Source organism: Lynx rufus, unplaced genomic scaffold (genome assembly GCF_022079265.1).
Source record: "Lynx rufus isolate CCGP_SWC_20201006 ecotype Redwood Valley unplaced genomic scaffold, mLynRuf1.p SCAF_14, whole genome shotgun sequence".
Classification (NCBI taxonomy): Eukaryota; Metazoa; Chordata; class Mammalia; order Carnivora; family Felidae; genus Lynx; species Lynx rufus.
In genome coordinates this window covers 52,084,365-52,372,722 of record NW_025814828.1, presented here as the reverse complement: position 1 = coordinate 52,372,722, position 288,358 = coordinate 52,084,365, and the positions used below count along the sequence as shown (strand labels likewise).

At 36.8% G+C, this 288,358-nt stretch overlaps 1 protein-coding gene across 1 annotated transcript; it reads left to right on the top strand.

The window, feature by feature from the left end:
• Window positions 1–68,431: 68,431 nt before the first annotated feature.
• RPS6KA6 (ribosomal protein S6 kinase A6) lies at window positions 68,432–274,405 on the top strand. The gene is made up of 22 exons (XM_047075696.1): window positions 68,432–68,509; window positions 102,680–102,739; window positions 118,909–119,025; window positions 148,555–148,636; window positions 149,549–149,629; window positions 151,063–151,142; window positions 195,245–195,351; window positions 195,890–195,927; window positions 202,954–203,096; window positions 206,668–206,738; window positions 206,974–207,062; window positions 207,907–207,965; window positions 211,154–211,256; window positions 211,894–212,024; window positions 212,463–212,585; window positions 213,085–213,174; window positions 214,154–214,312; window positions 230,675–230,836; window positions 239,593–239,669; window positions 241,479–241,596; window positions 269,090–269,230; window positions 274,280–274,405. Exons 1-22 carry the CDS (start codon window positions 68,432–68,434, stop codon window positions 274,403–274,405), a joined length of 2,235 nt encoding a protein of 744 aa, XP_046931652.1.
• The last annotated feature ends 13,953 nt before the right edge of the window (window positions 274,406–288,358 follow it).

Sequence of the window (288,358 nt, the reverse complement as noted above, 5' to 3'; positions counted from 1 at the left end):
AAATGTTATACTCAGGGTTCTATCACTTCTGTATGCAAACCATACTGACTCTCTGGGTAAGGCCTGTCAATCGGTAGATGCCTGAGTGATATCATTTGAAAGGCTCTATGAAGGTCCGTTTTGAGAGAGGGGAGAGGGAACGAGAGAGAGAGAGAGAGAAAACACATGAGCAGGTGAGAGGGGGAGGGAGGGAGGGAGAGAGAGAGAGAGAAGAGCAGGCTCCACCCTTAGCACAGAGCTCAATGTGGGGATCCATCCCACAACCCTGAGATCATGACCTGAGCCAAAATCAAGAGTCTGACACTCAACCGACTGAGCCACCCAGGCATCCTGAAGGTCCATTCTTTTTCATGAAAATCGTTAGTATTTCTAAAAATGAAGAAAAATAATTTTAATACCCTACCTAGGAATCAAAAACTTTATGCAAAGGAAGTTAGAGGGATGTCTTACAGAACATGGGAGCATAAGAGTCCCTGACCAGGTAACTGGCTTGAGGCCCACAAGGATGTTTGCACATGTGGTTTCCCTATGCTCTACTCCCTCTTGGTTGTGCTTTTCCTACTCAGTTTCCATCTCTACCTCAGAATTAGACAAGCTGGAGAATAAAATTCTTCCTTACTTTTACCAATACTCTCACCTAGAATTTCATATATTTTGATTCATTTTGAGATTGTATCAAGGTCTATTTTTTGAGAAAAAGAACATTCAAGAATTTTCCTTAAATAAGGCTACTACATTTCTTAATTCCCTTTTTTTTGTTTTACTAACCTCTCTTTCCCTCTTAAGGTATCCAATACATCTTCCTATAGATTTCTACCTGGGCTTTTCTGTCTAATTTTCAATCCTGTAGACTTCCTCAACTCCCAACAAACTCCAGATCCTGATAGTGAAGTTCTTGATAAATAGTGGGGTCTAATCTTATCATTCTGACTAAAGTGATAATGGCTTAAGTGTTCTCCATCTCAGATAAAAAGAACTTACATGCTAATGGATGCATTCAATGACTTCAATGAAACCTGGGACTCTACCAATATTAAGGCCAGTCCACATTACATACCAGTGAGAAAAGTATATATAATTGGTACCCTTCCCTTAGTATTCTATTTATTTTTTATGTGATAGAAAACCAATCTATTTTTCTATTGAAGTATAATTAGTGTTATATTAGTTTCAGGTGTATAATAAAATGATTCAACAATTCTATAAGTTAATCAGTGCTCATCTAGATAAGTACGCTGTTGATCTCCTTTATCTATTTCACCACTCCCCCCCACTCACCTCCTCTCTGGCAATCATAAGTTTCTTCTCCATATTTAAAAGTTTTTTAAATTATTTGTCTCTTTTCCTTTGTTCATTTGTTTTGTTTCTTAAATTCCACATATGAGTGAAATCTATGGTATTTATCTTTCTCTGACTTATTTCACTTAAGATTATATTCTATAGTTCCGTATTATGCAAAGCAAGGTCTTATTCTTTTTTATGGCTCAGTAATATTCCACTGTATACATATATATCACATCTTTATGTATTCATCTATTGATGGACACTTGGAATGCTTTGTTATCTCGGCTATTGTAAATACTGCTACAATAAATATAAGGGTGCATGTATTTTTTTTAATTTATTGTTTTTGTTTTCTTTGGGCAAATACCCAGGAGTAGAATTATTGGATCATATAGTATTTCTATTTTTAATTTTTTTGAGGAAACTCAGTGCTGTTTTCCACAGTGGGTTCACCAATTTGCATTCCCACCAACAGTGCAGAAAAGTCCCTTTTTATCCACATTCTTATCAACATGTGTTATTTCTTGCATTTTTGATATTAGCCATTTTGATAAGTTTTAATTTGGTTTTAATTTGCATTTATCTGATTATTAATGGTGTTGAGGTAGTTTTTATGTGTCTGTTGGTCATCTGTGAGTCTTCTTTGGAAAGATGTCTATTTAGATCCTCTGTACATTTTTTAATCTGATTAGCTGTTTCCTACATGTTGAGTTATGTAAGTACTTTATATTTTAGGCAAATCAACCCCTAATTGAATATATTATTTCAAAATATCTTTTCACAATCAGTAGTTAGGATTTTTGTTTATTGATGGTTTCCCTTACTTTGCAAAAGCATTTTTATTTTTGTATAGCCCCAATAGTTTAATTTTGCTTCATTTCCCTTGCCAAAGGAGACATAACATATCTAGAAAACTTTCTACATCTGATGTCAAAGAGATTTTGATAGTTTATAGTTTCAGGTCTTACATTTAGGCTTTAATTCATTTTGAATTTATTTTTGTTTATAGTGTAAACAAATGGTTTATTTTATGGTCTATTTTAGTATTTTTGTATGTAGCTGTCCAGTTTTCCCAACACCATTTGTTGAAGAGACTTTTTCCCTTTGCATATTTTTGTCTCCTTTCTCACAGATTAATTGACCATACATGTGAGAGTTTATTTCTAGGCTTTCTATCCTACTGCATTGATTTTTGTATCTACTTTTATTCCAGTGCCATATTGTTTGGATTACTATAGCTTTGAAGTATACGTTGAAATCTAGGATTGAAATCCACCTTTGTTGTTCTTTCTCAAGATTGCTTTGGTTATTTGAGGTATTTTGTAGTTCTGTGTATATTTTAGTATTATTTGTTCTAATAATGTAAAAAATGTTGTTGGTATTGTGACCGGGATTGCATTAAATCTATAGATTCCTTTTGGTTGTATGAACATTTTAACAATATTGATTCTTTCCATCCATGAGCATAGGATATCTTTCCATTTGTTTGTGTCATCTTCAATTTCCTTTATCAATGTTTTACAGTTTCAGAGTACAGATTTATCATGTCATTGGTTGAGATTATTCCTATGTATTTTATTATTTTTGGTGCAATTGTAAATGGGATTTTTTTTCTTAGTTTCTCTTTCTGATATTTCTAACTTTTTTTAACGTTTATTTATTTTTGAGACAGAGAGAGACAGAGCATGAACGGGGGAGGGTCAGAGAGAGGGAGACACAGAATCTGAAACAGGCTCCAGGCTCTGAGCTGTCAGCACAGAGCCCGAAGCGGGGTTCGAACTCACAGACTGAGAGATCATGACCTGAGCCGAAGTCGGATGCTTAACCAACTGAGCCACCCAGGCGCCCCACTTTCTGATATTTCAATATCGGTGCAAATAAATGCGACAGGTTTCTGTATATTAATTGTGTATTCTGTGACTTTACTAAATTCATTTATAAGTTCTAGTTTTTTGGTGAACTCTTTAGAGTTTTATTTATATAGTATCATGTCATCTGCAAATAGTGAAAGTTTTACTTCTTCCTTACCAATTTGAATGTCTTTTTTTTTCTTGTCTGGTTGCTATGTTGAATAAAAGTGGTGAGAGTGGACATCCTTTTATTTTTCCTGATCTTAGTGGAAAAGCTCCAGCTTTTCACCATTAAGTATGATATTAGCTATGGGTTTTTCATATATGGCCTTTCTTATATTGAAGCATGTTCCCTCTAAACCAGTTTCATTGAGAGTTTTATTATGAATGGATACTGAACTTTGTCAAATGTTTCTCTGCTTTTGTTGAGATGATCATATGTTTTTTATCATTTCTCTTGTTAATATGATGTATAATGTTGATTGCTTTGTGAATATTAAACCACCCTCACATCCCCACTATAAATCCAAATGAATCTGGTGGTAATGATTTTTTAATGTATTGTTGGATTTGATTTGCTAATATTTTGTTGAGAATTTTTTCATCTGTGTGCATCAGAGACCAGTAGTTTATCTGTTTATTTTTGTAGTATCTTTATCTGGTTTTGGTATCAGGATAAAGCTGATCTTGTAAAATAACTCCGGATGATTCCTTCCTTCTTCTGTTTTTTGGATTAGTTTGAGAATAATAGGTATTAACATTTCTCTAAATGTTTGGTAGAATTTACTATGAATCCATCTGGTTCTGTATTTTTTTTGGAAGTTTTTGATCACTGATTCAATGTCATTGCTAGTAATCAGTTTGTTTAAGTTTTCTACTTCTTCCTGATTCAGTTTTGAGAGGTTATATGCTTCTAATAATTTATCCATTTTTCTAGGTTGTCCAATTTAATTGCATATAATTTCTTATAATATTCTCATAATCTTTTGTATTTATGAGATGCCATTTGCTTTTTCTCTTCATTCATCTCTAATTTTATTTGAATCCTCTTTCTTGTTGAGTCTGGCTGAAGTTTTGATTTCTTCTAACTTTTTCTTTTACTTTTTAGTCTCTACTTCATTTATTTATGCTCTCATCTTTATTATTTCCTTCCTTCTAGTACCTTTGGGCTTTGTTTGCTCTTCTAGCTCCTTCAGGTATAAGGTTAGTTTATTTGAGATTTTTGTTGCTTCTTGAGGTAGACCTGTATTGCTATAATCTTTCCTCTTAAATCAGCTTTTGCTGCATGCCAAAGACTTGGGGCCATTGTGTTTTCATTTTCATTTATCTTCATGTATTTTTTCTTTTTCTTTGATTTCTTCACTGACCAATTCATTGCTCTAGCATGTTAAATTAACCTCCATATATTTGTGTTCTTTTTAAATTTTTCTTCTGATTGATTTATGGTGCTTTTTTTTGAGAGAGAGAGAGAGAGAGAGAGAGAGAGAGAGCGAGTGAGCGAGCAGGGGAAGGGCAGAGGGAGAAGGAGAGAGACTCTCAAACAGGATCCACATCCAGTGCAGAACCCAACACAGGGTTTGATTTCACTACTGTGAGATCATGACCTGAGCCCAAATCAAAAGTAGGATGCTTAACTGACTGAGTCACTCAGGCACACCTCACTGATTTATAGTTTTATACTATTGTGGTCAGAAAAGAGCATGATATGATTTCAATCTTTTTTTAATTTGTTGAGACTTGTTTTTTGACCTAATATGTGGTTTGTCCTAGAGAATGTTCTCTGTGAACTTGAAAATAATGTGAATTCTGCTGTTTTGGATAAAATGTCTCAATATATCTAGTCCATCTGGTTAATTGAGCCATTCAAAGCCAGTGTTTCCATGTTGGTTTTTCTATCTGGATGATCTAGCCATTGAGGTAATTGGGGTGTTAAAGTCCCGTAGTACTATTGTATTCCTGTCAATTTCTTCCTTAATGTCTGATATTATTTGCACTATGTATGTAGCTGCTTTCATGTTGGGTACATAAATTTTTTTTAATTTTTTTTAAAATTTTTAATGCTTATTTATTTTTGAAGGGGAGAGAGACAGAGTGTGATGGTGGAGGGGCAGAGAGAGAGGGAGAGACACAGAATCTGAAGCAGGCTCCAGGCTCCGAGTTGTCAGCACAAAGCCCGAGGTGTGGCTTGAACTCACAAACTGCGAGACCATGACCTGAGCCGAAGTCGGACGCTCAACCAACTGAGTTGGTGCCCCTGGGTACATAAATATTTAAATTTTAAAAAATCTAATGTTTATTTATTTTTGATAGACAGAGACAGAGAGACAGAGGCAGAGACAGAGACAGAGAACAAGCGAGGGAGGGGGAGAGAGGGAGACACAGAATCTGAAGCAGGCTCCAGGCTCTGAGCTGTCAGCACAGAGCCCAATGCAGGGCTCAAACACACAAACTGTGAGATCATGACCTGAGCTGAAGTTGGTTACATAACTGACTGAGCCACCCAGAGGCCACAATATTTAAAATTTTTATATCTTATTGTTGGATAGCTCCTTCATTATTATTCAGTGTCCTTTTTCTCTTGTTACAATCTTAGTTTTAAAGTCTACTTGGTCTGATACAAGTATTGATACTCCCGGATTCTTTTCTTACCCATTTGCATGGTAAATGTACTCCACCTTTCAGTTATAAACTGTATGAGTCTGTAGGTTTGAAGTGAGTCTTTTGTAGGCATAATAAAATGGGACTTTTTTTTCTTATTTGTAACTTATATTGTAACTTTCTTATTTGTATCAGTCGCTCTATGCATTTTGATTGGAGAATTTAGTATATTTACACTAAAAATAATTATTGATAAGTATGAACTCATTTTATTACTTGTTTTACAGATTATTTTTTAGCTCTTCTCTGTCCCTTTGTTCTTTTGCTCTCTTCCTTTGTGGTTTGATAGCTTTCTTTAATGTTATACTTGGATTGATTCCTCTTTATTTTTTGTATATATATTATAGGTTTTTTAATTTATACTTATCAATATGTTAATATATAACATGTATATAGCAGTCTGTATTAAGTTGATGGTGGCTGAAGTTTAGCCCCACTCTAAAAGCACTAAGTTTTTACTCCCCCCATGTTTTAAGTATGTCATACTTTACATCATGTTATTTTGTGAATCCCTTGAGTAATCATTATACTTATAAGTGACTATACTGATTTTTTCTTTAACTTTGATACATGTTTTTCTTTTTAAGTTTTATGATGTAAATTCCAGTATAGTTAAGATGCAGTGTAATATTAGTTTCAGGTGTACAATATAATGATTCAAAACTTCCATATGACACCCGGTACCCATCACAACAAGTGCACTCATTAATGCCCATCATCTATTTCATCCATCCCCCACCCCTTTCTGCTGGTAACTATCATTTGTTCTCTATGGTTTAGAGTCTGGTTCTCTATGGTTTAGAGTCTGTTTCTTCGTTTGCCTCTCTTTCTTTTGTTTTCCCTTTAACCATTAGTTTTGTTTATTAAATTCTACATATGAGTGAAATAAAATGGCATTTGTCTTTCTCTGACTTACTTCAATTAGCATTATACTCTCTAGCTCCATTCACATCATCGCAAATGGTTAAATTAGATTCCTTTTGATGGCTGAGTAATATTCCACTGTGTGTGTATATGTGTGTGTGTGTGTGTGTGTGTGTGTATATATATATATATATATATATATATATACCTCTTTTTCCTTTCGGTGTTGATGGACACTTGGGCTATCTATCTATTTTCTAGTGTTGCTTTTAGTCTTTCCCAAAGAGTCCTTTTTAATATTTCTTGCAGAGCTGTTTTAGTGCTCAGAAATTCCTTTAGTTTTTGTTGTCTGTGAAATTCTTTATCTCTCCTTTTATTCTGAATGACAGCATTACTGGAAAAAGTATCCTTTTTTTTAAATTTTTTAATGTTTATTTATTTTTGAGAGAGAGAGAGAGAGAGAGAGAGAGAGAGAGAGAGAGAGAGAATGAGCAGGGAAAGGGCAGTGAGAGAGGGAGCAAGAGAAACTGAAGCAGGCTCCAGACTATGAGCTGAAAGCACAGAGGTCGACGCGGGGCTTGAACTCACGAACTGCAAGAACATGACCTGAACTGAAGTTGGGTGCTCAACCGACTGAGCCAATCCAGGTGCCCCTAGAGTATTCTTGGTTGCAGATTTTTTCCATTCATCACTTTCAATATGTCATGCCACTCCCTTCTGGCTTGCCAAGTTTCTGCTGAGAGATCTGCAGCTAGCCTTATGGTCTTTCTCTTGTAAGTTAAGGACTCCCTTTGTCTTGCTGCTTTTAAGATTTTTTATCACTATATTTTGAAATTTTAATTATATCTTGTGTGATCTGTCTTTGTTTATTTTGATTGAAGTTTTCTTTGCCTCCTGGATCTGTATGTATGTTTCTTTCCTGAGATCAAGGAATTTTTAGCTAATATTTCCTCAAAGAAATTTTCTGCCCCCTTTTCTCTCTTCTTCTTCTTCTGGGACTCCTATAATGCAAATGTTATTATGTTTGATGGAGTCCATGAATTCACTAAGTCTATTCTCATGTCCCATAATTTGTTTTTCTCTCTTTTGTTCAGCTTCATTATTTTCAATTGTTTTGTTTTCTATATCACTAATTCGTTCTACTTCTTCAAGCCTGCTGTCTATTGTATCAAACCTGTTTTGAATCTGTTATTGCATTCCTCATTTCTGAATGAATTTTTTTTTTATCTCTGCAGTAAGGGTCTCCCTGAAGTCTATTTTTTCCCCCCTCAGGCCCAGTGAATAGCCTTATGATTGTTATTTTAAAGTCTTCATTAGGCACATTACTTATATCTGTTTCACTTAGATCTCTGTCAGTGAACTTATCTTATTCTTTCTTTTGGGATGAATTCCTCCATTTTGGCATTTTTGTCTGAGTCTGTGCCTTCTTCTCTGTGTCAGATAAGCCCATTATGCTTCCTGGTCCTGAGGCAATGCTTTTATGTACAAGAGGTCTTATAATGTCTAGGCCTGGAGCTTCAGGGAGGTCTCTGGTGTGTGCTGCATGTGCTCTGCTGTTGTGTTTTTTTTCTGTTCTATACTTCAAGCCAGGAGTCTTCAGATGCTCTCCTTGCCTGCAGTGGGTAGTTTTTGGTCCTTGGCCAGAATGTTGTGACTTTTATCTAGGTGTTCTCTGGTCTGCCTGTTAAATGAGACATGATACTACTTCCACGAGAACTAAAGCCCTGATAAACTCTCTCATCAGGAGACATGGTGAGGGCAGATGTTTCTGCTGATCTTCTGGGGAAGGGGCCCACTGGGCTGGGACTGAGGCAAATTTGACTGAGCAAACATACAGATGACTAAGAGACATATGAAAAGATGCTCAACATCACTGATCATCAGGGAAATACAAATCAAAACTATGATGAGATATCACCTTACACCTGTCAGAATGGCTAAAATTAACAACACACTAAACAAGAGGTGTTGGTGAGGATATGGAAAAAGGGGAACCCTTTCACACTGTTGGTGGATATCCAAACTGGTACAGGCATTCTGGAGAACAATATGGAGGTTCCTCAAAAAGTTAAAAGTAGAACTACAGTACGACTCAGCAATTTCACTACCAGGTATTTACCCAAAGGATACAAAACTACTGATTCAAAGAGGCACATGCACTATGATGTTTATAGCAGCATTATCAATAATAGCCAAAATATGGAAAGAATCCAAATGTCCATTAACTGATGAATAGATAAAGAAGCTGTTATTTACATATATATATGTACATATATATGTTACATATATTATTTGTTTTACATTTACATTACATGTTTTACATGTACATTGCATTTACACATATATATGTATGTTACATATATTACATAAATATATCTATACACACACACACAAACACACACACACACACACACACACATAATGGAATATTACTCAGCCAGAAAAAAAGAATGAAATCTTGTCATTTGCAACAGCATGGGCGTTGGATGGAGCTAGAGTGTTTTATGCTCAGCCACATAAGTCAGTCATAGAAAGACAATTACCATATGATTTCACTCATATGTGGAATTTAAGAAACAAAACATGAACATAAGAGTAAGGGAAAAAAGGATAAAATCAAACCATAAAAGACTCTTAACTACAGAGAACAAACTGAAAGTTGATGGAAAGAGGGGGGTGGGGAATGAGCTGAATGGATGATGGGTATTAAAGAGGGCACTTGTGATGAGCACTGGGTGTTATGTGATGAATCACTAAATTGTATATCTGAAACCAATTTTACCATATATACTAACTAGAATTTAAATAACTTGAAAAGGGAAAAAAAAGAAGAGAGGGGCAATCTTGACAGAATCCAAGGTTGTGGGACTTGGTACAAGCAGTTCAAGCAGCCAGCGTGGGTGCTGCACTGTTTCCTGCGCTTTTCTCTGTATTTCTGCCGAGGGGAACAGAAGTAAAATCACACCAGTGGGCTCTTTTGTCCCCAGAGAGGCATCTCCATGAATGCTCCCTCTCAGGGAAGCACCCTAAGAAAAGCGAATAACCCCACCACCCCCCCCACCACCCTTGTGACATAGGAGTTCTTCCTTTCACTATTTTCACACAGTCTGCCCCCAGGTGTTTCCCTGCCTTCTCTGCAGGATAGGGCAGCACCCTCAGGGCTCTATCCCAGCCAAGCCTGCAGACCTTTAAAACTGTAGTCCTTAAGCCCCACTGGTTGCAAAAACATGAAAATCAGTGCCTTTGTGCCAATACCATGCTGTCTTGATGATTACAGCTTTGTAGTAGAGGCTAAAGTCTGGGATTGTGATGCCTCCCACTTTGCTCTTCTTATCCAATATTACTTTGGCTATTCAGGGTCTTTTGTGGTTTCACACAAATTTTAGGATTGCTTGTTCTAGTTTCGAGAAGAATGCTGGTGCAATTTTGATTGGGATTGCATTGAATGTGTAGATAGCTTTGGGTAGTATTGACATTTTGACAATATTTATTCTTCCAATCCATGAGCATGGAATGTTTTTCCATTTCTTTATACCTTCTTCAATTACCTTCATAAGCTTTCTATAGTTTTCAGCATACAGATCTTTTACATCTTTGGTTAGGTTTATTCCTAGGAATTTTATGCTTCTTGGTGCAATTGTGAATGGAATCAGTTTCTTTATTTGTCTTTCTGTTGCTTCATTATTAGTGTGTAAATATGCAACTGATTTCTGTACATTGTTTTTGTATCCTGCGACTTGCTGAATTCATGTATCAGATCTAGCAGATTTTTGGTGGAGTCTATCTGGTTTTCCATGTATAATATCATGTCATCTGCAAAAAGTGAAAGCTTGACTTCATCTTTGCCAATTTTGATGCCTTTGGATTACTTTTGTTGTCTCATTGCTGATGCTAGAACTTCCAACACTATCTTAAACAACAGCGGTGAGAGTAGACATCCCTGTCGTGTTCCTCATCTCAGGGAGAAAGCTCTGTTTTTCCCCATTGAGGATGATATGAGCTGTGGTCTTTTCATAAATGGCTTTGATGATGTTTAAGTATGTTCCTTCTATCCCGACTTTCTCAAAGGTTTTTATTAAGAAAGGATGCTGAATTTTGTCACATGCTTTTTCTGCATCGATTGACAGGATCTTATGGCTCTTTTTTTTTTCCTTTTATTACTGTGATGTATCACATTGATTGATTTGCGAATGTTGAACCAGCCCTGCAGCCCAGGAGTGAATCCCACTCGATCATGGGGAATAATTCTTTTTATATACTGTTGAATTCGATTTGCTAGTATCTTGTTGAGAATTTTTGCCTCCATATTCATCAGGGATATTGGCCTGTAGTTCTCTTTTTTTTTTTCTGGGTCACTGTCTGGTTTAGGAATCAAAGTAATGCTGGCTTCATAGAATGTGTCTAAAAGTTTTGCTTCCCTTTCTATTTTTTGAAACAGCTTCAGAAGGATAAGTATTATGTCTGCTTTAAATGCCTGGTAGAATTCCCCAGGGAAACCATCTGGTCCTGGACTCTTATTTATTGGGAGATTTTTGATAAGTGACTCAATTTCTTCGCTGGTTATGGGTCTGTTCAAGCTTTCTGCTTCCTCCTGATTGAGTTTGGAAGCGTGTGGGTGTTTAGGAATTTGTCCATTTCTTCCAGGTTGTCCAGTTTGTTGGCATATAATTTTTCATAGCAATCCCTGATAACTGCTTGTATTTCTGAGGAATTGGTTGTAATAATTCCATTTTCATTCACGATTTTATCTTTTGGGTCCTCTCTCTTCCCTTTTTGAGAAGCCTGCTTAGAGGTTTGTCAATTTTGTTTATTTAAAAAAAAAAACTCTTGGTTTCATTGATCTGCTCTACAGTTTTTTTAGATTCTATTTTGTTTATTTCTGCTCTGATTTTTATTATTTCTCTTCTTCTGCTGGGTTTGGGGTTCTTTGCTGTTCTGATTCTATTTCCTTTAGGTGTGCTGTTAGATTTTGTATTTGGGATTTTTCTTGTTTCTTGATATGGGCTTGGATTGCAATGTATTTTCCTCTCAGGACTGACTTCCCTGCATCCCAAAGCGTCTGGATTGTTGTCTTTTCATTTTCATTTGTTTCCATATATTTTTAAATTTCTTCTCTAATTGCCTGGTTGACTCATTCATTATTTAGTAAAGTGTTCTTTAACCTCCATGCTTTTGGAAACTTTCCAGAATTTTTCCTGTGATTGATTTCAAGTTTCATGGCATTGTGGTCTGAAGGTGTGCATGGTATGATCTCAATTCTTGTATACTTATGAAGGGCTGTTTTGTGACCAGTGTGTGATCTATCTTGGAGAATGTTCCATGTGCACTCGAGAAGAAAGTATATTCTGTTGTTTTGTGATTCAGCGTTCTAAATATATCTGTCAAGTCCATCTGATCCAATGTATCATTCAGGGCCCTTGTTTTTTTTTTATTGATCCTGTGTCTAGATGATCAATCCATTGTTATAAGTGAGGTATTAAAGTCCCCTGCAATTACCACATTCTTATCAATAAGGTTGCTTATGTTTGTGATTAATTGTTTTATATATTTGGAGGCTTCCATATTTGATGTATGGACATTTATAATTGTTAGCTCTTCCTGATGGATAGACCCTGTGATTATTATATAATGCCCTTCTTCATCTCTTGTTACAGCCTTTAATTTAAAGTCTAGGTTGTCCGATATAAGTATGGCTACTCCAGCTTTCTTTTGACTTCCAGTAGCATATTAGACAGTTCTCCATCCCTGCACTTTCAACCTGAAGGTGTCCTCAGGTCTAAAATGAGTCTCTTGTATACACCAAATAGATGGGTCTTGTTTTGTGTGTGTGTGTGTGTGTGTGTGTGTGTGTGTGTGTGTTTTATCCATTCTGATACCCTATGTCTTTTGGTTGGAGCATTTAGCCCATTTACACTTAGTGTCATTATAGAAAGATATGGGTTTAGAGTCATTATGATGTCTGTAGGTTTCATGCTTGTAGTGATATCTCTGGTACTTTGTGGTCCCTGCAACATTTCACTCACAGAATCCCCCTTAAGATGTCTTGTAGGGCTGCTTTAGTGGTGATGAATTTCTTCAGTTTTTGTTTGTTTGGGAAGACCTTTGTCTCTCCTTCTTTCTGAATGACAGGCTTGCTGGATAAAGGATTATAGGCTGCATATTTTTTTTCTGTTCACCACATTGAAGATTTCCTGCCTTTCCTTTCTGGCCTGCCAAGTTTCAGTAGACAGATCCATCACGAGTCTTATCGGTCTCCTTTTATATGTTAGAGCACGTTTATCCCTAGCTGCTTTCAAAATTTTCTCTTTATCCGTGTATTTTACCAGTTTCACTATGATATGTCGTGCAGAAGATTGATTCAAGTTATGTCTGAAGGGCGTTCTTTGTGCCTCTTGGATTTCAATGTCTTTTCCCTTCCCCAGATCAGGTAAGTTCTCAGCTATGATTTCTTCAAACACACCTTCAGCCCCTTTCTCTCTCTCTTCTGCTTCTGGAATTCCCATGATAGGGATATTGTTCCATTTTATTGCCTCACTTAGTTCTCTAATTCTCCACTCATACTCCTGTTTTTATTTTTTATCTTTTTCTCAGATTCCTCTTTTTCCACAATTTTATCTTCTAATTCACCTATTGTCTCCTCTGCCTCTTCAAACTGTGCTGTGGCTGCCTCTATTGTATTTTGCCCTTCATTTATAGCATTTTTTAGTTCCTCATGACTATTTTTAGTCCCTTTATCTCTGTAGCAATAGATTCTCTGCTTTCCTCTATGCTTTTTTCAAGCCCAGTGATTAATTTTATGACTATTACTCTAAATTCTTTTTCAGTTATATTGCTTAAATTGGTTTTGTTCAATTCGTTAGCTGTCACCACTTACTGCAGTTTCTTTTGAGAATTCTTATGTTTTGTCATTTTGGCTAGTCCCTGCAGTAGCTCCAAAATGCAGGGCACTTCCGCTTTGCTGTCTGGAGAAACTTGTGTTGGTGGGCAGGGCTGCCGTCAGACCCAATGTCTGCCCTCAGCCCACCGCTGGGGCCATAGTCAGACTGGTGTGTACCTTATCCTTCCCAGGGGCAGGACTCACTGTGGAGTGCTGTGGCCCCTGTATGGTCTGCTTGGACACTGCCAGGTTTGTCGTGCTGCTTTGATGGGATCTGTCCAAGGGTGTATTAGAGGGGTGGATCTGCAAGGTGCACAGGGGTGGGAAGGGCAGGCCTAGGTAGCTTTGCTGTTGGTGGTCCCCTGCATGAGAGACTCTGCAGCACCTGGAGGGAGGCAGGCCCATTGGAGGGATGGATCCACAGAAGCACAGTGTTGGGCGTTTGCGTGTTGCAAGCAAGTTTGGTGATGGGAACTGGTTCCCATTGGAATTTTGGCTGCGGGATGGGAGCAGAAAATGGCTGCTGCCAGTGCCTTTGTTCCCCCACCAGGCTCTGTCCTTCTGGGGCTCAACAACTCTCCCTCCCAGGGTCCTCTCGCCCTCCCTGGTCTGCGAGAGCAGAGCTGTTGATTTTTAACATTCCAGATGTTAAGTCCCGCTCGCTGTCAGAACTCACCCAGTCCAGCCCCTCTGCTTTTGCAAGCCAGACTTTGGGGGTTCTTCCTTGCCAGGTGGGCTGCCCCTCCACCGCCCCAGCCTCTTCCTGCCAGTCCGTGTAGCATGCACCGCCTCTCTGCCCTTCCTACCCTCTTCCGTGTGTTGCTTGTCTATGCTTGGCTCTGGAAAGTCTGTTCTGCTAGTCTTCCGCTGGTTTTCTGAGTTATTTAGGCAGATGTGGGTGGAATCTAAGCAATCAGCAGGACGAATGAACCCAGAATCCTCCTACACTGCCATCTTCCCAAGAGTGATTTTTATAATGTCAAATGTTCACACTGTCACTTTTCTCCTCTGAGGATTCATTCTCATATAATCCTGTACTTAGTTTCATGCCTATAATTTGTAATGTTTTATTCTATAAGCAGGAAATTTTTTCTTTTAGTGAGTGTCCTGATTACCTCCTCACCCACACTTTTATAATCCCAGCAACTGCTGTGTTCAAGGCACAATTATCCTATTTCTCTGTGTATCTGCCAAATGCCTGAAGGACTCTAACTTTGTATTTTATGACCCTCAAACTTTAGTGGGTGTTAGAATCAGCTGAGGAGCTTGATAATGTGTACACGCCCAGTTATCACCTACTCTGAAGAATTTTATTCAAGAGATTGCAATGGTATCTTGGTATATGCATTCTAAGTGATTCTAATGAGGAGACCCAGGTTTCATTTTTTTTTTTGAGATTGTACTGTATGGGTGTTGAGCTACATCAATAACAAGTACTCTGAAAGACCTTGTGCACTGTTTTAAGCTGACGACCAGGAGAGTACTTTGAAAAGTGGTCTAGTATATTTTGCTAAAAGACCCATAAAACATAATGAAATAATTTGGCAGAACACTTGCCTACACATACCTTTTGATATCATTTACATAGCTGACTAGGTAGAAGTGTACACTATATTCTAAGGCTAGGAGATTCAGTAGATGTTTGTGGAAGAGACCTCACATATTTTCTAGTCCAGTAATTTGTTTTATGTATAGAGAATCTATGGCCTGGAAGGAGAATGTGACTTACCTAATGTAGTGACTATCTGGCCCAGGACTACAACTCTGCCAATTAAAATTTTTATCATTTGCTCTTCTGAAAACAGCTTTCCATAGGTAAGCCTTATTTTTCCCTTACACTTGTGTTCTTTCAGTGACATATGCCAATATATAAGAATTCATTGCCGTTGGGGATGTCCAGCTAGTTTGGGATGTAGTTAAGGAAACAGAGAACCAGGATAAAGATGAAGAGCTAAAGCCATTTTAAATCCATTGCACTACAGTGATCCTCAGAGTGTTTTCAAATACCTGGACCTAGGCTCTATAAGACTGATTGTGACTTGAAGATCAGGAAAATACACTTTTACATTTAAAGACTAACACTTCCCCTTTTAAATTTAAACAAAGTCTTGGAATGATAAAAAATCTTCAGCAAAAATATATCTAGAAAAGATGAAATCATTAACCATTGATATATAACATTTGGAACAAAATAGTTAGATACTCTCATATTAAAATTAAACACAAGAAATTGCTTCAATAAACAAATTGTACTAGATCCTTTTTTTTAAAAGCTAAATAGAATAGAGCCGTACTCTAAGCCTGCAGTTAATTAGGAAGTGGTGATAATCTGAGGCAAATTTGAACATCAGCAGCCTAGCCATAAATCTTGAAGAGGCTATAGCAAAAGTAAAGGTAAGTAATTTCTATTTCTCAAACTCTCCTATATATTCTGGAATCTGAGTGAGATTGATTACAGACTACTTTCATTTAAAAAGCATGGTTGGAAATAACCCAGAAAACCGCCAGAGGATTAGCAGAACAGAGTCACCGGACCCAAGTGCAGACGAGAGGCCCACGGAAGAGGGTAGGAAGGGCGGCGAGGCGGTGCGCGCTCCACGGACTGGCGGGAGGGAGCCGGGACGGAGGGGCGGCTCGCCGGCCAAGCAGAGCCCCCGAGTCCGGCTTGCAAAAGCGGAGGGGCCTGACGGACTGTGTTCCGACAGCAAGCGCGACTTAGCGTCTGGGAGGTCATAAGTTAACAGCTCTGCTCGGAAAGCGGGAAGGCTGGAGGACAAAGGGAGGGTGAGCTGCAGAGCCCCCGGACGACAGAGCTCAGTTTGGCGGGGAACAAAGGCGCTCGCCAGCACCATCTCCCCCGCCCATCCCCCAGCCAAAATCCCAAAGGGAACCGGTTCCTGCCAGGGAACTTGCTCGCTCCGCGCGAACACCCAACTCTGTGCTTCTGCGGAGCCAAACCTCCGGCAGCGATCTGACTCCCTCCGGCTGCCACAGGGCCCCTCCTGAAGTGGATCACCTAAGGAGAAGCAAGCTAAGCCTGCCCCCCCTGCCGCCGTGCACCTTGCCTTCCCACCCCAGCTAATACGCCAGATCCCCAGCATCACAAGCCTGGCAGTGTGCAAGTAGCCCAGACGGGCCACACCACCCCACAGTGAATCCCGCCCTTAGGAGAGGGGAAGAGAAGGCACACACCAGTCTGACTGTGGCCCCAGTGGTGGGCTGGGGGCAGACATCAGGACTGACTGCGGCCCCGCCCACCAACTCCAGTTATACACCACAGCACAGGGGAAGTGCCCTGCAGGCCCTCACCACACCAGGGACTATCCAAAATGACCAAGCGGAAGAATTCCCCTCAGAAGAATCTCCAGGAAATAACAACAGCTAATGAGCTGATCAAAAAGGATTTAAATAATATAACAGAAAGTGAATTTAGAATAATAGTCATAAAATTAATCGCTGGGCTGGAAAACAGTATAGAGGACAGCAGAGAATCTCTTGCTACAGACATCAGGGGACTAAGGAACAGTCACGAGGAGCTGAAAAACGCTTTAAAGGAAATGCAAAACAAAATGCAAACCACCACGGCTCGGATGGAAGAGGCAGAGGAGAGAATAGGTGAACTAGAAGATAAAGTTATGGAAAAAGAGGAAGCTGAGAAAAAGAGAGATAAAAAAATCCAGGAGTATGAGGGGAAAATTAGAGAACTAAGTGATACACTAAAAAGAAATAATATACGCATAATTGGTATCCCAGAGGAGGAAGAGAGAGGGAAAGGTGCTGAAGGGGTACTTGAAGAAATCATAGCTGAGAACTTCCCTGAACTGGGGAAGGAAAAAGGCATTGAAATCCAAGAGGCACAGAGAACTCCCTTCAGACGTAACTTGAATCGATCTTCTGCACGACATATCATAGTGAAACTGGCAAAATACAAGGATAAAGAGAAAATTCTGAAAGCAGCAAGGGGTAAACGTGCCCTCACATATAAAGGGAGACCTATAAGACTCGTGACTGATCTCTCTTTTGAAACTTGGCAGGCCAGAAAGAATTGGCACGAGATCTTCAGGGTGCTAGACAGCAAAAATATGCAGCCAAGAATCCTTTATCCAGCAAGTCTGTCATTTAGAATAGAAGGAGAGATAAAGATCTTCCCAAACAAACAAAAACTGAAGGAATTTGTCACCACTAAACCAGCCCTACAAGAGATCATAAGGGGGACCCTGTGAGACAAAGTACCAGAGACATCACTACAAGCATAAAACAGACAGACATCACAATGACTCTAAACCCGTATCTTTCTATAATAACACTGAATGTAAATGGATTAAATGCGCCAACCAAAAGACATAGGGTATCAGAATGGATAAAAAAACAAGACCCATCTATTTGCTGTCTACAAGAGACTCATTTTAGACCTGAGGACACCTTTAGATTCAGAGTGAGGGGATGGAGAACTATTTATCATGCTACTGGAAGCCAGAAGAAAGCTGGAGTAGCCATACTTATATCAGACAAACTAGACTTTAAATTAAAGGCTGTAACAAGAGATGAAGAAGGACATTATATAATAGTTACAGGGTCTATCCATCAGGAAGAGCTAACAATTATAAATGTCTATGCGCCGAATACCGGAGCCCCCAAATATATAAAACAATTACTCATAAACAGAAGCAACCTTATTGATAAGAATGTGGTAATTGCTGGGGACTTTAACACCCCACTTACAGAAATGGATAGATCATCTAGACACACGGTCAATAAAGAAACAAGGGCCCTGAATGAGACACTGGATCAGATGGACTTGACAGATCTATTTAGAACTCTGCATCCCAAAGCAACAGAATATACTTTCTTCTCGAGTGCACATGGAACATTCTCCAAGATAGATCATATACTGGGTCACAAAACAGCCCTTCATAAGTTTACAAGAATTGAAATTATACCATGCATACTTTCAGACCACAATGCTATGAAGCTTGAAATCAACCACAGGAAAAAGTCTGGAAAACCTCCAAAAGCATGGAGGTTAAAGAACACCCTACTAACGAATGAGTGGGTCAACCAGGCAATTAGAGAAGAAATCAAAAAATATATGGAAACAAACGAAAATGAAAATACAACAATCCAAACGCTTTGGGACGCAGCGAAGGCAGTCCTGAGAGGAAAATACATTGCAATCCAGGCCTATCTCAAGAAACAAGAAAAATCCCAAATACAAAATCTAACAGCACACCTAAAGGAACTAGAAGCAGAACAGCAAAGGCAGCCTAAACCCAGCAGAAGAAGAGAAATAATAAAGATCAGAGCAGAAATAAACAATATAGAATCTAAAAAAACTGTAGAGCAGATCAACGAAACCAAGAGTTGGTTTTTTGAAAAAATAAACAAAATTGACAAACCTCTAGCCAGGCTTCTCAAAAAGAAAAGGGAGATGACCCAAATAGATAAAATCATGAATGAAAATGGAATGATTACAACCAATCCCTCAGAGATACAAACAATTATCAGGGAATACTATGAAAAATTATATGCCAACAAATTGGACAACCTGGAAGAAATGGACAAATTCCTGAACACCCACACTCTTCCAAAATTCAATCAGGAGGAAATAGAAAGCTTGAACAGACCCATAACCAGCGAAGAAATTGAATCGGTTATCAAAAATCTCCCAACAAATAAGAGTCCAGGACCAGATGGCTTCCCAGGGGAGTTCTACCAGACGTTTAAAGCAGAGATAATACCTATCCTTCTCAAGCTATTCCAAGAAATAGAAAGGGAAGGAAAACTTCCAGACTCATTCTATGAAGCCAGTATTCCTTTGATTCCTAAACCAGACAGAGACCCAGTAAAAAAAGAGAACTACAGGCCAATATCCCTGATGAATATGGATGCCAAAATTCTCAATAAGATACTAGCAAATCGAATTCAATGGCATATAAAAAGAATTATTCACCATGATCAAGTGGGATTCATTCCTGGGATGCAGGGCTGGTTCAACATTCGCAAATCAATCAACGTGATACATCACATTAACAAAAAAAAAGAGAAGAACCATATGATCCTGTCAATCGATGCAGAAAAGGCCTTTGACAAAATCCAGCACCCTTTCTTAATAAAAACCCTTGAGAAAGTCGGGATAGAAGGAACATACTTAAACATCATCAAAGCCATTTATGAAAAGCCCACAGCTAACATCATCCTCAACGGGGAAAAACTGAGAGCTTTTTCCCTGAGATCAGGAACACGACAGGGATGCCCACTCTCACCGTTGTTGTTCAACATAGTGCTGGAAGTGCTAGCATCAGCAATCAGACAACAAAAGGAAATCAAAGGCATCAAAATTGGCAAAGATGAAGTCAAGCTTTCGCTTTTTGCAGATGACATGATATTATACATGGAAAATCCGATAGACTCCACCAAAAGTCTGCTAGAACTGATACATGAATTCAGCAAAGTTGCAGGATACAAAATCAATGGACAGAAATCAGTTGCATTCTTATACACTAACAATGAAGCCACAGAAAGACAAATAAAGAAACTGATCCCATTCACAATTGCACCAAGAAGCATAAAATACCTAGGAATAAATCTAACCAAAGATGTAAAGGATCTGTATGCTGAAAACTATAGAAAGCTTATGAAGGTAATTGAAGAAGATTTAAAGAAATGGAAAGACATTCCCTGCTCATGGATTGGAAAAATAAATATTGTCAAAATGTCAATACTACCCAAAGCTATCTACACATTCAATGCAATCCCAATCAAAATTGCACCAGCATTCTTCTCGAAACTAGAACAAGCAATCCTAAAATTCATATGGAACCACAAAAGGCCCCGAATAGCCAAAGGAATTTTGAAGAAGAAGACCAAAGCAGGAGGCATCACAATCCCAGACTTTAGCCTCTACTCCAAAGCTGTCATCATCAAGACAGCATGGTATTGGCACAAAAACAGACACACAGACCAATGGAATAGAATAGAAACCCCAGAACTAGACCCACAAACCTATGGCCAACTCATCTTTGACAAAGCAGGAAAGAACATCCAATGGAAAAAAGACAGCCTCTTTAACAAATGGTGCTGGGAGAACTGGACAGCAACATGCAGAAGGTTGAAACTAGACCACTTTCTCACGCCATTTACAAAAATAAACTCAAAATGGATAAAGGACCTAAATGTGAGACAGGAAACCATCAGAACCTTAGAGGAGAAAGCAGGAAAAGACCTCTCTGACCTCAGCCGTAGCAATCTCTTACTCGACACATCCCCAAAGGCAAGGGAATTAAAAGCAAAAGTGAATTACTGGGACCTTATGAAGATCAAAAGCTTCTGCACAGCAAAGGAAACAACCAACAAAACTAAAAGGCAACCAACGGAATGGGAAAAGATATTTGCAAATGACATATCGGACAAAGGGCTAGTATCTAAAATCTATAAAGAGCTCACCAAACTCCACACCCGAAAAACAAATAACCCAGTGAAGAAATGGGCAGAAAACATGAATAGACACTTCTGTAAAGAAGACATCCAGATGGCCAACAGGCACATGAAAAGATGTTCAGCGTCACTCCTTATCAGGGAAATACAAATCAAAACCACACTCCGGTATCACCTCACGCCAGTCAGAGTGGCCAAAATGAACAAATCAGGAGACTATAGATGCTGGAGAGGATGTGGAGAAACGGGAACCCTCTTGCACTGTTGGTGGGAATGCAAATTGGTGCAGCCGCTCTGGAAAGCAGTGTGGAGGTTCCTCAGAAAATTAAAAATAGACCTACCCTATGACCCAGCAATAGCACTGCTAGGAATCTACCCAAGGGATACAGGAGTCCTGATGCATAGGGGCACTTGTACCCCAATGTTCATAGCAGCACTCTCAACAATAGCCAAATTATGGAAAGAGCCTAAATGTCCATCAACTGATGAATGGATAAAGAAATTGTGGTTTATATACACAATGGAATACTACGTGGCAATGAGAAAAAATGAAATATGGCCTTTTGTAGCAACGTGGATGGAACTGGAGAGTGTGATGCTAAGTGAAATAAGCCATACAGAGAAAGACAGATACCATATGGTTTCACTCTTATGTGGATCCTGAGAAACTTAACAGGAACCCATGGGGGAGGGGAAGGTAAAAAAAAAAAAAAGGACGTTAGAGTGGGAGAGAGCCAAAGCATAAGAGACTGTTAAAAACTGAGAACAAACTGAGGGTTGATGGGGGGTGGGAGGGAGGGGCGGGTGGGTGATGGGTATTGAGGAGGGCACCTTTTGGGATGAGCACTGGGTGTTGTATGGAAACCAATTTGTCAATAAACTTCATATAAAAAAAAAACTACAAAAAAAAAAGCATGGTTGGTTTCTTTGTCTTTGTTGTTGTATTTAGAGATTTTTACCTCCATGTAATTCTTGTGAAAATATTTTAAATTACATCAAGTCATTTCAATTCAAACAGTCTTGATAATTACATACATATGACAAAATGCCCAGCTGTCTGCCTAGTACAATGGGGGAAAAGGAAAACTATAGAAAACACTCAACCCTCTTTATACTGGTCTAGTAATTTATCATTTACAAAATTCTGTAACATCTACCATCTCATCTGAATTTCTCATTCTCTCACCTCAAATTTATGAGTTAGGCAAAACAGGCATTTCCCCCATTTTACACATGTGGAAAAGGAGATTATAAGAAGTGATGAAATCAGAGCCCAATAATCCATATTAGGTGTTTGCTACCCAAAAGTATTTGAATTTTCTTTGGATCTCAGGATATATAAAAATGAATACCTAGAGAATTCTTCAGATCCTAGAGAATTAATCTCTTATGGTGTGATTTCTAGCTAGCAGAAAAAGGCAGCTCTTTCTGTGTCAGAAGCTGTTTTCAAATCACTATACATGGACCCAGAACCCAACCTTGCACTCTAACTTTGGTGCCCTTACATTCTCCTCATCTGAAGCCCAGTGATGTTCTCCTGCTGCCATCTGTTCAGTGCCCCCCTGCAATATATATTTTAGGTACCACTTGTTCTCTGAATCTTGTTTACTCTGTTTTTCTTCCTAATCAATATTTCTCAGACTGGTGCTTATAACCCAGTCATGGCACTTTGCTCCTTGATAATAAATCTCTCTCTAAGGTGTTAGTAAGTGCTAATGAACTAATGTATTACCCTCTCAGGGAATATAATTTGCATTTTAACTTGTTTTTTTTTGTAAACTCCTTCATCTTGTTCGGGTTACCCCCTGGACAAAATCTTAAAAGGCTTTCCACTATCAATAAAATTAATTTCAAATGTCTCGACCCTGAGGTATAAAGCCCCCCACAATTATATCCCAATATAACAATTCTAGCCCATCATTACCAGCAATCTACCCTGTGTATCTAGCAAAATGGACAATTTCCTTTGCCCCAAATATTTACACTGCACATGTTAACCTCTCCTCTCCATAAATATTTCCTTAATCCCCCCCCGCCCCACCTTTAACATTTAAACCATTTTGAGCTAACCTTAAAAAAACTTTAGATAAGCTACTGGAGGAAGTGAGAGAGAAATTGAAACAAGCACCAAAATGAGGATTACTCACGGTATTAGAAATATGGGAGGGCTCCAGAGATAAGTGTCACCAACTTCAGATTTTTGCTAAGGGTTATGCCTAGAAATTGATGTCTAGTAGTTACCAATTAGGGAGTTTTGTCCCAGCTTCAGCCTAGCCTGAGAAAGTGACCCCATATGTACCAGAGACTCAGGAATATCAAGAATACTCCAGAGAGAGGAAAGTTGAGGCCTCCAGAGAGGAAGTGACATGCCCAAGGTCATATAGCCAGTGAAGTGGCAAAACTGGGATTTGTCTCACAGTTTAGTGTCCTTGAAGCTACCAATAGGAAGAACTTTGCCCTGTAAATATATGACTAGTCTGTGTACCTACATTCTTTGCTCATGTTACCCACCACACCTCTCCAGTTTTTGCCTATACCTCATAGTTCACCCTACAATTCTATGAAAATGATCCTTGATCATTCTACTGGCAATAATTATGTAAACATGGTGGCAATGTCTATTCTCCCTCACCTGCAGCAAGTTATTCTCAAATTACTTCCCTGATTAGGAGACAGTGCCACTTAGCCTTTCATTTGTTGCTTTAGTGCATCTAAGCCTCAAATAAGTCAAACTTTTCATTTCTGTTCTTGTTTTCCAGGCTTTGTTGAAGCTGTCAAGTTCTAGGGAATATCATGTAGTAATGGAGATGTCCTTGATTTGGAGTAACATATATCTTACCTCTGTCTTCCAATGCACTATTTTCCTTTGATTTTCAGATTGGGAATGGGTGACTCTCATAATCATATAATGAGTTGTGAATGTGAGACTATGTATGGCAATATAAAAGAAAATATAGAATTAGAAACAGTAAGATTTTGTAGTTATGAATTGTTAAGCTTTATGCCTCAATTTTATACAATAACTATTGATTCTCTGTTTTGAAAGATGAGGAAAATAGCACTGGTGTATTTCATATACTCTTCTCCACCACTGCTTGATGATATAGTTATATGAGTATGTATGTATAATTAGAATATATGACATTTACAACTTAGTCAGAATATGTGACATTCATATCCTATTCCATAACAATAGTCACTCAGTTTATTCTTAACTATATGGTTAACTGGAATAAATGTCCACTACTAGTCCATTTTCTACAGCTTCTCCATTCTTTTTTCAGTTGACCATTCATTATTCAGTAGTTCATTTATTTGTTTACTTACTTATTTAATTTATTTATAAGTTCATAAGTTTATTTATTTTGAGAGAGAGAGAGAGAGAAAGAGTTGGGTAGGGAGGGAGAGAGAGAGACAGAGAGACAGAATCTCAAGCAGGCTCCTAGCTGTCAGCACAGAGCCTGATGAGGGGCTTGAACCCACAAACTGAGATCATGACCTGAGCCAAAACCGAGTCAGATGCTCAGCAGGTACCCCCAGTAGTTTTTTTTTAATTAAACATTTTATCATTCAGTAGTTCCCCCTCAAAGTGTACTCATGCTCATTATATATATTCTGAGTTCTCTCATGCTTTAGAAGGTATGCCCGTAAAATTTGCATTTGATCTAAAACTTGACTAGTATTTTTGGATCACACTGTCTCTTAGAACATTATACACATTTATTCCATTGTTTTCTGACACTAGCTGCATCTCCAGAGAAGCGCAATACCAACATTTTTTTTCCATTTGTGTGCATACATGACTTGCCTTCTGTGCCTGGTTGCCTTCTTTATCTTTGATGTTTAATGATGTATTCAAGTTATGACTAGATTTCAATCAATATCTATCACATTAACCTTGAACACAGAGTACAGTCTTTATATTTGCAAATTTAGTTCCTACATTATTTCAAGGAAATTTTCTGTTTGTTGTATCTTCTCATACATACATCTTCTCATACATCTTTTCCATTCCTGAATTGAAGTTATTCAATTTCAACATTATCTTTATTAGTTTATCTTCATTCTCTATCTCTATTATATTCTAATTAGTTTAATTTCTGTGTCTATATTTTGAATATTCTTCTATTTTACTATTTTATTAATTTGGTTTTTAGGAATTTTACTCAGTTGTGTGCTCCTTATACTAGCTCTTAAATGATGTTTTTAAGGTCTTAATTCATTTCCTCAAATCTGTACAGATACCTGTTCAAGTACCTGCTTTCAAGTCTTGTGGATACAATTCTAGGAGTGAAATTGCTAGATCATATATCAGCAAAGAATTTTAAGTCCATAAAAAACTATTCTTCAAAAATACAGCAGAAATTAAGGCATTCTCAGGTAAAAGCTAAAGGAGTTTGCTTCTAGTAAACTTCCTCTATAAGAAATGTTAAAGGTAGTCCTTCAGGCTAAAATAAAAAAAAAAAAACTATATAGTAACTGAAAGCAAATGAAGAAATAAAGATTTCTTGTAAAGGTAACTAAATAGGTAAAAATAGAAGCTAGTATCATTGGGACACTTCAGGGAAGAAGGTGGAGTAGGAGGAACCTGAGCTTACCTTGTCCCATGGACATATTGAGATAATAATTACATTTGTGCAACCAATTTTTAAAATGAGAAAAAATGAAATATGGCCTTTTGTAGCAACGTGGATGGAACTGGAGAGTGTGATGCTAAGTGAAATAAGCCATACAGAGAAAGACAGATACCATATGGTTTCACTCTTATGTGGATCCTGAGAAACTTAACAGGAACCCATGGGGGAGGGGAAGGAAAAAAAAAAAAAAAGGACGTTAGAGTGGGAGAGAGCCAAAGCATAAGAGACTGTTAAAAACTGAGAACAAACTGAGGGTTGATGGGGAGTGGGAGGGAGGGGAGGGTGGGTGATGGGTATTGAGGAGGGCACCTTTTGGGATGAGCACTGGGTGTTGTATGGAAACCAAGTTGTCAATAAACTTCATATAAAAAAAAAATAAAATGACCTGAAGATTGGCAGAACAGACATTCCACGGTTAATCGTAGAGAGGAGGCCACACTGAAAAGGGTAGGGTGGGAGAGATGCAGTTGAGAATCAATCCTTACTGAGACTAACCACAAATGGGGTGGACAATATAAGCACAGAGAAGTGAGAGGATCATATCCCACACTAGTCACTACAGGCAGAGGGACTGGCACTGGGAAAAAGACTCCCCATAATATTTGGCTTTGAAAAACAGTGGGGCTCAACTTTGTGAATTTTTACAGTTAGCAGGGTTTAACTCGGTATTTTAAAAATCAGTAGGCTTCACTCTAAGAGAGGCCTACAGCAATAGGAAACTGGGTCCTTTCCTTTAAAAAAGTAAGCATGATAACCCAGCCAAGGCCCAGCACACAAACAGCAGATTGAAAAGCACCTGGGGTATATGCGAAGGAGATTTATTTACTAATCCTAGAACATACACTGGAAAAACATTTTCTTTTTTTAGCAAACTTCTCGAAAAACAAAAGAACTGGCAGGTGTAATTTCTCCCCCCTCCCCAGCTTAGATATGTAAACACTTGCAGGAACCATTGCAATACTCTCTACCTATCTTGCTAGCATTCCATGACCTACACCCTTGATCTTCTGCAGATCAGTACCATTCACTCTGCCTCACCTGGTAGGTGTCCCTGGAACACAACCCTTGTAAAAAACCCCTGCAGAGACCTGAATCACTCCAAAGTGACCCATACCCTGGGGAGAGGGGAATATATCCATACACACCAGGAAGATTGCCCAACAGTTCAGTGCAACTGCAGGCCTACTGGACTGACGGAACACAGCATCCAGTTGGATACTGCCCAAATACAAACTTGGGGTAGCCCTAGACAGGCCCTGTAACAGCACAGGGATAAAACCTTGCTTGTGCACTCACAACAAGAAAAGTGGGTCATTGCAGCTGACTAGACTGAATGCAAATTCAGCTCAGCTCAGCCACAACAGTAAGGCACAACAGTGTCAAAAAATACTCTTAAGCACCTGTTTCTGACAAACAGAGGGCAGTTGCTACAAGGCACCAAGGACCTCCTTCTCAGACAGCCATTATTTTCATGATCAGGAGATATTGTTGACCTTCCTAGTACATTGAAACAAACAGAAAGACAAAATGAGGAGACAGAGGAATATATCTCAAAGTAAAGAACACAACAAAACCACAGTAAAAGAGCTAAATAAAACAGAGGTAAGCAATATGCTTTACAAAGAATGCAAAGTAATGGTCATTGAGATACCCACTGGACTAGAGAAAGGAGTGGAGGATCTCAGTGAGGCCTTCAATAAAGAAATAGAAAATATTAAAAAGAACCAGTAAGAGATTAAGAACTCAATATCTGGCATAAAAAATGCACTAGAGGAATCAATAGCAGATTAGAGGATGCAGAAGAATGAATCAGTGGTCTGGAAGATAGGGTAATGGAAAGCAACCAAGATGAACATCAGAAAGAAAAAAGAATAATAAAAAATTAAAATAGTTTAAGGGAACATAGAGACATCTTCAAGGGTAATAACATTTGAATTATAGGAATTCTAAGAGGAGAAGGGAGAGGGAAGGGTGCAGAAAAGGTACTTGAAGAAATAATAGCTAAAAGCTTCCCTAATCTGGGGAAGGATATAAACATCCAAATCCAGGAGGCACAGAAATTCACCAACAAAATTAACCCAAGGATGTCCACAGAAAGAGGTAGAATGCTTAAAATGTCAACTAGTAGTAATTAAGAGATAATTTTAAAAGCAGGAAGAGAAAATGATTACATATGAAGGAAATACCATAAGGCAATCAGCTGATGCTTTCAACAGAGACTTTGCAGGCCAGAAAAGGGTGGCATTATCTATTCAAAGTGCTGAAAGGAAAAAACTGCAAACAAAAATACTCTACCCAGCAATGTCAGTATTCAAAATAGAATAATAGGTAGAGTTCCCAAACTAAAGTTAAAAGTATTCATCAACATTAAACCAGCCTTACAGAAATGTCAAAGGGAATTCTTTGGGTGGAAAAGAGAGGTTATAATCAGGAATAAGAAAATTAGGAAACAACAAATTTCACAGGTAAATGCAAACATATACTAAATGTATTAATCTAATTATTTATAAAACTAATATCAAGATCAAAATATAAAAGCAGTTAAATCAAATACATCTCCAAAAATCAACCAAGACATTCACGATATAAAAGGATAAAAAGTAAGACCTCATATACATAAAATGTGGGGTAGGGGAGTAAAAATTCAATGCTTTAAAATGGGTTAAAATGTAAGGGTTGCCTGGGTGACTCAGTCTGTTAAGCATCCGAATTCTGCTCAGGCCATGATCTCACGGCTTGTGGGTTTGAACCTGGTGTTGGACTCTGTGCTGAAAGCTAAGAGCCCGGAGCCTGCTTTGGATTTTGTGTCTCCCACTCTTTCTCTGCCCCTCCCCTGCTTGTGCTCTCTCTCAAAAAATAAATAAATAAATAAATAAATAAATAAATAAATAAACAAACATTTAAAATGGCTTAAAACTTAAGCCACCATAAACGTAATGTAGACTGCTATATACATAAGATGCCACATATGAATGTAATAACACAAATCAGAAAAAACATAATTTAGTTTTTGTACTAGAAATGAAAAGAAAATGAAAAATAAAAAGAAAGGAATCCAAGCAAAACACTACAGAAAGCTATTAACTGCAAGGAAAGAGAGCAAGAGGGTAAGAAAGTAACAGAAATGAACCATAAAAACAATTGTAAAACAGGCAACAACATGCCAATAAGTACATACAAATCAATAACTTAAATGGAATTGGACTAAATGCTCCAATAATAAAAAACATAGGTTGACTAAATGGATATAATAAAAACATAGCTTGACTAAGTGGGTAAAACTGTATCATTCATTTATTTGCAGCCTACAAGAGACTCAATTTAGACCTAAAGACACTTGTAGATTGAAAGTGGAGGGATGGGGGGATGTCTGGGTAGCTCAGTGAGTTAAGCATGCAACTTTAGCTCAGGTCATGATCTGGTTCACTGAGTTCAAGCCCTGCATTGGTTTCTTTGCTGTCTGTGTGGAGCCTGCTTTGGATCCTCTGTTTCCCTATCTATCTATACCCCTCCCCCATTCTCACTCTCCCTATCTCTCTCTCAAAAATAAATAAACATTTAAAAAAAGAAAGTGGAGGGATGGAAAACATTTACCATGCAAATAGAATTTTAAAAAGCTGGTTTAGCAATATTGTATCAGGCAAAATAGACTTTAAAACAAAGACTGTAACAAGAGACAAAGAAGGACACTACATAATGATAAAGGGAACAATCCAGCAATATGAAATAGCAATATTAAATATTTATGCACCCAACATGGTAGCACCTTAATACATAAAGCAATTATTAACAGACATAAAGGAAAAAAATCACAAGGAGAAGGGGACTTTAACACCCTACTAACATCAATGGAGAGATCATGTAGACACAAAATCAACAAGGAAGCAGTGTGGTTTGAAAAATACATTAGACCAGATAGGCAAAACAGATATATAGAGAACATTCCATTCTCAAAAATCATAGGATACATATTCTTTTCAAATGTACATGGCACATTTTCCAGGACACATCACATGTTTGGTCACAAAATAAGTTTCTATAAACTCGAGAAAATGCAATTATACCATGTATCTTTTCCAACCACAACTGTATGACACAAATCAATCACAAGAAAAAAAAAACTCTAAGAGTATAAATACATGAAGAATAAATAACATGCTACTAAACAATGACTGAGTCAATCAAGATATTAAAGAGGAAATAAACAATAAAGAGACACAAATGAAAGTGAAAATACAATTATCTAAAATCTTTGGGATGAAGCAAAAATTCTTCAGAGAGAAGTTTATAGCAATACAGACCTACATTAGAAAGCAAGAAAAATCTCAGATTAAAAGTTTAATCTTACAACTGAAGGACCCAGAAGAACAAAGCCCAAAGCCAGTAAAGGAAGGATATAATAAAGATTAGAATACAAGTAAATGAAAGAGACTAAAAAAAACAACAAAGAAGATAAGTGAAAGAAGGAGCTGGTTCTTTGAAAAAAATCAACAAAATTGATAAAATTTTAGACAAACTCAAAAAGAAATAAAGAGAGAGGACTCAAAAAATAAAATCAGAAATGCAGGAGGAGAAATAACAATTGACACCAAAAAAACACAAATTATTATGAGATACTTTTATGAAGCATAATATGCCACTAAATTGGACAACCTAGAATAAATGGGCAAATTCCTACAAACATATAACGTTCCAAAACCTAATCCAGAAGAAATTGAAAATTTAAACACATTGATTACTAGCAATGAAATTGAATCAGTAATTAAAAAAATCCCAAAAATCAAGTACAGGACCGGATGGGTTCGCAGTGAATTCTACTAACATTTAAAGAAGGGTTATAGTGGTGCACCTGGGTGGCTCAGTCGGTTGAGCGTCTGACTTCGTCTCAGGTCATGATCTCATGGTTTGTGAGTTCAAGCCCTATGTCGGCTCTGTGCTGATGGCTCAGAGCTTGGAGCCTGCTTCAAATTCTGTGTCTCCCTCTTTCTCTGCCCCTCCCCTGCTCATTCTCTTTCTCTCAAATAAATAAAAACATTTAAAACAATTAAAAAATAATAAAGTGTTATTGTGTCAATACCATACTGTCTTGATGATTACAGCTTTGTAATACATGTTAAAGTCCAAAATATTCCATACTCATGGATTTAAAGAATGATTATTGTTAAAATGTCTATACTACCCTAAGTAATCTACACATTTAATGCAATCCACAAAATACCACCAGCATTCTTCACAGATCTAAAACAAACAACCCTAAAATTTGTATGGAACTACAAAAGACCCAAATAGCCAAAGTAATGTTGAAAAAGAAAGCCAAAGCTGGAGGTTCCCCAGCAATTGCACTACTAGGAATTTATCCAAAGGATATAAAAATGCTGATTTGAAGAGGCACAGGCACCCTGTTTATAGCAGTGATATCAACAACCAAATTATGGAAAGAGCCCAAATGGGAAAACATTCCATGCTTATGTATTGGAAGAATACACATTGTTAAAATGTCAATACTACCCAAAGCAATCTACACATTCAATACAATCACAGTCAAAATTGCACCAGGGTTCTTCTCAAAGCTACAACAAAAATAATCCTAAAATTTATATGGAACCACAAAAGACCCCGAATAGCCAAAGTAATATTGAAGAAGACCAAAGCAGGAGGCATCACCATCCCAGACTTTAGCTTGTACTACAAAGCTGTAATCAACAAAACAGCATGCTATTGGCAGAAAAACAGACACATAGACCAATGAAATAGAATAGAGACTCCAGAATTGGACACACAAATGTATGGCCAACTAATCTTTGACAAAGCAGGAAAGAATATCCAAGGGAAAAAAGGCAGTCTCTTTAACAAATGTTGCTGGGAGAACTAGACAGCAACATGCAGAAGAAAGAAACTAGACGACATTCTCACACCATTCACAAAAATAAACTCAAAATGGATAAAGGACCTGAATCCTTTTTAGGAAAGGAAACCATCAAAACCCTTGAGGAGAAAGCAGGAAAAAACCTCTCTGACCTCAGCCACAGAATTTTCTTAATTGACACATCTCCAAAGGCAAGGTAATTAAAAGCAAAGATGAACTATTGGGACCTCATGAGGATAAAAAACTTCTGCACTGCAAAGGAAACAATCAACAAAATTAAAAGGCAACTGACTGAATGGGAAAAGATATTTGCAAATGACATATCAGACAAAGGGTTAGTATCCAAAATCTGTAAAGAACTCAGCAAACTCCACACCCAAAAAACAAATAATCCAGTGAAGAAATGGGCAAAAGACATGAAGACACTTCTCTAAAGAAGACATCCAGATGGCTAACAGGCACATGAAAAGATGCTGAACGTCGCTCCTCATCAGGGAAATACAAATCAAAACCACACTGAGATACCACCTCACACCAGTCAGAGTGGCTAAAATGAACAAATTAGGAGATTATAGATGTGGTGAGGATGTGGAAAAACGGGAACCCTCTTGCACTGTTAGTGGGAATGCAAACTGGTGCAGCCGCTCTGGAAAACAGTGTGGAGGTTCCTCAAAAAATTAAAAATAATTCTCCCCTATGACCCAGCAATAGCACTGCTAGGAATTTATCTAAGGGATACAGCAGTGGTGATGCATAGGGGCACTTGTACCCCAATGTTTACAGCAGCACTTTCAACAATAGCCAAATTATGGAAAGAGCCTAAATGTCCATCAACTGATGAATGGATAAAGAAATTGTGGTTTATATACAAAATGGAATACTACTTGACAATGAGAAAGAAGAAAATATGGCTTTTTGTAGCAACGTGGTTGGAACTGAAGGTAGTTATGCTAAGTGAAATAAGTCATAGAGAGAAAGACAGATACCATATGTTTTCACTCTCATGTGGATCCTGAGAAACTTAACAGAAGGCCATGGGGGAAGGGAAGGAAAAAAAAGTTAGAGAGGGAGGGAGGCAAACCATAAGAGACTCTTAAAAACTGAGAATAAACTGAGGGTTGATGGGAGGTGGGAGGGAGGGTAGGGTCGGTGATGCACATTGAGGAGGGCACCTTTTGGGATGAATACTGGGTGTTGTATGGAAACCAATTTGACAATACATTTCATAACAAAAAAAGAAGGTGTGGTATGAACACACTCACACACACACACACACACACACACACACACACACACTGGAATACTACTTGGCAATGAAAAAGAATGAAATTTTGCCATTTGAAACAAGGTGGATGGACTGAAGAGTATTATGCTAAGTGAAATGAGTCAGTCAGAGAAAGACAGATTTCATATGATTTCACTCATCTGTGGAATCTGAGAAACTCAACAGATGAACATAAGGGGAAGGGAAGGAAAAATAAGATAAAACAGAGAGGAAGACAAACCATAAGAGAGTCTTAAATACAGAGAAGAAACTAAAGGTTGCTGTTGGGCAGGGTGGGGGGTGAGTTAAAGGGGTGATGAACATTAAGGATAGCACTTGTTGGGATGAGCACTGGGTGTCATATGTAAGAGATGAATCACTCGGTTCTACTCCTGAAGTCAAGACTATACTGCGTATTAACTAACTTGAATATAAATATTAAAAACATAATAAAAAAGGGTTAATATATCTGCTTCTCAAACTATTCCAAAAAATAGAAGATAGAAATCATCCAGAATTACTCTACAAGGCCAGCTTTACCTTGATAACAAAACCAGATAAAGAAAGTACACAAATAAGAAAGAATAGGAAAATATCTCTGATGAACATAGGTGCAAAAATCATCAATAAAATATTAGCAAATTGCATCCAACAAATAAAATATTAGCAAATTGCATCCAACAGTACATTAAGATTTCACTAATCACAACATGCATTTGTTCCATGGATGCAAGCACTGGTCAATATTCATAAATCAATCTGTTACATCACCTTAACAAAAGAAAGGATAAAAACTATATGATCATTTCAATAGATGCTGAAAAAACATTTGACAAAGTACAAGATCTATTCCTGATAAAATTCTTTACAAAGTAGGTTTAGAGAGAACATAACTCAGCATAAGAATGTCCAGATATAAACATCCTGCAAATATCATCATACTTACTTATGAAAAATTGAGTTTTTTCTCTAAGATCAGGAAAAAGACAAGGATATATACTGTTGCCACTTTATTCAAAATAGTATTGGACGTTCTAATCACATCAATTTGACAAGAAATAAAAAAAAATAAAAGGCATCTAAATTGGTAAGGAAGAAGTAAAACTTTCACTATTTACAGATGACATGAAATTGTATATAGAAAACCCTAAAGACTCCACTAAAAAACTTCTAGAAGTGATAAATAAATTTAGTAAAGTTGCAAGATAAATAATTAATATATAGAAATCTGTTGCATTTCTGCACACTAATAATTAAGTAACATAAAGGGAAATTAAGAAAATCTCATTTATAATTGCACCAAAAATTAAAAAAATAATAATTAAAAATAATCTTAACCAAGGAAGTGAAATACCAATACTCTGAAAACGTTGAAACATTGATGAAAGAAATTGAAATTGAGGGGCACCTGGGTGGCTCAGTCATTTAAGCATCCAACTTCAGGGCAGATCATGATCTCACGGTTTGTGGTTTTGAGCCCCATGTAGGCCTCCAGCTCAGAGCCTGGAGTCTGCTTGGGTTGTCTCCCTCTGTCTCTGCTCTTCTCCCACTCATACTCTATCACTCTCAAAAATAAATATTTAAAGAATATTTTAAAAAATATATTGAAGATGATACAAAAAAAATGGAAAGACATTCCAGGCTCATGGATTGGAAGAACAAACAGTGCTAAAATGCCAATGCAACCTAAAGCAATCTACAGATTTAATGCAATCTCTGTAAAAGTTCAAACAATATTTTTCACAGTATGAGAACAAATAAAAACATGAATTCATGGAACTACAAAAGGCCTTGAATAGACAAAGCAATCTTGACAAAAGAGAACAAATATGAGGGTAACACAATCCCAGATTTCGATGTGTACTACAAAGCTACAGTGAGGTATTGACACAAATATAGACACAGAGATCAAGGGAACAGAATAGAAACCCTAGAAATAAGCCCACTCTGATTTGGTCTATTAATCTATGTCAAAGGAAGCAAGAATATACAACAACTAAAAGACAGTCTTTTTAATATGTAGTATTAGGAAAACTGGACAGCTACATGGAAATGAGTGAGGCAGGGCTACTTTTTTACATCATACACAAAAATAAACTCAAATTGTGTTAAGGACTTAAATATGAGACTGGAAACCATAAAACTATTAGACGAAATCATAGGCAGCAGGTTCTTTGACATTGGCTATAGAAACATTTCTCCAAACATGTGCCATCATGCAAGGGAAACAGAAACAAAACTAGTGGGACTACACACACACACACACACACATACACACACACACACACACACACTTTTGCAAAGTGAAGGAATCCATCCACAAAATGACAGGACAATCTGCTGAATGGGAAAAGAACTTTGAAAATGATATAGCCAATACGGGTTAATATGCAAAAAATAATATAAAGAACTTATACCGCTCAACATTAAAAAAACACTAAAAATAAGATTTGATAATCAGCAGAGAAACTGAATAGCCATTTTTACAAAGAAGACATATAAACGACCAATAGACTCATGAAAAAATCTTCAATATCACTAACCATCAGAGAAATGCAAATCAAAACTACAATAAGATATCACATTGCATCTGTCAGAAAGGCTAGAATGAAAAAGACAAGAAATAACAAGTGTTGGCAGAGATGTGAAGAAAGAGAAAACATGTGCACTGCTGGTGGGAATGTAAATTGGTGCAGTCACTGTGGAAAGCAGTTTGAAGTTTCTTCAAAAAATTAAAAATAGAATTACTGTATGATCTAGTAATTCCACTACTGAGCATTTGCCCAAAGGAAACAAAAACACTAATTTGAAATAACATATGCACCCTTATGTTTATTGAAGCATTATTTACAATAGCCAAGACACTAAAGCAATCCTAGTGTTCATCTATATATAAATGGATAAAGAAGAGTTGGTATATATATGAACAATGGGATATTACTCAACTATGAAAAGAACAACAACAACAACAACAATGAGATCTTGCCATTTGCAACACCATGGATGGACTAGAGCATAGAATGCTTGGAGAAATAAGTCAGACTGAGAAAAACAGGTACCATATGATTTTAGCCATATGTGGAATTTAAGAAACAAAGAGTCATACAACAAAGCAGACTATGAAATACAAAGAATAAACTGATGTTTGCCAGAGGGGAAGTGGATAGGTGAAGATTAAGGGGATTAGGAGTACACTTATGTGGTGAGTACTTAGTAATGTATACAGTTGTTGAATTATTATGTTGTACCCATGAAACTAATATAACACTGTATATTAATTATACTTCAATGAAAATAAAAGAAGTACAGCTTGTATTATTGTATTTTTTGTTTGTAACTCTTCTGTTTCTTACATGATTTCACAGACAAATGCATAGGACAATAATTATAAATCCATGTTAATTAGCACACAAAGTATAAAGATTTAATTTGTGACAAAACATAAAGGAGGGATGGAGCTGTATAGGAGATAAAATATGTTTCTTGAAGCTAATTTGGTGTCAATTCAAACTAGGTTGTTATAAATTTAAGATGTTAACTGTAATATCCATGGCAAAAAACTAAGAAAACAACTAAACCAGGATGATGGGGCACCTGGGTGACTCAGTTGGTTGAGGGTCTGACTTCAGCTCAGGTCATGATCTCACAGCTTGTGGGTTCCAGCCCTGCATCAGGCCCTATGCTGACATCTCAGAGCTTGGAGCATCCTTCAGATTCTGTGTCTCTGTCTCTCTCTGTCCCTGCCCAGGTCGCTCTCTCACTCTCTCAGAAATAAACATTAGGGGTGCCTGGGTGGCTCAGTCAGTTGAGGGTCCGACTTTAGCTCAGGTCATGATCTTGCAGTCTGTGAGTTCAAGCCCTGTGTCAGGATCTGTTCTGACAGCTCGGAGCTTGGAGCCTGCTTTAGATTCTGTGTCTCCCTCTCTCTCTGCCCCTCCCCTGCTTATGCTCTCTCTCTCTCTCTCTGTCAAAAATAAATAAAGAGGTTAGAGTGGGAGAGAGCCAAAGCATAAGAGACTGTTAAAAACTGAGAACAAACTGAGGGTTGATGGGGGGTGGGAGGGAGGGGAGGGTGGGTGATGGGTATTGAGGAGGGCACCTTTTGGGATAAGCACTGGGTGTTGTATGGAAACCAATTTGTCAATAAATTTCATATATATAAAAAAAATAAAATAAAATATAAAGCTTTCTCAAAAAAAAATAAATAAATGTTAAAAAAATTTTTTTAAATTAAAAAATAAAAATAAACATTAAAAAAGGAATGTTTAAAAAATTTTTAAAAAGGCGCCTGGGTGGCTCAGTCAGTTGAGGGTCTGACTGCAGCTCAGGTCATGATCTCACAGTTCACGGGTTCGAGCCACACCTTGAGCTTTGTGCCAACAGCTCAGAGCTTGGAGCTTGTTTCAGATTCTGTGTCTCCTTCTCTTTCTGCCCCTTCCCTGCTCATGTTCTGTCTCTTTCTCTCTAAAAACATAAATAAATATTAAATAAATTAAAAAAATAAATCAGGCTGAAAAGACAATGAGAAATCAAAATAGTACACTAAAAGAAATAACAAAAGACCAAAAAAGGTAGTATTGGAAAAAAATAAGGAAAAAACACACAAAACATATATTACAATAGCAAGATGGAAGAAATAAGTCCTTCCATTACCAGTAATCACTTTAAGTGTAAATGGATTAAACTCATCAATTAAAAGACAGAGATCGGCAACATGGGTAAAAACCATGTTCCAACTATATTCTTCTTACAAGGTACTCACTTTAGACGCAAAGACACAAGTTTGTTGAAAGTGAAATGATGACAAAATATGCTTCATGCAAATAATAGCCAAAAGAGAAATGGGAAGCTATAATAATACCAGGTAAAGCTGCCTTTAAACTCAAAAATGTACAAGAGACAAAAAATGGCATTATATATTGATAAAATATTTGGTTCAATACAGAGAGAAGAATATAAGGGAAGAATACAAGAATTATAAACATTCACAAACCTAACAGAAGATTCAAAATATATAAAGTAATAATTGACAGACTGGAAGAAAGAAATAAGTTGTTCTATAAGAAGAATAGAAGAGTTCAATATATACTTTCAATAATGGATAGATTATCTTGAAAGAAGATGAGCAAGGAAATAGAGGACTTGAACAACTCTGTAATTTAACTAGATATAGTAGAAAAATTCATCCAAAAACAACATACTGTGCATTCTCAAGTGCAGATGGATGTTTTTCCTAAGTACTAGATCAAAAAGAAGTGTTAATAAATTTTAAAAGATTGAAATCATCAAAAGTATCTTCTTCCCTGACAATGAGATGAAGCTAGAATTCAATTTAAAAAAGGCAAAAATAGAGGAGGAGCCAAGATGGCGGGACAGCATGGAGGTGATTTTTGTGTCTTGTGTCCATGAAATATAGCCAGAACAACACTAAACCATACTGCACATATAGAAACCTGATGTGAGGATTAACACAACAATCTGAACAACCTGAACCCCAGAACTCAGCAGAAAGAAAAAGAATTATTTTTATTTTTAATTGTTTTAAAAATATTTTTTAAAGTTTTTTCGACTATGTTTTTACTTTTATGTAAATTTTTCAAATTCTATTTTACTTCCATCATTTCATTTTATTCTATTTCATTATATTCATTTTTTCAAATTTTCAACCTTTTTCCATATTATTTTTCTTTTTCCCTTTTTTCTCTAATATATCAAGCTCATTTCAACACCCAGACCAAAAAACACCCAGGATTTAACATCATTTATTTCATTTTGTGTGTGTGTGTGCTGCTTTTAATTTTTTTAATTTTAATTTTTTTACCTTATTCATTCCTTTTTTTCCTTCAAAATGATGAAATGAATGAATTCACGCCAAAGGAAAGATCAGGAAGGAATGGCAGCCAGAGAATTAATCAACACAGATACAAGCAAGATGTCTGAACCAGAATTTAGAATCACAATAATAATACTAGCTGGGATTGAAAATAGATTAAAATCCTTCTCTGTGGAGATAAAAGAAGTAAAAGCTCCTCAGGATGAAATAAAAAATTCTATAACTGAGCTGCAATCTCGAATGGTTGCCATGACAGCAAGGATGGATGAGACCGAGCAGCGAATCAGCGATATAAAGAACAAACTTACAGAGAATAATGAAGCAGAAAAAAAGAGGGAGATTAAGGCAAAAGAGCATGATTAAAGAATTAGAGAAATCAGCGGGTCATCTGGGTGGCTCAGTCAGTTAGGCATCTGACATAGGCTCAGGTAATGATCTCATGGTTTGTGGGTTCAAACCCCATGTCATGCTCTGTGCTGACAGCTTAGAGCCTGGAGCCTGCTTCAGATTCTGTGTCTCCTTTCTCTGTTCCTCCCATGCTCACACTCTGTTTCTCTCTCTCTCTCTCTCTCTCTCTCTCTCTCTCTCAAAAATAAAGATTAAAAAATAAAGGAAAGAATTAGAGAAATCCGTGACTCATTAAAAAGGAACAGCATCAGAATCATAGAGATCCCAGAAGATGAAAACAGAGAAAAAGGGGTGGAAGGGTTACATGAGCAAATCATAGCAGAAAACTGTCCTAAGCTGGGGAAAGACACAGACATCAAAATCCATAAAGGACAGAGGACTCTCATTAGATTCAACAAAAACCGAACATTGAAAAAGCATATCATGGCCAAATTCACAAAATACTCAGGCAAGGAAAGAACCATGAAAACAGCAAGGGAAAAAAGTCCTTAACAGGGATGATAGATCAGGTTTGCAGGAGACCTATCCACAGAAACTCGGCAGGCAAGAAAGCAGTGGTAGGATATATCCAAAGTGCTGAATCAGAAAAATATGCAGCCAAGAATTCTTTATCCAACAAGGCTGTCATTCAAGATAGAAGGAGAGATTAAAAGTTTCTCAGAAAGGAAAATTAAAGGAGTTTGTGACTACTAAACCACCCTTGCAAGAAATTTTAACAGGGACTCTCTGAGGGTAGAAAAGACAAAAAAAAAGAAAGAAAGAAAAGAAAAGACCAAAAACAACAAAGACTAGAAAGGACCAGAAAAACCACCAGAAACTCCAACTCTACAAGCATCATAATGGCAATAAATGCATATCTTTCAGTATTCACTCTAAACCTCAATGGAATAAATGCTCCAATCAAAACACATAGGGTAACAGAATGGATAAGAAAACAAGATCCATCTGTATCCTGTTTACAAGAGACCCACTTTAGACTTAAAAATGCATTCAGATTGAAAGTAAAGGGATGGAGAATCATCTAGCATGCTAATGGTCAACAAAAGAAAGGTGGAGTAGCCATACTTGTAGCAGACAATCTAGACTTTAAAATAAAGACTGTAACAGGAGATTAAGAAGGACATTATATCATAATTAAGGGGTCAGTCCACCTAGAAGACCTAACAATTGTAAATATTTATGTACCAAATGTAGTATAACCCAAATATATAAGTCAATTAATCACAAACATAAAAAATCCACCAATAATAATACTATAATAGTAGAGGACTTCAACACCCCACTTACAACAATGGACAGACCATACAAACAGAAAATCAACAAGGAAACAATGGCATTGAATGACACACTGGACCAGATGGACTTAACAGATATATTAAGAACATTTCATCCTAAAGCAGCAGAATACACATTCTTTCCCAGTGCACATGGAACTTTCTCCAGAATACATCACATACTGGGACACAAATCAGCCCTCAACAAGTACAAAAAGAGTGAGATAATACCGTACATATTTTCAGACCACAAGAATATGAAACTCGAAATCAACCACAAGAAAAAATTTGGAAAGGTAACAAATACTTGGAGACTAAGGAACATCCTACTAAAGAATGAATGGACTAACCAATAAGTTAAAGAGGAAATTAAAAAGTACATGGAAGCTAATGAAAATGATAACACCACAGCTCCAAACCTCTGGGATGTAGCAAAGGCATCATAACAGGAAAGTATATAGCAATCTAGGCCTTCCAAAATAAAGAAGAAAGGTCTCAGATACAGAACCTAACATATCACCTTAAAGGGCTGGAAAACGAACAGAAAATAATACCCAAAACCAGAAGGAGACAAGAAATAAGATTAGAGCAGAAATCAATGCTACCAAAACCAAAAAAAAGCAAAACAAAACAATAAACAAACAAACAAACAAACAAATAAATAAAAAATAGAAAGATCAATGAAACCAGAAGCTGGTCCTTAAAAGAATTAACAAAATTGATAAACCCCTAGCCAGTTTAATAAAAAGAAATAGGAAAGCACCCAAATAAATAAAATCAAGAATGAAAGAGGAGAGATCACAACCAACGCAACAGAAATGATAAGAATAATTAAAGAATATTACGGGAAATTATACACCAATAAAATGGGCAATCTAGAAGAATTGGACAATTTGTAGAAACATATATACTACTAAAAGTGAAACAGGAAGAAATAGAAAATTTGAACAGACCCATAAGCAGTAAAGAAATCAAATGGGTAATCAAAAATCTCCCAAAAGACAAGAGTCCAGGGCCAAATGGCTTTCCAGGGCAATTTTACCAAACATTTAAGGAAGAGTTAACATCTATTCTCTTTGAAGCTGTTCCAAAAATATAAATGGAAGGAAAACTTCCAAACTCTTTCTATGAAGCCAGCATTGCCTTGATTCCAAAACCAGACACAGACCCCACTAAAAAGGAGAACTACAGACCAATTTCCCTGATGAACATGGATGCAAAAATCCTCAACAATATATTAGCCAACGGGATCCAACAATACATTAAAAAATTATATTCACCACGGCCAAGTGAAATTTATACCTGGGATGCAAGGGTGGTTCAATATTTTCAAAACAGTCAATGTGACTTATCACATCAATAAAAGCAAGGGCAAGAACCACATGATCCTCTCAATAGATGCAGGAAGAGCATTTGACAAAATACATAATTCTTTATTAATAAATCTCTCAAGAAAGTAGGAATAGAAGGATCATACCTAGAGATCATAAAACCATATATGAAAGACCCAATGCTAGTATCATCTTCAATGGGGAAAAATGAAATCTTTCCCTCTAAGGTCAGGAACAAGACTGGGATGTCCACTCATGCCACTATTATTCAACATAGTATTTGAAGTCTTAGCCTCTGCAATCAAACAACACAAAGAAATAAAAGACATCCAAATTAGGAGAAGGTCAAACTTTCATTCTTCACAGATGACATGATATTTTATATGGAAAACCCAAAAGATTCCACCAAAAAACTGCTAGAAGTGATCCATGAATTCAGCAAATTTTCTGGATATATAATGAATGAACAGAAATTGGTTTCATTCCTATACACCAACCATGAAGTGACAGAAAGAAAAAAACAAGGAATTGATCCCATTTACAATAGGACAAAAGTCATAAAACACCTAGGAATAAATATAACTAAAGAGGTGAAAAATCTATACACTGAAAAGTATAGAAAGCTTATGATAGAAATTGAAGAAAACACACAAAAAAATGGAAAACGATTCCATGCTCTTGGATATAAAGAAAAAAATATTGTTAAAATGTCAATAGGACCCAAAGCAATCTACATATTCAATGAAATACCTAACAAAATATTACCAGGATTCTTCACAGAGCTAGGACAAACAATCCTAAAACTTGTCTGGAACCAGAAAAGACCACAAATAGCCTAAGCAATGTTTAAAAAGAAAACGAAAGCAGGAGGAATCACAATCCTGGACTTCAAGCTGTATCACAAAGCTGTAATCATCAAGACAGTATGGTACTGGCACAAAAACAGACACTCAGATCAATGGAACACAAAAGAGAACCTAGAAATGGACCCACAAACGTATGGTCAACTAATCTTTGACAAAGCAGGGAAGAAAATCCAATGGAATAAAGACAGTCGCTTCATCAAGTGGTGCTGGGAAAACTGTACAGCAACATGCATAAGAATGAACCTGGTCCGCTTTCTTACACTGTACACAAAAATAAACTTAAAATGGATGAAGGACTTAAATGTAAGATAGGAAGCCATCAAAATCCTCAAGAAGAAAGCAGGCAAAAACCTCTCTGACCTTGGCCTCAGGAACTGTTTACTCAACACGTCTCCGGAGGCAAGTGAAACACAATCACAAATGAATTACTGGGACCTCATCAAAATAAAAAGCTTCTGCACAACGAAAGACAATCAGTAAAACCAAAAAGCAACCGATGGAATAGGAGAAGATATTTGCAAACGACATATCAGATAAAGGGTTAGTATCTAATATCTATAAAGAACTTATCAAACTCACCACCTGAAAAACAAATAATCCAGGAAGAAATGGGCAAAAGACATGAATAGACATTTCTCAAAGAAGACCTTCAGATGGCCAACCGACACATGAAATGATGCTCAACATCACCCATCTTCAGGGAAATACAAATCAAAACCACAATGAAATACAATCTCAACCTGTCAAAATGGCTAACATTAACAACTCAGGCAAAAACAGATGTTGGCGAGGATGCGGGAAAAGAGGATCTCTTTTGCACTGCTTGTGGGAATGCAAGCTGGTGCAGCCACTCTGGAAAACAGTATGGAGTTTCCTCAAAAAAAATAAATAAATAAAAATAGAAGTACCCTATGACCCACCAATTGCACTACTATGTATTTATCCAAGGGATACAGGTATGTTGTTTCGAAGGGACATATGCACCCCAATGTTTATAGCAGCACTATCAACAATAGCCAAAGTATGGAAAGAGCTCAAGTCTATTGATGAATGAATGGATAAAGAAGATGTGATACACACACACACACACACACACACATACATACATACGTACATACAACGGAGTATTACTTGGAAACCAAAAAGAATGAAATCTTGCCATTTGAAACTTGATGGATGGAACTAGATGGTATTATGCTAAGCGAAATTAGTCAGCCAGAGAAAGACAAATATCATATGACATCACTCATATGAGTATTTTAAGATACAAAATAGATGAACATAAGGGAAAGGAAGCAAAAATAATATAAAAACAGGGTGGGGGAAAATCATTAGCGACTCAAATATGGAGAACAAACAGAGGGTTATTGGAGGGGTTGTGGGAGGTGGGATGGGCTAAATGGGTAAGGGGCATTAAGAAATATACTTCTTGGCACAAAAACAGACACTCAGATCAATGGAACAGAATAGGGACTCCAGAAATGGACCCAGAAATGTAATGTCAACTAATCTTTGACAAAGCAGGAAAGAATATCCAATGGAATAAAGTGGTGCTGGGTAAACTAGACAGCGACATGCAGAAGAATGAACCTGGTCCACCTTCTTACACCATACACAAAAATAAACTCAAAATGGATGAAAGACCTCAATGTAAGACAGGAAGCCATCAAAATCCTCAAGAAAGCAGGCAAAAACCTCTTTGATCTTGGCTGTAGCAACTTCTTACTCAACATATCTCCAGAAGCAAGGGAAACAAAAGCAAAAATGAGCTATTGGGACCTCATCAAAACAAAAAGCTTGTGCACAGTGATGGAAACAATCATCAAGACTAAAAGGCAACCGACAGAATGGGAAAAGATATTTGCAGACAACATATCAGATAAAGGGTTAGTATCCAAAATCTACAAAGAAATTATCAAACTCACTACCCGAAAAACAAATAATCCAGGAAGATATGGGCAAAAGACATGAATAGACACTTCTTGAAAGGAGAAATTCAGATGGCCAACCGACACATGAAATGATGCTCAACATCACTTATCATCAGGGAAATACAAATCAAAACCATAATGAGATACCACCTTACACCTGTCAAAATGGCTAACATTAACAACTCAGGCAACAACAGATGTTTGTGAGGATGTGGAGAAAGAGGATTTCTTTTGCACTGCTGGTGGGAATGCAAGCTGGTGCAGCCACTCTGGAAAACAGTATGGAGGTTCCTCAAAAAATTAACAATAGAACTACCCTATGATCCAGCAATTGCACTACTAGGTATTTTCCAAGGGATACAGGTGTGCTGTTTCAAAGGGGTACATGCACACCAATGTTTAAAGCAGCACTATCAACAATAGCCAAAGTATGGAAAGAGCGCCAATGTCCATTGATGGATGAATGGATAAAGAAGGTGTGGTGTGTGTGTGTGTGTGTGTGTGTGTGTGTGTGTATACATATATATACACATATATACACACACACAATGGAGTATTACTTGGAAATAAAATATAATATAATCTTGCCATTTGAAACTTCATGGATGGAACTAGATGGTATTATGTTAAGAGAAATTAGTCAGAGAAAGACAAATATCACATGACTTCATTCATATGAGGACTTTTAGACCCAGAACAGATGAACATAAGGGATGAGAAGCAAAATTAATATAAAAACAGGGATGGGGATAAAACATAAGAAACTCTTAAATATGGAGGACAAACAGATGGTTACTGGAGGGGTTGTGGGAGGTGGGATGGGCTAAATGGGTAGGGGGCATTAAGGAATCTATTCCTGAAATCATTGTTGCACTATATGCTAGCTAACTTGGATGTAAATTTAAAAAAATAATAAAATGGTAAAAAAAAAAGGCAAAACTAAAAATTTACAAATAAATTACAAATGTGGAAATTAAATAATACATTTTTAAACAACTAATGTCTCAAGAATAAATGCTAAGTTAGAAAATTCTTTGAGATTAATAAGACCAAAACTACAACATACCAGGTTGGAGGATGTTGGCAGATTAGGAAGACCCTAGGCTCACCTCCTCACATGAATATAAATTGATAACTATCAAATCATCTTAAATATCCAAGACATTGACCTGAAGACTGGCTGAACAAACTAAAGGTAGAGAAGTGGACACATCTAAGTTAGGAAGTGTGGAAGCATGGTTTATGAGAGAAATGGATCATGGCTGCTCTGGTAGAGAGGGACTTGGAGAAAGGCAACAGACAGACTAACAGGGGAGTGCACAGTGGAAAATGAATCACCTTAAAAACTGGCTTGAAAAATAATAAGGGTTGAATTTTGTGAGTTCTGGCAACCAGTGGGGCCTAAAGCCTGGAGTTTTAAAGATCAGCAAGCATGACTGGGATAGAGTTCAAAGGGCATTGGGGCTGCTCTTGGAGAGAAGGCATGAAAACAACCCATGGTCATACAGTATAGTAAAAGCTACGTTAAGAGTGCCTGGGGCACACAGTGTGTTTATTAGCTCATCTTGGAGAATGTCCTAGAGAGACAGCATTCATGGAGACACCCTCCAAAAGCAAAGGAACTAGCTTTCATCATTTACTTCCCCAACCCCTCAGCATAAACAAAGGGCCACTTGCAAGAACCAGTACAGCACCAACTCACCCAACTCACCCAACTACCTAGATCAGCCCATCGTGCTCTGGAAAAACTTTCCTTCCCAGTATCCCTCACCTGAACCCCAGCACAACAGTCCCCCTCCCCCACCACACCTGCTCAAACCCCTACTCACACCTTGTCTCATAATACAGGAGTTTTGCAGAGTCTTGGTTCCAGTGGTGGCTGGCCACATATCTCATTTCACAAGCAGACCATAACATGCCAAGTTAAATGTGCCACATTCAGGCAAGGGAAAAAACACCACCCACAACAGGCAAATAGCCTCTGGGGATCACTGTCCTGAAAGATAAAGCATCCAAACAAAACAGCATAGCACAGGCAGCACACATTGGAGAAACTCCTGGAAGTGCCAAGCAATGGAGAACAGGAGACTCTACATTGAAAGACACTACAGAACATCTTCAGAAGACAATTACCCTTAAGAACAGGGGACATAGCTGAGTTTCCTAACAGAGAAACATGCACAGAGGACTACACAAAATGAGAATGTCAACAGACAAATTTATCTCAAATGAAAGAACAGAAAAAGGCAGTAGTCAGACCCAAGTGAAACAGATATAACTAACATGCCTGATAGAGAATTTAAGGTAATGATCATAAAGATACTCGCTAGACTTGACCAAGAGGAGAAGACATGAATGAGACCTTTAACACAGAGACAAGGAAGCAGAGATGAAGGGCTCAATAAATGAAATGAGAAACGTTACTGATGCAATGAACAGCAGGCTGGAAGAAGCAGAAGAATGAATTAATGGCTTAGAAGACAGAGTAGTGAAAAATAATCACGCTGAATAAAAGAGACAAAAAATAATTATGCAAAATACGAATAGACATAGGGACCTCAGTGACTCCATCAAATGTAATAACATTCATATCATAAGACACCCAGAGGAGAAGAGAGAAAAAAGGGGGAAGAAAATATATTTGAAGACATAATAGCTGAAAACTTCCCTAATCTGGGGAAGAAAACAGATATCTAAATCCAGGAGGCACAGAGAAGCCCCATCAAAATCCACAAAAGCAAATCCACACCAAGACATATTGTCAGTAAATTGGCAAAAAATAGTAATAAACAAGAAAAATTTTAATTTTTTAAAATGTTTATTTAGTTTTGAGAGACAGAGCACAAGTGGAGGAGGGGCAGAGAGAGGGTGACATAGAATCCAAAGCAGGCTCCAGGCTCTGAGCTGTCAGCACAAAGCCCAATGCAAGGCTCAAACCCATGAACCATGAGATCATGACCTGAGCTGAGCTTGGACGCCTAACTGACTGAGCCCACCCAGGCACCCTAATAAAGAAAAACTTTAAAACAGCATGATAAATGAAGACATTAACTTCGAGTGAAAACCCACTAGTCTAGCAGGGGATTTTTCAGCAGAAACTTTCCAAGCCAGAAGAGAGTCTCATGATATATTCAAAGTGTTGAATGGGAAAAGTCTGTAACCAAGAGTACTCTATCAAGTCTATAATTGAGAATAGGACAGATAAAGAGTTTCACAGACAAACACAAACTAAAGTAATTCATGACCTCTAACTAAGGCCTGCAGGAAATATTAAACGGGAATCTTTGAGTGGAAAGGAGAGACCAAAAGTGACAGTATGGAGTTAGGAAACACAAAAGCAGTAAAAAATAAATGTATCTGTAAAAAATCAGTCAAGGTACTCACAAAATAAGATGGTGAAAAATATGACAACATATGCCTACAACATAGGGAGGAGAAGAGTCAGGAATGGGTTTGAATTAAAACCATCAACTTAATGTAGACTGTTATATGGAGAAGAGGTTATATACGAACCTAATGGTAACCATATCAAAACCCACTAATATGCAAAGAATGAAAGGAGAGACATACAAATACATAACTAAAGAAAATCAACAAACCATGAAAGAGGGAAAGACAAGAAAGAATCAGAGAAAATCTTCAGAAACAACCACAAAATAAATAACAAAATACAATAAATACATTTCTATCAATAATTCCTTTGAGTTTAAGTGAACTAAATGCTCCAATCAAATTACATAGAGTGAAGATTGAGAAGATGGTGGCGTAGGAGGACGCTGGGCTCACCTTGTCATGCTGATCACTTAGATTCCACCCATATCTGCCTAAATAACCCAAAAAATAGCCAGAAGACTAGCAGAACGGACTCTCCTGAGCCAAGAATAGACAAGAGGCCAATGGAAGAGGGTAGGAGGGGTGGAGAGGCGGTGCATGCTACACGGACTGGTGGGAGGGAGCTGGGGCGGTGGAGGGGCAGTCCACCCAGCAAGGTGGAATCCCCTAGTCTCGCTTACAAAAGCAGAGGGGACAGGCTACATAAGTTCTGACAGCCAGTGGGCCTTAACATCTGGAATGTTATAAGTCAACAGCTCTGCTCTGAGAGGGTGGGGAGGGCAAGAGAACACAGGGAGGGAAAGTTGTTGAGCCCTGGAAGACAGAGCTCAGCTTGGCAGGGAACAAAGGCACTGGCCGGCGCCATATCCGTCTCCCATCCCCCAGCTGAAATCCCAAAGGGAAACAGTTCCCATCACCGAACATGCTTCCACCTAGCAAACACCCAACGCTGTGCTGCTGTGGATCCATCTCTCCAACTGGTCTGCCTACCTCCCTCCCAGTGCTGCAGGGCCCCTCCCACAGGGAACCACCAACAGCAAAGCAATGTTAAGCCTGCCCCTCTTGCTCCTGTGCACCTTGCAGATCCACCCCGGCTAATACACCAGATCCCATCAAAGCAGCACCACAAGCCTGGTCATGTGCAAGTAGCCCAGACAGGGGCCACACCACTCCATAGTGAGTCCTGCCTCTGGGAGAGGGGAAGATAAGGTACACACCAGTCTGACCGTGGCCCCAGCAGTGGGCTGGGGAATAACATCAGGTCTGACTGTAGCCCCACCAACAAACACAAGTTACACCACTCGGCACAGGGGAAGTGTGCTGCAGTTCCACGCCATGCCAGGGACTATCCAAAATGATGAAACAGAAGAATTCCCCTCAAAAGAAACTCTAGGAAGTAGCGACAGCTAATGAATTGAAAAAAAAGATTTAAGCAACACAACAGAACAATAATTTGGATTAATAGTTGTAAAAGTAATCGCTGGGCTTTTGAAAAAAGTATAGAGGACAGCAGAGAATCTATTGCTACAGATCAAGGGACTAATAAATAGTCATGAGGAGCTAAAAATTGCTATAAATGACGTACAAAATAAAATGGAGGCGGCCATAGCACAGATTGAAGAGGCAGAGGAGAGAATAGGTGAATTAGAAGATAAAATTATGGAAAAAGAGGAAGCTGAGAAAAAGGGAGATAAAAAAAAACAACAGGAGTGTGAGGGAAGAATTAGAGAACGAAGTGATAAAATGAAACGGAACAATATCCATATAATAGGAATTTCAGAAGAGGAAGAGAGAGAGAAAGGGGCTGAAGGTGTACTTGAACAAATCATAGGTGAGAACTTCCCTGATGTGGGGAAGGAAAAAGGCATTGAAATCCAAGAGGCACAGAGAACTCCCTTCAGACATAACTTCAATTGATCTTCTGCATGACATATCATAGTGAAACTGGCAAAATACAAGGATAAAGAGAAAATTCTGAAAGCAGCTAGGGATAAACATGCTCTAGCACATAAAGGAAGACCGATAAGACTAGTGGCAGACTTATATACTGAAACTTGGAAGGCCAGAAAGGAATGGCAGGAAATGTTCAATGTGATGAACAGAAAATATATCAGCCAAGAATCCTTTATCCAGCATGTTGCCTTTCGAATAGAAGGAGAGATAAAGGTTTTCCCAAACAAACAAAAACTAAAGGAAGTCATCACCACTAAACCAGCCCTACAAGAGATCCTAAGGGGGATTCTGTGAGTGAAATGTTGCAAGGAACACAAAGTACCAGAGACATCACTACAGGCATGGAAACTACAGACATCACAATGACTCTAAACCCATATCTTTCTATAATAACACTAAATGTAAATGGACTAAATGCTCCAACCAACAGACATGGGGTATCAGAATAGATTAAAAAAAAACAAGACCAATTTATTTGCTGTCTACAAGAGGCTCATTTTAGACCTGAGGACACCTTCAGATTGAAAGTGAGGGAATGGAGAACTATCTATCATGCTAATGGAAGTCAAAAGAAAGCTGGAGTAGCCATACTTATATCACACAAACTAGACATTAAATTAAAGGCTGTCACAAGAAATGAAAAAAGGCATTATATAAAAATTACAGAGTCTACCATCAGGAAGAGCTAACAATTATAAATGTCTATGCGCCGAATACGGAAGCCCCCAAATATATAAAACAATTAATCACAAACATAAGCAACCTTATTGATAAGAATGTGGTAATTGCAGGGGACTTTAATACGACACTTACAACAATGGAGAGACCATCTAGACACAGGAGCAATAAAGAAACAAGGGCCCTGAATGATACATTGGATCAGATGGACTTGATAGATATATTTAGAACTCTGCAGCCCAAAGCAACAGAATATAGTTTCTTCTCAAGTTCACATGGAACATTCTCCAAGATAGATCACATACTGGGTCACAAAACACCCCTTCATAAGTATACAAGAATTGAGATCATACCATGCACACTTTCAGAATACAATGCTATGAGGCTTGAAATCAAACACAGGAAAAAGTCTGGAAAACCTTCAAAACCATGGAGGTTAAAGAACACCCTACTAAAGAATGAGTGGGTCAACCAGGCAATTAGAGAAGAAATTAAAAAATATATGGAAACAAACGAAAATGAAAATACAACAATCCAAATGCTTTAGGATGCAGTGAAGGCAGTCCTGAGAGGAAAATACATTGCAATCCAGGCCTATCTCAAGAAGCAAGAAAAATCCCAAATACAAAGTCTAACAGCACACCTAAAGGAACGAAAAGCAGAACAGCAAAGAAACCCCAAACCGAGCAGAAGAAGAGAAATAATAAAGATTAGAGCAGAAATAAACAATATAGAATCTAAAAAAACTGTAGAGCAGATCAACGAAACCAAGAGTTGTTTTTTTGAAAAAATAAACAAAATTGATAAACCTTTAGCCAGGCTTCTCAAAAAGAAAAGGGAGATGACCCAAATAGACAAATCATGAATGAAAATGAAATTATTACAACCAATCCCTGAGAAATACAAGCAATTATTAGGGAATACTATGAAAAAATTATATGCCAACAAACTGGACAACCTGGAAAAGATGGACAAATTCCTAAGCACCCATGCACTTCCAAAACTCAAACAGGAAGAAATAGAATTCAACAGACCCATAACCAGCGAAGAAATTGAATCAGTTATCAAACACCTCCCAACAAATAAGAGTCCAGGACCACATGGCTTCCTAGGGAAATTCTACCAGACATTTAAAGCAGAGATAATACCTATCCTTCTCAAGCTGTTCCAAAAAATAGAAATGTAAGCAAAACTCTCAGAATATTTCTATGAAGCCAGCATTACTTTGATTCCTAAACCAGACACTGACCCAGCAAAAAAAAAAAAAAAAAAAAAAAAAAGAAATACAGGCCAATATCCCTGATGAATATGGATGCAAAAATTCTCAACAAGATACTAGCAAATTGAATTCACCAGCATATAAAAAGAATTATTCACCATGATCAAGTGGGATTCATTCCTGGGCTGAAGGGCTGGTTCAACATTCTCAAATAAATCAATGTGATATATCACATTAATAAAAGAAAAAAGAAAAGAAAAGAAAAGAACCATATGATCCTGTCAATTGATGCAGAAAAAGCATTTGACAAAATTCAGCATCCTTTCTTAATAAAAACCTTCGAGAAAGTCGGGATAGAAGGAACATACTTAAACATCACAAAAGCCATTTATGAGAAGCTCACATCTAATATCATTCTCAATGGGAAAAAACTGAGAGCGTTCCCTGTGAGATGAGGAACACGATAGGAATGTCGACTCTCACCGCTGTTGTTTAGCATAGTGTTGGAAGTGGTAGCATAAGGAATCAGACAACAAGAGGAAACCAAAGGCATCAAAATTGGCAAAGATGAAGTCAAGCTTTCACTTTTTGCAGATGACATGATATTATACATGGAAAACCTTATAGATTCCACCAAGATACTTGCAAATGACATATTGGATAAAGAGTTAGTATCCAAAATCTATAAAGAAATCACCAAACTCCACACCCAAAAAACAAATAAGCCAGTGAAGAAATGGGCAGAGGACATGAATAGACACTTCTCTAAAGAAGACGTCCAGATGGCCAACAGGCACATGAAAAGATGCTCAATGTTGCCTCTCATCAGGGAAATACAAATCAAAGCCACACTCAGATACCACCTCACGCCAGTAAAAGTGGCTAAAATGAACAAATAGGGAGACTATAGATGCTGGCGAGGATGTGGAGAAACGGGAACCCTCTTGCACTGTTAGTGGGAATGCAAACTGGTGCAGCTGCTCTGGAAAACAGTGTGGAAGTTCCTCAAAAAATTAGAAAGAGATCTACCCTATGACCTAGCAATAGCACTGCTAGGAATTTATCCAAGGGATACAGGAGTGCTGAAGCATAGGGACACTTGTACCCCAATGTTTATAGCAGCACTTTCAACAATAGCCAAATTATGGAAAGAGCCTAAATGTCCATCAACGGATGAATGGAGAGAGAAATTGTGGTTTATATACACAATGGAATACTACATAGCAATGAGAAAGAATGAAATATGGCCTTTTGTAGCAACGTGGACGGAACTGGAGAGTGTTATGGTAAGTGCAGTAAGTCATACAGAGAAAGACAGATACCATATGTTTTCACTGTTATGTGGATCCTGAGAAATGTAACAGAAGGCCATGGGGGAGGGTAAGGAAAAAAAAAGAGGTTAGAGAGGGAGGGAACCAAAACATAAGAGACTCTTTAAAACTGAGAACAAACTGAGGGCTGATGGGGGGTGAGAGGGAGGGGAGGATGGGTGATGGGTATTGAGGAAGGCACCTGTTTCGATGAGCACTAGGTGTTGTATGGAAACCAATTTGACAATAAATGTCATATTAAAAAAAATAAAAATAAATACAAATACAGAGAAGAAACTGGTGGTTGCAAGAGAGGAGGTGAGTGGACGAATGGGTATAACAGACCTAAGGGATTAAAAGGTACAAACTTCCAGTTACAAAATAAATAATCCACAGATGAAAAGTACTGCATATCGAATATGGTCAACAATGTTCTAATAATGTGTGGTGACAACACTTATCGTGATGAACATTAAATAATGTATAGAATTGTTGAATTAATATTTTGTACACCTAAAACTAATATAACATTGTATGTCAATTACACTTCAATTTATTTTATTTTTTAAATTATACTTCAATTTAAAAATCGAAAAAATTAAATATATAAATTGGAATGTGTTCCTTTCTGAGGGCATTTTTCAAAATTTATTCAGGCAGAGGATTTGACTCTAGGATTAGCACATCATAGCAAGCCCTTTGGGCCTCACATTTTATGATGCTCTGCACTCTTACAGGGAATATGTTGCTTGTGCTGCACAGGTACTCTGGAAGGATAGTGACTCAATATTTCAGTGGGAGGGATAATTAGGTGACATAACAGGCTATTGCTAAAAAGGATTTGAGGTGTTCTTATATAATCAGTATATAAACACCCACATCCATAACCAAGGTAACAAGGTTGGTTTTGTCACAAAAGTTTCCTCTCCTTTAAATATTTTTCTTTGAGCCTCAAAATGACATTTTGCAAAAATGTAGCTCCTTGTACATCCCTGTACAATCCTTAAAATTCTTAACATTACCCTCCACTATTGTTAATACTTTGTGTGACTATGTATATATATTTCCTTTCTTTTGGCCTGTATGATGGTCCTTTTATATGTTAGGTTTTTGAAGAATACTTTTTCTATAATAAAACACGATTTTGAGGATACACTTCTGTAAGTTTTGATAAACACATACAGTCATGTAACCACAACCACAGAACATTTTAATCATTCCAAAACTTCTGGCCCTTTGAATAAAATTCTTCCCTTCACCTCCTGCCCCTGGCAACCACTACAGTTTGCTCTACAGTTTGCCTTTTTAAGATACCACACAAAGGAAATAATAGAGTATGAAGCTTTTTTAAAGCTAGCATTTTTTCACATGAAATAATGTATTTGAAATTCATTCATTTTGTTGCAGTTACCAGTAGTTCCTTCATTTTTATTTTTGTGTAGTATTCTTTTCAATGGATATACCATAGTCTGTTCATCCATTCTATAGATGTAGGGCATTTTGGTGGTTTCCAGTTTGGGGAGACAGTGATTAAAGCTGCTATGAACATTCACATACTGTTATTGTGTGAACATATATTTTAATTTCCTTGGTTAAGATCTAGGAGTAGGGTGCTAGGTTATTTAAGAAGTATATGCTTACTTTACAGGAAATAGTCAAACTGTTTTCCAAAGTGGCTGTAACATTTTGTGTTCCAGTTAGCAGTGCAAGAGAATTCCAATTGCTGCACATTCTCTTTAACACTTGGTTTTGCCAGGTTTTTCTTATTTGTTTAGTCATTAGTCCATTTGGACTGATATAACAAAATATCATAGACTGAGTGGCTTAAACAACAAACATTTACTTTTTCACAGTTTTTGAGGCTGAGAGTTCTAAGACTAAGACACTGGCAGATGTAGTAGTCTGATGAGGGCCCATTTTTGTTCTTAGATGGTTATCTTCTCATTATATCCTCATGTGCTTGAAATAGGAAAAAAGAGCTCTCTAGAATCTCTTTTAACCCCATTCATGAGGGATTAACTTCCAAAGGCTCCACTTTCTAATACCATAAAATTGAGTGTTAGGATTTCAAAACAAAATTTTGAGATAAAAAATTCAGTCCATAACCGATGTTCAGTTACATCTTATTATGGTTTTCATGTGGATTTCCCTATGGATTAATGGTGTTGAGCATTTTCTCATGGGATTTTTTGCCATCAGTATATCTTCTTTGGTGAGATGTCTATTGAAATCACTTGCATTTTCAAAAATTTATTTTTCTTATTATCGGATTTTAAGAAACTCTTACACTAGATACAAGTCCATTGTCAGATATAAGATTTACAAATCTTTTCTCCCACCCTGTGGCTTGTCTATTCATTCTTTTTTTTTTATATATATATGAAATTTATTGACAAATTGGTTTCCATACAACACCCAGTGCTCATCCCAAAAGGTGCCCTCCTCAATACCCATCACCCACCCTCCCCTCCCTCCCACCCCCCATCAACCCTCAGTTTGTTCTCAGTTTTTAACAGTCTCTTAGGCTTTGGCTCTCTCCCACTCTAACGTCCTTTTTTTTTTTTTTTCCTTCCCCTCCCCCATGGGTTCCTGTTAAGTTACTCAGGATCCACATAAGAGTGAAACCATATGGTATCTGTCTTTCTCTGTATGGCTTATTTCACTTAGCATCACACTCTCCAGTTCCATCCACGTTGCTACAAAAGGCCATATTTCATTTTTTCTCGTTGCCACGTAGTATTCCATTGTGTATATAAACCACAATTTCTTTATCCATTCATCAGTTGATGGGCATTTAGGCTCTTTCCATAATTTGGCTATTGTTGAGAGTGCTGCTATGAACATTGGGGTACAAGTGCCCCTATGCATCAGGACTCCTGTATCCCTTGGGTAGATTCCTAGCAGTGCTATTGCTGGGTCATAGGGTAGGTCTATTTTTAATTTTCTGAGGAACCTCCACACTGCTTTCCAGAGCGGCTGCACCAATTTGCATTCCCACCAACAGTGCAAGAGGGTTCCCGTTTCTCCACATCCTCTCCAGCATCTATAGTCTCCTGATTTGTTCATTTTGGCCACTCTGACTGGCGTGAGGTGATACCTGAGTGTGGTTTTGATTTGTATTTCCCTGATAAGGAGCGACGTTGAGCATCTTTTCATGTGCCTGTTGGCCATCTGGATGTCTTCTTTAGAGAAGTGTCTATTCATGTTTTCTGCCCATTTCTTCACTGGGTTATTTGTTTTTCGGGTGTGGAGTTTGGTGAGCTCTTTATAGATTTTAGATACTAGCCCTTTGTCCGATATGTCATTTGCAAATATCTTTTCCCATTCCGTTGGTTGCCTTTTAGTTTTGTTGGTTGTTTCCTTTGCTGTGCAGAAGCTTTTGATCTTCATAAGGTCCCAGTAATTCACTTTTGCTTTTAATTCCCTTGCCTTTGGGGATGTGTCGAGTAAGAGATTGCTACGGCTGAGGTCAGAGAGGTCTTTTCCTGCTTTCTCCTCTAAGGTTCTGATGGTTTCCTGTCTCACATGTAGGTCCTTTATCCATTTTGAGTTTATTTTTGTAAATGGTGTGAGAAGTGGTCTAGTTTCAACCTTCTGCATGTTGCTGTCCAGTTCTCCCAGCACCATTTGTTAAAGAGGCTGTCTTTTTTCCATTGGATGTTCTTTCCTGCTTTGTCAAAGATGAGTTGGCCATAGGTTTGTGGGTCTAGTTCTGGGGTTTCTATTCTATTCCATTGGTCTGTGTGTCTGTTTTTGTGCCAATACCATGCTGTCTTGATGATGACAGCTTTGTAGTAGAGGCTGAAGTCTGGGATTGTGATGCCTCCTGCTTTGGTCTTCTTCTTCAAAATTCCTTTGGCTATTCGGGGCCTTTTGTGGTTCCATATGAATTTTAGGATTGCTTGTTCTAGTTTCGAGAAGAATGCTGGTGCAATTTTGATTGGGATTGCATTGAATGTGTAGATAGCTTTGGGTAGTATTGACATTTTGACAATATTTATTTTTCCAATCCATGAGCAGGGAATGTCTTTCCATTTCTTTAAATCTTCTTCAATTACCTTCATAAGCTTTCTATAGTTTTCAGCATACAGATCCTTTACATCTTTGGTTAGATTTATTCCTAGGTATTTTATGCTTCTTGGTGCAATTGTGAATGGGATCAGTTTCTTTATTTGTCTTTCTGTGGCTTCATTGTTAGTGTATAAGAATGCAACTGATTTCTGTCCATTGATTTTGTATCCTGCAACTTTGCTGAATTCATGTATCAGTTCTAGCAGACTTTTGGTGGAGTCTATCGGATTTTCCATGTATAATATCATGTCATCTGCAAAAAGCGAAAGCTTGACTTCATCTTTGCCAATTTTGATGCCTTTGATTTCCTTTTGTTGTCTGATTGCTGATGCTAGAACTTCCAGCACTATGTTAAACAACAACGGTGAGAGTGGGCATCCCTGTCGTGTTCCTGATCTCAGGGAAAAAGCTCTCAGTTTTTCCCCGTTGAGGATGATGTTAGCTGTGGGCTTTTCATAAATGGCTTTTATGATCTTTAAGTATGTTCCTTCTATCCCGACTTTCTCAAGGGTTTTTATTAAGAAAGGGTGCTGGATTTTGTCAAAGGCCTTTTCTGCATCGATTGACAGCATCATATGGTTCTTCTCTTTTTTTTTGTTAATGTGATGTATCACGTTGATTGATTTGCGAATGTTGAACCAGCCCTGCATCCCAGGAATGAATCCCACTTGATCATGGTGAATAATTCTTTTTATATGCTGTTGAATTCGATTTGCTAGTATCTTATTGAGAATTTTGGCATCCATATTCATCAGGGATATTGGCCTGTAGTTCTCTTTTTTTACTGGGTCTCTGTCTGGTTTAGGAATCAAAGTAATACTGGCTTCATAGAATGAGTCTGGAAGTTTTCCTTCCCTTTCTATTTCTTGGAATAGCTTGAGCAGGATAGGTATTATCTCTGCTTTAAACGTCTGGTAGAACTCCCCTGGGAAGCCATCTGGTCCTGGACTCTTATTTGTTGGGAGATTTTTGATAACCAATTCAATTTCTTCGCTGGTTATGGGTCTGTTCAAGCTTTCTCTTTCCTCCTGATTGAGTTTTGGAAGAGTGTGGGTGTTCAGGAATTTGTCCATTTCTTCCAGGTTGTCCAATTTGTTGGCATATAAATTTTCATAGTATTCCCTGATAATTGTTTGTATCTCTGAGGGATTGGTTGTAATCATTCCATTTTCATTCATGATTTTATCTATTTGGGTCATCTCCCTGTTCTTTTTGAGAAGCCTGGCTAGAGGTTTGTCAATTTTGTTTATTTTTTCAAAAAACCAACTCTTGGTTTCGTTGATCTGCTCTACAGTTTTTTTAGATTCTATATTGTTTATTTCTGCTCTGATCTTCTGCTGGGTTTAGGCTGCCTTTGCTGTTCTGCTTCTATTTCCTTTAGGTGTGCTGTTAGATTTTGTATTTGGGATTTTTCTTGTTTTTTGAGATAGGCCTGGATTGCAATGTATTTTCCTCTCAGGACTGCCTTTGCTGCGTCCCAAAGCATTTGGATTGTTGTATTTTCATTTTCGTTTGTTTCCATATATTTTTTGATTTCTTCTCTAATTGCCTGGTTGACCCACTCATTCGTTAGTAGGGTGTTCTTTAACCTCCATGCTTTTGGAGGTTTTCCAGACTTTTTCCTGTGGTTGATTTCAAGCTTCATAGCATTGTGGTCTGAAAGTATGCATGGTATAATATCAATTCTTGTAAACTTATGAAGGGCTGTTTTGTGACCCAGTATATGATCTATCTTGGAGAATGTTCCATGTGCACTCGAGAAGAAAGTATATTCTGTTGCTTTGGGATGCAGAGTTCTAAATAGATCTGTCAAGTCCATCTGATCCAGTGTCTCATTCAGGGCCCTTGTTTCTTTATTGACCGTGTGTCTAGATGATCTATCCATTTCTGTAAGTGGGGTGTTAAAGTCCCCAGCAATTACCACATTCTTATCAATAAGGTTGCTTCTGTTTATGAGGAATTGTTTTATATATTTGGGGGCTCCGGTATTCGGCGCATAGACATTTATAATTGTTAGCTCTTCCTGATGGATAGACCCTGTAACTATTATATAATGTCCTTCTTCATCTCTTGTTACAGCCTTTAATTTAAAGTCTAGTTTTTCTGATATAAGTATGGCTACTCCAGCTTTCTTCTGGCTTCCAGTAGCATGATCAATAGTTCTCCATCCCCTCACTCTGAATCTAAAGGTGTCCTCAGGTCTAAAATGAGTCTCTTGTAGACAGCAAATAGATGGGTCTTGTTTTTTTATCCATTCTGGTACCCTATGTCTTTTGGTTGGCGCATTTAATCCATTTACATTCAGTGTTATTATAGAAAGATACGGGTTTAGAGTCATTGTGATGTCTGTATGTTTTATGCTTGTAGTGATGTCTCTGGTACTTTGTCTCACAGGGTCCCCCTTAGGATCTCTTGTAGGGCTGGTTTAGTGGTGACAAATTCCTTCAGTTTTTGTTTGTTTGGGAAGACCTTTATCTCTCCTTCTATTCTAAATGACAGACTTGCTGGATAAAGGATTCTCGGCTGCATATTTTTGCTGTCTAGCACCCTGAAAATCTCGTGCCAATTCTTTCTGGCCTGCCAAGTTTCAAAAGAGAGATCAGTCACGAGTCTTATAGGTCTCCCTTTATATGTGAGGGCACGTTTACCCCTTGCTGCTTTCAGAATTTTCTCTTTATCCTTGTATTTTGCCAGTTTCACTATGATATGGCGTGCAGAAGATCGATTCAAGTTCCGTCTGAAGGGAGTTCTCTGTGCCTCTTGGATTTCAATGCCTTTTTCCTTCCCCAGTTCAGGGAAGTTCTCAGCTATGATTTCTTCAAGTACCCCTTCAGCACCTTTCCCTCTCTCTTCCTCCTCTGGGATACCAATTATGCGTATATTATTTCTTTTTAGTGTATCACTTAGTTCTCTAATTTTCCCCTCATACTCCTGGATTTTTTTATCTCTCTTTTTCTCAGCTTCCTCTTTTTCCATAACTTTATCTTCTAGTTCACCTATTCTCTCCTCTGCCTCTTCCATCCGAGCCGTGGTGGTTTGCATTTTGTTTTGCATTTCCTTTAAAGCGTTTTTCAGCTCCTCGTGACTGTTCCTTAGTCCCCTGATGTCTGTAGCAAGAGATTCTCTGCTGTCCTGTATGCTGTTTTCCAGCCCAGCGATTAATTTTATGACTATTATTCTAAATTCACTTTCTGTTATATTATTTAAATCCTTTTTGATCAGCTCATTAGCTGTTGTTATTTCCTGGAGATTCTTCTGAGGGGAATTCTTCCGCTTGGTCATTTTGGATAGTCCCTGGTGTGGTGAGGGCCTGCAGGGCACTTCCCCTGTGCTGTGGTGTATAACTGGAGTTGGTGGGCGGGGCCGCAGTCAGTCCTGATGTCTGCCCCCAGCCCACCACTGGGGCCACAGTCAGACTGGTGTGTGCCTTCTCTTCCCCTCTCCTAGGGGCGGGATTCACTGTGGGGTGGCGTGGCCCGTCTGGGCTACTTGCACACTGCGAGGCTTGTGATCCTGGGGATCTGGCGTATTAGCTGGGGTGGGAAGGCAAGGTGCACGGCGGCAGGGGGGGCAGGCTTAGCTCGCTTCTCCTTAGGTGATCCACTTCAGGAGGGGCCCTGTGGCAGCCGGAGGGAGTCAGATCGCTGCCGGAGGTTTGGCTCCGCAGAAGCACAGTGTTGGGTGTTCGCGGGGAGCGAGCAAGTTCCCTGGCAGGAACCGGTTCCCTTTGGGATTTTGGCTGGGGGATGGGCGGGGGAGATGGCGCTGGCGAGCGCCTTTGTTCCCCGCCAAACTGAGCTCTGTCTTCCGGGGGCTCCGCAGCTCACCCTCCCTTTGTCCTCCAGCCTTCCCGCTTTCCGAGCAGAGCTGTTAACTTATGACCTCCCAGACGCTAAGTCGCGCTTGCTGTTGGAACACAGTCCGTCAGGCCCCTCCGCTTTTGCAAGCCGGACTCGGGGGCTCTGCTTGGCCGGCGAGCAGCCCCTCCGTCCCGGCTCCCTCCCGCCAGTCCGTGGAGTGCGCACCGCCTCGCCGCCCTTCCTACCCTCTTCCGTGGGCCTCTCGTCTGCACTTGGGTCCGGTGACTCTGTTCTGCTAATCCTCTGGCGGTTTTCTGGGTTATTTAGGCAGGTGTAGGTGGAATCTAAGTGATCAGCAGGACGCGCGGTGAGCCCAGCGTCCTCCTAGGCCGCCATCTTCCCAGAATCTATTTTATTATTTTTAAAAGACTTAAGAATCTCCCCTGATTTAATTTATAGTATTTATGTTTTTATTAAGTTTTTTTCTCATTTAAATGTCATATGATAAACAGCAAAGTGTTTATAAGGTATCAAATTAGAGTCAGTTTGAATAGCTATCCATTTAAGTAAGACTTTAACTTATTTTCTTCAAATGGATTAAAATTCATAAGACGGGAAATACCATTGGTCGACCTCCAAGTAAAGGTAGAGTTCTAAAAATAGAACAACATATGGTCCAGCAATTTCTCTTCAGGATATATATCCAAAGGAAATGAATTGAGTACTTTGAAGAGATATCTGCACTCTCACGTTCACTGCAGAATTATTCACAACAGTCAGAATATGGAAACAGCCTAAGTGTTGATTGGTGAATGGATACAGAAGAAAGTATTTGAAATATTATCTAATTATGAAAAAGAAGGAAATTGTGCTATTTGTAACAACATGGATGAACTTAGAGGGCATTATGCTAAGTGAAATAAATCAGACACAGAAAGAAAAATACTGTATGTTCTCAGTTACATGTAGAATCTAAAAAAGTCTGACACAAAGAAACAGATAGTAGAATGGTGGTTACCAGGGGCAAGGAGGTGAAGGAAATGGGGAGATACTTATCAAAGAATACAAACTTGCAGTTATTTAGGATGAATAAGTCTATAGATCATCTACAGCATGATAACTATTGTTTTTTTAGAAAGAGAGAAAGAAAGTGAGAGAGACAGCATGCATGAGCAGGTGGGGTAAGGGGTAGAGGGATGGAAAGAGAGAACCTTTTTTTTTTTTTTAATTAAAAAAAATTTTTTTTCAACGTTTTTATTTATTTTTGGGACAGAGAGAGACAGAGCATGAACGGGGGAGGGGCAGAGAGAGAGGGAGACACAGAATCGGAAACAGGCTCCAGGCTCTGAGCTGTCAGCCCAGAGCCTGACGCGGGGCTCGAACTCATGGACCGCGAGATCGTGACCTGGCTAAAGTCGGACGCTTAACCGACTGCGCCACCCAGGCGCCCCGAGAGAACCTTTTTTTAAAAAATATTTATTTATTTTTGAGGGAGAGAGAGAGCATGAGCATCAGAGGGACAGAAAGAGAGGGAGACACAGAATCAGAAGCAGGCTCCAGGCTCTGAGCTGTCAGTACAGAGTCCGATGTGGGGCTTGAACTCACAAATGGTGAGATCATGACCCAAGTAGTGGTCAGACGCCCAAGTGACTGAGCCACCCAGGCGTCCTTGGAGAGAGACAATCTTAAGCAGGCTCCACACTCAGCATGGAGCCCAATGCATGGCTCCATCTCATGACCCTGAGATCATGACCTGAGCGAAAACCATGAGTCGGATGCTTAACCAACTGAGCCACCCAGACTTCACAACTATTGTCAATAATACTATGGTGGATACTGGAAATTTGTTAAGAGAGTAGATTTCAGGTACTCTCATTACACACAAAAAATGGTAGTTAGGAGGAAATGATATGTTAATTAGCTTGACTACAATAATCCTTTTACTATGTATATGTATATCAAATCATCATATTGTACATGTTAAGCGGGTACAATTTTTTTGTTAAAATAGGTTTTAATCAGGGGCACCTGGGTGGCTCAGTCGGTTGAGTGTCCAACTTCTGCTCAGGTCCTGATCTCGCCATTCCTGAGTTCGAGCACCACGTTAGGCTCTATGCCGGCAGCTCAGAGCCTGGAGTCTGTTTCAGATTCTGTCTCCCTCGCTCTCTGTCCCTCCCCTGCTATCACTCTATCTCACTCTCTCTCAAAAATAAATAACAATAAGATTTTTAAAAAATAGGTTTTAATCTAGTTTTAATTAAATTTCCATTTAAATATACTCAAAGATGTAAAAAGCAGAGATGTTAGGTAGAAGCTGTGTTGCCTTTAATAACTTTAAATGGTTATATACATTATATTTTCCTGGTATATATTAAGAAGTTTGTATTACATTCACTTTGAAAACCTGTTGAGACTAGACTTTAGGTCAGTTCAATGAATAATTTAGGACCTAATGAACTTTGACTCACTAAATTCTGAAAGGAAATAATGACAATAATTTTCAGTTTCAGAATGAAAAAAAAATTCTTAGTTTGAAAAGTCTTGTCTTATCTACATATACCTGGATCTTGACATAGACCTACTTGGGATTATGGATCTTTCTATTACTCCAAAGTAGTAAAAATATGTACCCCTTTCATCTGATAAGGGTTCCAAATATTACTTAGGAAATTTAAGTAATCCTCCACCACAGGCACCCCTTATAATGTTTTTAAATGCCTTAATAGGGTTTGTACCTTCTATAGGTTTTCCTTTGAAAAATTAATTTACTTTCCAAGTCTCTATTCATTTGTCATGAGTTCAAAAAGATCTAAAATTTGAGTGGATTATTTAGGCTATTTGAACAAAATTACTCTAAAATATCTATGTCTTAATTTGGCTAACTATAACTTAAAAAGCAGTGGTTGTCAAAGTACAGTCCCCAAGCCAGCATTATAAGAATCCCTGGGAACTTAGTAGAAATGCAAACACTCAGTTCCCAATCCCAATTTACTGAATCAGAAACATTAGTGTTCGGAAATCTATGTTTTCACAAATCACTGCAGAAAATTCTGATGCACACTTATCAGTGACTTAGAGTATGATGCTAATAAGACCATGACTATAAGTCTAAAATTATCTGGTTCAATTTAATGTAAATTCTGTAGAAACCTTAAATGTAGAACCTTAAATACTGAGAGAACCCAGTAAGCAGGTATGGATGGTTCCAGGGAAACTTTTTATCATTACCTCAGTCATGGGAACTCTAATCACATGTTTTATTGTAGGTAACAACAGTTTTGCAAATTATATGCAAAAGACATTCTGAAACTAGTTAAATTGGTGGTTGCACACATTTATATATTTTAATTGCTTTACAGATTTATGAGTATGTTTGAAGTTTGAACAGGGTAACATAGCTATTTCCCAAATTCTTTTTTCATTTATTATTTATTTTGAGAGGGGGGAAAGGGCAGAGAGAGGGGGAGAGGATCCCAAGCAGGCTTCTCACTTTCAGCATGAAGCACTATGTAGGGCTTGAACTCATTAACTATGAGATCATGACCTGAGGCAAAATCAGTTGCTTAACTGACTGAGCCACTCAGGTGACCTAGATATTCCTATATTCTTAACCAGTGGATGGTCCACCTTATCTCAGATGGAATTCTCTTCACAAAAGTTTCCAAGATTTGCTAGGGACCCAAAGGAAAATTGTGAGTTAGGGAAGAGATGTCAAATAACTTGTCAAATTGGCTAACTCAACTGTTGTGAACAATGCTGTGAAGGATACGGGCAGGCAGATTGCTTTCATATCTGGTGTATTCCTTTGGTTTATAAAAATGTATCCATTTTATCAACTATGGTTGGTTATTATATTTATTTACATCATTCTTGGAATTCATTTCCTGTCATTCTAGCATTTTGACATACCCACTAGTAAGATCAACTGTTCTTTTTCCCTGGAAAATAGCATTATAACCAATATGTAGACATGATTCAAAGAGATTTAGAAATAAAAAGAAAATAAAATTTCACTCCTTGTTATTATCCTTATATATAATGCAGTAGAACTCCTTTTTAGCAATATACCATTGCTACAATTTAAGGAGTTGAAGCTAAATCATGATATGTAAGTATCTTTCATAAAAATCCTAGGAGTTAGACTAAAAGTGATGGTTACCACTCTTCCTACTCTCTAGCCTTATTAAGGGATTTCCCTTTTCATGCACTATAAACTTTATTGTTCAAACAAGAACAACTATTAAACTATGATCATATTTATCATTTGTTTATTGTTTAATCTCATTAATTTCAACAAAACGGCAATTATGAGCTCACATTTTACAAGTAAGTGTGAATTGCTCCCCTTTTGAAATTGATTTGTAGGGGTCTCAAAGTTATTTCTTATTTTTAGAGAATGAAAGTTATCTGACACAACTAAGTCATTATTTAAAGATTATAAGTGCAGCATTTGTTAAAACTTAAACACTTAAAACTTCATTGTTTGTGTTGGGCGCCATTGTGGCTCAGTCAATGTCTGACTTTTGATTTTAGCTCAGATCTTACCGTTCTTGAGTTCAAGCCCCATGTGTGGGTCGGCTTGGGATCCTCTCTCTCTCTCTCTCTCTCTCAAAAATAAATAAGCATTAAAAATTCCACATTTGTGTACATGAATCCATTTTTATATTTTATGTCTGAATACCTCCAAAATAAAATATTTGAATATTTCCCTAATTGTGCTTTTATGTTCTGTGTTGATTCACCATTTTCCAGCTATTTGGATTATAAACTTTGGAGAATATTGAGATACTATGTGGTTCTTTCTATAATTATACCCTAAGTATGCATGGCTTTGTATATGCTACAGTTTAGAAATCAGAACCACAGTGTAGAATTCGTGGTTGGTCTGTGATCTGCTGATCAAAGGCTCTTGTTTCATATTTTACAACCCTCTAGTGGGGCCAGGAAGTTTTTATCTCCATATGGGTCAGTTAATTTTTATCAGTTAAATTGCATGACCACTTATTTTCACCTCTGACCCTGGTAATCCAATGTATGCCATTTATCACAGGGTAAATGAGTCACTGTGAAGGTTTAAGTGTACTTTTTCCTTAGTCCTGAAAATAGTCATAACACATGATCTAATGGTGGTAGAGCCCATCTCATCACCTTTTATGATGAACAATACATTATTTAGAAACTAGATGTAGTGCATCCCAGTTCCAGAGCCACCCAAATATTACTAAATATTGTGTAAACTTTTAATGTTATGCTAGAATGACTGGAGATCCAGAGATACATAGGTATACAGAAAATTTTAGGCTAAAATTTTCCTGAAGACTAAAGTGAAAGCAATAATCTCTACAACTGAAGCTTGAGTCTTCTTTAATACCTATCTTTGTGCTTAAATAAAGCTAAAATATTTTTCACCGACAATCTAAGAACCTCTGGGCTAGTCAAAATTGTACATAATAGGTCCTGGTTACTAGTAACTTAAAATCAGAGAATATATCTTTGATATAGTGAATCAACGCAGAACAAAGAAGCATTAAACTCTGCAGAGTTAAGTAGTGTCATTCATTTTTATATTAGCCCACAGCTTTAACACAGTGTCTAGATAGAGTATTGTTTGTCCATCTAACATATTGAGCACCAGCCCTATGCGCTGAATGCAGAGGTTAATAGGTTAATTTACTAACATCAAAATCTCAAAGTTTGTTGGTAAAGAAGGTTAAGGTGTTGAAATAAGGATATGGAAAATATTTTATGGAAGTAAAGAGGAATTGGTGACTCATTTTCCCTAGGGACGAGAGGAAGGAGGGTATGGAGAGGGTAAGGTAATATCAGAGGGGTTTCACAGAGCAACAGAGTGGGATATAAGGTTTGGCATCAGGCAAAACTATTTTTAATTCTAGAATTTCCATTTAATATCTGTGAGGTCTTGGTAAAAACAATTAACTTTTCTGGGCTCAATTTCTTAATCTTTAAAATACAGATAATATGTTTTTTACAAGTTGTTATGAGTGCTAAATGAATTCATGAAGAGCATACGTCTGGAACATAGTGGGCTATCACTAAATAGTTGTTAGTATTGACTACTATTAAAATAAGTTGTTTAGGAAGACTGGGATAGGGAGGATATAATAACACGTGCATGGATTTGACTGGCATTTGAGGTAGTAGGTCTGCTTTTTACTTCCCTAGCACTGCACGCTATGGTGAAATAAATGGAGGGCATAGTTCAGTGTTTTCTTAGAGCACAACACAGTAGCTCTATGTGTAGTAAGTGGGAAAAGGGTGCTAGCATTTTACATTGACCATTAGAAACCTCTTCAAGATATTGAGCTGCCTTGTTGCTATTACCTTTGCTATTTTAAGTCTTTGAAGTGTCAACAGTGGAATAACTTTGTTTATTAAGTGTTCTAAAGTGTTTGGATAAGGATCTTGATCATCCCCCGTGTGTGAGACTGTACTTTATATATCTCAGTTATATCACTAGCTCCCAGTACAGCGTGTGGCTTAGAGTAGCAAAGGTTTGATTTGAAGAAGATAAGAAAATGATTATTACTTTCACTACAGGTCCAGTACCCTCTAAGCGGGGTGTGTGTGTGTTGGGGGGGGTGGGTGAGGTTAGCTTCGATTACTTTGTCTTCAATACGACAGGTAGAATCCAGTAAGTGGTGTATTTATGTGCATGTGTATGTGAACACTAGAAACACTGCGTGTCATCAATACTGTCATCAATACTAGAGGAAATGCTGTGAGAGGGACAAGAGCAGGGGGTGGAGGAGATAGGGAGCGCAGGTATACTAATTTAGTGTTGATGAATTTTATTTCTGCATCCAGCTTCTAGAAGTCCAATACTGGACTAAAACCCCCGCTGTAGTATTCATCACTATACAAAAATGGATGTGGTTTGGTGTATAGGACACCTACCTGCTTTTGTGAGCCCTGCAAGCAGATATTCCTGGAGTCCTCCCCTGACACTGACTCCTCCAATACTCAGAATCATCTCCCAGTTCCAGCATTCATTTTGGGAATCCTCCCGCCAGCAAGCGAGCTTCATAGACTTGAGAGGGCCTGCTGAGCCTGTGTGAACAGCGACGCGCATGCTCCCTGTAGTGGGCAGGTTTATTGAAGCGTTAGCAGTGGCTTTTACTACTCTTCTCCCGCCTCTATACCCGGCGCGTCCGTCTTCCCTCTTACCCACCCCCAACCACGCTGTCCTCCGTATCCACCCCCTCCTTTCTTTCCCACCCACTCATCACCCCAGGCTGGGGAATCTCCATTGACGTTCGGGTGACGCTACTGTGCTGCCACTGTGGGTAGGTGGGGGTGGTTTCCAAGCGCTGCACAGGTAACGCCACCGCTGCCGCCATATTGACAGAGCTGGGGATGGGGAGGGGGCCCTAGTAAGAGGGGTGGGGGACAGAGTCAACGCCAAGCGACAGTCGCGGCGGTGGCAGTGCTGAGCACCAGTCGAGAGGAGCTCTCCGTGAGGCAGCAGAGTTTTCTTGTCTATTGGGGCAGCTGCCTGCGGCGGCGATCCTCAGCTCGCAGCCTGTGAGCGGACGCTGCAGCGAGGGCAGCGGTGGCTGAAGCAGGGTCTGAGGGTTACGTGGGTGTTGGCGGCGGCAGGCAAGCTCAAACGACGGGATGCGCGGTCGCTCCAGCGGGTGGCAGCTCCTGTTCAAGTGCTCCTGAAGGGGCAATGCTACCGTTCACTCCTCAGGAGGAGCTTTGGAACCAAGAAATGGAGGTGTTCGGAGGCGGCGCAAGCAGCGGCGAGGTTAGTATGGTGGCCGAGGACTGGAGCCAACCCCCTCCTTTCCACAGGACGCTGGCTGGAGGCCTGAGAGAGAAGGGGCATAGGGCTAGGGAGCGGGGTGCCCAGGCAAGATCCCTTGAGGCTGCAGGATGGTGAAGCACGCGCTGCCCCAACTGTGCATTCCCTGGAGACGGCGGGCTAGGGCGTGGGGAGTGAGAGCAGCCCGGGCCTGGGCTCCTTCTCAGAAGGAGCTCCTGCTGCACGAACCACGCTGGAGTTGTGACTAAGTTTCTTCCCTTTGCGACCTGAAATGGGACTAGGGAACCCCCCTGGTGCCGCGCCTAGCTCTGTGCATTCCTCTTTCTCTGCTGCGCCGGGTTTGCTGGTTGGGACCACTTTCGGGGACAGCTGCTGATTCCAGTTAGCTGTAGAACCCCGTGTGCTTTAGGATTCCAGCGTAACAAAAACATACCTAGGTGTCAGACTAACTCTGGGGACCTTTGCTTATAGGGATGTGTGCTCCTTACTTAGGTTGCTGGATTCTCCATGGCATGTTGTGGTTTTTGTAACAACCCAAGTAGAGATTAACTGGCAGCCAGGTTTCTTTATTTACATTAAGGTGATGTTCTGTGGTCCCCTCAGTTCCATCCCCCTCTTCCTCTTGCCCTTCTTTCCCCAAATGCTGTCTCTGCCCTGTTAGTCTTTAAAAGAAAACGCAAAGGAAACCCCAGCCCTTATTAAGAGGAATCTTTGGAAGACTACTAGGTTCAACCAGGATATTTTGATTTTTCTCTGTTCTCGCTCTTCTGAAACTGTTCTGGTTGGACTTAGGTCAGCTATGTAGTGAACACTTAGATGTGCACAGGTACTCTGTAAAAGCAGTGTTATTGCTGTTTGTTGGTGTTGTTAGAAGCGGGCAGCATTTAAACACTAAAAATGAGACTTTGGGGATAGAAAATTGGATCCTTTTATGATAACTTAATGGATTGGCAGCATAGTACTCCAGTAGAGGCCACAATAGACCTCATAAAAATACGTGAATGCCAAGTATTGATTCACAATAGGATATTTTGAGGTAGCACTGGCAATCGCAGTCCTCCGCATCTCAAGATGCAAATTTGTCTTCAAATACTTGCTCCATCCTTAAAAATACACTTTGGACTGTTCTCTGTTTAACTCGTTCTTTTATCTTTTTCAAATTTCCAACAAATTGGGGTTAAAATTACGTGCCAGGATAACATTTAACAAGAAATGTGTAACAGAAATGAATTCAGGAGTCTAAAGTTGAACCTTCTCCACTATAGTACATATTTTACAAGTAAATTAAGCAGTTCCAAAATGCATTTTAATAGTCTACATCTCTTAAGAACAGGATAAATGAAAAAGGGTTCATTTCTTCTTGGAATTGATTCATACTTCAAGAATTTTCTAGCAAGACCATTAAAAGGGAGAGGAATTTTATTTTATTCACTAATGTAATCAGTTGACTTATAGTCTCAGGTATCATGTTTATAAAAACAGTTAAATGCTTGTATATAAGGATGGGGTGGGAGATGGAGAGCCTTTTGCATGCCTACTATTTTATTATTTTTGTTACATTTGCATGCAGAACTGTTTTAAATCATAATTACTATATATGGTATTTTTGTTGTTTGCAGTATGTTTTAGGTTATTATAGAGATTTAACAATGGGTCTCTCTAACTCCGCAGTTTGGAAAATACTCAAGTGGAAATTGTTAAACCCTCTGAAGTAAAACAAAAGGTGAAGGTACTGTGGTGAAGATAGCAGTTTTGCCTCCTTTGTCTAGAACAGTTATGATTTTTTAGATTTAATTCTTCACTTAGGTGAAACCTAAGTGCTATATCTGAACAGACCTGTTTAGTATGTAAAAGAGCTTTTTTGTTGTTGTTGTTGTTGTTTATAATAGTGCTCTTTTGATAAGAAGGAAACAATTTTACCTCCCAGACTTTATATTTATTTTAATTTCTTGTTTGTTGATGTTGACTTTAGGAATATTAACCCTTCAGCATGAGCTTTGCAGCCCCAGTCATGATAGTTTTTAGGACTAAGGATGCTTTAATTGTGGAATATGTTTTTTGAAAATGTGTTGGAATCCTTAAAGAAAATGTGAGTGAGAATGTGTTAACTTTAATGTCAAAGGAGTTATTTCTGTCAGTTTTTTTGTGTGTTGTATCCTGGTAAAATTAAAGATTATATGCACTATCATATACTGTGGAGTCTTTTTCAGCATCTATCTTTTACTTGTCTTATTTCATGGGCAATTGTTAACCTCTGAATTAACATTCAAAAGTGTGAGGATTGCTTGTTTGAGATTCTGAACATGATTTCCTACAGGAAAAACTTATTAATAGTTACATTTTTAGACCAGTGCACAATAGTGAGGTATAATGATGAAGAACTAACCACTGTTTGTAAAATTGTCCTGTGGGGAAATGTGTTGGACGTTTTAGATAAGAACTAGCTTGGTTCCAGTGAGAGGTGGAAAATGGGCCTGAAAAGAGCAAATATGGGCTCTGTTGGTTTCTGAGAAGGTTTTTGGGAGAGTGGAAATAGGATAAGCAAGAGGCTTTGGCTGCGAGAGCTCTTACAGTGACTGTCTTAATTAAGTATACTAGGAGTAGGAACTTCAAAGGGCATCACCCTCTAGAAAGCCATAATTTTAGCTCTTGCCTGGATTTTTGTCTGGATGAAGGAAGAGGTGTTACTTGAGGTCTGATGGGTATTGAACACTCCTGGGTAAGGGTCATAAAGAACAGCCTGATTTAGTAAAGTTAACTTTTCATGAGTTAGTGCAATATACATTACAGTGTGCATTTAGTTGGTTGGTTGATTGTTTTTGGTGAGACAGTGCTTGCTTCGTGATGGAGGAATTGATTATAGTTTTCAAATTGCATATTATTTTGAAAGTTTATTTATTTAAGTAATCTCTAACCCAGTGTGGGGCTTGAACTCCTCATCCTAAGATCATACAGTGTAATATTATTTTCAGGAGTAGAATTTGGTGATTAAACACTCACATACAGCACCCAGTGTTCATCACAAGTACCCTCCTTAATCCCCATCACCTATTTAACCCATCACCCCACACACCCTACCTCTGGTAACCATCAGTTTGTTTTCTATAGTTAAGAGTCCGTTTTTTGGTTTTCCTGTCTTTTTTTTTTCCTCCATATGCATTTGTTTTGTCTCTTAAATCCCACATATGAGTGAAATCAGATGATATTTGTCTTTCTCTAACTTATTTCACTTAGCATAATACTCTCTAGCTCATCCAGGTCTTTGCAAATGGCAAGATTTCATTCTTTTTTATAGCTGAGTAATATTCCATTATATATACCACTTTTATCCATTCATCAGTTGATGGTCATTTGGATTCTTTCCATAAATTGGGTATTGTTGATAATACTTCTGTACATCCTGGTACATGTATCCCTTCTAATCAGTATTTTTGTATCCTTAGGGTAAATACCTAGTAATGCAATTGCTGAATCTAGGGTAGTTCAATTTTAAAAGTTTTGAGGAATCTCCATATTGATTTCCAGAGTGGCTATACAAGTTTGCATTCCCCCAACAGTGTAAGAGGGTTCCCCTTCCTCTGCAGACTCACCAACACCTGTGGTTTCCTGTGTTGTTAATTTTAGCCATTCTGACTGTTGTGTGGTGATAAATCATTGTAGTTTTGATTTGTATTTCCCTGATGATGTGGGATAATGAGCCTTTGCATGTGGCTGTTGTCCATCTGTCTGACTTCTTTGGAAAAAAATGTCTATTCATGTCTTCTGCCTGTTTGTTAATTGGATTCTTTGTTTTTTAGATGTTGAGTTTTATAAGTTCTTTATATATTTTGGATACTAACCCTCTATCAGATACTCCATTTGCAAATATATTCTCCCATTCAGTAGGTTGCCTTTTAGTTTTGTTGATTATTTCCTTTGCTGTGCAGCAGGTTTTTATTTTTATGAAGTCCCAATATCTTTTTTTTTGTTTGTTTGTTTTCCTTGCCTTCAGAGACGTGTCTAGTAAAAAGTTGCTATGGCTGATGTCAAAGAGATTGCAGTCTGTGTTCTCCTCTAGTGTTTTGATGGTTTCCTCTTTCACATTTAGGTCTTTCATCCATTTTGAATTTATTTTTGTGTATTGTGTAAGAAAGTGGTCCAGTTTCAGTCTTTTCATTTTTTGCATGCCTATAGTATTTCCAATGGCATTTGTTGAAGAGCCTTTTTTTCCCCAATTGGATATTCTTTTCTGCTTTGTCAAAGATTAGTTGACTATATAGTTGTGGGTTCATTTCTGGGTTTTCTATTCTATTCCATTATCTAAGTGTCTCTTTTTGTGCCAGTACCATACTCTCTTGATCACTACAGCTTTGTAATATGACTTGAAATCTGGAATTGTGATGCCTCCAGCTTTGCTTTTCTTTTTCAATGTTGCTTTGGCAATTCGTGGTCTTTTGTGGTTCTATACAAATTTTAGGATCGTTTGTTCTAGTTCTGTGAAAAATACTGGGGGTATTTTGATAGGGATTGCACTAAATATATAGATTGCGTTGGTAATATAGACATTTTAACAATATTTGTTCTTCCAGTCCATGAGCATGGGATGTTTTTCCATTTGTTGTGTTATCTTCAATTTCTTTAATCAGTGTTTTATAGATTTCAGAGTACAGGTCTTTCACTTCTTTGGTTAGGTTTATTCCTAGGTATCTTATTGTTTTTTGTGCAATTGTAAATGGGATTTCTGTATGCTCATTTTGTATCCTGTGACTTTACTAAATTTGTATGTCAGTTCTAGCAGTTTTTTGAGGGGAGTCTTTCAGGTTTTCTATGTAAAGTATCATGTCATCTACAAATAGTGAAAGTTTGACTTCTTTATTGATTTGGACGCCTTTTATTCCTTTTTGCTGTCTTATTGCTGTGACTAAGACTAGTAGTGCCATGTTAAATAACAGTGGTGAGAGTGGACATCCTTGTATTTTTCCTGACTGAAGAGGAAGAGCTCTCAGTTTTTGCCCATTGAAGATGATATGAAGAGTGCGTTTTTTGTATATGGCCCTTATTATGTTGAGGTATGTTTCCTCTAGCCCTTGTTGAGGGTTTTTATTATGAATGGATGTTGTACTTTGTCAAATGCTATCATGAATGGATGTTGTACTTTGTCAAATGCTATCATGAATGGATGTTGTACTTTGTCAAATGCTTTTTCTGCATCTATTGCAAAGATCATATGGTTCTAATCCTTTCTTTTATTAATGTAGTGTCATGTTGATTGATTTGCAAATATTGAACCACGTTGTAGCCCAGGAATAAATCCTACTTGATTGTGGAGAATGATTCTTTTAATGTACTGTTGGATTCAATTTGCTACTGTTTTATTGAGAATTTTTGCATCCATGTGCATCAGGGATGTTGGCTTGTAGTTCTCTTTTTTAGTGGTGTCTGTGTCTAGTTTTGGTATCGGGGTAATGTTGGCCTGAGAGAATGAATTTGGAAGTTTTTCCTCCATTTCTTGTCTAATCTTTATTATTTCTCTTCTTCTGCTGGCTTTAGGATTCGTTCATTGTTCTTTTTCAAGCTCCCTTAAGTGTAAGGTTAGGTTGTTTATTTGAGATTTTTCTCGCTTCTGGATATAGGCCTGTATTGCTATATACTACCTTCTTATGACTGTTTTTGCTGCATCTGAAAGGTCTTAGACCATTGTTTTTTCATTTTCATTTGTTTTCGTATATTTTTATTTCTTCTTTGATTTCCCGGTTGCCCCAACCATTGTTTAGTAGCATGTTCTTCAACCTCTTTGTGTTTGTGGTCTTTTCAATTTTCCTTCTTCTAGTTGACATCAAGTTTCATAGTGTTGTGGATAGAAAATATGCATGGTACGATCTAACTCTTTTTGTACTTGTTGGGGCCTAATTTGTGATCTAGTGTGCACTTGAAGATAATGTGCACTTGAAGATAATGTGAATTGTGTTGCTATAGGATAGAGTGTTCTGGATATATCTGTTAAGTCCATCTGGTCCAATGTGCCTTTTAAAAGCATTGTTTCCCTGTTGATTTTATGCTTAGATGATCTGTCTATTGATGTAAGTGGGATGTAAAATCTGCTACTGTTATTATATTATTGTCAATGATTTCCTTTAATTTTATTATTAATTATTGCATATATTTGGGTGCTTTCCTATTAGGGGCATAAATGTTTACATTTGTTTGATCTTGTTGGATATATGATGATATAGTGCTCTTCATCTCTTGTTACAGTCTTTGGTTTAAAATTTCATTTGTCTGATGTAAGTATTGCTCCTCTGACTTTTGACTTTGTTTGCATGATAAATATTTCTTCATCCTCTCACTTTGAATCTGCAGGTACCTTTAGTTCTAAAATGGATTTCTTGTAGGCAGCATATTGATGGGAATTGTTTCTTTTTAATCTGTCTGACACCCTATATTTTTTGATTGGAGCATTTATTCCATTTACATTCAGAGTGATTATTGATAGATAAGTATTTAGTGCCATTTTAGTGCCCATTTTGTCATTGTTTCTGCAGATTTTCTGCTTTTTTTTTCTTGCCTTTGTCACTTCTGGTCTTTCTTTTCCACTCAAAGAGTCCCTTGTAATATGTTTTGCAGTGCTACTTTAGTGGTCATGAACTCCTTTCATTTTTGTTTGTCTGGGAAACTCTTTATCTCTCCTTCTATTGTGAACGATAGCCTTGCTGGATAGAGTATTCTTGGCTGCAGATTTTTCCCATTCAGCACTTCGAATATATCATGCCACTCCTTTCTGGCTTGCCAAGTTTCTCTTGACAGATCCGTAGCTAGCTTTATGGATGTTTCCTTGTAAATTAGGTACTTCTTTTGTCTTGCTGCTTTTAAGATTTTTATTTTGTGTTATATTTTGCAAATTTAATTACACTGTCTTGGTGTTGTCCTGCTTTTGTTGATTTTGATGAGAGTTATCTGTGCCTCCTGTATCTGGATATATGTTTCCTTCCCCACGTTAGGGAAGTTTTCACCTATTATTTCCTCATATACATTTTCTTTCCCCTTTTCTCTTCTTCTTCTAGGACTCCTATAATATGAATGTTATTATGTTTGATGGAGTTCACTGAGTTCCCTAATTCTCCTTGTTCCATAATTCTTTCTCTCTTTTGTTGAACTTCATTAATTTGCCATTATTTTTTTCTGTATCACTTATACATTCCTCTTCTTTTTCCAGCCTTGTGTCATTGCATCCAGTGTGTTTGGAACCTCAGTTATTGCGTTTTTCATTTCTGACTGATTTTTTTTAACTCTTTTATCTCTGCAGTAAGGACCTCCCCAAAGTCTTCCATTCTTTTCTCAAGTCCAGCGAGTTTCCTTATGATTGTTGCTTTATTTTTATTAATTTATTTTTCTAAAGTTTATTTATTTTTTAGGGAGAGAGAGTGAGAGAGAGCAAGCGAGTGAGCAGGGGACAGGCAGAGAGAGAGAGAGAGAGAGAGAGAGAGAGAATCTCAAGCAGTCTTCATGCTGACATCATGGAGCCTGATGCAGAGCTCAATCTCACAAACCATGAGATCATGACCTGAACCAAATCAGGAGTCAGATGCTTAACTGACTGAGCCACTCAGGCAACTCTATGATTATTGCTTTAAATTCTCCATCTGACATATTTGTTATATCTGTTTTGCTTAGATCTTTTGCCATGACCTTATCTTGTTTCATGTGGGATGAATTCCTCCATTTTGGCATTTTTTCTAAGTCTCTGTCTTTTCCTCTGTGTTAGAAAAGCCTGTTATGTTTCCTATTCCTTAGTGTAATGGCTTTCTGCAGAAGAGATCATGCAGTGTTCAGGGCCTGACACTTCAGGGAGTCTCACTGGAATGTGCTGTGTGCATCTGCTGTTGTGTTTTGGCTGCTCTATCCTTCATACCAGTTGTCTGCAGAGGCTCTCCTTGCCTGCAGTGGGCAGTGTTTGGTCCTTGGCTAGAGTGTGGTGAGTTTTAACTAGGTTTGCTTTGGTCTGCTTATTGAATGAAACCTGATGCTATTTCCACTAGAACTGAAGCCTTGCAGAACTGTCCTGTTGGGAGACATGGTGTGGGTGGGAGTTCTGCTGGTCTTCTCAGGAAGAGACCCAGCATGCTGGGACAGAGGCAAACTTCACCTAGAAAGTCCTTACTTGCAGAGTACAGGGGTATGGGACCTGGCATAATCAGGTTAGGCAGCCAGTATTGGCACTGTGGTGCAGAAGTTGGTCCTGTTTTTATGCGGAGGAGGAAAATGGGGCTAGCCAGCTCCTTTGTCCCTGAAGTGGGATTTCTGTGCTTGCTGCCATCAGGGAAGCACCCCGGGAAGAGCAAACAGGTTCCCTCCTTTGTGTCCTAGGTGCCTTCCCTGATCACTATCTGCCTCTGGGATGTTTTACTGCCTTCTCTCCAGGAGCAGTGCAGTGCCCTCCAGGTTCTCTCCCAGCCAAGCCTGGAGACTTTCAGAACTCCAAGCTCTAGGGAAGTGATGTGGGCAGCAGCCTGCGCCAGTCCACTGGGAAGGGTTTCGATGTGCTGGATTAACCTGGAAGGGCAGTTGCACCAGAGTGCAGGGATGTGGTACCCAAAACAAACAGACCAGGCAGCCAGTGTTGGGGCTGAGCTGCCCTTGGCATATGGCTCTGTGTTTATGCTGAAGGGGGAGGGAAATGGAGCGTGTGGGCTCCTCTGTCCCTGAAGAGGCTTGCCTGTCAATGTTATCTCTCATGTAGGATATCCAAGAAGAGCCAGTAATCTACCCCTTGTTACCCAGGCATTCCTCAGATCACTGTTTCTATGCTGTCTGCCCCTAGATTTGTTTGGCTGCCTCTCCCCAGGAGTAGGGTAGTACCCTCAGGGCTCTATCCAGCCTAGCCTCAGACCTTTAAAACTCCAGTCTTCAAGCCCTGCTCCTTGCAAAACTCATGAAAATCAGCTCCTCTCGTTTTCCCAGGCAGTGGTTTTGGGGAAGTATTATCTTTATGAGTTCCACTGTATGCTTCTCTCTCTCTCTTACATTTCTCTGGGACCATGGCTTCCTTCCTCCTACACCACCTGTCATCCATTTCTTCCCCAAACCAAGTCTCTGCACTTCCTACCTTCTTGGATGTGGCTTCTTCTCTCCCTTTGTTGTGGAGTTTGTTCTATCTGTCTTCAGGTTGATGTCTTTGGTATTCAGAATAATTTGATAGTCATCTAGATGTATTCAAGAGATGGGATGAGATGAGCCTAGGGTCCTCCTGCTATGCCACCATCTTCATTTCTCTAAATGGTACTTTTATATTATTTCTTTATCAATACTGGCTTTGTTTAAAGAAGTTAATTTAGAAATAAAGTTCACTGATAAAAACAGTTTGGGATTAAAGCCACAGACTTTAAATATTTAACCAGAATGGCACCTATATGACAGATTGAGAAAAATTGCTAGTTTTATTTAATTTAATGAGACCCTATAGTAACAGAGGAAAGAACATGGGTTTAGGAAGCTTATTAATATGGGTTCCACTCTCCCCTCCAACTCATACTAGATGTGTGACCCAACACTTAGTGTCTCTGAGACTAAGTTTCTTCATTTGTAAATGGGAAAAAAAAATTTCAAGCATTGTTATGTTAAAAAAATCAGTACTGGGTTTAATACACTTATCACAAAAACAACAACAACAAAAAAATGAAAATATCTTTCAGTACCAGAATTAGGGCATATGTCTTTCACAGTGCAATTGTTTCATGGAAGGGGGAAAAAGAAATTCTATCTTATTTCAGCTCTACCAACAAATTTTGTTTGTAATTGTTATGGCAGTATTATGCATATAATACTGTTAGGCAGTATTAAGCCTTTTGATGCTTTGAATTTTTTGTTCAGATGAGGGTATGTAGGAAAGCAACAGAAATGTGTATAGCTGAATTTCTTGGACAAGATAACTCTTGCATTACAAAATGCTTGGAGTTGTTTTAGAGATGGTGAATACAATTTAACATCAAATTAAACCATGACTATTTTTGTTAAAAAAAGATCTAAGGATAACAAAATAAATAAAAGTTGCTTTGCGAATAGTACGTCTCTAATACACAGTGGTTCCCTCTCTTTCCCCACAATCATCATCATTCCTCTTTCCCCCACCCTTAAACTCTGAATTATTGTCACCTATATTAACTTTGGGATTTGTCTTTCTCTGTATGACTTATTTCACTTAGCATAACACTCTCTGATTCCATCCACATTGCTACAAAAGGCCATATTTCATTCTTTCTCATTGCCAAGTAGTATTCCATTGTATATATATATATATATATATATATATATATATATATATATAAACCACAATTTCTTTATCCATTCATCAGTTGATGGACATTTAGGATCTTTCATAATTTGGCTATTGTTGAAAGTGCTGCTATAAACATACCATATGTTTTCACTCTTATGTGGATTCTGAGAAACTTAACAGAAGACCATGGGGGAGGGGAAGGGAAAAAAAAAGTTAGAGAGGGAGTGAGCCAAATCATAAGAGACTTAAAAACTGAGAATAAACTGAGGGTTGATGGGGGTGGGAGGGAGGGGAAAGTGGGTGATGGGCATTGAGGAGGACACCTGTGGGGATGAGCACTGGGTGTTGTATGGAAACCAATTTGACAGTAAATTTCATATTAAAAGATAATAAAATGCTCCATCTTTCTGTCAAAAAGAAAAAAAAAAACTTTGGGATTTAGATAGCTGTGGTCATAGCCCCCAGCTTTCTCTATTATGAGAAGTTTTTCTTAAGACTTTCATCCTATATCTGAATATTTCATTGAAGTATAGTAATCACTTCTGTAATCACAGATAGGGTGATTCAGGGATAAAATATGAAGTTAGGAGCACTAGGGGGGATAAGAGACAATTCAATTTATTATAACTGGCTAATGAGGTATTTCATTGACATTTCTTTTTTCCCCCCTTTCTGAACTTTTGTCATGGTAGGAATTGGTTCAGTTGATCAAGTGTTTATAGGGTACAAGGCAGTGCAGAACATAGTACTGTAATATGAAATGCCTAAATATATACCACACAAAGTCTTACCCCATTCCCATGGGTTTACATTTGGGTGGGCAAGATAGACATGTATGGAAACTTCTGTTATACAAATCACAAGACCATCAACAATGAGGTGGTTGTGGTAGTGATTTAGGGATAGATCTGGTAATACCTTGTGAAAGAGGTGGAATTTGAGCAGGGCATTAGAGAGTGGGTAATATTTTCACAGATAGAGATGAACGGAGCATATTTCTGGTGGATGGGGACAGTAGAGGCAAATACATAGGGGTGTTCTTGTAGAAAGAATCTAATACTGCTAGGATATAAGTCTATGATGTGAGAATGAAGATACAGTGTGAGATGAGGTAGGGAATGTACTAAAGGTAGGTTAGTCCCAGTTTTCATGGGGATTTAAAAGGATTTGAGGGTTCAATGTTAATTTATAAAGGGGATATAATAAAGGATGTCAAGGACATGAGTGACATGACCAGATCTATGCTTTGAAAAATAACTGATGGTAGTGTGTAGGATAGATCAGAGTCAGGGAGAGACTGAAGGTGGGGAATAACAGCTAGGAGGCTATTGTATTAGTGGAAGTAATAGTGAGATTTTTGAACTAGGGCAAAAAGGGTAGAAAAGAAGACTTATGGGGAAAGAACTTACAGAGATAAAACAGAAGTTGGCAACTGATTAGAAATAAGAGGGAAGAATGAAAACCAACACTTATTAGGAGTGTTTTGATAGTCCTTAATTTAATACATATTTAATGCATTCCAGCCAATATAAGTGTCTATGTTAGCCACTGGACTAGTACAAAGATAGTAGATCTTTGCAGCATAGGTAGATAGAAAGCTAAAATGAACTTTCCCTTCTCTCATATTGTCTTGAACAAAAGCAGACCACTCTGATGATTTCTTACTGTGCTTAAAATTTTTACTGCTACAGACAAATGCATTTATTTCTTAGCTAAAAAGTTTTTCATGCTTTTTAACATTATTTATTTTTGAGAGACAGAGATGGAGCACGAATGGGGGAGGGGCAGAGGGAGAGGGAGACACAGAATCCGAGGCTCCAGGCTCTGAGCTGTCAGCACAGAGCCCAATGCAGGGCTGGAACTTAGGAACTGTGAGATCATGACCTGAGCCAAAATCAGATGCCCAACTGACTGATCCACCCAGGTGCCCCTTCATGCTTTTTAAATGGTCTTGGACCTGTAATTCTTGTTTCATCAATATTCATCTTAAATGCTCAGCAGCCCCTGGGTGCAGAGGGCTGTTCTGAAAATAGTGGTTGGTGCTACTTTCTGGAATGTAGAAAAGGGAATAGGGACATCTGTATTTCTTGTGTGTTTTCACAAAGTTTATTTGGATTAGGAAGTGGGAGGGGCCAATAGGGCCCTGCTCTCTCCACCACAAGTGCCTCCCAGTTTCCTCCAAAACTGTTTTCCTTTAATCAGGTCTGGTCTGGAAATATTCCAGTCAGTTCCTTCAGGGAAGGACCTCTGTATTTACTGACCTTGATTATTTCATCAAGAGAGCTTATCATTATCATTACCATTGCATAATAAGAACTGACTTGGTGGTGTTGCTATTGTGGACCACACTGTTGTTTCAATACCACCTCTCTTATAGTCTCCATCTCTAATTGTGAGAAGGAAATACAAAATTTTTTACCTTCTTGAAAATTTCTGTATTGGTGGATGCTTTCATTTCATTTTCATTTCTTTATCAGCAATTCTGAAGATTTGGTAAGCACTTGGAATATTTAGAAAAGCCTTTTAGTACTTTGTCAGAATTTGCAATACAATGTTTACACATTATTTTCAAAGATTATTTACTATTCTTGCTGATAGTTTTCTTTGTGTATTTTGTTTTCTTTTGGTTTGTTTTTACATAGGAAGTGGGAAAGGAGTTGGATGGGAGAGAGATTTAGAGTTGAGCTTAATCAGGTTTTGTAGATAATAGCAGTGTTTTCTGAATTTACCTGGAGGAATTCTATATAACTGATTTTGCTGCTGGATTTCAACCTGTATCTATACATTTGAAGTAGGTCCTACTGTGTGTGTGTGTGTGTGTGTGTGTGTGTGTGTGTGCATGTGTGCATGTGTATGTATGCACCTGAGAGAGAATTTTACTTATACCTTCCTTCATTTCACAGTCTTTGAGATGGTTTATAGGAAATACAATCCAATAACAAACTAGTTTGGTATTTAGGATAAAGAAAAACATAAAGTAGGAGATGTATGGAAAGGATGGAGATGGGGTTGGAGAGTGAAATAGAACACAGGTAAGTAGGTTGTAAGAGTCGTCTACACATTTAAAATATAGTTGAATTGCAAATTTGGCTTTGAATTTCCTTGGGCTGGTAGTTCTCAACTCTGACTGTATATTATATATACCTGTGAGTTTAAAAATAATTTTCCATGCTAGTGACTCATAGAGATTCATAATTTACTGATCTGGTGGGGGCCTGGGCATCATTCCCCAGATGATTATGGTATACAACCAAGGATATAAAAACATAGTTCTGGGCCAGAGTAGAAATATAATTAGTGATATAGTTCTCATTATCCAACAACAACAAAAAGCATATCAATTACAAAAGCTAGCAATTAGCCCTAAAATAAATTTCCTGTGAATTGTATTGTTTTTTCTGCATGTTTCATTTTATTGCTATTTTAAGATATGGCTGGGGTTTTGGAAGTACTTGAGCTGTCTTGTATACTCTTGCTGTGTAGTTTTGAGGAACATGCTTTCCCATAAGAGTAAAGACAAAATATAAGTGTTCTAGCTGATTTTGATGTTGCTTATCCTTATAATGTGTAGATTAAAATGATCTATGTACCTTACCAGCTAAGTAAGGAGATAGTGACTTTGTTTTCAATAAAATATCCTACTACATCTGTAACAAAAATTTCAAAGGCCATAGACAATTATTCTTACTATAAGACCTATCTGCCTCTCCTCTAAAGTGATTGGGCACACACTTTAAGAGGGAATATAGTAATCTAACACCTAATGCAACATTTTTACCTAAAAGACAGTGGAATACATTCCATTTTAAATGTTTCTAAACCTAAGGGAGAAAGATATGACATTTATTGAGCATGTATGATCTCTTCAGTTTTATTCACTCTTCAAAATAGCTTGGTAAGAAAAAGGTGCGTCTTTTTAACAGATGAGAAAAAGACGTATAAATTAGTGGGAGGCATATTTGGAATTTGAACCTAGATAATTTTCATAATTTCATGCTCTTTTATCTATACATTGTTGCCCCCACCCCCCATAAGGACAATATTAAAGATAAGGAGAGGATATAGACAAGTTGTTGGTAACCATATCGGATAAGTAAATCAGATCTGCCAATTTAATAACCATATCTACTCAAAATAAAGGTCAACAAAAGTCAATGAAGTTTTTCCTAGACATACACATTTTTATATAAGACCTAGAATATCTAAAACAATTTTGAAAAAGAAGACTAAATGCAAGGAATTATTCTATATGGAAAGTTAAGATTTACTATATTACAGCAAGTAATTAAGACAGTGTTGTATTGATGGAAGAATAGATACATAGATTAATGGAACAAAATAGGGAACCCAGAAATAGATCCACACAAATATGCTTAACTGATATCTGAAAAAGTGCAAAAGCAAATAAAGATCTTCAGTTTCCTCATATATAAGATGAAAATTAATGCGTTTCTTATTATTTTGAGAAGTAAAGCAATTGTGCTTTGTAATGTTTGACAAGATTAATGAAGTCTTGTTGTTTTAACAAAATGACTCTAAAATTTAAGTGTCCTAAACAAAGTACTTTTTTACCCTGATAAATAACTCAATGGGCAGTTTAAATTTATTTCATGTTTCCCAAGGTAGTATTTTAATGAAATTACATGGACTTCATATCTCTAAGAGGTTACTACAGGAAGAAGAATTACTACCAAAGAATGCCATGTATGTACATATGTCATGTATACACGTGAATTCCTCTGCACATCTATATGTACATATTCTTTGAAAGTAAACTTTCTAATGCATATGTTGTAGGTAATATGATACTGGCCGGATGGCCAGTGCCTTGGCATTAGGCATACATTGGATCTATTAAAAACCATTAAAGTCATTAGCTTTGATTTCAACCAAGCAGAGTAAACATTCCTGCCTGAATAATAACCAGGGAAGCTGCTTCTCTGTCACTGAATCAAACTTTTATTTTTTGTTTTTACTTTATTATTATTATATAATTTATTGTCAATTTGGTTTCCATACAACACCCAGTGCTCATCCCAACAGGTGCCCCTTTCAATGCCCATTACCCACTTTTCTCTCTCCCCCACCTCCCATCAACCCTCAGTTTGTTCTCAGTATTTAAGAGTCTCTTATGGTTTGCCTCCTTCCCTCTCTGTAACTTATTTTCCCCCTTTCCCCTCCCTCTGGTCTTCTGTTAAGTTTCTCAGGACGAACAACTTTTAAAAACTCAAATGTTCCACAAATACCTTGTAATGTGTATATGATATTGATATGCTTAGTTCAACTCATAATAACCTATCATTTGCAGAACTACTAGCCCTTTTTATTTTTTATTAATTTTTTTTTAATTTTTTTTTCCACGTTTATTTATTTTTGGGACAGAGAGAGACAGAGCATGAACGGGGGAGGGGCAGAGAGAGAGGGAGACACAGAATCGGAAACAGGCTCCAGGCTCTGAGCCATCAGCCCAGAGCCCGACGCGGGGCTCGAACTCACGGACCGCGAGATCGTGACCTGGCTGAAGTCGGACGCTTAACCGACTGCGCCACCCAGGTGCCCCTTTTTTATTAATTTTTAATGTTTTATATATTTTTTGAGAGAGACAGAGTGAATGGAGGAGGGGCAGAGAAAGAGGGAGACACAAATCTGAAGCAGGTTCCAGGCTCTGAGCTATCAGCACAGAGCTGAATGCGTAGGTCGAACCCATGAACCGTGAGATCATGACATGAGCTGAAGTCCAAAGCTTAACCAACTGAGCCATCCAGACGCCCCACTACTAGTCCTTTTTAAAGCATGATGGTAATGAAATTGGCTTTAATTGGTTCTAAATATTATTTTGCATGCATTTATTCAGTAGATTATTTTAAATGCCTGTTTATGTGTAAGGTGTTATGTTAGTTATTAGATATCTATCATTTGGTTAATGCTCTAGGTTTCTCTTGATAACTGAATACCAATTAAGTGTATACATCCATTCTTCCGTAGTCACAAGAAAATGTCTGAAAGGACAGTGTATTGTGTTAAAAAGACCAACAAATTTAGGCTTATAGAAAGCTTTTGTTAAATTTTATTTTTCTGGGGCATTAATGTTTTATTTATTTTTTTTCTTTTTTTTTTATATATATGAAATTTATTGTCAAATTTGTTTCCATACAACACCCAGTGCTCATCCCAAAAGGTGCCCTCCTCAATACCCATCACCCACCCGCCCCTCCCTCCCACCCCCCATCAACCCTCAGTTTGTTCTCAGTTTTTAACAGTCTCTTAGGCTTTGGCTCTCTCCCACTCTAACGTCCTTTTTTTTTTTTTTTTTCCTTCCCCTCCCCCATGGGTTCCTGTTAAGTTTCTCAGGATCCACATAAGAGTGAAACCATATGGTATCTGTCTTTCTCTGTATGGCTTATTTCACTTAGCATCACACTCTCCAGTTCCATCCACGTTGCTACAAAAGGCCATATTTCATTTTTTCTCATTGCCACGTAGTATTCCATTGTGTATATAAACCACAATTTCTTTATCCATTCATCAGTTGATGGACATTTAGGCTCTTTCCATAATTTGGCTATTGTTGAGAGTGCTGCTATGAACATTGGGGTACAAGTGCCCCTATGCATCAGTACTCCTGTATCCCTTGGGTAAATTCCTAGCAGTGCTATTGCTGGGTCATAGGGTAGGTCTATTTTTAATTTTCTGAGGAACCTCCACACTGCTTTCCAGAGCGGCTGCACCAATTTGCATTCCCACCAACAGTGCAAGAGGGTTCCCGTTTCTCCACATCCTCTCCAGCATCTATAGTCTCCTGATTTGTTCATTTTGGCCACTCTGACTGGCGTGAGGTGATACCTGAGTGTGGTTTTGATTTGTATTTCCCTGATAAGGAGCGACGCTGAACATCTTTTCATGTGCCTGTTGGCCATCTGGATGTCTTCTTTAGAGAAGTGTCTATTCATGTTTTCTGCCCATTTCTTCACTGGGTTATTTGTTTTTCGGGTGTGGAGTTTGGTGAGCTCTTTATAGATTTTAGATACTAGCCCTTTGTCCGATATGTCATTTGCAAATATCTTTTCCCATTCCGTTGGTTGCCTTTTAGTTTTGTTGGTTGTTTCCTTTGCTGTGCAGAAGCTTTTGATCTTCATAAGGTCCCAGTAATTCACTTTTGCTTTTAATTCCCTTGCCTTTGGGGATGTGTCGAGTAAGAGATTGCTACGGCTGAGGTCAGAGAGGTCTTTTCCTGCTTTCTCCTCTAAGGTTTTGATGGTTTCCTGTCTCACATTTAGGTCCTTTATCCATTTTGAGTTTATTTTTGTAAATGGTGTGAGAAAGTGGTCTAGTTTCAACCTTCTGCATGTTGCTGTCCAGTTCTCCCAGCACCATTTGTTAAAGAGGCTGTCTTTTTTCCATTGGATGTTCTTTCCTGCTTTGTCAAAGATGAGTTGGCCATACGTTTGTGGGTCTAGTTCTGGGGTTTCTATTCTATTCCATTGGTCTGTGTGTCTGTTTTTGTGCCAATACCATGCTGTCTTGATGATGACAGCTTTGTAGTAGAGGCTAAAGTCTGGGATTGTGATGCCTCCTGCTTTGGTCTTCTTCTTCAAAATTCCTTTGGCTATTCGGGGCCTTTTGTGGTTCCATATGAATTTTAGGATTGCTTGTTCTAGTTTCGAGAAGAATGCTGGTGTAATTTTGATTGGGATTGCATTGAATGTGTAGATAGCTTTGGGTAGTATTGACATTTTGACAATATTTATTTTTCCAATGCATGAGCAGGGAATGTCTTTCCATTTCTTTAAATCTTCTTCAATTACCTTCATAAGCTTTCTATAGTTTTCAGCATACAGATCCTTTACATCTTTGGTTAGATTTATTCCTAGGTCTTTTATGCTTCTTGGTGCAATTGTGAATGGGATCAGTTTCTTTATTTGTCTTTCTGTTGCTTCATTGTTAGTGTATAAGAATGCAACTGATTTCTGTCCATTGATTTTGTATCCTGCAACTTTGCTGAATTCATGTATCAGTTCTAGCAGACTTTTGGTGGAGTCTATCGGATTTTCCATGTATAATATCATGTCATCTGCAAAAAGCGAAAGCTTGACTTCATCTTTGCCAATTTTGATGCCTTTGATTTCCTTTTGTTGTCTGATTGCTGATGCTAGAACTTCCAGCACTATGTTAAACAACAACGGTGAGAGTGGGCATCCCTGTCGTGTTCCTGATCTCAGGGAAAAAGCTCTCAGTTTTTCCCCATTGAGGATGATGTTAGCTGTGGGCTTTTCATATATGGCTTTTATGATCTTTAAGTATGTTCCTTCTATTCCGACTTTCTCAAGGGTTTTTATTAAGAAAGGGTGCTGGATTTTGTCAAAGGCCTTTTCTGCATCGATTGACAGGATCATATGGTTCTTCTCTTTTTTTTTGTTAATGTGATGTATCACGTTGATTGATTTGCGAATGTTGAACCAGCCCTGCATCCCAGGAATGAATCCCACTTGATCATGGTGAATAATTCTTTTTATATGCTGTTGAATTCGATTTGCTAGTATCTTATTGAGAATTTTGGCATCCATATTCATCAGGGATATTGGCCTGTAGTTCTCTTTTTTTACTGGGTCTCTGTCTGGTTTAGGAATCAAAGTAATACTGGCTTCATAGAATGGAAGTTTTCCTTCCCTTTCTATTTCTTGGAATAGCTTGAGAAGGATAGGTATTATCTCTGCTGTAAACGTCTGGTAGAACTCCCCTGGGAAGCCATCTGGTCCTGGACTCTTATTTGTTGGGAGATTTTTGATAACCAATTCAATTTCTTCGCTGGTTATGGGTCTGTTCAAGCTTTCTATTTCCTCCTGATTGAGTTTTGGAAGAGTGTGGGTGTTCAGGAATTTGTCCATTTCTTCCAGGTTGTCCAATTTGTTGGCATATAATTTTTCATAGTATTCCCTGATAATTGTTTGTATCTCTGAGGGATTGGTTGTAATCATTCCATTTTCATTCATGATTTTATCTATTTGGGTCATCTCCCTGTTCTTTTTGAGAAGCCTGGCTAGAGGTTTGTCAATTTTGTTTAGTTTTTCAAAAAACCAACTCTTGGTTTCGTTGATCTGCTCTACAGTTTTTTTAGATTCTATATTGTTTATTTCTGCTCTGATCTTTATTATTTCTCTTCTTCTGCTGGGTTTAGGCTGCCTTTGCTGTTCTGCTTCTATTTCCTTTAGGTGTGCTGTTAGATTTTGTATTTGGGATTTTTCTTGTTTCTTGAGATAGGCCTGGATTGCAATGTATTTTCCTCTCAGGACTGCCTTCGCTGCGTCCCAAAGCATTTGGATTGTTGTATTTTCATTTTCGTTTGTTTCCATATATTTTTTGATTTCTTCTCTAATTGCCTGGTTGACCCACTCATTCGTTAGTAGGGTGTTCTTTAACCTCCACGCTTTTGGAGGTTTTCCAGACTTTTTCCTGTGGTTGATTTCAAGCTTCATAGCATTGTGGTCTGAAAGTATGCATGGTATAATTTCAATTCTTGTAAACTTATGAAGGGCTGTTTTGTGACCCAGTATATGATCTATCTTGGAGAATGTTCCATGTGCACTCGAGAAGAAAGTATATTCTATTGCTTTGGGATGCAGAGTTCTAAATATATCTGTCAAGTCCATCTGATCCAGTGTCTCATTCAGGGCCCTTGTTTCTTTATTGACCGTGTGTCTAGATGATCTATCCATTTCTGTAAGTGGGGTGTTAAAGTCCCCAGCAATTACCACATTCTTATCAATAAGGTTGCTTCTGTTTATGAGGAATTGTTTTATATATTTGGGGGCTCTGGTATTCGGCGCATAGACATTTATAATTGTTAGCTCTTCCTGATGGATAGACCCTGTAACTATTATATAATGTCCTTCTTCATCTCTTGTTACAGCCTTTAATTTAAAGTCTAGTTTGTCTGATATAAGTATGGCTACTCCAGCTTTCTTTTGGCTTCCAGTAGCATGATAAATAGTTCTCCATCCCCTCACTCTCAATCTAAAGGTGTCCTCACGTCTAAAATGAGTCTCTTGTAGACAGCAAATAGATGGGTCTTGTTTTTTTATCCATTCTGATACCCTATGTCTTTTGGTTGGCGCATTTAATCCATTTACATTCAGTGTTATTATAGAAAGATACGGGTTTAGAGTCATTGTGATGTCTGTCTGTTTTATGCTTGTAGTGATGTCTCTGGTACTTTGTCTCACAGGGTCCCCCTTAGGATCTCTTGTAGGGCTGGTTTAGTGGTGACAAATTCCTTCAGTTTTTGTTTGTTTGGGAAGACCTTTATCTCTCCTTCTATTCTAAATGACAGACTTGCTGGATAAAGGATTCTCGGCTGCATATTTTTTCTGTCTAGCACACTGAAAATCTCGTGCCAAGTCTTTCTGGCCTGCCAAGTTTCAAAAGAGAGATCAGTCACGAGTCTTATAGGTCTCCCTTTATATGTGAGGGCACGTTTACCCCTTGCTGCTTTCAGAATTTTCTCTTTATCCTTGTATTTTGCCAGTTTCACTATGATATGTCGTGCAGAAGATCGATTCAAGTTCCGTCTGAAGGGAGTTCTCTGTGCCTCTTGGATTTCAATGCCTTTTTCCTTCCCCAGTTCAGGGAAGTTCTCAGCTATAATTTCTTCAAGTACCCCTTCAGCACCTTTCCCTCTCTCTTCCTCCCCTGGGATACCAATTATGCGTATATTATTTCTTTTTAGTGTATCACTTAGTTCTCTAATTTTCCCCTCATACTCCTGGATTTTTTTATCTCTCTTTTTCTCAGCTTCCTCTTTTTCCATAACTTTATCTTCTAGTTCACCTATTCTCTCCTCTGCCTCTTCCATCCGAGCCGTGGTGGTTTGCATTTTGTTTTGCATTTCCTTTAAAGCGTTTTTCAGCTCCTCGTGACTGTTCCTTAGTCCCTTGATCTCTGTAGCAAGAGATTCTCTGCTGTCCTGTATGCTGTTTTCCAGCCCAGCGATTAATTTTATGACTATTATTCTAAATTCACTTTCTGTTATATTATTTAAATCCTTTTTGATCAGCTCATTAGCTGTTGTTATTTCCTGGAGATTCTTCTGAGGGGAATTCTTCCGCTTGGTCATTTTGGATAGTCCCTGGTGTGGTGAGGACCTGCAGGGCACTTCCCCTGTGCTGTGGTGTATAACTGGAGTTGGTGGGCGGGGCCGCAGTCAGTCCTGATGTCTGCCCCCAGCCCACCACTGGGGCCACAGTCAGACTGGTGTGTGCCTTCTCTTCCCCTCTCCTAGGGGCGGGATTCACTGTGGGGTGGCGTGACCCGTCTGGGCTACTTGCACACTGCCAGGCTTGTGATGCTGGGGATCTGGCGTATTAGCTGGGGTGGGAAGGCAAGGTGCACGGCGGCAGGGGGGGCAGGCTTAGCTCGCTTCTCCTTAGGTGATCCACTTCAGGAGGGGCCCTGTGGCAGCCGGAGGGAGTCAGATCCGCTGCCGGAGGTTTGGCTCCGCAGAAGCACAGAGTTGGGTGTTTGCGCAGAGCGAGCAATTTCCCTGGCCGGAACCGGTTCCCTTTGGGATTTTGGCTGGGGGATGGGCGGGGGAGATGGCGCTGGCGAGCTCCTTTGTTCCCCGCCAAACTGAGCTCTGTCGTCCGGGGGCTCCGCAGCTCACCCTCCCTTTGTCCTCCAGCCTTCCCGCTTTCCGAGCAGAGCTGTTTACTTATGACCTCCCAGACGCTAAGTCGCGCTTGCTGTCGGAACACAGTCCGTCAGGCCCCTCCGCTTTTGCAAGCCGGACTCGGGGGCTCTGCTTGGCTGGTGAGCCACCCCTCCGCCCCGGCTCCCTCCCGCCAGTCCGTGGAGCGCGCACCGCCTCGCCGCCCTTCCTACCCTCTTCCGTGGGCCTCTCCTCTGCACTTGGGTCCGGTGACTCCGTTCTGCTAATCCTCTGGCGGCTTTCTGGGTTATTTAGGCAGGTGTAGGTGGAATCTAAGTGATCAGCAGGACGCGCGGTGAGCCCAGCGTCCTCCTACGCCGCCATCTTCCCAGAATCCCTGGGGCATTAATGTTTTAAATCTATAGTCCTGTGGTATTATTACTTGCAGATTAAGTGATAGTTGCTTCCCACTCTTTGCTTTCTAAAAAAATATTGGCAGTTTTTACAAAATATTAATAGATTTCCTCTATTTAAGCCAGCTATCAAGAGTGGAGTCACAGTATGTGTGGCAATCCATTTGGTGCCTTATTCTTGTTTTAAGTCCCTCCCCTTACTCCTGGCATTTGATTGTGTCAGTTGGAGAGGATTATTATGTTTAGACATATGTCCCTCTTGCTTTTATTTAGTGTTCTTCTACAATCATTTTTGCTACATGGAAAAGGAACCTTATTTTTACTAATGGATTGCCTTTGATTTTGGGTTTCTTAGTTCTTTGAACTTACTGCGTTGATGTTGAAATAATCAGGTTTCTATAGGTTGGTTTTCTGGATTAGCAAGTCGCCCTTCAAGTAGCCAGTGGTAGTTCTCAATTCAATGATACTTGATTATGTATATTTCATCTCCAGCTTGCTGAAGTATGTGCTAAAATATGGCAGAAAACATAAATGGCTATTATAGTGATAGTGCAATTTTATTTATTTATTTTTTTGTGGTGTTCCAAATTATTTATTTACCTTTTATTTTATTTTATTTTTTTCAATATATGAAATTTATTGTCAAATTTGTTTCCATACAACACCCAGTGCTCATCCCAAAAGGTGCCCTCCTCAATACCCATCACCCACCCTCCCCTCCCTCCCACCCCCCATCAACCCTCAGGTTATTCTCACTTTTTTTGTTTTTAAATGTGAAATGAGATACCAAATGACAACCTTTTATTCACATTAAGCATGAAAACAAAGACCATAAAGCAAACATAACATTTCTCAATTTTAAACCTTGCAGTACTTAACGCTGCTAGATGTAATATATGGTACTAATAACTTAACACATTGCACTATGCTTACATTTAATTGTCATGAAGTAAACCTTCCATATGAAATCCAGAAAAAAAACATTAGGCTCTAAAATCATGTATATTAACAATATAGCATTTTTTAACTGTTTATTAGGCCATACTATTATCCGGAGCCCTTATGGTTCCTTTTCTAAAGATGACCCAGAAAAGAGGGAAAGAAAAGGAGAAGGGGAAGGAGAAGAGGGAGGAGGAGAAGGAGAAGAGGGAGGAGGGGAAGGAAGAGCTACATGATGGGGAAGAGTAAAGGAAGAAAGGGAAAAAGTGGAGAAGAGAAATATATTTTGCTGTGATTAATAGACTATTTTCCTTTTTTCTTTTTCAATATATGAAATTTATTGTCAAATTGGTTTCCATACAACACCCAGTGCTCATCCCAAAAGGTGCCCTCCTCAATACCCATCACCCACCCTCCCCTCCCTCCTACCCCCCATCAACCCTCAGTTTGTTCTCAGTTTTTAACAGTCTCTTAGGCTTTGGCTCTCTCCCACTCTAACCTCTTTTTTTTTTCTTCCCCTCCCCCATGGGTTTCTGTTAAGTTTCTCAGGATCCACATAAGAGTGAAAACATATGGTATCAGTCTTTCTCTGTATGGTTTATTTCCTTTAGCATCACACTCTCCAGTTCCATCCACGTTGCTACAAAGGGCCATATTTCGTTCTTTCTCATTGCCATGTAGTACTCCATTGTGTATATAAACCACAATTTCTTTATCCATTCATCAGTTGATGGACATTTAGGCTCTTTCCATAATTTGGCTATTGTTGAGAGTGCTGCTATAAACATTGGGGTACAAGTGCCCCTACGCATCAGTACTCCTGTATCCCTTGGGTAAATTCCTAGCAGTGCTATTGCTGGGTCATAGGGTAGGTCTACTTTTAATTTTCTGAGGAACCTCCACACTGTTTTCCAGAGTGGCTGCACCAGTTTGCATTCCCACCAACAGTACAAGAGGGTTCCCTTTCTCCACATCCTCTCCAGCATCTATAGTCTCCTGATTTGTTCATTTTGGCCACTCTGACTGGCGTGAGGTGATATCTGAGTGTGGTTTTGATTTGTATTTCCCTGATGAGGAGCGACGTTGAACATCTTTTCATGTGCCTGTTGGCCATCCGGATGTCTTCTTTAGAGAAGTGTCTATTCATGTTTTCTGCCCATTTCTTCACTGGGTTATTTGTTTTTCGGGTGTGGAGTTTGGTGAGCTCTTTATAGATTTTAGATACTAGCCCTTTGTCCGATATGTCATTTGCAAATATCTTTTCCCATTCCGTTGGTTGTCTTTTAGTTTTGTTGGTTGTTTCCTTTGCTGTGCAGAAGCTTTTGATTTTCATAAGGTCCCAGTAATTCACTTTTGCTTTTAATTCCCTTGCCTTTGGGGATGTGTCGAGTAAGAGATTGCTATGGCTGAGGTCAGAGAGGTCTTTTCCTGCTTTCTCCTCTAGGGTTTGGATGGTTTCCTGTCTCACATTCAGGTCCTTTATCCATTTTGAGTTTGTTTTTGTGAATGGTGTGAGAAAGTGGTCTAGTTTCAACCTTCTGCATGTTGCTGTCCAGTTCTCCCAGCACCATTTGTTAAAGAGACTGTCTTTTTTCCATTGGATGTTCTTTCCTGCTTTGTCAAAGATGAGTTGGCCATACGTTTGTGGGTCTAGTTCTGGGGTTTCTATTCTATTCCATTGGTCTATGTGTCTGTTTTTGTGCCAAGACCATGCTGTCTTGATGATTACAGCTTTGTAGTAGAGGCTAACGTCTGGGATTGTGATGCCTTCTGCTTTGGTCTTCTTCAAAATTACTTAGGCTATTCGGGGTCTTTTGTGGTTCCATACAAATTTTAGGATTGCTTGTTCTAGCTTTGCAAAGATATCTAGTACAATTTTGATTGGGATTGCATTGAATGTGTAGATAGCTTTGTGTAATATTGAGATTTTAACAATATTTATTCTTCCAATCCATGAGCATGGAATGTTTTTCCATTTCTTTATATCTTCTTCAATTTCCTTCATAAACTTTCTATAGTTTTCAGCATACAGATCTTTTACATCTTTGGTTAGGTTTATTCCTAGGTATTTTATGATTCTTAGTGCAATTGTGAATGGGGTCAGTTTCTTTATTTGCCTTTCTGTTGCTTCATTTTTAGTGTAGTAAGAATGCAACTGATTTCTGTACATTGATTTTGTAACCTGCGACTTTGCTGAATTCATTTTGTATCCTGCGACTTTGCTGAATTTGCATGAATTCATGAATTCATGTACCCGAGTCTCTCGGGTTTTCCATGTATAATATCATGTCATCTGCAAAAAGTGAAAGCTTGACTTCATCTTTGCCAATTTTGATGCCTTTGGTTTCCTTTTGTTGTCTGATTCCTGATGCTAGCACTTCCAACACTATGTTAAACAATGGCGGTGAGAGTGGATATCCCTGACGTTTCCTGATCTCAGGGAGAAAGCTCCGTTTTTCCCCATTGAGGATGATATGAGCTGTGGGCTTTTCATAAATGGCATTTATGATGTTTACGTATGTTCCTTGTATCCCGACTTTCTCAAGGGTTTTTATTAAGAAAGGATGCTGAATTTTGTCAAATGCTTTTACTGCATCGATTGACAGGATCATATGGTTCTTTTCTTTTGTTTTATTAATGTGATGTATCACGTTGATTGATTTGTGAATGTTGAACCAGCCCTGCATCCCAGGAATGAATCCCACTTGATCATGGTGAATAATTCTTTTTATATGCTGTTGAATTCGATTTGCTAGTATCTTATTGAGAATTTTTGCATCCATATTCATCAGAGATCTTGGCCTGTAGTTCTCTCTCTCTCCCTTTTTTTTTTTTTCCTGGGTCTCTGTTTGGTTTAGGAATCAAAGTAATGCTGGATTCATAGAATGAGTCTGGAAGTTTTCCTTCCCTTTCTATTTTTTGGAATAGCTTGAGAAGGATAGGTATTATCTCTGCTTTAAATGTCTGGTAGAATTCCCCTGGGAAGCCATCTTCCCATCTGGTCCTGGACTCCTATTTGTTGGGAGATTTTGACAACTGATTCAATCTTCGCTGGTTATGGGTCTGTTCAAATTTTCTATTTCTTCCTGTTTGAGTTTTCAAAATGTGCGGGTGCTTAGGAATTTGTCCATTTCTTCCAGGTTGACCCGTTTGTTGGCATTTAATTTTTCATAGTATTCCTTGATAATTGCTTGTATCTCTGAGAGATTGGTTGTAATAATTCCTTTTTCATTCATGATTTTATATATTTGGGTCATCTTCCTTTTCTTTTTGAGAAGGCTGGCTAGAGGTTTATCAGCTTTGTTTATTTAAAAAAAAAACAACTCTTGGTTTCATTGATCTGCTCTACAGTTTTTTTAGATTCTATATTGTTTATTTCTGCTCTAATCTTTATTATTTCTCTTCTTCTGCTGGGTTTGGGGTTCTTTGCTGTTCTGCTTCTATTTCCTTCAGGTGTGCTGTTAGATTTTGTAATTGGGATTTTTCTTGTTTCTTGAGATAGGCCTGGATTGCAAAGTATTTTCCTCTCAGGACTGCCTTTGCTGCATCCCAAAGCATTTGGATTGTTGTATTTTCACTTTCATTTGTTTCCATATATTTTTTAAATTGCATGGTTGTCCCATTCATTCTTTAGTAGGGTGTTCTTTAACCTCCACGCTTTTGGAGGTTTTCCAGGCTTTTTCCTGTGGTTGATCTCAAGCTTTGTAGCATTGTGTTCTGAAAGTATGCATGGTATGATCTCAATAGTTGTATACTTATGAAGGGCTGTTTTGTGACCCAGTATGTGATCTATCTTGGAGAATGTTCCATGTGCACTCAAGAAGCAAATATATTCTGTTGCTTTGGAATGCAGCGTTCTAAATATATCTGTCAAGTCCATCTGATCCAATGTGTCATTCAGGGCCCTTGTTTCTTTATTGATCCTGTGTCTAGATGATCTATCCATTGTTGTAAGTGGGGTATTAAAGTCCCCTGCAGTTACCCCATTGTTATCAATAAGGTTGTTTATGTTTGTGATTGTTTTATATATTTGGCAGCTCCTGTATTTGGCGCATAGACATTTATAATTGTTAGTTCTTCCTGATGGATAGACCCTGTAATTATTATATGATGCCCTTTTTCATCTCTTGTTACAGCCTTTAATTTACTCTTTGGTTTGTCTGATATAAGTATGTTACTCTAGCTTTCTTTTGACTTCCAGCAGCATGATAGATAATTCTCCATCCCCTCACTTTCAACCTGAAGGTGTCCTCAGGTCTAAAATGAGTCTCTTGTAGACAGCAAATAGATGGGTCTTGGTTTTTTTTGTTTGTTTTTTTGTTTTATCTATTCTGATACCCTATGTCTGTTGGTTGGAGCATTTAGTCCATTTACATTCAGTGTTATTATAGAAAGATACGGGTTTAGAGTCATTGTGATGTCTGTAGTTTCCATGCTTGTAGTGATATCTCTGGTACTTTGTGGTCCTTGCAAGATTTCACTCACAGAGTTCCCCTTAGCATCTCTTGTGGGGCTGGTTTACTGGTGATGACTTCCTTCAGTTTTTGTTTGGGAAGACCTTTATTTCTCCTTATATTCTGAATGATAGATTTGCTGGATAAAGGATTCTCAGCTACATATTTTTTCTGTTCAGCACATTGAAGATTTCCTGCCATTCCTTTCTGGCCTGCCAAGTTTCAGTAGATAGATCTGCCACTACTCTTATGTGTCTGCCTTTGTAAGTTAGAGCCTGTTTATCCCTAGCTGCTTTCAGAATTTTCCCTTTATCCTTGTATTTTGCCAGTTTCACTATGATATGTCATGCAGAAGATCCATTCAAGTTACGTCTGAAGGGAGTTCTTTGTGCCTCTTGTATTTCCATGCCTTTTTCATTCCCCACATCAGGGAAGTTCTCAGCTATGGTTTCTTCAAGTACACCTTCAGTCCCCCTCTTCTCTCTCTTCATCTTCTAATATTCCTATGATGGGGACTTCGTTCCGTTTGAATGCATCACTTAGTTCTCTAATTCTCCCCTCATACTCCTGGATTTTTTCATCTATATTTTCCTCAGCTTTCTCTTTTTCCATAATTTTATCTTCTAATTCACCTATTCTCTCCTCTGCTTCTTCAATCCGAGCTGTGGTTACCTCCATTTTATTCTGCATCTCATTTATTGCATTTTTTTAGCTCTTCATGACTGTTTCTTAGTCCCCTGATCTCTGTAGCAATAGTTTCTCTGCTGACTTCTATGCTTTTTTCAAGCCCAGCAATTAATTTTTGACTATTATTCTAAATTCTTGTTCTGTTATATTGCTTAAATCGTTTTTGATCAATTCGTTAGCTGTCACTACTTCTTGGAGTTTCTTTTGAGATGAATTCTTCCATTTCTTCATGTTGGATAGTTCCTGGAGTGGCACGGACCTGCAGGCCACTTCCCCTGTGTTGTATGGAGTAAGTTGTGTTGGTGGGTGGGGAGCAGTCAGACCCGATGTCAGCCCCCAGCCCACCACTGAGGCTACAATCAGACTGGTGTGTACCTTATCTTCCCCTCTCCCTGGGGCAGGACTCACTGTAGAGTGGTGTGGCCTCTGTCTGGGCTACTTGCACACTGCCAGGCTTGTGGTGCTGCTTTGATAGGATCTGGCGTATTAGCTGGGGTGGATCTGCAAGGTGCACAGGGGCGGGAGGGGCAGGCTTAGCATTGATTTTCTGTTGGTAGTCCCCTGCAGGAGGGGCCCTGCAGCACCTCGAAAGAGGCAGGCTGACCCGTCGGAGGGATGGATCCACAGAAGCAGTGTTGGGTGTGTGCGCAGTGCAAGCAAGTTTAGTGATGGGAACTGCTTCCCTTTAGGATTTCAGGTGGGGGATGGGAGGGGGATATGGCGCTGGCCAGTGCCTTTGTTTCCCCGCTGAGCTGAGCTCTGTCTTTCAAGGCTCAACGCCTCTCCCTCCCAGTGTTCTCTCGCCCTCCCGCTCTCCGAGCAGAGATTTGACTTATAACATTCCAGTAGTTAAGTCCCGCTGGCTGTCAGAACTCATGCAGTCTGCCCCCTCCACTCTTCCAAGCCAGACTTGGGGGCTCTGGCTTGCCAGGCGGGCTGCCCCTCCACTCTCCTGGCTCCCTCCCACCAGTCCGTGTAACGTGCACCACCTCTTTGCCCTTCTTACCCTCTTCAGTGGACCTCTTGCCTATGCTTGGCTCTGGAGAGTCCGTTCTGCTAGTCTTCTGGCAGTTTTCTGGGTTATTTAGACAGATGTGGGTAGAGTCTAAGTGATCAGCAGGACATGGTGAGCCCAGAGTCCTCCTATGCCGCCACCTTCTCCTCTGCTGTGAAGTTAACTACTGCCCATTCTCAGTGGTAACACATTGTATATCCCTGAGAGCAGATACAGGAGAGATCAGCAGAGATGTGTCTCCACCCTATTGGGATGTTTGCAAATGTTAACTCATTAGTTCTTCATAGTCATCCTCTGAGGTAAATACTATTATTACAGATAGGAAACTGAGACCCAGAGAAGTGAAATAACTTACTGGAGAGCATTCAGATGGCAAGTGGTCAAGCTAGGACTTTAATCTAAGTGGTCTGATTCCAGAGGCCATGCTCGGACAGCCAGAGAAAAGGCACAGGTTGCTGTCAGAATTCCCCCTGCAGGTTCCCCTTCTGCTCTGCCTAAAGATTTCCACTTTGGGCTATCAACATGGACACTGCAGCTGCTTGGGGAAGCGGCTCTGATTGGTTGCAAAGGCACAGCTTTTCTCAAATGTTTATTTATTTTTTGAAGGAGAGAAAGACAGAGTGTGAGCAGGGGAGGGGCAGAGAGAAAGGGAGACACAGAATCTGAAGCAGGCTCCAGGCTCTGAGCTGCCTGCATAGAGTCCAATGCAGGCAGGAACCCATGAATCACGAGATTATGAACTGAGCTGAAGTCAGATGCTTAACTAAGTGAGCCACTCAGGCACCCCTCTACATTTTTTTTTAATAGTTTATATTTTTCTGCTGATAACTTTTAACATTCGACTCAAGTGTGTTTATTTTCCAATTGTGTTTATTTTTAACCAAAAGCATATTTATAATAGCTGCATGATCCTTGTCAGATATTTCAACATTGGAGTTATACTGGGATTGATGCCTGTTAATTTTGACTGTTTCAGCACATAGTTTTCCTGGTTAGGTTCAAGTTCTATCTCCCCCTCTCTGTGTGATGGTTCCAGTGTTGGTTATGTCTTCAGATTGTTTGGGTCAGAACTCTGCATGTGCTAACTCAGTGGTTAGTTTGAGAACTGAGCAGTGGTTTGATTCTGTTCCACATATATGCAATTTGTTGTTGAGACTAGGACTTGTGTCTGTTCATACACAGAATTAGGGATCTCGTTTTCCAATTATGTCTTTCCATGATTTCTTCTATGAATTCTCCAGTTCAATGGGCCCTTTATCCTGATTCCACTGACCAGAAGTAGAGTTTCTCTGAGTTTTAGTCTTTGATGATGTCACACAGGTTAGTACTGTTGGGGCTGCCTTTGGGGTGAAATGAAGGAGAACGTGAAAAATATAACAAGGATTACCCTACCCTCTTTTTAAAAAATCATATGGGCCTCTTTTCCTTGTCTCTTTGATTAGATAGGTTTTCTCTTAATTGGGGCTTGCCTTGGATCAGGAGCGGGAGTCAAAAAAGAAAAAAAAATGGGAAAAAAAGAAAACTTGTGATTCTCTTTTTGTTTACCAGCTCAAAAGTGCATCTTTTCCTGGTCCTCTTTGAAATAAGTGGAGTTTCTTTTGGAAATATTGTTCTTACTCTGGAGTCCCATGAATCAGTCTCTTCTTGGGTCAAAGTCAAGAGACAAAGTTTGGAAATAAACCCAGGAAACTCACCACAATACTAGTTATTCTTTGAATTGTGTTGTCCATCCCTAAACTGCTTGTTAATATTTAATTTGAGAGTCCTTAGATAGTCCTTTTTGTATTTTGTGTGGAGATTTTAATTTATAACTAGAGGACAAATAAACTTATTTCTTCTTGGCTGTCACCAGAAGCTCTATTTCCTTCCTTCCTTCCTTCCTTCCTTCCTTCCTTCCTTCCTTCCTTCTCCCATCCATCCTTCCTTTCTCTCTCTCCCTCCTTCTTCCTTTCCTTTCCTTTCCTTTCCTTTCCTTTCCTTTCCTGCCCTGTCCTGTCCTTTCTGTAGATTCATAAATAGGCAGTGGTTAAATTTCTTTTTTTCTAGACCATCTTGCTGTGCTTAATTTTCAAATATCTTAGATCACTAGCTGACAGAGTTTTTCTGTAAAGGGACAAACAGTAAATATTGCAGGATTTGCAAGTATAGGGGACTCTCATCTATTCAACTCGGCTGTTGCAGTGAGAAAGCATCCATAGATAATATGGACACAAATGGATGTTTCTGTGTTACAGTAAAATTTTATTTACAAAAAAACACAACAAACAAACAAACAAACAACAACAACAAAAACAGTGGGGTAGATTTGGCCCATTGGGCCATAGTTTGCAGACTCCTGATCTAAGTCCTCTGCAATTAACTCTTTCCTAAAATAGTGCTTGAAGAGTATTATTACCTACTGAACTTTGTATGTTAAATTAATTTTGTTTTCATCACTACTTACACATATTTTTCCTATAATTTATTCTTCTGTAGAGTAACTCAAAATTTAATTGAACTAAAAGAAAGGAAAGGAATTAACAATAGTGCAATTACATAAAACTCTTCCCATCTTAATTTGCTTTAAATATATCCCCACAGTAGATATTTGTATGGCATTCCCCCCCCATCTCATAAATATTTGGTTAGGGAGAATTTCAATTTTTTTTTTTAATTAGGGGTACCTAGATGGCTCAGTTGGCTAAGCATCTGACTCTTGATTTCAGCTCAGTTCATGATCTCACATTTGTGAATTTGAGCACCGCATTGGGCTCTGTGCTGACAGTGTGGAGCCTGCTTCAGATTGTCTCTCTCTCCTTCTCTTTCCGACCCTTCCCCACTTGTTCTCTCTCTCTCTCTCTCTCTGTCAAAAGAAAGAAATAAATTTAAAAAATTATTCTTAAAAAATGTTTAAAGTATAGTTTTCATGCAACGTTATATTAATTTCAGGTGTACAATACAGTGATTTGGCATTTATATTTATTTTGAAATCCTCACCATGATAAGTGTAATTATCATCTGTCACCATGCAATGTTATTTCAATGTTACTGACTATATTCCTTATGTTGTACATTAAATCTTTGTGTCTTATTTATTTCATAACTGGAAGTTTATGAACCTTTTTATCCCTTTCACCTATTTTCCCCATCCCTCCCCTCTCTCTAGAACCAGTTTGGTCTCTGTATTTTTGAGTCTGTTTCTATTTTGTTTTGTTTGTTCATTTGTTCTGGTTCTTTTTAGATTCTACACTCTCTAGATTCCTCCATGTACACACTCATAGTATAATACTCTGCCATAAAAATGAATGAAATATGGCCATGACAACATGGAGGAATCTAGAGAGTGTTATATTAAGTGAAATGAGTCAAAGACAAATACCATATGATTTTACTCACATGTAGAATCTAAAAAGAACCAGAACAAATATGTATATATTTGTATGTACATATATATATACACATACATACATACATATATATACACACATATATGTGTGTATATATACACACATATATATATACATATATATACATATACATATGTGTGTGTGTGTATGTACACACTCATAGTATATTACTCCGCCATAAAAATGAATGAAATATGGCCATGACAAGATGGAGGAATCTAGAGAGTGTTATATTAAGTGAAATGAGTCAGTGTGTATATATATATATGTGTGTGTGTGTGTATATATACACACATATACACATATATGTGTGTATATATATATATACACATACACGTATCTCACATCTTATTTATCCATTTATCTACCAGTGGATACCTAGGTTGCCTCCATATCTTGGCTATTGCAAGTAATGCTGCAATGAGCATAGGAGTGGATGTATCTTTTCCAATCAGTGTTGTTTTTTTTTTTATTTTTATTTTTTGCTTTAGGTAAATACCCAGAAGTAGAATTGCTGGATTGTATACTATTTCTACTTTGAATTTTTGGAGAAACCTCTATACTATTTTCCACAGTGACTACACCAATTTACATTTTCACCAGCACTACACAATGGTTTTGTTTTCTCCACATCCTTATCAATGCTTGTTATTTCTTGTCTTTTTATAATTGTCACTCTCATTGGTGTGAGATGATATCTCATTGTGGGTTTGACTAGCATTTCTCTGATGATTAGTACTGTTGAGCATCTTTTCATGTGCCTATTGAACTTCCGTATGTCTTTGGAAATATGTCTATTTAGATCCTCTGCCTATTTTTAATATTTTTTACATTTATTTATTTTGGAGAGACAGAGACAGAGAATGAGCAGGGGACGGGCAGAGAGAGAGAGGAAGACACAGAGTCAGAAGCAGGCTCCAGGCTCTGAGCTGTCAGCACAGAGCCCAATGCAGGGCTTAAACTCACGAACCATGATATCATGACTTGAGCTGAAGTCGGATGCTCAACCTACTGGGCCACCCAGGTGCCCTATTTTTAATTGACTTCTTGGTGTTGGGCTGGGGATACTATTAATGAAACCACAAAGGTCATATGGTTAGTATATGTTAATCTATCAGCAATGCTCTAAATACTATGGAATGAAATCTACAGCTCTGAAAGTTAAGGATTCTCAAGAATAATCTGGAAACCATATTTAATGTTCCTTTTCTAAATACCTTTTATATGTCCTTTGTCAGTTTGTGTTTCAGTAAGAGTGGATCTTGTTAGATCATGATGGGAAATGCCTAGTTGTTATATTTTTCTTAGTTCTTATTCTTATTCTAGTAATCCTGAACTTTGGTTTTTGATTTGAATATTTTTCAGGTGGATGGTCTTAAAATGTTTGATGAGCCAATGGAAGAGGGAGAAGCAGATTCTTGCCAAGTAAGTACTCACATTAATTCATTAAAGTACATTTTTAAAATATAAGGAAAAAGAATAATAGGAAAAGAGAAAGTCTTCTGTCACTTAAATAAATTTATTCAGGTAAGTTAATAATAAACAAATTCATTTATTAATAAAATAATAGCAGTTTAAAATATAAGACAGTTTTCTTGTTAGAAATTTTTATAACTGAAGCGGTTTTTTAAAAAAATATATTTATTTAATTATTTATTTTGAGAGACAGAGAGAGAGCACAAGCTGGGGTATGGGCAGAGAGAGAAGGGAGAGAGAATCTCAAGCAGGTCCTGTGCTGACAGTGTGGAGTCCAATGAGGAGCTTGATCTCATGAACTGTGAGATTATGACCTGAGCTGAAATCAAGTTAGACGCTTAACTGACTGAGCCACCCAGGGGGCCCTGGTGAATTTTTTTTAAACAACTTTATTGAGGTATAATTTACATGCCACTCATTTCACTCATTTTTAGTGTAATGAATGAAATTTTTACTTGCTAGCATATGAGTAAGTGTAGCACTAAAATACACAGTCTTCTACATTAAACTAAATCAGGTTATGCTCAACTTTTGGGTAGAAAGGAGATTTAATGTAGAAATATTTAACCTGAGATCATTTAAAATCCATTTCCTGGCTTTGAAAAAGTTTTACAACTAAATTATTTCAGTAGTTTGTAACTAGTTTTTTTTTTTAATTTATTCATTTATTTTGAGAGAGAGAGAGAGAGAATACAAGTGTGTGTGTGGGGAGAGAGAGACAGAGAGAGAGAGAGAGAGAGAGAGAGAGAATCTTAAGCAGGTCCCACAATGTCAGTGCAGAGCCTGATGTGAGGCTTGAATTCATGAACTGTGAGATCATGACCTGAGCTTCAATCAAGAGTAGGATGCTTAACTGACTGTACCACCCAGGTGCCCTAGAAGTTTCTAACCAATTTTAAAGACCATTTAACTATTAGGCCATTCAATGCCAGGCCTATATACTAGACTCTCATTGTACAAGGTCTAGTTTTCTTTTTCTTTTTCCTAATGTTTATTTATTTTTGGAAGAAAGAGAGAGAGAGACAGAGCATGAGAGGGAGAGGGGCAGAGACAGAGAGGGAGATACAGAATCTGAAATAGGCTCCAGGCTCTGAGCCATAAGCACAGAGCCCAAAACAGGGCTTGAACTCAGGAACGCTGAGATCATGACCTGAGCGGAAGTTGGACGCCCAACCAACTGAGCCAGCCAGGTGCCCCAAGGTCTAGTTTTATGGAAGAGTGTTCTTAAGTTTTCAAGAAGTGTCTAAGATGGACATCCACATTTATTTTGTTATTTTATGATTATCATTTTAATTGATATTTTCATGGAATTATGGACTGTTTAAGCTGTAAGGAGCCTCAGAGATAATATTTTATAATAACCTCATTGTATATTTAGGTAAGTCTTTTGAGACTTGGAGAGGTTGTTATACTAGGTTATCAAAGTAACAATAGCAGAAACAAGACTTATGACCCAGTGTGCCTCATGCTAAGTCATCTGTGTATTGTGTAGACTCAAAGAAGTGGAAAATAAGGAAAGCTCCATACTTTTTTATTTAGTTATTGAGAAAATCAACTTTGATGTCCTTTTTTTTCCTTGATACTAGTTTATAAGAGGATTTTTTTAGATAGGACCAGGAGAGATATTTAAATTGGGTTTCTCCAAGACTCTTATTTGAAATAATCTATGTAAAAATTCACTGTCTCTTCAGGTTGTGATGATGTAACAATAATCTTACTTCTGCTTAATAAGAGGTAAAATGTTGTCATTATGGCTTTTGCACTTTACTTGATATTAGTAACATGTTAATTTTGAGTATAATTAAATGTAAGCTGCTATCAAAGTCATCTAAAGCTTTATTACAGATCATGTGTACTAAGAGGTATAGTTGTAATTATGTTACTAGTTTATAAAACATAAAGTGTAAGAAAATACAAAAGGCAGTGGGGAAGGGTATATTTGAGTATTAATAAATTAACAAGGAAATGCCATGCCCCACACCACAGGAGGAAGACAAAAAAAACCCAAAACAACTGTGTGTGTGCATGTGTACATAAGTACATGTGTAGCCAACATCAAAATATAGATATATACATAGGGTTATTGTCAAATATTTGCCTTCCCAATTTTAATGAAAGATGAGTCAAGAATTACAGTTTTAATGGAAAAGCAGTAAAATATACAGTGATAGATGTTAATATGATCTAAATTAGACAGTCAACTTCAGTATCTAGAAAGGGAAATCTGAAGTATTGGAAAATAAGAGACCTAGAATCACTTCCAAGGATTTGATTTAGTTTATAGCCTGAGCTATTGGAACTTAAAACAAAGTACATTTGCTGTGCAATGGTTCAGGTACTCATTTTGTGTCAGTTAAATGATGTGGGTGATAAGAAACACTAACCATATAAATTTATATCTTTGTTTACTGGTTTAAAATATAGGATTTGAGGGGATGTAGTTGCCTATTCCAGTGTGATGCTGGCAGATGTGTGTTTTTTTGCAGCTGTCTCTTTTTTGTTTAATAATGGAATGTTGTAGAGATTGCTCTGTGATGCAGAGATTCTTTAAACAGTGTTCTTTAAATTTGAACTTAGGTATTGCTTATGTTGCCTGATGCTGTTTTGTGATTGACTGATTTAAACAACCGATCTACTTCATCCTACTTATCATTGCTTTAGACTTTCATGGTCATCTGATCTCTTTTCTTCAGTTAAAACAAGCAAAGTTAATTAAATTGCTTCCCAAACTTCCTGTATGTGTCTAGCATATTATTGACAAGACTAAATTATAGTTAGTATAATTTTAATATGTCTAGTTTAGTTAGAATTAATCTTTCCATTTCTCAAGACAATGTTCACATTTGGTAAGTATTATGTAACAGCTCACTGATAAAAGATATTTGATACCATATTCATCACCTAGTCCCCTACTTCTCCCAACTGTGTCCAGGCTAGAAGAAAAAGGTGTTATAATTCTTCTTTAGTAGATTATTGACATGAATTAATTGTTTTATGTTGTCAAAATGAATAGAGATGTCTTATATTTCCTAGTTTGTGATCCATTTATATTTACTTTTAAAGTTTGTGTGGAATGATTATTTTTCCTGAAATAAGATACATATTTTTAATGTTACCAATATTTTAGAAATTTCAAAAGAATATTCACTTAACACTTAGATTTTTTAGTTTATTCCATTAGTACATCAGCAGTATGTTTAATCTCCAAGCTGATATATATTTTTAATACCCAGAAATAAAAAGGTTACATTTAACTGAAAATGTACATAAAAAAATGATTTCCTGATATTTTGAAGCCCTACATTTCTAATTTTGAAAACCATTCTAGACATATGTCTGTCGTAAGTATCCTTTAAGAAATATTCTTTTACAAGTGTGTTTTACTTAAACTCAGGTATAGCCGTAAGTAAGAAGTCCTTTAACTTCGGGGGCCTGCTTCTTTATGGTGGATTTTTCCTTCCTTTATTTCTCTTCCCATTCTAAAAATTTATCCTTGCTGTGCTTCAATGTTTTTCTTCCCTTGGAAAGTTGGTGCTTTTTATTCATTTAGTGTTTTTTAAAAATTTCAAACCCTTGTATTACAGGTATGCAAAATTCTTAGATAAACAATTATTGTTCAACTAAACATTGATGGACAGCCAATATAAGGTAGAGTTGTATGCTAAACCACAAAGGATGCAAAGATAAATAGTATAAATAATTCAATGACTTCAATTTTTATAGACATTTTGTGGTTTTCAAAATTCTCTAACCCAGATATGAAATGGATAGGGCAGGTTTTATTCCAATTTTATAGATAAGGGAACTAAAGAGATAATTCTATAAAGTAGAATAAACCAAGCCAAGTGGGAACTAGTTTGCCATCCTTCTTTGGTTTTCAGTCATTCATACAAATTGATACTGTTTTCCTAACCTAAATATTTGGCAATTACTTTTCAATATGTACATCATTTGAAATGTTTTCTTCATCCTAGTGGCATTTTTACATGCATTATTATTACTGTTAGCCTTCGTTCAAAGTATGCTGATACTTCGCTTGGTTTTCAGTGACCCTGGATTATTCACCGCTTTCCCACAATAAAGAAAGAAGACCCGCATGAGAAAAATACATCAAGCCGCTTTCCCAAATCTCTGCATGTACATTTTAACAAATCCACAACTACATGCTTTTGGAATTTCCTGATGATCAAACTGGCCTATCTACTCCCAAATAAAACACATGTTTGGACAGGTGGATATGGCATTATTGAATAAAACCCCCAAATTTATGCTTTTAAAATCCTTCTTCTTTTTAAGTTTAAAAAATTTAATTCCAGTATAGTTAATATACAGTGTTATATTAGTTTCAAGTGTACAATATAGCGAGTCAACAATTCTATACATCATCCAGTGCTCATCATGACAATTATACTCCTTAATCTTTTTTTTAAAGTTTATTCATTATTGAGAGACTGAAGGAGACAGCATGAACATGGGAGGGACAGAGAGAGGGAGAGACACAGAATCCAGGGCAGGCTCTAAGCTCTGAGCTGTTAGCACAGAGCCTGACCTGGGGCTCAAACTCACGAGCTGTGAGATCATGACCTGAGCCTAAGTTGGACACTTAACTGACTGAACCACCCAGGTGCCCCATTATACTCCTTAATCTTCACCACCTGTTTCAACCATCCTCCCCGCCCCCCACCTCCCCTCTGGTAACCATCAGTTTGTTCTTAATAGTTTAGCATCTGTTTTTTGGCTTCTCTCTCTCTCTCTCTGTCTCATTCTCTCTCTCTCTCTCTTTCCCCCATGCTCCTTTGTTTTGTTTATTAAATTCCACATATGAGTGAAATAATATGGTATTTGTCTTTTTCTAACTGACTTGCTTCACTTAGCATTATACTTCCTAAGTTCATCCCTTTTCTTTTGACCTCTTTTCTGGAGGTATCTATGCTTAGTTCCATAGTCCAAGGAAACTGTTGTAATAGAATTATATAGTATGAATTCCTAATAGATTGTCATCAACTTTTCTTTCTCATTAACAGATGATTTGAAATTGGTTTTCAAATGAATGGAGCAGTAGTGTACTTAGAAGTTCATTTTGAACTATATCAGTATATTTTTCCGGTGTTATAACATTGTTGACCCCCTGAATTAAAAAGATGATCACAGATTATAGATATCAGAGCATACTATTTTGGTTGTGACTGAGCATTCATAATTTTTGTATTTATCAACAATTACTATGATATTCTAAAAAATCACCAAATTTTTTCATATGGTGTTGGAAAGAATAGTGGTTCCTATTTCAAAGTTATTAAATCTTAATTTCACAGTAGCAACTGTCTTTACACAGATCAACTATGATTAGGTACTTTGTATAAGTTTGCAAGGGCTGCCATAACCAAATACTACAGGCTAAGTAACTTAAACAACAAATTTATTTTATCACAATTATGGAGGCTAGAAGTTCAAGATCAAGGTGTTGGCAGAGCTGGTTTCTTCTGAGGCCACTCTCCTTGGTTTTTTAAAAATTTCAAACCCTTGGTTTATAGATGGCTGTCTTTGTGCTGTGCCTCATCCTTTATGTGTCTGTTTCCTAATCTCATTTTCTTATGAGAATACCAGTAATATTGGATTAGGATTGGGTCCATCCTAATGACCTTATTTTACCTTAATTACCTTTTTAAAGGCCCTGTCTCCAAATAGTCATTCTGAGGTACTGGGGGTTAAGACTTTAGCACATGAGTTTTGAGGGGAAAAGATTTAGCCCATAATGTATAGTATACCCTTTTGTTTCATTAGGGAATGTGATGTATAAGACAAAAAAATGTTATCCTCAAGTCTACATTTTATCCTGTATTCCCAATTTGTAGCACTGTACCTAATACATAGTGTATGTTCCTTAAATGTTGATTTATCTGAATGAGTGAATGATTAAAGAGAAAAGACTGTATAAATAGGAAGATTATGTAATATATCATGACTTCATTGTACCAGAATAAAGAACATTTTTTGAAGATGATTCATTCCTAAGAGAAAACAAATGGATTGCTGATATGTACATCACTATCTTATTTCAGGCTAGAATGCTTCCAGTCTCAAACTTTTGGAATAGTGCAGAAGCAGAAGAAAGTGAAGTAGTGGAAGGGAAAAGGGCTGCAGATGACACAAAAATGTTTTAATAGTAAACATCAATAAGTATAGCCTTGGGGAGGCTGAGACATGTTAAGCAATAGACAAGACTAGGGTGGGGAGTAGATGAAATAAGACTGATATTACAAATGATGACACAGAGGGTGTCATGATTTGACAATAAAAAGAGCTAGTACATACAAAATATAAAACACTTCTGTAATAAGTAGCTGTGGATGTATGTGTATTTGTGTATCTATATTTATATACCCATATAAGTATATCTTAGAAACACCTAAGTAACTTTTTTCAGTCCTGATCATGTATCAGAATCATCTGGGGAGGTTTTAGAAAATGCTAGGTCTCACCCTAGTTCTACTGGACCATAATCTCTGAGGGTGAGACTCAAACATGTGTATTAAATAAATATTTATTGATGAAGAAGAGGAAGATGGCAGCGTAGGAGGAAGCTGGGCTCACCACGTCCTGCTGACCAATTATATTCCACCCACATCTGACTAAATAACCCAGAAAACCGCCAGAAGACTAGCAGAATGGACTCTCTGGAGCCAAGCATAGATAAGAGGCCCACAGAAGAGGGTAGGAAGGACTGAGAGGCGTTGCGCAGTACACAGACTGATGGGAAGGAGCCGGGGCGGTGGAGGGGCAGCCAGCCCACCTGGCAAGGCAGGGCCCCCGAGTCTGGCTTGGAAAAGTGGAGGGGCCAGACGGAGTGTGTTCTGACAGCCAGTGGGACTTCACATCTGGAATATTATAAGTCAATAGCTCTGCTCTGAGAGTGGGGGAGTCTAGAGGACAATGGGAGGGAGAGTTGTTGACCCCCAGAGGACAAAGCCCAGATTCGTGGGGAACAAAGGTGCTCACCAGCACCATCCCCCAGCCAAAATCCCAAAGGCAACCAGTTTCCATCACTGAACTTGCTTGCACCACGCAAACACCCAACATTGTGCTTCTGTGGATCCATCCCTGTGACGGATCTGCCTCCCTCCCAGTGCCACAGGGCCCCTTCTGAAGTGGACCACCAAAGGCAAAATGAGCTGAGTCTGCCCCTCCCACCCCTGTGCACCCTGCGGACCCCCCCCCCCCCGGCTACTACACCAGATCCCATAGAAGCAGCACCACAAGCCTGGCAGTGTGCAAGTAGCCCAGACAAGGGCCACACCACTCCGCAGTGAGTCCTACCCCTGGGAGAGGGGAAGATAAGGTATATAGCAGTCTGACTGTGACCGCAGTGGTGGGCTGGGGGCAGACATTGGGTCTGACTGTGTCCCCGCCCACCAATGCAAGTTACTCAAGACAGCACAGAGGAAGAGCCCTGCTGTTCTGCGCCACTCCAGGGTCTATCCAAAATGACGAAATGGAAGAATTCATCTCAAAAGAAACTCCAGGAAGTAGCGACAGCTAACGAACTGATCAAAAACGATTTAAGCAATGTAAAAGAAAATTAATTTAAAATAATAGTCATAAAATTAATGGCTGGGCTTGAAAAAAGCATAGAGGACAACAGAGAATCTATTACTACAGAGATCAAGGGATTAAGAAGTAGTCAGGAGGAGCTAAAAAAATGCTATAAACGAGGTGCAAAATAAAATGGAGGTGACCACAGCTCGGATTCAAGAAGTAGAGGAGAGAATAGGTGTTAGAAAAAAAATTATGAAAAAGAGGAAGCTGAGAAAAAGAGAGATAAAAGAATCCAGGAGTATGAGGGGAGAATTAGAGAACTAAGTCACACAATTAAACATAATGACATACTCATAATTGGGATTTCAGAAGAGGAAGAGAGAGGGAAACAGCTGAAGGTGTACTTGAAGAAACCATAGCTGAGAACTTCCCTGATCTGGGGAAGGAAGAAGGCATTGAAATCCAAGAGGCACAGCGAACTGCATTCAGACATAACTTGAATCCATCTTCTGCACAACATATCATAGTGAAACTGGCAAAATACAAGGATAAAGAGAAACTTCTGAAAGCAGCTAGGGATAAACAGGCTCTAACATATAAAGGGAGACCTATAAGACTCGTGATGGATTTATCTACTGAAACTTGGCAGGCCAGAAAGGAATGACAGGAAATATTCAATGTGATGAACAGAAAAAATATGCAGCCGAGAATCCTTTATCCAGCAAATCTGTCATTTAGAATAGAAAGAGAGATAAAGGTCTTCCCAAATAAACAAAAACTGAAGGAATTTGTCACCACTAAACCAGCCCTACAAGAGATCCTAAGCGGGATCCTGTGAGACAAGGTACCAGAGACATCACTACAAGCATGAAAGCCACAGGCATCACAATGACTCTAGACCCATATATTTCTATAATAACACTGAATGTAAATGGACTAAATGCTCCAACCAAAAGACATAGGGTATTCGAATGGAAAAAAACAAAACAAAACCAAGACCCATCTATTTGCTGTCTACAAGAGACTCATTGTAGACCTTAGGACACTTTCAGATTGAAACTGAGGGGATGGAGAACTATCTATCATTCTACTGGAAGTCAAAAGAAAGCTGGGGTAGCCATACTTATATCAGAAAAACTAGAGTTTCAATTAAAGGCCGCAACAAGAGATGAAGAAGGGCATTATATAATAATTACAGGGTCTATCCATCAGGAAGAGCTATAGACAACTATAAATGTCTATGCGCCAAATACGGGAGTCCCCAAATATATAAAACAATCACAAACATAAGCAACCTGATTGATAAGAATGTGGTAATTGCAGGAGACTTTAATACTCCACTTACAACAATGGAGAGATCATCTAGACACAGGATCAATAAAGAAACAAGGGCCCTGAATGGTACGTTGGATCAGATGGACTTGACAGATATATTTAGAACTCTGCATCCCAAAGCAACAGAATATACTTTCTTCTCGAGTGCACATGGAACATTCTCTAAGATAGATCACATACTGGGTCACAAAACAGCCCTTCATAAGTATACAAGAATTGAGATCATACCATGCATACTTTCAGACCACAATGCTATGAAGCTTGAAATCAACCACAGGAGGGGCACCTGGGTGGCTCAGTGGGTTAAGCTTCTGACTTCGGCTCAGGTCACGATCTCACAGTTCGTGAGTTCGAGCCCCGCTTCAGGCTCTGTGCTTACAGCTCAGAGCCTGGAGCCTGCTTCACATTCTGTGTCTCCCTCTCTCTCTGCCCCTTCCCTGCTCATGCTGTGTCTCTCTCTGTCTCGAAATAAATAAATAAATAAATAAATTAACATTAAAAAATTTAAAAAAAATGAAAAAAAGAAATCAACCACAGGAAAAAGCCTGGAAAACCTCCAAAAGCGTGGAGGTTAAAGAACACCCTACTAAGGAATGAGTGGGTCAACCAGGCAATTAGAGAAGAAATTTGAAAAATATATGGAAACAAATGAAAGTGAAAATACAACAATCTAAACGCTTTGGGATGCAGCAAAGGCAGTCCTGAGAGGAAAATACTTTGCAATCCAGGCCTATCTCAAGAAACAAGAAAAATCCCAAATACAAAATCTAACTGCACACCTGAAAGAAATAGAAGCAGAACAGCAAAGAACCCCAAACCCAGCAGAAGAAGAGAAATAATAAAGATTAGAGCAGAAATAAACAATATAGAACAAAAAAAAAAAAAACCTGTAGAACAGATCAATGAAACCAAGAGTTTTTTTTTTTTTTAAATAAACAAAATTGATAAACCTCTAGCCAGGCTTCTCAAAAAGAAAAGGGAGATGACCCAAATATATAAAATCATGAATGAAAAAGGAATTATTACAACCAATCTCTCAGAGATACAAGCAATTATCAAGGAATACCATGAAAAGTTATATGCCAACAAACGGGTCAACCTGGAAGAAATGGACAAATTCCTAAGCACCCACACACTTCGAAAACTCAAACAGGAAGAAATAGCAAATTTGAACAGACCCATAACCAGCGAAGAAATTGAATCAGTTGTCAAAATCTCCCAACAAATAGGAGTCCAGGACCAGATGTGAAGATGGCTTCCCAGGGGAATTCTACCAGACATTTAAAGCAGAGATAATACCTATCCTTCTCAAGCTATTCCAAAAAATAGAAAGCGAAGGAAAACTTCCAGACTCATTCTAGGAATCCAGCATTACTTTGATTCCTAAACCAGTCAGAGACCCAGTTAAAAAAAAAAAAAAAGAGAACTACAGGCCAAGATCTCTGATGAATATGGATGCAAAAATTCTCAATAAGATACTAGAAATCGAATTCAACAGCATATAAAAGGAATTATTCACCATGATCAAGTGGGATTCATTCCTGGGATGCAGGGATGGTGCAACATTCGCAAATCAATCAATGTGATACATCACCCTAATAAAGAAAAAAGAAAAGAAAAGAAAAGAAAACCATATGATCCTGTCAATCGATGCAGAAAAAATATTTGACAAAATTCAGCATCCTTTCTTAATAAATACCGTCGAGAATGTCGGGATAGAAGGAACATGCTTAAACATCATCAAAGCCATTTATGAAAAGCCCACAGCTAATATCATCCTCAATGGGGAAAAACCGAGAGCTTTCCCCCTGAGATTCAGAAAACGACAGGGATGTTGACTGTCACCTCTGTTGTTTAACATAGTGTTGGAAGTTCTAGCATCAGCAATCAGACAACAAAAGGAAATCAAAGGCATCAAGATTGGCAAAGATGAAGTCAATCTTTCACTTTTTGCAGATGACATGATATTATACATGGAAAATCCGAGAGACTCCAGCAAAAGCCTGCTAGAACTGACACATGAATTCAGCAAAGTCGCTGGATACAAAAACAATGTACAGAAATCAGTTGCATATTTACACACTAATGATGAAGCAAGGGGAATACAAATAAAGAAACTGATCCCATTCACAATTGCACTAAGAAGCATAACATTCCTAGGAATAAACCTAACAAAAGATGTAAAAGATCTGTATGCTGAAAACTATAGAAAGCTTATGAAGGAAATTGAAGAAGATATAAATAAATGGAAAACATTCCGTGCTCATGGATTGGAAGAATAAATACTGTTAAAATGTCAATACTACCCAACGCTATCTACACATTCAATGCAATCCCAATCACAATTGCACCAGCATTCTTCTCTAAGCTAGAACAAGCAATCCTAAAATTTGTATGGAACCACAAAGGTCCCGAATAGCCAAAGTAATTTTGGAGAAGAAGACCAAAGCAGGAGGCATCACAATCCCAGACTTTAGCCTCTACTACAAAGCTGTAATCATCAAGACAGCATGGTCTTGGCACAAAAACAGGCACATAGACCAATGGAATAGATTAAAAACCCCAGAACTAGATCCACAAAAGTATGGCCAACTCATCTTTGACAAAGCAGGAAAGAATATCCAATAGAAAAAAGACAGTCTCTTTAACAAATGGTGCTGGGAAAACTGGACATAAACATATAGAAGAATGAAACTAGACCACTCTCTTACACCATTCACAAAAATAAATTTAAAATGGATAAAGGACCTGAATGTGAGACAGGAAACCATCCAAACCCTAGAGGAGAAAGCAGGAAAAAACCTCTCTGACCACAGCTGCAGCAATTTCTTACTTAACACATCCCCAAGGGCAAGGGGATTAAAAGCAAAAATGAACTATTGGTACCTCTTGAAGATAAAAAGCTTCTGCACAGCAAAGGAAACAACCAACAAAACTAAAAGGCAACCAACGGAATGGGAAAAGATATTTGCAAATGACATATCGGACAAAGGGCTAGTATCCAAAATCTATAAAGAGCTCACCAAACTCCACACCTGAAAAACAAATAATTCAGTGAAGAAATGGGCAGAAAACATGAATAGACACGTCTCTAAAGAAGACATCCAGATGGCCAACAGGCACATGAAAAGATGCTCAACGTCGCTCCTCATCAGGGAAAGACAAATGAAAACCACACTCAGATATCACCTCACTCCAGTCAGAGTGTCTAAAATGAACAAATCAGGAGACTATAGATGCTGGAGAGGATGTGGATAAACAGGAACCCTCTTGTACTGTTGGTGGGAATGCAAACTGGTGCAGCTGCTCTGTAAAACAGTGTGGAGGTTTCTCAAAAAATTAAAAAGAGACCTACCCTATGACCCAGCAATAGCACTAGGACTTTACCCAAGGGAAACAGGAGTGCTGATGCATAGGGGCTCTTGTACCCCAATGCTTAGAGCAGGACTTTCAACTATAGCCAAATTATGGAAAGAGCCTAAATGTCCATCAACTGATGAATGGATAAAGAAATTGTGGTTTATATACACAATGTAATACTACATGGCAATGAGAAAGAATGAAATATGGCCCTTTGTAGCAACGTGGATGGAACTGGAGAGTGTTAGGTGAAATAAGTCATAGAGATAAAGACAGATACCATATGTTTTCTCTCTTATGTGGATCCTGAGAAACTTAACAGAAACCCATGGGGGAGTGGAAGGAAAAAAAAAAAGAGGTTAGAGTGGGAGAGAGCCAAAGCATAAGAGACTCTTAAAAACTGAGAACAAACTGAGGGTTGATGGGGAGTTGGAGGGAGGGGAGGTGCGTGATAGGTATTGAGGAGGGCACCTTTTGGGATGAGCACTGGGTGTTGTATGGAAACCAATTTGACAATAAATTTCATATTTAAAAAAATGAAAAAAAACTTATTTTACTAGTAAGTTTTATTAGCAGCTAGGGCATTGTAAGCTACTGTCTACTTAAAGGCAAACTATCCATAATTTAGTAATATAATGCATAGTAGTTGTTTGCCTGAGGAGTTATATTTTTATTAGAGAAGACAGATGGCCAATTAGCAAGTTAATATCAGGATTTAAAAAAAAATACAGATTCTGGTGTCATTATGCTCTTCATTTGTATTGAGTACCACACAGTGTAATAAAACTACTGACCGTGGGTAATCTGGAAAAATGTTTATTTATATTCCTCACACTCTAAGGAAAAATGCATATTTAATTAAATTTAGAAATAAAGGCAGTTGTATTCAAAATGACATTATCCATTATCCAGAATGAATTTCCTGTTTGCCTATTTCCTTTAAGTATTAAAAAAATAATTCTGGACCCATATTTTTCTGTTTTTTTAAATGGTATTTAAAAATAATTTTGAGGCTTCTTACTAGTTAATTTATCTTTAAAATCTTTCTTTTTACAAGCGAGAATAAGCTGATTCTTGCCAGAAGGGAGGGGAGCTAACGGATGGGCAAAATGGGTGAGGTGGAGTCAGAGATACAGGCTTTCAGTTACAGAATGAATAAGTCATGGGAATAAGATCTACAGCATAGGGAATATAGTCAATGGTACTATAATAGCTTTGTATGGTGACAGATGGTAGCTACACTTGCGGTGAACATAGGATATCATACAGAATAGTTGAATCCTACCTTGTATGCCTGAAACTAATGTAACATTTTGTGTCAACTATACTGAAAAAATGTTTTTCTTCATGCCCTTGTTACGAAATTGGGTGGATTTCTTTGGATGTCTGCTCACATAAAATCAAACAAATATCGTGCTAAGCATTAGGAATGCAGCTCACATAAAATCAAACAAATATCGTGCTAAGCATTAGGAATGCAGAGATGAGTATGATTAATACCTGCATTCAGGTAGCTCATGGTCTAGTGGGAGAGAAAGACAAGGTGATGAGTTATTAGGACACAGTGTAACAATATTCTATGGTGACTATCCACTGGGAAAAGTGGTCTTTTCTAATATAGTAGCATTTTCATGTTGGAAATTTTATGGGAATGCTGCCAAAAATTGAAAGACATATTACATTTTTAAGGGATGGGCATATGTGGACTTTAATTAGAAGAGGTATTCGACAGACTCTTTCATTTGGAAGGCATTCTTAGGGTTGGTGAAACTAACTAGAGTAGAGTACAGTTGTTTCCTTGGTGACAGTAATTAGAGTAGTTGCTTCCTAAATATGAACATTTTTAAAAAACTAATGTCATCATGACCCATGTTTATAATGATGATTTTAAACAGGGCAGAAACTAAAGCGCTCAAGCATAAAACAGCTGTACTGTGTTCAATATGGAATTGAACTTGGTGCACCTGGATGGCTCAGTTTGTTAAGCGTCTGACTTTGACTCAGGTCATGATCTCATGGCTTGTGAATTCGAGCCCTGCGTCGGGCTCTGTACTGACAGTTTGGAGCCTGGAGCCTTGTTTGGATTCTGTGTCTCCCTCTCTCTCTGCTCCTCCCCCCCTCTTTATCTCAAAAATAAACATTTAAAAAGTTAAAAAAAATCACAGACTTGTGGGAAACCTTAAAGACCCTTTTAACATAACATGTTTGTCATGTGAGAATACTGAAATAAAGTGGTTTGTGATTTGGCCAAGGCTGCTTAGCTTATACATGGCAGAGCTAGGAGCAAAACTTAGTCTACTGACTCTTCTACCAGTATTCTTTCATGTGGATAGAAATTCCAGTAAGTGTTTTTATTATATTCTTTGAAGTCTAGTAGTACATTCATAGTATGTGGTGAAAACTCAGTTAACCATAATTTAAAAGTATACAATCTGATGATGTTGCTTTTGGTATACACATATTCTGTTGCAAAGGTGCATACAGATATGCCATACTTTAATCCAAAATGGTAGCTGCAAAGCATATGTATTTGCATTAAAAGGGGTTTTTCACTTTTTAAAAAAGAAACCCCTTCAAAAGGAAAACTCACTCTCAATAGCTACTTAAGAGTCTGCTGAAATAATATTTTAATGTGTAACAAACATCCATGGACATACGTTCAGAGCTGATTCTTCATTTATGACTGAATACTCCTCCTACCTACCACTCTGGTGAATTAATGTTTGACTACCTGTGTTATTTTAGCTACCATGAAGTCTAGCTTACTTGGGATTATGTTAGTGCCTGCTTTGGCCACAGCCACTATTTATTAATTAATTAAAGCATGAATTGAGATGATTCTTGCCATCTAGACAAGAATTAATATGGTATTATGGAAATCTACCAAGATTTCTAGACATGGTGATTAACTGGTCATGTGAACTTAAACTCTGTGGATCTCAGGTTTTTTTCCACTATATAGTCAGAATGTTAGATACTATTTCCCAGCTCTTGTTATTTTGTGATATGTAATACATTTGACGTTTTTTCATCCTAGCTACTATGCTTCTCTAGGGACTAGAATTACACCTCATCTGAGTGTAATCTTCACAGCTGAATAGAGTCCTACAACAAAAAGCAGAAACACTCCCTGGGTACCTTCTTATCTGCCTGACCAGGTGGTAGGAAATCTGGCATATAATTTATATACAAAATTTCAATAACAAATATGGCCTGGAAACATTTGTTTGGGATTTGCAGATTTTGTTTGCCTATAGCCAGTTTTTTATTTCAATAATATGGCTGGTTGGACATTTAAGTATTTATATATCACTGACTACTTAAAAGGCTACAGTGGAATTCTATTTCAAAGAACTTTTGAAGCTCACATATTTTGTCATGCCCTATAATGTACAAGGTTTTATCTATCTTTTTTCTGCATCTACTTCATAAATCATACTCCAATGAGGGTCCTTTTATTAAGTAGACTCCATGTCCAACATGGGGCTTGAATAAACCCTGAGATTGAGAGTCACATGCTTTACCAATATTATGATTTGGATGTTCAACCAACTGAGCCAGCCAGGCACCACTCCAGTGAGTTAGTTATTGATGTTTTTCTTGTGTCACTACCTAGTTGGAAGGGAAAGCTGAAACAGGGAAAGCTGAAACATAGATTTTATGTGCTTATATTTACATGCAATTACTTAATAGGGGTGGTGAAGATGGTGGTGTATCTCTATGTGTTAGAAAACAGGGAAATGAATATACCAGTAGTCCATAAAACTCTGTGTTATATTGAAGGAGTTGGATATTCAGTTAATTTCTGGTGTGATTTCTGATTCTTAATGGAGCTAATCTTACGATGTTGCAGCTGGATTTGAGTATTTTTGGATTTCTTTTTACAGGATGAAGGAATTGTTAAAGAAATCCCTATTACTCATCATGTTAAGGAAGGGTATGAGAAAGCAGATCCTGCACAGTTTGAGTTGCTCAAAGTTCTTGGTCAGGGATCCTTTGGAAAGGTAATAAATGTTTTATTCCACATTTTTTCCTCTTCTAAACATTTAGCAAATAAAAGGTACACGTATAGAAAAATCTGAAAATATGCCATTTCTAAATTTGTCAAAGGATACACACAAAGGTAATTCTGTAATTTTACTGCTTTTATTTCTACTTTTAATTCCATTTCTTTATACTTCTCTATAATAATGAATGTTTTCCAGTACCTTTGGCTCACTGATTTCTTTTTTTCATGTATATTTATTTATTTTCAGAGAGAGAGAGAGAGAGAGCACTCACATGAGCAAGTTAAGGGCAGAGAGTGAGGGAGAGAGAGAATCCTACATAGTCTCCACACTGTCAGCACAGAGCCTGATGGTGGGGATCCATCTCATGAACAGCAAGGGCATAACCTGAGCCAAAATCAAGAATCAGATGCTTAGCTGACTGAGCCACCCAGGCACTCATCACTGATTTCTTTAGGACAAAATATAGCATGCTATTTATTAGCTGTCTAAATTAAAGTATTTTTTAAAAAAAGTCTTCCTTGTTTCTCTGTTCATATGCTTGGATAATTACAGCTTTCTCTCTCCTGATGATTTTATTTATATTCTGTAGCTCTATCACAAAAGCCAGAATGTAGGTATCAATTCATATATGAATGCATGAATTCACCTATCATCTGTTAAAGTAGTATGTGTGTGAAGGACAAAAGGGAAAGATACTGGGTGACATGTGGATGATGTGAAACCCTACATTTAAGGAGCTTAAATTTCAAGAGAAAGAGAAAAAATTGAGAAACATTAACTCAGAAATTCATTATTAAAACTGTATATTAAGTGCTTAATGGCATATAATTTTTCGAGGGTGTAGGTCTGGTTCTTGACTTTGTACACCTAATATCTAAGTCATGAAAGTTACTGCACACACACAGACACATAGCCTTTAGGAAAACAGAAACAACAATTGAAGGGGAGAAAGATAAGGAGAAACTACTAATTTGAGTGTGGCTGAGATTTAGTTTTAAAGGGGAAAAGCAGGGCAACTGAGCAGTGATTATTATGATCTAAATCATTATGATTTAAATCATTTTAAAAGAAAGATACACACCCACACACACATAATTTAAATTCAAGTTAGTTAACATTCAGAGTAGTCTTGGCTTCAGGAGTAGAACCCAGTGATTCATCACTAACATACGACACCGAGTACTCATCCTGAAAAGTGCCCTTGTTAATGCCCATCACCCATTTAACCCAACCCCCACTCACATGCCCTTGAACATCTCTCAGTTTGTTCTTTGTAGTTTAGAGTCTCTTATGGTTTGCCTCCCTCTCTGCTTTTATTTTATTTTCCCTTTCCTTCCCCTATGTTCATCTGTTGAGTTTCTCAAATTCCACATATGAGTGACATCATATGATATCTGTCTTTCTCTGACAGGCTTATTTCACTTAGCATAATACCCTCTAGTTCCATCCACATAGTTGCAAATGGCAAGATTTCATTCTTCTCATTGCCAAATAGTATTCCATTGTGTGTGTGTGTGTGTGTGTGTGTGTGTGTACAAAATCTTTCTTAATCCAGTTATCAGTGGATGGACATTTTGGCTCTTTCCATAATTAGGCTATTGTTAATAGCACTGCTATAAATATTGGGGTGTATGTGCCCCTATGAATCAGCATTTTTGTATCCTTTGGATAAATTCCTAGTAGTCCAATAGCTGGGTTGAAGGGTAGTTCTATCTTTATTTTTTTTAATTAAAAAAGGAACCTCCATACTGTTTTCCAGAGTGGTTGCACCAGTTTGCATTCTCACCAACAGTGCAAAAGCGTTCCTTTTCTCCACATCCTCACCAACATCTGTTGTTTCCTGAGTTGTTAATTTTAGCCATTCTGACAGGTGTGAAGTGGTATCTCATTGTGGTTTTGATTTCTATTTCCCTTATGAGTGACATTGAGCCTTTCTTCATGTGTCTGTTAAACATCTGGATTAAAGTGTCTATTCATACCTTTTGCCGATTACTTCACTAGATTGTTTTTTGTGTGTTGAGTTTGGTAAATTCTTTACAGATTTTGAATACTAACCCTTTATCTGCTATGTCATTTGCAAATACCTTCTCCCATTCCATTAGTTGCCTTTTAGTTTTGTTGATTGTTTCCTTTGCTGTGCAGAAGGTTTTTATCTTGATGAGGTCCCAGTAGTTCATTTCTGTTGTTATTTCTCTTGCCTCTGAAGATATATCAAGTAAGAAGTTGCTATGGCCTAGGTGAAAGAGGCTGTTGCCTGTTTTCCACTCTAGGATTTTGATGGTTTCCAGTGTCACATTTAGGTTTTTCATGCATTTTGAATTTATTGAATGTATGTTGTAATAAAGTATCTACATTCATTCTTCTGCATGTTGCTGTCCAGTTCTCCCAGCACCATTTGCTAGAAAATATCTTTTTTTTTTCCGTTGGATAATCTTTCCTGTTTTGTCAAAGATTAGCTGGCCATATATTTGTGCTTCCATTCTGTATTCTCTATGCTATTCCATTGGTCTATGTGTTTCTTTTTGTGCCAATAGTATCCTGTCTTGATTATTACAGCTTTGCAATACAGGTTAAAGTCTGGATTTGTGATTCCTCCAACTTTGGTTTTCTTTTTTAAGATTACATTGGGTATTTGGGGTCCAGAATTATTTGTTCTAGTTCTGTGAAGAATGCTAGTGTTATTTTGATATGGATTGCATTGAATGTGTAGATTTCTTTAGGTAATATTGACATTGTAACAACATTTGTTCTTCCAATCCATGAGCATGGAATGTTTTTCCATTTCTTTGTGTCTTCAGTTTCTTTCATAAGCTTTCTATAGTTTTCAGCATACAGATATTTTACCTCTTTGGTTAGGTTTATTCATAGGTATCTTATAGTTTTTGGTGCAATTGTAAATGGGATTGATTCCTTGATTTCTTTTTCTGTTGCTTCATTATTGGTATATAGAAATGCAACTGATTTCTGAACATTGATTTTATATGCTGTGACTTTGATCAATTCATGTATCAGCTCTAGGAGGTTTTTGGTGGAGTCTTTCTGGTTTTCCATGTAGAGTATCATGTCATTTGTGAAGACTGAATATTTGACTTCTTCCTTGCTGATTTGGATGACTTGTAATTCTTTTTGTTGTATGATTGCTGAGGCTAGGACTTCCAACATTATGTTGAACAACAGTGGTGAGAGTAGACATCCATGTCGTATTCCTGATCTTAGGGGAAAAGCTCTCAGTTTTTCCCCATTGAGGATGATATTAGCTGTGGGCCCTTCATGTATTGCTTTTATGATGTTAAGGTATGTTCCTTCTAATCCTACTTTCTTAAGGGGTTTTATCAATAAAGGATACTATATTTTGTCAAATGCTTTTTCTTCATCTATTGAAAAGATCATATGGTTCTTATCCTTTTTTTTAATTAATGTAGTGTATCACATTGATTTGCAAATATAAAAACAGCCTGCACCCAGGAATAAGTCCCACTTGATCATGGTGAATAATTCTTTTAATGTACTGTTGAATTGGATTTGTTAGTATTTGTTGAGAAATTTTGCATACAGTTTCATCATGGATATTGGACTGTAATTCTCCCACTTAGTGGGGTCTTTGTCTGGTTTTAGAATCAAGGTAATGCTGGCTTCATAGAATGACATTGGAAGCTTTCCTTCTTTTTCTATTTTTTGAGGGGGGAACATTTTGAGGAGTATAGGTATTAACCCTTCTTTAAATGTCTGATAGAATTTCCCTGGGAAGCCATCTGGCCCAAGACTCTTATTTGTTGTGAGGTTTTTGATAACTGATTCAATTTATTTGTTGGTTATGAGCCTGTTCAAATTTTTTATTTTTTCCTCTTGGAGTTTTGGAGGTATGTGAGTGTCTAGGAATTTGTACATTTCTTCCAGATTGTCCACTTTGTTGACATATAAGTTTTCCTAGTATTCTCTTATAATTGTTTTATTTTTGTGGTAGGTTGTGATCTCTCCTCTTTCATTTGTGATTTTATCTATTTGGGTCCTTTGTCTTTTCTTTTTGAGAAGTCTGGCTAGGGGCTTATCAATTTTGTTTATTCTTTCAAAAAACCAGCTCCTAGTTTCATTGATCTGTTCTATTGTTTTTTTTGGATTCTATATCTTTTATTTCTGCTCTAATCTTTATTATTTATTTCCCTTCTTCTGCTGACTTTGGGCTTTATTCACTGCTCTCTTTCTAGGTCCTTTAGGTGTAAGGTTAGTTTGTGTGTTTGGGACCTTTCTTGCTCCTTGAGATAGGGCTAAATTGCAATGTATTTTACTCTTAGGGCTGCGCCCCAAAGGGTTTTAACTGTTGTGTTTTCATTTTCATTTGCTTCCGTGTATTTTTTAAATTCTTCTTTAATTTCCTAATTAACCCATTCATTCTTTAGTAGGATGTTCTTTAACCTCCATGTGTTTGAGGGCTTTCCAATTTTTTTCTTGTGGTTGACTTCAAGTTTCATAGCGTTGTGATCTGACAGTATGCCTGGTATGACCTCAATCTTTTTGTACCTGTTGAGGGGTGATTTGTGACCCATTGTGGGATCTATTCTGGTGAATGTTTCATGTGCACTGAGAATAAGGTATACTCTGCTGATTTAGGATGAAATGTTTTCAATATACCTGTTAAGTCCATCTAGCCCAGTGTGTCATTCAGAGTTGTTGTTTCTGTGTTAATATTCTGCTTAGATGATCTATACATTGTTGTAAGTGGAGTACTAAAATCTCTCACAATTATGATATTATTATAAATAACTTTGCTTTTGTTTATGATTACTTGATTTATATATTTTGGTGCTCTCTTTTTGTGGGCATAAATATTTATAATTATTAGCTCTTTTTGATGGAAAAAACCCTTAATTATGATATAATGCCCTTATCCATCTCTTGTTACAATCTTTGGTTTAAAATCTAGTTCATCTGATATAAGTATGGCTACTGTGGCTTTCTTTTGATGTCCGTTAGCATGACAAATTGTTCTCCATCCTCTCACTTTCACTATGCTGGTGTCCTCAGGTCTAAAATGAGTCTCTTGCAGGCAGCATATAGATGGATCTTGTTTTTTTTTTAATCCATTCTGATACCCTACGTCTTTTGATTGTAACATTTACTCCATTTACATTCAGAGTGATTATTGAAATATATGATTTTAGTGCCATTGTGTTATCTGTAGATTTCATGTTTGTGGTGATGTTTTCCAGTTGTTTGTAGTCTTTGCTGCTTTCCACTCAGAAAGAATCCCCCTTAGAATCTCTTACAGGGCTGATTTAGTGTTCAGAAACTCCTTTAGTTTTTGTTCGTCTGGGAAAGCCTTTATCTCTCCTTTCTGAATGACAGCCCTGCTGGATAAAGGATTCTTGGCTGCATTTTTTTTCCTATTCAGCATATTGAACATTTCCTAGCACTTCCTTCTGGCCTGTCAAGTTTCAGTGGACAGGTCTGCTAATAATCTTGTGTGTCTACCCTTGTAGGTTAATGACCTTTTGTCCCTAGCTGCTTCCAGAATTCTCTTAATCTTTGTATTTTGCAAGTTTTGCTCTGACATGTTGTGATGTTGACCTCTTTTTGTTGATTTTGAGGGGTGTTCTCTGTGCTTCTTGGACTTTGATGCCTATTCCTTCCCGAGATTGGGAAAGTTCTCAGCTATAATTTGTTCAAATAAACGTTCCACCCCTTTTTCTTGCTCTCTTCTTCTGTGACTCGTATTATATGGATATTGTTTCGTTTCATGGAATCACTTAGTTTGCTAATTCATCCCTCCTGTTCTCACAATTTCCTTTCCTTCTTTTTTTTAAGCTTTGTTATTTTCCATAATGGTTTCTTCTATTTCTCATATTCCCTCCTCTGCTTCTTCAATCCTTGGTGTCACTATATCTAGTTTATTTTGCATCTTAGCTATAGCATTTTTTAATTCATCCTGACTAGTTCTTAGGTCTTTGATCTCTGTAGGAAGGGTTTCTCTGATGTGTTCTGTGCTTTTGTTCAAGCCTAGCTATATTAGTCTTATCACTGTTATTCTAAATTTTTTTCAGATATATTATTTATATTTCTTTTGAGCAATTCTTTGGCTGTGATTTCTTCTTGACTTTTCTTTGGGAGAATTCCTCTGTCTTGTCATTTTGGCTGAACTTCTGTTTTATTTTATTTTTTTTTTTTTTATGAAGTTTATTGACAAATTGGTTTCCATACAACACCCAGTGCTCATCCCAAAAGGTGCCCTCCTCAATACCCATCACCCACCCGCCCCTCCCTCCCACCCCCCATCAACCCTCAGTTTGTTCTCAGTTTTTAACAGTCTCTTATGCTTTGGCTCTCTCCCACTCTAACGTCTTTTTTTTTTTCTCCCTTCCCCTCCCCCATGGGTTCCTGTTGAGTTTCTCAGGATCCACATAAGAGTGAAACCATATGGTATCTGTCTTTCTCTGTATGGCTTATTTCACTTAGCATCACACTCTCCAGTTCCATCCACGTTGCTACAAAAGGCCATATTTCATTTTTTCTCATTGCCACGTAGTATTCCATTGTGTATATAAACCACAATTTCTTTATCCATTCATCAGTTGATGGACATTTAGGCTCTTTCCATAATTTGGCTATTGTTGAGAGTGCTGCTATGAACATTGGGGTACAAGTGCCCCTATGCATCAGTACTCCTGTATCCCTTGGGTAGATTCCTAGCAGTGCTATTGCTGGGTCATAGGGTAGGTCTATTTTTAATTTTCTGAGGAACCTCCACACTGTTTTCCAGAGCGGCTGCACCAATTTGCATTCCCACCAACAGTGCAAGAGGGTTCCCGTTTCTCCACATCCTCTCCAGCATCTATAGTCTCCTGATTTGTTCATTTTGGCCACTCTGACTGGCGTGAGGTGATACCTGAGTGTGGTTTTGATTTGTATTTCCCTGATAAGGAGCGACGCTGAACATCTTTTCATGTGCCTGTTGGCCATCTGGATGTCTTCTTTAGAAAAGTGTCTATTCATGTTTTCTGCCCATTTCTTCACTGGGTTATTTGTTTTTCGGGTGTGGAGTTTGGTGAGCTCTTTATAGATTTTAGATACTAGCCCTTTGTCCGATATGTCATTTGCAAATATCTTTTCCCATTCCGTTGGTTGTCTTTTAGTTTTGTTGGTTGTTTCCTTTGCTGTGCAGAAGCTTTTTATCTTCATAAGGTCCCAGTAATTCACTTTTGCTTTTAATTCCCTTGCCTTTGGGGATGTGTCGAGTAAGAGATTGCTACGGCTGAGGTCAGAGAGGTCTTTTCCTGCTTTCTCCTCTAAGGTTCTGATGGTTTCCTGTCTCACATTTAGGTCCTTTATCCATTTTGAGTTTATTTTTGTAAATGGTGTGAGAAAGTGGTCTAGTTTCAACCTTCTGCATGTTGCTGTCCAGTTCTCCCAGCACCATTTGTTAAAGAGGCTGTCTTTTTTCCATTGGATGTTCTTTCCTGCTTTGTCAAAGATGAGTTGGCCATATGTTTGTGGGTCTAGTTCTGGGGTTTCTATTCTATTCCATTGGTCTGTGTGTCTGTTTTTGTGCCAATACCATGCTGTCTTGATGATGACAGCTTTGTAGTAGAGGCTGAAGTCTGGGATTGTGATGCCTCCTGCTTTGGTCTTCTTCTTCAAAATTCCTTTGGCTATTCGGGGCCTTTTGTGGTTCCATATGAATTTTAGGATTGCTTGTTCTAGTTTCGAGAAGAATGCTGGTGCAATTTTGATTGGGATTGCATTGAATGTGTAGATAGCTTTGGGTAGTATTGACATTTTGACAATATTTATTTTTCCAATGCATGAGCAGGGAATGTCTTTCCATTTCTTTAAATCTTCTTCAATTACCTTCATAAGCTTTCTATAGTTTTCAGCATACAGATCCTTTACATCTTTGGTTAGATTTATTCCTAGGTATTTTATGCTTTTTGGTGCAATTGTGAATGGGATCAGTTTCTTTATTTGTCTTTCTGTTGCTTCATTGTTAGTTTATAAGAATGCAACTGATTTCTGTCCATTGATTTTGTATCCTGCAACTTTGCTGAATTCATGTATCAGTTCTAGCAGACTTTTGGTGGAGTCTATCGGATTTTCCATGTATAATATCATGTCATCTGCAAAAAGCGAAAGCTTGACTTCATCTTTGCCAATTTTGATGCCTTTGATTTCCTTTTGTTGTCTGATTGCTGATGCTAGAACTTCCAGCACTATGTTAAATAACAACGGTGAGAGTGGGCATCCCTGTCGTGTTCCTGATCTCAGGGAAAAAGCTCTCAGTTTTTCCCTGTTGAGGATGATGTTAGCTGTGGGCTTTTCATAAATGGCTTTTATGATCTTTAAGTATGTTCCTTCTATCCCGACTTTCTCAAGGGTTTTTATTAAGAAAGGGTGCTGGATTTTATCAAAGGCCTTTTCTGCATCGATTGACAGGATCATATGGTTCTTCTCTTTTTTTTTGTTAATGTGATGTATCACGTTGATTGATTTGCGAATGTTGAACCAGCCCTGCATCCCAGGAATGAATCCCACTTGATCATGGTGAATAATTCTTTTTATATGCTGTTGAATTCGATTTGCTAGTATCTTATTGAGAATTTTGGCATCCATATTCATCAGGGATATTGGCCTGTAGTTCTCTTTTTTTACTGGGTCTCTGGTTTAGGAATCAAAGTAATACTGGCTTCATAGAATGAGTCTGGAAGTTTTCCTTCCCTTTCTATTTCTTGGAATAGCTTGAGAAGGATAGGTATTATCTCTGCTTTAAACGTCTGGTAGAACTCCCCTGGGAAGCCATCTGGTCCTGGACTCTTATTTGTTGGGAGATTTTTGATAACCGATTCAATTTCTTCGCTGGTTATGGGTCTGTTCAAGCTTTCTATTTCCTCCTGATTGAGTTTTGGAAGAGTGTGGGTGTTCAGGAATTTGTCCATTTCTTCCAGGTTGTCCAATTTGTTGGCATATAATTTTTCATAGTATTCCCTGATAATTGTTTGTATCTCTGAGGGATTGGTTGTAATAATTCCATTTTCATTCATGATTTTATCTATTTGGGTCATCTCCCTTTTCTTTTTGAGAAGCCTGGCTAGAGGTTTGTCAATTTTGTTTATTTTTTCAAAAAACCAACTCTTGGTTTCGTTGATCTGCTCTACAGTGTTTTTAGATTCTATATTGTTTATTTCTGCTCTGATCTTTATTATTTCTCTTCTTCTGCTGGGTTTAGGCTGCCTTTGCTGTTCTGCTTCTATTTCCTTTAGGTGTGCTGTTAGATTTTGTATTTGGGATTTTTCTTGTTTCTTGAGATAGGCCTGGATTGCGATGTATTTTCCTCTCAGGACTGCCTTCGCTGCGTCCCAAAGCGTTTGGATTGTTGTATTTTCATTTTCGTTTGTTTCCATATATTTTTTGATTTCTTCTCTAATTGCCTGGTTGACTCACTCATTCGTGAGTAGGGTGTTCTTTAACCTCCATGCTTTTGGAGGTTTTCCAGACTTTTTCCTGTGGTTGACTTCAAGCTTCATAGCATTGTGGTCTGAAAGTATGCATGGTATAATTTCAATTCTTGTAAACTTATGAAGGGCTGATTTGTGACCCAGTATATGATCTATCTTGGAGAATGTTCCATGTGCACTCGAGAAGAAAGTATATTCTGTTGCTTTGGGATGCAGAGTTCTAAATATATCTGTCAAGTCCATCTGATCCAGTGTCTCATTCAGGGCCCTTGTTTCTTTATTGACCGTGTGTCTAGATGATCTATCCATTTCTGTAAGTGGGGTGTTAAAGTCCCCAGCAATTACCACATTCTTATCAATAAGGTTGCTTATGTTTATGAGTAATTGTTTTATATATTTGGGGGCTCCTGTATTCGGCGCATAGACATTTATAATTGTTAGCTCTTCCTGATGGATAGACCCTGTAACTATTATATAATGTCCTTCTTCATCTCTTGTTACAGCCTTTAATTTAAAGTCTAGTTTGTCTGATATAAGTATGGCTACTCCAGCTTTCTTCTGGCTTCCAGTAGCATGATAAATAGTTCTCCATCCCCTCACTCTGAATCTAAAGGTGTCCTCAGGTCTAAAATGAGTCTCTTGTAGACAGCAAATAGATGGGTCTTGCTTTTTTATCCATTCTGATACCCTATGTCTTTTGGTTGGCGCATTTAATCCATTTACATTCAGTGTTATTATAGAAAGATACGGGTTTAGAGTCATTGTGATGTCTGTATGTTTTATGCTTGTAGTGATGTCTCTGGTACTTTGTCTCACAGGGTCCCCCTTAGGATCTCTTGTAGGGCTGGTTTAGTGGTGACAAATTCCTTCAGTTTTTGTTTGTTTGGGAAGACCTTTATCTCTCCTTCTATTCTAAATGACAGACTTGCTGGATAAAGGATTCTCGGCTGCATATTTTTGCTGTCTAGCACACTGAAAATCTCGTGCCAATTCTTTCTGGCCTGCCAAGTTTCAAAAGAGAGATCAGTCACGAGTCTTATAGGTCTCCCTTTATATGTGAGGGCACGTTTACCCCTTGCTGCTTTCAGAATTTTCTCTTTATCCTTGTATTTTGCCAGTTTCACTATGATATGTCGTGCAGAAGATCGATTCAAGTTACGTCTGAAGGGAGTTCTCTGTGCCTCTTGGATTTCAATGCCTTTTTCCTTCCCCAGTTCAGGGAAGTTCTCAGCTATGATTTCTTCAAGTACCCCTTCAGCACCTTTCCCTCTCTCTTCCTCCTCTGGGATACCAATTATGCGTAAATTATTTCTTTTTAGTGTATCACTTAGTTCTCTAATTTTCCCCTCATACTCCTGGATTTTTTTATCTCTCTTTTTCTCAGCTTCCTCTTTTTCCATAACTTTATCTTCTAGTTCACCTATTCTCTCCTCTGCCTCTTCCATCCGAGCTGTGGTGGTTTGCATTTTGTTTTCCATTTCCTTTAAAGCGTTTTTCAGCTCCTCGTGCCTGTTCATTAGTCCCCTGATGTCTGTAGCAAGAGATTCTCTGCTGTCCTGTATGCTGTTTTCCAGCCCAGCGATTAATTTTATGACTATTATTCTAAATTCACTTTCTGTTATATTATTTAAATCCTTTTTGATCAGCTCATTAGCTGTTGTTATTTCCTGGAGATTCTTCTGGGGGGAATTCTTCCGCTTGGTCATTTTGGAAAGTCCCTGGTGTGGTGAGGGCCTGCAGGGCACTTCCCCTGTGCTGTGGTGTATGACTGGAGTTGGTGGGCGGGGCCGCAGTCCGACCTGATGTCTGCCCCCAGCCCACCGCTGGGGCCACAGTCAGACTGGTGTGTGTCTTCTCTTCCCCTCTCCTAGGGGCGGGATTCACTGTGGGGTGGCGTGGCCCGTCTGGGCTATTTGCACACTGCCAGGCTTGTGATGCTGGGGATCTGGCGTATTAGCTGGGGTGGGAAGGCAAGGTGCACGGCGGCAGGGGGGGCAGGCTTAGCTCGCTTCTCCTTAGGTGATCCACTTCAGGAGGGGCCCTGTGCAGCCGGAGGGAGTCAGATCGCTGCCGGAGGTTTGGCTCCGCAGAAGCACAGAGTTGGGTGTTCGCGCGGAGCGAGCAATTTCCCTGGCTGGAGCCGGTTCCCTTTGGGATTTTGGCTGGGGGATGGGCGGGGGAGATGGCGCTGGAGAGCGCCTTTGTTCCCCGCCAAACTGAGCTCTGTCGTCCGGGGGCTCTGCAGCTCACCCTCCCTTTGTCCTCCAGCCTTCCCGCTTTCTGAGCAGAGCTGTTAACTTATGACCTCCCAGACGCTAAGTCGCGCTTGCTGTCGGAACACAGTCCGTCAGGCCCCTCCGCTTTTGCAAGCCGGACTCGGGGGCTCTGCTTGGCCGGCGAGCCGCCCCTCCGCCCCGGCTCCCTCCCGCCAGTCCGTGGAGCGCGCACCGCCTCGCCGCCCTTCCTACCCTCTTCCGTGGGCCTCTCGTCTGCACTTGGATCCGGTGACTCTGTTCTGCTAATCCTCTGGCGGTTTTCTGGGTTATTTAGGCAGGTGTAGGTGGAATCTAAGTGATCAGCAGGACGCGCGGTGAGCCCAGCGTCCTCCTACGCCGCCATCTTCCTAGTATCCCCTGAACTTCTGTTTTAAAAGTTTGTTATGTTTCCTTCGCCTCAGAGTGCTACTATATTCCAAAAGGGTCATATACACTCCAGGGCCTCACACTCCAGGAAGTGTTTCTGGTATATGTTTTATGTATTCTGCTGTGGTGTTTTGGCTGCTCTGTCCCACTGGTTAGTTCTGTGCAGAGCTTTTCCTCTCTTGCTGTGGTGGAGTGTTTGGACCTTTCACTAGGTATGCTTTGATTGGTTTGTTGTAGTAACCCTGGAAAAAAAAATGAGGGAAAGCCTGATCCTATAAAAGGAGAAAAAGGAAAGGGGAGACAAGAAAACCAAACAGAGAATCGATAAACTATAAGCTAATTCCAGAAAAAGAGAAAGGAGAATAAAGAAGAATAAAGAGAAAAGATGGAAAAAGGATAGAATAAAAATGCCTGATTAAAAAATATACATATATAAAATAATAATTGACAAAAAACAAATCAGAAACTATTAGCTTGATTCCATTAGAAAAAAAGAAGGAGGAAAGAAAAAGAAAAAGAGTTGTCCTTTGTTGCCTGGGGTTGGTGGCTGTGCTGGTCTGGAGGAGAGTCTTACTGCATCGTGTTAGTCTGCCTTGCTCCAGTAAATAAGCAGTTGCCAGGCACAGAGGAGCAGGGTTTAGTGTAAGCTTGTCCCTCCTCCACTGGGGGTCTCTGTGCCATTCTCTGACGTACCACCATGTTGTTGTTGGATCAAAAAATGGCATCACCCCAATCTCTTCTCCCCAGACTTGGATGAGTCTGGTCTTCAGGCAGTCTTCACAGAATAGCAATGGTGGTTAGCTTGTCCTGCTCCACATTTGTCCCACACCTTCTTCTTGGCCCCCTGACTGCGATTCAAAACCCCATGTCTTAAAGAACCTGGCACTGCTTCAATCTGCTTCTCTGATCTGAAGTGGAGCCTCTCTACCCTGCTGATGAAAGGCCTGTGGCTGGTACCTGTAGGTTCTTTTGTCTTGGGGGCCATAAGCCCTCTTCCCAAAGTACTCCAGGAAGGGAACTGTTCTCTTCCAGTGTCCCTGGAGTTCGCTACACCACTCTATGCACTCCTGTACCAGCTCCCTCCTCCCCAGGAAGTGCTCCATAGCTCCGATCCAGAGAAAGATCCAGAGAAAATCATGCATGTCAAAAGCCTCAGAGTTTCAGCTCCCAAGGCTGTTTGCAAAAGTCTGTGGTCCAGAGAGGTTTTGCTATTGTGCTAACTCAATGCTGCACTTTCACAACCCCTCTCTCTCTCCCTTTTGTCCCTCCACAGAAGAGGTTCCCTCTCTTCTGTAGCTCCATCATTTTGTCTCCCCCAACAAATATACATGTACCTCAATCCTGTCAAGTTGTCTCCCTCCAGCTGTGGAGATCCTTCAACTGCTCTGTGCATCTATTTCCTGGTGATCTGACTTCAATACAACCCTGTTTGAAGAATGAGGAAAATCCAGATCCCCCTACTTCTCTAACATCTTAACTCCCTTCTTTAAAAGAAAGATATTTTTGAATACCCAGTGTGTGCACAGAACATTTGTAAAAGCTGTATTAGTGAATATAAACTTGACATTAATTTTCTTAAAGTAACCTGTTATTTATGTGGTATAGAATGTAACATATAAAATACAGAAAAGCATTTTCAGGACACACACACACACACACAAAAAAAAAAAAACTAAGGCAGGTTATGGTTTGGCAGTAAATTGGCAAGGGAGGCATAGGAAGATAAGGAGATATGACTTGAATAGTTGTGCTGAGAAGAGTAAAATTAGAAGGAGCTTTTAATATATATTGTATGTGGGGTGTGCTTATAGAACTGACCTGTGGAGTAGGTATGTACATTCTGCACACTTTAAAAAAATTTTTTTTAATGTTTATTTGTTTTTGAGAGAGATAGAGATAGAGAGACAGAGAGTGAGTGGGGGAGGGTCAAAGAGCAGGGGAGACACAGAATCTGAAACAGGCTCCAGGCTCTGAGCTTTCAGCTCAGAGCCTAACGTGGGGCTCAAACTCACGAACTATGAGATCATGAACTGAGGTGACGTCAAATTCTCAACTGACTGAACCGCCCAGGCACCCTTGCAGACCTTTAGCTTTTAAACTTTCTAGAAGTACAATATTCTCTTAAATATTTTGCATTTTATGATGTTATTTTTAGAAGAACAGAGATGAAGTTCTTTTATATCCCAAATGTATAAATGCTTAAATATTGACTTGAATAAAATCTCAATAGGCAAACCTTTCAAGCCATTAAAAGTCATTTGTTTTTTTCATTTCAGGTATATATTAATTCATATATATATTTATTTATATCCAGCTTTGCTCCAGAAAGAATTTAAGGTTTTCGTAGATGAATACCAAGTAAAAAAAAAATTAAAAAATAAGTGGAGAGGAAAATGGAAGCAGAAAAATTAGAGCAGGAAAGAATAGATGAAGCCAGAGATACATTCTTGTTGTTTACAAATGCATGGCATAATGGCCTATATCTTCTAGAACTGGGACAAAATGAAGACTTAAAATTTTTGGTAGCCATTATAAAGAAGTTGATACCTTTTATTGCATGATTATTGACAGTATCTTTAAGGTTGTAAAAAGATCTAACAGACCAAAAAAAATTTTTCCCCATGGGGCTCCATAGAAGAATACAGTTTAACATAATGAAATGTCTTCAGTCATATCTCCACATTATATATAGCAACATGTTGACAAGTTTTTAATGCAGTCCTTAAATTCAGGGAATACTCAGTTTTGTGTAGGAACTTTAGTTTAACAAGCATATCATAGAAGCCTTTTTAAAATTTGTAATACTGAATTACAGAATAGTGATCTTCATGCAGTTCATCAACCAAATATTAAGGAGGTAACAATATTTTTTTTCTTCCTAGTATGTGAACCTACTTGCTTGTCAGGAATACATCATTTGCATGGGCGTTGTTTGGGTGTGACTTGTTATAGGCTGAACCTATGCAGGAATTTGACCAAGGCTGTGAATCAGAGAAGTGTAGGAACAATTCTAAGAAACTTTGGGCTGCAGTCTTATATAGTTGCCTGCAAAAGTTCCATTGTTAAAATGCAATAAATGGATTTTAGCCTATACAAAGTCTTGCAAGATTAGATATCTTTATAGTATATTTAATGGGGAAAATCACTACTAAAGACATTTGTAAAATTGTATTTTAAAGAAGCTTGCATTATCATCATGAAATATGCATATAAAAATTCTGTACTAAACACACCAAGTATAATGCTATTAATGATTACTAATGAAAGATTGAAATGTAGTATACCAAACAAGTTACGTGGATTATTTTAAAACACAATCAAGGGGCGCCTGGGTGGCGCAGTCGGTTAAGCGTCCGACTTCAGCCAGGTCACGATCTTGCGGTCCGTGAGTTCGAGCCCCGCATCGGGCTCTGGGCTGATGGCTCAGAGCCTGGAGCCTGCTTCCGATTCTGTGTCTCCCTCTCTCTCTGCCCCTCCCCCGTTCATGCTCTGTCTCTCTCTGTCCCAAAAATAAATAAACGTTGAAAAAAAATTTAAAACACAATCAAATACAACACATGAAAACATGATCACAATTGTCAGGCTGGCCTTCCTTGTATTTCACATGCCAAGTAATATTTATACAAAGCATACATTTTAAAATTCATGGATTATATAGGATTTTAAAATGAATTTTTGAAAATATTAAACCCTTGCCCTCTTGAGTAATTATCAAGAGATAGTTTTAAAAATATATCTTTGTATCTTAAAATCCCTTGCAGTTTATTCTTGTCTTCAGTCAGTGTCACTGTTAAAATTCACTTCAACAAATATTTACTGAGTACTTTTTAATTAATTAATTAATTAATTAATTAATTTTGAAAGAGAGAAACAGCATGAACAGGGGAGGGGCAGAGAGAGAGGGAGAGAGATTCCCAAGCAGGGTCCACACTGTCAGTGCAGATGCTGATGTGGGGCTTGATCCCACAAATTGTGAGGTCATGACCGGAGCTGAAATCAATAGTTGGACACTCAACTGAGCCACCCAGGTTCCCCCTTACTGAGTACTTCTTCATGTAAAATATAAAAGTCCACATGACCTAAAGAGATATGTTGGAGTAGCTCACTCACTCATTTCTTTAACAAACTGTTTCCAAGAATTGTATCAGTGTGGCTGAAAAGAAACCTCTTTGATGAGGATAGATATGTTTTTAGATACAGTAGTTTGCAGATATGTGACTTCTTTTGTAGTTGATCATGGGAAGAGAACAGAGTGAGATGATATTTTCTTATGCTAGTTAAGTCCACCCATAAGATCAGAAAAGAACAAATCAGGTGATGAACAAATAAACAATTATTTCTGTAGACTATAAATAGTGGCTTCTATTAGATGACATAGTAGGATGTTAGTGAGCTTTAGAAGAGCTAGAGAAAAAGTGGCTGCTTTGTGCAGATGTCTTCCAGAAAGTCTGGACCATTTTTTTTCTTGCTTGCTTGCTTCTTTTTGCCCTCTACATTCCATTTTTTCAACTCTACTAAGTGTTGTGTTTTGGAACAGTGGCCCTCAATGTATGGTCTGTCTAATAAGATGCTTTCAGGAAATCCTCAAGGTCGAAACTATTTTATAATAATACTAAGATACTATTTATAAAACTTCTGGCATCTTGGCACAATCAAGGCAGTGATTACAAATTATGTCAGTAGTCATTGTATTCTTCACTGCTACACACTTTGCAGTTTAAAAAATGCAAATGTTACCTCAGAATGTCCTTGATGAAGTGTTAACAGTGATTAAATTTATTTAATCCCAACCCTTGAGTATAGTTCTTTTTAATATTGTGTGATGAAATGAGAAGTACACATAAAGCACTTTAGGTGTATACCAGAAGTTTCATACCATCAAGACAAAGCACTTGTGTGATTTTTTGAGTTGTAAGCTGAACTAGCCACTTTTTCCATAGAACATCATTTTTATTTGAAAGAATGATTGACAAACTATGGTTACTAAACTTGTGTATTTGGTAGATGTTTCCTCAAAAATGAATGGTAATGATCTTGTTATTTCATGTAAAACAACTGACAATATTTTTGTCAATGATAAAATTTGAGCTTTGAAGCAAAAATTTAGTTTTGGAAAATTTTTATTTGCCACTGTGAACTTGACACCTTAATACTAAACTTTTCTGATGAGATCACTGCTGTTCATATGTAGATCTGCATAATTCAGTGAAGCAGTACTTTTGAGACGACCAATATGTTATTTTATCAAATCAGACATGAGTACAAACACTTTCAAAATGTAAGGTAGACAAATGGATTATTACATAACAGAATTCGGACAATTAATGGTTATGGTTTCAGATTCTTCATTATAACTAACCTTTAAGAAACTGCCTCTTTTTAAGTTCTTGTGTCATATCAAAGAAGAATCAGCACAATTATGTAAAACAGCTATTAAAATACTACTCTTCTTTTCTATATACATATATGTGTGAGAACTGATTTTCTTTCTCTGCCTCAAGCAAAGCAACTTAATTGCAACAGACTGAATGCAGAGCAGACATAAGTATCCAACTCTCTTTTTGTTAGGTCAGATATTAGAGATTCACACACAAAAAAAAATGATCAATGTCACTCTTCACATTTTTTTTGCTTTGGAAAACATAGTTATTTTTATAAAAAATATGCTCACATGTGGCAGGTTTATTATTTTTTAATGAATCAATACCTAGTTGCTTTTTCTCTTTTAATTTCTAATATGGTACATATCAATAGATACCCACAAAAATACCAAAAACACTTTGGAGTCGTCAATAATTTTTAAGATTGTAAAGGATTTCTGACACCAAAAAAAATGAGAACTGCTTTACTTTAAGAAACTGATAAAAATAGTTTTCCTACTTGTGCTAGAGTCATTATTCATGAAATTACTTGACTTCTTTGTTGACATCCTCTTGGCCACATGATATTGATTAGGAAAAGGGAAATTGGGTATCTGAAAACTTTGAGTCTGGTGCTTAGGGTTAATGCCATATATTTAGCTGAAGTGTGTGTGTGTGTGTGTGTGTGTGTGTGTGTGTGTGTGTGTGTTATGGCAATTCATTTACTCTATTTTTTGTTGGTTTGTTTTTTAAGTTTCTATTTTAATTCCAGTTTGTTAAAATATAGTGTAATATTAGATACTGGTGTACAGCATAGTGATTAAAGACTTCCATACAACACCTGGTGCTCATCACAAGTGCTCTCCTTAATCTCTATCACCTATTTCACCCATACATCCCACCCACCTTCCCTCTAGCAACCATCATTTGCTGTCTATAGTCTTTCTTGGTTTGTTTGTCTATTTCTTTTTTTCTCATACATACATATGATATATATAGCAATTTTTTTTCCTCAGATCTTGGATTAGGGTTTGGTTTAGAACTAAGGTATGGGTTAGGGTTAGAGTTACAGCCAGGGTGAGGGTATATGCCTATTATCTTGCAATTCAGAGACCTCTACAGAGGGATCAGATTAGGGTTAGAGTTAGGGTTGGGATTAATGGTTAGCAGTTAGGGGTTAGGGTTAAGGTTTGGAGCTAGGTTTAAGATTAGGGTGAGTCTATGTGCCTCCATTCCAGCAGTTTGAGACCTCTCCAGAGGCTAAGTTTAGGGTTAGAGTTAGGGCTAGATGTAGAGCTTAGGGGTTATTGGTAAGGGGTAGGGTTAGGCATAGAGTCAGGGTTAAAGTGTGTTAGGCTTAGGGTTTGTGCTTAGCATCATACAGTTGAGAGATTTCTCCAGGGAATAAGACATCAGAATTTTATTGGGGTGAGAACAAAGAAGGCAACCATCCACTGAGCTGAGGTAAAGACGGGACTTGGTGGTCTAAATACTCTCTAAGTGGACATTCAGTTGGTCCTTCTGTTTTTCTTTCTTTTGTTTTGTTTTTCCCTCAAGATTTATTTAAACTCCTTTTAGTTAACATACAGTGTAATGCAGGTTCGGATGTAGACTTTCCTGATTCAACACTTAAATAAATCACCTGGTGCTCATCACAAGTCCCCTCCTTAGTCCCCATCACATATTTAACACTATCTTCTGCCCACCTTCCCTCTGGCAACCATCAGTTTGATCTCTATAGTTTTTTTTTTTAATATATGAAATTTATTGTCAAATTGGTTTCCATACAACACCCAGTGCTCATCCCAAAAGGTGCCCTCCTCAATACCCATCACCCACCCTCCGCTTCCTCCCACCCCCCATCAACCCTCAGTTTGTTCTCAGTTTTTAAGAGTCTCTTATGCTTTGGCTCTCTCCCACTCTAACCTCTTTTTTTTTTTCCTTCCCTTCCCCCATGGCTATCTGTTAAGTTTCTTAGGATCCACATAAGAGTGAAACCATATGGTATCTGTCTTTCTCTGTATGGCTTATTTCACTTAGCATCACACTCTCCAGTTCCATCCACGTTGCTACAAAGGGCCATATTTCATTCTTTCTCATTGCCACGTAGTATTCCATTGTGCATATTAACCACAATTTCTTTATCCACTCGTCAGTTGATGGACATTTAGGCTCTTTCCATAATTTGGCTATTGTTGAGAGTGCTGCTATAAACATTGGGGAACAGGTGCCCCTATGCATCAGTACTCCTGTATCCCTTGGATAAATTCCTAGCAGTGCTATTGCTGGGTCATAGGGTAGGTCTACTTTTAATTTTCTGAGGAACCTGCACACTGTTTTCCAGAGCGGCTGCAACAATTTGCATTCCCACCAACAGTGCAAGAGGGTTCCCATTTCTCCACATCCTCTCCAGCATCTATAGTCTCCTGATTTGTTCATTTTGGCCACTCTGACTGGCGTGAGGTGATATCTGAGTGTGGTTTTGATTTGTATTTCCCTGATAAGGAGCGACGCTGAACATCTTTTCATGTGCCTATTGGCCATCCGGATGTCTTCTTTAGAGAAGTGTCTATTCATGTTTTCTGCCCATTTCTTCACTGGGTTATTTGTTTTTCAGGTGTGGAGTTTGGTGAGCTCTTTATAGATTTTGGATACTAGCCCTTTGTCCGATATGTCATTTGCAAATATCTTTTCCCATTCCGTTGGTTGCCTTTTAGTTTTGTTGGTTGTTTCCTTTGCTGTGCAGAAGCTTTTTATCTTCATAAGGTCCCAGTAATTCACTTTTGCTTTTAATTCCCTTGCCTTTGGGGATGTGTCGAGTAAGAGATTGCTACGGCTGAGGTCAGAGAGGTCTTTTCCTGCTTTCTTCTCTAGGGTTTGGATGGTTTCCTGTCTCACATTCAGGTCCTGTATCCATTTTGAGTTTATTTTTGTGAATGGTGTGAGAAAGTGGTCTAGTTTCAACCTTCTGCATGTTGCTGTCCAGTTCTCCCAGCACCACTTGTTAAAGAGACTGTCTTTTTTCCATTGGATATTCTTTCTTGCTTTGTCAAAGATTAGTTGGCCATACGTTTGTGGGTCTAGTACTGGGGTTTCTATTCTATTCCATTGGTCTATGTGTCTGTTTTTGTGCCAAGACCATGCTGTCTTGATGATGACAGCTTTGTAGTAGAGGCTAAAGTCTGGGATTGTGATGCCTCCTGCTTTGGTCTTCTTCTTCAAAATTCCTTTGGCTATTCGGGGCCTTTTGTGGTTCCATATGAATTTTGGGATTGCTTGTTCTAGTTTCGAGAAGAATGTTGGTGCAATTTTGATTGGGATTGCATTGAATGTGTAGATAGCTTTGGGTAGTATTGACATTTTGACAATATTTATTCTTCCAATCCATGAGCAGGGAATGTCTTTCCATTTCTTTAAATCTTCTTCAATTACCTTCATAAGCTCTGTATAGTTTTCAGCATACAGATCTTTACATCTTTGGATAGATTTATTCCTAGGTATTTTATGCTTTTTGGTGCAATTGTGAATGGGATCAGTTTCTTTATTTGTCTTTCTGTTGCTTCATTGTTAGTGTATAAGAATGCAACTGATTTCTGTACATTGATTTTGTATCCTGCAACTTTGCTGAATTCATGTATCAGTTCTAGCAGACTTTTGGTGGAGTCTATCGGATTTTCCATGTATAATATCATGTCATATGCAAAAAGTGAAAGCTTGACTTCATCTTTGCCAATTTGGATGCTTTGATTTCCTTTTGTTGTCTGATTGCTGATGCTAGCGCTTCCAGCACTATGTTAAACAACAGCAGTGAGAGTGGGCATCTCTGTCGTGTTCCTGATCTCAGGGATAAAGCTCTCGGTTTTTCCCCATTGAGGATGATGTTAGCTGTGGGCTTTTCATAAATGGCTTTTATGATGTTTAAGTATGTTCCTTCTATCCCGACTTTCTCAAGGGTTTTTATTAAGAAAGGGTGCTGGATTTTGTCAAAGGCCTTTCCTGCATCGATTGACAGCATCATATGGTTCTTCTCTTTTTTTGTTGTTAATGTGATGTATCACGTTGATTGATTTGCGAATGTTGAACCAGCCCTGCATCCCAGGAATGAATCCCACTTGATCATGGTGAATAATTCTTTTTATATGCCATTGAATTCGATTTGCTAGTATCTTATTGAGAATTTTTGCATCCATATTCATCAGGGATATTGGCCCCTAGTTCTCTTTTTTTACTGGGTCTCTGTCTGGTTTAGGAATCAAAGTAATACTGGCTTCATAGAATGAGTCTGGAAGTTTTCCTTCCCTTTCTATTTCTTGGAATAGCTTGAGAAGGATAGGTATTATCTCTGCTTTACACGTCTGGTAGAACTCCCCTGGGAAGCCATCTGGTCCTGGACTCTTATTTGTTGGGAGACTTTTGATATCCGATTCAATTTCTTCGCTGGTTATGGGTCTGTTCAAGCTTTCTATTTCCTCCTGATTGAGTTTTGGAAGAGTGTGGGTGTTTAGGAATTTGTCCATTTCTTCCAGGTTGTCCAATTTGTTGGCATATAATTTTTCATAGTATTCCCTGATAATTGTTTGTATCTCTGAGGGATTGGTTGTCATAATTCCATTTTCATTCATGATTTTATCTATTTGGTCATCTCCCTTTTCTTTTTGAGAAGCCTGGCTATAGGGTTGTCAATTTTGTTTATTTTTTCAAATAACCATCTCTTGGTTTCGTTGATCTGCTCTACAGTTTTTTTAGATTCTATATTGTTTAATTCTGCTCTGATCTTTATTATTTCTCTTCTTCTGCTGGGTTTAGGCTGCCTTTGCTGTTCTGCTTCTATTTCCTTTAGGTGTGCTGTTAGATTTTGTATTTGGGATTTTTCTTGTTTCTTGAGATAGGCCTGGATTGCAATGTATTTTCCCCTTAGACTGCCTTCGCTGCGTCCCAAAGTGTTTGGATTGTTGTATTTTCATTTTCGTTTGTTTCCATATATTTTTTGATTTCTTCTCTAATTGCCTGGTTGACCCACTCATTCGTTAGTAGGGTGTACTTTAATCTCCATGCTTTTGGAGGCTTTCCAGACTTTTTCCTGTGGTTGATTTCAAGCTTCATAGCATTGTGGTCTGAAAGTATGCATGGTATAATTTCAATTCTTGTAAACTTATGAAGGGCTGTTTTGTGACCCAGTATATGATCTATCTTGGAGAATGTTCCATGTGCACTCGAGAAGAAAGTATATTCTGTTGCTTTGGGAGGCAGAGTTCTAAATATATCTGTCAAGTCCATCTGATCCAATGTCTCATTCAGGGCCCATGTTTCTTTATTGACCGTGTGTCTAGATGATCTATCCATTTCTGTAAGTGGAGTGTTAAAGTCCCCTGAAATGACCACATTCTTATCAATAAGGTTGCTTATGTTTATGAGTAATTGTTTTATATATTTGGGGGCTCCAGTATTCGGCGCATAGACATTTATAATTCGTAGCTCTTCCTGATGGATAGACCCTGTAATTATTATATATTGCACTTCTTCATCTCTTGTTACAGCCTTTAATTTAAAGTCTAGTTTGTCTGATATAAGTATGGCTACTCCAGCTTTCTTTTGGCTTCTAGTAGCATGATAAATAGTTCTCCATCCCTGCACTTTCAACCTGAAGGTGTCCTCAGGTCTAAAATGAGTCTCTTGTAGACAGCAAATAGATGGGTCTTGTTTTTTTATCCATTCTGATACCCTATGTCTTTTGGTTGGCGCATTTAATCCATTTACATTCAGTGTTATTATAGAAAGATACGAGTTTAGAGTCATTGTGATGTCTGTATGTTTTTTGCTTGTAGTGATGTGTCTGGTAGTTTGTCTCACAGGGTCCCCCTTAGGATCTCTTGTAGGGCTGGTTTAGTGGTGACAAATTCCTTCAGTTTTTGTTTGTTTGGGAAGACCTTTATCTCTCCTTCTATTCTAAATGACAGACTTGCTGGATAAAGGATTCTCGGCTGCGTATTTTTTCTGTTCATCACATTGAAGATCTCCTGCCATGCCTTTCTGGCCTGCCAAGTTTCAAAAGAGAAATCAGTCACGAGTCTTATAGGTCTCCCTTTATATGTTAGGGCACGTTTATCCCTTGTTGCTTTCAGAATTTTCTCTTTATCCTTGTATTTTGCCAGTTTGACTATGATATGCCGTGCAGAAGATCGATTCAAGTTACATCTGAAGGGAGTTCTCTGTGCCTCTGGATTTCAATGCCTTTTTCCTTCCCCAGTTCAGGGAAGTTCTCAGATATTATTTCTTCAAGTACCCCTTCAGCACCTTTCCCTCTCTCTTCCTTCTCTGGGATACCAATTATGCGTATATTATTTCTTTTTAGTGTATCACTTAGTTCTCTAATTTTCCACTCATACTCTTGGATATTTTTATCTCTCTTTTTCTCAGCTTCCTCTTTTTCCATAACTTTATCTTCTAGTTCACCCAATCTCTCCTCTGCCTCTTCAATCCAAGCTGTCATTGTTTCCATTTTGTTTTGCATTTCATTTCAAGCGCTTTTCAGCTCCTCGTGACTGTTCCTTAGTCCCCTGATCTCTGTAGCAAGAGATTCTCTGCTGTCCTCTATACTGTTTTCAAGCCCAGCAATTAATTTTATGACTATTATTCTATAAATTTTTTTTTTCAACGTTTATTTATTTTTGGGACAGAGAGAGACAGAGCATGAACGGGGGAGGGGCAGAGAGAGAGGGAGACACAGAATCGGAAACAGGCTCCAGGCTCTGAGCCATCAGCCCAGAGCCCGACGCGGGGCTCAAACTCACGGAGCGCGAGATCGTGACCTGGCTGAAGTCGGACGCTCAACCGACTGTGCCACCCAGGCGCCCCATATGACTCTTATTCTAAATTCACTTTGTTATATTATTTAAATCCTTTTTGATCAGTTCATTAGCTGTTGTTATTTCCTGGAGATTTTTCTGAGGGGAATTCTTCCGTTTGGTCATTTTGGACAGTCCCTGGAGTGGTGAGGACCTGCAGGGCACTTCCCCTGTGCTGTGGTGTATAACTGGAGTTGGTGGGCGCGGCCGCAGTCAGTCCTGATGTCTGCCTCCAGCCCACCACTGGGGCCACAGTCAGACTGGTGTGTGCCTTCTCTTCCCCTCTCCTAGGGGCGGGATTCACTGTGGGGTGGCGTGGCCAGTCTGGGCTACTTGCACACTGCCAGGCTTGTGGTTCTGGGGATCTGGCATAGTAGCTGGGTTGGGTAGGCAAGGTCCATGGGGGCAGGAGTGGCAGGCTTAGCTCGCTTCTTCTTAGGTGATCCACTTCAGGAGGGGCCCTGTGGCAGGGGAAGGGAGTCAGATCCGCTGCAGGAGGTTTGGCTCCGCAGAAGCACAGAGTTGGGTGTTTGCGGGAAGTGAGCAAGTTCCCTGGCAGGAACTGGTTCCCTTTGAGGTTTTGGCTGGGGTATGGGCGGGGGAGATGGTGCTGGCGAGCGCCTTTGTTCCCCACCAAACTGAACTCTGTCGTCTGGGGGCTCCTCAGCTCTCCCTCCCTTTGTCCTCCAGCCTTCCCGCTTTCCGAGCAGAGCTGTTAACTTATGACCTCCCAGACGCTAAGTCGCGCTTGCTTGGGAACACAGTCTGTCAGGCCCCTCTGCTTTTGCCAGCCAGACTCGGGGGCTCTGCTTGGCCGCGAGCCGCCCCTCCACCCCGGCTCCCTCCCGCCAGTCCATGGAGCCCGCACTGCCTCGCCGCCCTTCCTACCCTCTTCCCTGGGCCCCTCGTCTGTGCTTGGCTCCGGAGACTCCATTCTGCTAATCCTCTGGCGGTTTTCTGGGTTATTTAGGCAGGTGTAGGTGGAATCTAAGTGATCAGCAGGACGCAGGGTGAGCCCAGCGTCTCCTATGCCGCCATCTTCTTCCCAAAAGGTTGATCTTTATAGTTAAGAATCTGTATCTTTATTTTTCTCTCTTCCCCTCACCCCCGTGTTCGTTTGTTTTGTTTCTTAAATTCCACATATGAGTGAAATTGTATGGTATCTGTCCTTCTCTGACATTTCAGTTAGCATAATATTCTCTAGCTCCATCCATGTCCTTTCAAATGGCAATATTTCATTATTTTTTCATCACTGAGTAATATTACACTTTGTGTGTGTGTGTGTATGCCATATCTTTATATATTCTTCAGTAGATGGACATTTGGGGTCTTCCCCTAAGTTGGCTATTGTTGGTAATGCTGCTGTAAACATTGGGGTGCACGTATGACTTCAAATCAGTATTTTTGTATCCTTTGGGTAAATACCTAGTAATGCAATTGTTAGATCATATTGTAGTTCTATTTTCAGTTTTTTGAAGAACATCCATTCTGTTTTCCAGAATGGCTATACCAGTTTGCATTCCCACCAACAGTGTAAGAGGGTTCCCCTTTCTCCACATCCTCAACAACACCTGTTGTTTCCTGTGTTGTTAATTTTAGCCATTCTGACTGGTGTGAGGTGATATCTCATTGGGGTTTTGATATGTATTTGCCTTTTGATGAGTGGTATTGAACATCTTTTCATTTGTCTGTTGTCCATCTGTATGTCTTCTTTGGAAAAATATTGATTCGTGTCTTTTGCCCAGTTTTTAATTGGATTATTTATTTTTTGGGTGTTGAGTTTGATAAGTTATTTTCATATTTTGGATTCGAACCCTTTATCAGATATGTCTTTTGCAAATATCTTCTCCCATTGTGTAAGTTGCATTTTAGTTTTGTTGTTTGTCTCCTTCACTGTACAGAAAACTTTTATTTTGATAAAGTCCCAGTTGTTTATTTTTGCCTTTGGTTCTCTTGGCTCAGGAGATATACCTAGTCATACCTGATGTCAAAGAGGTTGCTGCCTATGTCCCCTTTAGGTTTTTGATGGTTTATTGTCTCACATACATCTGTCATTCAGTTTGAATTTGTTTTTGTGTATAGTGTAAAAAAGTGTGGTCCAGTTTTATTTTTAATTTTTTAGAGAGAAACAGACAGAGCACAAGCAGGGGAGGGGCAGAGAGAGAGAGACAGAGACAGAATCTGGAGCAGGCTTCAGGCTCTGAGCTGTCAGCACAGAGCCTGATGTGGGGCTTGAACTCACAAACCATGAGATCATGACCTGAGCCAAAGTCGGATACCCAACTGACTGAGCTACACAGGTGCCCCTGGTCTAGTTTCATTCTTTTGCAAATTACTGTCTACTTTTCCCAGCATCATTTGTTGAAGAGACTGTTTTTTATCCATTGGTTATTCTTCCCATTTTGTCAAAGATTATTTGATCATGTAGTTCTGGGTTCATTTCTGGGTTTTCTTTTCTGTTCCATTGATCTGTGTGTCTCTTTTTTGCCAGTAATGTAGTTTCTTGATCACTACAGCTTTGTAATATAACTTGAAGTCTGGAATTGTCATGTCTCCAGGTTTGCTTTTCTTTTCAAGATTGCTTTGGCTATGCGGGGTCTTTTGTGATTCCATTCAAATTTTAGGACTGTTCTAGTTCTGTGAAAAATACTGTAGTATTTTTTTAGATATTACATTAAATGTGTAGATTGCTTTGAGTAATGTAGACATTTTAACAATATTTGTCCTTCCAATGCATGAGCATGGAATGCTTTTCCATTTCTTTGTGTCCTCTTTAATTTCTTTCATCAGTATTCTATAGTTTTTTAGAGTGCAGATCTTTTACCTCTTTCATTAGGTTAATTCCTAGGTATCTTATGGTTGTGGTGCAATTGGAAATGGGATCAATTTATTGTTTTCTCTTTTCACTTCTTCATTATTGGTGTATAGAAATGTAACAGATTGCTGTACACTCATTTTGTATTTTGTGACTCTACTGAACTTGTTTATGAGTTTTAGTAAGCTTTTTTGTGGAGTCTTTTGGGTTTTCTATATATGGTATCATGCCATCTACAAATAGTGAAAGTTTTATTCCTTCTGGCAAGGAAGAATTTGGATGCTTTGTGTTTCTTCTTCTTTTTTTTTCTCTGATTGCTGTGGATCAGACTTCCAGTACTATGTTAAATCAAAGTGGTGAGAGTGGATTTTCCTGTCTTGTTAGGAAGCTCTCAGTTTTTCCCCATTGAAGATGATATTAGCTGTGTATTTGTCATATATGACCTTAATTATATTGTGGTTTGCTCCCTCTAATCTTACTTTCTGGAGGGTTTTTATTATGAATGGATATTGTACTTTGTCAAATGCTTTTTCTGTGTCTTTTGAAATGATTGTAATGTTTTTGTCCTTTCTTTTAATAATGTTATGTATCATGTTGATTGATTTATGAATATTGAACCACTGTTTTAACTCAAGAATAAATACCAATTGGTCATGGTGAATGATAGTTTTTTTAAAGATTTTATTTTTAAGTAATTTCTACACCCACTGTGGGGCTTGAACTTACAACCCCGAGATTAGATGCATGCTCTACTGATTGAGCCATCCAGACAACCTTGATTTTTTTTAAATCTATTGTGGATTAATTTTGCTAATATTCTGTTAAGAATTTTTGCACCTGTATTCATCAGGGATATTGGCCTGTAGTTCTCTTTTTGTGGTGTCTGTCTGGTGTTGGTATCAGGGATATTGGCCTGTAGTTCTCTTTTTGTGGTGTCTGTATGGTGTTGGTATCAGGGTAATGCTCACTAATAGAATGAATTTGGAAGTTTTCCTTCTTTTTTCTAATTCTTAGAATAATTTGAGAAGAATATATATTAACTCTTATTTAAAGGTTTGGTAGAACTCTGCGAAGCCATCTGGTCCTGAACTTTTGTTTGTTTGGATTATTTTGATTACTGATTCATTTCATTGCTAGTAATTGGTCTTTTCAAGGTTTCTATTACTTCTTGTTTCAGTTTTTGTAATTTATATTGTTTCTAGGAATTTATCCATTTCTTACAGGCTGTTCCAAATTGTTGGCATATAGTTTTTCATATTTGTATTTCATATTCTTCTACAACTGTTTGTATTTCTGTGGTGTTCGTTATTATTTCTTTTCTGTCATTTGTGATTTTATTCATTTGGGTCCTTTCTCTTTTCTTTTTGATAATCTGGCTAGAGGTTTATCAGTTTTATTTGTTGTTTCAAGGAACCAACTCCTGCTTTCATTGATCTGTTCTATTGTTGTTTTTTTTTTGTTTCTATATAATTTATTTCAAAGCAGTGAACAACTTTCACTATTTTTAAAAAATGAAACCACCCTCTACTAGTAAATAACTCCTGTAAAATTTCCATCGATTAATGTTTATCTTTATAACTGAGGCTTTTTAAAAACAGCTTTTTTTAATGTTTATTTATTTTTGAGAGAGAGACAGAGACAGAGAGAGACAGAGAGCAAGCCGAGGAGGAGCAGAGAGAGAGGGAGACACAGAATCCGAAACAGGCTCCAGGTTCTGAGCTGTCAGCACAGTTCCTGACGTGGGGCTCAAACTCATGAACCACGAGACTATAACCTGAGCTGAGGTTGGATGCTTAACCGACTGAGCCACCCAGGCACCCCTAGAAACTTAGCTTTAATGAGTCATAATTTTAATTTCAAAATATGAGATATTATTACTTAAGCTTGCTCAGTAACAGTAAAGAGTTTAACTTTAATGTATTGGAATAATTAGCCATCTTGATTCTTCAACCTGGCAGACAGATATAATTGCCTCTGATTTCTTACAGAAAATAAAATGTATGCTAACTTCTAAAATGGACCAATAAGGAAGTAGAAATGAGAATATCAAACTAAGAGTTATATCATTTTTTGGTCTTTATTAAGGTAACAAAAAGGAGCTTGGGTCTTAAAAGGAGTTCCTTTAGATGAAATTGCCCTTCAATATGTTGCTTATCTTTTATGTCACAAACTTCTTAAAGTCCTTGACCATGTCATCTATTTTAATAATTTTCTTTCCTATGGTAATATGTATGAGAGTGTGATTTAGTAAATGAACAAAAATGAGAAAAAAATCAAGTAAGAGTATAATTTATAGAGAAAGATCTATCTTTATAAAATTAGAGAAAATGTAGGGCCTGAAACATGCACTAGTCTATGTGTATAGCAAGAATGTCTTGAAATGTGAATTTTACTTTTTTCAAAAAATTCCTCTGTTAGGTTTTTCTTGTTCGAAAGAAGACTGGTCCTGATGCTGGGCAGCTCTATGCAATGAAGGTGTTAAAAAAAGCTTCTTTAAAAGGTAGAAGATGAGAAAGTTTAATAAAATAGAATTTGATAAATCTTGTTTTAACAAATATGCTGTGTATTGCTTGTAAAAATTGAGTAGATTCAGTTTTCTTTAAACATTAGTAATTGTTACAGTTTTCTAGCCTGTAAGTGATATTTCTAGGTTTGATATTGGCATATACTATAATTTAGTGAGACTATACCCTGGTAAAAATTTAATGGTACAAAAGTGACACATTTTATTTTACTTAAAATGTACTTGTTTTATTAAGCTATATTATTTTATTTCAAGTTTCTTAATTTTTTTCTGTTCTATTTGTGTTGGTTTTGCATACTAAAAAAGCACAACCACTTGGATACACATATATACACCATCTTCTAGGCTGTGATAACAATAACATTGCCCAGTTTTTTTTTAATTTTTTTAATGTTTATTTCTGAGAGAGAGAGAGAGACAGAGCATGAGTGGGGGAGAGGCAGAGAGAGAGGGGGAGACACAGAATCCGAAGCAGGCTCCAGGCTCAGAGCTGTCAGCATAGAGCCCGATGCGGGTCTCAAACTCACAAACCGTGAGATCATGACCTGAGCCGAAGCCAATTGCTCAACCAACTGAGCCACCCAGGTGCCCCAACATTGCTCAGTTTTAGTCAGTAAACACATTTGAACAATTGGAGACCAATACATAATAAATGCATATTAGCCAAATACCTATTTATGTCACTTTAACCCATCTCTAGATCAAAACTAAATTTGTTGGCTTTCTGATAGTATGGTAATTACTGTCTAGGAATATATAGACTGCAAATTTAGGCACTTATAAAGTTGCATTTTATATTTTCATATTTTGTTTGGTGAATTATTTATGAGATCTCTACTTAAATTTTATATAGAAGAGTAATATATTCTACTCTACTATAATTTTTAGTTCGAGACAGAGTTCGGACAAAGATGGAGAGGGATATACTGGTGGAAGTAAATCATCCATTTATTGTCAAATTACACTATGGTATGTAATTTTTTTTTAATTTATGGAATTAGAGAGTTAAACTTTCCTTTCAAGTAATAATATAATAGGAAATAAATACTTCAAACTGATTTAATAATTCAACTATGTAAAACATATTCATCTGAAATAATAAGAATTAATAACCAGCTTTGAATTGTATTTTCTGTATCTGTTGGTTAACTTGTCTAAGGTAATATGATAGTATCTTCTGATTACCTGTCTGGTAGTATTTCTTTACTCTGCTATGCTGTACCTTTAATGATCCTAGGCTATAAAGTGTGATGATTTATTCAAAGCATTTGGTGTTTGGATGTGTTCCTCTTACATGTTGTTCATAATGAGTATATTCATTTACTTCCTACTTCTACTGGAGAGGACAATGTAGGTATATTAGTCCATTTAAGTTATTCTCTCTTATATTTGGGGGGAGAAGAATACCAGTAAGAAGCAAGTAGGTATAATGGAAAGAACATGAATTTGGAGTCCGACTGTTCTGAGTTTGAATCATGGCTCCATTGATAATTTAATGCATGCATGAGATTGTGAAGTTTGGTTTTCCTGGAGAATTCAAAGGTATATACATCATTAAATCACTGATACATTCTACAATGTCACTTTAAATTTTCAAGAGATTAATTAGCAGTAGATTTAAAAAATTCTTAGGTAATTTTGAAAAATAATGCAGTAAAGTAGGTATTAAATTATTTTTATAAAAAACACTCAAGAAATGTCCACCCATTTTTCTTTTACTCCCTGTTATCCTAAATCTCTTCCTTAAATCTCTAGGGTGACATGACATTAATCAGTAAATACCAATTGTGTGCAAAACACTGTATTGAATGCAGTAGGCTCTAGAGGTGAAACAATCTCTGATCTCAAAAAAAAAATTATATCTATGGGAACACAGACATTTAAACGAATTAACTGTACATTCCAAAGTGGAGTTAAGAGAGACATAAATAAAGAACAATGATATCTCAAAAGCCGTACCAAATAACTCTTATGCAGAAGAGGGTAAAGATGCTAAAGGAAATGTGAAAAGAGAAATCCTTAATAGAGCAAAGCTTAATAGAGGAGTTGGCATTTTTGTTGAGCTTGAAAGAATTAGTAGATTTTCATTAGGTAGGGAGGCAGAGTTCAGGAAGTTTGCAATTGAACACCATTGATCCATAAATCAGGAAAATGATGGTGGTAGACATTTCTGTATAAAGCCACATGCAAAGTTGATTATATTCTGGGAAGGCGTTTATAGCTATTTCAACACTAAATTCAATTGTGAGATAATGTTACCCAATAACATTGGACCATTTGAATAAATTCTTAATTCCTTTATAGTGTTTAATGATAAAAGTCTAAATTTGTTTATCAAAATTTATACTAAGCTTGTTAAGCCTTTAAGATTGTTCTGTTACTACATTCTAATTTATAATTAGCCTTTCAGACTGAAGGGAAGCTGTATTTAATACTAGATTTTCTCAGGGGAGGAGATGTCTTTACAAGATTATCCAAAGAGGTGAGTATCTGTGAATTTTTACTATATTTTATTGAAACAAAAATCATTTTTGTTCTGATAAATAATTTTTCTATAGAAAAGTTAAATAATTATTCTATTTGTTTCACTGCATAGTATTTAGTGGATGTGCAAGTTAATGGTATTTTCTGTCTTCCTGTCATTTAGATCCATCTCAATGTGCTACTCATTATTCCCTTAGGCACAAGACCAATATAAATAACTGGATGAAGTAGATAGGGGCAAGCCTAGGATTTTGGCTACTCAAGCTACCAAAATGCCTCTGGGAGTAGTGTTTATTTTATTCATGTTTAAAACAGGTGTATGGAGGTATAATTGACATAGAATAAATTGCACATATTACGGTACATATTTGGTAAAATTTGACATTCGTATATACCTGTGAAACCATCGTCACAATCAAGATAATAAGCTTATCCGTCGTCCCCAACCATTTTCTTGTGCCCCTTTGTAATTCCTCCCTTCTGCCCCACTCCTACTGAATCTGATTTTTGTCATTGTTTGGTTTGCATCTTCTAGGATTTTATATAAATGGAATCATAGAGTATGTATTTTTTTTGGTCTGGCGTATTTAACTCAATAATTATTTTGAGATTTCACCATGGTGTTATATGTATCAGTGGTTCATTCATTTTTATTGCTGAGTAGTATCCCACTGTATGAATACGCCACAATTTGTTTATGCATTAATTTATTGATGGATGTTTGGAATGTTTGCAGTTTTGGGATATTACTAATAAAACTGCTACAAACATTCATGTACAAATGAGTGTATGGACATATGTTTTCATATTTATGGTTAAATACCTAGGAGTATGACTGGGCTATTTGGTAGATGTATGTTTTAACTTATTTTAAAGACACTATCAAATTGTTTTCCAAGGTGGTATAACTTTTACACTCCCAGCAGCAACATATGAGAGTTTCAGTTGCTCCACATCCTTGCCAACCCTTGATATATGGTCAGTCTTGTTTTCATTTTGGACATAAGTGTGTGTAGTGGTACCTTATTGTGGTTTTGAATTGCATAATTCTAATGACTGATGATGTTGAGAATTTTTCAGTGCACTTATTTGACAACTGTTTATTTTCTTTGGTAAAATATCTGTTTAAATCTTTGGCCCATTTTTGAATTGAGTTGTTCTTCTGAGTTTTGAGAGTCTTTATATATTTTGGATGGTAGGTCGTTTAACATATATGTTGTTTGTAAATATTTTCTTCTGGTCTGTAGTTTATCTTTTCATTCTCTTTAACAATGTCTTTCAAAAAGCAGTTCTTTTTAAAAAAGCAGAAGTTCCTAATTTTGATCAAGTCCAACTTAATTTTTTTCTTTTATGAAATTGGTGTCCTATTTAAAAAATATTTGCCTAATCTCAGGTCACAAAGATTTTCTGTTTCCTACACAATTTGTAATTTTAGGTTTTACATTTAAGTTTATAATCATTTAGTGTATGGTGAAGATGTTTTGAAGTCCTTTTTTTTTTTGCATGTACATACCCCATTGTTCTAGCATTATGATTAGAAAAGTCCATGCTTTCTTCACTGAATTACCTTTCATTTTTGTTGAAAATCAATTGATCATATTTTGTTCTGTTGATCTATTTGTCTATCTTGATTTCAATACCACGTGATTTCTTGATTACCTTTATAATATGTCTTAAAGTAAGGTAGTGCAAATCCTTGAGTTTTGCTCTTCTTTTTCAAAGTTGTTTTGCCTCTTCTGGATCCTTTGCATTTCCATATCAATTTTAAAATCAGCTCTTCACTTTCTACAAAAAAGCTTACTGTGGATTGCATTGAACCTCTAAGTCAATTTGCAAATAATTTACATTTTCATAACATTGAGTCTCCCAATCCACGAATATATTTCTTTCCAGTTTTTGAGTCTTCTTTAATTTCTCTCATCAATATCTTGTCATTTTAAGACTATAGGTTGTCATTTTCAGTCTATAAGTCTTATGCATTTATTAATCAAATTTACTTTCCTTTTAAAAATGCCATTGTAGGAGCGCCTGGGTGGCTCAGTCAGTTGAGCTCCAACTTCCACTCAGGTCATGATCTCACAACTCGTGGGTTTGAGCCCCGCGTCGGGCTGTGTGCTGACAGTTTGGAGCCTGGAGCCTGCTTCGGATTCTTTGTCTCCCCCTTTCTTTCTCCCTTCCCCACTCATATTCTGTCTCCATCTCTCTCAAAAATAAACATTAAAAAATAAAAAAATAAAAAAAAATAAAAATGCCATTGTAAATGGAATTGCTTTCTTATTAATTTCATTTTCAAGTTGGATGGAAATACAATTGATGTTTTACATACTGAATTTGTGTCCCACAGTTTAACTGAACTTCCTTATTACACCTAACAGCTTTTTTTTTTGTAGACACCATAGAATTTTCTATTTGTAATCTGCAAATAAGGAGTTTTTACTTCTTTTCCATTATCAACATCATTTCTTTCTTTTATTTGTCTTTGCTGCACTGGCTGGGCCCTCCAGTTCAGTCTTCTATTGAATTGATAAGAGCAGACACTCTTGCCTTATTTCTGGTCTTAGGGGAAAAGCATAATTTTAGCATAAGTTATAAAGTTAAGTATAGGTCTTTTTACATGTTCTTTATCAAGTGAAAGTTCCTTTCTGTTACTTGTTTGTTGTATGTTAGATTTTGTAATATTTATTTATTTTTTCTTTTTTTTCCCAAAATGTTTATTTATTTATGTGGGAGCAGGGAAAGGGCAGAGAGAGAGGGAGAGAGAGAATTCCAAGCAGGCTCCATGCTGTCAGCAAAGAGCCCGATGCAGGGGTCAATCCCACGAACCATGAGATCATGACATGAGCCAAAATCAGGAACTGGATGCTCAACCGACTGAGACACCCAGGCGCCCCTGTAATATTCTTTTACTGCCATTATTGAGGTGTTATATATTTTTTCTTCTTTAATGTTTTTTTAAATTTTTTTTAATGTTTTATTTATTTTTGAGACAGAGAAAGACAGAGCATGAACGGGGGAGGGTCAGAGAGAGAGGGAGACACAGAATCTGAAGCAGGCTCCAGGCTCTGAGCTGTCAGCACAGAGCCCGACACGGGGCTCGAACTCACGGACCGTGAGATCATGATCTGAGCCAAAGTCGGACGCTTAACCGACTGAGCCACCCAGGCGCCCCTCTTCTTTAATGTTTTTTTGTTTTTTTTTTTTAATTTTTTTTTTCAACGTTTATTTATTTTGGGGACAGAGAGAGACAGAGCATGAACGGGGGAGGGGCAGAGAGAGAGGGAGACACAGAATCGGAAACAGGCTCCAGGCTCTGAGCCATCAGCCCAGAGCCTGATGCGGGGCTCGAACTCCCGGACCGCGAGATCATGACCTGGCTGAAGTCGGACGCTTAACCGACTGCGCCACCCAGGCGCCCCTCTTCTTTAATGTTTTAATAGGTGAATTACATTGATTGATTGTCAAATGTTGAAGCAATCTTGCCTATGGATGAACCCCCACCATGTAATCATGATGCATTATCTTTTTTGCATATTGGTGGGTGATATTTCCTAAATGCTTGTTAAGAATTTTTACATTTATTTTTATGAGGGACATTTGACTATAGATTTTGTGTATTGTTTATGCCTTGTTTTGATGTCAGAGCAAATCTGGTTTTATAGAATGAGTTGGGTAGTGTTTTCTCCTGTTCTGTTTTTTTAGAGAATTCAATGTTAAATTGTTATTAAAGTCTAGAAGAATTCAATGTTAAATTGTTACTAAATGATTGGTAGAATTCACCAGTAAATCTATCTGGCCTGAAGTTTTTTAATGGTAAGATGTTTTAACTACAAATTCAATTTGTTTAAGAGACTTGGAGGTATTAAGTTTATCTTTTTTTTTTTTTTGAGTGAGCTTTGGTATCTTTGCCTTTTAAAAATTTAACCATTTTATCATTTTAGCAAATTTATCAAATTCACTGGCATGAAATTGTTCATAATACTCCCTTATTATCCTTTTTATAGCAGTAGAAGCATTAATGATATTTGTATCACCATACCTGATGTTCTTATTTTGTCTCTTCTCTCTTTTTTTATCTTGCTTAGCCTTGCTAGAGGTTTATCAATTTTATTTTATTTTTTCTCAACAAATCAATTGGCTTTGGGCTTCACTGATTTTCTCTATTCTATTTCATTGTTTTCCACAGTAACTTTTATTACTTCATTTTTTTCCTGCTTACTATATATTTCACTAACTTTTCTGGTTTTTAAGATGGAAGCTGAAGTTACTAATTTGAGACCTTTAATCTTTCCTAACGTAGGTGTATACTGTTTTAACCATCTCTCTGAACAATATTTTAGCATTATCCCACATATTTTGATATGTGATGTTTTTATTTTCCTTCAGTTTCACGTACTCTCTAATTTCCTTTTTATTTTTTCTTTGACTCATGGAGTATTTAGAAGTATGTTATTTAATTTATAAATATTTTGGCATTTTCCAGATAACTTTGTATTATTGACTTCTAATTTATTTTCATTGTAGTCATAAACCATAGTTTGTATGACTTCAATTCCCTTAAATTCACTTATAATTATTTTATGCTTCAGTATATAGTATATTTTTGTAAATGTTCTGTGTATACTTAAGGAGAATGTGTATTCTGATTTTGAGTAGTGGAAGGTCCTAAATGCAATTAGATCAAGTTGGCTGATAGTGGTATTAAGTCTACTGCATTCTTAATTTTTTGCCTATATATTTTATAAATTTTTGTGATACAGAGATTGAAAACTTTGACTATAATTATATATTTATCTTTTTTCTGTTAATTTTAAATTTCTGTTAAGTTTTGGTTTATGTATTTCAAAGTTACTGAGTGTGTAAATTTTGGGGATTATCATTTCTTTTTGATAAACTGATACCTTTATTATTATGAGATGACTTATTTTAACACTGTTAATGTACTTAAAGCAATTATCCTTGCTTTTTATCCAATCTGAAAATCTATGCCTTTTAATTTTAATTTGAGTGTTATACCTGTTACATTTAATATGATTATTGATTTAGCTGTGTTTAAATCTCCAATTTTGCTGTTTATATGGGTTTTTTTGTCTCATCTGTTCTTTGTTTTTCCCTATTTTCTGACTTATTTTTAAATTGATGTACAACTTTATATTAGTGTCAGGTGTACAACAATGATTTGACACTTGTGTACACTGCAAATTGATCACCACAGTAAATCTAGTCATCATATTTCACCACAAAAAGTTACCAATTTTTTTTCTTGTGCTAAGAATTTTCAAGATCTATTCTTGTGTCATCTATAAATATTCACTACAATACCACTGACTGTAGTCACCATGCTGCACACCACATACCCACCACCTATTTGTTTATCACAACTGAAGTTTGTACCTACTGACCCCCCCCCTCACCCATTCCTCCACTCACCAACCATCCTTTGTCAGGCAGCCATCACTCTTCTCATTTCCATGATTTTATTATATTTGTTTGTTTTGTTTTTTAGATTACACGTGAAATAATATGATATTTGCGATTCTTTGACTTATTTCATGTAGCATAACACCCTCAAGGTCCACCCATGTTGTTACAAATGGAAAATTTTCCTTCTTTTTTATTGGTAGATAATACTCCATTGTATACATATACCACCTCTTCTTTATCCATTCATAAATCAATGGACACTTAACATGATTTCTGTATATTGGCTGTTGTAAGTAATGCTATAGCAAACATAGGGGTGGACATCTTTTCAAATTGGTGTTTATATTTCCTGTGGGTAAATATCCAGCCTTGAAATTGCTAGATCACATGGTAGTTCTGTTTTTTTAATTTTTTGAGGAATCTTCATATACTGGTTTGCATAGTGGCCATACCAATTTACATTCCTACAAACAGTGCACAAGTGATCCATTTTCTCCACATCATCCTCAATAGTTATTATTCTTTTCTTTTTGATGATAGCCATTCTAATAGGTGTGAGGCAATATCTCATTGTGCATTTGATTTGCATTTCCCTGATGATTAGTAATGTCTTCTTTGAAAATATGTCTATTCAGATCTTCTGATCATTTTTGAAAATCAAAAAAAAATTTTTTTTGGTGATGAGTTGCAGGAGTTCATTATATATTTTGGATAGTAATACCTTATCGGATATGTGACTTGCAAATATTACTATGTTGCCTTTTCATTTCATTGATATTTTTCTTTGCCGTGCAGGAGCTTTTTTGTTTGATGTGGTCCCACTTGTTTATTTTTGCTGTTGTTACCTTTGGAGTCAGATTTAAAAAAAAAAAAACATTAAGATCAATGTCAAGGAGTTTTTACTGCCTAAGTTTTCTTTCAGGAGTTTTATGGTTTTGGGTCCTATGTTTAACTCTTTAATCCATTTTAACTTAATTTTCTTTGTGTGCATGGTATAAGATATTAACCTAGTTGCATTGCTTTCATGTGGCTATCCAGTTTTCCCAACAACATTTATTAAAGAGACTATCTTTTCACCCTTGTATATTCTTACTTCCTTTATCATAAGTTAATTGGCCATATATGTATAGGTTTATTTTTGGACTCTGTTCTATTAAGGTATGTGTCTATTTTTATGTCAATACCATATTATTTTTCTTACTATAGCTTTGTAACGTAGTTTTAACTCAGGGAGCTTGATGACTACATTTTTTTTCTTTCTCAAGGTTGCTTTGGATATTTAAGATCTTTTATTATTCCAAACAGATTTTAAAATTGTTCATTCTAACTTTCTTCAATAATGCCTTTGGAATTATAGTGGAATTGCATTGAATTTGTACATTTTTCTTGGATAATGTGGACATTTTAACAGTATTAATTCTTCTGATCTGTAAGTGGAGAATACTGTTCCATTTATTTGTGACCTTTTCCATTTATTATTTTTTTTAATTTTCCAGTTAGTAAACTTACAGTGTAGTCTTGGTGTCAGTAGTAGAACCCAGTGATTCATCTCTTACATGTGATAGAGCTCATCTCAAAAAGTGCCCTCCTTTATGCCTTTCACCCATTTAACTCACCCCCTCCAGCAACCCTCAGTTTGTTCTATGTATTTAAGAGTTTCTTATGGTTTTATCCCCCTTTGTTTTGATCTAATTTTTCCTTCCCTTCCCCTATGTTCATCTGTTGAGTTTACCAAATTCCACGTATGAATGAAATTATGTGGTATGTCTTTATCAGACTGACTTATGTCACTTAGCATACTACTCTCCAGTTCCATCCATATTGTTGCAAGTGGTAAGATTTTATTCTTTTCATCATCAAGTAGTGTACCATGTTGTATGTACATCTTGTTAATCCATTCATCAGTTGAAGGACATTTGGGCTCTTTCCATAATTTGGCTATTGTTGAAAGCACTGATATAAACATTGGGGCACACATGCCACTTCAAATCAGCATTTTTGTATCCTTTGAATAAATTCCTAGTAGTGCAATTGCTGGGTTGTAGGGTAGTTCTATTTTTAATTATTTAAAATTAAAAATGGAACCTCCATATTGTTTTCCAGAATAGCTGCACCAGTTAGCATTCCTACCAACAGTACAAAAGGGTTCCCCTTTCTCCACGTTCTTGCCCAAATCTATTGTTTCCTGAGTTGATTTTAGCCATTCTGACTGGTATCTCCTTGTGGTTTTGTTTTGTATTTCCCTGATTATGAGTGATGTTGAGCCTCTTTTCATGTGTCAGTTAGCCATCTGGATGACTTCTTTGGAAAAGTGTGTCTATTTGTGTTTTCTACCCATTTATTCACTGGATATTTGTTTTTTTTTTTTTGTTTGTTTTTTTTTTGAGGTGTTGAGTTTGGTAAGATCTTTATAGATTTTGAATACTCATCCTTTATCTGATATATCATTTGCAAATATCTTCTTCTATTCCATCAGATCCCCTTTAGTTTTGTTGATTGTTTCCTTTGCTGTTCAGAAGCTTTTTATCTTGATGTGGTCCCAATAGTTCATTTCTGCTTTTATTTCTCTTGCCACTGGAGACACGTCAAGTAAGAAGTTGCTGTGGCCTAAGTGAAAGTGGTTGCTGCCTGTATTGTCCCATAGGATTTTGATGGTTTCCAGTATCACATTTAGATCTTTCATCTATTTTGAATTTATTTTTGTATGGTTTAAGAACGTGGTCCAGGTTCATTCTTCTGTATGTTGCTGTCCAGTTCTCCCAGCACCATTTGATAAACAGACTGTCTTTTTGCCATTGGATACTCTTTTCTGTTTTGTTGAAGATTAGTTGACCATATATTTGTGTGTCCATTTCTGGGTTCTTTATTCCATTGGTCTATAGGTCTATTTTGTGCCAATACCATCCTATCTTAATGATATTGCTTTGCAATACAGGTTAAAAGTCTGGGATTGTGATGTCTCTACTTTGGTTTTTTTTCAACATCACTTTGGCTATTCAGGGTCTTTGTGGTTACATACAAATTTTAGGATTGTTTGTTCTAGCTCTGTGAAGAATGCTGGTATTATTTGGGTAGGGATTGCATTAAATGTGTTGATTGCTTTGGGGAGTATTGATATTTTAACAATATTTGTTCTTCCAGTCCATGAGCATGGAATGCTTTTCCATTTCTTTATATGTTCTTCAATTTCTTTCATCAGCTTTCTATAGTTTTCAACATAAAAATCTTTACGTCTTTGGTCAGGTTTAATCCTAGGTATTTTATCATTTTTGTTACAATTGTAAATGGGATCGATTCCTTGATACCTCTGTCTGTTGCTTCATTATTGGTGTATAGAAATGTAACTGATTTCTGTATGTTGATTTTATGTCCTACGACTTTGCTGAATTCATGTATCAGCCCTAGCAGTTTTTATTTTTCTTTTTTTTTTTTTTTTGTGGAGTATTTCGGGTTTTCCATGTAGAGTATCATGTCATCTGCAAAGAGTAAAAGTTTAACTTTCTCCTTGCCAATTTGTATGCCATTTATTTTGTTTTGTTTTCTGATTGCTGAGGCTAGGACTGCCAACATTATGTTGAACAACAAGTGGTGAGAGTGGACATCCCTGTCATGTTCCTGATCTTATGGGGAAAGCTCTCAGTTTTTCCACATTGAGGATAATATTAGCTGTGGGCCTTTCATGTATGGCTTTCATGACGTTAAGGTATGCTTCTTCTATACCTACTTTCTTGAGTGTTTTTATCAGGAAATGATGCTATATTTTCTCAACTGCTTTTTTTGCATCTATTGACTGGATCACATAGTCCTTACCCTTTCTTCTATTAATGTGATGCATCACATTGATTGATTTGCAAATATTGAACCAGCCCTGCATCCAAGGAATGATTTAAAGTTGATCATGATGAATAATTCTTCTAATATACTGTTCATTTTGATTTCCTAGTATCTTGTTAAAAAATTTTGTATCTAGGTTAACATGAATATTGGCATGTAATTCTCCTTTTTAGTGGGGTTTTGTCTGGTTTGGAATCAATGTAATGCTTGCTTCATAGAATGAGTTTAGAACTTTTCCTTTCATTTCTATTTTTTGGAACATTTTGAGGAGAATATGTATTTACTCTTTCTTAAATTCTGGTAGAATTCCCCTGGGAAGCCGTCTGGCCCAGGATGCTTACTTGTTGGAAGATATTTGATAACTCATTCAATTTCTTTGCTGGTTATGGGTTTGTTCAAAATTTCTAATTCTTCTTGTTTGAATTTTTGTAGTGTGTGAATGTTTAGGAATTTCTCCATTTCATCCAGATTGTCCAGTTTTTTGGCATATAATTTTTCATACTATTCTCTTATAATTGTTTGTGTTTCTGTGGTGTTGGTTGTGGTCTCTCCTTGTTCATTTGCGATTTGATTTATTTGGGTCCTCTCTCTTTTCTTTTTGGTAGTCCATATAGGGCTTTATCAATTTTGTTTATTCTTTCAAAAAACCAGCTCTTAGTTTAATTAACCTGTTCTACTGTTTATTATTATTATTATTATTATTATTATTATTATTATTCTGTATTGTTTATTTCTGCACTGTTCCTTATTATTTCCCTTCTTCTGCTGGCTTTGGGCTTTATTCAGTGCTCCTTTTCTAAGTCCTTTAGGTGTAAGGTTAGGTTGTGTATTTGGGACCTTTCTTGCTTCTTGAGATTGGGCTGAATTGCAAGGTATTTTCCTCTTAGGCCTACATCCCAAAGGGTTTGGACTATTGTGTTTTAATTTTCATTTGCTTCCATGTATTTTTTAATTTCTTTAATTTCCTGGGTAACCCATTCATTCTTTAGTAGGATGGTCTTTAACCTCCATGTATTTGAGGGATTTCCAATTTTTTTCTTGTGGTTGACTTCAAGTTTCATAGTATTGTGATCTGAAAATATGCATGGTATGATCTTGATCTTTTTGTACCTGTTGAGAGCTATTTTGTGACACAGTATATGATCGGTTTTGGAGAATGTTCCATGTTCACTCAAGAAGAATGTGTATTCTGCTGCTTTAAGATGAAGTGTTCTGAATATATCTGTGAAGTCTATCTGGTCCAATGTGTCATTCAGTGTTGTAGTTTCCTTATTGATTTTCTGCCTAGATGATCTGTCCATTGCTGTTAATGGAGTACTAAAATCTCCTACAATTGTGATAGTATTATCCATAAGCTTGCTTATGATTGTGATTAATTGATTCATATATTTGGGTGCTATCATATTGGGGGCATAAATACTTATAATGTTTGTTCTTCTTGATGGATAGACCCTTTAATTATGATATAATGCCCTTCATTTCTTGTTACAGTCTTTGGTTTCAAATCTAGTTTGTCTGATATAAGTATGGCTACTTTGGCTTTCTTTTGATGTTTGTTAGCATGTAGATGGTTCTCCATCACCTCACTTTCATTCTTCAGGTGTCTAAGTCTAAAATGAGTCTCTTGTAGGCAGCATATAGATGTATCTTTTTTTTAAATCCATTCTGATGTCCTGTACTTTTTTGATTGGGCCATTTAGTTCATTTATATTGAGTGATTTTTGAAATATATGAATTTAGTGCCATTGTGTTATCTATAGATTTCATGTTTGTTATGATGTCTCTGGTCTTTTTCAGTCTTTGCTGCTTTCCACTCTCACGGTCCCCCTTAGGATCTATTACCAGACTATTTTAGTGCTCAAGAACTCCCATAGTTTTTGGTTGTCTGGGAAAGTCTTTATTTCTCCTTCTATTCTGAATGGCAGCTTTGCTGTGTAAAGGATTCTTGGCTCCATAGTTTTTATGTTCAGCACATTGAATATTTCCTGTCACTCCCTTCTGGCCTGCCAAGTTTCATTGGACAGGTTTTACTAAGAGGTTCTACTAACCTTATGTATCTACCCATGTAGGTTAAGAAATGTTTGTCCCTAGCTGTTTTCAGAATTCTCTCTGTCTTTGTATTTTGCAAGTTTCACTATGATATTTTGTGGTGTTGACCTGTTTTTGTTGATTTTGAAGGGAGTTCTCTGTGCCTCTTGGACTTGGATACCTGTTTCTCTTCTCAGATTAGGGACGTTCTCAGCTATACTTTGTTCAAATAAACCTTCTGACCCTTTCTCTTGCTCTTCTTCTGGAACTCCATTGACACAGATATTTTCATTTCATGGAATCACATAGCTCTCCAATTCTCCCCTTGTGATCTATTAATTTCCTTTCCCTATTTTTTCAGATTTATTATTTTTCATATTTTTCTTTTATTTCACCTATTCTCTCATCTGCTTCTTTCATCCTTACTGTCATTGTATCTAATTTATTTTGCGTTTCAGTTATAGCATTTCTAAATTCATCCTGACTAGTTCTTAGGTTTTTGATCTCTGCAGCAAGAGTTTCCCTGGTGTGTTCTATGCTTTTATCAAGCCCAACTATTAGTCTTAGGACTGTTATTCTAATTTTTTTTTCATGGGGCACCTGGGTAGCTCAGTCGGTTAAGTATTTGAATTCATCTCAGGTCATGATCTAGTGGTTTGAGAGTTCGAGCCCCATGCCCACATCAGACTCTGTACTGACAGCCCAGAGCCTGGAGCCTGCTTGAGATTCTGTGTCTTATTCTCTCTGCTCCCTGCTCCCCAGTGCTCATGGTCTTTCCCTCTTTCTCAAAAATAAATATTAAAAAACTGTGTTTCAATGTTTTTCAGATATCTTCTTATATCTGTTTTGAGCAATTCTCTGACTGTGATTTCTTCTTGACCTTTCTTTGGCGAAAGGTCCTCCAACTTGTCATTTTGCCAAACTTCTGTCTTTTGTGTCTTTTAAAAGCTTGTTATATGTCCTACCCCTGAGTGTACTACTATATTATAGAGGCGCCATACATTGTCCTGATCTGGCACTTCAGGATGTGGTTTCGGTGTATGTTGTATGCACCTGTTGTTACGTTTTGGCTGGTGTATTCTACTGGTCAGTCCTCTGCAGAACTCCTCCTTGATTGTAGCGGTGGAGTGTTTGGACCCTCAACCAGATATGCTTTGATTTTTTTATTGAAATGGCCGTGGAAATAAAAGAAGGAAAAGTTGGGTGGGGGGGGAGGCGAAGACTGATCCTATAAAAAAGGAAAAATGAAAGGGGCAGTAAGAAGAGCAGAGAATCAAAAAACTATAAGGTTAAACCAGAGAAAGAGAAAGGGAATTAAAAAGAAGAAAGGAAAAGGTAGAAAAAGAAAAGAATAAAGATGCCTGATTAAACAAAGAAACAAACAAATGTGTGTGTGTGTGTGTGTGTATTTATAGTAAGAATTGACCCAAAACAAATCAGAAATGATGAGCCTGATTCCAAAAGAAAAAAAAATAATGTAGAAAAAAATGAAAAATAAAATAAAATAAGTGAAAAAGATATGTCTATTGGTTCCTGGGACCAGTAGCTGTGCTGGACTGGAGGAGAGTCTGACTGAGTTGGGGCAGTCAGTCTTGCTCCAGTAGATAAGCAGTTGCCTGCATGGACTTAGGGGATTTGGTGTAAGCCTGTCCCATCTCTACTGGGGTCCCCTGTGCTGCTCTCTGAAGTCCCACCATTTTGGTGTTGGGGGTAAAATGGCAACACCCCACTCTGTCCTTCCCAGACTAGGTATCTCAACCCATGCTGTTCAGGCAGCCCTCATAGAATAGTGAAGGCGGTCAGCTTGCCCTGCTCCACAGTTCTCCTTCACCTTCTAGGTACTTGGCTGAGCTTCAAAGCCCAAAGTCTTAAAGGACCCAGTCTGTCTGGCTTTTCTCCCCTGTTGCAGAGTAGAGCCACTCTGCCCTGCTGATAAAAGGCCTTTGGCTGACACCTGCAGGGTCTTTTGTCTTTGGGAAAGCAATAAACCTTCTTCCCAAAGTCCTCCAGGAAGGGGGCTGTTCTGTCCCAGTGTGCCCCTGAGAACGCTATACCACACTATGTACTCCTGGGCCAGCTCTTACCTGCCCACGTGTGCAAACCAAGGCTCCCAGCTTTGCTCCAGAGAAAGTCACACACTTTCAGACCTCCCAAGTTTCAGCTTCTAAGGCTGTTTGCAAAAATAAACTGGCCCTCTCCATACTTCTTGTTTCCCAGTCTGTGATCCAGTGAGGTTTTCCTTTTGTGCTAATGTGATGCTGCACTTTCACAACCCCTTTCTCTTTCTCTTTTTGTCTCTCCACAGAAAGGGTTCCCTCCCCTCAGTGCCTATGCCATTTTATCACCCCCAATTCACATGCATGCACCTCGATCCTGCCAAGCTGTTTCCCTCCAACTGTGGAGATCCTTCTGCCAATTCACAGATTGCTTTCATGGGTGTTCCAAGTGATCTGACCTCAATAAACCTGTGTTTGAGGGACAACAAAAATCCCGGCCGGTCGCCCTACTTAACTCCCATCTTAACTCCCTCTTCAATTACTTTCATCAATGTGTTATAGTTTTCAGTGTACAGATTTTTAACCCTTTGATTAAGTTTATATGTAGATATTTTTTTTCTTTTTTAAGTAATATAATATAAATGGATAGTTTTCTTAATTTCTCTTTCTGATAGTTCATTATTAGTTTATAGAAATGCAACAGATTATTGCATGTTGATTTTGTACCTTGGAAGTTTACTGACTTTGTTTATTAGTTCTAACACTTTTTTTTTAATGGAGTCTTTAGTGTTTTCCATATACAAAATTATGGTGTCTACAAATAGTGATGGTTTTACTTCTTCATTCCGATTTGGATGTCTTTTTAATTATTTTTCTTCCTAATTGGTCTAGTGAAGATTTTTAATACATATGTTGAATAAAAGTGGAGAAAGTGGACATCCTTGTCTTGTTCCTATCTTAGGAAGCTTTTCACAGTTGAGTATGATATTAGCTGTGGACTTATTTATTACTTTGAGGTATGTTCCCTCTACACCCACATTTTTGAGAGATTTTACTTAAAAAGGTGTTGAATTTTGCCACAGGTTTTTTTCTACGTCTACTGACATGATCATGTAATTTTTATCCTTTATTCTGTTAATGTGGTGGTTCATATTTGATTTTTCGGTGTGGAATCATCCCTGTATCCCTGGAATAAATCCCTCTTGATTATGGTATACAGTTCTTTTAATGTGTTGTTGAATTTGGGAATATTTTGTTGAAAATTTTTGAATCTATGTTTATCAGGGATGTTGCGCTGCACTTTCTATTTTTTTTTATTTCTCTTGTTTCTTTTAGTTTTTTTAGTACCTTGTGCAGTTTCATTATCAGGATAATTCTGGCTTCGAAATGATTTTGGAAACTTTGCCTCTACTTCATTTTTTTTAATATAGTTTTAGGATAGGTACTCACTCTTCTTTAAATGTTTGATAGAATTCAACTATGAAGTTGTCTGACTTTTGTTAGGATATATATATATATATATATATGTAGTGTATATATATATATGTATAATAAATGATTCAGTTTTATTACTGCTAATGGCTTTGTTCTGATTTTCTATTTATTCTTGGTCCAGTTTTGGATTATTATATGTTTCAAGAATTTACTATTGCTTCTAGGTAGTCCAGTATTGTTCATAGCAACCTCTTACACTATGTTTTATATTTGTTAGAGGTTGTAACTTCTCTTTCATTTCTGATTTTATTTATTTGACCCATCTTACTTTTTTCATGGTGAGTTTAGTGAAAAGTTTGTCAATTTTGTTTATCCTGTCGTTGCAAATGGCAAGATTTCATTCTTCTTGTGGCTGAATAATATTCCACTGTACAAATATATACCACATCTTTATCCACTCATCTGTCAGTGGAAACTGGGGATGCTTCAATAATTTGACTGTTGTAAATAATGCTGCAATAAATATAGGGATGCACGTATCCCTTTGAATTAGGGTTTTTGTGGGTTTTGGTAAAAAAAAAAAACAGTAGTGTGATTACTGGATCACAGATTAGTGCCATTTTTAACTTTCTGAGGAGCCTCCATACTGGTTTCCATAGTGGCTGCACCAGTTCATATTCCCACAAACAGTGCACAAGGGTTCCTTTTTCTCAACATCCTCACCAACACTTGTTGTTTCATGTGTTCTTTATTTTAGCCATTTTGACAGAAGTGGGGTGATATCTCATTGTAGTTTTGACTTGCATTTCCTTGATTATGAGTGATGTTGAACATATTTTCATGTGTCTATTGGCTGTTTGTATGTCTTTTTTGGATAAACCTCTGTTCATGTCTTCTGCCTACTTTTTAATTGGATTATTTGTTTTTTGGAGGTTGAGTTGTATCAAATCTGTTTTTTTATGTTTTTTATTTAAATTCCAGTTAACAGTGTAATATTAGTTTAAGTTCTACAATACAGTGATTCAACACTTCAACTTAACACCCAGTGCTCAAGACAATTTCTCTCCTTATTCCCTATCAACTATTTAATCCATCCCTCCAGACACCACTCCCTTTGTAACCATCAGTTTGTTCTTCAGAGTTAAAAATCTGTTTCTTGGATTTCTTCTTCTTCTTCTTCTTCTTCTTCTTCTTCTTCTTCTTCTTCTTTTAATCCTTGGCTTGTTGATTTTGTTTCTTAAAGCCACACTTAAGTGAAATAATATGTTGTCTTTCTCTCACTGATTCATTTTGCTTAGCATAATACTCTCTAGCTCTATCCATGTCATTGCACATGGCAAGATTGCATTCTTTTTATGGCTGAGCAATTTCCATCATATGTATATACCACATTATCTTTATGCATTCATCAGTTGATGGACACTTGGGCTGTCTCCATAATTTGGTTATTGTAGATAATGCTAGTATAAACATCAGGGTTTTTTGGTTTTTTGTTTGTTTGTTTTTTACTCTTTGGATAGATACCCAGTAGTGTGATTGCTGGATCATAAGGTAGTTCTATTTTAGATATTTGAAGAGACTCCACATTGTTTTCGAGAGGGGTATCAATCTTTTTACACCTTCTTGGGACTAGCCCATTTTTAGATATGGCATTTGAAAATATCTTCTCCCATTAAGTATGTTCCCTTTCATTTTGATCATCATTTCCTTTGCTGTGCAAAGCTTTTTATTTTGATGTAGTCCCAATAGTTGTTTTTTTTTTCCTTTTATTTTCTTGGCCTCAGGAGACTTATCTAGAAAAATATTGCTACAGCTGATGTCAGAAAAATTACCAACTATGCTCTGTTGTAGGAATGTTATGGTTTCAGGTCTCACATTTAGGTCTTTAATTGCTTTTGTGTTTATTTTTGTATATGGTATAAGAAAGGGTCCAGTTTCATTCTTTTACATGTTACAACTCAGTTTTACCATCATCATTTCTTGAAGAGATGTCTTTTTTCCATTGTATATTCTTTCTTCCATTGTCCAAAATTAATTTACCAAATAATTGTGGGTATATTTCTGGATTTTCTATTATTTTCTATTGATGTGTGGGTCTATTTTTGTGCCAGTACCATACTATTTTGTTTACCACAGCTTTGTAATATGACTTGATGTCTGGAATTGTGATGCCTCCAGTTTTGTTTTTATTTTTCAAGGTTGCTTTGGTTGTTAAGGGTCTTCAATGCTTCCATACAAATTTTAGGATTATTTCTTCTAGTTCTATGAAAAATTCTGTTGTTATTTTGATAAGGATTACTTTAAATGTGTAGATTCCTTTGGGTAGTATACACGTGTTAACAATATTTGTTCTTCTAATCCATGAGCATGGAATATCTTTCCTTTTATTTGTGTCATCTTCAGTTTCTTTCATCAGTGTTTTATAATTCTTAGACTACAGGTCTTTCATTTCTTTGGTTAAGTTTACTCCTAGATATTTTATTGTTTTTGATGCAAATGTAAAATTGATTATTATCTTAATTTCAGTTTCTGCTGCTTCATTATTTTGTGCATAGAAAGGCAACACATTTCTACACACTGATTTTTTATCCTGCAACTTTACCAAATTCATCAATCAGTTCTAATTAGTTTCTGGTGGATTCATTCAGATTTTCTATATAGAATACCCTTTCAACTGCAGATAGTGAAAGTTTTATATCTTCCTTGCTGATTTAGATCCCTTTTATTTCCTCTTGTTGTCTGAATCCTGTGGCTAGGACTTCCAGTAATATATTTAATAAAAGTGGTGAGAGTAAACATCCTTTTCTTGTTCCTGACCTTAGGGGGAAACCTCTTGGCTTTTCCCCATTGGATATTATTTTCACTGTAAGTTTTTCATATAAGGCCTTTATTATGTTGATGTATGTTCATTCTAAACCTACTTTGTTGAATTTTTATCATGAATGGATGTTGTAATATGTAAAATGTTTTTTTTGCATCTATTGAGAGGATCATATGGTTCATAAATATTTTATTAATGTGGTGTGTTCTGATGATAGATTTGTGAATAATTGACTACCCTGGCAGCACAAGAATATATCACATTTGATCATGTGAAGTGATTTTTTTAATGTACTGTTTAATTTGATTTGCTAGTATTTTATTGAGAATTTTAAATTTTTTTTAGGTTTATTTATTTTGAGAAAGAGAGTGAGCAACATGAGTGGGGGAGGGCCAGAGAGAGAGGGCGAGAGAGAATCCCCAATGCTGGGCCAAATCACATGAAATCTCGATCTGAGCTGAAATCTAGAGTCAGATTCTCAACCTACTGAGTCACCCCAGTGCCGGTATTTAGAATTTTTGAATCCATGTTCATCAGCAATATTGACCTATAGTTCTCTTTTTTTATGGAGTGTTTAGCTGGTTTTAGTATCAAAGTAATTTAGGCCTCATAGAATAAATTTGGAAATTTTCCCTCCATTTCTATTTTTTGGAATAATTTGAGAAGAAGAGTAATTGCCTGTTTTTTAAATGTTTGGTAGAATTTTCTGTGAAGGCATCTAGGCCTGGACTTTTGTTTGTAAGGAAAGTTTTCATTACTGATTCAAATTCTTTGCTGGTTATTGGTCTGTTCAAGTTTTCTATTTCTTCATGTTTCAGTTTTGGAAGGTGGTTATATGTTTCTAGAAATGTATCCCTTTCTTACAGGTTGTCAAATATTTTGGCATAAAGTTTTTCATAATATTCTCATGATTGTTTGTATTTTTGTGGTATTGGTTGTTATTTCATTTGGGTCATTTCTCCTTTCTTTTTGGCATGTCTGGCTAGAGGGATATCAATTTTATTAACTTTTTCAAAAAACCAGCTCCTGCTTTCATTGATCTGTTCTCGTGCTTTTTTTTTTGTTACTATATCATTTACTTCTGCTCTAGTCTTTATTATTTCCCTTCTTCTGCTGGATTGAGGATTTATTTTCTGTTCCTTTTCTAACTCCTGTGGGTGTAAGGTTAGATTATGTGTTTGGGACTTTTCTTCTTGAGGTAGGCCCAAATTGCAATGTACTTCCCTCTTAGAACTGCCTTTGCTGAATCCCAAAGTGTTTGGACTGTCATGTTTTCATTTTCATTTGCTTCCATGTATTTTTTAACTCTTTAATTTCCTGGTTAACCCATTCATTGTTTAGTAGGATGTTTTTTAACGTCCATGTATTTGTGGTCATTCCAAATTTTTTCTTGTGGTTGACTTCATGTTTCATAGCGTTTTGATCCGAAAATATCCATTACATGATCTCAATATATTTGTACTTGTTGAGGGCTGATTTGTGTCCCAGTATGTGATCTATTCTGGAGAATGTTCCATGTGCACTCGGGAAGAATGTGTATTCTGCTGCTTTAGGATGAAATGTTCTGAATATATCTGTTAAGTCCATCGGGTCCAGTGTGTCATTCAAAGCCATTGTTTCCTTGTTGATTTTCTGCATAGATTATCAGTCCATTGCTGTAAGTGGGATATCAATGTCCTCTACTAGTACTGTATTATTATGAATGAGTTTCTTTTTGTTTGTTATTAATTGATTTATATATATCTGAGTGCTTCCAAGTTGAGGGAGTAAATGTTTACAATTGTTAGATCTTCTTGATGGATAGACCCCTTAATTATGATAATGTCTTTCTTAATCAATTGTCATAGTCTTTGTTTTAAAATCTACCTTATCTGATATAAGTGTGGCAACTCTGGCTCCTTTTGATATCTATTAGAATGATAGATGGTTCTCCATTCACTCACTTAATCTGCAGGTATCTTTAGGTCTAGAATGAGTCTCTTTTAGGAAACATGTAAATGGATCTTGTTCTTTAATCCCTTCTGATATGCTATGTCTTTTGATTGGAGCATTTAGTTCACTTACATTCAGAGTGATGATTGCAAGATAAATTGTGTTACCTGTAAAGTTGGTGTTTCTGGTGATGCTTCTGGCACTTTATAGTCTTTATTGCGTTGGTCTCTTTCTTTGTTTGTTTTTCTCCACTCAAAAATTCACCCTTGAAATATCTTGCAGGGCTGTTTAGTGGTCACAAACTCCTTTAATTTTTATTAAAGCACTTTATCTCTCCTATTCTGAATGACAGCCTTGCTGGATAAAGAATTCTTGGCTGCATATGTTTCCCATTCACCATATTGAATATATCCTGCCATTCCCATTGGCCTGCTAAGTTTCAGTGGACAGGTCTGCTGCTAACCTTATGTGTCTACACTCACCCTTATGTAAGGACCTTTTGTCCCTAGATGATTTCAGAATTCCCTTTATATTCCCTTTGTATTTTGCATGTTTCACTATGATATGTCGTGGTGTTGACCTGTGGGTGTTTGTTGTTGTTTGTTTGTTTGCTTTTGAGGGGAGTTCTCTGTACTTCTTGGACTTGAATGCCTGTATCCTTCCCCAGATTAAAGAAGTTCTCAACTATAATTTGTTCAAATAAACCTTCAACCCCATTTTTCCACTCTTACTCTTCTGGGATTCCTGTGGTACAAATATTGATTCATTTCATGGAATCACTGAGATCCTTAAGTTTCCCTTCATGAGCTAATAATTTTCTTTCCCTCTTCTTCTCAGCTTCATTATTTTCCAAAATTTTATCTTCTATATCACCTATTATTTCCTCTGCTTCTTCAGTTATCATTATCACTATATCTAGTCAGCTTTGCATCTCAGTTATATCATTTTTTATTACAGCCTGACTATTTTTATTCTTCTGTCTCTGCAACAAGGTTTTCTCTGGTGTCTTCTATGCTTTTTTTTCCCACGCCCAGCTAGTAGTCTTATGACTATTGTTCTAAATTATTGTTTAGATATATAGCATATATCTGTTTTGAGAAAATCCTTGGCTGTGATTTCTACTGGACCTTTCTTTTGGGAAGAATTCCTCCATCTTGCCATTTTGGCTAAGTTTCTGCCTTTTGTGTATTTTAAAAGCTTGTTATGTTTCCTGCACTTGAGAGTAATGCTATATTAAAAAGGAGTCATTCAATGTCCAGGGTCTAGAACTTCAGGAAGTGTTTCTGGGGAATACTGTGTGTACTCTGCTGCTGCATTTTGGCTGCTCTTTTCCAGTGGTCACTCCCCTGTATAGCTCCTCCTGGCTTGCAATGGGGAACCTTTGGACCTTTAACTAGGTGTCCTTTGATTTGTTTGTTAACATAAGCCTGTGCCTGCCACAATACCTCCCTCCAACCATGGAAATCCTTCTACCCATTGTCAGATTGATTTCCAGCATGTTCCAAATGTTCTGACCTCAGTACAACAGTTTTTGATGGATGAGGAAAGCCCACGCCTGCCTACTTAACCAACATCTTAACTTCTCCTTAAATTTTTATTTTATAATTTTTCTGTCCACAAGGACAAGACAGAGGAATTCACCCCAATAGGGGTGAACAGGAAGAACAAAGAACAGGAAGAAATCACCCCCACAAATGGACCCACAACTATATGGTCAACTAATCTCTGAGAAAGTAGTAAGAAAAAATCCAAGGCAGTCTCTCCAAAAATTGGCGTTGAGACATCTGGATGGCGACATGCAGAAGAATGAAACTGGACCACGTTCTTTCACCATCCACAAAAATAAATTCCAAATGAATGAAAGACCTAAATGTGAATCAAGAAACCATCAAAATCCTAGAGAACACAGGCAGCAACCTCTTTGATCTTGGCCAGAGCAATTTATTACTAAACACGTTGCCAAAGGAAAGGGAAACAAAAGACAGCATGAACTATTGGGACTTCCTCAAGACCAAAACTTCTGCAAAGAAAAGCAAACAGTCAAAAAAACTAGGAGGCAGCCTACAGTATGAGAGAAAATATTTGCAATCAACATATCTGATAAATGGTTAGTATAAAAAATCTATAAAGAACTTATCAAACTGAACATGCAAAAAACAAACAACCCAGTTAAGAAATGGGCAGAATATATGAATAGACATATATGTCTATTTCATTTCCAAATACGTCTTCTTTTCAATGAAGACCACATGGCTAACAAACACATTAAAAGATGCTCATATCTCTCATCATCAGGGAAATGCAAATCAAAACCACAATGAGTTCCACTTCATACCTGTTAGAATAGCTAAAATTAACAGGACGAGAAAAAACAGGTGTTGTGGAGAACGGGGAAACCTCTTGCACTGCTGGTGAGAATGTAAAGTTGTGTAGCAAATCTGGAGAACTGTATGGAGGTACCTCAAAAAAGTAAACACAGAACTATTCTATGATCCAGAAATTTCACTATTAGGTATTTATCCAAAGGATACAACAATGCAGATTTGACGGGATACATGCACCCCAATATTTATAGCAGAATTATCAACAATAGCCAAACTATGAAGAAAAACCAAATGCTCATCGACTGATGAATGGATAAAGATGATGAGTTTTATATATATATATATAAATATATATATATATATATATATTCCACTATATATATATAGTGGAATATTACTCATCCATGAAAAAAGAACGAAATCTTGCCATTTGAACCACATGGTTGAGACTAGAATGCATTATGCTAAGCAGAATACGTCAGTCAGAGAAAGACAAACACCATATGATTTCACTAATATTTGGAATTTAAGAAACAAAACAGACGAACATATGGAAAGGAGGTGGGGAGAAGAAAGGGAAACAAACCACAGGAACTTTTAATGATGGAGAACAAAGGGATGATCGAGGGAACTGGGCTAGAGATGGGCTACATGGGTGATGGGTATTAAGGAGGGCAATTTTGATGATCAGTGAGTATTGTATGTGATGAATAACTGAATTCTATTCCTGAAACCAATATTTCACTGTATCCTTACTATCTAAAATTTAAATAAATTAAAAAAATTAAATTAAATTTTAAAATTATAAAAGATAAATGAAGCTAGATTCTAGGTGTGTTTTCTTTCTGCTTGCTGTGAGAAGCTTGATAGGAAAAAGAAAAAAAACTTATTTAAAAATTATAAAATAAAATAAAATAAAATTTGCTCTTTCTCTAAGAAAAAAATACAAAAACAAAGTATAACAAAACACACACACACACACACACACACACACAAACAAAAAATAAACAACCCATATGAAGCTAGATCCTGTTTCCCCTAGAGCTGAAGCTTTGTAGCATTCTATGATCTGTAGACTTAGTGTGTGGGAGGGTTTTGTGCTGGTCTTCTGGGAGAGAGGCCTGTTCTCATTCTCAGGTGGATTTGCCCTAGTAAAGATGTGCCTGGAGTGTGCAGTGGGGTGGGACTTGGTGTAATGGCTCCATTCTCCACTTGGTGGCACTGTTTAACTCATTGAGGTCCTTCAATGCTGGTGGGCTAAGGGTGTAAATGCTTTGCCCTGCTTTCTAGTCTCAAAAGCTGGAAGTTCATGCCCTCAGAATCACTCCTCCTGGGTTTTGGCTTGCGTCGGATCCTCACTTTCACCCTGTCTTTGACTGAGCTGTCTGCCTGCCAGCAGTCGTGTGTTTTATCCCAGATGAGGCTGTGTTTTAAAATCCCATGCTTTAGAGACCCCCGCAGCTTGGACCTGCACTGATCCCCTGGGGGATGGTCTTGTTGTGCTCTGGCTGGTGCCAGTTTGTCCCAGAAAACAGTTGCTTTGACTGCAATGGCAGTGGCTTAGAGTTTAGAGTAAATTACAACACACAGCTGGCTTCAAGGTTTGCAGCCCTCAGCCAATGTCTTTGTTACTATACTGATAAATGGAACAGCTCAATGACTCCTATTGATAGAGTCTTTTGCCCATGGAGAGGCTGTATCACCTCTACCAAAGGCACTCCAAGCAGGGGAATCACTTTTCCCTGTGCAGTCCAGGGGATCCTCAGACCACACTGCCAGCCACCAAGGCTCAGCCGTGCTTCCTTGCTGGAGCACCACCAGACACTGACCTCCAAAACTTCAGGCTATGTGCTCTGCTGCTTAAGAAAACAGGCAGTATTGAAAACCTCTCCTTTTTCCCCATCAATATTTTTTGGGAACAGTTTCTTGTGCAGTCCCCTGGGTGTGTTTTCACTCCTTTTTTTCCATTCTGTTTCTTTCTCTCTCTAAGATCAGAGCTCTCTCTCCACCACAGGGCCTGCCACTGTTTTCTCCCTCCAATCAACTCTGCGGTTCCTACCTTCCATGGGTTATTTTTTGTTTGTAGTAGTGCAGCCTCATTATCTAAGACTTCTGATTGGTTTCTTGGGTGTTCAGAATGATTTGATATTTATCTAGCTGTTCAGGGAAGGAGACAAGCTTAGGGTCACCCTACATCTCTGCCATTTTAACCCTCTCTTCTACTTGTGTCTTTTATTCTTCACACTATTTTATAGGTAATTAATCCACTATGTTTTTTAAAATAATTTTTTAATTTATTTTTTGAGAGAGAACATGAGTGGGGGAGAGGCAGAGAGAGAGGGGGTTACAGAGGATCCAAAGCAGACCCTGCAATGACAGGCTGACAGCAGAGAGCCCCATGTGAGGCTCAAACTCATGAGCTGTGAGATCATGGCCTGAGCCGAATTCAGAAGCTCAACTGACTGAGCCACTCAGGCACCCCAATCCACTATCTTATATACAGCAGTCCCTCATTATCTGCAGTTTTTCTGTGCTGTTTCTCTTACCCATGGGCAGCCATAGTCCAGAAGCAGACAATCGTACTTTAGACATATCCTCAGAAGATCAGTAGTAGGTTAATGCTATGGCATAATGCATATGTCATTCCCTTTACTTCATCTCATCACGTAGGCATTTTATCATCTCAAATCATCACAAGAATAAGGGCGATTGCAGCATAACAATTATTTTGAGAGAGAGAGAGAGAACCCACGTTCATGTAACTTTTATTACAACATAATGTTATACTTATTCTTTTTTGTTATTTGTTTTTGTTGCTAATATTTTATTGTGTCAAAATTATAAGTTAAACTTTATCATAATGTATGTATTGAAAAAACATACTATGTATAAGGTTTGGCACTACCTGCAGTTTTAGGCAGCCACTGAGTGTGTTGGAACATATCTCTTGCCAGTAATTGTGAGGACTACTGTATTTACCTTTACTAGTGAGATTTATACTTCCATGTGTTTTCCTGTGAGTAGTTAATACCCCTTTTTTCAGCTTAAAGGAGTCCCCTAACATTTCTTATATGACCAGTTTATTGGTGATGAACTCTTTTAGCTTTTTCTTGTCTGGAAAACTCTATTTCTCCTTCAGTTTTAAATGATAATATTACTGTGTACAGTATTTTTTGAATTTTTTTCCCTCGGTCTTTTTAATATATTGTGCCACTCCCTTCTGGTCTGCAGAGATTCTGCTGAAAAATCTGTTGATAGTCCTATGGGGTTTCCTTGTATGTAATAAGTTGTTTTTCTCTTGCTGCTTTTAAGAATCTCTATTTTTAACTTTTGAAATTTTACATATAATATCTTGTGTGGATCTTCCTTGGTTTTTCTTATTTGGGCCTCTGAGGGCTTCCTTTATCTAGATATTTGTTTTCACCACAGGCTAGAGAAGTTTGGGGCTATTGTTTCTTCAAATAAATTTTCTCACATTTTCTCTCTCTCTTCTCCTTCTGGAACTCCTATAATGTGAATGTTGTTCTGTTTTATGTTGTCCATAGGATACTAAAACTATCTTCGGTTTTGAAATTCTTTTTTTCTTTTTGCCACTCTGTTTGGGTGAATTCAACTGCCCTGTCGTCTAAACAACTGAGTCTTTCTTCTGCTTCATCTAATCTGTTGTAGAAACCCTCTAGTGTATTTTTCCATTTAGTTATTTTATTCTTTGACTCAATTATTTTTGTTCATTTTTTCTTATATATTCTATCTCTTTGTTGCAGTTTTCACCGTGTTTCCATGCTTCTCTATCAAAGCAAAAATGTTTTGATGAGCATTTTTAAAACTAATACTCTGAACTCTTTATTAGGTAATTACTTATATCTGTTACATTAAAGTCTTTTTTTTCTGGGGTTTCATCTTGTTCTTTCGTTTGGAACACATATGTCTATTTCCTCATTTCACTTGACTTTCTGTGTTTCTGTGTATTATATGAAACATCTACTTATCCCAATCTTGCTTCAAAGAATGGTCTTGTGTAAGAGATGAACCTTATCTTTCAACCATATCCTAGCTCTTGGTTCTCTTAAACCTTTGTGATTGTCTAAGCATCCTGATTTATTCTTTTTTTTTTTTTTTTTTTTTTTTTGTCTTTGGAAGGGTGGTGATGATTTGTTGTGGTGCTTTTTTTTTTTTTTTTTTTTAATATGAAGTTTATTTACAACTTGGTTTCCATACAACACCCAGTGCTCATCCCAAAAGGTGCCCTCCTCAATACCCATCACCCACCCGCCCCTCCCTCCCACCCCCCATCAACCCTCAGTTTGTTCTCAGTTTTTAACAGTCTCTTATGCTTTGGCTCTCTCCCACTCTAACGTCCTTTTTTTTTTTTTTTTTTTTTCCTTCCCCTCCCCCATGGGTTCCTGTTAAGTTTCTCAGGATCCACATAAGAGTGAAACCATATGGTATCTGTCTTTCTCTGTATGGCTTATTTCACTTAGCATCACACTCTCCAGTTCCATCCACGTTGCTACAAAAGGCCATATTTCATTTTTTCTCATTGCCACGTAGTATTCCATTGTGTATATAAACCACAATTTCTTTATCCATTCATCAGTTGATGGACATTTAGGCTCTTTCCATAATTTGGCTATTGTTGAGAGTGCTGCTATGAACATTGGGGTACAAGTGCCCCTATGCATCAGTACTCCTGTATCCCTTGGGTAGATTCCTAGCAGTGCTATTGCTGGGTCATAGGGTAGGTCTATTTTTAATTTTTTGAGGAACCTCCACACTGCTTTCCAGAGCGGCTGCACCAATTTGCATTCCCACCAACAGTGCAAAAGGGTTCCCGTTTCTCCACATCCTCTCCAGCATCTATAGTCTCCTGATTTGTTCATTTTGGCCACTCTGACTGGCGTGAGGTGATACCTGAGTGTGGTTTTGATTTGTATTTCCCTGATAAGGAGCGACGCTGAACATCTTTTCATGTGCCTGTTGGCCATCTGGATGTCTTCTTTAGAGAAGTGTCTATTCATGTTTTCTGCCCATTTCTTCACTGGGTTATTTGTTTTTCGGGTGTGGAGTTTGGTGAGCTCTTTATAGATTTTAGATACTAGCCCTTTGTCCGATATGTCATTTGCAAATATCTTTTCCCATTCCGTTGGTTGCCTTTTAGTTTTGTTGGTTGTTTCCTTTGCTGTGCAGAAGCTTTTTATCTTCATAAGGTCCCAGTAATTCACTTTTGCTTTTAATTCCCTTGCCTTTGGGGATGTGTCGAGGAAGAGATTGCTACGGCTGAGGTCAGAGAGGTCTTTTCCTGCTTTCTCCTCTAAGGTTTTGATGGTTTCCTGTCTCACATTTAGGTCCTTTATCCATTTTGAGTTTATTTTTGTAAATGGTGTGAGAAAGTGGTCTAGTTTCAACCTTCTGCATGTTGCTGTCCAGTTCTCCCAGCACCATTTGTTAAAGAGGCTGTCTTTTTTCCATTGGATGTTCTTTCCTGCTTTGTCAAAGATGAGTTGGCCATACGTTTGTGGGTCTAGTTCTGGGGTTTCTATTCTATTCCATTGGTCTGTGTGTCTGTTTTTGTGCCAATACCATGCTGTCTTGATGATGACAGCTTTGTAGTAGAGGCTAAAGTCTGGGATTGTGATGCCTCCTGCTTTGGTCTTCTTCTTCAAAATTCCTTTGGCTATTCGGGGCCTTTTGTGGTTCCATATGAATTTTAGGATTGCTTGTTCTAGTTTCGAGAAGAATGGTGGTGCAATTTTGATTGGGATTGCATTGAATGTGTAGATAGCTTTGGGTAGTATTGACATTTTGACAATATTTATTCTTCCAATCCATGAGCAGGGAATGTCTTTCCATTTCTTTAAATCTTCTTCAATTACCTTCATAAGCTTTCTATAGTTTTCAGCATACAGATCCTTTACATCTTTGGTTAGATTTATTCCTAGGTATTTTATGCTTCTTGGTGCAATTGTGAATGGGATCAGTTTCTTTATTTGTCTTTCTGTTGCTTCATTGTTAGTGTATAAGAATGCAACTGATTTCTGTACATTGATTTTGTATCCTGCAACTTTGCTGAATTCATGTATCAGTTCTAGCAGACCCTTGGTGGAGTCTATCGGATTTTCCATGTATAATATCATGTCATCTGCAAAAAGCGAAAGCTTGACTTCATCTTTGCCAATAATGATGCCTTTGATTTCCTTTTGTTGTCTGATTGCTGATGCTAGAACTTCCAGCACTATGTTAAACAACAACGGTGAGAGTGGGCATCCCTGTCGTGTTCCTGATCTCAGGGGAAAAGCTCTCAGTTTTTCCCCGTTGAGGATGATGTTAGCTGTGGGCTTTTCATAAATGGCTTTTATGATCTTTAAGTATGTTCCTTCTATCCCGACTTTCTCAAGGGTTTTTATTAAGAAAGGGTGCTGGATTTTGTCAAAGGCCTTTTCTGCATCTATTGACAGGATCATATGGTTCTTCTCTTTTTTTTTGTTAATGTGATGTATTACGTTGATTGATTTGCGAATGTTGAACCAGCCCTGCATCCCAGGAATGAATCCCACTTGATCATGGTGAATAATTCTTTTTATATGCTGTTGAATTCGATTTGCTAGTATCTTATTGAGAATTTTTGCATCCATATTCATCAGGGATATTGGCCTGTAGTTCTCTTTTTTTACTGGGTCTGTGTCTGGTTTAGGAATCAAAGTAATACTGGCTTCATAGAATGAGTCTGGAAGTTTTCCTTCCCTTTCTATTTCTTGGAATAGCTTGAGAAGGATAGGTATTATCTCTGCTTTAAACGTCTGGTAGAACTCCCCTGGGAAGCCATCTGGTCCTGGACTCTTATTTGTTGGGAGATTTTTGAGAACCGATTCAATTTCTTCGCTGGTTATGGGTCTGTTCAAGCTTTCTATTTCCTCCTGATTGAGTTTTGGAAGAGTGTGGGTGTTCAGGAATTTGTCCATTTCTTCCAGGTTGTCCAATTTGTTGGCATATAATTTTTCATAGTATTCCCTGATAATTGTTTGTATCTCTGAGGGATTGGTTGTAATCATTCCATTTTCATTCATGATTTTATCTATTTGGGTCATCTCCCTTTTCTTTTTGAGAAGCCTGGCTAGAGGTTTGTCAATTTTGTTTAGTTTTTCAAAAAACCAACTCTTGGTTTCGTTGATCTGCTCTACAGTTTTTTTAGATTCTATATTGTTTATTTCTGCTCTGATCTTTATTATTTCTCTTCTTCTGCTGGGTTTAGGCTGCCTTTGCTGTTCTGCTTCTATTTCCTTTAGGTGTGCTGTTAGATTTTGTATTTGGGATTTTTCTTGTTTCTTGAGATAGGCCTGGATTGCAATGTATTTTCCTCTCAGGACTGCCTTCGCTGTGTCCCAAAGCGTTTGGATTGTTGTATTTTCATTTTCGTTTGTTTCCATATATTTTTTGAGTTCTTCTCTAATTGCCTGGTTGACCCACTCATTCGTTAGTAGGGTGTTTTTTAACCTCCATGCTTTTGGAGGTTTTCCAGACTTTTTCCTGTGGTTGATTTCAAGCTTCATAGCGTTGTGGTCTGAAAGTATGCATGGTATAATTTCAATTCTTGTAAACTTATGAAGGGCTGTTTTGTGACCCAGTATATGATCTATCTTGGAGAATGTTCCATGTGCACTCGAGAAGAAAGTATATTCTGTTGCTTTGGGATGCAGAGTTCTAAATAGATCTGTCAAGTCCATCTGATCCAATGTCTCATTCAGGGCCCTTGTTTCTTTATTGACCGTGTGTCTAGCTGATCTATCCATTTCTGTAAGTGGGGTGTTAAAGTCCCCAGCAATTACCACATTCTTATCAATAAGGTTGCTTCTGTTTATGAGTAATTGTTTTATATATTTGGGGGCTCCTGTATTCGGCGCATAGACATTTATAATTGTTAGCTCTTCCTGATGGATAGACCCTGTAACTATTATATAATGTCCTTCTTCATCTCTTGTTACAGCCTTTAATTTAAAGTCTAGTTTGTCTGATATAAGTATGGCTACTCCAGCTTTCTTCTGGCTTCCAGCAGCATGATAAATAGTTCTCCATCCCCTCACTCTGAATCTAAAGGTGTCCTCAGGTCTAAAATGAGTCTCTTGTAGACAGCAAATAGATGGGTCTTGTTTTTTTATCCATTCTGATACCCTATGTCTTTTGGTTGGCGCATTTAATCCATTTACATTCAGTGTTATTATAGAAAGATACGGGTTTAGAGTCATTGTGATGTCTGTCTGTTTTATGCTTGTAGTGATGTCTCTGGTACTTTGTCTCACAGGGTCCCCCTTAGGATCTCTTGTAGGGCTGGTTTAGTGGTGACAAATTCCTTCAGTTTTTGTTTGTTTGGGAAGACCTTTATCTCTCCTTCTATTCTAAATGACAGACTTGCTGGATAAAGGATTCTCGGCTGCATATTTTTGCTGTCTAGCACCCTGAAAATCTCGTGCCAATTCTTTCTGGCCTGCCAAGTTTCAAAAGAGAGATCAGTCACGAGTCTTATAGGTCTCCCTTTATATGTGAGGGCACGTTTACCCCTTGCTGCTTTCAGAATTTTCTCTTTATCCTTGTATTTTGCCAGTTTCACTATGATATGTCGTGCAGAAGATCGATTCAAGTTACGTCTGAAGGGAGTTCTCTGTGCCTCTTGGATTTCAATGCCTTTTTCCTTCCCCAGTTCAGGGAAGTTCTCAGCTATTATTTCTTCAAGTACCCCTTCAGCACCTTTCCCTCTCTCTTCCTCCTCTGGGATACCAATTATGCGTATATTATTTCTTTTTAGTGTATCACTTAGTTCTCTAATTTTCCCCTCATACTCCTGGATTTTTTTATCTCTCTTTTTCTCAGCTTCCTCTTTTTCCATAACTTTATCTTCTAGTTCACCTATTCTCTCCTCTGCCTCTTCCATCCGAGCCGTGGTGGTTTGCATTTTGTTTTCCATTTCCTTTAAAGCGTTTTTCAGCTCCTCGTGACTGTTCATTAGTCCCCTGATGTCTGTAGCAAGAGATTCTCTGCTGTCCTGTATGCTGTTTTCCAGCCCAGCGATTAATTTTATGACTATTATTCTAAATTCACTTTCTGTTATATTATTTAAATCCTTTTTGATCAGCTCATTAGCTGTTGTTATTTCCTGGAGATTCTTCTGAGGGGAATTCTTCCGCTTGGTCATTTTGGATAGTCACTGGTGTGGTGAGGGCCTGCAGGGCACTTCCCCTGTGCTGTGGTGTATAACTGGAGTTGGTGGGCGGGGCCGCAGTCCGACCTGATGTCTGCCCCCAGCCCACCACTGGGGCCACAGTCAGACTGGTGTGTGCCTTCTCTTCCCCTCTCCTAAGGGCGGGATTCACTGTGGGGTGGCGTGGCCCGTCTGGGCTACTTGCACACTGCCAGGCTTGTGGTGCTGGGGATCTGGCGTATTAGCTGGGGTGGGTAGGCAAGGTGCACGGGGGCTGGAGGGGCAGGCTTAGCTCCCTTCTCCTTAGGTGATCCACTTCAGGAGGGGCCCTGTGGCAGCGGGAGGGAGTCAGATCTGCTGCCGGAGGCTCCGCAGAAGCACAGAGTTGGGTGTTTGCGCTGAGCGAGCAATTTCCCTGGCCGGAACCGGTTCCCTTTGGGATTTTGGCTGGGGGATGGGCGGGGGAGATGGCGCTGGCGAGCGCCTTTGTTCCCCGCCAAACTGAGCTCTGTCGTCCGGGGGCTCCGCAGCTCACCCTCCCTTTGTCCTCCAGCCTTCCCGCTTTCCAAGCAGAGCTGTTAACTTATGACCTCCCAGACGCTAAGTCGCGCTTGCTGTCGGAACACAGTCCGTCAGGCCCCTCCGCTTTTGCAAGCCGGACTCGGGGGCTCTGCTTGGCTGGCGAGCCGCCCCTCCGCCCGGCTCCCTCCCGCCAGTCCGTGGAGCGCGCACCGCCTCGCCGCCCTTCCTACCCTCTTCCGTGGGCCTCTCGTCTGCACTTGGGTCCGGTGACTCCGTTCTGCTAATCCTCTGGCGGTTTTCTGGGTTATTTAGGCAGGTGTAGGTGGAATCTAAGTGATCAGCAGGACGCGCGGTGAGCCCAGCGTCCTCCTACGCCGCCATCTTCCCAGAATCCTGATTTATTCTTGATAGGTTCCAGTTGTTGAGGGTGTGCCAAGAACTGTCAGTGTTCCAGAGGGAAAGATCTCAGTTAGCACCTAGTTTCAGGATTGAGAGCCAGATCCTCAGGCAGGAGTTTTATTTTATTCTTTATTTTTTTAAATATACCTTATTGTCGAATTGGTTTCCATACAACACCCAGTGCTCATCCCAACAAGTGCCCTCCTCAATGCCCATCACCCACATTCTACTCTCCCCCACCCCCATCAACCTCAATTTGTTCTCAGTATTTAAGAGTCTCTTATGGTTTGCCTCCCTACCTCTTTGTAACTTTTTTCCCCTTCCCCTTCCCCCATCGTCTTCTGTTAAGTTTCTCAAGATCCACATATGAGTAAAAACATATGGTATCGGTCTTACTCTTATTGACTTATTTTACTTAGCATAATACCCACCAGTTCCATCTATGCTGCTGCAAATGGCCAGATTTCATTCTTTCGCATTGCAAGTAGTATTCCATTGTATATATAAACCACATCTTCTTTATCCATTCATCAGTTGATGGGCATTTAGGCTCTTCCCATAATTTGGCTATTGTTGAAAGTGCTGCTATAAACATTGGGGTACAAGTGACCCTATGCATCAACACTCGCATATACTTTGGATAAATTTTCAGTAGTGCTATTGCTGGGTTGTAGGGTAGTTCTATTTTTAATTTTTTTAGGAACCTCCACACTGTTTTCCAGAGCATCTGCAACAGTTTGCATTCCTACCAACAGTGCAGGAGGGTTCCGTTTCTCCACATCCTCTCCAGCATTGATAGTCTCCTGATTTGCTCATTTTAGCCACTCTGGCATGAGGTGATATCTGAGTGTGGTTTTGATTTGTATTTCCCTGATGAGGAGCAACGTTGAGCATCTTTTCATGTGCCTGTTGGCCATCTGGATGTCTTCTTTGGAAAAGTGTCCATTCATGTACTCTTCCCATTTCTTCACTGGATTATTTGCTTTTCAGGTGTGGAGTTTGGTGAGTTCTTTATAGATTGTGGATACTAACCCTTTATGTGCTACATCATTTACAAATATCTTTTCCCATTCCGTTGGTTGCCTTTTAGTTTTGTTGATTGTTTCCTTTGCTGTGCAGAAGCTTTTTATCTTCATGAGGTCCCAATAGTTCATTTTTGCTTTTAATTCCCTTGCCTTTGGAGATGTGTCAAGTAAGAAATTGCTGCAGCTGAGGTCAGAGAGGTTTTTCCTGCTTTCTCCTCTAGGGTTTTGATGGTTTCCTGTCTCACATTCAGGTCCTTTATCCATTTTGAGTTTATTTTTGTGTATGGTGTAAGAAAGTGGTCTGTCTTCATTCTTGTACATGTTGCTGTCCAGTTCTCCCAACAACATTTGTTAACGAAGCTGTCTTTTTTTATTGGATACTCTTTCTTACTTTGTCAAAGATTAGTTGGCTATATTTTGTAGGTCCAATTCTGGGTTCCGTATTCTATTCCATTGGTCTTTGTGTCTGTTTTTGTTCCAATACTATACTGTCTTGGTGATTACAGCTTTGTAGCAGAGGCTAAAGTCTGAGATTGTGATGCCTCTTGCTTTGATTTTGTTCTTCAATATTATTTTGGCTATTTGGGGTCTTTAGTGGCTCCATACAAATTTTAGGATTGCTTGTTCTAGCGTTGAGAAGAATGTTGGTGCAATTTTGATTGGGATTGCATTGAATATGTAGATTGCTTTGGGTAGTATTGACTTTTTAAAAAAAATTTGGGGTAGTATTGACATTTTAACAATATTTGTCCCTCAAATCCATGAGCATGGAATCTTTTTCCATTTCTTTGTCTCTTCTTCAGTTTCCTTCATAAGCTTTCTATAGTTTTCAGCATACAGATATTTTACATCTTTGATTAAGTATATACCTAAGTATTTTATGGTCCTTGGTGCAATTGTGAATGGGATCAGTTTCTTTATCTCTCTTTCTATTGCTTCATTATTGGTGTATAAAAATGCAACCTATTTGTGTACATTGATTTTGTATCCTGCAACTTTGAATTCATGTATCAGTTCTAGCAGCCTTTTGGTGAAGTCTGTCAGGTTTTCCATGCTGAATTCATGTATCAGTTCTAGCAGCCTTTTGGTGAAGTCTCTCACATTTTCCATGCAGAGTATCATGTCATCTGTGAAAAGTGAAGGTTTGACTTCCTTTGCCAATTTTGACGCCTTTGATTTCATTTTGTTGTCTGATTGCTGATGCTAGGACTTCCAACACTATGCTAAACAACAGTGGTGAGAGTGGACATCCCTGTTGTGTTCCTGGTCTCAGGGGGAAAGCTCTCACTTTTCCTCATTGAGGATGATATTAGCTGTGAGCTTTTCATAAATGGCTTTTATGATGTTTAAGTTTTTCCTTCTGTCTCAACTTTCCTGAGGGTTTTTAGTAAGAAAGGATGCTGTGTTTTGTCAAACGCTTTTTCTGCATCTATTGACATGACCATATGGTTCTCATCTTTTCTTTTATTAATGTGATGTATCACATTGATTGATTTGTGATTATTGAAGCAGCCCTGCAGCCCAGGAATGAATCCCACTTGATCATGTTGAAGAATTCTTTTTATATGCTGTTGGATTTCATTCGCTAGTAACTTGTTGAGAATTCTGGCATCGATATTCATCAGGAATGTTGGCCTGTAGTTCTCTCTCTCTCTCTCTCTTTTTTTTTTTTTTTTTTGATGTGTCTCTGTCTGGTTTGGGAATCAAAGTAACGTAAGTGTCATAGAATGAGACTGGAAGTTTTCCTTCCTCTTTTATTTTTTGGAGCAGCTTGAGAAGGATAGGTATTAAGTCTGCTTTAAATGTCTGGTAGAATTCCCCAGGGAAGCCATGTGGTCCTGGACTCTTATTTGTTGGGAGATTTTTGATAACTGATTCAATTTCTTCACCAGTTATGGGTCTGTTCAAATTTTCTATTTCTTCCCATTTGAGTTTTGGTAGTGTGTGGGTATTTAGGAATTTCTCCATTTCTACCGTGTTGTCCAGTTTGTTGGCATATAACTTTTCATAGTATTACCTGACAATTGCTTGTATCACTGAGTGATTGGTTGTAATAAATCCATTTCATTCGTGATTTTATCTGTTTGATTCCTCTCTCTTTTCTTTTTGAGAAGTCTTACTAGGGATTTACCAATTTTGTTTATTTTTTCAAAAACCAAGTCTTGGTTCCACTGATCTGTTCTGCTGGGCTTTTTTTGGATTCCATATTGTTTATTTCTGCTCTGATCTTTATTATTTATTTTCTTCTGCTGGCTTTGGGGTGTCTTTGCTGCTCTGCTTCTAGCTCCTATAGGTGTGCTATTAGAGTTTGTATTTGGGATTTTTCTTGTTATTTGAGATAGGGCTGGATTGCAATGTATTTTCTTTTTAGGACTGCCTTTGCTGCATCCCAAAGGGTTTGGATTGTTGTCTTTTCATTTTCATTTATTTCCATATATTTTTAAAATTTCTTCTCTAATTGCCTGGTTGACCCATTCATTCTTTAGTAGGATGTTCTTTAACCTCCATGCTTTTGGAGGTTTTCCAGAATTTTTCCTGTGGTTGATTTCAAGCTTCATAGCATTGTGATCTGAAAAGTGTGCATGGTATGATCTCAATTCTTTTATACTTATGAAGGGCTGTTTTGTGACCCATTATGTGATCTATCTCGGAGAATGTTCCATGTGCATTTCAGAAGAAGGTATATTCTGCTCCTTTGGCATTTAGAGTTCTACATTATCTGTCAAGTCCATCTGGTCCAATCATTCAGGGCCATTGTTTCTTTACTGATTCTCTGTCTACATGTTCTGTCCATTGCTGTAAGTGGAGTATTAAAGTACCCTGCAATTAACCCCTTCTTAGCAATAAAATTGTTTATGTTTGTGATTAAATGTATTATATATTTGGGTGCTCCTGACTTTGGTGCATAGACATTTATAATTGTTAGCTCTTCCCAATGGATAGACCCTGTCATTATGTAGTGCCTTTCTTCATCTCTTGTTACAGTCTTTAATTTAAAGTCTAGTTTGTCAGATATAAATATGGCTACCCCAGCTTTCTTTTGACTTCCAATAGCATGATAGATAGTTCTCCATCCCCTCACTTTCAATCTGAAGGTGTCCTCAGGTCTAAAATGAGTCTTGTAGACAGAAAATAGGTGGGTCTTGTTTTTTTTTTAATCCATTCTGAGACCCTATGTCTTTTGGTTGGCGCCTTTAGTCCATTTACATTCAGTGTTATTATAGAAAGTTATGGGTTTAGAGTCATTGTGATGTCTGTAGGTTTCATGCTTGTAGTGATGTCTCTGGTACTTTGTGGTCCTTGCAACATTTCACTCAGAGCCCCCCCTTAGGATCTCTTGTAGGGCTGGTTTAGTGGTGATGAAATCCTTCAGTTTTTGTTGGGAAAACCTTTAACTCTCCTTCTATTCTGAATGACAGGCTTGCTGGGTTAAAGATTCTTGGCTGCATATTTTTCCTGTTTATCACATTGAATATTTCCTGTCATTCCTTTCTTGCCTGCCAAGTTTCACTAGATAAGTCTGCTACTACCGTTATGTATCTACCTTTGTATGTTAAGGCCTGTTTATTTTAGCTGCTTTCAGAATTCTGTTTATCCTTGTATTTTGCCAGTTTCAGTATATATCAGGCAGAAGGTTTATTCATGTTACGTCTGAGAGGAGTTCTCTGTGCCTCTTGGATTTCAATGCCTGTTTCTTTCCCCAGATTGTGGAAGTTCTCAGCTATGATTTGTTCAAGCACACCTTCAGCCCCTTTCTCTTTCTTCTTATTCTTCTTGAATTCTTATGATATGCATATTGTTCTGTTTGACTGAATCACTTAGTTCTCTAATTATCCCCTCATGATCCTGGATTTTTTTATCTCTCTTTTTCTCAGCTTCCTCTTTTTTCCATAATTTTATCTTCTAATTCATCTATTCTCCCCTCTGACTCTTCAATCCGCACTGTAGCCACCTCCATTTTATTTTGAACTTCATTTATAGCATTTTTAAATTCCTCATGACTGTTTTATGTCCCTTTATCTCTGCAGCAATAGATTCTCTGCTGTCTTCTATGCTTTTTTCAAGCCCAGCAATAAATTTTATGACTATTACCTAAATATTTGTTCAGTTATATTGCTTATATCTGTTTTGATCAATTCTTTAGCTGTTACTTTTTCTTGGAATTTCTTTTGCGGAGAATTCTTCCTTTTCATCATTTTGGCTAATTTTCTGTCCCTTATGCGTTTTAAAAGCTTTTTATATGCTCTTCACCTGTGAGAACTGTTATATTAAAGGGGTGGGGTCATACAGTGTCCATGGCCTGGGCCTTCAGGAGATGTTTTTTGGAGAGTGTTACTTGCTGTCTGTTGTAGTGACTTTGCTTATTTTATTTCCCTACTTGTAGTGATGTTTTGGATCCTCCATCAAGTGTCCTTTGATTTGTTTCTTGAAGTAGCCCTATAGCCTGTAAGGTTGTTCCAGTGTCTCCCTGTTATACTCAGTCTCTTTTCCTCCCAGACTCTTGGGGTTCAAAGTCCATTGGCTTCAGACTTTCTTTGTTTGAGAGATGCAGAAAGTACAGGTCTCACTACTTCTCCGCCAGGTTGCCCCCTTCTCAGAAGCCTCAGGCAGGAGTTGTAAAGTATGCATATATATATATATATATATACATTCCTTTGGAGTATAATTATAAACCCTACTGGGCTCCAGACCTGGAAACCTGTAGGGGCCCCTGGGCTATAGTTACAAAATTCAGAAATTCATATGAGTGTATGAGTTCCTTTATGTGAGGTACCAGCATGTTGTATCAAGGCTGAGCGAGGGCACAAAAATGATGCTCCCTGGCCTATGTTCCTCAGACCACCTCCATAGGCTCTAAAGTGTGAGCCTTTTACCATTTCTTGTGAAGAAGTGTTCAGTTAGTTTTCAGGTCTCTTTCATAGTGAATTTTTCCTTATATAGTCATAGATTTGCTGTGTCCATGGGACGAAGTGAGTTCAGAATCTTCCTATCAGGACATTGTCTTGGACCACCACCTCCCCTTTAGTGCATTATTTTCAATTTAATTGTTTTTATCCATAACACTTTTTTGTGTTATTTTAGCAGTTGTTTTAGTGTTTATAGTGTAAATCTGTAACTCAGGAGTTAGGAATCTGTGGTCTCACAGAAGATATAGCTAGTTTCTTATTTCTGTAAATACAGTTTTATTGGAACACAGCCACACCAATTGATTTAAGTTTTATCTGTATCTGCTTTCATGCTTCAACAGAAGTGTAATTACATGGTAATTTTTTATTGGATGGTAAGCATTATGAATATATTTTTCTTGTATTCTGGATACTATTGTTTTCTTATAAGTAGAATTATCTTTGTTCTCAGATTTAGTTAAGCTTTTGAGTTTTGATTTTAAACTTTGTCATGTAGAACTAGAGCAGAATTTAGTCTAGAATCAATTTTTGCCAATACTGCAGCATGACCCTTTTTAGTATTCTAACCCATACCCTGTGAATTATATATATATATATATATATATATATATATATATATATATATATATATTCTCACTGTTGAGAACAGGACCTATCCTGTTCCTTTGTGAACTCTGTGGATTATTTTTTTAATCCTTTAGGATTACCTGGGTTTAGGTAGTTTCCTCATGTCCATGATTGGCAATTTTTTATTAGATGGCAGACAATCTGAAATTTATCTTGTTAGGTGATGGATATTTTTGTATTATAAATATTTAGATTTATTCTGGAATATAGAACTAATTTGATTTTTTTCAGGTTGTTAAACTGGACTAAAACTGCGTTTAATCAGGGACTAATTTTGCACCACTCTGATGCAAAACACTTTGGATTACTTTATCCAATACCCTGTGAATTATGAGATTTCCTGCTCTGGTTGGAGGTAACAGGATGTTCCTCACCCTGTATAAATTCTGTAGGATAGTCCCTCTAATCCTTTAATTGATTGTTTCCTAGTTCACAATAGTTTCCTCACTCATATGTCCCAAGCATTTCTCTGCTAAATACTTGAGGGAGACCTCTACATAACTCTATTGTTCTCTCTCTCTCTCTCTCTCTCTCTTTCTCTCTCCGAAATTATCCCTTCTGTACTCTATCTTGTGAATTCTATCCTTCTTGTCTCCCCAGCCTCTCACTAACTCAGAGTCTTCAAGGCTCTGCCTTACTTGGCCCTTCCTGCACTGCTGCTTTAGAAACTGTTTCCAGATTGTTAGGTAGGACAGCTGTAATGCTTATCTTGTTTGTTTCCTATTTTTCACATTCACTGTCTTTTGTTGACTGATGGCCAATGTCTTCAAAAATGTCATTTCATAGATTTTGTACTGTTTTTTAGTTGTTTCAGGCAGAAGATTAAATCGTGTCTTTGTCTACTTCATTTTGTCTTAAAGTGGTAGTCTGGGACTAGCATTTCAATTGGGTGATAGTGGATCAACATCTCACTTCCAGAATTAAAATGTTGAGCACAGGAAAGGTATTATTGATTCCCAGAGCTGTGGAACTTACTTTGAAAAGGGAAAAGTATGCTTATGATATGCTAGCTAGTGCTTAAGTGGCTAAGGTCTCTGGCTTCTATCTGTCTACCTCCAGTGCAGAACATGCCATGCATGAATATAGACTGTGATCTTGGTATATTGTTTATTATAGAACAGAATTCAGTTTATGGTAGGGTCTGTCTAGGACCCCCTTCCAAGGAGGGTTTTTAAAGGACCTTGATAAAAGCTGTTCTCAAGACATAGAATAACAACAGAGAAACAAGGCTCCAGAATTCATGGTTTCTTGTGATATAGTGTAGAAATTTCAAGAATGTGTGAGCAATTCTTACTTGTAGTCATTTCTAATTTTCTTTTAAACTCTTCAGACCTTCATTGTCGATGTGGGACTATCTAAACCCATACTAGCACAGAGATGCAGTCAGTAAGTTTTGATTCCTAAGTTTGGAATATTAGGTAAGAGCAAGCATTTTCAATGCATTTCCCAAAAGACAATAAATTAGTATATTCGTTGTACAGGCTTTTAGAAAATTATTTGTTACTTCTTTAGACAGCTTATTAATAAGTTATTTATTTGTTATACTTCACTTGTGTATACAATAAAATTGTCATGTCATCCAAAATGAGGTATTTTCATTATGCCTTAGAAGAAGACTTTTAAAAGTACATTTTGTATGTGTTAAAGACTTTTATGATATATGTCATATATTTTAAAGGGAATGGTACCTTCCTAAATTTCTCTCCCCACCCCCAACATATACATGCACATACACAGATACACACACAAAACTCTTAAGCTATGTTTTACTTTGCTAATATTCAGAAAATATATTTGGATGAATGAATGATAATTTTAGAGCTTCCAGTTTTTCCAGAATTAATTTATAGGTTTAATAAAATTTCAATCAGTGTCTCAATAGGAATTTTTGTTTGTTTGAAAGTGACAGAATTATTTTTACCAACTTATCTGGGAAAGTAAACAAATGGAGGAAAACTAAGGTTTTGAAAATAAGGCACACCTTTTTCTTGCCCTACCTCTTGTTTAAAATTTTATAAAGATACTTCTATCAGCAAAACATCATAGTATCAACACAAGATTAGACACATACTGTATAGGCTCAAAATATTCTGGTATATATGATTTACCATATGTTACTATGATAGAAGATGGATAAAAAGTTAATGGCAGAGATTGATTGATCAGCAAATAGTATATTATAAATCAGATATTTCAGAGAAAAATCATTTTAAATTTTCATCTCTATTTCATACAAATGATAAATTTTACCTAAATAGTTAAATCTGGGAAAACAATTGTTCTAAAAGAAAATGCAGTTGAATTTGTAGTTGACCATTGAATAGAGATTTCTGTAATCATTAAAATAATGAAGGAGGGGCGCCTGGGTGGCGCAGTCGGTTAAGCGTCCGACTTCAGCCAGGTCACGATCTCGCGGTCTGGGAGTTCGAGCCCCGCGTCCGGCTCTGGGCTGACCGCTCAGAGCCTGGAGCCTGTTTCCGATTCTGTGTCTCCCTCTCTCTCTGCCCCTCCCCCATTCATGCTCTGTCTCTCTCTGTCCCAAAAATAAATAAACGTTGAAAAAAAAAAATTAAAAAAAATAAATAAATAAATAAAATAATGAAGGAAAATCATACATAAATGATACATAAATTTGACTACATAAAATTAAGAATTACTGAATGTAAGACAACAAGCACAAAATGGTGAAAATATTTAAAATATTACAATATTTACAAGTAATATTATGGAGAACTGACATTTTTAATATTTAAAGGGCTTATACCAACTGAAAAAACAGTAAGTAAATAATGAAAAATAGGCAAAAACATTGCTGATAATTCACTTACAAAATAGAAAGGCCTAGAGAACATGGTAAAAAATGTTTAGCCTAGGAATCAAAATTTAAATTAAAAAAAATTGGTGACATTTTTGTGTAGCAAATTAAAAAATATTTTTTGAAGAGTAATATTCAGTGCTATGGTGTATGTAGTAAGACAAATGTTTTCATAAATTGCTGATGGGAGTATAAATTATTGTAAACTTTTTTGGAAAATAATTTTATTCTTTATGTCAAAAATCTTGGACTGTTTATTTTTACCAACCTAGTACTTCCTGTCTTATTTCTTAGGAATCCTTCTTGGGTTAATAATCATAAGTGTAGAAAATACATATATATATATATATATATATATATATATATATATATATAATAGAGTTATCTAAGATAATGAAAAACTGGAAGTAACCCAAATGAACATTTAGGTAAATTATGGTAAATTAGTTATGTTGATATTCTTCAGGCATTGAGAACCATAAAATATAATATCACCAAACTAACTTACCATAATTTACCTAAGTGTTCTGTTGGGTTATTTCCAGTTTTTAATTATCTTAATTATCTTAGATAACTTTATAATATGTGTGTGTGTGTGTGTGTGTATAACATTTTAAAGATATGGGATGTTGCTTATGATATGATAAGTGGGTAAAAAGGAGGACACTAAGTAGTATATAGTGTGATCTTAAATATGTTAAAACACACATGAACTCATACATACACAAACAATTTGAAGAGCAGACAACGAAAGCCTAGCAGGGTGCTAGGGTTTTAAGTGATGTTTTTTTCATGGGATCATTTGTGATAGGGTGATTAGTGAATAGGAAAGCATTAATGGTACTGAAACTATAACAGAGTTGAAATATAGCCGGCAGAAGTGGCTTCTGGGAAAGAGGTACTTCTTAGGTAGTTCTTAGGAATAAGTATTCCTGAGTTCAAATCCTAGACCTGCTTCTTACTAGCTATGTTATTCTGGGCAAGATATTTTATCACTTTGTCTCTTTGTCTCTTTTTCCATATGTAAGGTGGTGATAATACCTACTTCATAGGGTTGTTTGAAAGAGTGTAATACCATAATGAATGCAAAGTTACTGGAATATAATTGCTACTTAGTAAGTTTCTTATTTGTGTCTCTCATGAGGCTTTTAACACAGACAGTTTAATGACAAAATAATATGCTTGCCATAAAACTTAGGCAAAGACTCTAATTTAGAGTTTGTAAGGTATTTGTTTAAGGTTTTCTTATGTGTTAGGTTTAAATGAAAGTTTTGATTAGCCTTCCTGAGAAATAAGTAACAAACATATTTATTCTTCATAAAGTATCAAGTGAAAATTATGTTCATATACTTTTACCATTATATTCAGATGAACTCTGAAATTTAGATAATGCACAACTTTGTTTTTCTATAGATCATTTTCAGAAGTAGGCAGAGTTTCAAAATTTATCTTTAACTGCTCATTCTCTGAAATTTTACTAGTAACCTGAGTCTGTATTATGTAATTCAGTGAGCATAATAATAAATGGGCAGTTCAGTTATAAGATTTTATGATGTTTCATTCAAATTTTGAGCTTTTCTAATAATCCAGAGATTTCTTTAATGAAAATAGCTAATTTCTAGACAAGTTATTTGTTTTGACATTCAGAACCCTTTGATAAATCTTAAAAATTACATCTGATGTTTGAGTAGTACCCAATTTTGTGTGTAAATTTAACGCTCAGGAATGAATATAGGCATAAACCTATAATAATTATGCCTCATGGTTAAATACATAGCATTCTACAATTTACAAAGCTTTTTTCCACATAAACTAATATGTTTTTTTTTACAAAAAAAAACTAATGTTTATTTATTTATTTATTTATTTATTTATTTATTTATTTTGAGAGAGACAGAGTGTGAGAGGGGGAGGCGCAGAGAGAGAGAGGGAGACACAGAATCTGAAGCAGGCTCCAGGCTCTGAGCTGTCAGCACACAGCCCGACATGGGGCTTGAACCCACAAGCTGTGAGATCATGACCTGAGCTGAAGTCAGACGCTTAACTGAATGAGCCACACAAGCCCCCTAATATGGCTTTTAAAATAGCCTTGTTAGGTAGATATAGCAAGTGTTATTATCCTTATTTTACAGCTTTAGAAACTAAAGCCTAGAGGGCTAAGTAACATGTCAAACATTACACTGCTAATCTGATTCTAATTCCAGTGCTCTTTTCACTTCACCATAGCAGCTTTATTCCCAGGCACAAAATGAGGAATAAAATGTCATTAAACCCAAGTACTTTACTAGCAGAATGGGCCTAGATCTACTCTTTAGGTTAGACACTGGGTTTAGAACTGTGTTTAATGTAGGAGTTACTCATTTAACATCTTGTGTTGGTATACTAGAAACTTTGGGTTAGTTAGAGCTGTTAATAGTGAAATTCCTGAGAAGTGATAGTAGACAGTGAAAGAGAAAATGTAGAAATAGTGGAATTACCAATGGTACACCAAAATATCCTATAAACTTCAAAAATCCTGAGAATATGACTACATTGTAGCAGAGTACTAAAATTAATAATTGCATTATGACACTAAAGTGTTACAAAAAGGTAAATCCTGCAGAGTACATTCAATGTAGAAGATATATAAACTCCATTATATGTTTTAGGAAGATTTGCATTAAAACAGTATTAAAGAGAGGATTCTTAAAGAGTTAATTTCATCTACCTACTTCTCTTATTTTTTTAATTAACCTAGATTTGTCTGTTTATTCATTTTTAAAGAAGTAAATTTTTAAAATTCAATATTGAAGAAAGGACCAAATGGTAAATTATTGCATTCTAGGTTCTGTTTACAGAGGAAGATGTGAAATTCTACCTTGCAGAACTGGCACTTGCTTTGGATCATCTGCACCAATTAGGAATTGTATATAGAGACCTGAAACCAGAAAAGTAAGGCTATATTCTCCTTATGAATCCCTGTCACCAGTATTTCTATAATTACAGTTTTCTCCACTAAGTGTTTTGTTTTAAAAATTATGTGAAAATATACATGAATTATGCAATTATATGAAACTTATTTATAACAAGTAATCTTTATGAGGTACCCATTGATTTTTAAATTTTTTTTTATTTTTATTTATTTTTGAGAGAGTGAGAGGAGAAAGAGAGAGAGAGTGAGCGTGGGGAAGGGAAAGAGAGAAGGAGACACAAAATCCCAAGCAGGCTCCAGGCTCTGAGCTGTCAGCACAGAGCATGATGCAGGACTCGAACTCATGAGCCTTGAGATCATGACCTGAGACGAAGCCAGATGCTTTAACTGACTGAATCATCCAGGCGCACCGAGATACTCATTGATTTTAAGTTAATCATTTAAATATTTTCCAGTAAATCAAATAGATACCATTTTTAAGTTTATGATGATTTTTATGTAAATGAAAATATAAAAACATTTGATTCCATCTTGTTGAATGTGAATTTTGATTTACAGCATTTTGCTTGATGAAATAGGACATATCAAGTTAACAGGTATGCAGATTTTCTTATTTTACTCTATTTTATAATTTTATTTAATATATATCTGACTAAGCCTGTTTTCTTTTTTCTTTTACTTAATTTGTATTTTATTCATCTCTTTAGTGAACTAAAATTCATTTAAAAAGTAGATAAGGTAGCTCTCAATATGTTCTAATTGTAATACCAAAAGTTTATACAATAGAGTCACTATCCTAATTATCAAATGACATTTGGCATGCTAGGTAAAAACATTATTTTAGCTAATCTCGACTATAAGATTTATCATAAGTAGTTATCACGTTTGAAGTGTAGTGAATTATAAACTTTTAAACCAAGTATTTCAGAATCAGAAGTTCCTTTTTTTCTTTATTTGTGAAAACATGTTTTATTTTTCCTTATTTTGAATATTGAGGGTTTACTATAAGACAAGGTGCTAAATCCTTACAGGATTATTAGGCATAAAATATATCTATTATACCATTTAAAAAAAACTTTTATTTTCAAATAATTGTAGATTCTTAGTAAGTTGCAAAAATAGTACTGAGAGGACCTGTGTACCCATCACTCAGCTTTCCCCAATGGTGACATCTTATGAAACTGCAGTGCTTTATTAAACCCTGGAAATTAATTGATATAGTACAACTCACTGGACCATATATTTTACTTGGATTTCACTAGTTTTTGCATGCATGTATTTTTTTGTGTATAATTCTATGACATTTTTATCACATATATATTTTATTACCACCACTATAATGAATATGCAAAATTGTTCTACAATTGCAAAAGAACTCTCTTGTGCTTCCCATTTACAGTTATCTCTTCCCTCCTCCTACTTTCACTTCTGGTATCACTTATTTATTCTACAACTCTAGTTTTGTTATGTTGAGAATATGATATAAATACAACCACACAGTACCCATTCTGGACATTTATCCTAGAGAAATAAAAACTTATGTGCACATAAAAACCTATACACGAATTTTCATAGCAGCTCTATTTGTAATAGCCCCAGACTGGAAATGTCCCAAATGTCCTTCAGAGAATGAATGGATAAACAAACTGATACATCCATACAATGGAGTACTACCCATCAGTAAAAAGGAAAGAACTCTTGATATATGCAACAACTTGGATGGACTCAAGGGTATTATGCTGAGTGAGTCAATCTCGAAAGGCTAATTATGTTATAAATAGATAGTAAAATCTTTATTTAATTATCAGAATATTAAAACAGAAATAAAATGAAGATGTGGTCTTTACAGAGAATTTTGGACCAGTACACTTTAAAGGTAAGTTGCTTTAAATTCCTAAGTATACTGATTCAATGTAAAAATAAAGTATAAAGCTGTTAACTTGAAAGCTCAGGAAAATGTGACCAAGCTCAAATAAAGTTTAGTAAATCTTTTTAATTCATAGCCTGATTCTCTTTTTCATATTTAGAAGATACAAAGTAGATTTAAAGGTATTGAAAGAGGAAAAGGAAAAAAAAATAGGAAGACAGAATAATAGAGTTTTGAGATTTTATGTATAATATAATTTTTTATAGCATTCAAGTTTTTGTTGCAAATTTGGTTAGAATTTAATTATTTTCATTTAAAAACTACAGTATACTTGTTTTGTAAGGAATGAAGAAAGGAGGTGGGAAAAAATTAGAATAAATCCTACCTATATTCTCCAGTAAGAGAATAATGATGTCAAATTGTTTTATATTTATATTTTATATTTAGTCTTGTAATGTGAATTTTTCTTTTATAGATTTTGGACTTAAACTGGCTGAGGAGGAAGGAATAGTTAGAATAAATGTTAACTTATAAACAAGGGACAGAAGGCTTGTAATAGGAAGAAAATGTTTTATATATACATATATATATGCACATATATATGCATTCATTATTGTATATGTTTTCAAAGAAATCTTTATGGCATCTTAAGGAAAATAGATTTAATTGTTAAAAAATATATATACATACGCACATATTAGATTTAATTGTTAAAATATATATATATATATATATATATATGCACAATTCAATCTATTTTCCTCAAGATGCCATAAAAATTTCTTTGAAGAAATATACAATAATGAATATTAGGTAATTGACACTATTTTATAATTATAGCCTAATTCAAAGTTTTTAAATGAGTAATAAATTTATGAATTTAACCTCAGAACATCCCAATCAGGTTGGTTAAAGTGTGACCATTCATAGTAAATATTCTAATAATGTTTTTTCATTATTTCCTTTAACTTATTTTCTTTTTATTATTTCCTTCCCTTTTTCTTCCTTTCTTTTTTAATTTTTGTGTGTCTTTCTTCCATTTTCCTCTCCTTTTCCTCTTACTTTTCCTATCTTCTTCCTCCCATTTTGAATACTACAGTCAAAAGTACCAGAGACAGGCAATATCTTTCTTTTGACCTGTCTACTTTAAAAATCCTCTAGATGTAAAGAATACACTTAATGTTTAACAGGTTAGCTGGAATGGCAGTGGACTATAGAGAGGTTCATTGGTATGACTATGCTTTGAGCCTAATTGACTTCATACCAAGATTATGATTGTATAAAATAAGATTGGTAGAATGAGAATAAGTACCCTGAAAATATCTGCATACATGTCAATATATTATTTATATTGCTTTTATGTCTTACATTTTTCTGGAACACCCCACCTTATAGTCTATATAAAATTAACCATGTAATATGAGCTGCCTGGTTTAGAAAATAATATTTACTCATAATATCCCACTAAAAACCATAAATTGAACACACAATTGATTTGAACTCTCTGTAGTTGCTATAATGTGTTTTCTGAGGGACACAATGTAGGGTAATTTATATAAAGAGAATGGAGAAAAAATATATGGTGTCAGAAATTTATATCACACAGTACTTGAACTAGATATTTAAGAGAAAATGTATACACTAAAATAGTTTTAATAATTTTTACTAAATTATTAAATTAGTCACTGAGATTACTTTTACTCATAGTAAATACTTATTATTGTTTTCTAGGCAGGCTTTTAAATTTTAAAATCATAGAATCATTTAAGGTTACAAAGATATACCGCCCTCCCTCCCCAAAAGGAGCCTTTTTATAGCTGAACTCTGCATTTTGTTTTTAAAATAGTGGGTTGGAGAAATCACTAATTAACCTATGTTTTATTTAATCTTGTAGCTAAGTCTTATTATCATAAAAGTTTTTTTTTGTCAATTGATTGCTGAACAAATTCTAGTGTTAAATGTCAGTTTTGTCAGAAAAACAAACAAACAAACAAAAAAAAACAGCAGAGGACCTCTATGGAGTGGTATAAATCTCTGAAAGGTAATGGAGGATAAGAAAATTCTCTTCCCTTTCTCCTCCTCTGTGGAATGGCCAAAGAAACCAGTGTTCTTCTGTGCAAGGTATGTTGTTATATTCAGCTGAACTGACCTTGAAGATTAGCTTTTATTATATTTCATCTTTGAAATGGAATGTGCAAGAGTTTAAAAGTCTCAAAATGTAGAGAAAGAAACTAATAATAGTACATTGAAAAAAATTTATTATGTTAAAAATCATAATTCATTCAAGTTATTATACAAGGATAAATGAATTTTAAATGAAAATATTAAACATGGTTAGAAAATTAGTTTTGAGGGATGATAAAATTATTAATGTTGGTATTTTATTTTAAGAGCAATGTAGGGCTACAACTTTTTTTTTATCACTTATAGAATTAAGATATAATTTACATACAGTAAAACTCATTCTTCAGATCCTTGTGGTGATGGAACTATTCTGTATCATGGCAACATCCATGTCAGTATTGTGGCTGTGATATTATAATATAAGTTTTGTAAGATGTTACCATGGGGGGGAAACTGGGTAAAAGGTAAATAGGATCTCTTGTAGTATTTCACATAACTGCATGTGAGTTTGTAATTGTCTCAAAATATAAAGTTTAATTTAAAAAAATCACTTTCTCATCTATAGTTCTGCAAACTTTGACAAATACATTTAGTTGTATTCCCACCACCAACATCAAGATTATGTAAGTGAGGATCACTAAATTCTACATCGAAAACCAGTTTTACCATATATATTAACTAACTAGAATTTATATAAAAACTTGAAATAAAAAAGAGGTATAATACAATTCTACCACTCTCCACAATTTCTGCATAAGTCCTTTTTACCTTCCTTTTTACCCTATCTAAACATCCATCTGCTTTCTGTCCCTACAGTTTCACCTTTTCCACAATGTAATGTGCACAGAGGCATATAGTAAATAGCCTTTTGAGTCTGACTTCATTTACTTAATAAAGTGCATTTGAGATTAATCTATATTTTGTGTGTATCAGTTTATTTTTTATTGCTGAATAGTGTTCCATTTTATGATGATACCATGGTTTGCTTGTCTAATCCCCAATTAAGGGGTATTTGGGTTGTTTCCAGTTTGAAAGTGATAAATAAAGCCACTGTAAATATTCATGTGCAGGTTTTATATGAATATAAATTTTTATTTCACTTGAGTAAATACCAAAGGAGTGGGATTGCTTGGTTATACGGTAAGTGTATTTTTAACTTAGTGAGAAACCTCCAAGCTGTTTTCCAAGTGGTTGTACCATTTTGTATACCCATCAGCAACATAGGAGAGCTCTACTTGCTCTATCTACATCCTTGCCATTACTTGGTATTGTCAGTATTTTTATTTTAGCTCTACTAATAGGCATGTAGTAGTATCTCATTGGGGTTTTAATTTGAATGTCCCTGATAACTAACAACAGTGAGCATCTTTTTATGCATTTATTTTTCTGGAGAAATGTCTGTTCAGATATTTTGCCCATTTAAAAATGTGTATTATTTTCTTATTATTGAATTTTGAGTTTTTAAATATACTCCGAATACAAGAGCTATATCAGGTATGCAGTTTGCAAATATTTTCTCCAGTCTGTAGCTTCTTTTTTCTTCTCTGAACAGTATTTTTTGAAGAGCAGCTTTGATTCTGATAAAGTCCATTTATCAACGTTTTTCTTTCATGAATTATATTTTGATGTTGTATCTTAGAAATCATTGCCTAACAAAACATCACAAAGATTTTCTTTTTATTCTTTTGAAAATTTTAGTTTTATGTTTTACATTTAGTTCTGTGGTTCATGTTTAGTTAATTTTTTATGGTATGAGGATGTTTTTTGTATATTAATCCTATTGTTCTGTCAGCATTTGTTGTTAAGAACTTTCTTCATGGAGTTGCTTTTACACCTTTATCAGGAATCAATTGACAATATATAGCAAGTTCTAATACAGCACATGTGCACATGTGATCTTTTAAAAAATCACTTCACTGTGAATAATTACATATAATAAAAAGCACAGGACTTATGGGAGAAATGGGGTTAGGGATTTAACACTCAAATATATAATCGGTGCACACTAAAGAAAAGAAGTTGATAAAAATGACAACATTGTTTTACATATTCTAAATGTTTAAGAATATGTAAATACTACAATAAAAAGGTACCTTACCTTGAAAAAAATCCTGATATTTGCCTGTAGAATTGTCAGAAAGGTTGCAGTATGTTGGTTATTGTGAAGTGGTAGAAGATAGATTATGTGGAATTGGGAGGAAGATTGTAACACTACAGGTGGGCAGGAGTAGCTCATAATATACATAATGAGCTGAAATCTGGCAGATGTTTGGGGTATGTGCATGTATCTATCATTACTTGGCTTGGTTCAACTAGGTGCATTTTTTTTAAGTATTTATTTTTGAGATGGGGTGAGGGGTAGAGCGAGGGCTACAGAGGATCTAAAGCAGGCTCTGTGCTGACAGCAGAGAGCCCTATGTGGGTCTCTAACTCATCAACTGAGATCACAAACTGAGCCAAAGTCAGACACTTAACTGACTGAGCCACCCAGGCACCCCCAGCTAGGTTCAGTTTTATAGTGTCTCACCTAGTGTTTCTTATAGACAAAATTGCATATAAACCACACATTAAGTCAAACCCATTTGAAATTTGTGTTATGCTTAAATTGTTTTCTAATATATCAATCACGTTGGAATAAATTTGCATTTTCAAAACAAGCATTATAGCAGAACTGTATGTGTTAGTCTATTCTTGGGCACTGTCCTTTTGCATTGATATATACACATGTAGTCTTTCTCCAATGCCACGCTTTCTTGATTACTGTAGCTTTATCATAAGTTTTGAAGTGAGGTTGTGTAAGTCCTTCATTGGTTTTCTTCATCAAAATTATTTTGGCTATTCTATTTTCTTGAGTCTTTTTTATAAATTTTAAGTTTAGTTTTCTTTTGTTTTTACAAAATAAATCTTACTGGGACTTTTATTAAAGTTTCATTGACACTGTAGATCAGTTTTTTGGGACTTGATACCTTTAACAACATTGAATCTTCCAAACCATGCATACGATATGTCTCTCCACTTATTTAGATTTACTTTGATTTCTTTCATAGGTGTTTCTAGTTTTTAGCATGCAGGTCTTACATCTACTTTGTATATTTATGCCTGTGGATTTCATGCAGGTTTTTTTTTTTGGTGGTATTATAAATGGTACTTTTTACATTTCAACTTCCAAATTTCACTGCTAGCACATAGGAATGATTGGTTTTTATATATTGGTACCTTTAGCTCTTTGAAAGCCTTAAACAAAAATGGAAGCTCAAAAGCATAATTTGCTTTTTTAGTGTTTTAAAAAAGTGTCTCTTTTGTGTCTTAGTCTATTTTAAAACTTAGAACACTATGGCAGCTTTGATGATTTAATTGTTGACCTCTCAAAATTGCTGAATGATATACTAATGTAAATATGAAAACATGTATTTTGAGGATGGAATTTAACTGAGCAATCTCTAAATGCTCTTAAAACGGTATCATGAAATACAGGCTGTTTTCCATTATTTGTCTCACCGGAGCTTTCTTAAGAGTAATTATAGCCCATCCATGAATTGTTTTAAGTTCTAACACATAGTTTTGTTTCCTTTGGTAGTTTCTATTTTCTGAGTATCTTCAGATATATTTTTCTGTCACATTGTTATCATAGATTTTGGACTCAGCAAGGAATCTGTAGATCAAGAAAAGAAAGCTTACTCATTTTGTGGTACAGTGGAGTACATGGCTCCTGAAGTAGTAAATAGGAGAGGCCACTCCCAAAGTGCTGATTGGTGGTCATATGGTGTACTTATGGTAAGTAGTGTTATTTTTAAATTGTGCCAATATAAAATTAATATTATTTAGAATTTTGTTTTAAATTTTTGGAATGTGTCAGGTGAGAATAGAGTTTTGATAATTCATGATTATTTAAAAAAAACCTTCTGATTGGCTAGCTGTTATAAAGGAAGAATTACGATTTTGGTATTCTGATTTATTTTAAAGTTTCTAGATGAAAAGGTAAAAGGTAGCATTCTTTTATAAGCTATTCAAATTTGAAACTTAGAAAAAGGCTTACCAGATTTTAGATTTCAGAATACTATGTTTACTTTTTTAACGTGTATTTATTTCAGAAAGAGAGAGAGAGAGAGAGCGAGCATGAGCAGGGGAGGGGCAGAGAGAGAGACCCAGAATCTGAAGCAGGTTCCAGGCTCTGAGCTGTCAGCACAGAACCCGATGCAGGGCTCAAACTCACGAACTGTGAGATCATGACCTGAGCCAAAGTCGGATGCTTAACTGAATGAGCCACCCAGGCACCCCCAGGTTACTTTGTTTAAATGTCACATGGGGGGGTTGCCTGGGTGGCTCAGTCAGTTAAGTGCTCGACACTTGGTTTCAGCTCAAGTCATGATCTCGCGGTTCATGGGTTTGAACCCCACATCAGGCTCCACACTGATGGTGCAGAGCCTGCCTGGAATTCTCTCTCCCTCTCTCTCTTTGCCCCTTTCCAGCTCTTTCTCAAAAATAATAAACTTAAAAAAATACCATATACTATTTTAGTTGGGTATCACAGAATTTATCACCTTACCATAAACTTATTGTCAAATTGTTTCATGCATGTCCCTAGAAAGACTCAACTTTTTGTGGAGAGCAGTCATGTCTCATGCTACTTTTCATCTGTCATGGTACCTAGCATAGCAGGCATACAAACTGACTAATTTGGTATAAATTAAGAGTATATTTTCAGTATCAAGTAGGGCACTAGGTGAATAGCTATTGAATCAATTTGTTTGTATAATCCATCTTGCTGATAATCCATTTTGCCTATTTATTACTTTATAACATACTATATGACACTTCAATATATTAGGGCCTATTATAAACCTGACATTTGTGTAGGATAGTGGGGTAGCAACAAACTGAAGATATAATTTTGACATTTTCCATGACCAAAGAATGCATACAATCTGTTTAGGGAAACAGTTGAAATAGCTAAATGAACCATCCAAAAATATACCTTAGGAATTCAGGCAAGAAATCATATAAGTTGATGTAGGAAAAGTGGAGGAGGTGGAGCTTAGATTAATCCCGGAAGGGTAGAAAAATTTAAATAGCTGCAAATCAAGAAGGATCGTATTAGTAGCAAAGACCTAGAGAACTAGTTTGAGTAGAATAGTAGTAGAGAATGAGGGTGACGGTGGAGGAAATGAGACTATATGCCAATAAGCATTTGCATGCAGTACTCTGAGTAGTAGGAAACTTTTGTAGATTCTTTTTTAATGTTTATTAATTTTTCATCTTTATTAATTTTGAGAGGGCGGGGACAGAGAGAGAGAGAGAGAGAGAGAGAGAATGAATCCCGAGCAAGGATCTCATGAACTGTGAGATCATGACCTGAGCCAATATCAATAGATCAATAGTCAGATGCTTAACTGACACGAGCCACCCAGACACCCCAAATTTTGTAGTTCTTTAACAAGATAGTAATTAGAGAAAAATGTATTTAAAGAAGATTAGCCTTGATAGCATTGTATAAATGGATTGTAAATAGAGGAAACTGGAAGTAGGGAGACCAACAAGGTCTCCTTACAAGACAGTTATAACATTATAGAATATAAAAGATGAAATCTTAAATATATGTCAAAGGAAGAAGTGTCTGATCTTAATAGCTGATTTAATGTCACAGATGGAGAGGGTTAAGGTCAAAGATAAAAACACCTCTAAAATTTATGAACTTTAGGGAGTTTGAAAAGAATGATAGTTCAGCAGAAAAGACATACCTGGAAAGGGCAGCTGGTTTTGGAAGTGGAGAAATAGTTTATTTATAACATGTTGCATAGGTTATTACAGGTTTGTGGTTAAACCCTTGGTGGTAATAAATTAGGAGGGAACAGTGGAGACAGGATCAGAATCATCTGGAGACCTTTAAAAATACTACTCAGTCAGCCAACATGCAATTTAATTTAGGGGGGAGGTAGATTCCAGTATAATATGCTCCCTCTTTTTGTCCTTGCCATTACCACCTCTGCTACTCTGGTCACCAATAGAGAACAATAACTTTAAATTTGGAAGCAGAGGACTGGAGCTGGAGAGAGATGATCCCCCATATACCATACTTTCTTTGTCTTCTTTCTCTTTCTGTGGCCCCTGCCCCTACTTCTTCAACATCCAGTTAAGAAACATTACTGTAGATTTGGGAGCTAGAACTAGGACTTGAGAGAAATTGAGGCTGAAACAGATTTGAAAGTCATCAATATATAGGAAAGGGTTGAATTAATAATCTAACTAAGGTTATGAATTCAGGTAAATGAGCAGAGGACTGAAGCCAAAGTCATTACTGAATCTAAGTTTAAGATTTAAATATTAGAGATATGAAAACTTTTCTTTTTAGCGAAGTATAATGATCTTAATTTTCAAAACTAGTTTTTTACACCATTATTTAATGTTCTAGTAATCTACATAGCAATTAAATATCTTAGGGAAAATGTTTATTTTTATGCCATGTACAGCTTTCTTATTTTTTTAAGATACTGGTGTACATGTGTAGCTTTCTTGTTCTTTTTTTATTGCTTTTTGGAGTGAGGAGAATGAGAGTGGTTACATCTTTCTTTCTTTTTTTTAATTTCCCTAATGACCAATGATGTTAAGCATCTTTTCATGTGCTTATTGGCCTTTTGTGTATCTTCTTTTTTAAGGTTTTATTTAAATTACAGGGGTACCTGGCTGGCTCAGTAGGTTGAGCACCCAACTTCAGCTCAGGTCACGACCTCACGGTTCATGAGTTCGAGCCCCGCGACAGGCTCTGTGCTGACAGCTCAGAGCCTGGATCCTGCTTCGGATTCTGTGTCTCCCTCTCTCTCTGCACACCCCCCCACTCATGCGCTCTCTCTCTCTCTCTCTCTCCCTCTCTCTCTCTCTCTCTCAAAAATAAATAAACATTAAATTCCAGTTAGTTAATATAGAGTGTAATATTAGTTTCAGGTGTACAAAGCACTTACGAATTTGAAATGGTTCCCTGCTTAGTTTTACTTTCCATTCTTTGTTAAATGTTTGCTTTAAGAGCATATCTTTGGTTTAAAAGAAAATGCTGTCTATCTATTTTCAAATTGCTTTGGTTTGGGAACCCAGCCAGATTAGATAGGACTGAAAAAAAAAAAAACTGGTTGGTTTCATTTGCTACAGGTCACCTATCAGTTGGGCTATATATAGTGAGGTACCAGCAGTGCATTTCCTTAATTGATTTACTTTTCTGTTCCTATTTTGACCTATCGTATAGATCCTTAATCATTTGATGATCATGTATTACAAGTCTCAGTTGTTTTCCTAAAAAATTTTATCATATATTCTAAGCTCTGACAAATTATGTGTTACTTTTTGTTTGTTTTAGTTTGAAATGCTTACTGGTACTCTGCCATTTCAAGGTAAAGACAGAAATGAGACCATGAATATGATATTAAAGTAAGTGTAAACAGTTATTTTTTTTTCTTTTGGGAAAAATTCCTTGTTTTCAGTTTCTTGAAACTTGTTTTCAATTGACACAAAAGAACACTTTTTCACACTGTCTTATTTTCTTCTCCTACCATATAAGGGACATTATTTTTCATTGTTAAAACATTCTTTTAAGTTCTTTTTGAGATTTGTCAATTTAAAGTATGTCTAGATTTAAATGAAATTTTCTAAAAATCTTTTTCAGAGCAAAACTCGGAATGCCTCAGTTTCTTAGTGCTGAAGCACAAAGTCTACTAAGGATGTTATTCAAAAGAAATCCAGCAAATAGATTGGGTATTATTTATTGCCTTAACTTTTACAACAATACACTGCCTGTTTGGGGAGGATCATTGTACCTTTATGTTTCCTGGCGTAGTTCATTTACTGCTGCTATATATTTATACCTAGGAGTTTGCATTTTGTAAGCACATAGATCCAGTAAACTCTGTTTTGTCCATGATTTAACAATAGTCTAGCTATTCAGAACTTCCGTTTAATATATGTCATTATGTATATCATATGGATTACTTCTTTTGAAATAATTCACAGAATTCTCCCTTATATAGGTAATCTTTTTAGATATTTGAAGGTAATTATTTTGTCCCTTCAAGTATTCTTTGAAATAAATATGTTTCCATAGCCACTCATTATTTGGCCACTTTCTGATAGCCTTTCCCTGGATCCAAATGTGATTATATTATTTAATTTTTGTGTTAAAATTTTAATATCACTTTATTATATTGCACTATGTAATTTGTCTTTGAGATACTAAGCCATAAGTTTAATTGTGAAATATATATATATATATATATATATATATATATATATATACATACACACACACATATATATACACACATATATATATATATTTTTAGTGATATGTTAAACATTATTTTTATTTGATTTAGAAGGAATTTCATTATTTCATCATACTTTATATGCTTCAGTGTGAGCATCAGTTATGTTTTATTATATTAAATTGAAAAAAAACCCAATATATCAAATAAGAAATAATAAACATTTCACTGCAAGGAGTATATGAAAGGTGTATTTGTTTGTACAGATAACAGCAGAGAAGCCAGGTAGAAAGATTAAAAATAATTATACCAGTAAAAAATTATTTCCTTTTTTATAGGTTCAGAAGGAGTTGAGGAAATCAAAAGACATCTTTTTTTTGCAAATGTTGACTGGAATGTAAGTTCAGTTGTAACTTCAGTAGAAACTTTGTCACTGAGTGACTTAATATGAATTAACACTGAAGAATAAAATGCTCATATTTGGGCTTTGCTGACAAACTTAATCCTTTTTTTTTTTTTGATATGAGGTTTTTACTTAGAGGCGTAGATGTCATGGCAATTACCTTGAACCAGTAGGTGTGTGGGTGATATTTACTAAATTTTTGTCTCTCATATGTTTTACCTGTTAAGTGTGGTTACTATTTTCCCCTGTTTTAGGTTGGGGAATGTGAAGGAGGAAGAGAAAGAGGTGAGGAGGTGAATGATAAGGCAAATTCTTAAAGAAAATGAATTCTAATTCATTTCTCTTCTTCCTTCATACTCCCCAATCTAAATGTGGTAGATAACCACACTTAACAGGTAAAAAGTCTCTGCACAGTGAAGGAAACAATCAACAAAACTAAAAGGCAATCAACAGAATTGTGGAAGATATTTGTAAATGACATATCTGATAAAGGGCTAATATCCAAAGTCTATAAAGAACTTATAAAACTCAACACCCAAAAAATGAATAATCCAAATAAAAGTGTGCAGAAGACATGAATAGACATTTTTTCAAAGACATCCAGATGGCCAACAGACACATAAAAAGATAATCAACTTCACTCATCATCAGGGAAATACAAATCAAAACTACAGTGAGATTTCACCTCATGCAAGTCAGAATGGCTAAAATTAACAACCCAGGAAACAACAGATTTGGAGAAAGGGGAACCTTCTTATATTGTTGGTGGGAATGCAAATTGGTGCAGCCACTCTGGGAAAACAGTATGGAGGTTCCTCACATAAAGGTACAACTACCCTACCATCCAGAAATTCTACTACTAGGAATTTGCCCAAAGGATAAAAAAAAGAAGGGATAAATGCACCCCAATGTTTACAACAGTATTATTAGCAATAACCAAAGTATGGAAGGAACACAAATGTTCATAAACTGACGAATATAAAAAGAAGTAGTATATATATAGAATAGAATATTACTCAGCCATTAAAAACTAATGAAATCTTGCCATTTGCAATGACATGGATGTAGCTAGAGTGTACTATGCTAAGCAAAATAAGTCAGTCAGAGAAAGATCCCATATGATATCACTCATATGTGGAATTTAAGAAACAAAACAGATGAACATACGGGGAAGAAAAGGCAAACCAAGAAAGAGACTCTTAACTCTAGAGAACAAAATGATAGTGGATGGGGGAATGGGCTAAACAGGTGATGGGCATTAAGGAGGGCACCTGTTATGGTGAGCACGGGGGGTGGTATGTAAGTGATGAATCACTAAATTATATACCTGAAATTAATATTGCACTGTATGTTAACTAGCTGGAATTTAAATAAAAACTTGGAAAAAGTGACTTATTTTTTATAATTGTAAAACTGCATAACAGAAGCCGTTAGTATTAATACCCTAAAAGACCACTCAATGGGCACGCTACATGGGAGTCTGCCCTGTTATATGTATGTGCTTCTTTCCCTGGTGTCCTTTTATCCCCGTGTCACTTTTTTTTCCCTTTTTTCTTTTAAACATAATTTATTGTCAGATTGTTTTCCATAAAACACCCAGTGATCATCCCAGCAGGTGCCCTGCTCAATGCCCATCACCCACTTTCCCCTCTCCCCCACCCCCCATCAACCCTCAGCTTGTTCTCAGTATTTAAGTCTTTTATGGTTTGCCTCCCTCCCTCTCTGTAATTTCCCCCGCTTCCCCCTCCCCCATGGTTCTCTGTTAAGTTTCTCAGGATCCACATATGAGTGAAAACATATGGTAACTGTATTTCTTTGCCTGACTTATTTCACTTAGCATAATACTCTCCAGTTCCATCCACATTTCTACAAATGGCCAGATTTAATTCTTTCTCATTGTCAAGTAGTACTCCATTGTATATATAAACCACATCTTCTTTATCCATTCATCCGTTGATGGACACTTAGGCTCTTTCCATAATTTGGCTATTGTTGAAAGTGCTGCTTTAAACATTGGGGTACAAGTGCCCCTATGCATCAGCACTCCTGTATCCCTTGGGTAAATTCCTAGCAGTGCTATTGCTGAGTCATAGGGTAGATCTATTTTTAATTTTTTGAGGAACCTCCACACTGTTTTCCAGAGTGGCTGCACCAGTTTGCATTCCCACCAGCAGTGCAAGAGGATTCCCATTTCTCCACATCCTCTCCAACATCTATAGTCTCCTGATTTGTTCATTTTAGCCACCCTGACTGGCATGATGTGTTATCTCAGTGTGGTTTTGATTTGTATTTCCCTGATAAGGAGTGACGTTGAACATCTTTTCATGTGTCTTTTGGACATCTGGGTGTCTTCTTTAGAAAAGTGTCTATTCATGTCTTCTGCCCATTTCTTCACTGGTTTATTATTTTTTTTCTAATGCATATCTACTCTTCCTTTCTTCTTAAGTATACAAACTGCAAATTCCTTTTTTTTCATCATTCTCATATCTACACAGTTTATGTCCATTGGGTTTAATTTAAATAACAAAAGAATATAACGTTTATTTATTTAAATAAATGAAAATCAAAGTAATTCTCTATTAATATTCCCCCACTGTGGGTCTGTGACCTTTTAAAAAAGTTGCTTTCAAAAAAATGGGAGTAGATTGTATACATTTTAAGATGTTTTAAATGTGTTTCAAAAACATAAATTTTAGGAATTTAAATTTTGGACAAGATTACATTTTTGAATTATATAAGAAGAGTCATAAACAGTGTATTTAATGCATTTTTAATGTAAAAACAAAATATTTTAGGTGAAATATATACTTCTTGAAGATAGTCTACTAATTTTGAAATTCTTGAATGTTGCTAGGTGTTTCTGCATGGTCACATTGTGGTATATTCTGTATGGTTATTTTACTAATGCAAATTCAAGTCAGTTTTTTATATCAAAATTGAATATCATTCCTTTTGAATACAACCTTTGGCATCAGTGCTGTGTTTCCTGGTCTTGTTTCATTGTGTATATTATCTCTCAAATTTTGACAATTTGGTTAATGGGTATCTGAAGCCTGTTAAAATTTTATTTATTAAATTGTGAGCTTCTGTTAAAGACTGTGAATGTTATGTTCTGCTTTCCCTTACAAAATATAATTTTAGAGTGTTAATATGATTTTGCACTACCCTGTTGTTTCTTCTAGAAATTATATAGAAGAGAAGTTCAACCTCCTTTCAAACCGGCTTCTGGAAAACCAGATGATACTTTTTGTTTTGATCCTGAGTTTACTGCAAAAACACCTAAAGGTAACGCATATTTGTTTATATGTAACATCGGGGCTTTCATTCAATTAGATGGTTAAAAAATAAACTAGCTTCTTAGGTAAAAACTAAATGATTTTTAAGTTTGCAGATAATTGATTGCCCTTTATGAAAGTGCATAACTTATATACATCATTGTTGCACATCTTTCAAACAGAGGATTTAAATAGGAAATATTTATCAGGGAAGCAGGGGCTAGAGCAAAGGGTAAATTTTTTTTTTCTTCCTTCTTTTAAATGTCCTTTCACATGCTAATGAATTATAGGTTAAGGGGTAGGAGGTAGGACATGACATATATAACGGACTCGTAAAATTTATAATTTAATAAGTTCTATTTATAGTAGCATGTATTTCACACGTTCATCCAGCAAATATTGAATGCCAACAAATATTGAAGGTACTAAGCAGTGAAGATGTAGCAGTGAACAGGGAGGCAACAATTACAGTCCATGGGGCTTGCATACTAGCATGAGGAGACAAATAATATACGATTAATCAAACACATGATATACTATGTCTGATGGTAGCATTTAATGGTTTCTTTTATATTTAAAGAAATGCTAACATTTCATGTCACATAATTCTGTGTAGTTCTAATTAAATAACATTATTTGGATATTAGATTCTCCTGGTTTACCAGCTAGTGCTAATGCTCATCAACTCTTCAAAGGATTCAGCTTTGTGGCAACTTCTATTGCAGAAGAATATAAAATCACTCCTGTTACAAGTGCAAATGTGTTACCAATTGTTCAGGTAAATTCCACCTAATCAGATTATTCAGTGTAGGGATAACTATTTCTTTCAGTTATTGCTAATGGATTTACAGTAATTTTTAAGTGATTTTTAACTTCTAAATTTATCTCTATGTATAATATGATTTAAAGGTGTCACAATATGTTTTGGAAAAAAAGCAGACAGTAATTAACCTTTAATTATATTTACGTAATCTCCTCTGGCAAGAAAAGTGTAATGGCAGTGTATAAGCTGGTTGATTTATTGTATTGGCTTTGGGGATCTAGAAAACCTAAAATTTAGGATCAGCTCAGAATCTCTTTAAACCTTTTACAAATACTGATAAAACTTCTCTAAAATATTTTTAAAATATTTAAGATTAATGCATATTTAGGAAAGAAGATAAAAAAAGTGAACATATTTCATTCTCCTTAGTATCTTACTTTTTAAAAAAAACAGATAAATGGAAATTCTGGACAATTTGCTGAATTATATGAACTAAAAGAAGATATTGGTGTTGGCTCCTATTCTGTTTGCAAGCGATGCATACATACAGCTACGAACATGGAATTTGCAGTGAAGGTATTATCTGAGTCTAACTCTTTTGTTTGTTTATATATATATAAATTAAAGGTTAACTGACAGACATTTTTCAGTGAAGCAAGTGGAGATAGCAAAGATAAAATAATGAGGAAAAGTCTTAAGATTTAATATTTTCATTTGCATTTCTAAAACTTTATTTTGGAGGAATGGTGTATTCCATGAATGTCTTGTTTTAGTTTTATTTTAATATAATATGTTAAAATTGTTCAATTGTGACAATTACTGTCACATTTGAGTCACATTATCAGTTGGTATAGTTTCAGTTATCTGGAATATAGGAAAGTGTTAAGGAAGGTGTATTTTTTATTGTTAAGTTTCATTATAGGAAATTTTTAAATGTTAAAATAATGCGAAGCAGGCATCATTCTTGAGTTTTAAGTGTTTGCTTAAAATATGACCAAATTAAAATATTTCATTCACTTTTAGGTAAAGAAAATAATTTGGTTTTCTCTGAGATTTTTCTTGACTTATTTCTTAGATCATTGACAAAAGTAAGAGAGACCCTTCAGAAGAAATTGAAATATTGATGCGCTATGGACAACACCCCAACATTATTACTTTAAAGGATGTAGGTATCTAAAATCTATATATCAGATAATAAGATAATGAAGTTATGACTTGGTACTTTATTTTCTTTTTGAAACTTTTCCTGTTTATGGTATATTCTACTTTTATGCCACAAAATCTCAAAATTCTTAAATTTGCCACTTCAGTTCTTCCCCCCCCCCCGTGATTCTATACTCCTACCCTTCTTATACAATATCAAAAAGGAACTATGATGATAGGTGAATGAGAGTGTCCTGATTACTTGAATATATTCTAGCTCATTAACTAGTCAACATTATAGCCAGCACCATTTATTATCCTATAGTACTATAAATATAGAACATATAGGAGATTGGGAAACTGCCAAATTCTAAAACATTTTACTTTCTTGGTTATACAATAAATAGCTATAACATTATGGATTGTTTCTTGAGTGAAATAGTATTATGCATTTTGATTTGTAATCTTTAAGCAGTAGTTTGTTATACACACACACACACACACACACCCCATATACATTAACATCCCACATGCCCTAGTGAAAGGGTACATGTATTTCTCTTATTTATTTTCCTTGATATACTAGTTGAATTGAATAAATATTTAAGACACCATATCAGATAATGGACTTTGGGAATGATATTTAAAAACAATGTTTACTGCCAGAAGGAAGCTTATTGTTAGTAGGGAACAGAAGTGGCTATAATGTCAAAAATAAGATAGATTCCATTTTAGAGGCACAGATTCCTATTGTTCCATTTATATAATTTGATGAAGTACAATTTACAAATTCAAAAGTTAATAAAATTATATGTTTTACATATCTCAAGACTGTAGGAGGTTGTTTATCCAGTTTAATCTTCAGTGTAGTCTGTACTATATTAACAGTAAAGGGATAATGTCCTTTTTGACCACTAGAGGTTCACTAGAAAAGGAAAGTAAATATAATTTTAACATTTAAGAATTATAATTAAAAATAACATTAATTTTTTTTTTTTTAGGTTTATGATGATGGTAGATATGTTTACCTTGTTACGGATTTGATGAAAGGAGGAGAACTACTTGACCGTATTCTCAAAAAAAAGTGTTTCTCAGAACGGGAAGCTAGTGATGTACTGTTTGTAATAATTAAGACAGTTGACTATCTTCATTGTCAAGGAGTAAGTTGTAGTTATATTCTCCCCTTCAATTATAGGACTTATATCTTAATAAAAATATATCTAGGAGATACCACCCAAAATGAATTAATTTTCCTGTAACATGTATTTCTATAGAGGATATCCTAAGAAAACCCATAATGTAGTAAAAGTTATAGATTTAGGAAATTGGGTAATACTTTATTAATTCTCTTTACTCTGCTTGTTGCCCTGATTCAAAAGCATATTAGTTTTAAAAGTGGTTTGAATTACATAAATGTATGTAACCTTGACTTTGAAATTATTAAAAAGTCAAACAAAATAATTAGCCAAGGACATGTTGTGAACATTATTCAAATTATAATGTATCTAACATACAAGGTTCTGGCAGTAAAAGGACTGTATATCTTTTTGGGGGAGGTATAGATGACACACAGTGTTACATTAGTTGCAGTTGTACAACATAGTGATTTAACAACTCTATATATTATGCTGTGCTCACCACAAGTTCAGCTACTGTCTGTCACCATACAATGCTATTTCATTACCAGTGACTATATTCCCTATGCCATACATTTTATTTCTGTGGCTTACTTATTCCATAACTGGAAGCATGTATCTACCATTCCTCTTCACCCATTTTGCCCATACCACCACCTAATACTATCTAGAAACCACCATTTTGTCTCTGTATTTATAGGTCTGATTCTGCTTTTTATTTGTTATTCATTTTTTTTATATTTCACTTAAGAGTAAAATTATATGGTATTTGTCTTTCCCAGTCTGACTCATTTTACTTAGATAATACCCTCCAGGTCCATCCATGTTGTTGAAAATGGAAAGCTCTAATCTTTTATGGCTGTGTAATAATATCCCATCACACACACATACACGCACACACATATCCTATCTTCTTTATCCATTCACATATGGATGGACATTTAGGTTGCTTCCATATCTTGGGTATTGTAAATAATGCTGCAATAAACACAGGGATGCATATATCTTTTTCAATTAGTATTTGTGTTTTCTTTGTGTAAATACTACTGGTATTATTAGATCATATGGTATTTCCATTTTTCTTTCTTTCTTTCTTTTTTTTTTTTTTGAGGGATCTCCATACTGTTTTCCACACTGGTTGTACCAATTTACTTAACATTCCCATCAACAGTGCACGAGGCTTCCTATTTTCCACATCCTTGCTAACACTTGTTATTACTTGTCTTTTTGATTCTAGCCATTTGATAATTGTAAGGTGGTAACTCACTGTGGTATCGATTTGCATTTCCTGATGATGAAATGCATCTTTTCATGTGTCTGTTGGCCATCTGTATGTCTTCTTTACAAAAATGTCCAGAGGACTATATATCTTGACCCTTGCCAACCCCTCCTCCAAATACAATAGCAAATTTGGATTCTAAACATTTGAAGTATTAGCATATTAAAACTTGTAGTTGAGGAGCAGGCCTGTTATTTTGCTTCCTATGTCTTCATATAGAAAGCAAAGGAATTGAGTTATGAAAAAAAGGTCAACTTTTATTATATACAGCTATACAAGGAAACAAAGTCACAAATCATTTAAAAGTTTCAGTTTGAATCCATCATAATTGTGCAACTATACTTGCTTAAGATGAAAACACTTAAAAAATGGACTATTAAGAATTGGCACAATGAAAATTCTACATAGGGCCTTATTATAATTAAGAAAAATAAGACTACTCAGTGTGTGGTTTAGGAGAGTATATTTTCAATATTTTGAAATAAAATGCATAGTGCTAAAGGAATAATTCTATTATAATTTAATTCCTTGATTTTTGTTACCAACACTCTCTAAAAAAAGTGTAATCAGAATTTTTGAGAAGAGTAAAATAACTTTTTTCATTACTATTTTAATTTATACACTTATTTATTTTTTAATTTAAATTCAATAAGTTAACATACAGTGTAGTATTGGTTTCAGGAATAGAACCCAGTGATTCATTATTTACAAATAACACCCAGTGCTCATCTCAACAAGTGCCCTCCTTAATGCCCATCACCCGTTTAGCCCATTCCCCCACCCAACACCCCTCCAGCAACCCTCAGTTTGTTTTCTGTATTTAAGAATCTCTTATGGTTTGCCCCCCTCTCTGCTTTTATCTTATTTTTACTTCCCTTCCCCTATGTCCATCTGTTGTGTTTATTAAATCCCACATGTGAGTGAAATCATATGATATTTGTCTTTCTCTGCTTAACTTATTTCACTAGCATAATACACTCTAGTTCCATCCACATTGTTGCAAATGACAGGATTTCATTCTTTTTGATTGCTAGATAGTATTCCATTGTATATATATATACTACATCTTCTTAATCCATTTATCAGTGGATGGACATTTGGGCTCTTTCCATAATTTGGCTATTGTTGATAGCATTGATATAAACGTTGGGGTACATATGCCCCTTTGAATCAGCATTTTTGTATACTTTGGATAAATTCCTGGTCGTGCAATTACTGGGTCATAGGGCAGTTCTATTTTTAATTTTTTGAGGAAACTCCACACTGTTTTCCAGAGTGGTTGCACCAGTTTGCATTCCCACCAACAGTGCAAAAGGGTTCCTTGTACTCCATATCCTCGCCAAAATCTGTTGTTTCCTAAGTTGTTAATTTTAGCCATTCTGACAGGTGTGAAGTGGTGTGTCATCGTGGTTTTGATTTCTACTTCCTGAATGATGAGTGATATTCAAAATCTTCTCAGGTTAGGCATCTGGATGTCTTTGAAAAAGAGTCTATTCATGTCTTCTGCCCATTTATTTATTGTATTATTTGTTTCTTGGGTGTTGAGTTTGACAAGATCCTCATAGATTTTGGATACTCACCCTTTATCTGATATGTCATTTGCATATATCTTCTCCCATTTCATCAGTTGTCTTTTAGTTTTGTTGATTATTTCCTTTACTGTGCAGAATATTTTTATTTTGATGAGGTCCTAATAGTTCATTTTTACTTTTGTTTCCCGTGCCTCTGGAGACGTGTCTAGTAAGAAGTTGCTCCAGCCAAGGTCAAAGAGGTTGCCTGTTTTCTTGTCTAGGATTTTGATGGTTTCCTGTCACACATTTTGAATTTATTTTTGTGCATGGTGTAAGAAAGAAGTCCAGTTTCATTCTTTTACATGTTGCTGTCCAGTTTTCCCAGCACTATTTGCTGAAGATACCATCTTTTTTATATTGGATACTCTTTCCTCCTTTGTCTAAGATTGGTTGTCCATATATTTATGAGTCCATTTCTGGGTTTTCTATTCTGTCCCATTGATCTTTGTGTCTGTTTTTGTGCTAGTACCATACTGTCTTGATGATTAGAGCTCTGTAATACAGCTTGAAGTCCGGAATTGTGATGCCTCCAGCTTTGCTTTTCTTTGTCAACATTACTTTGGCTATTCAGGGTCTTTTCTGGATCCATAAAATTTTAGGATTGTTTCTTGTAACTCTGTGAAGAATGCTGCTGTTATTTCGATAAGGATTGTATTGAATGTGTAGATTGCTTTGGTAGTATAGACATTTTAACAATATGTTTTTCTTCCAATCCATGGACATGGAATGTTCTCCATTTCTTTGTTTCTCCTTCAGTTTCTTTCATAAGCTTTCCAAAGTTTTCAACGAACAGATTTTCTACCTCTTTGGTTAGGTTTATTCCTAGTTATCTTATGGTTTTTGTTGCAATTGTAAATGGGATTGATTTCTTGACTTCTCTTTCTGCTGCTTCAGTACTTGTGTATAGAAATATAACAAACTTCTGTATGTTCATTTTATATCCTGTGACTTTGCTGAATTCGCATATCAGTTCTAGCAGATTTTTCGTTGGGTCTTTTAGATTTGCCATGTAGAGTATCATGTCATCTGTGAAGAGTGAAAGTTTTACTTCTTCTTTGCCAATTTGTATGCCTTTTATTGCTTTTTGTTGTCTGATTGCTGATGCTAGGGTTCCCAGTACTATGTTGGACAACAATGGTGAGAGTGAACATCCCGTTGTTGTTTTCCTGACAGTTTTTCCCCATTTGGGATGATATTAGCTATGGGCCTTGCATATATGACTTTTATGATGTTGAGGTATATTTCCTTCTATCCCTACTTTCTTCAGGGTTTTTATCAAGAAAGGATGCTACATTTTGTCAAATGCTTTTTCTTCATCTATTGAAAGGATCTTATGGTTCTTATTCTTTCTTTTATTAATGTGTTTTATCAAATTGATTGAGTTACAAATATTAAATGAGCCCTAAAGCCCAGAAATAAATTCCACTTAATCATGGTGAATAATCCTTTTAATGTACTATTGAATTTGATTTCCTAATATCTTGTTGAGAATTTTTACATCCACGTTTATCAGGGATATTGGCCTGTAATTCTCCTTTTTAGAGAAGTCTTTGACTGGTTTTGGAATCAAGGTAATGCTGGCTTCATAGGATGAGTTTGGAAGCTTTCCTTCCATTTCTATTTTTTGGAAAATTTGAGAATATGTATTAACTCTGCTTTACATGTCTGGTAGAATTCTCCTGGGAAACCATCTGGCCCAGGACTCTTATTTTGTTGGGACATTCTTGATAACTGATTCAATTTCTTTGCTGCTTATTGGCCTATTCAAATTTTCTGTTTCTTCCTGATTGAGGTTTGGTAGTGTGTGACTGTCTAGGAATTTGTGCATTTCGTCCAGATTGTCCAGTTTTTGGCATATAATATTTCATAGTATTGTCTTATAATTGTTTGTATTTCTTGGTGTTGGTTGTGATCTGTCCTGTTCCATATGTGATTTGGCCTATTTGGATCTTCTCTTTTTTTTTTTTTTCTTTTTGAAAAGTCTAGCTAAGGGTTTATCAGTTTTGTTTATTCTTTCAAAAAACCAACTTTCAGTTTCATTGATCTGTTCTACCATGGTTTTTTTTGTTTGTTTGTTTGTTTATATATCATGTATTTCTGCATTAATCTTTATTATTTCCCTTATTTTGCTGCCTTTTTTGCTTTACTTACTGCTCCTTTTCTAGGTACTTTAGGTGTAAGGTTAGGATGTGTATTTGGAACCTTTCTTGCTTTTTCAGATAGGCCTGAATTGCAATGTACTTTCCTCTTAGAACTGCCTTTGCTGCATCCCAAGTGGTTTGGACTGTCATGTTTTTCTTTTCATTTGCTTTCATGTACTTTTTATTTCATCTTTAATTTCTTGGCTCACCCATTCATTCTTTAGTAGGATGTTCTTTAACCTCCACATATTTGAGAGCTTTCCAAATTTTTTCTTGTGGTTGACTTGAATTTTCATAACGTTGAGATCTGAAAAAAATGTATGGTATGATCTCAATCTTTTGTACCTGTTGAGGGCTGATTTGTGACACATTATGTGATCTATTCTCGAGAACATTTCATATGCACCAAAAAGAATGTGTACTCTGCTGCTTTAGGATGAAATGTTGTGAATATATTTGTTAAGTTCATCCGATACACTATGTCATTCAAATCCATTGTTTCCTCTTTGCTTTTCTGCTTAGATGATCTCTCCTTTCCTATAAGTGGGGTATTAAAGTCTTCTACTATTATGGTGTTACTATCAATGAATTTCTCTATGTTTATTACTAATAGATTTACATATTCATGTTCTTCCAACTTGGGGGCATAAATATTTACAATTGTTTGATATTTTTGATGGATAAGCCACTTAAATACTATATAATGCCCATCTTAACTTCTTGCTACAGTCTTTGCTTTAAAATATAGTTGTATGGTAACCTGGGTGGCTCAGTCAGTAAGTGTCCGACTTCGGCTCAGGTCATGATCTTGCGGTTCATGAGTTTGAGCACTGCATTGGACTCTGTGCTGACATCTTAGAGTCTGGAACCTGCTTCGGATTTTGTGTGTGTCTCTCTCTCTATGCTCCTCCCCCACTCACACTCTGTCTCTCTCTCAAAAATAAATAAGCATTAAAAAAGTATAAATAAATAAATAAATAAACAAATAAAATCTAGATTGTATGATATAAGTGTGGCTACTTCGGCTTTCCTTTGACATACATTAGCATGATAGATGGTTCTCCATCCCCTCACTTTCACTCTGCAGGTGTCCTCAGGTTCCTTCACAGCAGTATATAGATGTATCTTGTTTTTTTTAATCTGTTCTGATACCCTATACCTTTTGATTGGAGCATTTAGTCCATTTACATTCAGAGTGATTATTGAAATATATGAATTTAGTGTTATTGTGTTATCTTTAGATTTCATGTTTCTGGTGATGTTGTCTGGCCCTTTGTAGTCTTTGCTGCTTTGGTCTTTTTTTTTTTTTTTTTCTCAAAGAGTCCTCCTTAAAATTTCTTGAAGGGTTGCTTTAGTAGTCATGAACTCTCATATTTTTTCTTTGTCTGGGAAATTCTTTATCTCTCCTTCTATTCTGAATGACAGCCTTGTTGGATCAATGATTCTTGGCTCCATATTTTTCTTATTCAGCATATTGAATATTTCCTGCCACTCCCTTCTGGCATGCCAAGTTTTGGTGGACAAGTCTGCTGCTAACCTTATGTGTCTACCCTTGTAGGTTAAGGACCATTTGTTCCTAGCTGCTTTCAGAATTTTCTCTTTATCCTTGTATTTTGCAAGTTTAACTATGATATGTTGTGATGTTGACCTGTTTTTGTTGATCTTTAAGGGAGTTCTCTGTAACTCTTGGACTTGAATGCCTGTTTCCTTCCCCAGATTGGGAAGTTCTCAGCTATAATTTGTTCATATAAAACTTTTGTCCCTGTTTCGTGCTCTTCTTCTTCTGAGACTCCTGTGTTATGGGTATTGTTTCGTTTCATGGAATCACTTAGTTCTATAATTCTCCCCTCATGATCTAGTAATTTCTTTTCCTTATTCTTTTCAACTTCATTATTTTCCATAATTTTATCTTCTATTTCACCTATTGTCTCCCCTGCTTCTTTTATCCTCACTGTCACTGTATCTAGTTTCTTTTTCATCTCACCTATAGCATTTTAAAATTCATCCTGACTAGTTCTTAAGTCTGTGATCCACAGCAAGGGTCTCTCTTGTGTGTATTATGCTTTTTTCAAGCTCAACTAGCAGTCTTATGATTGTTGTTCTAAATTCTTCTTCATATAAATTGTTTATATGTGTTTTGAGCAAGTCCTGGCTGTGATTTCTTCTTGACCTTTCTTTTGGGGAGAATTCCTCCATCCTCTCATTTTGGCTAAGTTTCTGTTTTTGTGTGTTTTAAAAGCTTGTTATGTTTCCTGCACCTGACAGTACTACTAAATGAAAAATTGGTCACACACTGTCCAGGGACTGGCATTTCAGCAAGTGTTTCTGGTTTACAATGTTGGCACTCTGCTGTTTCGTTTTTGCTGTTTTTTCCCAGTAGTCAGTCCTCTGCAGAGATCCTCCTGCCTTGCAGTAGTGGAGTGTTGGGCCTTTACCCAGGTGTGCTTTGATTTGTTTGTTGAAGGAACTGTGGGAGGAAAAAAAAGGTGTCAGTAGCTTGATCCCATAAAAAAAGAAAAAGAGGGGCGCCTGGGTGGCTCAGTTGGTTAAGCGTCCGACTTTGGCTCAGGTCATGATCTCGCGGTCTGTGAGTTCAAGCCCCGCATCAGGCTCTGTGCTGACAGCTCAGAGCCTGGAGCCTGTTTCAGATTCTGTGTCTCCCTCTCTCTCTGGCCCTCCTCCGTTCATGCTCTGTCTCTCTCTGTCTCAAAAATAAATAAACGTTAAAAAAAAGAAAAAAAGAAAAAGAAAGGGAACACACACACACACACACGCACATACAAAACAAACAGAGAATCGAAAAAACTACAAAGCTGATTCCAAGGAAAAAGAAAGAAAAAAGTAGAAGGAAAGAGAAAAGTAGGAAAAAGAAAAGAATAAAAAAAGTCTGATCCAAGGAAAAATAGAAGATGAAATGACAAAAAAAAAAAATCAGGTATTATGAGCCTGATTACAAAAGAAAAAAAGAAGGAGGAAAAAAGAAACAAAAAGAGTTCTCTCTTGGTGCCTGAAAGGTGTTAGCTATGCTGGTCTGGAAGAGAGGCCAGCTGCACTGGCTTGGAATCAGTCTTGCCCCAGTAAATAAGCAGTTACTAGGCACAGAGGTGAAGGGTTTGGTGAAATTGGGGCCCGCCTCCACTAGGGGTCACTGTGTTGCTCTCTGAAATCTCACCATGTTGGTTTTAGTGGGGAAAATGGCACCACACCAATCTCTTGTCTCCAGAACGGGGATCTTAACCCTCACTATACAGGAAGCCTTCACAGAATAGCGATGGCAGTAAGTTTTCCCTGTGCCACAACTATCCCGTGCCTCTCCTTGGTTCATGGCTGGGATTCAAAACCCAAACTCTTAAAGACCTGGCAAGGTGTGGATCTGCTCCCGTCCTCTGGAGTAGAGCCTCTCCACCCTGCTGATAAAAGGCTTTTGGCTGGCACCTGCAGGGTCTTTTGTCCTTGGGGAGGCAACAAACCTTCTTCCATAAGTACTCCAGGAAGGGGACTGTTCTTTCCCAGTGCACACCATAAATATCTACATGCTATGCACTCCAGGGCCAGATCCTTCCTCCCCAGGACCATGAGCCATGGCTCCACTCTGGAGAAAGTCGCATACTTCCAAAACTTCAGAGTTTGAGCTCCAAAAGCTGTTTGCAAAACCGAACTGGGACACTCATTACTTCTTGCTTCCCAATCCATGGTCCAGAGAGATTTTCCTCTTGTGCTAATGTGATGCCACACTTTCTCAACCCTTCTCTCTGTCTCTCCCCTTTGTCTCTCCAGAAAGGGTTTCCTCCCTTCTACGACTCTTATTTTTTCTGTCCCCCAAATCACCTCCATGCATCTTGCATTTGCCAAGCTGTCTCCCTCCAACTATGGAGATACTTCTGCCACTCTGCAGATCTATTTCTTGGGTACTCCAAGTAATCTGACCTCATTACAGCTGTGTTTGAGGGACAATGAAAGGCCAGGGTCCCCCTACTTCTCCACCATCCTGATCACTCCTCCCTTTTATTTTAGAAACCTTCAGGTTCTTACATCAATTAAATAACTTGACAGGCATATATTGAACATTTCTTCATGCCAGGCATTGTAAAAGGTATTGCAGATTCAAGCATGAGTAAGACTTGGTCCTTATCTTTAAGTAACTTTTAGCGTAGTGAAATGCTGATCAAATATAGGACTAGAATAAATGAAGTGTATAGTATTAGAAAGAAAATCATCACATAAGGAAGTTTAGAAAATTTTCCATTTCTAGCATTTCATTTTGTTCTCATTGTTTCTGTTTTTCTTCTTGAGAGTTTCATTCATTGAAAGCATGTTTTTGTTTTACTTCATTGATGTAATTATAATAGCCATTTTATGTTTTTTTATATATATATGAAATTTATTGACAAATTGGTTTCCATACAACACCCAGTGCTCATCCCAAAAGGTGCCCTCCTCAATACCCATCACCCACCCGCCCCTCCCTCCCACCCCCCATCAACCCTCAGTTTGTTCTCAGTTTTTAACAGTCTCTTAGGCTTTGGCTCTCTCCCACTCTAACCTCTTTTTTTTTTCCTTCCCCTCCCCCATGGGTTCCTGTTAAGTTTCTCAGGATCCACATAAGAGTGAAACCATATGGTATCTGTCTTTCTCTGTATGGCTTATTTCACTTAGCATTACACTCTCCAGTTCCATCCACGTTGCTACAAAAGGCCCTATTTCATTTTTTCTCATTGCCACGTAGCATTCCATTGTGTATATAAACCACAATTTCTTTATCCATTCATCAGTTGATGGACATTTGGGCTCTTTCCATAATTTGGCTATTGTTGAGAGTGCTGCTATGAACATTGGGGTACAAGTGCCCCTATGCATCAGTACTCCTGTATCCCTTGGATAAATTCCTAGCAGTGCTATTGCTGGGTCATAGGGTAGGTCTATTTTTAATTTTCTGAGGAACCTCCACACTGCTTTCCAGAGCGGCTGCATCAATTTGAATCCCCACCAACAGTGCAAGAGGGTTCCCGTTTCTCCACATCCTCTCCAGCATCTATAGTCTCCTGATTTGTTCATTTTGGCCACTCTGACTGGCGTGAGGTGATACCTGAGTGTGGTTTTGATTTGTATTTCCCTGATAAGGAGCGACGCTGAACATCTTTTCATGTGCCTGTTGGCCATCTGGATGTCTTCTGTAGAGAAGTGTCTATTCATGTTTTCTGCCCATTTCTTCACTGGGTTATTTGTTTTTCGGGTGTGGAGTTTGGTGAGCTCTTTATAGATTTTAGATACTAGCCCTTTGTCCGATATGTCATTTGCAAATATCTTTTCCCATTCCGTTGGTTGCCTTTTAGTTTTGTTGGTTGTTTCCTTTGCTGTGCAGAAGCTTTTTATCTTCATAAGGTCCCAGTAATTCACTTTTGCTTTTAATCCCCTTGCCTTTGGGGATGTGTCGAGTAAAAGATTCCTACGGCTGAGGTCAGAGAGGTCTTTTCCTGCTTTCTCCTCTAAGGTTTTGATGGTTTCCTGTCTCACATTTAGGTCCTTTATCCATTTTGAGTTTATTTTTGTAAATGGTGTGAGAAAGTGGTCTAGTTTCAACCTTCTGCATGTTGCTGTCCAGTTCTCCCAGCACCATTTGTTAAAGAGGCTGTCTTTTTTCCATTGGATGTTCTTTCCTGCTTTGTCAAAGATGAGTTGGCCATACGTTTGTGGGTCTAGTTCTGGGGTTTCTATTCTATTCCATTGGTCTGTGTGTCTGTTTTTGTGCCAATACCATGCTGTCTTGATGATGACAGCTTTGTAGTAGAGGCTAAAGTCTGGGATTGTGATGCCTCCTGCTTTGGTCTTCTTCTTCAAAATTCCTTTGGCTATTCGGGGCCTTTTGTGGTTCCATATGAATTTTAGGATTGCTTGTTCTAGTTTCGAGAAGAATGCTGGTGCAATTTTGATTGGGATTGCATTGAATGTGTAGATAGCTTTGGGTAGTATTGACATTTTGACAATATTTATTTTTCCAATCCATGAGCAGGGAATGTCTTTCCATTTCTTTAAATCTTCTTCAACTACCTTCATAAGCTTTCTATAGTTTTCAGCATACAGATCCTTTACATCTTTGGTTAGATTTATTCCTAGGTGTTTTATGCTTCTTGGTGCAATTGTGAATGGGATCAGATTCTTTGTCTTTCTGTTGCTTCATTGTTAGTGTATAAGAATGCAACTGATTTCTGCCCATTGATTTTGTATCCTGCAACTTTGCTGAATTCATGTATCAGTTCTAGCAGACTTTTGGTGGAGTCTATCGGATTTTCCATGTATAATATCATGTCATCTGCAAAAAGCGAAAGCTTGACTTCATCTTTGCCAATTTTGATGCCTTTGATTTCCTTTTGTTGTCTGATTGCTGATGCTAGCACTTCCAGCACTATGTTAAACAACAACGGTGAGAGTGGGCATCCCTGTCGTGTTCCTGATCTCAGGGAAAAAGCTCTCAGTTTTTCCCCGTTGAGGATGATGTTAGCTGTGGGCTTTTCATAAATGGCTTTTATGATCTTTAAGTATGTTCCTTCTATCCCGACTTTCTCAAGGGTTTTTATTAAGAAAGGGTGCTGGATTTTGTCAAAGGCCTTTTCTGCATCGATTGACAGCATCATATGGTTCTTCTCTTTTTTTTTGTTAATGTGATGTATCACGTTGATTGATTTGTGAATGTTGAACCAGCCCTGCATCCCAGGAATGAATCCCACTTGATCATGGTGAATAATTCTTTTTATATGCCATTGAATTCGATTTGCTAATATCTTATTGAGAATTTTGGCATCCATATTCATCAGGGATATTGGCCTGTAGTTCTCTTTTTTTACTGGGTCTCTGTCTGGTTTAGGAATCAAAGCAATACTGGCTTCATAGAATGAGTCTGGAAGTTTTCCTTCCTTTTCTATTTCTTGGAATAGCTTGAGAAGGATAGGTATTATCTCTGCTTTAAACGTCTGGTAGAACTCCCCTGGGAAGCCATCTGGTCCTGGACTCTTATTTGTTGGGAGATTTTTGATAACCGATTCAATTTCTTCGCTGGTTATGGGTCTGTTCAAGCTTTCTATTTCCTCCTGATTGAGTTTTGGAAGAGTGTGGGTGTTCAGGAATTTGTCCATTTCTTCCAGGTTGTCCAATTTGTTGGCATATAATTTTGCATAGTATTCCCTGATAATTGTTTGTATCTCTGAGGGATTGGTTGTCATAATTCCATTTTCATTCATGATTTTATCTATTTGGGTCATCTCCCTTTTCTTTTTGAGAAGCCTGGCTAGAGGTTTGTCAATTTTGTTTATTTTTTCAAAAAACCAACTCTTGGTTTCGTTGATCTGCTCTACAGTTTTTTTAGATTCTATATTGTTTATTTCTGCTCTGATCTTTATTATTTCTCTTCTTCTGATGGGTTTAGGCTGCCTTTGCTGTTCTGCTCCTATTTCCTTAGGTGTGCTGTTAGATTTTGTATTTGGGATTTTTCTTGTTTCTTGAGATAGGCCTGGATTGCAATGTAGTTTCCTCTCAGGACTGCCTTCGCTGCGTCCCAAAGCGTTTGGATTGTTGTATTTTCATTTTCGTTTGTTTCCATATATTTTTTGATTTCTTCTCTAATTGCCTGGTTGACCCACTCATTCGTTAGTAGGGTGTTCTTTAACCTCCATGCTTTTGGAGGTTTTCCAGACTTTTTCCTGTGGTTGATTTCAAGCTTCATAGCATTGTGGTCTGAAAGTATGCATGGTATAATTTCAATTCTTGTAAACTTATGAAGGGCTGTTTTGTGACCCAGTATATGATCTATCTTGGAGAATGTTCCATGTGCACTCGAGAAGAAAGTATATTCTGTTGCTTTGGGATGCAGAGTTCTAAATAGATCTGTCAAGTCCATCTGATCCAGTGTCTCATTCAGGGCCCTTGTTTCTTTATTGACCGTGTGTCTAGATGATCTGTCCATTTCTGTAAGTGGGGTGTTAAAGTCCCCAGCAATTACCACATTCTTATCAATAAGGTTGCTTCTGTTTATGAGTAATTGTTTTATATATTTGGGGGCTCCGGTATTCGGCGCATAGACATTTATAATTGTTAACTCTTCCTGATGGATAGACCCTGTAACTATTATATAATGTCCTTCTTCATCTCTTGTTACAGCCTTTAATTTAAAGTCTAGTTTGTCTGATATAAGTATGGCTACTCCAGCTTTCTTCTGGCTTCCAGTAGCATGATAAATAGTTCTCCATCCCCTCACTCTGAATCTAAAGGTGTCCTCAGGTCTAAAATGAGTCTCTTGTAGACAGCAAATAAATGGGTCTTGTTTTTTTATCCATTCTGATACCCTATGTCTTTTGGTTGGCGCATTTAATCCATTTACATTCAGTGTTATTATAGAAACATACGGGTTTAGAGTCATTGTGATGTCTGTCTGTTTTATGCTTGTAGTGATGTCTCTGGTACTTTGTCTCACAGGGTCCCCCTTAGGATCTCTTGTAGGGCTGGTTTAGTGGTGACAAATTCCTTCAGTTTTTGTTTGTTTGGGAAGACCTTTATCTCTCCTTCTATTCTAAATGACAGACTTGCTGGATAAAGGATTCTCGGCTGCATATTTTTTCTGTCTAGCACACTGAAAATCTCGTGCCAATTCTTTCTGGCCTGCCAAGTTTCAAAAGAGAGATCAGTCACGAGTCTTATAGGTCTCCCTTTATATGTGAGGGCACGTTTACCCCTTGCTGCTTTCAGAATTTTCTCTTTATCCTTGTATTTTGCCAGTTTCACTATGATATGTCGTGCAGAAGATCGATTCAAGTTACGTCTGAAGGGAGTTCTCTGTGCCTCCTGGATTTCAATGCCTTTTTCCTTCCCCAGTTCAAGGAAGTTCTCAGCTATGATTTCTTCAAGTACCCCTTCAGCACCTTTCCCTCTCTCTTCCTCCTCTGGGATACCAATTATGCGTATATTATTTCTTTTTAGTGTATCACTTAGTTCTCTAATTTTCCCCTCATACTCCTGGATTTTTTTATCTCTCTTTTTCTCAGCTTCCTCTTTTTCCATAACTTTATCTTCTAGTTCACCTATTCTCTCCTCTGCCTCTTCCATCCGAGCTGTGGTGGTTTCCATTTTGTTTTGCATTTCCTTTAAAGCGTTTTTCAGCTCCTCGTGACTGTTCCTTAGTCCCTTGATCTCTGTAGCAAGAGATTCTCTGCTGTCCTGTATACTGTTTTCCAGCCCAGCGATTAATTTTATGACTATTATTCTAAATTCACTTTCTGTTATATTATTTAAATCCTTTTTGATCAGCTCATTAGCTGTTGTTATTTCCTGGAGATTCTTCTGAGGGGAATTCTTCCGCTTGGTCATTTTGGATAGTCCCTGGTGTGGTGAGGACCTGCAGGGCACTTCCCCTGTGCTGTGGTGTATAACTGGAGTTGGTGGGCGGGGTCGCAGTCCGACCTGATGTCTGCCCCCAGCCCACCGCTGGGGCCACAGTCAGACTGGTGTGTGCCTCCTCTTCCCCTCTCCTAGGGGCGGGATTCACTGTGGGGTGGCGTGGCCTGTCTGGGCTACTTGCAGACTGCCAGGCTTGTGGTGCTGGGGATCTGGCGTATTAGCTTGGGTGGGTAGGCAAGGTGCACGGTGGCAGGGGGGGCAGGCTTAGCTCGCTTCTCCTTAGGTGATCCACTTCAGGAGGGGCCCTGTGGCAGCCGGAGGGAGTCAGATCCGCTGCGGGAGGTTTGGCTCCGCAGAAGCACAGAGTTGGGTGTTTGTGGGGAGCGAGCAATTTCCCTGGCAGGAACCGGTTCCCTTTGGGATTCTGGCTGGGGGATGGGCGGGGGAGATGGCGCTGGCGAGCGCCTTTGTTCCCCACCAAACTGAGCTCTGTCCTCCGGGGGCTCCGCAGCTCTCCCTCCCTTTGTCCTCCAGCCTTCCCGCATTCCGAGCAGAGCTGTTAACTTATGACCTCCCAGACGCTAAGTCGCGCTTGCTGTCGGAACACAGTCTGTCAGGCCCCTCTGCTTTTGCCAGCCAGACTCGGGGGCTCTGCTTGGCCGGCGAGCCGCCTCTTCGCCCCGGCTCCCTCCCGCCAGTCCGTGGAGCGCGCACCGCCTCGCTGCCCTTCCTACCCTCTTCCGTGGGCCTCTCCTCTGCACTTGGGTCTGGCGACTCCGTTCTTCTAATCCTCTGGCGGTTTTCTGGGTTATTTAGGCAGGTGTAGGTGGAATCTAAGTGATCAGCAGGACGCACCGTGAGCCCAGCGTCCTCCTACGCCGCCATCTTCCCTCCAGCCATTTTATGTTTTAATTTTTTAATGTTTTGTGAATTTTGAATAATTCATTTTATTGAGATACAATTGACATATAACATTATGTAAGTTTAAGGTGTACAACATATTGATTTGATACATTTATGTACTGCAATTTGATTAATACCATGGCATTAGTTAGCAGCTTCATCATGTCACATATAACAACAGCCACTTTAAAATCATCTGTTAGGTCCAATATGGTTCATCTTGGACTTGGAATTGATTGATACTCTCTTTTCCTGAAACTGTGTTCCATTTACTTGGTTCTTTGTTAATTAGATAATTTTGGATTATATACTGCGTATTTGAATATTATGAAGATTTTTTGTAATGATATTTTTCTTCAATGATTATTATTTTTTTTTTTGGTGGATAATTTTCATGACAGTGTTTGCAATGAAAACTCTTTGCTTTTTGGGCAGCAACTCTGGACTCTGTTATCTTTTGTCTTTGTATGAATTACATTGAGCCTCTTCTATACATTTTTGACTCAGGAGTCAGTTTTGGCTCTTTTTTGTACAGAATTCCTCACAAGCATTCAGTGTTTTTTAGCATCTCTTTTATGTTCCTCCATGCCAGAAAGACTGGGCTTTTCCACATGTGTTTTCACCATCACTGGGTGACATAAGAACTATACTTAATCCTAGGCTAAAAGCCACAGATATGGGAGCCTTACTTATAGCTCCCTATTTTCCCTCCTTAACAAAGTGTACGCATTCCATCAGAGTCTGTCTGCTTCTGTCCATTCTCCAGTATCTTCATGTAGTTGATTTTTCAATTTTGTTCAAGCTTTAGAGTTGTTTATTGTGGGGAGGAGAGAGTTGAGTAGGGTCTTAGTCCCTTATTTCCAGAAATGGAACTGAGAATTGAGTTTTAATATTTGAGATTAGAAATGTTTAATGAACCTTGTGGCTTGAATAGAAACTGGAACATACTTTGGGCTGTCAAGGCTACCAACACTGGAGAGAGTGTCATTTTCAAATTTTTATAATTTAGAAAGTTATTTTTCCTGGAAATATGTTAATTCAAAATGTGTTATTTCATAGATATATATAGTTCGCTATAGAAATACATTTTTTTTCGTTTATGTTCAAGGTTGTTCATCGTGATCTTAAACCTAGTAATATTTTATATATGGATGAATCGGCCAATGCAGACTCCATTAGGATCTGTGATTTTGGGTTTGCAAAACAGCTTCGTGGAGAAAATGGACTTCTTTTAACTCCATGCTACACTGCAAACTTTGTAGCACCTGAGGTATTCTTTAAAACTTTAGCATTAGCCTTTTGTTCTTTTCTTTTAGTTGAATATATATAATGTCATGTATGTGTTATAGTTGATAGGTAAAAACTGAGTTATCTTTTCCCAACTATAAAGCTGTTTAAATCCACAAATTCTGATAACCCTTAATATAAATATTCAAACTAGTAACTCACATCTGAAACTAGCCTGAATGTATAATAATCAGACTATTGTATTCTCTTGTGTTATGTACTAGCATCAGAATCATACCCTTGTAGAGCTGGGAGGAGAATAGAGATAACCCCATCTTCAACATTAAATATTCTAAATGAAGTAATTGAGGCTCAAAGTACTTAAATAAATTTTTCAAGACCCAACATTCCCTTAGTAATAAAACCAGGATAAATTTGCAGGTATTTTAGTTTGTGCTGAAGAAGAGGTAATTTATATTTAACATTATATATAACTTATAAGGGCAGTACCACCCATGATTGTCTTTAAGATATAATTCCTGGAGCAAACAGCTTTACAGGGATTTTTATAAGCAGTGGGATTTTTCTTGGCACATAATACTCATTTGTAGATCTTAGAGGGAAGAGTCGGGAAAGGTGAGTCTGGGGAGGTAAAGGGGTATAGGCTTCATTTTTATCAACTTCCAACAGTCACTTCTGATACTGGGGATAGGAGCTTTGACAGTAGAAACCTCAACAGGACTGTAATTATGATTGATAAAAAATAAATCAGGGATGGAATTGGCCATATACATATTATTGTTTATAAATTAGCAACTGTTCTTATATGCTATGAATAATGATAACCCATATGAATTATCATATATACAACATAAATCAGAATACACAAAAATCTTCATGTTAAAAAATTGAATGTTTCAAGTCAGATGTTTGAAAAATTGAATGTTTCAAGTCAGAGAAGAAGAGTAAAATAATTTGAGGATGAATTCTTATCTCATCTCATGTGCATGTTTTCTGTTTTTTTATATCAAATACTATAACTTTCAGGATAATATTTCACATCACATATAGCAAGACATTTGTATTTGAATATCAATAAATCTGTATTTTAATGTAGCTATTAGAAAAATATTTTTTCTTTTCTTTTATTGATGTGATTTTTCACATTGGTTGATTTGCAAATATTGAATCACCCCTGCAGCCCAAGAATGAATGCCACTTGATCATGGTGAATAAAACATTTTATATGCTGTTGAATTCAATTTGCTAGTTATCTTGTTAAGAATTCTGGCATCCATATTCATCAAGGATATTGGCCTCTGGTTGTCTTTTTTTGCTGGGTCTCTGGTTTGGGAAACAAAGTTAATGCTAGGTTCATAGAATGAATCCAGAAGTTTTCCTTCCCTTTCCATTTTCTGGAACAACTTGAGAAGGATAGGTATTAACACTGCTTTAAATGTCTGGTAGAATTCCCCAGGGAAGCCATTTGGTCCAGGACTGTAATTTGTTGGGAGATTTTTGACATCTCATTCAATCTCTTCACTAGTTATGGGTCTCTTCAAATTTTCCATTTCTTCCCATTTGAGTTTTGGTAGTGGGTGGGTGTTTAGGAATTTGTCCATGTCTTCCAGGTTGTCCAGTTTGTTGGCATATAATTTTCATAGTATTCCCTGATAATTGCTTGTGTTTCTGAGGGATTGGTTATAATAAATTCATTTTCCTTCGTGATTTTATCTACTTGGGTCATTTCTCTTTTCTTTTTGAGAAGCATGGCTAGAAGTTTATCAATTTTTTTTCCAAAAACCAACTCTTGGTTTCACTGATATGTTCTACTGATTTTTTGGATTGTTTATTTCTGCTCTGATCTTCATTATTTCTCTTCTTCTGTTGGATTGGGGTGACTTTGCTGTTCTTCTTCTAGTCCTGTCAATAGATGCAGAAAAACATTTGACAAAATACAACATCATTTCTTGATGAAAACCCTCAAGAAAGTCTGGATAGAAGGAACATACTTAAACATCATAAAGGCCATTTATGAAAAGCCCACAGCTAATATCATCCTCAATGGGGAAAAACTGAGAGCTTTCCCCCTGAGATCAGGAACACAACAGGGATGTTGACTCTCACCGCTGTTGTCTAACATATTATTGGAAGTCCTAGCATCAGCAATCAGACAACAAAATGAAATAAAAGGCATCAAAATTGGCAAAGATAAAGTTAAGCTCTCACTGTTTGCAGATGACATGATATCATACATGGAAAACCCGAAAGACTCAACCAAAAGTCTAATAGAACTGATACATGAATTCAGCAAAGGTGCAGGGTGCAAAATTAATGTACAGAAATTGGTTGCATTTTTATACACCAATAATGAAGCAACAGAAAGAAAAATAAAGAAACAGATCCCATTCACAATTGCACCAAGAATCATAAAATACCTAGGAATAAACCTAACCAAAGATGTAAAATATATGTATGCTGAAAACTATGGAAAGCTTATGAAAGCAATTGGAGAAGATACAAAGAAATGGAAAAGCATTCCATGCTCATGGATTGGAAGACTAAATACTGTTAAAATGCCAATACTACACAAAGCTATCTACACATTCAATGCAATCCCAATCAAAATTGTACCAGCAATCTTTGCAAAGCTAGAACAAGCAATCCTAAAATTTGTATGGAACCACAAAAGACCCTGAATAGCCAAAGTGATATTGAAGAAGACCAAAGCAGGAAGCATCACAATCCGAGACTTTAGCCTCTACTACAAAGCTGTAATCAAGACAGTATGGTACTGTCAAAAAAGCAAACACATAGACCAATGGAATAGAATAGAAAACACAGAACTCGACCCAGAAATGTATGGCCAACTGATCTTTGACAAAGCAAGAAAGAGTATCCAACGGAAAAAAGACACCCTCTTTAACAAATCGTGCTGGGAGAACTGGACAGCAACATGCAGAAGAATGAAACTAGACCACATTCTTACACGATACACAAAAGTAAACTCAAAATGGATGAAAGACCTGAATGTGAGACAGGAAACCATTAAAACCCTAGAGGAAAAAGAAGGCAACAACCTCATTGACCTCAGCTGCAGCAATTTATTGCTAGACACATCTCCAAAGGCAAGGGAATTCAAGCAAAAATGAACTGTTGGGACCTCATGAAGATAAAAAGCTTCTGCACTGCAAGGGAAACAATCAACAAAACTAAAAGGCAACCAACGGAATGGGAAAAGATATTTGCAAATGAAATATCAGACAAAGAGCTAGTATCCAAAATCTATAAAGAGCTCACCAAACTCCACACCCAAAAAACAAATAACCCAGTGAAGAAATGGGCAGAAAACATGAATAGACACTTCTCTAAAGAAGACATCCAGATGGACAACAGGCACATGAAAAGATGCTCAACGTCGCTCCTCATCAGGGAAAAACAAATCAAAACCACACTCAGATATCACCTCACGCCAGTCAGAGTGACCAAAATGAACAAATCAGGAGACTATAGATACTGGTGAGCATGTGGAGAAATGGGAACCCTCTTGCACCGTTGGTGGGAATGCAAATTGGTGCAGCCACTCTGGAAAACAGTGTGGAGGTTCCTCAAAAAATTAAAAATAGACCTACCCTATGACCCAGCAATAGCACTGCTAGGAATCTACCCAAAAGTTACAGGAGTGCTGATTCATAGGGGCACTTGTACCCCAATGTTTATAGCAGCACTTTCAACAATAGCCAAACTATGGAAAGAGCCTAAATGTCCATCAACTGATGAATGGATAAAGAAGATATGGTTTATGTATGCAATGGAATACTACTTGACAATGAGAAAGAATGAAATCTTGCCATTTGTAGCAAAGTGGATGGATCTGGAGGGTATTATGCTAAGTGAAATAAGCCAGGCAGAGAAAGACAGATACCATATGTTTTCACTCATATGGGGATCTTGAGAAACGTAACAGAAGACCATGGGGGAGGGGAAGAGGGAAAAAACAAAAACAAAAAGTTTCGGAGAGGGAGGGAGGCAAACCATAAGAGACTCTTAAGGACTGAGAACAAACTAAGGGTAGATGGGAGGTGGGGGAGAGGGGAAAGTCGGTGATGGGCAGGGAGGAGGGTACTTGTTGGGATGAGCACTGGGTGTTGTGTGGAAACCAATTTTACGATAAATTATATTTTAAAAAGTATATATATTTTTTATTGAAGTAAAATTTGCATACAGTGTTATATTGGTTTCAGGTATGAAATAGTATATTTAATAATAAAAATAAAAATATAGAAAATAAAAAATAACTTATTAATAATTAAAAATTCCCGTATTAAAAATTTATTTTCTTCCTTTAAGATGTTGATGTTGAAGAGGAAACATAACATCTGATTTATAAAGTTTTTATGATAAGATGTTTGCCATATAAAAATTATGTACATATCCAGGAAATGTAATTTAATCTCTATTTCAATTAAGTACATAGAATAATGAATGTACAAATTTTTATCACATTACAATATATAGAAACTGTATTTCCAAAAATAAATATCAGAACAAATACATGATCCACAAAAGGGGTTATTGCACTGCCCCTAGGTTTAAGAAATATAGCTTAGACATTGAAAAATTAGCCTTTCTAGAATATTTAAGGCTTTTGTAAGGATAAGAAGGTAGAATATTTGATATTTGGGCTTTTCTGTTAAATATAGGATATATATTCATCATAAATATTCTATCATTTATGCAGTAGACAACAGAAGGGTATAGAATAACCATTTTAATGGCTGAATTTTTAATATTGACTTAATCTTGTGGATCTGGTATGATGGAAACTTCTCACTGGAAAAAGGTTAGGGCTAAGTATGTCCCAAATGAACATTTTAAAGTCAGACATTGAAAGGAAAAATACAGAGTATGTTTGTGTTTAAATTAATGATTAGGTAAATATTTTCAGGTTAGTCGGGAGGTAAACATTTTTAAATGAGTTCAGGTCCACAAAGTAGAATACAGCCCATTTATGCTTTTTATCTTCACAGACTGCCATTGTATTATGACATTCTCATCATTTTAATAGTGAAGGTTTTTAAGTGGTCGTCTGAAAACCATTTCTCCATAACTAGTACTTGAACTATCTTTGGGTAGTATTTGTATTTTCAAAATACTTTTTTTATTTTTGAGAGAGAGAGAGAGAGCATGTGCACTCACACACACGCCAGAACATTAGTGGGGGAGGGGCAAATGAGAGGAAGAGAGGGAATCTTAGGCTCCACACCCAGTGTTCAACACAGAGCCTGTTGGGCTTGATCCCACGACTCTGGGACCATGACCTGAGCTGAATTCAAGAGTCGGATGCTCAACCAACTGAGCCACCCAGGCTCCCCTCAAAATACTTTGAAAAGTTTTATTATCAAATGCTGAAGCCTCTGCTAAGCAATAAATTAATATTTATACAATTTTATGAATGAAATACAGAGGTTTTGTGTAGGATTAGTTTCTAAATTTCAGACCTTTTCAAAAATTAGCAATAAAGTATATGAAATACATTCTCTTTTAAACTAGAATCAGAAAGACTCAAGTATCCGTGCAGATATTTGAATAAATAATAGCATTTATGGGGGTATAAATTCACTATTTCATCGCAGTAAATAGAATCTTTGTTTGCTAAAAGATATGCTAATGAGTACAATTTTGGCTTAACAGTAAAGAAAAATATGCATTCACTTTTTGATATGTATCAACCTGACCAACCTCTTAAGGTTTACTTAAAGATGCTTTTCTACTATAACTATTTTGCAAAAAAATAATATATCCCCCAAAACATTTTATTTTTTATAAAAGCAGACAACTTATAATTTCCTACTAATATTTAGTGTATACTGAGGTCTAAAAATGATCCTGAGTTAAAGGAACATATAGTAAATTGGAGGGAAGTTGTGTGATGTGAGTGGTTTAGCTATATCTCATTATTTATTAGCCTTTGTGGTCCCTACTTGTGTTATGTAGGTAAGCCAATTACACAGGTATTTTGATAAACTCTTTACCTTCTCAAGTTTGCACATATGCTTGTTCTTGTAAGTACATTCGACTAAGAAAAAAATTATATCTTGAAGTTTAAGTTAGATACTCATTAGTCATGTATGACAATTGTCAAAACCAAACATTAATATTTTTAACCTTTTATAAATGAAATGTTCATGCTACTGGCTATGCACTCCCCAGTGTTAAGGTATTAATAGTATTTTTATTCTGTTTTTATGCCTAAAAGCATTAGCAGTGGGTTTATTTTTTTATATTTTTAAGTTTTTATTTAAATTCTGGTTAGTTAACATACAGTGCAATATTATTTTCAGGTGTGAAATTTAGTGATTAAACCCTTACATACAACAACCATTGCTTTTCACAAGTGCACTGCTTAATCCCCATCATCTATTTTATCCAGCACCCCACCCACCCCTCTGGTAATCATCAGTTTGTTCTCTATACTTAAGAGTCTGTTGCTTGGTTTGCCTCTCTATGTCTTTTTTTTTTCACCTTTGATCCTTTGTTTTGTTTCTTAAATTCCACATATGAGTGAAATCACATGGTATTTGTCTTTCTCTGACTGACTTATTTTGCCTAACATAATACTCTCTACCTTACAAGTGGCAAGATTTCATTCTTTTTGATGGCTTAGCAATATACCATTGTGTATATATACCACAACTTTTTTGTCTATTCATCAGTTGATGGGCACGTGGGCTGTTTCCATAATTTGGCTATTGGAGATATTGCAGCTATAAACATTGAGGTGCATGTATCCCTTTGAATTAGTATTTTTTATCCTTTGAGCAAATACCTAATAGTGCAGTGGTGGATCATAAGGTAGTTCTATTTTTACCTTTTTGAGAAACCTCCATACTGTTTTCCACAGTTGCTGTACCAGTTTGCATTCCCACCAACAGTGTCAGAGGGTTCCCTTTTCTCTGCATCCTCACCAAAACCTGCTGTTTCCTGTGTTGTTAATTTTAGCCAATATGACCAGTATCAGGTAATGTCTCATTGTAGTTTGATTTGTATTTCCCTGATGGTGAGTGATGTTGAGCATCTTTTCATGTGTCTGTTAGTGATTGGATGTCTTCTTTGGAAAAATGTCTATTCATGTCTTCTGCCCATATCTTAACTGGATTATTATTTGTAACTGTTTTTGGGTGTTGAGTTTTATAAGTTTTTTATAGCGGTTTTACACTAACACTTTATCAGATATGTCATTTCCAAATATCTTCTCCCATCAGAAGGTTGCCTTTCAGTTTTGTTGACTATTTTCCTTTGCTATACAGAATATTTTTATTTTGATGTGGTCCCAATAGTTTATTTCTGCTTTTGTTTCCCTTGCCTCAGGAGACACATCTAGAAAGAAGTTGCTAAGGCCAATGTCAATGAGGTTACTGCCTCAGTTCTCGTCTAGGATTTTAATGGCTTCCTGTCTCTCATTAGGTCTTTAATCCATTTTTGTTTTGGTCTTTAATCCATTCTGCATTTATTTTTGTGTATAGTGTAAGAAAGTGGTCCAGTTTCATTCCTTTGCATGTTACTTTCCAGTGTTCCCAACACCATTTGTTGAAGACACCTTTTTCTCATTGGATATTCTTTCCTCCTTTGACGAAGATAAATTGACCATAGAGTTGTGGGTTCATTTCTGGGTTTTTCTATTTTATCCTAATGATCTGTGTGTCTTTTTTTTTTCTTTTTTTTTGCCAGTACCATACTGTCTTCATGACTACAGCTTTGTAATATGACTTGAAGTCCAGAATTGTGATGCTTCCAGCTTTGCTTTTCCTTTTCAAGGTTTCTTTAGCTATTTGAGGTATTTGTGGTTCCATACAAATTTTAGGATTGTTTCTTCTAGCTCTGTGAAAAGTGCTGGTGGTATTGTGATAGGGATTGAACTGAATGTGTAGATTGCTTTGGTTGGTATAGACTTTTAAAAATATTTGTCTTACAATCCATTTCATCTATTTTCAACAAAACTCTACTAACTTCATATAGAAACCTCACATGAATATATAATAAATATATTGTTTGATATTATTAACACTAGCCCCAAGAACAAAAATCATCTACCTAAATTATTGCATGAAAAATTAATTAAGCCATTCAGAATTTTATCAAATGTGTTTTTGTGATCCATAAATATTCCACTGTTTCCAATACATAAGCCTTGAATGTAAGATATAAATTCATTTTGCTTTCATAAAGGTATATATCATCTTACCATGTTTTGCATGGTAAGGAGGCAATTATCATAGACATTAAAAACACAAGCTCTAGAGTAAGAATACCTACTACACTACTTACTAGTTTTTTGATATTGGGCAAATTATGTGACATTTGCCTTAGTTTCTTCATATTCAAAATTGAAATAATAATATGTACCTCATAGAGTCAGTGTCAGGATGAAAAGACAGTACTGTATATAGTACATATTAGGCTCTTTGTATGCATTAATCTTAAATTTTGATGTCTATGTCTGGTTTTTCTAAGAGTAGGAGTGAAAGTTTATTGGAGTCAGGGATCATATATTCAAAGCTGTTTCTTTTATGACCCATGTTACTTAATCACCTTATTTTTAGGCATTTATTCAATGCTTGCTAATTGCAAAGGCTCTGCCTTTAATATTAAATGAATCTAGTTTTGAAAAGATTTACATGATGTAAGTTTTTAAATTGTGAACATTTGTGAGATTATTGGAAGTACAACAATGGTCTTTCAGATGAGAAAACTGAGTTTATACTGAGTGATACCAGATAATATATATTTCTTCCTCAGGTTCTTATGCAACAGGGCTATGATGCTGCTTGTGATATTTGGAGCCTAGGTGTCCTTTTTTACACCATGCTGGCTGGGTAAGAAACATATATTCAAAATAATACACATCACAATTTGAATTTCATCTGTATATTTTCATCTGGAAAGAAATGGACAGATGAAAATAGCCTTAAATAAAATAGTACCAACATTTTAAAATAATATATATTGTTTATTTATAAAAGGTAAAAAAATAAAGTGTTTAGTGTGGTACTCTTCAGATACATAATTAAAAGAATTTCAACTAGAACTAAAACTTTTAAAATTAAAACATGTATTTTTATTTTGATATTATACATTCAGTGCATTAATTTTTTAATGTTTACTTGAACATAATAATTTCTTTTTCAGTGGGTACTTGCCCACTGAGTTTCTTGATATTGAGTTAATTTTTTGAAAGTACTTGAATTCTGGCTCTTCTGATGATAGAGATTAAGTAAGCTCATACTTTATAAAAAATATGAATAGTAACAGAATACTCAACTACAGAAACACATAGCTGCCTTCCCTTAAACAGATAAATACTAAACAAATTTAATAATTGAATTTATTAATGTTGGTAATTTACAAATAATATAATTGCTGTTGTACTCTTAATAATTAGTAGCACTTTTATTTAGGAATAAAAATTTATGGCTGTAGATAAAAGGCTAGGTTTAGCAGTATATTGCATAGAATGGAATTTGAAGAATTATAATGTAATTATATAATGTACTTAGGTGTGACTTTTAAGGAAAGAATTTAGTAAAATTTAAATATGTTTGACATAGCAGGAGCTTTATAAATATAAGTTATGAATATGATGACTTTGCATTATTTATTGGATTGATGGTAATTGCTTATCAGCATATTCCACATACTTTTAGATATATTACACACTTATGCAAAACATTTAGTTATAGACCACAGCAAGTACTAAGGATAACAGTAGTGAAAAGTTTGCATATGAACTGCAGTTAGAGCTACTGGTTTCAAACCATGGGGGATACCATTTCTAGATTGCTGCTTTCAAATATTTACTTTATGACTAACAGAAAATGAATTTGTGTGTGAGTGTATGTATATATATTTAGTGTTATCACTACCTAATTGTTACAAGAGAGAATTAAGACATAAGCATATCAAGATATCTTCCTCATAATTCTTAACCATAAGTCTTTATTCCCACATTTGTATACCATTTTCAGTTTCACCTGTTATAATGATACAAACTGATCACTTTGTTATCCTATATTAATTTTAAGCTACTTAAACATTAAACAATGTATTTGTCTTCCTGTCCATGAATATTGATCAACATAATAATTTTATTGACTATAGAGTTTTTAGTTACATTAATATAAATATTTAACGCATTGTTTATGGACATTAATTAAAAATATTGTTAACCTGTTTCCCTGGATAATTCTGTTAATTTGTTAGTGAATAAATTTGAACCAATCACTAAATACATTCTGAATTTATACAGTTAACAATTTCTTCATGGTAAGTATATTTGTGTTGCTAACTTATGCCTGAGAATACAAACTTTGCATGTTTTATTTTGGTCTAATGTTAAGCCTATAGCTTCACACGAAAAGCCATCTTTATTTTATTTTAATTTGATTAACTGATCAAAGGAAAAAATATTTATGTAGGCAAGACTCCCTATTTTATTAAATAATCCATGAAGATTAAGTTCATTGTTTGAAATATAAAACTTGATATGAAAGGTAAAGGGAAATATTAGATAATACTTTTAATTTGCTATAGTAAGTATTTGCATGTTGTCTTACATTCATCGCTTTCAATTAGATTTAATTTGTATATTAGGCCCTCATGTCTATTCAAATCTATTTTATTAATAGCTACACTCCATTTGCTAATGGCCCCAATGATACTCCTGAAGAGATACTGCTACGTATAGGCAATGGCAAGTTCTCTTTGAGTGGTGGAAACTGGGACAATATTTCAGATGGAGCAAAGGTATAAAGTATAAATATCTTTCGTTGCATTCATATTAAATTGTGGAAATCTTTAAGTTATAGCCTAGTCTGTATTTTCAGAGTATCTGATGGTGTTATATGTCAGTATTTGTTTTTAAGTCAACTCACATGTATATGCGGATTGAACAAGATGAAGGCTAATTTTTTTTTCTGCCATGCTTCTGGGCCATATTTCTCTCATATCAATTCATATGTGTTCAAGGAATATAAACTAGTTTCATTATTAACCAAACTAAAAATGTAAATCTACTGAGGAAAAATACATATTTAAAGCTAACTAGAGCTGATTTCTGCATTTGGTATATTTTTACACATCTTTTCTTCTTTAGTACAGACATTGACTCATGATAATGCAAGCAGTTTTTATAATGTTAACTTATTCCTTGATAATATATGAACTATTTATCAGTAAAACCTAGATATTTATTGATGATGCAGAGCTATCCAAGAGAAATATAATGAAAGCCACATATGTAATTTAAAAATTTCCAGTAGTCACATTAAGAAACAAAAAGAAACTGGTGAAATTAATTTTAATAATATATTTTATTTAACCTGGTATATCTAAAATATATCATTTCTACATATAACCAATATAAAAATTAGTAATATATTTTACATTCTTTTTTTATATTAAAACTTCAAAATCTGGTTATGTACTTTATACTTACAGGCCATATAAATTTGGACTACCCACATTTCTTTTTATTTTTTTCTTTTTTTATCATTATTGTTTTTTAATTTTAGTATATTTGACACACAATATTACATCAGTTTCAAATGTAGAGCATAGTAATGCAATAAGTTCATACATTATGCTATAGTCTCAAGTTGGACTACGTACATTTTAAAAGGTTTAATAGCCACATGTAGCTAGTGGCTGTCATAGTAGACAGTATAGTTTCAGTGTAATTGGCCTTATTTAATTTAGGAAAAAACATTGATCAAACCTTGACTATGAATTCTTAACATTTTTACTTTAAAATTTTTGAGTTTTAAAACAAAACTCCAAAGGTTTTCTGCATGTGGCTTATAGGGCCCTGAAGCTTTTAAGCTGCCATATGAAATAGAAAACAATTTAATTCCAAAGGAATTGCTTATATTTAATATCTGCTAATGATAAAATCTAATTGTCTTAACATTAGCTAACCTGTAGGGTATATTTTGAAATAAATCTCATATCCTAATTATTATAGAGTAAATAAATCAGGGATTTGATTGCAATGACCTTTCAAACATTAGAAAAACAGGGAAGGGATTGAGTTTGGGTCTCAGCCATAACACAAGTGTACTGTGTGGTGTAGTAGAAAAAAAAAAAACAACTGATTAGAAGCTAGGAAAACAGAGTACTAGTTTTGGATCCAATAAAGAACTGCCTCAGTTTTCTCATCTGTAAAATTTAGGAACTAGATTCTCCAAAATTCCTTCTGACTCCAAAATCCCATTTCTTTGCAGTTTTTTTTTTTATAATTTGTTATATTTCTACATACAAAGTGATTGAAACTACTAGTATTATTAATTAAATATATGTATTTTCTAGTCAGCCAGTTTCTGTGTCACAAAATGCAGTTTACCAAGGAACAATTCCAATGTTTAGAGCTATACATATGATATTTCTGCATTTCTTTTAAAAAATAACTGCCAACTGTGAAAGTAATGCTGAAATAGATATTTATTTTTATTTATTTTATTTTTATTCATTTTATTTTTTTGATACAAAATTTATTGTCAAATTGGTTTCCATACAACACCCAGTGCTCATCCCAAAAGCTGCCCTCCTCAATACCCATTACCCACCCTCTACTCCCTCCCACCCTCCATCAACCCTCAGTTTTTAAGAGTCTCTTATGCTTTGGCTCTCTCCCTCTCTAACTTCTTTTTTTTTCTCCCCTCCCCCATGGGCTATTGTTAACTTTCTAAGGATCCACATAAGAGTGAAAATGTACGGTATCTGTCTGTCTCTGTATGACTTATTGCACTTAGCATGACACTCTCCAGTTACGTCCACGTTGCTACAAAAGACCATATTTCATTCTTTTACATTTCCACGTAGTATTCCATTGTGTATATAAACCACAATTTCTTTATCCATTCATCAGTTGATGGACTTTTAGGCTCTTTCCATAATTTAGCTATTGTTGAGAGTGCTGCCATAAACATTGGGGTACAAGTGCCCCTATGCATCAGCACTCCTGTATCCCTTGGGTAAATTCCTAGCAGTGCTATTGCTAGGTCATAGGGTAGATCTCTTTTTAGTTTTTTGAGGAACCTCCACATTGTTTTACAGAGCGGCTACACCAGTTTGCATTCCCACCAACAGTGCAAGAGGGTTCTTTTTTCTCCAAATCATCTCCAGCATCCATAGTTCATTTGTTCATTTAAGCCACTCTGACTGGCGTGAGGTGATATCTGAGTGTGGTTTTGATTTGTTTTTCCTTGGTGAGGAGCGATGTTCAGCATCTTTTCATGTGCCTGTTGGCCATCTGGATGTCTTCTGTAGAGAAGTGTCTATTCATGTTTTCTGCCCATTTCTTCACTGGGTTATTTGTTGTTCGGGTGTGGGGTTTGGTGAGCTCTTTATAGATTTTGGATTCTAGCCCTTTGTCCGATATGTCATTTGCAAATATCTTTTCCCATTCCGTTGGTTGCCTTTTAGTTTTCTTGATTGTTTCCCTTGCAGTGCAGAAGCTTTTTATCTTCATGAGGTCCCAATAGTTCATTTTTGCTTTTATTTCCCTTGGCTTTGGGGATGTGTCAAGTAAGAAATTGTTGCGGCTGAGGTCAGAGAGGTTTTTTCCTGCTTTCTCCTCTAGGGTTTTGATGGCTTCCTGTCACACATTCAGGTCCTTTATCCATTTTGAGTTGGTTTTTGTGAATGGTGTGAGAAAGGTGTCTAGTTTCATCCTTCTGCATGTTGCTGTCCAGTTTTCCCAGCACCATTTGTTAAAGAGACTGTCTTTTTTCCATTGGATATTCTTTCCTGCTTTGTCAAACATTAGTTGGCCATACATTTGTTGGTCTAGTTCTGGGGTTTCTATTCTATTCCATTGGTCTGTGTGTCAGTTTTTGTGCCAATACCATGCTGTCTTGATGGTTACAGCTTTGTAGTAGAGGCTAAAGTCTGGGATTGTGATGCCTCCTGCTTTGGTCTTCTTCTTCAAAATTATTTTTGCTACTCGGGGCTTTTTGTGGTTCTATACAGATTTTAGGATTGCTTGTTCTAGCTTCGAGAAGAATGATGGTGCAATTTTGATTGGGATTTCATTGAATGTGTAGATAGCTTTGGGAAGTATTAACATTTTAACAATATTTATTCTTCCAATCCATGAGCATGGAATGTTTTTCCATTTCTTTATATCTTCTTCAATTTCCTTCATAAACTTTCTATAGTTTCAGCATACAGATATTTTACATCTTTGGTAGGTTTATTCCTAGGTATTTTGTGCTTCTTGGTGCAGTTGTGAAAGGGATCAGTTTCTTTATTTGTCTTTCTGTTGCTTCATTGTTAATGTATAAGAATGCAACCAATTTCTGTACATTAATTTTGTATCCTGGGACTTTGCTGAATTCATGTATCAGTTCTAGCAGACTTTTGGTGGAGTCTACCGGATTTTCCATGTATAGTACCATGTCATCTGCAAAAAGTGAAAGCTTGAATTCATCTTTGCCAATTTTGATGCCTTTGATTTCCTTTTGTTGTCTGATTGCTGATGCTAGTACTTCCAACACTATGTTAAACAACAGCGATGTGAGTGGACATCCCTGTCATGTTCCTGATCTCAGGGGGAAAGCTCTCCGTTTTTCCCCATTGAGGATGATATTAGCTGTGGGATTTTCATAAATGGCTTTTATGATGTTTAAGTATGTTCCTTCCATCCCTATTTTCTCGAGGGTTTTTATTAAGAAACGATGCTGAATTTTGTCAAATGGTTATTTTGCATCGGTTGACAAGATCATATGGTTCTTATTTTTCTTTTATTAATGTGATGTATCACATTGATTGATTTGCAAATGTTAAACCAGCCCTGTAGCCCAAGAATGAATCCCACTTGATCATGGTGAATAATTCTTTTTATATGCTGTTGAATTAAATTTGCTAATATCGTATTGAGAATTTTGGCATCCATATTGATGAGGGATATTAGCTGGTAGTTCTCTTTTTTTAATGGGTCTCTGTCTGGTTTATGAATCAAAGGAATGCTGGCTTCATAGAATGAGTCTGGAAGGTTTCCTTCCCTTTCTATTTTTTGGAATAGCTTGAGAAGTATAGGTATTATTTCTGCTTTAAATGTCTGGTAGAATTCCCCTGGCAAGCCATCTGGTCCTGGACTCTTATTTTTTGGGAGGTTGTTGATAACTGATTCAATTTCTTCGCTGGTTATGGGTTTGTTCAAACTTTCTATTTCTTCCAGTTTGAGTTTTGGAAGTGTGTTAGTGTTTAGGAATTTGTCCATTTCTTCCAGGTTGACCCTTTTGTTGGCATATAATTTTTCATAATATTCCCTGATAAGTGCTTGTATTTCTGAGGGATTGGTTGTAATACTTCCATTTTCATTCATGATTTTATTTGGGTCATCTCCCTTTTCTTTTTGAGAAGCCTGGCTAGAGGTTTATCAATTTTGTTTATTTTTTCAAAAAACCAACTCTTGGTTTCGTTGATCTGCTCTACCGTTTTTTTAGACTCTATATTGTTTATTTCTGCTCTGATCTTTATTATTTCTCTTCTTCTGCTGGGTTTGAGGTTCTTTGCTGTTCTGCTCTATTTCTTTTAGGTGTGCTGTTAGATTTTGTATTTGGGATTTTTCTTGTTTCTTGAGTTAGGCCTGGATTGCAATGTATTTTCCTCTCAGGACTGCCTTCGATGCATCCCAAGGCATTTGGATTGTTGTCTTTACATTTCATTTGTTCCCATATACTTTTTAAATTTTTTCTCTAATTGTCTGGTTGACCCATTCATTCTTTAGTAGGGTGTTCTTTAACCTCCATGCTTTTGGAGGTTTTCCAGCCTTCTTCCTGTGGTTTATTTCAAGCTTCATAGCATTGTGGTCTGAAAGTATGCATGGTATGATCTCATTTCTTGTATACTTATGAAGGGCTGTTTTGTGACCCAGTATGTGATGTATCTTGGAGAACCTTCCATGTGCACTTGAGAAGAAATTATATTCTGTTGCTTTGGGATGCAGAGTTCTAAATATACCTATCAAGTCCATCTGATCTAATGTATCATTCAGGGACCTTGTTTCCTTATTTATCTTGTGTTTAGATGATCTATCCATGATTATAAGTGTAGTATTAAAGTCCCCTGCAATTACCACATTCTTATCAATAAGGTTGCTTATGTTTGTGATTAATTGTTTTCTATACTTGGGGGCTACCATATTCGGCGCATAGACATTTATAATTGTTAGCTCTTCCTGACGGATAGTCCCTGTAATTATTATATAATGCCCTTCTTCATCTCTTGTTCCAGCCTTTAATTTAAAGTCTAGTTTGTCTGATATAAGTATGGCTACTCCAGCTTTCTTTTGATGCCAGTAGCATGATAGATAGTTTTCCTTCCCCTCACTTTCAATCTGGAGGTGTCCTCAGGTCTAAAATGAGTCTCTTGTAGACGGCAAATAGATGGGTCTTGTTTTTTTTTAATCTATTCTGATACCCTATGTCTTTTGGTTGGAGCATTTAGTCCATTTACATTCAGTGTTTTTACAGAAAGATATGGGTTTAGAGTCATTGTGATGTCTGTATGTTTCATGCTTGTAGTGATGTCTCTAGTACTTTGTCTCACAGGGTCCCCCTTAGGATCTCTGTAGTGCTGGTTTAGTGGTGATGAATTCCTTCATTTTTTTTTTGTTTGTTTGGGAAGAACTTTTTCTCTCCTTCTATTCTAAATGACAGATTTGCTGGTAGAGGATTCTCAGCTGCATATTTTTTCTGTTCATCACATTGAAGATTTCCTGCCATTCCTTTCTGGCCTGCCAAGTTTCAGTAGAGAGATCCATCACTCGTCTAATCGGTCTCTCTTTATATGTTAGAGCATGTTTATCCCTAGGTGCTTTCAGAATTTTCTCTTTATCTTTGTATTTTGCCAGTTTCACTATGATATGTCATGCAGAAGATCGATTCAAGTTATGTCTGAAGGGAGTTCTCTGTGCCTCTTGGATATCAATGCTTTTTTTCCTTCCCCAGATCAGGGAAGTTCTCAGCTATGATTTCTTCAGTACACCTTCAGCACCTTTCTCTCTCTCTTTCTCCTCTGGAATCCCAATTATGCACATATTATTGTGTTTCATTGCATCACTTAGTTTTCTAATTCTCCCCTCATACTCCTGTTTTTTTTTTTAATCTCTCTTTTTTTCACTTCCTCTTTTTCCATAATTTTATCTTCCATTTCACCCATTCTCTCCTCTGCCTCTTCAACCCAAGCTGTGGTCACCTACGTTTTATTTTGCAGCTCATTTATAGCATTTTTTAGCTCCTCCTGACTGTTTCTTAGTCCCTTGATCTCTGTAGTAATAGATTCTCTGCTGTCTTCTAAGCTTTTTTCAAGCTCAGCGATTAATTTTGACTATTACGTTAAATTCATTTTCTGTTACGTTGCTTAAATCGTTTTTGATCAGTTTGTTAGCTGTCGCTACTTCCTGGAGTTTCTTTTGAGATGAATTCTTCCATTTCGTCATTTTGGATAGTCCCTGGAGTTGTGCAGAACTGCAGGCCTCTTCCTCTGTGCTGTCTGGAGCAACTTGTGTTGGTGGGAGGGGCTGCAGTCAGACCTGATGTCTGCTCCCAACCCACCGCTGTGGCCACAGTCAGACTGGTGTGTACCTTATCTTCCCCTCTCCCAGAGGCAGGACTCACTGTGGAGTGGTGTGGCCCCTGTCTGGGCTACTTGCACACTGCCAGGCTTGTGGTGCTGCTTCTATGGAATCTGCCGTATTAGCCGGGGTGGATCTGCAGGGTGCACAGGGGCAGGAGGGGCAGACTCAGCTCATTTTGCCTTTGGTTGTCCACTTCAGGAGGGGCCCTGCAGCACTGGGAGGGAGGCAGACCGTCAGAGGGATGCATTCACAGAAGCACAGCGTTGAGTGTTTGCGCGGTGCAAGCAAGTTCGATGATGGGAAAGGGTTCCCTTTGGGATTTTGGCTAGGGGATGGGCGAGGGAGATGGCGCTGGTGAGCGCGTTTGTTCCCTGCCAAGCTGAGCTCTGTCTTCTGGGGCTCAATATCTCTCTCTCCTGTTGTCCTTTAGCCCTCCAGCTCTGGGAGCAGAGCTGTTGACTTATAGCATTCCAGATGTTAAGTCCCGCTGGGTGCCAGAACACACTCCGTCCGGCCCCTCCACTTTTGCAAGCCAGACTCGTGGGCTCTGCCTTTCCAGGCAGGCTGCCTCTCCACTGCCCTGGCTCCCTCCCACCAGTGCATGTAGCATGCACTGCCTCTCTGCCCTTCCTACCCTCTTCCGTGGGCCTCTTGTCTATGCTTGGCTCCAGAGAGTCCATTCTGCTAGCCTTCTAGCATTCTTCTGGGTTATTTAGACAGATGTGGGTGGAATCTAAGTGATCACCAGGACGTGGTGAGCCCAGCATCCTCCTAGGCCGCCATCTTCTGCCAAGTCCCTCCTGAAATATTTATATGACAATTATGCTTAGTACTCAGTTTTCCATGTTCCGTGTGTTTTATGTTTGAGTCTGTCTAGTACTTAAGAAATAATATATATTAAAGTTTAGTTTTATTTTCACCTCCTCTTTTTAGTGTGATATTCTGGAGTAATTAATATAGGAAAAGATATTGGGGGCTATTTTTTAAATATTTCACATGGTCTTTCATTGTTTCCCTTTTTATGGATCAAGTGACTTTAGTTCTATCTTTCAAACTTTCTGAAAATGATGGCAAATGTTGAGCAAAGGAACTATATGAACCTTCTATAAAACTATCTTCTGTTCATTTTAACAGTTTGATTTTTTTTTTGTTTTAAATTAGCAATGAAGATAAACTATTGTTCAGTTGCCCATAACTCCTTAGACTAGTGTCCCTTAGTTATGAGAATTATGGCATTTTCTATCACTTCTTGAGAGTTGTTTTACTTATTTGCAGTTTCTTATAAGCTACTTTTCCCTTTTAAGATGATGATTCTGTTTGCCTCCTGTCCATGCAGAGTTCATAAACTTTGTTCATTCGGTTAAATGGTGGTAGAGGTGAGGGGTGATAGTGGAAATCATGTTATTTTTGTGTGTTTTATTGCTACAATACTTTCAGCTAAATTCTCACCTCCAAACCACAGGCTTTGAGAACACTGGCGTTACTGCTTCCCTTTTGTAAAACAGGGAAGGCAAGAAGAAGTATCTGGTAAACACAGCAAAAATAGAAGAGGCAGGAGAGTAATGAAAATTTTATGGTTTCACTGTATATAAACACAATAATACTGGATTAATTAGAAGGCTGTTCTATCTAAATTTTAGAATATTTTAAGTAAATAAACTGTTACATATTTCAAGTGCATATACCCTTAGCCAGCAAAGAATTGACCAGTAGAAGTTCTTATGGGACAATTATTTATGACCTTTTCCCTTGCCTCCTGTAAAAAGAACAACTTATACCTTTCCTCTATTGTGCTCCCATTACTATGTTGTATGTACCTTATTAGAGCATTAAACATGTTCCCCTTTACCATGTATTTGTATACATTTTTATTCTTTCCATTCAGAGAGCATTTAAATGTCATGCTCATTTTTTTACATTTCCTAACATACTTAGCACAATAAATACTTAATCAAATATATTTTCATAAACCATTTAATTTTTTCTTCAGGTATACCTTGCCTTGTTAATTTGCACAGTAAGATGTTCCTGTCCATTAAATAAAGATAAATATTGTCTAATTGTGAATGACTATAAATTTGCTGTAAATGACCAGGATTTACATACATATTTCTTTTTAATTTTCGCTTGAAGTTTCTCTTAATAGAAGAGGTTTTTTATGTCTTTACAAGTCAGAGATTTATAGAGCTGGAAGGAACCTGGTTTCTCGTTTGTAGTTAGATAAACCAAGGTGTATACACTTTATCTTGCCCATGGTCACACACAAAAAGTGGCAGAGCTGGAAATGATTTTTAGTCCAGTACTCTTTTTAGTCTACTACATTTTAGGGAAGACATTTTAGAGAAAGAAAGGCTTTATTAACTTACTTATGTGAATATAGTGGAAGAGAAAGAGGTCTATAAATCTTTAATGAAAAAGCAAAGGAATAATTGTTCATCCACTTTTTTTTTTTTTCAACGTTTATTTATTTTTGGGACAGAGAGAGACAGAGCATGAACGGGGGAGGGGCAGAGAGAGAGGGAGACACAGAATCGGAAACAGGCTCCAGGCTCTGAGCCATCAGCCCAGAGCCCGACGCGGGGCTCGAACTCCCGGACCGCGAGATCGTGACCTGGCTGAAGTCGGACGCTTAACCGACTGCGCCACCCAGGCGCCCCAATCCACTTCTTTTATAGAATATGAAAATCAAGTGTACTGAACTTATTAACCTTTTTTTAAATTTTTAAATTCTTAAAAAAATGTATTTATTTATTTTTGAGAGAGAGAGAGACAGAGTGAGAGCAGGGGAGGGGCAGAGAGAGAGGGACACACAGAATCCGAAGCAGCCTCCAGGCTCTGAAGTGTCAGCACACAGCCTGATATGGGGCTCAAACTCACAAACTGTGAGATCATGACCTGAGCCCAAGTTGGACACTCAAATTACTGAGCCACCCAGACGGCCTATGAACTTGTTAACCTTTACATAATCTATATTGGAGAACAGTTTTACACTTAAACAACATATTGAAATCCTTCTAGAAATTCTACTACCATATATTTTATTTTATTTTATTATTTTATTTTATTTTATTTTACTTTATATATTTTCCCAAGCATATTTATGTATTTTTATTAAGTTTTTTTAAATTTTTATTCCATCATAATTAACAGTACAGTGTTATATTAGTTTCAGGTGTACATTATAGTGATTCAGCAATTCTGTACATCACTCAGTGCTCATCATGATTACTATAGTCGTTTTGTTTTGTTTTGTTTTGAACAGCAAGATGTTTATTTTCACAAAAAAATACTATCAGATAGTTAAAAAGAGTAATAGGGTTGGTTATGATGTTTCTGCCATCAAGCCTGTTCATTGAATTTGATGTTGATGTGAGTATAGAGTGATACAGTGCTTTTTATTTTGTTTTCTTTTGTTTTGTTTTTTTCCAATTTGGGGAAATTTTTTGACTTAATTTATTTTTTAAATTTACATCTAAGTTAGCATATAGTGTAACAAGGACTTCAGAAGTAAATTCCTTAATGCCTCTTACCCATTTAGCCCATCCCCCTTCCCACAACACCTCCAATAACCCTCTGTTTGTTCTCGATATATAAGAGTCTCTTATGTTTTTGTCTCCCTCCCTATTGTTAAATTATTTTTACTTCCCTTCCCTTATGTTCATCTGTTTTGTATCTTAAAGCCCTCATATGAGTGAAAGCATATATTTGTCTTTCTCTGACTAATTTCACTTAACATAATACCCTCCAGTTCCATCCATGTAGTTCCAAATGGCATGATTTCATTCTTTTTGATTGATGAGTGATACTCCATTGTATATATATACCACATCTCTTTATCTATTCATCCATCAATGGACATTTGGGGTCTTTCCTTTCTTTGGCTATTGTTGATAGTGCTGCTATAAATATCGGGGTGCACATGCCCCTTCAAACAGCATACCTGTGTCCCTTGGATAAATACCTAGCAGTGCAATTGCTGGGTCGTAGAGTAGTTCTATTTTTAATTATTTGAGGAACGTCCATACTGTTTTCCAGAGTGGCTGCACCAGTTTGCATTCCCACCAGCAGTGCAAAAGAGATCCTCTTTGTCAACATCTTCACCTACATCTCTTGTTGCCAGAGTTGTTAATTTTAGCTATTCTGACAGGTATGAGGTGGTTACCTCATTGTGGTTTTGATTTGTATTTCCCTGATGGTGAGTGATTTGAGCATTTTTTCTTGTGTTGGTTGGCCATCTGGATGTCTTCTTTGCAGAAGTGTCTATTCATGTCTTTTACCCATTTCTTCATTGGATTATTTGTTTTTGGGGTATTGTTTGATAAGTTCTTTACAGATTTTGGATACTAATCTCTTATCTGATATGTCACTTGAAAATATCTTCTCCCATTACATGGGTTGCCTCTTAGTTTTGCTGAGTGTTTCCTTCACTGTGCAGAAGGTTTTTATCTTCATGAGATCCCAGTACTTCATTATTGCTTTTGTTTCCCTTGCCTCCGGAGACATGTTGAGTAAGAAGTTGCTGCAGCCAAGATCAGAGAGGTTTTTTCCTGCTTTCTCCTGAAGGATTTTGATGGCTTCCTGTCTTACATTTAGGTCTTTCATCCATTTTGAGTTTATTTTTGTGTATGGTGTAAGAAAGTGGTGCAGGTGCATTTTTCTGCCTGCCACTGTCCAGTTTTCCCAGCACCACTTGCTGAAGAGACTTTCTTTATTCCATTGGATATTTTTTCCTGCTTTGTCAAAGATTAGTTGGCCATGCGTTTGTGAGTCCATTTCTGGGTTCTCTATTCTGTTCCATTTATCTGAGTGTCTGTTCTTGCACCAGTACCATATTGTCTTGATGATTACAGCTGTAATCATGATTAATATACTCTTAATCACCTTCACCTGTTTCACCCATCGCCACACCGACCTTGCCTCTGATATGTTGTATTTTAAATGAGTAACCTCAGTTAAAGTTATTTTTTCAACATTTTTTTACTGGAAGCATACTTAATAATACAGTGTTTTATACATATATATATATATATATATATATATATAAAACGGCTCAGGTCATGATCTCACGGTCCATGAGTTCTAGCCCGGCGTCAGGCTCTGTGCTGGCAGCTCAGAGCCTGGAGCCTGCTTCAGATTCTGTGTCTCGCTCTCTCTCTGACCCTCCCCCATTCATGCTCTGTCTCTCTCTGTCTCAAAAATAAATAAACATTAAAAAAATCTTTTAAAAAAAAGGAAAAAAAAGTTCAACTTTGCCCAAGGACCAAACACCGTGCACTCCAGGCAAAGAGAGCCTCTGTTGATGACTAGTTTGAAGGATAGAGCAGCTAAAACACAGCAGCAGAGTGCATCCACCACACACCAGAGACACTCCCTGAAGCACCAGGAACTGGACAGTATATCACCTCTGGAGGCAAGGGAAACAAAACAGAACCAAAAGTCAACTATTGGGACCTCATCAAGATAAAAAGCTTGTGCACTGCAAAGGAAACAATCAACAAAACTAAAAGGCAACCAACGGAATGGGAAAAGATATTTGCAAATGACATATTGGACAAAGGGCTATTATCCAAAATCTATAAAGAGTTAACCAAACTCCACACCTGAAGAACAAATAACCCAGTGAAGAAGTGAAGAAATGGGCAGAAAACATGAATAGACACTTCGCTAAAGAAGACATCCAGATGGCCAACAGGCACATGGAAAGATGCTGAACGTTGCTCTTCATCAAGGAAAAACAAATCAAAACCACATTCAGATATCACCTCACGCCAGAGTGGCTAAAATGAACAAATAAGGAGACTATAGATGCTGGAGAGGACTTGGAGAAACGGGAACCTTCTTGCACTGTTGGTGGGAATGCAAACTGCTGCGGCCACTCTGCAAAACAGTGTGGGGGTTGCTCTTTTTCTGCATGCTTGCTGACACTTGTTGTTTCTTGTGTTGTTAGTTTTAGTCATTCTGACAGGTTTGAAGTGGTAACTCATTATGGTTTTGATGTGTATTTCCCTGATGATGACCAAATTAGAGTTTAAACCAAAGACTGTAACAGGAGATGAAGAAGGGCACCATATACTAATAAAAGGAACTATCCAACGAGAAAATCTGTTTTAAGTATCTATGCCCCTAACATGAAGCACTCAAACATATAAAACAATTAATAATAAACATAAAGGAACTCATTGATAATACACAATAAATGTAGCGGACTTTAACAGTACACATACATCAACGAACAGATCATGTAAGCAGAAAATCAGCAAGGAAACAATGGCTTTGAATGATACACTGGATGAGATGGACTTAACAGATATATTCAGAACATTCCACCCTAAAGCAGCAGAATACACATTCTCTTCAAGTGAACATAGAAATTCTCCAGAATACATCACATACTGTAAGGTCACAAATCAGGCCTCAGCAAATACAAAAAAGATTGAGATCATAGCATGCATATTTTCTGACCACAATGCTATGAACCTTGAAGTCAACCATGAGAAAATATTCAGAAAGACCACAAACACATGAAGGTTAAAAAAACATGCTACTGAACAATGAATGGGTCAAGCAGGAAATTAAAGAAGAAATAAAAAATACATGGAAACAAATGAAAATGAAAACACAACAGTCTAAAACACTTCAGGTACAGCAAAAGCTATCATAAGAGGGAAGTATATAATAATACAGCTTATTTCAAAATGAAAGAAAAATCTAAAATAAACAACCTTACACCTAAAGGATCTCAAAAAAGAAAAACAAACCAAGCCTTAAGCCAGCAGAAGAAGGGAAAGAATAAAAATTAGTGCAGAAATAAATGATATAGAAACTAAAAACCAAAACAATAGAATAGATCAATGAAGCTAGGAGCTGGGGTTTTTTTGAAAAAGTTAATAAAATTGATAACACCCTAGCCAGACTTATAAAAAATCACAGATGAGAGAGGATAAATAATAATGAACACAACAGACATACAATTATAAGTAAAATATGAAAAATTATGCCAACAAATTGGACAACGTGGAAGACATGGATAAATACCTAGACACATAAAATCTACCAAAACTGAAACGGAAAGAAATAGGAAACTTGAACAGACTTATAAACAGCAAAGAAATTTCATCAATAATAAAAAAATCTCCCAACAAACAAAATCCAGGGTAAGGTGGCATCACAGGTAAATTCTACCAAACATTTAAGGAAGAGGTAATACCCATTCTTCTCAAACTTACCCAAAAATTAGTAATGGAAGGAATATTTCCAAATTCATTCTATGAGATCAGCATTATCCTGATACCAAAACAGATAAACACTTCACTAAAAAAGAGAACTACAGACTAAAATCTGTGATGAACATAGATGCAGAAATTCTCAATAAAATACTAGCAAATTGAATCCCAACAGTACATTAAAAGAATCATTCCCCACAATCAAATGGGATTTATTCCTGGGTTGCAAGTGGGGTTCAATATTGGAAAATCAATGTGAGATACCACATTAATAAAAGAAAGGATAAAAACCATATGATCCTTTTAATAGATGCAGAAAATGCATTTGACAAAGTACATTTTGCAAAGCATAACATCCATTCATGATTAAAACCCTCAACAAATAGGGTTAGAGGGAACGTACCTCAACATGATTAAGGCCATACATGAAAGACCCACAGCTAATATCATCCTCAATTGGGAAAAACTGAAATGTGTTCCTCTGCCTTTAGGAACAAGACAAGGATGTCCACCCTCACCACTGTTATTTAATATACTATTGGACATCCTAGCCACAGAAATCAGACAAGAAATACATGGCATCCAAATCAGCAGGGAAGAAATCAAACATTCACTAGTTACAGATGACATGATACTCTATATAGAAAACCAAAAAGACTCCACCAAAAAATTACTAGAACAGATACACAAATTCATTAAAGTCACAGGATACAATATCAATGTACAGAAAACTGTTGCATATCTATATATTAATAATGAAGCAGCAGAATTAGATTCAAGGAATCAGTGCCATTTACAATTGCACCAAAACCCATAATAGGAATAAACCTAACCAAGAGGTGAAAGATCTGTACTGTGAAAACTATAAAACACTAATGAAAGAAAGAGGACACAAAGAATTGAAAAAACATTTAATTCTTAAGGATTAGAAGAATAAATATTATTAAAATGTCTATACTACCCAAATCAATTTACACATTGAATACATTCCCTATCAAAATACCAACAGAATTTTTCACAGAGCTAGAAAACACAGCTCTAAAATTTGTATGGAGCCACAAAAGACCCCAAATAGCCAAAGCAGTCTTGAAAAAGTCATGCAAAGCTGGAGGAATCACAATTCCAAACATCAAGTTTTATTACAAAGTTATAGTAATCAGGACAGTATAGTACTGGCATGAAAATAGACACATAGATCAATACAACAGAATAGAAAGCCCAGAAATGAGCCCACAACTCTATGGTCAATTAATCTTCAACAAAACAGGAAATAATATCTAGTGTAAAAAAGGGCAGTCACTTCAACAAATTGTGTTGGGAAAACTGGACAACAACATGCAGAAGAATGTTACTGGACCACTTTCTTACACCACACACAAAAATAAATTCAAAATGGATGAAAGTCCTAAATGTGAGACAGGAAACCATAAAAATCCTAGAATAGAACTGAGGCAGTCACCTCTTTGACATCAGCCCTAGCAGCTTCTTACTAGGTGTGTCTCCTGAGGCAAAGGAAATGAAAGCAAAAATAAACTTTGGGGACTTGATCAAAATAAAAACCTTCTGTACAGTGAAGGAAACAATCAACAAAACTAAAAGGCATCCTATGGAATGGAAGAAAATATTTTCAAATGACATATCTGATAAAGAGTACCCAAAATATATAAAGAACTTGTACAACTCAACACCCCAAAAACTAATAATCCAAGTAAAATATAGGCAGAAGACATGAATAGACATTTTGCCAAAGAAGACATACAAATGACCAACAAGACACATGAAAAGGTGCTCAACATCACTGATCATCAAGGAAATACGAATAAAAACTACAATAAGATATCATCTTACACCAGTCATAATGACTAAAATCAACAATACAAGATACAACAGGTTGGTGAAGATGTAGATAAAGGGGAACCCTCTTGTACTGTTGATGGGAATGCAAACTGGTGTAGCAATGGTGGAAAACAGTATGGAAGTTCCTCAAAAAAGCTAAAAATAGAACCACCCTAGGATCCAGCAATTTCACTACTAAGTATTTACCCAAGTACAAAAAATATTTATTTGAAGGGATACATACACCCCAATATTTATAGCATCATTATCAACAATAGACAAATTACTGAAAGTTCCCAAATGTCCATGGACTGATGAATGGATAAAGAAGCCATGGTATGCATGTATGTATGTATGTATGTATGCTTAAGGACCTATGAAACATTTACAAAATAACATTAGTCTTACATAAATATTTATATATATATGTATATATATTTACAATATATATATGTATTTTCTATATATATATATACATATATATATATATATATATAATTGCCATTTGCAATGACATGGATGGAGATAGAATATTATGCTTAGCAAAATAAAGAGTATACAAAAGAGAAATGCCATATGATTTCACTCATAAATGGAATTTATGAAACAAAACAAACAAACATGGGGTGGGGGGGAGAGGCAAACCAAGAAATAGTTTCTTAACTATAAAGAACAAACTGATGGTTACCAGAGGGGAGGTGTTTGGGAGGATTGGGATAAATAGGTGATGGGGACTAAAGAGGGCACTTGGGATGAGCACTGGGTATTGTATGGACATGTTGAATCACTAAATTCTACACCTGAAACTAACATGCACCGTGTGTTAACTAACTGGAGTTTAAATAAAAACTTGGAGAAAAAAAATTTTAAGTCCAATAAACAACTTAACATTATACCACAAGGAACTAGAAAAAGAAGAAACTTTGCTAAAATTAGTAGCAGAAAGAAATAACAAAGAAAAATCAGAAGTAAAATAGAGACCAAAATCAAATAAAGTAAAATAGAGCCCAGAATTCACAATAACATAACATTGAAAGTAAAGACCAATTTTTCCAAAAAAAGAAAAGAAAAGAAAGGAAAGGAACGGAACGGAACGGAACAGAAAGGAAAGGAAAGGAAAGGAAAGGAAAGGAAAGGAAAGGAAAAAAGAAAACTGACAAAACTTTAACCACACTAAAGATAAAAGTGAGAAGACTCAAAAACCAAAATGAAAAATGGAAGAGAAAACAATACAACAGAGAACCACAGAAATACAAAGTGTGATAACAGATTATTGGTATCATAACTTTTGTAGCCTTGTGCCAAATTTTACTAGAAAAAGACTACAATGTCTAATCAAAGCTAAAAAGATACACTAGCAAATTCAGTAATTAAAATTGTACTCTTAGTCTTACTGTAGGGATTATTATTTGTTACCTGTTATCAAGGCAGTAAGTGTTCCTTAAGTATTTATGGGGTCCCCTGCATGGCTCAGTCGGTTGAGTATCCGACTTTGGCTCAGGTCATGATCTCACTGCCCATGACTTGAAGCCCTGCATCTGGCTCTGTGCTTGCAGCTCAGAGCCTGGAGCCTGCTTCAGATTCTGTGTCTGCCTCTCTGTCTGCCAGTCCCCCGCTCATGCTCTGTCTCTCTCTCTCTGTCAAAAATAAATAAACATTAAAAAAAAGTATTTATGGAACTCACTATTTATACTGAGGAAGTATAAATTGTAACATATATGACTGAATTAAAATGCTTATAGTATAATTAATAATAACTCTAATGGAATAAATGGTTTATCTCAGTCACATTATTAAAATTGAAATAGAAATTTATGAATTATTAATCAATAGTTTCTAAACTTTAATGATTTGCCATCTGAGTACTGTAAGAAGAATAGGAAAATTGCCATTCTCTTGTATTCATGTACATTCAAAGAATTTGGAGTTTTGCTGGCATTTACTTAAAATGTATATTAAAAAAATAAGAAACTTGAAGTCTAGGTTAGATTAAATTAATCATTTTTATTAGTAGTGGTTTTCTACCAGTTAAGCTATCTAACTAAATACTCATTGTGTAAGTGATCATTCTTACCATAGCTCAGTATCATTTTTTAAACTGGTTAACACTTATACATCCACTTAGAAAAAGTGGAAAATTATTCATATACAATTGTGAACTGTGGCTGAACTCATTTGCCTCTTAGCTATCAAGAAAATTCAGTGGATTTTGCTCTTTCATTTGTCATCTTTTCTCCGCTTGTCATTCTGTCAAGGAGATCTTGCTACTCATTCATTTCTGAGGGAGGCTAAAAAGAAATAAGGTAAATTAAGTCATATTAAAACTACTTCCATTTACTTAAAAGACAGTAGGAAAATATTGATACTTATGCTATAAAGCCATTTGATTGCATAAACAAATCTGCATTCTGTTCATACATTTCCTAGGAAAAAATACTTGTAATATTTTATCAGCATTTAGGATATGGCCATATTTACTATATTTTCATTTTCATTTCGGGGGAATCCACTTTGGTTATGCAAATCAGTCTGTTTATAAATTAAAAGTGACCATTTTGTATGCTTAAGAACCTGTGAAACATTTATAAAATTACATTAGTCCTATATAAGTTAGCTGATTTTTACCCCAGAAGTAATTATATCTTTTTTGCTTTAACTTGGTTGATCATATATGACAGTTTTCCTGGGATAGTTTTGGTTTATGCCTTTCACTCTCAAGTGACCTGATTTGGATAAACAAATTATATGGCCAACCTAGCTTTAACTCTCCTTAATGTCAGTTAAATTTTGTTGATGAATATATAATAAAACAGTATTGTTCCACTTCATTATTAAAAACTATTTTTTTCTGAAATAGGGATTTTGATGTTTTCCTCAAATATTTATTTAATGCTATAAACATTGAAAAAGCAGCAACAGTTTTATATAAAGTTCAGGCATCAACATTGATTTTAATGAGGAAGAATGAGAAATAGTATAGTTATGAGCCAGGCTCTGGCGTACTGCCTGGATGCATCTCCTTACTTACTAGCTATGTTACACCTACTTTATGTTACCTTGGGAATTATGCTTAACCTCTTTCTGCCACAGTTTCTACCTCAGGGCTATTATGAAGGTTAATATGTGTGGCACATAGTAAGTAGTATGTGTTAAGTATTAGCTGATATCATTAAGAATCTATATATCACTCTGACAATATATGTTTATCTTTGACCTTCCTATTAGCAACAAAGACCCCCATGAGTAAAATTTAAGGTGTATATTTCAGTATTGTAGAGGATCATTTCCTAAATTCCTTTTCATTCTTTCAACATCGCTACCTGTACTTTTCAGTAGTCTCTGAGAATCCACAGGAAAATGCAAAAGGTGAGATAGGTTTAATGAAAAGCAGAGAAGTGTTTTTTTTCTTACTAAATTTTAGTGTATATATATATATATATATATATATATATATATATGTTGAAACATACTTTGGTAAGAACAGAGGGGCCTATTATTTTGGGGCTAAACCATTGATTGTTTTTTAACAACTTTACTGAGGTATAACTGATCAAGAAAACACACGTATTTCAAGTATATAATTTAATGCTATGATATATTGACACACCAATGAAATGATCACAAAAATCAAGATAATCAACATATCCATTACCCTAAGTTTCTTCACGTCCCTTTATAATATTTCCCTCCTGCTCCACATTCCCAACTAACTATCTCCACCCCTGATTCCCTGACAACCACTGACCTGCTGTCTGACACTACACATTATTTTCCACTTTCTAGAAATGTTTATAAATGGAATCATACAGTATATAAACTTTTTTAGGTCTCTTTCACTCATAATTATTTTAAGATTCATCAAACTTTTAGGAATGTATCAATAGTTTATTTCTTTATATCACAAATAATATTCCATTGTATGGATACACTAAACTTTGTTTATATACTCACCTGCTAATGAAAATTTGTGGTTTTGGCAGTTTAGAAATATTACCACTAAAACTGCACTCAGTATGTGTGTGCAACTGCTTATATGAATGTATAGCTTTCATATTTTTGTATAAACACACAGGAGTGGAATGATTGGGTATATATTTAAATTTTTTTATATTTAACTTTTTAAGAATCCACCAAACTCTTTTGAAATGTCTATCCTTTTACATTCCCACTTAATATGATCATTCTTTTTAATTTTTTAGTATTCTTATTTTTATTAAAGTACTCAAATTTTTATTTTTATTTTTTTAGTATTCAATTTTCTTATTTATATATAACATAAGGTTTGCAATTTCAGTTATTTTTAAGGGTACATTTCCATGTCATTAATTACATTTATAGTGTTGTGCAACCATCACCACTATTTCCCAAACTTTTTCCTCACCCCAAATACAAACTCTACACCTATTAATGACTCCTATTCCTCCCTTCTCTGGTAAGCTCAAATTTACTTTCTGCCTGTGCGAATTTGTATATTTTCAGTGCCTCATATAAATGGAATCATATAATATTTGTCCTTTGTGTTGGGCCTTATTTCAGTTTCATCCATGTTGTAGCATGTATCAGAACTTCATTCCTTTTTATGAATGAATAATACTTCATTGTATGGATATGCCGCATTTTATTTATCTATACATATATTGATGTACAGTTGGGTTATTTCCACTTTTCAACTGTTGTGAATAATTCTACAATGGACATTGCATACAAGTATCTGAGTACCAGTTTTCAGTTATTGTGGGTATATTTAACTTTTTGAAGAAGTACCAAAATGTTTTCCACAGCAGCTGCATCATACTGCATTCCTACCCATAACATCAAATGTTCCAATTTTTTCTACATTCTTGACCAAACTTGCTATATTCTGTATTTTGTATTATAGCCATCCTACTAGGTGTGAAGTAGAGTGTCATGGTGGTTTTTATTCATATTTCTCTAATGACTAATGATGCTAAGCCCCTTTTCTTGTGTTGACTAGACAATTGTGTGTCTTCTTTGGAGAAATGTCAAGTCTTTTGCCCATTTTTCAATCAGATTGTTTGGTTGTTTTTGTTGTTGAGTTGTAGGAGTTCTTTATATATTCTTAATATTAATCCCTTATTAGGTGTAGGATTTGAAAATATTTTCTCCCATTCTGTGGGTTGTCTTTTCACTTTCCTGATAAGGTGCATTAAGTATGTATTTTAGAGGCACCTGGGTGGCTCAGTTTGTTAAGTGTCTGACTTCAGTTCAGGTTATGATCTCACAGTTCATGGGTTTGGCCCTGTGTTGGGCCTTGTGCTGACAGCTCAGAGCCTGGAGCCTGCTTTAGATTCTGTGTCTCCCTCCCTCTCTGACCCTCCACCTCTCGCTCTCCATCTCTCTCTCAAAAACAAATAAGCATTAGAAAAAATAATGTATTTTAGTATTTTATTATTATTTTTAATTTCAGGAATAGAATTTATTGATTCATCACTTACATATAATACCCAGTGCTCATGCCAACAAGTGCCCACTTTAATGCCCATCACCCATTTAGTGCACCCCCAACCAAATACCCCTCTAGCAACCCTTAGTTTGTTCTCTGTATTTAAGAATCTTGTGGTTTGCCTCCCTGTTTTTATCTTTTTTCTTCCCTTCCTGTATATTCATCTATTTTGTTTTTTTAAACTTTTTAAAATATTTATTTATTTTTGAGAGAGAGACTAAGTGCGAGCAGGGGAAGGGCTGAGAGAGAGACACACAGAATCTGAAGCAAGCTCCAAGCTCTGAGCTGTCCACACAGAACCCAATGCAGGGCTCAAACTCACGAGAAATTAGATCATGACCTGAGCCAAAATCAGACGCTCAATTGACTGAACTACCCAGGGGCCCTGTTTTGTTTCTTAAATTCCACATATGAGTGAAATCATACGATACTTTCGTTCTCTGACTGACTTATATTGCTGAGCATAATACACTCTAGTTCCATCCACGTTTTTGCAAATGACGAGATTTCATTATTTTTGATGGCTGAGTATTATTCCATTGTATATGTATGTATGTATGTATGTGTGTATGTATGTATGTGTATGTGTGTTGTAAATATATATACTACATTTTTTTTATCCATTTGTCAGTCAATGGACATTTGGGCTCTTTCCATAATTTGGCTGTTGTTGATAGCTCTGATATAAACATTGGGGTGCATGTGCCCTTCAAATATTTTATATTCTTTGGATAAATACCTAGTAGTACAATTGCTGGGTCATAAGGTAGTTCTATTTTTAATTTTTTGAGGAACTCCATACTGTTTTCCAGAGTGACTACACCAGTTTGCATTGCCACCAGCAGTGCAAAAGTGTTCCTCTTTCTCTGCATTCTCGACAACATCTGTTTTTTCCTGAGGTTTTAATTTTGTGTTTTCTATTCTGTTCCATGGATCTATGTGTCTGTTTTTGTTCCTATACCATATAGTCCTGATCACTATAGCTTTGAAGTCCAGAATTGTGATGACTCCAGGTTTGCTTTTTTTGTTTGTTTTGTTTTCAAGATTGCTTTGACTATTCAGGGTCTTTTGTGGTTCCATAAAAATTTTAGGATTGTTTGTTCTAGTTCTATGAAAATGCTGGTCCTGTTTGGATAGGGATCACAGTCAATGTGTAGATTGCTTTGGGTAACACAGACATTTTAACAATATTTGTTCTTCCAATCCATGAGCATGGGACGTTTTCCCATTTCTATGTCTCATCTTCAATTTCTTTCCTAGGTGTTTTATAGTATTCAGAGTACAGATTTTTTACCTCTTTGATTAGATTGATTCCTAGGTATCTTATGGGTTTTGGTGCAATTGTAAATGGGATTGATTCTTTTATTTCTCTTTCTGCTGCTTCATTATTGCTATATAGAAATGCAACAGATTTCTGTACATTGATTTTGTATCCATCGCTTTTACTGAATTTGTGTATCACTTCTAGCAAGATTTTGTTGGAGTCTTTTCGGTTTTCCCAATATAGTATCATGTCATATGCACATAATGAAAGTTTTACTTTTTCCTTGACTATTTGAATGCCTTTTATTTTGTTTTCTGATTGCTGTGGCTAGAACTTCCAGTAGTATATTAAATGATACTGGTGAAGGGTGCCTGGGTGGCTCAGTCGGTTAAGCGTCTGACTTAGGTTCAGGTCATGACCTCACATTCATGTGTTTAAGCCCCGCATTGGGCTCCGTGCTGACAGCTAGCTCAGAGCCTAGAGCCTGTCTTTGGATTCTTTGTCTCCCTCTCTCTCTGTCCTCCCTCTACTCATGCTCTCTCTCTCTCTCTCTCAAAAATAAATAAAAAACATAAAAAAATAAAAAGAAATAATAGTGGTGAGAGTGGATATCCCTGTTTTGCTCCTCACTGTAGAGAAACAATTTTCATTTTTTCCCTATTGAGGATGATATTAGCTGTGGGTTTTTCATATATGGCCTTTATCATGTTGAGGTATGTTCCCTCTAACCCTACTTTGTTGAGGGTTTTAATCATGAAATATATTGTACTTTGTCAAATGTTTTTTTTTCTCATCTACTGAAATGATAATATCATTTTTATCCTTTCTTTTATTAATGTGGTGTATCACATTGATTGATTTGTGAATATTCAACCACCCTTACAACCCAGGGATAAATCCCACTCGATCATGGTGTATTTTCTTTTTAAACTGCTGCTGAATTTAGTTACCTGCTATTTTGTTGAGAAATTTTGCATCTATATTCATCAATGATACTGTCCTGTTTCCTTTTTTTTTCTTATAGTATCTTTATAGGGGTTTAATAGTGGGGCAATACAGCCTTCATGAAATGAGTTTGAGAATATTCCTCTTCTTCAATTTTTGTAAGAGTTTTAGAAGGATAGGCATTAATTTTCTTCAAATATTTCATATATTCACGAGTGAAACTATCTGAGATTTTCTCTGTTACAAGATTTTTATATTAACTACTTCAGTCTCTTTACACATTATTATTGGTATTTTCAGGCTTTCTTTTTCTTCATTATTCAGTTTTGGTAAGATATGTGTATCTAGGAATTTATCTGTTTCCTTTAAATATTCCAGTTTGTTGGCATATAAATTTTCATAGTATTCTCATGATCCTTTTTATTTCTGTGGCATCATATGTAACGTCACCTCTTTTTTTTTATTTAATTTATTTGAGTTTTCTTTTTTATTTTTATTGGTCTGGCTAACGGTTTGTCAATTTTATTTATAATTTCAAAAAGCCAGCTCTTAGTTCTTGATCTTTTCTACTGTTTTTCTGGTCCCTATTTCATGTATTTCTGCTTTGATCTTTATTATATCCTTCCTTCTGCTCTGGGGCTTTGTTTTTCTTTTCTTTTCTTCTTTTTTTTTTCTAGTTCTTTGAGGTATAAGGTTGAGTTATTAAAGATCTTTTATTTTTCTTTTCTTTTTTTGAGATCTTTCTTTTTTCTTAGTGTAGGCATTCTTTTTTATAAACTTTCCTTTTAGACTTGCTTTTGCTGCATCTCATAAAGTTTTGGTGGTTTTTTAAAGTTTATTTATTTATTTTGAGAAAGACAGAGAGAGTGCAAGCAGGACAGAAGGAGAGAGAGAGAATCCCTAGCAGGTTCTGCATTGTCAGCGCAGAGCCAAATGCAGGGCTCGAACTCATGAATGGTGAGATCACGACCTGAGCCAAAATCAAGAGTTGGATGCTTAACCAACTGAAACATCCAGGTGCCCCAATTGTGGTATGGTTTATTTACATTTTTATTTGTTTATATTTACCATTTGATTTTTTTTTGACTCATTGGTTGTTCAGGAATTATATTGTCTTGTTATTCGATTTTTTTCTGACAAGAAATCTTCTGTTATTCTTATCATTTTTTCACTATATGTAACATGTCTTTTTTTAATGTCTACTTGCTTTTAACATTCTCTCTGCCTTGGATTTTGAGATTTGGTTTGATGTCCTTGATATATATATATATATATATATATATATATATATATATATACCTTGTATTTGTACTTCATTGAACTTGTTGGGTCTGTAGGTTTATGGTTTCTGCCAAATTTGATAATTTTGGAAATATTATTCCCTCACATATTTTTCCTTCTTTTCTTTACTTCAGGGATACCGGTTGCAATTGTGTATTATACTGCTTGACGTTTTCTCACAGATGCTCTGTTTCTCACAAGATGCTCTGTTCTTTTGCTTGTTTTACACTCTGTGTTTCTTTTTTATGGCGTCTATTGTTGTGTCTTCCCCAATCTTTTTACCTTCCATATCAAATTTTCTTTTAATCCCATTCATTTTATTTTTTGTCTCAAATTTTAGTTTTTTATCTCTAGAAATTTGATTTGTGGCTTTTTATATCTTCTCTGTCTCTAATTTTTAACATATGGAATGGAGTTAAAATGACCATTTTAACATCCTTATCTGCTAATTCTGATGTATGTATCAATTCTGGGTCATTTTTGATTGATTGGTTGGTTTCTTCTTATTATATGTTATTTTTAACATATAATGTTATGCCATTAACATATAATGTAATGCCTGACGATTTTTTATAAGAAGCCAAACAATGTGAATTTTGCCTTACTGTGTGCTGGAAACTTTTGTATTCTTATACATATTCTTGAACTTTATTCTGGGGCACAATTAAGTTAGGTGAAACAATCTGATGCTTTGGATTCTCCCTTTTAAGATTTTTTTAGGGACATCTGGGTGGCTCAGTTGGTTAAGTGACTCACTTTGACTCAGGTCATCATCTCATGGTTCATGAGTTTGAGCCCGCGGGACTGTGCTGACAGCTCAGAGCCTGGAGCCTGCCTCAGATTCTGTGTCTCCCACTCTCTCTGCCCCTCCCCCACTCATGCTCTGTCTCTCTCTTCTTCAAAAATAAATAAACATTAAAAAATAAATAAATAAGATTTTTAGGCAGGATCAGAACAATGTTTAGAGATACACAGTACTCAGGCTGGTTAACTCAAGGTACTTCATGAATTGTGAGATTTTCCAGCCTGGCTTGTGGAAACAGGCAGTGTTTTTATGTCCATCCTCCATGAGTTCTGATTTCCTTCTAAACCTTTAAAATAGTTCTTTTCACAGTTGTAGGTTTATCAGTAGCCTGCTGAATATTTGAGGAGACCTCTACAGGTCTCTGTAGTCTTTTTTCTGCTCCTCTCACCACTCTAGTAGTCAATCATGCTAATCTATCTGCCTCGTTCCCCCCTGACTCTCAGTTTTGTCTCATCAACTCAGAGAATCTGCCAGGCTCTGTCTGAGTTTCCTTTACCTACACAACAGTCTGAAAACTCTCAAGGTGGTAAGTTTGCGCAATCATAGGGCTTGTTTGATTTGTTCCCAGTCTGTTGGGAATCGCTTTCTTTTGTTGCCTAATATTTGATCTCTAGAAAACTGTTGTTCGTTGTATTTTGTTAATGAATTTATTAACTTATTAATTAATTTGTTTATTTTTGTGTTGGGAGGGGGTATTGTTTCAAACAGGTGGATGAATCCAATCTCTGATACTCTATTTTGGCCAGAGGTAGAAGTCCTTGGACTATGGAACTTTTATCATTTTTATGACTATCATTTAGGTCTGTTTTATTGAAGTAATTCACTGTTATTTTATTTTCTAAATTATTTTCCCATTCATTTTTTCATATTTGTCCTTTTTCCAATAGATTTTGATTGGTTGTTTTACTCTCTGACATACTTTTATTATTCTTCAAATTCTGATGTAACTACTTAGAGTCTTTAGTTTCACCACTTATGCTATGGATGACTGTTTCTATTTTATATGATGCTTGTTAAGGAGAGTTCACTTCTCCATTTCCTAAAAGATGTTTGATAAAGATAGTCTGTATTTAAAACTGTGTTTTACTATCAAGTTATAGTACATTTACAACTTGTTATTAACACAGAGGTAAACTATCAAGTTGTAGTAAATTTACAACTTCTTATAACAGAAATAAATAAGCATATTCACAGTTACTCTGTGAGAAACTTAGGATATTCTGACCATTAAAGAGTGCTAGCCATCACCTGCTAGCCTTGAATTTATGTTTTGCTTTCTTTAGTATTTTACACAGAAACCCCCAATTATTGGGAGTGTGTTAACAACATGGGGTTCTCCCTTCTATGTTGTACATTTCTACACTATATAAAAGTGTAGAAATTTCTATATAAAAGTATACCTTTATACTTTGGGGCCCAGCTTACCAGCAAAGATCAATAGCTCTTTTCTCCTCTTGACCATTTCACACATTCTAGGATAACTCCTGCTACTTTATATTTTCTTCCTCTCCCACTAACCACATTCCAGTTCCACAGATTTGGTGTCCTCTGATTTAGAAATGATAAATAATGGTTTACCATATATCGAAAAATCTGTTTGAAGATTCTGACAGTTATCTGTGCAGAGTATAAGTTAGTTTTTCCTGTATATAGGTCAATTAAAACTGATCACAAAGCTACTGGTGCTTTTATATTTTAAGAAAATATGAAATAATACATTTTACTAAAACTTTCACTGCTATACAGTTTCACATATGTGTGTATGTGTGTGTGTGTATATATATATATATATGTATATATATATGTATATATATATATTTTTTTTTTCATTTTAATATAGGATTTACTCTCCCATATGCTACATATGGACCCACATCAGCGGTACACTGCAGAACAAGTATTAAAACACTCATGGATAACCCACAGAGATCAGTTGCTGAATGATCAGCCAAATAGATATGATGCATCACATGTCATTAAGGTAAAACAAACATTTTTTATGCATCTTCTAAATGTTTGATAAAGCTATTGCGTGCCATTTACTGATAACACATATAATTACCTTAAATATCTTTATTTTTTTTAATATTTTTTTAACATTTTATTTATTTTTGGGCCAGAGAGAGACAGAGCATGAACGGGGGAGGGGCAGAGAGAGAGGGAGACACAGAATCGGAAGCAGGCTCCAGGCTCTGAGCCATCAGCCTAGAGCCGGACGCGGGGCTCAAACTCACGGACCGCGAGATTGTGACCTGAGCTGAAGTCGGATGTTTAACCGACTGAGCCACCCAGGCGCCCCTAAATATCTTTATTTTTAAAAATGTATTTATAGGTTCTTTGTTTTTGTTTTAAATAACAACTGTGGATTCTTGTTAATCTTCTTTACCTATTGCCTTTCAGATGATAAATAAAAATTCCTTAATTGTATTTAACTTTCTCTTGAGACACTGGGGCTAAGAGTATACTAAATGTAGGTTTTATATGTAAAGAAAATATTGCTATTGGTTCCTAAATAACCATGGTTGCAAATTCCCATATTTATAGACATTGAATCTAGATGGAAAATTTAGTGTTTTATGCATTCATCTGTTGATGAACACTTACATTGTTTCTATGTCTTGGCTATTGTGAATAATGCTGCACTGAACATGGGAGAACAAAGATCTCTTTGAGGATAAATATTGTGGTGGACAAATAACCAGTGGAATACTATTCAGCTTTAAAAATTAGATCCTGTCATTTGCAACAACACGGATGAACCTGGAAGACATGCTAAATGAAATAGGCCAGACACAGAAATATATATATATATATATATATATATATATATATATAATCTCTCTTACAGGTGGAATCTAAACCAGTTAAATATATAAAAGCAGAGAGTAGAAAGGTTGTTACCAGGGGCAGAGAAGAGGGTAAAATGGGGAGATGTTGGTCAAAATACAAAGTTGCAGTTATGTAGGATGAATAAGTCTAGATATCTAATGTACAGCATGATGACTATAGTTAATAATACTGTATTAAATATTGGAGGGGTGCCTGGGTGGCTCAGTTGGTTAAGTGTTAGACTTTGGCTCAGGTCATGGTTTGTGAGTTCAAGCCCCACATCAGGCTCTGTGCTGACACCTCAGAGCCTGGAGACTGCTCCAGATTCTGTCTCCCTCTCTCTCTCTCTGCCACTCCCCTGTTCCCTCTCTCTCTCTCTCTCTCTCTCTCTCTCTCTCTTTTAAAAATACACAAATATTAAAAATTTTTAAAAAGGGGCTCCTGGGTGGCTCAGTAGGTTAACCGTCCGACTTCAGCTCAGGTCACAATCTCGCGGTCTGTGAGTTCGAGTCCCGTGTCAAGCTCTGGGCTGATGGCTCAGAGCCTGGAGCCTGCTTCCGATTCTGTGTCTCCCTCTCTCTCTGCCCCTCCCCCATTCATGCTCTCTCTGTCTCAAAAATAAATAGATGTTAAAAAAAATTTTAAACAATTTGTTAAATATTGGAAATGAAATATGCTAAGAGTAGATTTCACGTGCTTTCATCAAAACAAGATGATAACTATGTGATTTGTTCATTAGCTTGACTATAGTAATCATTGTACTATGTATATGCACATCAAAATGTGTTCCATGTCTTAAATATATACAACTTATATTAAAAACAAAATTATTGTTCCTTCTATCCCGACTTTCTTGAGGGTTTTTATTAAGAAAAGATGCTGAATTTTGTCAAATGCTTTTTCTGCATCGATTGACAGGATCATATGGTTCTTATCTTTTATTAATGTGATGTATCACATTGATTGATTTGTGAATGTTGAACCAGCCCTGCAGCCCAGGAATGAATCCCACTTGATCATGCTGAATAATTCTTTTTATATGCTGTTGAATTCGATTTACTAGAATCTTATTGAGACTTTTGCATCCATATTGATCAGGGATATTGGTCTGTAATTCTCTTTTTTTACTGGGTCTCTGTCTGGTTTAGGAATCAAAATAATGCTGGCTTCATAGAAAGTTGGGATAGAAGGAACATACTTAAACATCATAAAAACCATTTATGAAAACCAACAGCTAATATCATTCTCAATGGGGAAAAAGTGAGAGCTTTCTCCCTGAGATCAGGAACACGACAAGGATGTCCACTCTCACCGCTGTTGTTGAACATAGTGTTGGAAGGTCTAGCATCAGCAATCAGACAACAAAAGGATATCAAAGGCATCCAAATTGGCAAAGATGAAGTCAAGCTTTCACTTTTTGCAGAGGACATGATACTATACATGGAAAACCCGGTAGACTCCACCAAAAGTCTGCTAGAACTGATACATGAATTCAGCAAAGTTGCAGGATACAAAATCAATGTACAGAAATCAGTTGCATTCTTATACACTAATAATGAAGCAACAGAAAGACAAATAAAGAAACTGATCCCATTCACAACTGCACCAAGAAGCTTAAAATACCTAGGAATCAACCTAACCAAAGATGTAAAAGATCTGTGTGCTGAAAACTATAGAAAGCTTATGAAGGTAGTTGAAGAAGATATAAAGAAATGGAAAAATATTCCGTGCTCATGGATTGGAAGAATAAATATTGTTAAAATGTCAATACTACCCAAAGCTATCTACACATTCAATGCAATCCCAATCAAAATTGCACCAGCATTCTACTCGAAGCTAGAACAAGCAATCCTAAAATCTGTATAGAACCACAAAAGGCCCGAATAACCAAAGTAATTTTGAAGAAGAAGACCAAAGCAGGAGGCATCACAATCCCAGACTTTAGCCTCTACTACAAAGCTGTAATCATCAAGCAGCATGGTATTGGCCCAAAAACAGACACACAGACCAGTAGAATAGAATAGAAACCCCAGAACTAGACCAACAAATGTATGGCCAACTAATGTTTGACAAAGCAGGAAAGAATATCCAATGGAAAAAAGACAGTCTCTTTAACAAATGGTGCTGGGAAAACTGGACAGAAACATGCAGAAGAATGAAACTAGACCACTTTCTCACACCATTCACAAAAACCAACTCAAAATGGATAAAGGACCTGAATGTATGACAGGAAGCCATCAAAACCTTAGAGGAGAAAGCAGGAAAAACCTCTCTGACCTCAGCCACAGCAATTTCTTACTTAACACATCTCCAAAGGCAAGGGAATTAAAAGCAAAAATGAACTATTGGGACCTCATGAAGCTGCAAAGCCTCTGCACAGGAAAGGAAACAATCAACAAAACTAAAAGGCAACCAACGGTACGGGAAAATATATTTGCAAATGACATATCGGTCAAAGGGCTAGTATCCAAAATCTATAAAGAGCTCACCAAACTCCACACCCGAACAACAAATAATCCAGTGAAGAAATGGGCAGAAAACATGAATAGACACTTGTCTAAAGAAGACATCCAGATGGCCAAAAGGCATATGAAAAGATGCTCAACGTCGCTCCTCATCATGGAAAAACAAATCAAAACCACACTCAGATATCACCTCACGACAGTCAGAGTGGCTAAAATGAACAAATCAGGAGACTATAGATGCTGGAGAGGATGTGGAGAAATGGGAACCCTCTTGCACTGTTGGTGGGAATGCAAACTGGTGCAGCCGCTCTGGAAAACAGTGTGGAGGTTCCTGAAAAAATTAAAAAGAGACCTACCCTATGACCCAGCAATAGCACTGCTAGGAATTTGCCCAAGGGATACAGGAGTGCTGATGCATAGGGGCACTTGTACCCCAGTGTTTATAGCAGCACTCTCAACGATAGCCAAAATATGGAAACAGCCTAAAAGTCCATCAACTGATGAATGCATAAAGAAATTGTGGTTTATATACACAATGGAATACTACGTGGCAATGAGAAAGAGTGAAATATGGCCTTTTGTAGCAACGTGGATGGAACTGGAGAGTATTATGTTAAGTGAAATAAGTCAGAGAGAGAAAGACAGATACCGTATGTTTTCACTCTTATGTGGATCCTGAGAAACTTAACAGAAGTCTATGGGGGAGGGGAAGAAAAAAAAAAGAGTTTAGAGCGGGAGAGAGCCAAAGCATAAGAGACTGTTAGAAACTGAGAACAAACTGAGGGTTGATGGGGGGTGGGAGGGAGGGGAGGGTGGGTGATGGGTATTGAGGAGGACCCCTTTTGGGATGACCACTGGGTGTTGTATGGAAACCAATTTGACAATAAATTTCATTTTAAAAAAATTTTTTAAAAAGGAATAAACTATGTTGACTTAAGAAAAAAAACATAACAAAGTTATGATAGTTCTGTAATGTGTGTGTCTATTGTGACTGGACATGAAATCTTAACAAAACCCGAGCTTCATTAGTGATTTGTTCTATTCAAGAACACTCCATTTTATAGTATGTTTAATGTATTTGCTTTTTTATGGTTAAGTGTTATCTATTTTATGTTTCTATGTCATAATATGTGTCTGTTATTTTCACCTCTATATATGCTATTTTTTCCAAGTAGAATTAAAGTATATTGCTTTGTTAGTTGATAAAAAAAAAAACATTCTTGGGGCGTCTGGCTGGCTCAGTCATTTGAGCGTCAGACTTCAGCTCAGGTCATGATCTCACAGTACATGGGTTCAAGCCCCACCTCAGGCTCTGTGCTGACAACTCAGAGGCTAGAGCCTACTTCGGATTCTGTGTCTCCCTCTCTCTCTGCCCCTCCCCCACTCACACTCTGTCTCTCTCTGTCTCTCAAAAACACATTTTAAAATAGTTTAAAAATTTTTAAATAAAATTCTTAAAGCATTTAAGACAAATTACATGAGTGATGAAAGTCTGATAAAAATAATACATTTTAGTGTTTTAAAAATTTGTAAGCAGCAGAGTCATTGAAATAAAAAAATATACAAGGTATATTCAGGTATTAATTCGTGAAAGGAACATTAATGCATAGATCAAGTATACTCCATTATTTTCCTAAGAAATAAGTTGTGTTGTAGTTAAATCTCTCATGATATAATGTGGAAATTTTTACCTCCAGAGATTATTATTCAGTTTGTCTTCTTTCTCATTATTTTAGGGAGTAGTGGTCACCACATGTTCTGCCCTGACTCACAAGACCTTTCAACCAGTCCTTGAGCCTGTTGCTGCTTCAAACTTAGCTCAGCGACGGAGTATGAAAAAACGAACATCAACTGGCCTATAAGATTTCTAGTGTTCCTCAGCCAGACTGGATGAAGAGAAAATTAAATGTGTGGCTTTTTGCCTAATCTTATATCAAAGGCATTGTTTTCTGCTACATTACTTGAATATTCTGTTTAAGCCTCCTTTTTTAGGGAGATGAGATAAAAAAAATACACAGGTCCATAGTATTCATGCTCTATGTTGTTTTGTAGTGGTGTCCAAGTGTTTAAATATATAATTGGTGTCTACAAGGTCCTAACAACTTCTCTGAACACTAACTTGTAAAGTTCCTTTCAAATAAAGTTATTTTAATAGTTTTTCTAGTTTCATAAAATAATGATTTGGGGAATCAGTACCAACAATCAGGATGCAAATACAATAGTATAATGCCAGGCAATGCCAATATTTTTAACATCAGATCCTGAAGAATAGGCTTTTTTAAAAAAGAAAACAAACAAAAATGTATTGTACAAACTTGTTTTTGCATACAACCAAAGGACTACATTCATTTGTGCTAATACATGAGCTCCTGATATAGTTGGTGCCAAAATTTTTACAGAATCAAATCACAGATTATGTATTCAGACAGACCTATATATTATCCATAAATGTCCTCATCTAGAAATAAAGGTTTCCATAAGACCTCTGTAAATTTTACATCTAATGAAATTATGGTACAAATGAAGAAATTTTTTAGCCAAAGGCTTTATACTTGGTCTTGTAATCTACTAAATAGGTTATAATTAAGCCTTTGAAAATAAAGTACATGTGTTGATACCACCTTCATGATATATAGACATACTTTCAATTTACTCAATTGGATTTAATCATATTTTTCCCTTTGGTAATGAACTACATTTTTGTCTTTGGACTTTCAAAATTTAATTACAGTGTAGTGTATTAATTTACCTTCAATCCTATGGTTATATAGTTTAAATTTTATTGTAATGGACTTGTGGGCTTAGCCCACATGATATAATACAATGCATTTCAGTAAACTTTAAACATTGCTACAAAGAGATAAACTAACATTTTGAAAAGAAAATAATATTAATGATCTACATAAAATTCGAGCACATTTTAAATCTTATTTATGAAAAAAGTCTGGCAAAATTGGTCTTATTTTTAAATTTATGATTTAGAACCATGGGGTAGTATATACTGTTATCTCAAATGATAGAATTTTAAAGAATCTTTTCATTTTGTTGAAGAAAATACCATTACTACTACTACTACTACTACTACTACTGACAGAAAGAACTCATGAATGTAAACTGGAGGATATTACAGCTTTGTTTAGTGAATATAAGCAAACAACTTGTGTGTGCTAAGTGTACTGTTTTTTGTGTATTTTGCTTAATCCAGAGAGCAAGCTGATTACTAAGCACTGAAGTATAAAATTTAGTCTAGAAGACTTGTAACTTTGGTATTCAATAAAGGAAACTATACATATTCTCTTTATAATATAAGTGATATATATTCCATGTAAAAAGATCTGTTTCTTTGGTATGATGTATAAAAGTATACATCTTTACTTTGAGGTGTCTTTTGTAATAATTGAAAGATTTAAAAACATCTAATGCCACATGGAAAACATTATTTAGTAATAGACCTGTACCATATCTTGTGGATTTTTCTTTCCCAATTTTGCCTTTTCTTTCCTCATTTTGCTTTCTTTTTTTTTTTTCAGTATTTTACTTTGCTATTTTTATTTTTTTTTATGAAGTTTATTGACAAATTGGTTTCCATACAACACCCAGTGCTCATCCCAAAAGGTGCCCTCCTCAATACCCATCACCCACCCGCCCCTCCCTCCCACCCCCCATCAACCCTCAGTTTGTTCTCAGTTTTTAACATGAATAGACACTTCTCATTTTGCTTTCTTACTAGAATTACTTGCATGTAACAATTTGTGTTCATATATTCTGACTTACTTTCCTCTTGTCATTATCTTATTGGTGCTGTCATGCCTTCTTTTTATCAGAATTAATATGACAAACTTAGAGGTATGATTTTGGTGTTGGACTTTTCAGAACAGAGATACAATTTCCAAGTATTCTTTTCAAGTAATAGCATTAGGGTATGTGAAATTGGAAAGTGCAAAATTATCACAAAATAACTTACAATCTTTCTATATTAATTAATCTTTCCATATAATTAATTACAATCTTTCTAAATTAATTAATGGTTTTTAAAAGTAGATTATCTTAATTAATTTCTCACTGAGGTTGCTCAGAGGGGTAATATTATACAGTCCTTTCATGAAAGGAACACAATCAGAATTAAGCAATGAACAGCAAGATTCTTCATCACTCAATGAGGATTGAAAAATTATAAAAAGACACAGAAACACTAGTAGATTTTCCCAATAATGGTGCAAAACTTTTCTGCTGGAAAATTCAAACAAAGTAGATTTAAAAAAGTAGTAGGGACAACTTTAGTATAAGGGAAATCTTCAAATTATACTCTAATTTTATAGAAGGAATCCAGATAGGGACGCTTACTCATGTACTTTTTGGCTAGAGCAATAAATTCATATGCAAATGGGAGCTGTTTTGGTGGGGTTCCTATAAATGCTTAACCAGTAAAAACAAATCCTTTCTATAAAATTTTAGTATACTGTGGTGTCTAATGGATTCATGAACAATTAATTTGCATTGCTTTTCTTTTTAGTTGATGGTTCTTGCTAGTATTTACTGATAGCACAGTTTAGGAGTTTTGTTGTTCTGGAAAGGAGAGGATATTGTATTCTTATTTTCCTCAGAGGGAAAACATCATGTTTGCCCAGAAAGACTAAGAATCTATGGTCCTAAAGTGCATATTATCGTAAGTAAACACAGGAAGCCATTGGTAAGTAAATTAAAATGTAGTGGTGGTGATTTTGTGGGGGTGAAATGGTTTTAGCCAATTCATGAAAATCAAACTTGAGCCTCTTTTGTTAGACACAGAAATGCCTAAACATTAATTTTTGCAATGTATTGCTATCAGTAATTAAACATAAAAAAAACACATTTTTATAGTACGTCTGGTTAATCCAAAAGGATTTCTTATGTGTAGACAACCCACAAACTTAAGAATAGATGTTTAATGTTTACAATGTCTCCTCATTGAACATTCATGTTAGTGTATTACTGCCTATAGAAATTTACTCATACTGATCAAATAGTATTTCCCTGGAAGTAAGAGGCCCTTCATATATGAAAAAAGGAAATAATAAACCTGCTTAACTTGGCCTTAAGATCAACTAGAAAACTTAGGTTTTAAACTAGGCAAAATATGTCTCTGGCATTCTGTATATTCTCTTTCTCCTGCTTTCCAGTCCCCACATGCTATCCTACTTGACTACCTCACAGAGGACTCCATGATTAAAGCTTACTCCAGAAGGATTTTGTGCCCCAAAGTACCTCACAAGCTTTCCCCTCCCCAAATCAGAGCTTCCATTCTCAAAGAGCAGTTATATTCAGCTAAAAGGGTGAAAGGAGAATTATCTTGATAAATTAATTCTCATTTTTCTGTCAATGGCTAATAAATAATTGGTATTTTTGAAGGAAGTTGCCCATTAATTTAATGAATTTCTAGTTGCTGGATTTTTAGGCAGTTTAACCAGATGAGAATAATTTTTTATCAGTTATTATCAGGGAAGATACTTCAGGACAAGGAATTTACACAGTATGCCCCAGGATCAGATTATCCCATAAATGATTTCCTTTTTGCACTGCTTCATCCTTTCTACTTTTCAAAATTCTTTTTCTCTTCCAAGAAATTTCCATGATTTTTTAATAATTTTTTATCATTTACATTTTGGTTTTATTTTTTTTATTTTTTTAAATTTACATCCAAATTAGTTAGCATATAGTGCAACAATGATTTCAGGAGTAGATTCCAAACTTTTTAATCACAGTGAACTTCTATGACAGAACGGTGTGGAGGGAGACAGTTGCTAAATGCACGTTTATCTGTATTGTTGTTTCTAATAGTATATAACCTATGACATAAGGAGTCTCCAGCCCATGCCCCAGCCTCTATCCCTGTTTTTTGATAAGCAAGAGTATAGAAAGGTTGAATGCAATATCAGTGGAGTCCAAGTCTCTAGATCCTTTGTCTACATTTCAGGACACAGAGATCCTCTATGTTACTTCTCAACAAGAATGAAAGCCATATTAAGTATAGCCTGGTCAACTTCAATCAAACTACTTTAGAACAATTTCTTACATTTCAAAACTTACTTAGGTATTTTTGATGTGTATCTCAGTATAAATAATTGCTGAAATTAACAGAACAATTCAGTAGTGTGCTATCTGCCTTCCTATGCAAGAGTGTAGTGGCATTGATAATGATTATTCACAAATACATTATACTTATGGATGCACTGTTCCTGGTTTTATTCTTTCAATATAGTAAAATCCATCAAATAATTTGAATAAAATGATAATGCTTGATCACCTAAAATTCAGCTTGGTTGAAGGTATTTAAGTCCTAAATTATAGGGATGTTTCTTTGAAATAAAAAGAAAAACACTAAGGAAAAGTATTTTTAGAATGTAGTAATTCAAGTTTGTATACATATATTCCACAAATTATGTACCTTTTATTGAGCAGCAAGAAATATTAGTAAATGCTTAGAAATAAGTCCATATGTGATTACGAAGTTAGGATTTGTTCTATACTCACATTTCTAAACCTTCAATAGTCAATAGTCATCATTGGATGACTGTTTTACTTTCATACTATTTGTCTAATTATGTGAACGAATTTTCTCTTCAAAAGGTATTTATTAAACATCTAATTTTATGCAGAACAGTTCTGCATATTTTTTGCAGAATATACTATGTGCATTAGTTTCTTAATAAATTGTCACAGTGTGACCAATTGGATTTATTTGCTTTTTTCTTTCCTATAAAACTAATAATGCTCAGGTCACATTTGGGTTCTCCAGTTCACTCTCTGAAACTGATACCACTAATAGCAAAAAATGTAAGTTTGTTCTTAATTATAATAAAATTATTTCTAACATCACAAAAGCATTCTAGCAAAAAAAAATGTTTTAAGTTATACAAGAAACCTTAATTAAATATCCAAATGCCAGCATGGTTTGGGAATGAGAATTTATATTGCATTAAATTACACAGTACAAAAAAAAAAGAGAGAATATGGTTTTTCTGTATTTGATTTAAAAAAAAACAATAAGTAGGGTTAGTAGATGTGAGTTACATAGGGTTTATGCAGCTATAACATGTTTGCTATAGTTACAAGAAGAAAAAATGTCTTTCCAACACTTCCCATACATTTTGGGATTCCTAAACTTATTTTCTGATATAAAAAATATAATTACTGGCATTTTATCGCACTTCTCAAGGCAGAAATGGTGTTAAATATAAATCGTGTGTAAATTTGAACTACATGTACTTAAAAACTTAAAAGTTTCAATTAAGAAAACAAGGTCCCCAACACTCAAATAACTATATTTTATTCTCTGATAAATTATGGAATTAACACCATCATTTATTTTATAACTGTTTTCTTTAAAGCACTGTTACTTTTGACATTAAAGTTTTCGTTGTACTTTTTTCATGTAAAACCAAGTCCAGTAGTACATTTTACAGTGTTTTTTTTCCTCACAGTGCTGCTAAATAAATTGTTATCATTTTGAATTTACAACATGCCAAAGATGACATAGAAATTATATTTCTTTTTGTTCTTGTTAAAACTCTGTAAGTAACATTTATCATGATATCATGTTAAATTACTGGCATTCTCTAGGTACTGAATAAAAAGGCTGCGACTTTCTAACACTTTAAAATTGACCTTGTTTCATTATTTATAGATGTAAAACTGTGTCTACTTTTATAAACACAGACAGCTATTTGCATATTTTATTAAAACCTGTTCAATATTGTTTAGGAGCCAGTTATAATAAAAGTGTTTCAAGATATTTATTTATGCATATACCTTGAGATTTCCTGAGCTGTAAAATTTCCCACTTTAGGATTAGTCTTCTAATGTTTCTTTAAGGCAAAGTAATTTAAGAAAATGAAGATGAAAACTTAACAGTAGTTTTAGGCTTTATCAGGAAAATACATTTGTCTGAAAGTTAGTTGAGGTGACAACCTTTTCTACAGTATGTAAAATTAAAACCTTAGTCTCTAAGTACGGGAAAAATTATTTTAAGTTTGGTATCAAGTAGAATTACATAAATTGTGCCCATCCACAAAAAGTCATACAGTTGTAGGCCATGTTAGGATATAGCAGTTATGCATACACATTTAGACATGATTTTATAGAAGGTTCAAAAATGCATTTAGAGCCTGGAAATCAGAATCTCTATGTACCTCTTCTATATTTCTAAACTTCTTAAAGGTAAACAGGATAGACTCTAGGGCAACTTTGGGAAGTCTGCAAAAATTGCTTTCCCACAGCAGCCTCTTTTTCATTTATCTTCTACTTTTACTTCTTTCATACCTCCCATCCCTCCAACCCCTTAGTAAAATATCTGATAGCCATTTATACATCATCATACTTTAAGCAGCTTATTTGCACTGAACTTCTTTCTGCATTTTTGTAAGCATTAGCTACCAAGATAGGAATGTGTTTTTTGGTCTGTGGGGCCCTGAATTAATTCAGGCCTACCAGGCTAAAGCTGACTTAATCTTCCTAAGTTGACTTTGAAGGTATGATAAGGGGTGGAAGAAGCAGAACACAATTTGTTTCTCCCATGATTCCAAGGTGCCCTTCTATTTACTTGGAGAGATAGACTGAAAATATTGGGAGACCTATTTTTGAAGGTGGAAAATATGTCCTTTTACCACTAGCTTCTTCTAGAATTAGAACATGCTCTATTCAAGCCTGCAGCTGCCTCTCTTTGTTTTTTTTTTTTTGTAATGTATTTTTTTTAATTTTTATTTTTGAGAGAGTGAGCGGGAGAGGGGCAGAGAAAGAGGGAGACAGGATCCCAAGTACACTCTGCATCGACAGAACAGAGCCTGATGTGGGGCTTGAACTCAAACTGTGAGATCATGACCTGAGCCAAAGTCAGACGTTCAACCAACTAAGCCACTCAGGCACCCCAGCAGCCTCTCTTTCTATATCTTTCCTTGCCGTATCCCTATGACCCACCTCCCTAAGTACAGGTTAGAACCCAGGGCATTCCTTTTCTCTTTGCTGTAAGACTCTCAGGTACATTTGCTATATTTCCTGAACTTATATACTTTAGAGTTTTCTTTTGTTTATTATTTTAAAGTAAGCCACTTTATTTGACCTCTGATTATTCAGATTCTGACAAAAACACATTTTCTTTGTTAATAAATGCATTTTTAACTTAACAGACATATGTTGTGCTTCTGTGCCAGATACTATTACTAATTTTATTTTCTTCTAAAAGATATGCAAGCTTGCTTATAGTAACAGACATGTACTCAATAAGGCTATTAAAATTGAAACCCCAAAAAAAACATTAAATGAAAAAGCATTCCCCCCAGCCAGAACTAATAGATAATTGAATTAAACATTGAATTTAGCTCTGAGTTCGTGACAGGAAAGGCAAGATGAGAAAATCAGCAGGTTATGTAATAAATATATGACAAGAAGCATGAGAATTCAGCAAGAGATTTTTTTGCTGATACTAATGTTTCAAAATATTTAACATTGGATAATTTGATGCTAGGGGCATTCAAATGAATGTCTTTAACCATGGTTTTACAGGAAACCCATTAGGCTCTTTATAGATTCAGGCGCTAATACTTAATTCAAAATGGGTTAAACGAGCAGAATGGATTTATTGACTGGATTCATATCTTAGGCAATTTCATGGGGACATTTTTTTTCCATCTTTCAAATCTCAGTGTTGGCCTATTCTCAGCCTCTACATGGTGGCAAGATGGCAGCAACAGGTCCAAACTATGCCTCCTCTTTCATGTTCAACTCTGGGAGGAGAGTCAACACCACAAAAAATACTTGAACAGAAAATGGGAAGAGGAGTGATCCTTCTGATGGAAATTGATGTAACCCTAAGAAGGGCAAATTGACACAGCATAACAAATCATGTCTGCTGTTCTTTTGGCTACCCAATATCTTTCCCATATATATACTTTTAAAAATGCCTACATGTGGGGCGCCTGGGTGGCGCAGTCGGTTAAGCGTCCGACTTCAGCCAGGTCACGATCTCGCGGTCCGGGAGTTCGAGCCCCGCGTCAGGCTCTGGGCTGATGGCTCAGAGCCTGGAGCCTGTTTCCGATTCTGTGTCTCCCTCTCTCTCTGCCCCTCCCCCGTTCATGCTCTGTCTCTCTCTGTCCCAAAAATAAATAAACGTTGAAAATAAATAAATAAATAAATAAAATGCCTACATGTATATAAATGTACCATTCTTCCCCAAACAGAATACCCAAAGTCTCATCTACTTAAGTAATGTACTTTCAGAACCAGGAATTCTACGTGATGTGCAGTTCCTTCAATCAGGGATGCTGGATAACTTATGGCTAAGATTTGTTGTTTCTCTTCAGTGTGGTTATGTGTTTTATTTGAAATTCATTTGGGTTTATTTGTTCCAACTTAGTTTCAATTTTAGCACCCTCATCCCATTCTTCTTGATTTATTTAAATTGAGATATAACTGACATATAGTACTGTATTAGTTCTAGGGGTATGACATAATAATTTGATATATATACATATATATTGCAAAATTATTGTCAGAATAAGTTTATTCACCACCTATCACCACACATACATACAGACATTTATTTATTGTGATGAGAACTTTTAAGATCTACTGTCTTAACAAATTTTGAATATACAATACAATATTATTAACTATAGTCACCGTGCTGTAACATTTCATCCTTGTGACTTATTTACCTTATGGCTGAAAGTTTTTACCTTTTTAAAAAAATTTGTAATGTTCATTTATTTTTGAAAGAGAGAGAGAGAAATAGAGTGTGAACAGGGGAGGGGCAGAGAGAGAGGGAGACACAGAATCGGAAGCAGGCTCCAGACTCTGAGATGTCAGCATGGAGCCCAGCGCAGGGCTGGAACTCATGAACCATGAGATCATGACCTGAGCTGAAGTCAGACGCTCAACCGACTGAGCCACCTAGGCATCCCTTAAAGTTTTCACCTTTTGAATGCCATTACCCATTAAAATTTTTTATTGTTCTACATATGTTTGAATATGTAGAACTTCAACATGTTTCCAAAAATCAAACCTATACAGAAAGTTATACTCCAAGAACTGTCACCCTTATCTGTATCCTCTCTACCCCATTTTCCTACACCCCTTGTAGATAACCAAATTCATTGTTTTCTGGTTCATCCTTTCAATGTTTCTTTATGTAAAGATAAACTGACATATGTATGTATTATTCTTTTCCCTTTTTTCTTTCACAAAAGGTAGCAGTTCATAGATACCCTCCATATTCCTTTTTAGAGCTGCATAGTACTTTATTGTGTATGTGTGCTATAGTTTATTTAACCAAACTCCTATTCTTCCGTGTTTACATAGTTTCCAATATTTTTAATAACAAACAGTGCTGCCTTGTGTGTATACATTTTCATATTGTTGAAGTTATGGTCAGTATTTATAAAATGAGATTGGTTAATTGATGGGTAACTACATATGTAATTTTATTAGCTATTGCCAAAATCCCCTCAATAGGAGTTACACTATTTTGCATTCTACCCAGCAATGCATGAGCACCTGTTTTTCCATAGCTTCATCAATAAAGTGTATTGACAGGCTTTGGTATTTTTGTCAAGCTGAGGAATGATAAATAACATCTCAGTATAATTTTAGCTTGAATTTCTCTTATTTTGAATAAAATTGAACATATTTTTGTATGCTTGTGTCTACAGGATTCTGACTTCTCTATTCCTCAACTTTTATTTATTATTTATTTTTTTAATGTTGATTCATTTTTGAGAGACAAAGCATGAGTGGGCGAGAGGGAGAGAAAGAGGAAGACACAGAATCTGAAGCAGGCTCCAGTCTCTGAGCTGACATCACTGAGCCTGACCCAGGGCCTGAACTCATAGACCGTGAGATTATGACCTGAGCTGAATGAAGTCGGATGTTTAACCGACTGAGTCACCCAGGTGCCCATCAATTCCTCAACTTTTAAAAGTCCTTTAAATAAATTAAGGCTGTTAACCTTTATCTGTGATATACATTGCAAATATTTTCTCCCAGCTTTTCATTTGTTTTTGACTTTGCCCATGGTATTTTTTCATGAAAAAAATTAAAAATGTTTTAAATCAAAATTATCATATTTATCTTTCATTGTAGCAAGGGTTTTAATCATAGTTAGGAAGCCTTTCCCAACACCCCAGGTAAAGTGTAACACATGTTTTCTTTTAGTATTTGTATACTTTTAAATTTTTCTTTGCATTCCTTTTGAATTTTATTCTTGTGTATGGTGTTAAGAATGTATCTAGTTTTATCCATTCCAAATGATTATCTAGTTTTCTCAACAGCACTTATGAAAACACTTTCTCAAAGTGATTTGAGATATACTATTTGTATCATGAACTATACTTTTTATGTAGTTAGGTCTCTTTTCTGGACCTTCTATTCTGTGCCACTTATTTGACTACCCAATGCTCAAATGCTACAGTATTTTACTTATGCAAGCTTCATGGTATAATGTTTAAAATTTTCTTAATGTTTATTTTTGAGAGAGACAGAGAGCATGAGCAGGGGAGGGGCAGAGAGAGAGAGGTGGGGGGGCAGAGGATCCAAAGCAGGCCCCAGGCTCTGAGCTGACAGCAGAGAGCCCAATGTGCGGCTTGAACCCACAAGCCATGAGATCACGACCTGAGCCAAAATTGGACACTCAACTGACCGAGCCACCCAGGTGCCCATCATGATATAATGTTTAAATATCTGATGTGGCTAGTTCTCCTCACTTTAATAGCTCCTTTTTAAATGTTTAACTAGCCATTCTTGTGTGTTTATTTTTCTATATGAACTTTTGGATCAACATGCCTATGATTCATAGAAAAATATAATTAAATTTAATTACTCCCAACATATAATGGTAAAGATAAAACAGGATTATTGCAACAAAAATTTTCACTGGGTCATGTGAGAATGGGAAATGGTCCTCAGTCCATAGAACATAAACTATTTCTTAGTTGGAATAAGGATTTTCTGCCCTTGTAATGGAATGAGGCCCTTACTCACTGATCTTTGAGCACCTGGTTTTTCTTTCTTGAAGTATGTTTATTGCCCTTAAAGGCCACATCAGAAATAGGAATTTAATTGATCTTAATGAAAATTCTGTCCTTAGCAGCCTATTTTCTTTCAGTTCCCTTAGGCACTGTAAATTGACTTAGGCCAGTTGTTCTCAAAGTGCAGGCTATAAACCAGAAGCATTAGTATCATCTAGGAACTTGTTAGAAATGCAGATTCTCAGGCCCACTGAAGACCTACTGAACTGGAAACTAGAGCTGGGACCCAGAGATGTCTGGGTTTAAATTCAGGCAATTTGATATATCTTTACATTTGAGAACTACTCATTTAAGGGTTGAATAAGTACAGGATTTTAGTAGGTTTAAGAACCATGATAATATGGCACCTTTAAAAGTTCAGCATACTTTCAGGGACTTCCAGAGAAGATGGCTGAGTATGAGGATCCTAGGCTCACCCCATTCCATGGTTATACCTAGATAACACCCACATGAGAGTAAATAAACCATAAAAATGACCTGAAGACTGGCAGAACTGACTGTCCTCAGATAAATGTAGAGAAGAGGCTACATCTAAGAGGGTAGAAATGGTGGAGATGTGTTCAGGAGCCACAGGACTATCCATATGAGGGAGGCATGCTTGGGCATGGAGAAGCGAAAGGAGTAGATCTCACACCTAGTACCCCAGGTACTGGAGACCCACACTGGGAAGATGAATCTCCATAACATTTGGCTTTGAAAACCAGAGGGGCCAAACTTTGCTACTTCTTAAAATCAGTGGTGCTTAACACCTGGAATTTTAAAAATCAGCATCTCCACTCTGGAAGAGCCGGAGGATGATAGCAAACTGAGTCCTTGCCCTTAGACATCACAACAAACAGCCCTACTGAAATAAAGCATAGAAGCAGCAGCTTGAGAAATGCCTGGGATATACAGGGAAGATTTGTTTACTAATCTCAGAACACGTGCTGGAGGGGCAGAGATCTTTGGTAGACTTCTCAAATTACAAAAGGACACATGGGCACCATTTCCCTACCCCATCCCCAGCCTAGATAACACAGACACCTACAGAAACCAGCACAGCACAAAAGTTCTCTACCTAGCTTGCTAACAGAATGTCTCACCCCCATACTCATCTGGGAACCTACTTATGCAAGCTATCCTAGCCTCAGAAGTTTTCCCAGGTGGTCATAAGTCCTATCCCATAGAGGACCTATGCAAATGTTGTTGGCACACATGCTGTGCCCCAATGCTCTCTTGTGAAAACACCCCCTCCAACATGCCCTTGGCAGGAGACAATCCAAAGCAGTGTGACAAGCCTGGCAGGGTGCAAGCAGCCCCAACAGGGGACAACACCACTCCAAAGTGACTCCTGCCCCAGGAAGAAGGGAAGATAAACACACACCAGTCCAGCTTCAGCCCTGGCAGTGGGCAGGAGGCAGACATTTGGTCTAGCAATGGGCCTGCATACTAATGAAAGCTTCTCAGGGGACAACACAAGAAGAGTGCCCTACATTTCAGTGCTGCCTCATCTCTGGCAAATGCCTAGTTTGACTCAACTCAAGCCCAAGGTGTCCCCAGACTTGCCCACTAATAACACAAAGACCAAACCCTTCCCACAACAAGAAGACAAGCATCGCTCTGCCACAACAGTAGGTCATAAGCAACACACATAGACACCTTGGAGGTTCCAGGTTCTGGCGAATAAGGAAAATGCACTGCAAGACACTACAGAACATCTTCATAAGGCCACTACTCTCAAGAGCAGGGGACTTAGCTGACTTTCCTAACACATAGAAACAGACACAGAGAGACAACTAAAATTAGGAGATAGAGGAATATATCCCAAGGGAAAGAACAAAACAAAATCACAGCAACAGACCTAAATGAAATGAAGACACGTAATATGCCTGATAGAGAATTTAAAGCATCAGTCATAAAGATACTGGACTTGAGAAAAAAAAGTGGAAGACCCTATTGAGACCCTCAGTGAAGAGATAAAAAGCATAAGAAAGAACCAATAAGATATGAGGAACACAAAAACTGAAATTGAAAACACACTAGAGGGAATAAATAATAGACTAGAGGAATCAAAAGAATGGGTCAGTGACCTGAAGCACAAAGTAATGGAAAGCAACCAAGTTTAACAAGAGAGAAAAACAAATAATACAAAATGAAAATAGATTAAGGAAAACTCAGTAACACTATCAAGCCTAATAACATTCACATTATAGGATATCAAAAGTTGAGAAGAAAAAGAGAGCAGAAAATTTATTTAAAGAAATAACAGCTGAAAACTTCATTAATCTGGGGAAGAAAACAGAAATCCAGGTGAGGGGACACTGAGAGCCCCCCAAAAAATCAACCCACAGAGATTCACAGCAAGACACATATTAATCAAAATTGCAAAAAGTAGTGATAAAGAGAGAATTTTAAAAAGCAGCAAAAGAAAAGAAAATTATACACAAGGGAAACCCCATAAAGCTTTCAGCTGAGTTTTCAGCAGAAATATTGCAGACTAGAAGAGAGTGGCATGATATCGTCAAAGTGATCAAACAAATAAACAAACAAACAAACAAAAAACTGTAACCAAGAATATTCTATCCAGCAAGACTATCATTAAGCAATGAGAAAAAATGAAATATGGCCTTTTGTAGCAACGTGGATGGAACTGGAGAGTGTGATGCTAAGTGAAATAAGCCATACAGAGAAAGACAGATACCATATGGTTTCACTCTTATGTGGATCCTGAGAAACTTAACAGGAACCCATGGGGGAGGGGAAGGAAAAAAAAAAAAAAAA

Bases quoted from the DNA above. Each gene is read 5' to 3' on its own strand.
- RPS6KA6 (XM_047075696.1), top strand. From the start codon at position 68,432: ATGCTACCGTTCACTCCTCAGGAGGAGCTTTGGAACCAAGAAATGGAG. The intron at 239,670-241,478 runs GTAAGAAACATA...TTTTATTAATAG, and splicing joins TTTTACACCATGCTGGCTGG to CTACACTCCATTTGCTAATG. The intron at 241,597-269,089 runs GTATAAAGTATA...ATTTTAATATAG, and splicing joins ATATTTCAGATGGAGCAAAG to GATTTACTCTCCCATATGCT.